Here is a 252,973-nt window from a genome sequence, read left to right as displayed (position 1 = left end):
AAGACTTCTTTAAACAACAAGACTAAGGGGGAAAGATGGGTATTTGGGGAAGCAAAAAGTAAGGGAAGACAAGGGAGGGATCAGGAGCAGAATTTAAGCAGAGAATCAGCATGGATAGGAAAGGTGTGGGAGGTTATGTGGAGGTGGAGGGGGTATGTGTGTATATGTGTACCTACATATGTATACATAAATATATCCTTTCTTCACTATAACCAGCTTGGGGGTGATGGGGAGGATGAAAAGGTGAAAGAAATAAAGTCAAAAAGATGAGCAACAGAGAAGAAAAGAATAACTTACAAAGAAGTAAAGAAAGATGGACATTCATAAATATAATTTCTTCTACCTATATATATATATATTTTTTTTTTTTCTTGATCTAGTAATTTGTCATATATTTTGAATCTTCCCTGATGTTCTGCTGGGCACATGACAATGTTCTATTTTGTTTTGTTTTGTATTCCTTTTCTGTTTTTGTTTTTTGTTTTTTTTGCTTATTCTGGGTTTTTTTTTAATAAAATAAATTTAAAAAAAAAAGAAGAAAAAAACAAGAGGACTATATCAATGGATACAGTTCTAATCCAACTCCTGATACCTAATTGCTGTCATCTAGGATAAGTCACTTAATCTCTGCCTCACTTTCCTAAACTATAAAATGGGGACATTAATAGCACATACCTTCTAAGGATGCTTTGAGCCTTTAGATGAGATAATATTTGTAAAGTGCTTAGTATAGTGCCTAGCACATAGTAGGTACTATATACAAATATTAGCTGTTACCTTTGTTGTTGTTATTAAAAAAAACTTTTGAGAAAGTACCATATTCATTAAAATAAACAAAGCATAAATCTTCAAAGACCATTTTAAATAGTATTGAGATAGTCAACATCCTGTGTTATAAATCACAATAAACTCAAAATTACACATAGCTATAACTAAGGGAGGAAATTTTTAACCACCCCAAGGAATAGAATTGATCACAAATAGAATTGATCACAAAAAGCAAGATAGGTGATCTCTATTTAAAAATTAAAAAAAAAAAATGGAGTTAGAATAAAAAGAAAAAGTATTCTGTGGGTGAAAATTATTTCTATCTGAAATCTCTACTAAGAATCTAATACCCAAGATATGAGGTGTTATCATATATGAATTACCATATATTAGACAAAAAACTAATGAAGAAGTGGTCAAAAGAATGGGAAACTATTAAACATGGGAAAGATTGCTCCAAATCACTCATAATAAGAAAAGTAAATATAAAAATAATACTGATGAATCACCTATCCAGCAAATTGACAAAAAATGGGAATAATCTATGCTGGAGAGAAGGTGGAAAACCAGGCACACTAATGTAATGTAGGTCCAGTCATTCTGGAAAACAATTAGGAATAACACACACACACACAAATATCAATAAATAACCATAGCATTGATCCAGAAATCATTGTTGTCTAATTTCCCAAATGAAGCTTAAATGAAAAAGAAACACTATGTATACTCTAAAAAAATTTTTTGCAGCACTGTGGTAGCAAATAATTGAAAATAAAGTTTGGGGAGGTCATTAAATAAATTGTAGATGGATGCAGTTTAGTCGATAAGAAATAAGGCAGGGAAAATTTTTAGGAGGTGGTTGAAATAATCTTGGTGAGAGGAGATGAAAGCCTGAGCTAAGATAGTACTTGGGCAAATAGAGAAATGGGCTTTGATGGGAGAGATTTTGTGGAAGTAGAAGCAGCAAGACTTAGAAACTGCTGCATGTAAAAGATGTAGGAGAATGAAGAGTTGAGAAAAATTCCAAGGTCATAAACTATGGAACTGGAGAAATGTTTGTGACATTGATAGAACTAGGGAAATTTGTTTTTTCCTTTGTATTTTAAATTTTTTCAATAGTATTTTACTTTCCAAATACACGTAAAGATAATTTTCAACATTCATTTTTGTAAGACTTTGTGTTCATTTCCTCCCTCTCCACCTTATCTCCTCCCTCCCCAAGACATCAAACAATTTGATATAGGTAAAATATGTGGAATTCTTTCAAACGTTTTCATATTTGTCATGTTGTGCAAGAAAAATCAGACCAAAATAAAAAAAACAAAACAAAACAAAACAGGAGAAACAAAGAAAAAAGGTGAAAATATCATGCTTTGAGAGAGACACTCAGTCTCTATACTTCTCTCTGGACGCAGATGACATTTTCCTTCCCAGAGCTGTTGGAATTTCCTTGAATCACTCATTGTTGAGAAGATCCAAGTTCAACACTGTTGATCATCACATAATCTTGTTACTGTATACCATGTTCTGTTGGTTCTGCTTATTTCAATCAGCACCAGTTCATGAAAGTCTCTCCAGGTCTCTCTGAAATCATCCTGCTGATTTTTCCTTATAGAACAATAATGTTTCATAACTTTCATATACCATTTCTTATTCAGCCTTTCTCCAACTGATGGGCAGCCACTCAGTTTCCAGTTCATTTTCACTACAAATATTTTTGCACCCATGGGTCCTTTTCCCTCTTTTATGCTCTCTTTGGAATACAGACCCAGTAGTGAGATTGCTGGATCAAAAATTATCCACAGTTTTATAGCCCTTTGGGCATAAGACTTAGAGAAATTTGGAAAAGTATTTGGGGGGAAAAGGTAATTAGTTCTGGTTTTGGATATGTTGAATTGAGACGACTTTGAAACATTCAATTTGAAATGTCCATTAGACATTTGGTGATAAAGGACTCATGGGGTGGGATGGAGAAGATGTTTGTGTCTGGAATACATAAATCTATCGTCTCATAGAGATTATAATTAGAACCACAGGAGCTTATGAGGTAACCAAGAGAAAGTATGTTTAGATAGATGAGGGTCCAGGATAAAACCATGACAAACATTACAGACTAGAGCTTAATATAGATCAGTGGTATCTTTATACTATTTAAAACTATTGAGACTCTCCAAAAATTTTTTGTTTATGTGAGTTATATTTGTAGATATTTACTGTAATAGAAATAAAAACTAATTTTGAATTTGTAGATCCTCTGAATTTCAGAGACTTCCCCATCTCCCAGGATTCTCTGAATCACATTTTGAGAGAAAGAGAAACCAGCAAAGGAGATTAAGAAACAATTACATAGGAGGAGAGCAAGTATCATCAATTTAAAAACAAACAAATCTACCGACAGGGAGAAAAGAGTTTCAATAGACTCAAATGGATTATGTGAGAAGGATGAGGTATGAGAAAATACCTGATTTTTCAATAAAGAGATTGCTGATAATTTGTAGAAAGCAGTTGCAGTTAAGTGATGAAATCAATAGCTAGATTGCAAAGAATTAAGGATTAAATGGAAGAGAGGACATGAATGCAAAAATGTAGAATTTCTGGCTGAGAAGAATAGTATGAGAACATGAGGGGATGATAGGGTCTAATAAAAGTTTAAGGATGGGGAGTTGGATATGTTTAAAGTCTATAGGAAAGGAACCAGTAAATGGGAGGAAGTTGAATAATGGGGAGCGACATGATTAAGGTTGCAATTTACTAGACTAGTGAAATATTACTGTAGTCCTAAGAAATGACAAATGAATTCAGAGAAGTTTGAAAATACTTGCATTAGTAGAGTGCAGTGAGAAGAACCAGCAGAACACAAACACCATAATATAAATGGGAGGAAGAAAAAAAGTAACTAAATGGTGTATAATTATGATCAAGCTTAGCCCTGTAGAAGAATTAATCAAATGTACCTCCCTTCTCACTTTGTAGAAGTGAAGTATTATAGATGTAGAGTATTACATATACCCTATCAGATATAATTAATATGTTGATTGTTTTTGATGATCATTTTTCTTGTTTTCTTTCATTTTAAAAATCTTTGTTAGTAGAGGGAAGGATATATTTAGATATTAAGGTGATATAAAAATAAGATTTATTTTTTTTTAATTTTTTATTTAATAGCCTTTTATTTACAGGTTATATGCATGGGTAACTTTACAGCATTAACAATTGCCAAACCTCTTGTTCCAATTTTTCACCTCTTACCCCCCCCACCCCCTCCCCTAGATGGCAGGATGACCAGTAGATGTTAAATACATTAAAATATAAATTAGATACACAATAAGTATACATGACCAAACCGTTATTTTGCTGTACAAAAAGAATCAGACTCTGAAATATTGTACAATTAGCTTGTGAAGGAAATCAAAAATGCAGGTGGGCATAAATATAGGGATTGGGAATTCAATGTAATGGTAAAAATAAGATTTAAAGAAAAGTTATTAATTAATTTTCCTCAAGTGATTTTTTTCTCTTTATTAAGATAAATGTAAGATTGGATCATAAAGGATAGGAGGGGGGAAAGGAATAGTCATAAATTAAGATGATGAAAGAACAAAAAATATCAATAAAAATAAATTTTAAAAATAAAATATTCTCTTGCCTCATTGTGTTAAAAATTAGCTTAAGACCCAAGTACAATGATTGCTAGGTATGATAGTGGATAGAGCCCTGGGCCTGAATTCATATCCAGCCTCGGACACTAATTGGGCAAGTTGTTTAACCTCTGCTTCAGTTTCTACTTTAAAATGAGGATAATAAAAGCACCTACCTCCCAGAGTAGTGAGGATCACATGAGATAATAATTGTAAAGCACTTAGCATAGTGCCTGGCATGTCATAAGCTCTTTATAAATGTTAGTTTTTGTTTTAATATTTATCCTAATACTAATCCTAGTATAGCATTACATTGAGGCTCTTAACCCTCCTAGTCAACTGAATTAAATCAAACAATTATTAACTAAAATGGGTTGGAAAGTGTCAGCCATAGAAAGAAAAAATGGTAAGTTAAAGGTCCATCAAATATTTGTGGAGTGTGTAGGGCATTTCTGCCCTAATTAGAGTGCTTAGAAGAGAAGTCCAGATTGGATTTCCTGGTATCATTGAACTTTGAGGGGGTCTTCATATTTCTGGATTCAGTTCTTTAGTTTTGGGGGCTCACAAACAATTCATCCATCTGTGATCAGTCAGAAAGGGATGGAATCACACAAATCAAACATTTAGGAGACTGAGTGATAAACCATTCTGTTGTTCAATCGTGTCCACTCTGCATGATTCCACTTGGGATTTTCTTGGCAAAAATATTGGAGCAGTTTGCCATTCTCTTCTCCACCTCATTTTACAGATGAGGAAACTGAGACACAAAATGGTTAAACCATTGCCCTCCCCAAAAATAGAGGTATAAGGAACTTCTGAGACCATCAAGTGCAATCCTATCACTTTACAGATGAAGAAACTGAGGCACAAAATGGTTAAGCCAATGTATAAGCCATGCAGCTTATAAATTACTGACACACTATTTTTTTGCACTTAATAGTATTTTTTTTCCAGTTACATGTAAAGATCATTTTCAACATTCATTTTTGTAAGATTTTGAGTTCCATTTTTTTTCCCTCCCTCCTCCCCAAGATCCGATAAAATCTGATACAGTTTATACATGTGCAATCATTTTAAACATATTTCCATATTAGTCACATTGTGAAAGAAGAATCAGAACAAAAGGGAAAAACCACAAAAAAAAAAAAATTGAAAATGTGAAAATAGTGTTTCCATCTGCATACAAACCTTTTAGTTTTTTCTCTGGATGTGGATGGTTTCTTCCATCACAAGTGTTTTGGAATTATTCTGGATCATTCATTACTGAGAAAAGGTAAGTCTATCACAGTTGATCATTATACAATGCAGTATGTATAATGTTGTCCTGGGTTCTGCTAACTTCATATGAATCAATTCATATAAGTCTGTCCAAATTTTTCTGAAATCTTCCTGCTCATCTTTTTGTATAGAACAATAGCATTCCATTACATTCAAATACCACAACTTGTTCAGTAATTCTACAGTTGATGGGCATTCCCTCAATTTTTCTTCCTTCCTTCCTTCCTTCCTTCCTTCCTTCCTTCCTTCCTTCCTTCCTTCCTTCCTTCCTTCTTTCCTTCCTTCCTTCCTTTCTTCCTCCCTCCCTCCCTCTTTCCTTCCTTCCTTCTTCCTTCTTCCTTCCTTCCTCCTTCCCTCCCTCCCTTCTTTCCTTCCTTCCTTCTTTCCTTCCTCCCTCCCTCCCTCTTTCCTTCCTTCCTTCTTCCTTCTTCCTTCCTTCCTCCTTCCCTCCCTCCCTTCTTTCCTTCCTTCCTTTTCCTTCCTCCCTCTCTCCTTTTCTTTCTCTTTCTTTCTTTCTTTCTCTTTCCTTTCTTTCTTTCTTTCTTTTTCTTTCTCTCTCTCCCAATTGGGATTAATTGACTTGCCCAGGGTCACACCGTTAGGAAGTATTAAGTGTCTGAGACTGGATTTGAAATCAGGTCTTCCTGCCTTCAGAGCTGTCATACTATCCACTGCACCATCTAGTTTCCTCTATCCCCTCAATTTTCAATTCTTTGCCATCACAAATATAGTATTATGTGTGGTTGATACTCTATTTAAATCTGAGTTCTCTTGACTTCAAATCTAAGGTTCTATCCATTATAACACCCTGTCTTTCCCAAAATCCAGATCTGTCTAATATGAACTGGTTGACTTATTACCCTTTTCTATAAGGATATTTCTATTGAAATAGTCATTTGGAAACATCCTCTCCATTAGTAATTTTAGATAAACACTAAATCTTTTGCTCTGATTTTTCATTTTCAACATTCTTTATCATTCACTAAAAACATATGCCACTAATACCATTACTTTGTGACAGACATTTTACCATTAATTAAATTACTTCCATCTCACAATAGTTAAAGATATTTCCCATAGACTCTCTTGATAATGAGGAAATATTAAATCATGGGATTTCAGATAGGCAAGGGATCCCGGAAGCTATGTAATCTCATCTGTACCTGAACAAAATCCTCCTTACAACATAATGGACAAATAGTTTTCCAGCTATTTTCTGAATAACCCTGGTGAAAGGAAATCTAACACTGACTAAAGTAATCCCTACTAGTACTGGATGGCTTTAATAATTAGTAATTTTCCTGTTTTGTGGACCCTAAATCTACCTCTAAAAATTTCCACAAATCTAACTCTTACAGATGACAACCTTTCAAATAGTTGCAATCGTAGTCCTTGTCTTTTCTTTTGCAGACTAAACACCCTCAGTTTCCTTAACTAATCCTAGTACAGCATTATATTGAGACTTTTAACCTTCCTAGTCAACTAAATTAAATCAAAGAATTATTAAGCACCTAAGTACAAATACAGTCAATCCTCAACTTTCATGGGGAGAACATTCTTCAAAAATGGTGCAAAAGTGAAAAATAAAAATGTTGATACATTAAACCTAAGGGAAATAATAGGGGATTTGGTTCCCAAAATTGTAATCTCTCACTGGAGATTGTTGAAAATACTCCTTTTTTGTGTGTGTGATTCTTTATAATAAAACATTCATTCTGATAGTGTATATATATATATATATATATATATATATATATATATATATATATATTTCCTAACATAGAATCACCCATAAGATGCAGTATACAAAATAAAATCAATAACATGAAGAACATTTTTTCTCACTAGTAATTCCCTAGAATTGTGTAACCTTTTGTGATAACATCTCTTTTTAAAAAAAAATTATTTCAGATAAAATTTACTTTTCATAACACATAAAATCCATAATAAATACTATTCAGCAAATAAAATTCTTTAAAAAAAAAACTAATATTTTTTACCTGAATTTTGCCTTCCATAATGTCAGACAACAGTGTGAAGGTGTTTGTCTATACATTATACTGCTGTAAACTTTTCAACCTTGGCCACCCTCTGAAAACCAAGGGAGAAATTGCTGGTACTTTAGTTGCTACTTTGGAAAGATGCCAATTCTGGCAACGTCTTGACTCCACCTTTAATATTCTGTTCTTCATTGCTGGTGGATGGCATTGGAGATTGTGAAGCATGCATTTGCTTGAAATAACCTATGAACCATTTGAGATTCTTAAGGGTTTCGGATTATAGGAGCATAGATTATAGGAGCCAAAGGTGAGCTGGCATTTAATCTTGATGCTGTGATTGATAATGGGATTGGCAGACTCAAAGTCTCTAGCTAGCTGATTACGCCAACCTTCCTTCAAGCTTGAAAACTGTGAATGGCACAATTTTTATTTTTATATTTATATATATATATATTAATAAATTATGAACCACTATTATTAAATATTTATTTGTTATTTATAAATATTATTTAATTATTAATAATTAATATATTTATGTTTTTAATAAGACTTTCCTAAGCCACTGAATGTAGCTCCTGATTCATCAGCTCCTACCAAATATCAGAGACCTCTTTCTCTCCCATATCTTCAAACCCTTCACCTCCAATGGTGAGTGCTAGATGCATGATTTATTTAACATTCTTCTTCACTTCTTTATCAACCTCTTTAAAGCCTTCAAAATCCTGGATACAAACAGACCACACTTTTTTCCAGTAGTTGTTCAAGGCAGCCTCTGAAACATTATGTAGCCAGTGATTTGAAGCACAGGGACAGATTTCCAGAACTCCATCATGGTAGTTTCTGGGTTTGCTTTTAAGTAGTCCCCGACAGTGTATAGATTTCCCTGGTATAATGGAACTTGTAGGCTTTTATTATTCCCCTAATCCAGGCTGGATCAAGGATGTGGTGTTCTGCGGCATTTTTCAGCTGCTCATGAATATGGAACTGGTACATTGTCAAGTATGAAAAGAACCCTCAATGGAAAGTTCTTTCCTTGCAAATATTATTCAACGTTCAGAATTAAGCAGTTGTTGAACTAGTCCCAGAAGATCTCTGCAGTCATCCATGGTTTTCTGTTCCAATACAATGCCCTGGCATTCTGACTTTGAATGACATTTGGGACTTGGTAGATCATCAGTGACATACCTTTGAAGTTGCCACCGGCACTGGTACCCAACAATAGGGTTTAATATTCCAAACTTTGAACCTAGTTGTTTTGGTGATGACTTTTGTTATGCGTATGCTTTCCTACTGGATTCATAAACAGACCAGTCTCATTGACATTAAGCACTTATTCTGAAAGGGAACCTTTCTTTCAATCAGCTTGTTTAACATGTTCTGAAATTTGGCAGCAGTCACAGTATCAGAAGAAACAGCTTTTTAAAAATTGTATCATAACTTAAAATGATAAACTCACCCTTAACTAGCTACATAATGTTTTCTATTTTCTTGATCTTTCCTTACATGCGTATAAATTTGTTGTGATTTTTCTATCAACCCCACTTTTTCATTCTTCCACCTTCTCATTTATCCATGGACTAAGCTGCATTTGCATTTTTTTCCATTTCCCTATCTTGATTTGAGCATTTTCTGGAGAAGCTTCAGGAAAACTTTTATGAACATTTTCCTCCTTTTTGCGGAAATAATGAATTGAATAGATTCATTAACCCCAAACTCATGGCTAATGGGAGTTGCATGAAGTTTATCTTACCTTTATTTTCACAATAAGCTGCATTACTGTCTTTGCACACTTGGGTTTAAAGTACTACATTTTGGAGGCATAATTGTGACACAAAACTTGAATTTTTAAGACAAACAATGGAAATAAAAAGGAAATGCACAGGGATTTTTTACAACAGTAGGGTGAACAAGACCAGTGAAGCATCTAGTAGGCTATTAGACGTTGCACAAATTTGGGTGCATTGTACCTTTCATTTTTTCTCCTCTACTGCAGAGATATATGAGACTTTTTAATGCAAAAGTGAAAATGATATAACTAATAAAATCACACCTGTGCTTGAAGTTCTGAAAATTAAATGTATGAATGTTGAAGATGAGCAAAAGAAAAAAATAGATTCTGCCCAAAAGAAACTCATTCTAATGGGCAATACAACACAGAATAGGATGCTGAAAAGGGGAGAGGTGAAGAAGAAAGGATGGAAAGGTGTCCTACACACAGCAAGGAAAAAGTAGAGAGAAGCAGAAAAAGACAAGATGAATGACCTAGGTGTCTTCATTAAATTGAAGTTCTGAAAGGAGTCCTCCAATCATGGGGAGATACTAACAGAGTATGAATTACAGTGATGAAGTGATCTTCCAGGAAGAAGAGGCATAATGGAGAAGTCCTGAGGAGTGTATCCCGGTGGGAAAGTTTCCTCATTTGTAAAATAAAGAGGATAGATTAGAAAATTTAAAGTCTCTTTGATCCTAGAGCTTTAAAATCAATTTTCTATTAACCATTCTAAAAGTCATTTTAAAAAACGCATATATCAAACTTCATCCCAAGAATCTTTTGTTCTCTCCTTGGATAGTTATTTTGAAAAATAAAATTTTTAAAAGGCATAAGTGATAATATTTAATGTTCTCCATCATCCTGATTGCTTATCCATTGTCTTACGTTCTTCCTAACTTTTCTGCTTTCAGATGCTTTCTGACTCTTGGCCATCAGCCTGGACCGCTCTCCTTCTATCTTTTATTCCAGGTCTCTGACTTGCCTATCCTGCTTCTACCTGCTAGGCTTTCACTCTGTGACCCTACTACTTATCACTCACAGTCTTAGAGGATTTGTACAATGTTTTAGAGAAAATGGACGCTGGAAATGAGAGAACCAGGAAGAAAGATATTAGTAGAGTGTATATATGTGTTGGTGGAATAGAAAAAGAGAGAAATTAGTCAGATTTAAATGATATTGAGGAAAGTGAAGAAATCATGTTTTGCTACTGGTTATATGAGATGAGAAGGATACTGAAAGGGAGAGAGTTAGAAAGAAATGTGTAGCTATATCCCAAAGTTATCCTTTGAACTACCGATTCCACTACTATCCAATTAGATCAAAGAAAAAGAAAAAGGTTCTAAATATGCAAAAATATTTATAGCAGTTCTTTTTGTGTGGAAAAGTTATAAATTTTTAAAAGTGCCCATAAATTGAGGAGAAGCTTAATAAAATATGATATGAGAATATAATGGAATACTATTATGCCATAAGAAATCATGGAAGGAACAATTTCAGAGCAACCTATGAAAACTTCTATCAACTGATAGAGATTTAAATGAGCAAAGCACAATAACATTGTAAAAATGAAAAACTTTGAAAGGCTGAAGAACTGTGATCAATACCATGACCAACTGAGATTTTACAAAATCAGTTGTACCCACTTTCTGAAAGAAAGGTGATAGACTCAAAATACAGAAATGAGACATATATATTTGTGTGTGTGTGTGTGTGTGTGTGTGTGTGTGTGTGCGTATATATTTAGGCATTGTTATTATGGGCATTTGTTTTGCTTGACTAGGTATATTTGTTTCAAATATTTTGTTTTTCTCTCAAAGAAGATGAAGAGAAGGTGGAAAAAAGAGAAAAATCCTTAATTTATGTCTTAGTAACTCAAAAGTTTGAGAGGGCAGCAAAGTATGGAAGTAAACATGAACAGCAAATGGAAGACTGAGTATAGAGAGAAGATATATGTGAAGAAACATTATTTTCAAATTTTTTTATTGATATCCTTTGTTTTTATAACACAAAATTTTCTTATATTCCTTTCCTCCTTCCCTTCAAGAGAGCCAACATATATGAATATTACAACATATAGTTATATTCAATTATATATATAACAACAATTTTCTTTAAAGTAAAAAACCAATCAGTACATTAAAAAAAAAATCTGGCTACAAACATGATCATGTCTCCTCCATTCTCAAAAAACCCTCATCCACCCCTAGTAGTTATAGTCATCCAAAAGGAGGTGATCACATCCTCTTTGACTTCTCAGGATGGGAGGTAAAAGTACTAAAAAGGAGATGATCACTCCTTCCCTGACATCTCAGGAAGGGAGATGAAAAGCACCAAAGGGAAGTGGGAATTGCTAGCAGGTTTCTGGGCTGAAGGCTCTTATTAGAAACAGGTATCAATCAGCATGGGAGGTATTACACAAGCACATAGTAACAACACATGGGTTATTAGTGATGACTCTCCCCACAGTCAGTGCAGGCTCAATGTGGTACAACAAACATGAATTGTACACGCAAGTAGTGATATAACAAATAATATAAATCACATGGTGTTGTAAAAGATTTCCAGAAGTCCTAGAAGGTGGGTATGTAAACAACAGTCACACATACGCCTTCTTCAGCAGCCAAGAGATAGTTGAAAACCAATCTATTGTCCATTGCTTCACATGTCAGGGAATCCAATGATCCCCCCAAGTTTTTGAAGTCCTGCAAACAGTCTTTTTATGTGTTAGGGAATCCAATGATTCCAGCAGATTTTGAAGTCCTGCAACTATCATTTCTCAGAAAATACAATGATTCCTGAGGGCTTTCAAGTCCTACAACAGTCTTATCATGTCTCAGAGAATCCAATGATTCCTGAGGGGTTTGAAGTCCAACAATCTTTGATGTCCATGAGTCACAATCAGCAACAGAACCACCCGATGTTAGCCCTTAACAAAGTGAGTTCCCTGTTTGTCTATTAAAATACTCACCCTATTTCCTGGTCACCAGGGACTTCTTCAGTGAAATTAGGGTCCTTGGTCCACATGTTGGGCACCAAATGTAAAGACTGAGTTAGTACCCTACATACCTTAGAATCAGTGGAGTTAGGATAAGCAAAAGACCTTGGTCTTTATTCTTGGTCTTTAAAGGTAGAAGTGAATTGGATGGAAGCAGAATATCCACAACCTCCTTCTTCCTGGTCTACCATCAAAGTGACCCTGGCTAGTCTTACTAGTCCCTCCTACAATTCTCTGTATACACCAATTATCGAGCCAGCACAGAATAGTGGGAAGGGCCATTTTCCTTCTTCTATTTTCTTTTTTTTATTTTTATTATTATAACTTTTTATTGACAGAACCCATGCCTGGGTAATTTTTTACATTATCCCTTGCACTCACTTCTGTCCCAACTTTTCCCCTCCCTCCCTTCACCCCCTCTCTCAGATGGCAAGCAGTCCTATACATGTTAAATAGGTTACAGTAGATCTTGGATACAATATATGTGTGCAGAACCGAACAGTTCTCTTGTTGCACAGGAAGAATTGGATTCAGAAGGTATAAATAACCTGGGAAGAAGAACAAAAATGCAAGCAGTTTACATTCATTTCCTAGTGTTCTTTCTTTGGGTGTAGCTGCTTCTGTCCATCCTTGATCAACTGAAACTGAGTTAGGTCTCTTTGTCAAAGAAATCCACTTCCATCAGAATACATCCTCATACAGTATTGTTGTTGAGGTATATAATGATCTCCTCCTGGTTCTGCTCATTTCACTCAGCATCAGTTCATGTAAGTCTCTCCAAGCCTCTCTGTATTCATCCTGCTGGTCATTTCTTACAGAACAATAATTTTCCATAACAGTCATATACCACAATTTACCCAACCATTCTCCAATTGATGGGCATCCATTCATTTTCCAATTTCTAGCCACGACAAAGAGGGCTGCTACAAACATTTTGGCACATACGGGTCCCTTTCCCTTTTTTAGTATCTCTTTGGGGTATAAGCCCAGTAGAGACACTGCTGGATCAAAGGGTATGCACAGTTTGATAACTTTTTGAGCATAGTTCCAAATTGCTCTCCAGAATGGCCAGATGTGTTCACAATTCCATCAACAATATATCAGTGTCCCTGTTTTCCCACATCCCCTCCAACATTCTGCATTATCTTTCCCTGTCATTCTAGCCAATCTGACAGGTGTGTAGTGGTATCTTAGAGTTGTCTTAATTTGCATTTCTCTGATTAATAATAACTTGGAGGCTCTTTTCATATGGCTAGAAATAGTTTCAATTTCTTCATCTGAGAATTGTCTGTTCATATCCTTTGACCATTTATCAATTGGAGAATGGCTTTATTTCTTAAAAATTAGAGTCATTTCTCTACATATTTTGGAAATGAGTCCTTTATCAAAACCTTTGACCATAAAAATGTTTTCCCAGTTTATTGTCTCCCTTCTAATCTTGTCTGTATTTGTTTTGTTTGTACAAAAACTTTTCAATTGGATATAATCAAAATTTTCTATTTTGTAATCAATAATGATCTCTAGTTCTTCTTTGGTCATAAATTCCTTCCTCTTCCACAGGTCTGAGAGGTAAACTATTCTATGCTCTTCCAATTTATTTATAATCTCATTCTTTATGCCTAGGTCATGAATCCATTTTGACTTTATCTTGGTGTATGGTGTTAAGTGTGGGTCAATGCCTAGTTTCTGCCATACTAATTTCCAATTTTCCCAGCAATTTTTGTTAAATAATGAGTTCTTATCTCAAAAACTGGAGTTTTTGGGTTTGTCAAACACTAGATTATTAAAGTTATTGGCTGTTTTGTCCTTTGAACCTAACCTATTCCATTGATCAACTAGTCTATTTCTTAGCAATACTAGATGGTTTTGGTGACTGCTGCTTTATAATATAATTTTAGATCTGTTACAGCTAGGCCACCTTCATTTGATTTTTTTTTTTTTCATTAATTCCCTTGAAATTCTTGACCTTTTGTTTTTCCACATGAACTTTGTTGTTATTTTTTCTAGGTCATTAAAAGAGTTTTTTGGGAGTCTGATTGGTATAGCGCTAAATAAATAGATTAGTTTAGGTAGTATTGTCATCTTTATTATATTTGCTCGCCCAATCCAAGAGCATTTAATATTTTTCCAGTTGGTTAGATCAGACTTAATTTGTGAGGAAAGTGTTTTGTAGTTTTGTTCATAAAGTTTCTTATTTTCAGGAAGGGCCATTTTCCAAGTATATGCTTATAGAGTATTGTCCAATCAGTAATTAGGCGTAAGTGCTCAGTTGTCCCACCTCAATGCATAGACTCAAGAGTTTCAGCCTTTTACACAGACTTTTAATCCTTTTGATCCTCCCCTACTCATCAAGAAAACAAACCACATAATACCAATTATACATGTGAAATCATGAAAAACATATTTCCACATTGGCCACATCACAAAAAAGTTAAAAAAAAAAAAAAAAGAAAGCAAGAAAATTATGCTTGAATTTGCAATTTGTACTCAGAATTCATCAGTTCTCTCTCTGGGAAGTGGATGGCATTTTTTTTTGGTCACAAAATCTTTGAAATTGCCTAGTATAATTGTATTAATCTGAGCAGTAAAGTCTTTCACAGTTGACCATCATTACAACATTGGATAGTACTGTGCACAATACTTTCTTCTTACTTTATTTGCATTAAATTCATAGGTCTTGCCAGGTTTTCTTCTGAAACCATCCCTCTTGTCATTTCTTATAATGCAATGGTGCTATATCACAATCATTAAAATCATATGGTACTGGTTAAAAAAATAGAGTAGTCCATCAATAAAATAGGTTATATTCACAGGATATAGTAGTCAATGACTATAATAATGTAGTGTTTGATAAACCCAAAGACCACAGCTTCTGGGATAAGGACTGACTATCTGACAAAAATTGCTAGGAAATTAGAAATTAGTATGGTGGAAACTAGGTATTGGCCCACACCTAACATGGTATACCAAGATAAGGTCAAAATGCGTTCATGATTTAGACATAAAGAATTCTATTTTAAGCAAATTAGAAGAACAAAGAGTAGTCTACCTCTCAAATCTATGGAGAAGGAAGGAATTTGTGGCCAAAGAAGAACTGGAGTACATTATATAATGCAAAGTGGATAATTTTGATTACTTTAAGTAATGAATTAGTGTACTTATCTTTCTATAACCTCTTCAGTATTGACTAGTTCCATGTTTTTTTATCATCTTTCCCATTTGCTGGGAGTGAGAAGAAACCTCAGAGTTGTTTTGATCTGCATTTTTCTTATTATTAATGATTTGAAGTATTCTTTTCTCTTATTAATAGTTTTTTATTCTTGTTTTTAAAATAACTGAGTAGTATTCATTGAGCATTTATTTATCTACTAGGGAGTGGCTTTTATTCTTATAGATTTCTTTTAGTTTCCTATATATCTTGGTTGTTACTTTTAATGGAAAGGTTTGATACAAATAATTTCTTCTAGTTAACTGCTTCTCTTCTTATCTTAGATTTGTTCTGTTTGCACAAAAAATTTTCAATTTCATATTACGTATTAAAATGATCTATTTTGTCTTTTGTCTTTGCCTCTATCTTCTGATTAAGAACTATTTATTTATTTATTTAATAGCCTTTTATTTACAGGATATATGCATGGGTAACTTTACAGCATTAACAATTGCCAAACCTCTTGTTCCAATTTTTCACCTCTTACCCCCCACTCTCTCCCCCAGATGGCAGGATGACCAGTAGATGTTAAATATATTAAAATATAAATTAGATACACAATAAGTATACATGACCAAACCGTTATTTTGCTGTACAAAAAGAATCAGACTCTGAAATATTGTACAATTAGCTTGTGAAGGAAATCAAAAATGCAGGTGGGCATAAATATAGGGATTGGGAATTCAATGTAATGGTTTTTAAGGAACTCCTCTTTTTACTACTATGAAATGCATATGATTTACTTCTCTTTTAACTTTTTTAGGGTATAATCTTTAATATTGAAGTGATATACTCATTTTTGAGTTTATTGTGTAATATTATATAATATGTTAACTCAAGTCTGATTTCTGCCAGAGTGTTTTCTCACTACTTTTTGATCAAGTTCAAAGGAGAATTCTGAATAGCTAAAGAGAGATTGAATGATTTCTAGGGAAATGATTATCCAGTGTGGATGACTTTCCTTTTGAATGAATCAAAACTGGTACCTAAATTTCATACTGTTCTTTGATCTTGATTATGAAATTTTGTCATTCATCTAGAACACTATAAAATTGTAGACTGAAATGGTGGGAGAGAAAAGTTTTAATGTTAAGATCTATTTAGATAACAGGAGCTGATTCTGGAAAGGAGCTTAGGGAATAACTATCACGACACCTTCATTTTATAGGTGACAAAATTGAAGCTCAGAGAGAGACGAAATTAATAGAATAATGTCAAACAGCAAATAAGCAACAGGGACATAAGTTAAACTTAAAGTCCTTTGTTTTCTTTTTTTTTTTTTTTAAGTCCTTTGTTTTCAAAAGCAGTCCAAAATACTTAGAATTTCAGAGTCTGATTCTTTTTGTACAGCAAAATAATGTTTTGGTCATGTATACTTATTGTGTATCTAAGTTATATTTTAATATATTTAACATCTACTGGTCATCCTGCCATCTAGGGGAGGGGGTGGGGGGGTAAGAGGTGAAAAATTGGAACAAGAGGTTTGGCAATTGTTAATGCTGTAAAGTTACCCATGTATATATCCTGTAAATAAAAGGCTATTAAATAAAAAAATAAAATAAAATAAAATAAAATAAAACTTAAGAAATCTTCCATAGGAAAAAAAAAAACAAAAAAACAAAATATTTAGAATTTAATTAACCAATTTGTTTCTGACAAGCTTGTGTCATGAATGTGGAGAATTGAGATTTTATTCTCTAGATTTGGGGAGCCTAAATGAAATTAGGGTTTAGTTAAGGTCTAGTGGCAGGTTTGGGGTACAGGGAGTCAAACAGAGCTCCCCTGCAACCCCCTTGGATTCGGCGCAAGGATACGGCGGTAAATGAGGTCTAGTAGTGGAGCCCCCAATAAAAGCATTTATTAGCCCGAGAGGTAGATTGATAAAAGAGGTTTATTACTGAGTTTAGAAGTAGGAGACAGGTGAAGGATGAGACAAGGAGGGCACCGGACAGAGGGTCCTCTCATGGGCACCATGTTTGAAATCTGTGCAAAGAGGGGTTCCCAGCGTGGCCCTTTTATAGCAGGAGACTTAGCTCATCTCAAGGGGCTTTGGGTGTAGCCGGGAGTCGGCTCAGATCCGGGTGGGGGTTGGGACAGGTCCGGACCTTCTACTGGAATTCAAAGGGACCAGGGTTTGTGAGTCAAAGGGCAAATTACATTAGCTGGGGGGGTTGGGAATCAAAGATTGCAATCTTTCTCATCAATTCCGCGTCTCTCTTTGTTTAGGTGCAGTTCTCCTATCAGAAGGGAAGCTCCACAAAGTCAGGAGCTTTTCCTTTTTGTCTCCGTATCCCCAGTCTTGGCTAGAGCTTCATGAAAGCTTGCTAACTGAGCGCTTCCTTCCTCATGACTGCCGGACTAAGGCAGCGCCCGCGGCCCCGGGATTGTCATCCCTCCAGCAAGCCCTCGCCGCGGGACACGGCAGCAAATGTTTCAGGCGCCTACTGTGCGCCTGCGGAGAACGGCTAAATCTGAACGAAAGCAAAGGGATTCCCGCGCCTCCGGGACCCCTACCTGCAGGGCTCACAACCCAACGAGGCGGGGATTTTTCCACGCATGTGTGTATGCACAGCAAGTGCGCTCTGCCCCGCCTGGGAGCCGGCCTTCTGCGGGAAAGGGCGCGCAGGGTGGGCCCTGGGGGGAGGCGCGGCTAACGGCGCTCCGCGTCTGCATGCTCGCGGCTGCCGGGAAAGGTCGGGGCTGCGGGGACGGGGGCGGGGAAGTGCCCTGCGCTTGCAGTTTCGATTTATCCGGAAACGAAAGAAGGAAAGGACGAGGACCCGGCCCGGCCCGCGGGCGGGCTCTGGGAGCTCCGCGATTGGCTCCCGACCCTCCTCTCCCACAGAGATCCCAGCCCGCGCCCTCCCCTCCCCCTTCTGGTCTCGGTCCGCCCGGGGCGAGGCTTTCGCCTTTCCGTTCCACGGCGGAGGGGAGCCGGCGCCTGCCGACAGCCGCTCGCGCGCCGCGGACCATGGCGGAGCCCGAGGTCAGCTGCTTCCTCACCAAGCTCCTGTGCGAGAACAAGGCGGGCTCCTCGGACGTGCGGCATTTGAGCCAGAAGATCGGCTGGTCCCCGGCGCAGCTGGACAAGACGCTGCGGGAGACCGGGCCCGAGCGCTTCCTGCTGGTGCAGGACGAGGCCCCCGGCGGGGCCGTGGCCGTGGCCGTGGCCGTGACCCCCTTGCGCCTCTGCGGCCGCTACCTGCGGGACGAGTGCGACGGCTGCGAGCGGCTCCACCTCTGCAAGCTATTCGTGCAGGACAGGTGCAGGTACAGAAAGCAGGGGTGAGTCCGGGGGTGCCGGCGGGGACGGGACCGGGGGGCTCGCGGAGTCGTAGGGGAAAGGCTCGCCTAGGGACCGCAGCCACTACTTGCTCCCTTCGCGGTCTCGGGGTTTTTAATTTATTGTGTATCTTGCCTTCATTTCTCCATACGAGCTATTTTAGAGTCTATTATATGTATATATTATAAATTTATTCATAAATTTATATTATTATAATGTATAATATCACGTCATTATAATATATAATATGATTATTATAATATATTATATTATAAATTTATTCATAAATTTGTATTATATTATAATATATATTATGTCATTATAATATGTAATTATCATAATGTATTATTATATTATTATAAATTATAAATCATAATTTTATATTATGTTATTATAATATATAATATCATGTCATTGTAATATATAATATAATTATTATGATTTATTTTATATTGTATTATAATATATTATTATATTATATTATTCAATATAAACCATAATTTTATATTATGTTATTATAATATATAATATCATGTCATTATAATATATAATTATTATAATATTATATTATAAATTATAAACCATAAATTTATATTATGTTATTATAATATATAATATATTATTATTTATAAACCATAAATTTATATTATGTTATTATAATATATAATATCATGTCATTATAATATATATTATAATATATTATTATATTATACTATAAATTTATTTAGATGATAAGTTTCAGAGAATGTGTCAGACTGTTTCGGTAAAGGGAATTTCTTGGCGGGGAGAGAGATTCCGCCCATCGCTAGAGCTGTCTGTATCGGATCCTCTCGTAAAATAGAAACTGAGGTCAAGGACCGTCCCTTCCTCTTTTGTCTCTTTCGCCAGCGCCTGGCGTAGTATGTAGCATCTAGCACAGATTAGGACTTTAAGGAATAGAGTTCCTTAGAAAATGAACCCATTCGGCTTCTAGGATGTAAAGTCCCGTGGGGTAGGAACGATTTATCGGGTTTTTTTGTTTTTTTAATCTTTGGCTTCCTTGGCTTCAGGCTTGAGCCCTGGTACTGTACATAGTTGGGAGTAGGTGCTTAATCAATGCTTATTGAATTGAATTGAACTGGGGAAATAAGTTCCCTAAGGTGAATAACTATTATTTCCTTATTTCCCCAGTTCAGTTCAATTCAATAAGCATTGATTAAGCACCTACTACCAACAATACTGTACCAGGGCTCAAGCCTGAAGCCAAGGAAGCCAAAGATTTAAACAAAAACAAAAAAAGAAGAGGGAATGATTAGAATAGGGTTTCTACTTGAGACCTATCCCTGTGGTTTTTTATATCAGACCATACAAGATTTTTAAGTTCTCAGGTGTAAGTGGGAGGGGAAAAAATTTGTGAATCAGCCAGAGCCCTGGGAAACCCTTAAACAGTTTTCATAAAGGGTTGCCCCCTTCCCTACCTTCTCCTTAAACAGTTTTCATAAAAGGTGAACCCCAAAGTCTTTGCCCCCTTCTCTACCTTCTAGTTCCCTCTTAACTGTTCGAAGGAAAGAAAAAGAAACACAAAGGAGATAGAGAAATTAAAGATTGTTGGGTTTAAGGAAAGAACTGGAGAAGGAAATGGCAAACCACTTCAGTATCTTTATCGAGCAAATCTCAAGAAAGGAGAGCAGGAAGAGTCGGACAAGACTACTGCTGATTAAACAACAACAAAAAGATGATCTAATCTCCTAGCGTCCTCAATCCTTTTCCCTTCAATCCCAGAATGGAATATCATGGGGAGGAGAGAGGGTTGATAAACATGAGGTCACTCACTTGCCAATGGAGGAACAATAAGGTCATAGCTTTTTTACAGTCAACAAGAGGTGTGGTTTTTTGTTTGCTTGTTAAATATGTTGGGAAAAAATGGTGCAGCCAGATTCCTCCTCCACTTCCACCTTTCCAACCCATATTGATGCATAACCCATGTTATGAGAAACTAGCCTAATCAGAATCATGGGATTGTAGGGGAAATAATGTGTTTCTAGTTACTTCCTCCTCTGCTCCTTCCTTTTCACTTTCTGTTCCTTATTCTTTATTTTTTTCCTCTAGAACAATGAGTTCTTGTACCCACATATCATCCAATAGAATAACTATATTAAATATTTAGCAAAATCTCCAATTTTGAACTAAGAGTAATATTTCCCCATTTTCCTGGGGAAAGGGGGAACTGAAGTACAGAGAAAATGGGACTTGACCAATACTGTGAAATGCCAAAGGTGGCTTTCAAAAGGCTTTTCACAAAAATGAATTACTATCAGATAATACAGTTACTTGTTCTAATAAACTCACCCTTAAAATGCTGAATTTGTCCAAAAGGAAAAAAAAAAGGAGGGTGGTGGTGGGTGATTAGCAATAGAATCATTTTGATGGAATCTTTATTCCAAAGTCATTGATAGTATTAGGGAACAGTTTGAGTGAAACACAAATTTTTGTATCCTAGTGATAGGGAGTGCAAGAGGAGGGTGATCTGGACAGATGGGTTGAGAAGCTGGTGCTTTCATCATGCAGTGGGGCTTGTAAGAAGAGATAACTAGCTTCCAGTAGGAAAAAGCCTGTGGTGTGCCACTCACAACCACCTGCTGAGAGAAAAAGCTGACTGGAGATGGTCCCTGTGCCTTGGAAATGGACACTTTGAAAATGGATCTAGCTCTGTGTGTGTGTCTTGTCTGTGGGTCTGTAGAGATGATAGTTCCCCAGGGCACCTCACATGAGTCTGCACTAAAGCTGCGATCCTGGTTGATGTTGTCAATGTCCTGGTTCCTACAGTGAGAGCTCCTCCTATGAGAACTTTCCTTGGTTCAATATTTAAGAATCCTGGGGATCTCTGAAACCCTTTTAGAGGGTCTACAAATTCAAAAATAGTTTTTATTTCCAGTATGGTAAATGTCTATAAATATAATCCAGATAAACAAAAACTCTTTGGAGAGATCCTCAATAATTTTTAATAGGATAAAGATACTGAAAACAAAAGTTTGAGAACCACTGATTTAAGTGTTACCTTTCCCAACCCCATTTCCCCATAAACCCTGTGGTTTTTATTGTTCAATTTTTCAGTGTGCTGATTTTTAGTAACTCGTGTTGTCTATATGTCAGAAGAAATGCTTATACTCAGTGACATTGAGAATAAGGAAGTTTATTTCCTTAGATCCCTGAAATAGGGATAGTTGACACAATGTTCCTTTTGTAGGAGTTTCTCCTTCGCAGGTGAGAAACCTGTGATACCTTAATCCAACTGTTTCATCATTCCAGTATTTATACTTTTCTCCATTTCCCTCTGACAAATGCTCCCACCCCTCTAAAGTAAATGGCTTTTCCTGCCTGTCATTGTACCTTAAATTTATTGTGTTTTTTCCTCAAAATAAATACCTAACTCAAGTCCTTCCTAAAGAAGGGGAAAGTAGAGAGTATTACTAGATACCCTCAAAAATCTTGAGAACAGAGAATGGAAGTCCCCAAAAGGGACTTAGGGGAAGAGGAAAAGGATTTTACTGCATTTCACCCATGCCCTTTGGCTACTTCTCAAAATTGAAAATTTATAGGGTAGAAGTGTAGATAAAATTGCCTTCTTGACTCAAGTCCAGAATTTTATACTTAGCATAGATTGAGAGGGGATGGTGCCAGTCAGTAAATGGACAGCTAAGTAGTGCCGGTAGATTGAGCTCTGGGTCCTAAGTCAGACAAACCTGAGTTCAAATGCAGCCATAGATAATTATGTGACACTGGGAAAATCACTTAATTTCTGTTTCTCAGTTTACTCATCTGTAAATAGCATTTGTATAAATTGTTGTGAGGATTAAATGAAATAATGATTGTAAAGTTCTTAGGACAGGGTTAATATATGTTAGTAATATAAATATTAGTAATTGTTAAATGTTAGCTTTTATCTGCTAACAAAAATAAGTTATCAACCAACCTTGTTCTGTTTTGCTACCTTCTTTGTACTTGGAACCCTTGGGCTTCACAACTCTGTTCCTATTTCTCTTTGTTCCTAAAATAAACTGGAATTTTCCATCTATGTGAAATTTCCAATATATTTCTTCTCTAACTCTTCCTTCTAATTTTGATGCACAGATTTGATTCGACTACAGTAGGGGATACCGACAGTGGGGACAGAGTTCCCATTTATATGCCAATTCATGAAATTTGTGGTACTTAATGGGATTTTTCTTCTCTAAAGCATTAGTTAAGAATAAAAGGAAGATCAGTGTGAAAAGTTAATTGTGGACAACAAGATTAAATTGATTAGGTGAGCATGTAAGGATGATCATATATATGTATATATTTATTTATGTATGTTTTGTTGTCATTTCAGTCATGTCTATTCTTTGTGATTCTATTTACAGTTTTCTTGGCAAAGATATTGGAATGGTTTGCCATTTCTTTAGCTGGACAATCATTTTATATGGACAGACATCATTTTATAGTTTAGGTTAAGTGACTAGCCTCCAGTCATACAGCCAGTAAGTGTTTGAGACCAGATTTCATACAGGAAGAGTCTTCCTAATTCCAGGCCTGGTACTCTTATCTACTGTATCACCCACTTTCTCTTTCTCTTTCTCTTACACAAAATATATGATCCTTATTTATGTATGCATATATACATACATATATATCAATGTGAATTTTAAAAAGTGACTTAAGATAGAAAAAATGATGAAGCAGAAATTCCTAGAAATTGGAATAGAGTTGAACATATAGAAGTGGAATCCACTAAAATCAAGCCCATTTCCTAGTGTTGTAGGTTGTGTATTACAACTACTATCACTTGACAGTACAATTCAATTTCAGATTCACCCATAGATCACTCCTGTACAAAATTTGTACTACTCTATACTACTTCTGTTCTGAGATTGCTCTTTCCTTGAAGTTTTAGTCATGAATCGCCAATCTGGGAGGTTGGATACCCTTAGGGTTTCTGGCTGAAACAAACAATCATCTAATTACAATCATTTTGAGTCAATCTGGGCCCAAACCACTACCAATTGGGCTTTTATTTGAGACCTGTTATTGGCAATCAATTATGAGTGATTCAGGTTTAAGACATAGTCCTTAAGAATTAAATCTAGCCAATAAACCCCAAAATAAGATATCTTGGTTTTTGTGGAGGTTTTTGCAATGAAGAATCAAAGCAAAACAAAAAACCAAATGAAGATGTGTGTGATACCCTATGTGGATAGAGAAAAGGGAAAGGAAGAAAGGAAGGGAGGGAGAAAGGAAAAGGGAAGAAAGGAAGGGGAGAGAGAGAAAGGGAGAGGAGAAAAGGAAGAAAGGGAAGGAAAGGGGAAGAGTTGACCAACTTTCAAGAGGTCATTTAATCTCCCAGCTTCTTATCCCATCAGAGTTTCAAGTCTAATCTAATCTGAGTATTGGGGGTGTGGCAAGAACTCTTAGAAAAGAAAGAGAAAATAGTACCACTACACAATAATCCTTTGGGATCACTGATTGTAGTCATAGCATTTTAGGTCCATCCATTTACTCTTTCTAACCCCAAATTGGGAATTGACTACAGTCATAACCAATTCGGAATTAATAGCTAGGATTAACACTGAATTTCCAAAATATGGGGGGTGATTTAGGGTTTTGAGGTCCTGCTGTTTGATCAGCCAATAAACATTTATTAAGCATCTACTGTGTTCCAAGCTTTGTGCCAAGTGCTTAGAGATAGAAAAAGAAGCAAAAGATACTTGTTATAAAGGAGCTCACAATCCTAGGGTAAGATAACAATGCACAAAGTAGTTATTTACAGGATAAATGAGAAGGAAGGCTTCCTAGGGAAGATAAGATTTTACTAAGGACCGGAGGAAAGTCATGGAAAACAGTAGATGGGCATGAGAAGGAATAGCATTCCAGGTGTGAGGGAGAGCTAGAGAAAATGCCCAGAGCTGAGAATTGGAAGTGTCTCATTTGTATAATAGGAAAAAGACAAGCTTGCAAAGGCAGTGTGCAATTATTAAGTGACTGGCAGGCATGGTGCAAAACACTGGAGATACAAATGCAAGCAGAAGAAAACAATTCTTTCCCTTAAAGAGTTTACTTTCTTAATGGGGAAAGACAATACAGAAAGGAAATGAAAAGGGGATTTTGGCATCCTTTTGGGTATATAAATGAGGAAATCCTGAGAGTCAGAAGCAGAGCTGGAAGGGTAATGATGCATGGCCACATTGGGTTGGTACCCAAAGTATTTTTTTTTTTTAAATAGCCTTTTATTTACAGGATATATGTATGGGTAACTTTACAGCATTGACAATTGCCAAACCTCTTGTTCCAATTTTTCCCCCTCCTTCCCCTCCCCCCCTCCCCCAGATGGCAGGATGACCAGTAGATGTTAAATATAAATTAAAATATAAATTATATATAAAATATAAATATATTAAAATATAAAATGTAATATAAAATTAAAATATATTAAAATATAAATACACAATAAGTATACATGAACAAACCGTTATTTCGCTGTACAAAAAGAATCGGACTCTGAAATATTGTACAATTAGCCTGTGAAGGAAATCCAAAATGCAGGTAGGCAAAAATACAGGGATTGGGAATTCAATATAATGGTTTTTAGTCATCTCCCAGCTTCTTTTGCTGGATGTAGCTGGTTCAGTTCATTACTGCTCCATTGGAAATGATTTGGTACCCAAAGTATCTTAGCAAGAATTTAACCAAAGGTAGGAGAGTGTCAGAGAAAATCTGGCTCATTATTAAAGTACAAACAGAAGCTAGAGTTCTCTATAATTATTACCTTCTAAGAGGTGATAATAGAGAACATGAAGATAAAAGTTCTTTCTTTTGTTTTATTATTGGTGGTTGGTGAGTGAAAGGAAGACTTGTATAAAGAGGCAAAAAAAATTGTGAATGAAGAACTCTCCAGGGTTGTGACAAGGAAAACCTTCCCCTTAAAATTTTTTTTTCTAAATGAGTTGTTAGTAAAGGGTAACCTGCAGCCCAAGATTATTTCCTGACACTTTAGGTCCAGAATGTTAAAAAAAGATTCCTAGTTCTTCTCTACTGTGGGTCTTCCTTCCAAATCTTATCTACATTTTTTTTAATTTTTGGAAATAATCAACTTTTTCCATTGTTCAGAAGCCTCCAGTAGCATCACATTTAGAAGGGACTGGCAATTCAAAACATAAGGGTTTATCATTTTCAGAAGACTTGCACACATTTGATTCTCAAGTCCAGATAATTCACATTTTAAAACTATGGAAACAACCTCAAAACCTAGAACTAGAACTTATAACTACAAGTTTAATATTCTTTTTGCTATATTGCAATGTTTTCCATAATTTTCCCCTAAGAAGTGCTTCTACTCCTAGGCACTGACACACACTTAACACCATACACCAAGATAAGGTCAAAATGGGTTCATGACCTGGGCATAAAGAATGAGATTATAAATAAATTATAAATAAATTGGAAGAGCATAGGACAGTTTGCCTCTCAGACCTGTGGAAGAGGAAGGAATTTTTGACTAAAGAAGAACTAGCATTATTGATCACAAAATAGAAAATTTTGGTTATATCAAATTGAAAAGTTTTTGTACAAACAAAACTAATGTAGATAAGATTAGAAGGGAAACAATAAAGGCCTCATTTCCAAAATATATAAAGAATTGACTCTAAGAAATCAAGTCATTCTCCAATTGATAAATGGTCAAAGGATATGAACAGACAATTATCAGACGAAGAAATTGACACTATTTTTAGCCATATGAAAAGATGCTCCAAGTCATTATTAATCAGAGAATTGCAAACAAAGATATGGTTTTTAAGAGTTACATAGATCATCTTCCCATGTGGAGATGTAAACATTTTAACCTTTAAAAAACAAATTTTTTTTCCCTTCCCTTTTTCCCTTTTTATGCTTGAGTTCTGTATTTGAAGATCAAATTTTCTGTCCAGTGCTGGTCTTTTCATCAAAAATATTTCAAAACCTCCCATTTCATTGAATGCCCATCTTTTTTCCTGAAGGATAATACTTAGTTTTGCTGGGTAATTGATTCTTGGTTGCAGTCCAAGCCCCTCTGCCCTGTGGAATATCATATTCCAGGGACTTCAATCCTTTAAAATGGAAGCTGCTAAGTCCTGGGTAATCAATATTCAATATTTGAATTCTTTCTTTCTGGTTGCTTACATTATTTTCTTGATCTGACAATTCTGGAATTTAGCTACAGTATCCTTTGGAGTTCATTTTGGGATCTCTTTCAGGAAGTGAGTGGTGGATTTTTTTCAATGTCTATTTTACCTGCTGGTTCTAGGATATCAGGGCACTTTGATGATTTCTTCAAAGATGTTGCACCCTTTTCATTGTGGTTTTCAGGTAGTCCAATTATTCTTAAATTGCCTTTCCTGGAACTTTTTTCCAGGTCAGTTGTTTTTCCAATGTTGATACTTTACATTTTCTTCTATGTTTTCATTTTATTTATTTGTTTTTTGACTGATTTTTTAAAAAATTTTATTTTCAAAATATATTCAGACAGTTTTCAACATATATCCTTTCAAAAACTTGTATTCCAGATTTTTCTCCCTCCCTTCCTCCTACCTTGCTCAGGCAGCAAGTAATTCAATATATGTTAAACATGTGCAATTCTATATTTCTACATTTATCATGCTGCACAAGAAAAATCAGTTTGACTGATTCTTGATGTCTCATTGAGCCATTCACTTCCATTTGTCCACTTCTAATTTTTAGTGAATTATTTTTTTTAGTTAGCTTTTTTTACCTCCTTTTGCATTTAGCCAATTGAACTTTTAAGTTGTTTTGTTCATTGTATTTTTTTCCCATTTCATCAATTCTATTTTCTTAAGAAGTGATTTTCTTCAGTATATATATTTTTCCATTTCACCAAATGTATTTTCAAAGAGTTAATTTCTTCAATTTCTGCATTTCCCTTTTCAAACTCCTGCAAAGCTCTCATTTCTTTTCTTCATTTTTCTTCTAACTCTCTTTTAAGATTCTTTTTGAATTCTTCCAAGAGAGTCGTTTGAGTTTCAGACCAGTTCATAGCCTGCTTTGAGGCTTCATCTGGAGGCATTTTGCCTTTAGTGTCTTCAAAGTTTGAAGTCTGTTCTTCCCCGTCTCCATAATAGCTATTTATGATCAGAGTCTTTTTTGCATTTTTGCTCATTTTTGAACATTGAAATCTGCTATTATGGCACAGGGGCAATTATCCCCAACTTACTCTATAGGGTGAGAGAGGTTTTACATTGCCTTGGGGCTGGTGGTGCTGCATGCTTCCACCCTCTGCTGGTTGGGCAAGTCCTGCCTGTTGTGGTAGGGTTTAGGGAGTCACTATTTGCCTTCTGTAAATTGCAGTAAGAGATCTCACAGTTAGTCTGCTGAACCAATGGCTTAGGAACCAAGACAGAGTTGCCAATACTGCTGTAAGTCGGCTAAGAGTCTCCCATCATATTCCCCATGTGGGGTTGCACTTGCAATGGGCTGTGTTCCCCTTGCCCCTGAGATAGACCTTTCCTGAAGTCCTCCCAAGATATCTTCTGCTAGAAATTTGTTACCCTCCAAATATTTGTGGGTTTTGTCATTCCAAAATCCATTTAGGGGCTTGATCTAATATTGATTCTGAGGGAAGCCAGGAAAAGCTCGGGCAAAGTCCTGTGTACTATCCACCACCCCCATGATTTTTTTTTTACAACTTTGGAGGAGAAGCAGAAAGGCACTTTCTGGGAGGCTTAGTGGAGTTGGCTTGCAGGGAAAGGAAGATATAAATAGCAGCTGTTACTTCTTAAAAAGGATTGTCAACTGGACTGAATCAGCCTCTAACCCATGGAGGGCAAGACTGGGGAGTCAGGAATCAAACAGAAGTTTAATTTCAAAGTGAGGGAAAGCAAATGAGGCAAGCAAGGAAGCAGATAAAACACATGGGCCCTAGCCCTTTCCCCTAGTCAGGGGACTTAAGGCAATGTAAAAAGATCTCAATAATTATATCAATATCTATGCAGTGAGTTTCAGTCCTGATAGTGAGGGGTAACAGCAGCAGTGTGACAAGTTTGATCCTTAGCAGAGCTTTATATGACCAGAACATGGATACAGCAGGTACTTGTTTGAGCTCAACAAATACCTCTTGCTGGTCAAAACAATATAACAATGTGATTTTGCTAGAGGGTGAGTGCAAAGGATTATTGCTATGCCAAGTTCAGGGCATAGCTTGCTTGCTACACTTTTGACTCTAGAAGACAGAATGTTTCCTAATATCGTGATGTGTTCCCATTTGGGCCAAATGGAAGGGGACTGAAAGAACCTCTACCCTTTTGGCCAATAAGTGAGAAGCAAGTGTAAGTCTGCTACAGGAGACCGTTGGGCCAGTGCAAGCATTTTTATCCCAGGAGTGCTTTGAAGAGAACTATTGGGAAAGTATATTCCAGGTATTACTAGCCATTGTTTGCTTGCAAACAGAAAAGAGCAGGGGGATCCAAGAATGTAGGGTCTTTGTAGTTGAGCACATAACAAAAGGGAAGAGGCAAAAAACAAAAACAACAACAAAAATCCCTAAGACATATATATTCATCCCTTATCTGGAATCTTAGGACATTTGTCCCACCTGGATGTCAGTTGCTTGTGTGTCTACATAGATGAACCTTGAGGTCCCTGGAGAGTTCTGCTATCCACTCAGGAGCAGAGGGTATCTTCAAGTGATCCAGCAATCCACATCCACAAATTTAGTAGTTGTAGGAATAGTCAGAAAGACCTGGTAGGAGCCCTTAGAAGATATATGGGTTGACAAATATGAGAAAACTCCTTGTATCAATTTTTGAATCTGAGTTTCTGATTAGCATAACATAGGTCCTTGGTTAAGGATCTCTAAAGAGCACATAAAAGTGGTCCCATTTCCCAACCAGGGAGGACTGGATTCAAACAATGCAATAAAGTTTTCTCACAATTGCCATACTTTCATGATAATATAAATCAGGACAAATCAAACTATTTAGAGGGCTCCCAATGGACTAGTTTTGAGGAAAGAGATTTACATGTCACCAGGGTAACCAAGAAAACTTAAACATAGCTAACATCAAGGCTCCTTTTATCGTAGTAGCCCATTCTTATTTTCCATTTAATCAGCACATGGTCCTTAGGTATCTTTTCTTGGACAATTATTTATTCTCAGTAGTTTGTAGTGATAAGACATTTCCCCCTTAGGATATTATCCAATGTTATAATTTAACCACAAATACAGATTTGTATTTGTGGTTAAATTATAAGATATTCCTATTTGCCTCCTATTATAGTAAGAGGTATCTATTTGGAGAACAATTTAATAGTTTATTTAAATGGAGAGATTTACTGGGACCAAATGGATCCATGGTTGATCCCAGGGCTGAAGGAGACTATCATCTCAAAGAATCCAGCACTGACTTTTTATAGATTTTTATAAGATAACAAGAATAGTGACATAATGGGGGAGGTACCTGGATGAGGATAACCTAAGGGGGAGGCGCCTAGGATGACACAATGGAGGTAGGTACTGGAGAGGTTACTGATATTCTAATGATGTCTAAAATGGATAGACTTTTATCCTGTCAAACATTAAGAAGGAATGATTATAGCCTAAAGATATAAAACCATTATCTCATCAACCATTTAAGAGGGAATGATTATATCTTTTCAAACATTAAGAGGGAAAGGTTATAACCTGAGGCAAAGTAACTAAATTGGACAATTAGGAACTGGGTCAGGACATTAAAAGGGAACTGTGGCATAATATTCTGCACTCTAAAAGGTATCTATTTAATAGATTTAGTATTGTACTTAGAAAAGTTGATTACATAAATTTGGTATAAGAGGAAAAAGAGGGACATAGTTGTAACAATGTTTTGTTTCATAACAGTGGGAAAAACTTTCCTAGCTCAGTTTGATTCCAGGTATGATTTCTATCTGATAACCAATCATGTAGTTATAGTGTATCAAAAACAAGGCTCAGTATTAACTAGGTGGGAAAATTTTTCAGAAAGGAAATAGCAAAATGGAGGAATAGTCAGAAGGTTCTTATTTGGGGCATGTCAAAGTCATCCCCAAAACTTTGCAGGTATCAACACCAACCTTTAGCAGTTCACAGAAAGCAGCATATGCCATTTTCTACTATTGACTTCATGGAAATTCAGACAACTATCCCAATAATCGAATCTCAAAACAATACTAAATTATAATCCCAAGAATTTTAACATTAAGTAGCAAAATTTCACTTACCACAATTTAGGGCTTGAATAATCTTTCCTCATATTTTCTTAATAGTTAATATTTCATTTATCCTTTACTTATAAATTAAAACTACTCATATTCTGAGACTTTAGAATACAGCACATACCTGTTGACTCATCATTAACATATTGAAGCTAAATCTTTGAACCATCATATACACTTTCATAATAGTTAAAATGAAAATTTGTTTTTATATTATAAGAAAATACAGTTAATTAAATATCTTGTCATTTAAATAATTGAATTATATAACAATATACTTCACTAAATATTTAAATGCAATTTCTATTTTTTCATTATATCCCTTTAAAAGCCAAATTCATGTGTGACTGCATCCAGATTAAAAAGATATTGTCTAGTAGCATTTCTGTGATAATGGTCCCAGATCTCACAATATAAGAAAATCTAGAAGCACAAGAATAACATCAAAAAGTCATGTATTTAAAACATGAAACAAAATTTCAGATGCATTTCTAAATTATTGCATATGAAAATCATGATTCTTTTAACCTTGGCACTTGTAGGTATGAAACAATTACATTCAATTAAATCGTGATTTTGATCCCCTCAACCACCTTGGGAGGTGGGTAGTGTTATTATTTTAATCTTTACAGATAATTTATTTATCATTCCCTTAAAATTTTGCTCATGTATCTCATTTTTTCCTTAGGTACAAATGCAGATTTTCCCATGATATTCATTTGCCTGGAAATAGCAAAATTCTGAAAAATAATGCACTTTTTAGCATCAATGAATCAGAACTCAAAGTCCTGCTTTTTCAGAATGATCCTTTCCTTTGGCCTGAGGTGAGTCACAGAAACTTTATATTAATAATAATGTGCTAGAGGAATCCAGTATATTAATAATAATGTGCTAGAGGAATCCAGTATCAAGGTGCCTACTAAATACAGGGCCCCTTACTGATTGCATACCCAAGGCACTTAAGAATGGGGTTAAGAATGTGGTTACCATTGGTGGCACAGGTCTCTTGAGAGCAAATGGTCTTAGAATCAATCTGTTACTGAATTGTTGAAGATTTTCACTCTGGAAACAGTGTAGCATTGAACTAAGAGGTATGCTAAAATGAATACTAGACTGAGAGTTTGAAGATCTAGAATTTTTGTCCCAGCTTTATGATTCATCAGCTAAATGATCTTAGCAAATGATTAAACCACTCTGGGGTACTTTACTTATCCTCTACAATGAGAATATTGACCTAGATTAGCCTGGTGAAGCTTTTGAAATCCTTTTAAAGAATAATGCTTTTAACCATTACATTGAATTCCCAATCCCTATATTTATGCCCACCTGCATTTTTGATTTCCTTCACATGCTAATTGTACAATATTTCAGAGTCTGATTCTTTTTATACAGCAAAATAACAGTTTAGTCATGTATACTTATTGTGTATCTAATTTATATTTTAATGTATTTAACATCTACTGGTCATCCTGCCATCTAGGGGAGGGAGTGGGGGAGAAGAGGGGAAAAATTGGAACAAGAGGTTTGGCAATTGTTAATGCTGTAGGGTTACCCATGCATATAACCTGTAAATAAAAGGCTATTAAATAAAAAAAAAAATTAAAAAATAAAAAAAAGAATAATGCTTTTAAATGCATATAGATACAGAGAAATTTCATGGGAACAAATTATATTGAAACACAATTATCAGAATTTTTTTTTAAAGAAAACACATACATACACATGCAGATTTACGTACCCCACTAAGAACTCGAGCTGGATGATCTCCAGCATTTGTTCAATTCTACAATTATGTAATGCTAAATAAGATACAATTCTATATATGTATATGTGCATGGCCTTTGGAAGAAATTGTTCTCATCCACCCATTCCACTGGGGAAAATCTTAACATCTTCAGAGACATCCTTATAATTCCTTATAATGAGGTTACCCTCAACCTGGTTTATTCTGTCTGCTGAGTTGGTTTGACCAAGTTATGGCCACTATGCATGTTTCTTGGAGCCACAGGTTGATAGTTTGGTGTCAAGTAGCCATCAAAAGTAGATGAGGAACCCTGAAAAGGGGTCCTATCTGGTCCCTTCTATTGACCACTTTTGGGATTTCTCATCACCTGGTAATTACATTGGAGCTGTTTGCACTGGACACTGCCCTGTTGGGTTGAAAAATCTTATTCTCTCCAACTGTAATCCTGATTGCTTTTCTGTTGATTAATGACATCAGAGTCCTGAATTTCTAAAGACTATCTGGGTGTAACCTCAGCTGCTATCATGCCCCACCTGTCCCTTGATTGATACTTAGGAGCTGGGCCCTGCTTCTCACTTCTCTGGGTCAATCTACATTCAGAGGCCCAATGAAAGCCTCGGTTACATTTTGGACCTGGGGTTTTGGGTTTTCTCTCACCCTGTCTTCTCATTCTATCTCCCTATCTACAATGAGCTCTGAAATGTACAACTTTTCCACACTGAAGACCTCAACGAATTTCTCTAGAAGTCTCTTGCCAAGAGGGACCCTGTCTTTCCATGTTCATCATTCATTATAGTTTGGGTATAATAAGCATTTGTGACCACTGTGGCACAGCGTCTTATGATCTCCTCTAAAGGAGCATCTTTGTCTAGTCCCCATATAATTCTTTTGCAAACCTCATTCGCATTTTCCTTAGCCAGATGTCTGGTCATTATTTCTGGCAGCATTATCTCCAATGGTTCTTATTACAGCTGTTTGCAAACGTACCACAAAATCTGCAAAAGGTTTATTGGGACCTTGCTCTATTTTTGTGAAAGCTTTACTTCCATCTTTCTGTCCAGCAAGCCTTCACAACAGAATTGCTAGTCCTCCCCAAACTCTGAGGGTTAGTAGAATGTTGAGAAGACAAGAGAAGTAACATAAACATTGAATGGACTGCCTTATGAAACAAATCATAAAATATCCATCACTGTAAATATTTAAGAAAAGGGCAAAATTAACAGGGATATTGTAGAAAGGATTCTTTCATTGACTGGAAAGTTAGAATCAGTGACTTATAATAATTTTTAATATTGAGATTCTAAAATGCAAAATAAGAAAGCAAACTGTAAGCAAACTTGATTAGTGTAGTAGCTCCATCAAAGGAGATGTTTGCATAACCAAGAAAGGAAGTAACTAGGGAACAAATAATTAAAATTAGTAGTGCAAAATTGATTTTAATTCTAATGTTTAGACTTAAGTCAGGTTAGAATTAATATTCCCCACTGCAGTAAATTTTACTCGGATAACCTCAATTCACTTGGTTCACGATTCTATTCTTGTGATTTATCTCAATCTTATATTGGGTGGGGTAGCCAAAAAAGAAATAAGTGTGTCATTGAACATTTTGTAATGATGAGCATTTGGAAACTAGTTTACAATTTCATTCTTGCAACTTCACCTAACAGACTTCCCCAAAGCTTAGGTTTTTATCTTGTAATTATCACTCCTGGATTCCCTTTTACTGTGAATTGAATCTCTATCACTATATTGTTTTCCGTTTCTCATCCTCTGTCCACTTCACTAAATTCAAGTTGAATCAGTCATAGCCCTTCTAGTTTTCTAGCAAAACCCCTTGCCCGCCAATTGATCCTATCACTAGAGGATTACTCTCATTTTCCCAAAGAAGAAATAATATGGAGGGAATTCTGGGTAGATGGGAGAGTAGGTTGGTAAATTTCAAGCTCTCCTGATTTCCCCCACAAATAGAACAAACTTGTGCTTCAGGCCAAACATAGACTGGTGAAAAACCAAGAACACTTGGGCAAAACAGGGGTTCTTCTGATACAACCCTAAAAGATCTGGAGAAAAGGAGCCGAGGTGACTTTAAAACCCACCTGTCAGAAGTGCAAATACATCTGGGCTAGCTGCACAGTAATTTTTAGTGGCGATCTACTATGTTCCCTTGTTATGGGAACAAAGAAGATCAGTGTTCATCTTCAGAGGAGGACACTGAAGTAAAAAAAGCTTCTTTTTACCCCAAAGAGTAACATGAAATATAAGATAATTGGACTGCCAGAAAGTTGTCACCAAAAAGAGAACCTTGACCCAATAGTGCAGGAAATAACCCTAGAAAATTGTCTTGGAGTAATAGAACATGAAGAGAAAGTAGAAATAGAAAAAATCCACTGATCTTAGTGGAGATCCTTTGTGAAAAACACATAGGAGCATTATTGCCAAATTTCAACTCCCAGATCAAAGAATATTTTTCAAGAAACAAGAAAATAACAATTCAAATATTCTGGAACTTTTAATTTAATTTTAAAAATTCAATTTCTTTAAATAAAATAAATTTTGGAAAAAAAAAGAAATAATGGGGAGGATCTGAGATGACTTGCAACCCACTCCTCAATAAAATGTCTACACTGGGATTGTCCTGTTGTAATTCATCTTGTTAATTGTTATAAAAAACCCTATCGGCCTTCATGTGGGTAATAAGAGAAAATACAATTCTACTGGCTCCATCTCTGTGTTGAAACTTAAGTTGTACCTATCCACTGTGAGACAAGATGTCTCTTTATATAATATCAAGAGGTATGGAATGTCTCAAAAGTCTTTAAGTGTAGTTTTAAGGTATGAAAAATTAAATTATTAAATGCCTACTATGTGTCAGACTACTGTGCAATGTTACTTTCCCTTAGTCCTGTCAGCCATGAATATACCAAAAAGCCCTAACTATCTCAAATGTGTGTAAATACTTAACCCTTTCCCACTCCCCTTTGAATAAATGAGAACATTGTCTCAATCTCCAGCTTGAGCTTTTCTTCTTAGGCAATAAATTGAGTTTTAATCTTTGTAAATTGTGGTTTCCACAGTTCTACATTCTCCTTTGGACCTGGAGTTCCTTCGATTTTTGCAGTTCACAGGGGTTTATTTTAACAGGACAATTTTATAAAGAATTTACACAAGAAAAGCACTCAAATCAAGGTCCTAAAGAGATGATACAAAGGCACTCTTAATCTCTCTGAAGAACTTTGGAATCTTGTGAGACCTGGGAGACACTGGCATAGGACCACCCAGTATGGGTACCCAAATTATAAGAAGACACTGTGCTTTGTGAGCAAAGCAGAATTGGAATAGGTCAAAAGAAACATGAGATGTACAAATTTAGATGTGTAAATCTCCAGTCCAAATGTTCATGTAGACTTTTTATATTTGACTTGTGATAGAGCCTTCTGACTAGCTGTGGTTGGATGTACTGTACCTTGACCGCAACATGCTGATGTCATTTTGAACAACCAACCTGGACCTGGAGTCAAGAAAACCTGAATTGAAATTTGGTCTCAGATATTTATTACCTCTGAGAGTATGGGGGGAGATCATTTAATTTCTTGGTACTTCAGTTTCCTCATCTGTAAAATGAGGATAATAATAGTGTCTATCTCAGGGCTGTTGGGAGATCAATGGAGATAATATTTGTAAGGATCATTTAGCTCAATGCCTACTACCGAGTAGGTGCTATGTCCATGCTTAATCCCTTCCAATACCCCCTAAAGAACATTAGACTAGAGATAGAGGTTATACCCTTCTATAAGCCTGATTTTGTTATCCTCAAATTATCAAAAGACAATAGAAGGTCATTGCTTATTATTTATCCTCTAGCATATTACAACGGTTCTTTTCCCTTTCTCTATTCCTTTATCACAAAATCCTAGGATATAGGTAAAACGGATATTTTTTCCCCTTATTCATTGAAAAAAAAGTTTAGTTTGACCAAGTCATTATTAAAACTACCTTTCGAAGTAGAGTAATTCTTTTCAGCATATCCAAGAAAATTAAAATGTTTGCTTTGTTTTGCTCTTAATTTGTCTGCTGTTACTCTTTTTAAAAATTATTTATTAAAATTAAAAGAACAAAGAAAAACGGAAAAGGAACATAAAACACAAAAGAGAACATGGTCATATGCATAGCAGAACATCAGGGAGAATTAAAAAAATAACAAATTATCAGATCAAGAAAATATATATTAGTAGAAGTTATATTCATGGGTGTCCATCTTTATTTCCTTATAGGTTCTTTTGTTCTCTGTTGTGCACCTTTTTTACTTTCTTTTCCCCCTCCTTTCATCTCCTCTACCCCCAAGCAGGCTATAGTTATGTATACATATGTAGATAAATACATACATTCACATACCTATTTTTCCTATCCCTTCTGACTCTGCTTTAATTTTACTCCTAACTTGCCTTGCTATTACTTAATGAAAGATCCCTCCTTTGTCTTCTTTCCTTAACCTTTGCTTCCCTATCTCCTCATCTCTCCCCTTATTTTAGAGCATGCTATACCCTTCTGCTATACATACATATATATTATACACACATAAGACTAAAGTTTTCCATACTACAAGTCTAATACTCTGCCACCTATCTGCCTCAAGAGAAGAATAAATTATCAAAGCACAGCTATTTACAAAGACTTATTCCCTGGATGTACCACATACTTAATTTTAATCTACCAAAGGTCTAAGCAACAAAACAAGTCAGATACATCAAAGATGCCCAGGTAGCTGACATTCCATCTGGTATCTATGTAATTCTGTCTTTTCAGCTTGATGTTTACTAGCATGTTTGTTCTTGACCATAAAACTACTTTGTTAAACCCCAACTCATGTACTGTTTTGGTGCCACCTGGTATCCTTTTTAACAAAGAGTTAAATTGTGGAAGTTGAGGAGCTTGATGAACTGGGAACCAAGAGCATATCGGGACATACCAATGTGTAAACTGAAGTCGCCAATGACAACAGCAAGAGCTGTTAGAAAATGATGTGAAAAAGAAAACCCTGAAAGAAAATATTTATTAACTTATTAATTAGGCTGGTCAGAAATGATTGGTTGTTGGTTTGATGGTTAGTGGCTTTTCTCAATAACCGAAGTCATCAAGAGAGACCCCAAAATGCCTTTAAATCCCTTCTGAAAGGGAACTCCCCAGACAAGTGGAATTCAATCCTGATTAGTGGACACTTGATAAAGAAATGAGCTAAAAGTCTTCAACTTCTGCTGAGAAGACTTGATCTTGAGATTCAACAGCCTTGAGGTATCTGGGCAGGGGAACCCATCTCCATCTGGCTCTCTAGCTAGTTTTCTCCATCATGAGCTGAGTTGCCCTAAATTCAAGTGGAGGGGACCATGGACAGGGATTCCTCTTGGCAAAGGTTTGCCCAGACTGGATTCTGTTTTATACTCTAAACAGAAATTAGGTCACCCAGTTGGGGTTGTTACTTTGAAGGCTAAAAATAAATTTCATTACTTAGCCAAGCCCTTAAAAGGATGACTAATGTTTTTTTTTAGGAGTTGGATCTTAACAGAAGAAATATTAGTTATTAATATAATATTCATATCTCAATGCTTAATGACCTTTTCTTTCATTTTTGGCTATCTTATCCCTCCCTTCACCCTTTTTCCCTTCCCCCTTATCTGAAAAAAAAAAACACTCAAACTTTTGTAACCAATATGCATATTCAAACAAAACAAATTCCCACACTTGCAGACTCTGAGAATATTTGTCTTATTCTGCATCTTGAGTACAGGGTATAGTCTTGAAACAGTGTCTATCTACTGTCTGGCCCGCCAGGGTGTCTAATGCTGTTCTTGATTTAAGAAAAAATCCCTAACGAGTTTTTCAAGGCAGACAGTTGTTTCAAGAGATAATGACTCCTTCCCTCATGAAATGAGATTTTTATAGATGTCCATTTTTGTATTTTATTTCTAGCACCTACACATGCTTGGCACATATAGCAGGTACTTATTATATGCTTCTTAAATTTAATTTTTTCCTACTTTTTAAAAAGTAGAAAAGCTTTATTTTCAAAACATATGCATAATTTTCAATATTTACCCTTGTGTTTCAAATTCCCCCCAACCCCTTCCCCTAAATAGCAAGTAATCCAATATATGTTAAACATGTCAATTATTATTTCCAAAGAATTATTTTCATTTATGAGGTCCAGTACCTTCTTTTCTAGTTGGTTAACTCATCAAATTTAATCATTTATTCATGCCTTGAGATATTGAAATAATTTCCTACTGACCCTTTCCCTCCTAAAACCCAATCTCATAACAGAAAAGTATAGCTTTAAAAAATTATTCTAACTTTAATAAATATCCCTCAAAAAAGAGCATTTCCATTTATGAAACAGAAAAAGCACATAATGTATAATATTACACATTTCTATTATGTATAGCTTACTTTTTAAAAAGTATATAATAAATTATTTTAGTCAGTGTGAAAATTGGTTATTTCACTATTCTTCACAAATCTTCCCAAATATATCACGGATCTTCAAAACACAGGCCAAAATAGCCAATTATCCATTACTTTATAGGAATTACTTTCCATAAGTGGATTGGACTAGATAGGCATTGAATACTAAATATATATGTTTATTCTACTTTGTATTTGACTGTATAACAAAATCTTTTAACTTATAATTGGTTATATTTCCTATGGCTGTACCCTCTTCTAACAGTTTTCTCATCCTCACTTGAAAAAGTCCTTATCTTTCTGACTTTACTCATATAATTCTGAGATTCAGTCACCTTGACTGGTCCTCTTAGTATCCTGTAATTTACTGTTCTATCCCTGAAGCCAAAAAAAGTAGTAATATAATTATTTATTCACAGTCCAACTCTCTGTACACTTGAAGACTATTGGTGGGCCCCTGAGCCTTGTATTTTTAAAACTAGAACCTCTCAGTTCCTTAAGTTAATCCTCATGTGGCATAAATTTGAGACTCCACATTTTCTTTACTTTCCTCAAATGGCTGACCAGATTCCTTTCTAAAAGGAACTGAAAACATCAGACCTATTTGATGAAACAAAAATACAGCTGAGACCTGACTAGTACTGATAATGAGTCCTGTATAGTGGTCACATTATTCAAAATCACATTTCATATTTCCATAGGGCTACAGCCAGGTACCATAATTACAAAATTACATCTTTGAATATCAGTGCAAATTCAAATGGATGTAACCACTTTGTGGGATTCATTATTCTTACTAATCAGACACTAGTTTTATTTTTTTTTTGTTGTTGTTACAATATCATACTTCTCTCATTGAATTTATGTGGTCCAGAAACTCTCCTCCTCCTTTCTCACTTCTACAACAACCCTTTTCAGTTTCTTAGTATTGAGTTAAAGGAATTTTTGTGATCTGTGTGGAACAGCTGCTATTTAAAGTTGGTTGGGTGTTTTTTTTTTTTTTTCATTTGTTTTTTATTTTTTAGTATCATCTTCATTTCTTAGTATGGGGTTCAAATTGAGTTGACGTAAAAAGAGAATACCAAATCTTGAGCCTACATGTTACCGTTTTTGAATATAAAGACCATATAATAATTTGAAATGTTTCCTGATCCTTCTATGCCAGGTCTGCCCTTACTACAACAGAGGTGAAGGGCCCCATGGATCCTGCAATCTCCAGGATAATTGTACCAAGCTCCATATTTGTAAACACTTCATCTGGGGGGAGTGCAGGTTTCAAAAATGCAAGAGATCTCATAATCTACATGCTGAAAATGTGATGAAGTTGCTGAGAGAGCAAGGGCTGAATAGCTCTGCCATCTTAAACATCCAGAGAATCTGCAAATATAAGCATTCAGAGATCTGCAAGTCTTTTGACAAGAAGAAAGGTAAGAATGGAAGGGATCTCATAAATGACAGTATGGAGATGGGTTGGTTTGTTTTTTCTTTGAAATCGTGATTGAGAAATCTTCTAAGCTCCACACTGCTTGGCCACCCTCAATTTTGCCCTTTGGAAAACTTGCCATGGCCATCATTTAAGAAAATTCATAGGATCATCTTTAGAGCTAGAAGGTACCACGGGGGTTCACTCACTTTTTAAGTCAGAAATCTTTAGATCAGAAAGATTTCAATAAAATTTTGATTAATATCATTTGTTTTGAATTCACTTTTATTTCAGAATCTTTCTGTTGCCCTATCCAGGAAGCAATCCCTTATAGCAAGAAGCAAAAAGAAAGAATGGGGGGAAAACAGTTTGACAAAATTAATGAAATGTCAGTGGAGACCAACATTATGCAAAATGTTTTATAGACATCATGTCCCATGCAAAAAAGTGAGAAAAACACATTTCACTCATCTCTTCTTTAAAGGCAAACTTAGTCATTCTACTTAGTTTCATTTTTTTCTCTGTTGTTATTATTGTCTATATTTTCTTGTGTTTTTTTTTCTTATTACTTATACTTGGCTTCAGTTCATTTAAGTCTTCCCATGTTCTCTGAGGAATGATCTTTTCTTCCTATGAACTTCTCTCTTCATCCATTTCTTATAATGCAGTGATATTCTGTAGTGTTCTCTTTTCTAAAATATGATCATTCTCTGGGATCAGATTTCTTGTGGGGCTTCTAGAGACAGCCTTAGTTTCAGTTCCAATCAATAATCGCCTCAAATGCAGCCAGGTGTTAGAAGTTCAAATCCTTTATTGTCTCTTCCAAAATATCCTGGTTAGTTTTCCTTGGTTCTGAGAGCTCTTGTTGCTAGTCCTTTGCCTCTGCCAGCTTCAACCTCTCCTCTTCTGAATCCCCAGTTGTGCCCGAATGCAGTCTCTAGCTTCTCAGTCTCCTCAACTGACTCCTGACTGAAGCTCTAAGAACTTCTTATATATGATCTCTTAAAGGTGTGAACCCAAAGGTTGACTCCTCCTCTGAGAGAGTGGGATTGTGGGCGATGTAAATTTGTGAATCTCATACTGAATCCTGAAATCTCCCAAACTTGTAAACTATGTGTGAACTCTCAAAGGTGTAAACATAAGCATTGTTTCTATCAATTCCTTTGTAAGGATTCTAACAATATTCCATTTTATTCCATAATTTATTTAGGTATTTGTTAATTGATGAATATGTAATTTGTTTCTAATTCTTGGCAACCACAAAAAGTTCATGTTTATTCTTTTATTTTATTCTTATTTATTTATTGATATCTTGGAATGTACCTTGGTAGATTGACTCCCAGGCATTTTATGAATTTTGTAGGTATTTTAAAGAATACTTTCTTCTGATTATTTTCTCCTCACTTGTTATTTGCTAGATAGAAATGTTGATGATCTTTGTGAATTTATCCTTTATCTCATTTCTTTACTGAAATTATTAGTTCTCTCATTTTCTTGGGTGGATTCTCTGAGTTTCCAAGTAAATAATTTCATTAGCAAATAAAGATAATTTTTTCAATTTTTATGCTTTTAATATCTTTCTCTTGTCTTATTGGTAGTGCTTTTAGAACAATGAGAACATATTAGCCATGTTGACCAAAAAAACCCCACAAACCAAACCTACAATAAAAAATGAAAAGTATGTTTGCATCTTCATTCAGAGTTCATTGTTCTGTTTCTGGAGGTGGATAACATTTTTCATCATAGCCCTTTAGAATTACCTACTTTATAAACTTTTTAAAAAATTCAGTTATTTTATTTTTATGTCTATACATCAGGTCTTCTGTCCTTGACCATTCTCCCATAATCTTGAATTTAAGTTGTATTTCTGATTCATTTAATATCGTAGATTTTTACTCAGTTACTATTAAAAGCTTATATAGTTTCACTAAACAGAGATTGCAAGTTGAAAAACTTGTAGAAACACATTTTATATCATTTCATATATTGTTATGGTTTTTTTTAAAGCAGATAAACGATCTGAGGCTGCTTTTATAAACAAGAAGACAAAAAGCGATGAAATTTGCCTTTACTACATCTGGAAATTCTGCAAACGAAAAAGTGAGTTGAATTTGTAACGGGAAAGTGTGAAGTAGCTCTTAACCTTCCCTTCAGGTATAAACTTACTCTATAGAATAGCAGTTTAAACTGGCAGTTAAAGTTAACACAAATCCTATTTTCTAAGTTTGAATTTTGAAAAATTCTGCTTTCTTTGTTGTTATTATCATCCTTTAAAAACATGAATTCTTATCTTTTTTCCTTCTCCCTTTCTTCATTTATCACTTTCTCTTTTTCTTCCTTCCTTCCTTCCCTTTTTCCTCCTTCCTTCCTTTTGTCTTTAATTTGTGAGACAGAGTTAAATGACTTCCCCAGAGTTACACAGCTAGTAAGTGTCAAGTATCTGATGCTGAATTTGAACTCGGGTCCTCCTGACTCCAGGGATAGAGCTTTATCCATTACACTATCTACTGCCCCTGATCGTGGAGGTTTCTAGACAAGGATAGTTTCATTGATCCAGGGGATTCCAGGCATATAAGCACTTAATAAATGTTTATTAATTGACTGATGGAATCCCCTTCCCTCATTCATTTGTGTATGTTTTCCAGGGCTTTATATATATATATGTGTACATATTGTTCCCCACTCCTCCAAAGGATTGTAAGCTCTTGGGGGCAAAGGCTATTTAGTTTTTGTCTTTAATTTACCAAGAAGAAAAGCATTTTTATATAATTTTTCAGAACATGCTGTTTGCATAAGACATTGTACCATGCTACTTCTTGAAGTGAGAGAATTTGGAAATAGCACTTCATTTTGAGAGTCAAATGTTCAAGTGCAAATTGCCATGTTGCATTTGCTGTGATCTGGGGGCCTAAACTTTGTAAACTTCCCTTTCCACTTCTCTAAAGTGGATATTGGGAAGCTGGGTGGTTCAGTGGAGGTGACAGTGTACAGAAGGCTGGTTCTGCAGTTGGAAGGACCCGAGTTCAAACTTGGCCTCAGAAGCTTATTAACTCAATGATAGGCAAGTCACTTAACCTCAGTCTGCCTCTGTTTCCTCATCTGTAAGGAGACCCAGAAGACAACTATGACAAACTACTTCATAGATTACCTACCAAATGGAATTTCTATTAGAATCAAATAAGATAATAATGGATATAAATTTACTTTAGACATAAGTAATAATTGAAAAAATATATTACTATTTATTTGTTTTTCATATTCAAAGGACTGTCTTAAAGTCATATTTTGTTTATTCTTTACCAGTACTCATTTATTTTCACTTCTTATGGTCTAATAGTGCTTTATTTTAATTGAAATTTTCATTTTCTTTACAGATAACTGTAAGAATATTCATTACCATTTGCCTTACCGATGGCAAAAGTTGGATGGCACTGTTTGGAATGATCTTCCCATGATGGAAGGGATTGAAAAACTCTACTGTAACCCAAAGAACTCCAGGTAAAGTGATCCTTTTTTCCTCAGCTCTGGAGTAGGACCAAATGTGGAAGCCCAGAATATATTCCCCATTATATTCCTTTAGATTCTAGTGATGTTGAATCATAGAAAAGACCTGGTGAACACTGATCAGCTTCTTATGGATGAAAAAAAAGACAGAATATGGCTACATTTGACAAAGATGGTTTCAATTTGTTGAGGTGATTTTTCCAATTTGGAGACGCTATATATTAGCTTATAATTCACACTGCTTTAATGAATCTGCTTTAATAACTGAAAAAAAAATATTTTTTTTTCCATGAATTTCTTTCTTTTGGTCTGTGTCTTTCAAAAAATGACTAATACAGAAATGTTTTGCATGATTACACATGTATAACCTATATGAAATTGCTTGTAATCTCAGGCAGAGGAGAAGTGAGGGAGGAAGGAAGAGAATTTGGAATTAAAAATTTAAAAAGAATGTTAAAAATTGTCTTTACACATAATTGGGAAAATATTATTAAAAAAGCCAAAAAAAATACAGTTCTATTTTTAATTTAAAATTTAGAATTATTCATTGTAATAAGTAACAGATTCACTTGGGTGACTTTAGGGCTAGTGCTCTATCCCCTGTACCACCTAGCTGCCCTTAACCTTAGTTTCTTCATATTTAAAAATAGGGATAATAATGTTTATAGTATTTCCCTCAATGATCAAAGTGCTTTGTGTACCTTAAATATTTGTTACACCTGAAATGTTTTGTCCATGGGAACTATTATCATTTTTTGTTTTTAAGTTAATTTCAAATGTGAATAATCTAGTTACTATATACTGTATATGCTAATTACTAATAGTTACTATAGTTACTACTATTTGACTAGAAATACTGGCTGCTTAAAGAGTCTCTGAAGGAATAACACAGATTTAGTTTATAGAAATACTTTACATATAGTTTAAGTTTCTTTTTATTTTAAAATATTTAATTTTAAATTTAAAAATTTATTTTTATATCACCTTCATTTCTCAAACACATCCTTACCCTGTGCCCAAATAGTTATTCCTTAAAACAAAATCAACTAACTTGTTTATTGTGAATGACAACAAAGGTGATATTCTTTCTTCCCCATGTCTCCCTGCTTCTAAAAAGAAGGGAAAGAGGTACTAAGAATCAGCTTTTTAGTTCCCTTGTTTGTCTGCTTTAGCTGGAGAATTCCCAATTTTGACTTGTTTTGAGGTGAGAGAGGAACTGAACTTCTTGCAAGAGGGAATCCACACAAGTCTCTTTATTCCATCCTTTGGTTCTAGGTCTCTCTTTCTACACTTTTTCATCTAGAACACTCAAAGCCTAGGGCCTGGTGATTGGGACTATGCTTTCTCCTTTTTCTGTGTACTGAGTCATTTTTCCTTTAAATTTAGGAATAGGAACCATTCTTCTGCTTTTATTGATACGTTATTCCCAGGTGAGGAACTCTGTACCAATGCAGGTTGGAAGTTTCTTGTCAATTTATAATCTTAGAGATTTGTCTGGACACAGAGATTAGGTGATTTTTCTAGTATGTGTCAGAGAAAGGATTTGAACCCAGGTTTCCCCGATTCTAAGGCTAGCTCTCTGTTCTCTCATTCTTCAAGCTGCTTCTCTCTATTAAATCACCATTATTCCATGTCCCACTGTCTCTTCTACCAGGCAGGAAATGGCATGATTAGACATTAATTTGGGGGGGGGTTAAGCATTGTCTCACTGCCTGTAGCAGGAATAAAGCTAGTTATTCCTTTTTGGGAAAAGGCACATTAAATTGGTTGTAACCTACTTTTTATTCCTTATTTTATAGGTGAGGTTTCCTCTTCTCAGAGCAAAACACTTAAGACTGAGAGATAATTTACTATGACGCTCTTTTTTTCTCCTGTTTAGATGTGTTTCCTCAGCCCCATCTCCCTCTTATTTCTCGTACATCAGTCTCCTGTTCAACTCAGGCCTTGGTGTTCCGCCTCCTTCTCCAAATGTCGGAGTCCAGTGAGTAATGCTTATTCTGTTTTCCATCCTCAATCTTTCTCAGAGTTACTGAGTGATGAAGAGAATCTTCTGGAGGTATCATTCCTCCCTCTTTGCTCCCCTCTTCGAGTATCTACAGCCAAGATTGACATAACATTCTAGGCACAAAACCGCAAATAATGGTGAAAGAAAAGCCCAAAGTCCTTCCTATTATGTAAATATATTCTTTAGTTTTGTTTGTCTTATAATTGTCTTATAATTTCTCAAAGTTCACAGTTCTCATCTAATGATTATTGAGTTTAAATACCATGTTGATAATGACTTTTTACTATAAATGAAATCAAAAAACGAGGAAATTGCAGCTAAATGGAAGAGTCACTCATACTTTTTTCCTTAGGTAAGCAAATAAAAAGTCAAAAGAATGAAAAAAATAGGCAAAAATGGGAAATATTTTATTGGCAAAACAACTGATCCAGAAAATAAATTGAGGACAGATAATTTAAGAATTATTGGGCTCACTGAAACCCATGATCAGAAAGTACAGACATCATACATATTTCAAGAATTTATCAAGGAAAAATGTCCTGATATTTTAATTCCAGAGGGAAAAATAGAAGCTGAAATAATTCATGGATCACTTTCTGAAAAAGATCCCAAAAGAAAACCCCCATGAAATGTTATAACCAAATTCTAGAGCTCCAAGATCAAGGAGAAGTTATTGTAAGAAACCAGAAAGGAACCATTCAAATATCATGGAGCCCCATTCAGTATCACACAAGATTTAGCTGCTACCAAGTTAAAGGAGAAGAGGGCTTGAAATATTATATTCTAGAAGGCAAAGGAGCTAGTATTACAACTAGGAATCGCCTACCCAGAAAAATTTGAGTATAATCCTTTAGGGTAAAAAATGGAAATTCAATGACATAGAAAGCTTTTAAGCAATCCATATGAAAAGATCAGAGCTGAAAAGAAAATTTGACATTCAAACACACGACTCAAGAGAAACATAAAAAGGTAAACATGAAAGAGAAATCATAAAGGACTTAATAATTCCTATGTGGGATGATGACACATGTAATACCTTGGAACTTTATTATTAGTGCAGTTAGGAGTTTTCTACATAGTCAGAGGGCATAGTTGTGAGTTGATTATATTAGTATGATCTAAGAAAATCAGGCAGAAGTAGGGCAATACTGGGAATGGGGAAAAGAATAAAGAAAATTTTTTCTTTTCTTCTTTTCTTTATTAAAGCTTTTTATTTTTCTTAAACCTATTTATGGACAATTATTCAACATTAGCTGTAATATTCTTCTCTAAAATGTAATATTCTTTTGTTGGGGTTTTCTTGGGGTCTCTGGAGGCAGCCTTCCTTTCAATTTAGTAATCACCACACAAATAGCCAGAGGTTAAAGTCCAAATCCTTTATTGTCTCTTTCAAAGTCTTATCTCCTTCACTTGGGGCTTGGTTAGTTTTCTGCAGGCCTTCTGGATCTTGGTTTCAATGGAGAAGCGAAGGAGGAGAGCCTGCCACCATTTCTCTGGTTTTCCCTAGTTTTCCTTCTGGCTGAGTTTGTCCCAGCTTATATCCTCTCTCATCATAGGTGTGAATCTTGTGGAACTATAGTAAGTACTAGAGAACTGTTAAGCACCATGCTAAACTAGATAACTTTTGTCTATCAGTTATAGGGACAGTATGTGTGAGGGGAAGGGTTTAGGAGGAAAGATAATGAATTCTGTTTTGGATATGGTGTCTATTGGATGTCCAGTTTGAGATGTCTGAAAAGCATAGTTCAATGGAAAGTTTGGGCAGGAAAGACAAGTTTTAGAATTATTAGCATAAATTTGGTAATTATATCCATAGGAGCTGATGAGGTAATAAGAGGGAGAAGAGGGTCCAGGACAGCCACAATTAGGTGGCATAATATGTAGAGTATTGGATTCAGTTCAATCCTGCCTTAGATACTTCATAGTTACATAACCTTGAACAAGTCACTTAATCTCTTACCTGCACATTCATTATCTATAAAATGGAGCAACAATAGCACCTATTTCAAAGCCATTTTTCTTTACAATATTGACAAGGAATCAATTATTTATCTGAATTTTCTCATTCATTCTGCATTAGTATATATCTTTTCCTAATTTCTTTGAAACTGTCCCTTTCATCATTTCCTATGGTACAATAACATTCCAGTCATATCTTTTATATGATATTTCTATGATATCTTTTATAAATAACTATTCTCCACTCTTTGAGTATCCTTCTAGTTTCTAGTTCTTTGTCACTGCAAAAAAAAAGTTACTATAAATATTTTTGTATATCTTGTTGCTTTCATCTTTTTATGATCTTTGTTTGTTGCTTTCATCTTTTTATGATTTTTGTGGTATAGACTTAGTAGTGATATTATTTATCTGGTTAAGTGACTTTTAGGGCATGGTTCCAAATAGTTTTCTAAAGTGCTTAGAATAATTCATAATTTTTTCAACAGTGAGGATGCTATTATGTCTTTTTCCCCCTGTGATTGTCATTTTCCTTTTTTGTTATTTTTGTTAATCTAATATGTGTATGAAACTCAAAGGTGCTTTAAATTGAATTTTTCTAATGTCATTTGGAATTTTTTTATATGGTTGTTGAAAGCTTAGCTTTCTTCCTCTGAAAACCACCTATTTATATCCTTTTATTATTTAGTTATTTGGGAATGGTGCTTGCTCTTATATATTTTAATCAGTTAGATACCATATCTTTATCAAAGATGTTTGCTACTAAGATTCCCCCTCCCCCATTAACTATTTGTCTTCTAATTTTAATTCCATTAGTTTTGTACAAAGATATTTCCTTCCTCATTTCTCTAATTTGTTTATTATATGACCTTTTGAAGTCTTAACTTGTCCCCTTATTTGGAACTTATCTTGGCATATGGTGTGAAATATTTGTGTAAACCTAATTTATACCAAACTGCTTTTTAGTTTCCTCAGCATCTGTTATAAGTAGTAAATGTTTTTCTTCAATATTCTTCAGTATTTTCTTCAATTCAAAGGATTTCTTTAATTATTTCTTATTTAATTTTTCTTATTAATTTCTTATTAAATTTTAATTTTAATTATTTCTTATTTAATTATTTCTTCAACAATAATCTGTTTCCCTGGTTGACCTCTCTATTTTTAGCTAATATGTAATAGCTTTGCTTGTTCCTGTTTTGTAATATAGTTTGAGATTTCATACTTCCCAACCTTCTTCATCTCACTTTCCCCCTCCTTATATCCCTTTAAATACTTGATCTTTTATTCCTTTAGATAAAAATGGCTATCATTTTTTCTACCTCAGTAGAATTGGTAATTCAATTGGCATCATACTGTATGAGTAAATTTAGGTAGTATTATAATTTTTATTATATTTGAACAATAACCACTAGTAATTACATTTCTCTGTATTTCTATAAAGTATTGTTTTGTATAGTTCCTGTTTGTATCTTGGTAGCTCAACTTCAAAATATTTAATACAATCTGTAGCTGTTTTGAATAGAATTTCTCATCCTATTTCTTCTTGCTTGGTTTTGTTGGCAACACACAGAAATGCTGATGACTTTACTAAAGTGATTGTTTCCATTAATTTCAGTTGCCTTTTTAGTCCTAATAAACTTTTGTTGAATTCAATTGAATTTGAGTTTTTAACCTAGATCCTTACTGAGATATGCTTACACGTGAAGCCAATGATGATACCTTAAAAGTAGTCCTGTTGTTTCCCATGCACACAAAGCCATACTTTTAATATACTAGTGCATGTATTTTAAAGACCAGTTCTACTTCATTTCTGTAGGATGGGAGATCTGGCCATCAACTTTGAGACTATGACCAGTGGTTTGAGTCCAGTGCGTCGTTTATCTACCCCCTCCTCAGTCACCAAACCTGCCAGTATGGTTTTAACCACAACATGGATCTGGTATTGGGTAAATGACAATGGTCAGTGGACTGAATATGGAACCCAGGTGAGTGAATTCATTCCGGTTTATTTGTTTATTTTTGTTATTAGATTTCGTCTACATGTGAATATCACTTTAATAATCACCTAAGCCAGGTAGAAGGGGTGTGTGTCTGTCTGTCTGTCAGTTAATGATAGTTTTGTGGAGTGTCCTTCATAGAAAGTTTCAGCTTATTCAGTTTCTTACACCTTTATGATGTCTGACCTATGGTTGTGGTTTTTTTTTTCTTCTTTTTTAAACCACTCTCCAACTTGGGACAATGGTGAATGAGGACATGGTATCGTGCCCCGTGCACCTATTTCCACTTGAATTTTAGTGACATCTGCTGTTACAAGTCACATTTGGAAAGGAGAAAGCCATCAGCTGTATAGACAGATCAAACAAACTGTTTGCAGGCTATAAACAATTGTAGAACAATTGTTTATAGAAGAGGCTTAGTTAATCGCAATTGTCAGAGTTGGAAAAGGATTTAGGAAACTGAAGAGTCATTTGCTTTGTTTTCTCCATTTTGGGGGAGTCTAGTATGGAAACCCATGATTTCCAGAGCAGTCCGAGTTAAGCTTGATGTGAATAATTGAAGTCCTGCTCAGTCGATGCTATCTTAACCATTCTGATATAGTTATTCAAAAAAAGAAAAAGCAAGGGGCATTGGGTTGTCAGAAAATGGAGTTTTAATTGCATTTTCTATACCATGGATAAGTCACTTAACTTCTTAGTTGCCTTATCTTTGTATTTTTAAGTACGATAAGGATTTTGTATGTAATAGGAAGATAATTCTAGATTGCATTATTGGATAGGGCAGTTGATGAGCTACTGGAGGACACTATTTCTTTCATGCTTTTTGCTAATTTTTTTTTAATTAGTGGTTAGAAAACAAAATGTCAGTCAAAATTGGAGAATGAAAATTTGCCCATATTTGCCCAGCTCAATTAGCACATCTTCTCCAAAACAAACTAGAAAATGCCCCACACTGAATTCTAATTCAAAAGTATTGTTTATGAAAAGACCAGAGCTTAATAGTAAATTTGACATTCAAACACAGAACTCAAGAAAAATGTGAAAAGGTAAGCATGAGTAAGAAATCTTGAGCAACTAAACAAATCTATAAGAATCACACTGCAGACTTTTAAAAACAAAATGCATTATTCATTCCTGTTAAAACACATACTTACTCATACATGCACATATATATGCACATGCATACATGAAAGCATAGAGTAAATAGAGCTTTTCTGAAAATTAATAATATTATATTTAATGTAATAACTTAGAAGACTTTCCAGTGAGATCAAGGGGAAACAAGAATGTCAATTATCACCATTACTAGTCAATATTGCTAGCTATGGAGGCAAGAAAAAGAAATTGATGGAAGAAATATAAGCAAAGAGGAAACTAAATCATCACTTTGGTCAAATGATATAAAAATTTACATTGAGAACCCTAGAGAGTTAATTAAAAACTAAATGAAACAATCAATAGCTTTCAGAAAATTTCAATATATAAAATAAATTATCAATATTTCTTTAAATTAACCAATAAAACTCAGCAGGAAGGAGTAGAAAGATATTCCATTTAAAATACAATGAATCGCATAAAATACTAGCATAAGTACTATAGAACATTAATATAAAGAATATGAAAAATTAGTAAAATAGTATAAAATTGTGAGTTTGAGAGATTATCTGCCAGGATGCATATAAGAATTTTATGAACACAATTACAAAGAACTCTTGACACAAATAAAGTCAGATCTAGGTGGAGAAGTTAATTACTCATAGGTAGACAGAGCCAGTGATAAAAAAGCTTTTTAACCATATTTAATTTACTTATTCAGTGCCATATCAAACTACCTAAAAATTGTTTTAAGGAGCTAGAAAAAAATTACAGAATTTGTCTGGAAGAATAAAAAGTCAAGAATAACAAAGGAGTGGTAGTTAGGTGGTGCAGTGGATAGAGCACCAGCCCTGAACTCAGGAGGACCTGAGTTCAAATATGACCTCAGACACACACTTCCTAGCTGTGTGACACTTGGCAAGTCACTTAATCCCAATTGCCTCAGGGGGAAAAAAAAGAATAACAAGGGAATTGAAAAAAAGAAATGAGAAAAAAGGGCCCTAGCAGTATCATATTTCAGACTATATATACTACAAAGCTTTAATCATAAAAAAAAAAAAATTAAAAGTGAATAAGAAATACAAGTTGATCAGTAAAACAGATTAGCTATACTATATATAATAACAAATTAAGAGTAACCTCATATTTGATAATCCCAAAGTTGAGAGTGTAAATGTAAAGAAAAACAGGAAACTGGGGGGAAAAATCTTTGCAGCGCACATTTTGAAAAAGGTCTCCTTTCTAAGATAGAGAATTGAATCAAATTTACAGGAATAAGAGCCATATCTTAGTGGATAAAATTGTCAAAGGATATGAAGAGTTTTCAAAGGAAGAAAGCAGAGTTATCCATAGCAATGTGAAAAAAGTTCTATATTACTAATAATTAGAAAGCAGCAAATTAAAACAACTCAGATTGGCTATGATGACAAAAAAATGACATGCTAGAGGAGAAGTGAGATAACGGCTATTTATTTAAAGGACTACTGATGGAGCTATGGACTAGCCCAACCATTCTATGTCTCAACAGGTATTAAACTCTTCATACCCTTAGACCCCAGCAATACTTCTCCAAGAGCTATAACCCAAAGAAATAAAAGAAAATGGAAAAATATATATATATATGTATAAAAGTATTTATAGTAGCTTTCTGTGGGCAAAAAGAATTGGAAAGTAATAGATAAACTAGAAAATGACAGAACAGGTTATGGTATATGAATACAATGGTATACTATTGTGCAATAAGAAATGATAAAGGGAATGGCTTCAGAATACAAAAATTGTATGAATGGATGCAAAGTGAAGAGAGCAGACCTAAGAGAACAATTTATATAGGATCAGCAGTATTGTAAAAATGATCAACTTGGAATAACCTAGATCAACATAATAACCACAATTCCAAAGGACTTAAGAAAACATGCTAAGTATCTCCAAACAGAAGACTTAACAGACTGAAATTAAAGAGTGAGTTATATTTCCTTCCCTGCTTTCCTTTTATTCTTTTTTCCCCCCCTTTGGACATGGTACTACAGGAACTTGGACTATATATATATATATAGTTTATTTCTCTTCTCAATGGGTGAGGGGAGAAAAATAGGAGATAGAGAAATGAAATTTCATTTTAAAAATACCAGTTAACATGGCTTATAAAATAATGTACTTTCTTTAAAAAATGAGGTACGGTAATATTTGAGTATCATCTAGGCCCAATGAATTGGTTTCAAGGAGGTAGGTTTCATTTCCCCCTCTCTATTTAACATTCCCAAGCCTCCTTTTGAATACATTTTATTGTTTTTAACAACAGTTGGTAGTGTCTTTTGTCTAGTCATTTCCTTTAAATTGTATCAAGTGATTTTTTAATTTTATTTGTACAAAGTTGAATTTCCTGTGTTTTCCAATTAAGGTCATAAAAAGTGGTCCATATTTTATATAGAGCCAAAAATGAAGAGAAATTATAAATCTTATATCCTCGTATGCATTTTTTCAAAGTTCTCAATATTTCTGTTTTTTAGGGTGAAAGTTATCCAGTTTCTTCAATAACATCAGTAGATATAGAAACAGTATTTCTTGCTGATTCATATAGCACTATAGACTTTCGGGCAGGACATCAGTACTATGAAATCAACTTTAAAGGTATAATACTTATGCTTTCCAACTTAATCAAAGAATGGTAGATTTTTATGCCATAGGTGATGGTCAAAGATATACTCATACCCTGGTAGTAAGAAGGAAAGACATTTTATTGAATTGAATGTTATACCCATATTCAGATGGAAGACAATGTCATAAAAATAATTTAAAGTGTGAGTTTCTATCCTTATAGTTTTCTGAATGTGGGAATAAAGTGCAGGGGCAAAGGCAAAATACCCTAAAACATTCAGTATTAGATTCATTAGAGCTCTGGGTCATAGAATGAGTTGTGTCAGGAAAAATCTGGTTCAAAACCTGCCTCTTAGCATTTATCATTTGTATGGCCTTGGGATAAGGTATCTAACATCTCTGAATGTTGGAATAATAATACCATTAATATGTAATATGTTTTACACAGTTGAAAGATCATGTATTTAAATCCAGACACATATAAAGCTCTATCTAAATGTTAGCCAACATTACAAAGCTTATCATTGTCATTATCACCCCTTAAAAATTTCAAATTTCATCACACATTAGCTGTGGGAGATCCCCCTCCTTTTGGAGAGAGAAAACAGATTATTTATATATATGTATATGTATATATATATATATATATATAATTCAGAGCCTGGATTATAATTTAGACTTCACATGATATTGGGGGAGAGTGAGTAATTCTCGATGATACCACTTGTGTGCAAGGGATTTTTGGCTATATTTGAACAAGACTCAGCAGCCAATACTTGGTACTCTTATCACCATGTTAACCTCAAAAACACTACAAATGCTACTGTTATTTATTCTGGCTGTTTCTGAAGCAGCCTAAGGAGACAACTTAATGGGGCAGCTAGGTGGCTCAGTGGATAGAGCACCAGTCCTGAAGTCAGGAGAAACTGAGTTCAAATCTGGTCTCAGATATTTAACACTTGCTGGCTGTGTGACCCTGGGCAAGTCACTTAACCCAATTGCCTTACCAGAAAAACAAAAACTAACAAAAACCCCCACAATTAGCAAACAAACAAAAAAGGAGATGGCTTAGTTGACACAGCCAGAAGGTCCAAAAATGGAGGTAATGATGTCTCCATCAACTCTCCCTAACCTTATAGATAAAATGGCCCTCAATATAATTTAATCACTTGGGACTTCGTGTATATGTGTATGATATTTTTAAATATAGGTATTTTACTTTTGGTCATTAAAAAAATCCTCTTTGATTTCTTTTTCAAGAAATGTTTCAGAGAAATTTGACAAGCCAAACCAAAAGAAAAGTATGTAGGAGGCCAAAATTCGTATCCCCTGAAGATGTGGAAAAACTACGGAAAGGGTAAGTACTTAGGATTGCAGTTGTCTAAAGAGAGGAAAAGAAAAGACTTGACTCTGGGGAAGTCTCTTCCTTTTTCTGTCCAGTTTCCTCAACTGTAACATGAATAATGACATCACCTGCTTCTCAGGATTATTGTAAAGATCAAATGAGATAATATTTGTAAAATATATAACACAGTGCCTGGCAAATAATAGATGATAAATTAAAAAATCTTTCCTTTTCTGGAATGACATTAGTTAATAGATAGTTTTGCATTCTCATTCATAGGATAATGATACCAAAAGTTTGTCTTTTTTTTCCTAGGTGATATAGGGTCCCCCAGTTTCATTTCATTGTAAGAATAAAGAAGGCTTTTAGTGTAGTGTATTATATTAGAAAAAGTACTGAATTGTTAGGACCCAGGAACCCTCTATTCTATTTTTTAAAATTTTTATTATAATTTTTTCTTGACAGAACCCATGCCAGGGTAATTGTTTTTACAACATTTTCCCTTGCACTCACTTCTGTTGATTATTTTACACGTATCCTAAGACCCATAAACAATGATTTGATTAATTGATTGTTTTTACCTCATAAATAAATGTCTGAGATAGGATTTGAACTTGGATGCTCCTGACTCCACATTCCATTTTTTCATCTAGTTGTCTCAGTACCTAGTTGATTCTCTGCATTAACTCAGTGCACATTATATCCATGGAGACAATAATTTTCTTTATGTGTTGGTCATTCTTCAAAAGTCTATATTATGGAGAACTCCCATGGACTACTATAGTAAATTCCCAGAATCCACGGTAATATAATTTCAGAAAAAACAGACAAGATGATCTCTAAAATGACAAGGTTATCTCTTTCTAGGTCTAACATCCTTTCTATGATTCTAGTTTCAATTTGTTTGACATATAGGTAGACATCATCTTATGCCCTGACATGACGAGACAAGAACTTATTATCCCAAGTTTATTGATTTTTTCCTATTCATGTGAAGTGATGTAACTCTGTAAGAACTGAAAGCTAGAGGATTTTATTCACATAACTTAAGCAGAATACCCAAAATAAAGCAAAACCCTATTTATTCTTTATTTAGGTTTGTTACATGGGTGCATAAAAATGTACCCTACTCTCCCCTGGGACCCTTTTAGTAAATTTGTTGTGTAGTAGAGATAGATTGAAACATCCTTAAGTTCCTTCTCAATTATTGAATTTTTCTTGGGCAACCTGAGTGTAAATCAATTACTATTTTTTGAGCTTTTTAAAAAATGTAATGATTGTGGTTCTGACCCATAATATATTTTTAAAAAACAGGGTTTGCTGAACTGAAAAGTAACAAGACTTCCTTTCTGTAAACATGGTCTATAATGTTGTTTCTCTCCAAACCATTCAGACTAAGCTTTCTCTTGATTCTTGCAAAAGAATGGCCTAGCACATAGTAGGTCCCAAGTTATTATTTTATAGCACGTTGTTATCATTATTATTATTAAATTGATTGTTTTTTTTCCTAGATCAGTGTAAAAACTGCATTCTCATTTTGCCCATTTCCTTTTGGAGGCAATTGGGGTTAAATAATCTGCCCAAGACCACATAGCTAGTAAATGTCTGAGGCTGGATTTGAATTCAAAGATTCCAGGGCTGGCATTCTATCTGTCTGGCTGCATTTTACTTTAATTAACAACAACAAGAACAAAAGATAAACAGCCCATAGTACCTAGAAAGTACACAATACATCTATGTCAGGTGAGGGAAATAGAGAAATCTGCAGCCTTGCCTATACCCTGGAAAATAGAAAAAAAAAAAAAATAGTAGACAGACAGACCTAGATAAGACATGACCACTACCAGTACTTTGGGACATACAGGAAATTTGGGGTTAAGAATCTAATCCATCTGTTCCATGTCCTCAAGATACATAGAGTATTTCATTAGGAACAATACATTGGGCTCTTCTGCTGTTACCTCCTTCTCAATAATACCACAACCCAGCTCAATCATATAGCAAACTCAGTTTGATGGTGTCTGCCAATCCTCAAGGGAGAAACCAAAGAAATAGAATGTCTTTAAAAGCAGAATTGTCAAGTCATTTGCAGTCTTGTTATTTTTGCTAGCCTTAGTCTTTTGCAGGAGAATCTCCACTGTGGGAGAATCTTCACTGAACTTAAGGTCAATGAGTTGTCCTTCAATGTCCTTGCTTTTAGTGCGACAGGACAAAGATACAAACCAATCAGAGATTGTCACATTCTTAATTTTCTTATCCAGAAGATGGTTCTTAAATTTTGCTTTACTCACGTTCATATTTTTCTTTTTTTTCTCCTTGTCCTCTGGGAATTCTTTGATAGGAGAAAAAAGTTTCTTCTCATCAAATTCCTTTAGCTGGTACTTGATCAAAGTACTTATAAATATATTCAATTGTAAATATGAAGGGAACCCTAATTGAACAAAAAGACTATAATTTTCAGAAGTTTCTGTCTTCCTAGAGTGGTCCTTGGTATTCTTCACTGGTAGAATGGACAGCATGAACTGAAATAAAATTGATTTCTTTTTTTTTCAGTAACCAAGGAGAGGGAAGTCAGCAGAGTGCTTTTACTTTTGCCATCCCTCCCTCCTGGGACAAATTAGCTGTGCCAGATATTGGCTACAAGGTAATTACTGTCCTTTGGTGTATTTTCTTTTCCTGATTTCCTTCCTCATGAAAAATATAACTTTGCTGATATTTGAGAGTAATATATAAACACTTATGGATAAGTGTCTGACCTAAAACTAATCATTTGCATATATATAATTATGACTAAATTTATGACTAATTTTATGACTGATTAAGCCCTCCCATGTGACAAAAGAGCAATAGTAATTAAGCGAACATCCATTTATAGTAATTAATATAGTGTAAATTGTGTAATTTGTGTAAATTGTTGTGAGGATTAAATGAAATAATGATTGTAAAGTTCTTAGGACAGTGCCTAGCACATGGTAATTATAAGTATATATATATATATATATATATATATATATATATATATATGTAAATTAGTAATATAGATATTAGTAATTGTTAAATGTTAGCTTTTATCTGCTAACAAAGAGAAATAGGAACAGAGTTGTGAAGCCCAAGGGAAGAGTACAAAGAAGGTAGCAAAAAAAACAAGGTTGGTTGATAACTTATCTACTGGCACTACTTAGCTGTCCATTTACTGACTGGCACCATCCCCTCTCAATCTATGCCAAGTATAAAATTCTGGACTTGGAGTCAAGAAGGCAATTTTATCTACACTTCTACCCTATAAATTTTCAATTTAACGAAGTAGCCAAAGGGCATGGGTGAAATAACAGTAAAATCCTTTTCCTCTTCCCCTAAGTCCCTTTTGGGGACTTCCATTCCCATTCTCTGTTCTCAAGATTATAACCCACAATGTATATCTGTTGTAGTGTGCTTTGTTGTTGTTGATGTCATTCATCAGAATTCTTAGATCTTTAAAAGTTGTTTGTCTTTACAATGTTAATGTATAAATTGTTCTGATTCTGCTAATGTCACTCTGCATTTGTTCAAACAAGCTTTCCCTTCATCATTTTTATAGCACAATAATATTCCATTATATCCACATACCATAATTTATTCAGTCATTTCCCAGTTGATTGGGACTCCCCCCATTAGATCCTAGTTCTTTACAACACCAAAAGGACTGATATGCAGATTTTTAGGGAGGTTGAATTAAAATGGTAGAGTTAGCAGTTTTACCGTAGCCCCCGTTACTTTGTTCCCTACAGTGACAGAATTCTGATCTGGAAATTAAGGAAAAATTACAGTGAGTCATTTTTCTAGTGCAGGGAATCTTAGAGAGACAGAAAAAAAATTTCCTCAGCTTTCTGTTTTCCTTCTAATTTTTGTTGCATTGATTTTGTTTGTGCAAAAAAATTTTTAGCGTAATATAATTAAAATCATTCATTTTATATTTCATAATGCTCTCTATCTCTTATTAGGGATACTAGGGTTGGGATTGGCACCATCATAACAGCCAGGCAGAAGGGCAGTGGCACCTGCAGCAAGGTGCATCCAAGCACCTGGGGGTGCTAAGGAGACTGAACCCCTGAGCTAAAGGAGATTCAAAGGGATATTATACTATTAGGAACAGGCAGGGGTGTCATTGATCAGCTCTGTTAAATAGTATCTAGTTCTAGGTCAAAATTCCAGGGTGGAAAAGAATGGTTGCTCTCATAGGGGAGCAGAAGTTTTACCTGGGTAATGATCAAGGAACAAGTTCTACTACTATAACTATGTGGTTCTATACTCTGCAACAGAGGGGTTATTCAGTTCTAACCTTGAGCCCTACATATAAGCTTGCAGTAGAATAAACCAGTGCAGCAGAGACTAAGCAACTAAGGGAGAAACAGCAATTCATTCTCTATGAAACTGCAGAACCTCTCAGTGGAGTATCTGTGACTGAGTTGAACAATAGTGTATGGAAATGCATATTGTTAAAAATAAAAAAATACAGACCCCCCCCTCCAAAAAATCCCCCATGAAAAAAATTTTAAAAGTCAAAAATAGTTTGCTTCAATCTGCATTCAGATTTCATTGGTTCTTCATTGAATCCTTTAGTATTGTCTTGGATCCTGTTAAAGTCATTCACAATTAATCATTTTACAATATTGCTGTTACTGTATATAATGTTCTAGTCCTTTTCGGCTTCAGTTTGCCTCAGTTCATGTAAGTCTTTCCAGGGTTTTCTGAAAGCATGCTGCTTATCATTTCTTGTAGCACAGTTGTATTCCATTATAGTCACATAACATAACTTGATCAGCCATTCTCCAATTGTTAGGAATCTTTTAAATTTCCAATTCTTTGCCACAACAAAGAGTTGCTATAAATATTTATCTATGTAGATACTTTTCCTTTCTTGTTTTTCAAAGTCTCTTTGAGGTATAGACCTAGTAGTAGTATTGCTGGATCAAAAAGTATGCTGATTGCCCTTTAAGTGTAGTTCCAAATTGCGATTCAGAATGGCTAGATAACAGTCCCATCAACAGTGTTCAATTTTCACACATCCCTCCAAGATTTATTTTCTTTTTCTGTCATATTAGTCAATCTGATAAGTATGAGGTAGTACTTCACAGCTGTTTTAATTTGCATTTCTCTAAATTATTTAGAGCATTTTCCCTATGACTAGCTTTTATTTCTTGATCTGAAAACTGCCTGATTATATTCTTTGACCATTTATCAATTGGTGAATGACTTCTACTTTTATAAATTTGACTCATTTCTGTTTATATTTGAGAAATGAAACCTTTATCAGAGACATTATATAAAAAATTTCCCTAGCTTTCTGCTTTCTTCCAATCTTTGTTGCATTGATTTTGTTTATGCAAAAACTTTTTAACAATGTAATCAAAATCATTCATTTTGTATTTCATAATGCTCTCTATTCTTATTAGGTCATAAATTCTTCGGTTACCCATAGATTAGATAAAGTATTCCATATTCCCTAATTTCCATATGGGTATCGCCTTTTATGTATCCATTTTCACTTTATCTTAATATATAGTGTAAGATGTTGGTGTATACCTAGTTTCTATCATACTGTTTTCCAGTAATTTTTTTTTTTTTTTCAAATAATGAATTCTTCTGTCTTGGGGTTTATGAAACACTAGATTATTATGGTCATTTACTATTGTGTATTTGTATCTAATATGTTCCATTGATCTACCACTCTTATTTATTATTATCCTCTACTAGATGGCTTTGATGATGATTGCTTTATAATATAGTTATAGATAAGATTTGGTATGATATAAGATTTGGTATGGTTAGGCTACCATCCTTCACTTTTTTTTCTAGTTTTTTTTTTTAATTTTCAAAACATACACATAATTTTTAACATTCACCTTTGCAAAACCTTGTGTTGCAAATTTTTTTTTCTTCCCTTTCCCCCATCCCCTCCTCTAGACTGCAAGTAATTAAACATGTTTCACTTTTTTTTCCTTAATTCTCTTGATATTTTTTATCTTTTGTTTTCCCAGATGAATTTTGTTATTTTGTTTTCTAGCTTTACAAAATAATTTTTGGGAGTTTTATGACACTGAATAAGTAAATTAATTTAAATAGAATTGTCATTTTTATTATATAAGCTTGGCCTGTCCATGAAAAATTAATATTTCTCCAGTTGTTTAAATCTGACTTATTTGAGTGAAAAATGTTTTGTAATTTTGTTCATATAGTTCTGGGTTTGTCTTGAAGGGTAGACTCCTAAGTGTTTTATACTATATACTATATACAGTTATTTCAAATAGAATTTCTGTTTGCATTTCTTCCTGCTGGATTTTGTTGGAAATATGTAAAAAGGCTGATGATTTATGTGGGTTTATTTATATCCTGATATTTTGTTAAAATTATTATTTCAATTGATTTTTTAGTTGATTCTCTATCTTCTCTTAAGTATATCATCATTTCATCTTCAAAAAGTAATAGTCTTGCTCCTTACAATTTTAATGAGACCTTGTAAACTTGTATCTTTTTCCTACATAGCTAGTGGCAGTCGATGAAAACTCTAAAGAATTCAGTGATGTCAAGAATCAGTTTGAAAAGACAATGACAGGTTTCATCATTCAGCGGATCCTAAGGATTCAAAATTTGGCTCTTTGGCAAGTCTTTCAATGGTTTGTTTCCATTTCTTTATTATTCTGTGATTTTTCTTTGGGTCACTTCAACTCAGACAAACCTAGTAGAATTTGGTAGTCAAGAATACAAGTAATAAAAAATATTCTTGGAGTATTTATTATCTTTTTAGAGATATTATACAAGTTATTCAGTACAATGAAAAGAACTTGAACATATAAATTGAAAGACTATTGTTTTCATCCTAATTCTGACAGATTCCCTCTGCATCAAATTTTTAAACTGCTATGGACCTCAGTTTTCTCATTTTCAAAATGGTAGTATCACATGACTCAATAAAGCCATAGTTTCGTATGGCTATTAAAGAGATTCTCTGGGGCTATTTGTACTAAGATGTGGATTGGTTTTATAAAAAATTCTTCAACCACAAGGCTCTTTAGCTCTGACTGAAACCGACATACTTGCTTGTGTTCATTTGGGTTATTTACAACACATAAACATAATCTCAAATTATAGATCTACCAGATGTAAGGATTGCCAATTAATTAAATGCTTTAATTAAAAATTAATTTAAATGCTTTAGTTAAAAATTAAACTATATGCAAGGTATCGTGCTATATATGGAGGGGGAATAAAAATATAAAAAGAAAGCAACTTCTGGCTTCAAGAGGTTTATGTGTCTTGTAATTTGGACCTTTGTTCTCTCTGTCAGAAGAAACAATTGTGCCACATTTCATATAGTCTCCACTCCCTATTTTCATTCTTCACTCAGTGCACTTTGCTCAAAACTCTTATTACCACAGGAAATGGAAATGGCTTGCTGCCAGGGCCAGTATGGCCCAAGGCCAAAAAAGTGGCAGTGAATAATGAATCGGAGCTAAGGCAGTTAAACCTGATACTGGAAAGATTTTATTAAAATACTGATAACCCCTCTACTCTGAAACAACTACCTTACCTTATCGTGTGAAGAATTAAAGGAGAATTTCCTAAATAGTTTGTTCAATAAACTATGAATTCTCTGTTAATGCTCCTTTTTGTATTCTGTTTGCACTTTGCTATACTATTTTAGATCTTACTAATAAAAAGATATCTTAAATATGAAACTTCTTGGTTAACTGTTCTTTTTTTTATTATTATTTAATATTTAATAAACTAAATAAATTAATATTTAATAAATTAATAAATTATTATTTAATATTTTGTTTTCTCCAGTTACATGTAAAACAAACTTTAAAACTTGTTTTTAAAACTTTGAGTTTCAGATTTTCTCCATTCCTCCCTTCCCTCGCACATGTGAAGTTATGCAAAACATTTCCATAAAAGTCATGTTTCAAAGGAAAACATAGATCTCCCATCGACCTCAAAAATAATCCCTCAAGAAAGCTTTAAAAAATGCTTCAATCTGTATTCAGACAAAATCAATTCTTTTACTGGGTATGGATAGCATTCTTGTTTAACTCTGAATGCTATACAACCATGATAGACCATTATTGGGGTCATAATGATGTCTCCTATTATAATAATAATGATAACAATGATAGCTGGTATTTACATAGCACTTGATGTGTGCCATGCACTGTGCTTAGCAAATTCACACAACTTCACAACCCTGGGAGAGAGGGGCTATTATTGTCTCCTTTTTACAGTTGAGGAAAATTTCAGTGTGATGATGATGATGACAATTATGTTGATAGCTTGCTACTTCTTTAGTGAATTAAAAAAAAAATTTGCCCAAGAATATACCATGCAGTAGATTTGTATTTTGAAATCTGGCCAATCCATTAAGTGAATGTATTTTTTTAAATCTTGCCAAAGTCTCAGTTTTTTGTATAAGAGGAAATAAAATTTTCAATGACTAAAATCTCTCATATTTTTCCTTAGGCAGAAGGAGCAGATGAAAAAGATGAATGGAGGGAAGGATGTAGATGAACGACGTCTATTTCATGGAACAAAATATATTCATTTGAATGACATCTGCAGTCATAACTTTGATTGGAGGATCTGTGGGACCCATGCAACAGTCTATGGCAAAGGTTTGTATATAATGTCTCTACCTTCACTGTATACAGAGGAAGTGATGTGGGAGTTACGCAGCAAGTATATGTTTATTCACATTTTTTGCATTCTTGACAGCTCAGTACTGGTGACATATCTTTTTTTTTTTTTCAGCATTTTCTTTAATGCCAAGATAATTTCCTGAGTCATTTCTCTTTTTTTCTGCTTTATCCTGATTTTACTTTAATTAGGTCCCAAGAGAAGTAGAACTAGTATTATTAATAATTATGTAAAGGCATAGAATCATTATCAATGTCCAAAATTTATATTTGATGGCCTGAAGAATGCTTTATCTCTGTTTCTTTTTCCTTCTTATCTTTGTTGCATTCTTTTTCTCATGCTAGTTTTTATTTCCCTGCATCAAAGATCTTTATATTACTTAGGCTCAAGCTTCAAGTGAAAGAAAGAAGGGGTTGGAGTATATTTCACACCAATTTTGAAACTAAGACTTATTGACAAAATACACACACTGAATACTCATCACTGTCTCTCAGAGACACATGGCCCATAGAAATACAAAGACAGACCCAGCATTGGGTCCTACTGGGAAAGAAGGAGTTTATTGAGTGAGAGAGAGCAGGTGCTGGCTTCCATGCTTTTGTCTGCTCCCTCTGCCTGCCTGCCTCATTTCTATGGAGTTTGAATTTCACTGCCCAGCTTCTTAAACTGTAGTTTGTGACCCCCACGTAAGGTCTTGTTACTGAATGTGGAAATTGCAAAGTTATTGTTTTTTTATCAGTAAATGTTTGATTTATGTACCTATTTCATATACCTGTATACCCAGGATCATGTAAAAATGTCTTGGGCAAAAAGGGGTCATGAGTGGAAAGGGAAAAACAGAAGAAATGTATAGAAGAAAGGATTCAGAGCAGGAGGAGTGGAGGAAAACAAAGTCTTTATATATATATATATATATATATTATTTTTACCATGGTTTATATCTTTGATTTCTTCCTTGTCTCAGTACAGTAAGGAGATGTGATTTTGTTAGTGTGTAGTTCAGTCGTTTTTCATGCCCAAATATTCATGATAAAGTTTTCTTGGTATAGGCACTGAAGTGGTCTGCCATTTCCTTCTCCAGCTCATTTTATAGTTGAGAAAATTGAGGCAAATGGGGTTAAATAATTTGCCTAGAGTCACAGAGCTAGTAAGTGTCAGAGATGTTAAGTGAGTTTATGAATCAATAAATATTAGCAAATAATCTGGTGCCCATAGGGCACATCTTCCTTCAAATCCAGTATATATCAAAATATAACAATGGTTTTCAAAGCCATTCTAATATAATCTAATAAATTCTTTCCTAACTAAGTACAAGGGCTCCCCTTTAAAGCCAATATATGTTTTCTTTTAGGTCCGTGCATCAGTGATTTCATTTCCATACCAACATGTTGAAATGTTGAATTGTCATAGAAATGTACATTTACATCTGAATATAACTGTGCTTAAGTTGTAGCAAATTTAATGTAGGAAAGACAGAGGGTTTTTTGTTTGTTTGTTTGTTTGACTATAGGAATCAAGACTTTTCTAATCTCCATTTTTTGCTTTCTTTCTGCTTGCTTCCAGGAAGTTACTTTGCAAGAGATGCAAGTTATTCCCACAATTACTCAGAGTCTGAGACTAATGTCAAAATAATGTTCCTGGCTCGAGTTTTGGTTGGAGTTTTCACTCAAGGAGATTCAAAATATGTCCGACCGCCAATGAGACAGGGTACAAAGAACACCTTTTATGACAGCTGTGTCAATAACAGATTGGATCCCACCATATTTGTGATCTTTGAAAAGCATCAGATTTACCCAGAATATGTCATAGAGTATACTGAGAAGAGTAAACAGTGCATCATTAGTTAAGGCAAAAGAATTCGTTGTTTCCTCCATTGAATAAGTGTGTGTGTGTGTGTGTGTGTGTGTATGTGTGCGTGTGTGCATGTGTGTGTGTGTGTAAGAGTTTCAAAGCAGTTTTTTTACCTTCCTGTTTTTAGGGAAAGCAGTGAGTGATCATTTGAGAGAGCAGCTGTTCAGAATTGAGTCGTGAAAGTTTTTTGTAGCTGATACATTTATGAAAAATCATATCTAACATAGTTTTCAAAGATAGAGTCCTATTTTAAATGCACCCAAGGAGTTCACTCTTTAAAAGTATTAGGCACTCAAATCATAATGAATAATAATAAAAAAAAAAAAAAGACCGACAACAGACCTTTAAAGTACAAAGAGTCACTATCTTATTTATTTTCGAAGTTTGGGTTTTCATTTGAAAAGATTTTCTTAAAATGGAACACAATAGTGTGCTTTGTTTTGTTTTTGTGTATTTGTTTTTATTTTGAATTTTAGCCTGCTGGGGCTGGGAACCTTTTTTAATTACTCTCAGTGTTTTGCAGAACTGCAAAGTCAGGGATGGGAATGATAAACCACCTGATGAATTGGTCAACAAACATTTATTAAGCATCCATCCATTATGTACCAGGCAATATGCTAGGGATACAAAGAAAAATAGAACACAGTCCCTAGTCCCTTCTCTCAAGCTCACAATCTAACGGGGAAACATGCAAATAATTGTACAGATCAGCTATGTAAGAGAGAAATTGAAAATAACTGAGAAAAGACATTAGAAATAAAGGGAATTAGAAAAAAAGCTTCTTGTAGAAGGTATGACTTTAGTTGGGACTTAAAGGAAGCAGGAGACAGCAATGAAGAAAAATATTCTAGGTATAGGAGAAAGCTAGAGAAAATGCCTGGAATACCAAGGAGGCATGTGTCTCTGAGCTGAAAAATCCGGTGGGGTATAAGGTATAAGAAGTCTGAAATAAGAGGGGGGTTTAGACTATGAAGACTTTGGTATTCAAAGGGAGGATGTTGTATTTCATCCTAAAGGTGATAGGGAGGATGGGGATGACAAGACTGGCTTTGGTGTTTTAGGAAAATCATTTGGTAGCTGAATGGAGACTGGAATGAAGACTTGTGGTAGGCAGATTGACTAGCAGACTATTGCAATAGTCCAGATTTAAGGTGATGAAAACCAGGGTGGTGGAAATGTCAAAGGAGAGAAAGGGGTCATATTCAAGAGATGTTACAAAGGTAAAATTAAAGAGGCCTTGACAACAGATTAGAATTGAGGAATTGGTACTGAAAGAGTGAGAAGTCAACTCTGAAACCTAAGTTTTGAGCCTATAATACTAGGAGGATAGTGATTACGCGATAATAATAATAAGGAAATTTGTGGGGGGAGACGAGTTCATTTTGGACATATTGAATTTAAGAAGCCTTCAGAACATCCAGTTCTAGATGTCTAATAGTCAATTGGAGATTTTAGACTGGAGGTCAGCGTAGAGGTCAGAGTTGATAAGTAGATTTGAGAATCATCAGCATAGAAATGATTATTGAATTCATGAAAGCTGATTCCCAAGTGAAATTATATAGAGGGAGAAAAGAAAATCCAAGATAGCCCCATGGAACATCCAGAATTAGCTGGATAAAAATTCCACAAAAGGGGACAGCTAGGTGACACAGTGGATAGAGTGCTGGTCCTGAAGTCCAGAGGACTCGAGTTCAAATCTGGTTTCAGACAGCTGTGTGCCTCAGGGGGAAAAATTCAGCAAAAGATGCTAAGAGTGGAAATCGGGTAGGAAGAGAACCAGGATGTAAAAGGGTTAAAAAAAACTAGAGAGAAGAAAATATCAAGAAGGGGAGTAAATATCAAAGGCTGTAGAGAGGTGAGGAAGGATGAGGTTTGAGAAAAAGCCCTAAATCCTGGCAAGTAAGAGATTAGGAAATTTGTAGAAATTTGGTTTGGTTGAAGGATGAAATCAGAAACCAGATCACAGAGTTAAAACGAGAAAAGGAATTGGAGGAATATCTACCTATTGTAGACAACCTTCGCAAAATGTTTAGCAGCAAAAGATGTAGGATGAGAGTTAATGAGATAGATGTGGGTTTTTTGAATATGGATGAGATATAAACCCTACTTCTTTACCTGGCTAACTTGCATTGCAGCCTCCTTATGTATTTTCTTCATGTCTAAACCTGGGATTAAAAGGGAAACTTTGGAAAAGAGGCAGAGTTAAGATGCTGGGAACTGCTGTGATGGAAATCAGTGCCTGTTTAACACAATGATTTGTATATTACTTATAATAAGGATATAATTTATTCCTTCAACTATCCTCTGTTAGAAAGTTCAGTTTAATGCATCGTGACTAAGGAAAATGTATAGGAGGCTATGCTTTTTGAAAATCCCTTTATAAGTCGGGCTCTAAGAAATCAGTTGCTCCCTTGTTGAGATATATAATATCTGGCAGTATCCCATCTATTTGTCCAGTCTATGTTACATGTCTGAGAAGGGAAAACAAGGGAAAAACTTCTTTAACTCCATTCCTTCACACAAACCTGGCTCCCATCACACCTTTCAAAAAGGGCATTTCCACAGTCTGGTCTTTAGCCAATAAAAGCTTTATTTAACAACATTCAAAATTTCAAAAATAAGCCTTTTGATATTATCAACTGGATTGAACTTGCCTCTAATCTGTGGGTGGCTGAGCCAACAGAGCAGACTAGATACGGGAAAGCCAGGAATCAAGTTTAATTTCAAAGTGAGTGAAATGTCTTGTAAGCAAGGAGGGGATCTAGGCAAGCATGCTGGGGCCCACTTGACTGTGGACAAATCTTGATTCATAAACTTGTGGCTAGACAAAGAGTCAAACAATATAATGGAGCAAAGTAGTGAAGCATTAACAGCAACAGTTAAACAACATTGCCTAGTGAGGAAAAAAATCTGTCTATAGCATGGCTTCATGTCTGGGCTGGTTGGTAGTTGCCCAAGCTCAGTATGACCAGTTCCGTAATTTTGCTGCAACAGTATTAACTAACCATATGTAGTCCTTGTACTATATAAACATAGTAACTTCATGGACTATTCCCATTTGAATGTTATAGTCTGGAAAATGGACATTTTTTTGCCCACTTATTTTTTTCCTTAATAGTTGTAGGCCCCTCTCTTTTGAGCAACCATAGACCTTTTTGTGTCAGAGGTCATGTAAAATTTGGGGCTTGATGCATTTCCCACAATTGCAGGAACATCTAGAGGACCTCAATGAACATAATTCTCCTAGGACTTTATAGGGTATCTTCTGTGAGTGTAATGGATATTTTATTTAAGTCTGTTTCTATGTTTGATGCCTTATTTGATATTAATAATCTGAATGTTAGCACCGTGTGTACATTAATCAAGGAATCTTTTATGATTCTTACACTTGTATAAAAGGTTCTTAGGTTCCCAGGATCTTAGACTAAAGTCTGGAAGGGACTTTGGAAACCATATAATCCAAACTCCTCATTTTACAAATGAGGAAAACTGAAGCCTAGTAACTCTCCCATGGTTTCACAGATGATAAAGATTAGAACTAGCATTTCAATTCCTCTCTTCTGTCTCTAAGTCCAACTCTGTTTACTATGCTGCCTACCTCTTTTCCTTGTTGGAAGAAATCTAGTAAGAAAGTTTTCATGTTAGAGATCTGAAACTTGTGAATAATCTTGTAGCTTTTTGGTCACTTTTATTTCTTTAATGAAACATTAAAAACTTTTGAAATGTTTTATTTATGTTATTTTTTACAACAATATCACGTCCCTTTGGCACCTCTAATACTCCCTTCTGGAACAAATAAATATAGTCAAATGGAATGAATCAGCAAACTGATCATTTGAAAATGTATGCCTTGTTCTAACCTATAATTTTACCATTTTTTTTTTTTTAACAAGAAATAGCAAGTAAAGCTCTCTAATCACTATTGTCATCAGAGTTACTGTCCTATCTTTGCTTTCTTCAATTTATATCCTTTAATATCAGAGTATATAGATATAGATAGGTAGATATTGACTTTGTTGGGGGGATGTTTTCAAAGTCTATCCTCTCAAAAAGAGAATAGTATATAAATTTATACATATAAATTGTATAAGTTATAATTATCTGTATGAGGTAATCTTTTGGCTGTTGCTAAATGTGAGCACAGAAAGGCAAGATTTTCATAAAATTATGTCTCCTGTTTTTTTGTCCATGTTGAAACCAATTTGATCAACTCCTTTGTTTGCCTTTAAGACATCCTTCCACTCATTTGCAACTTTCATGTCTTCTGGATTTACATACACACATATTTTTACATATATATACACACATATTAAAAAAGAGAATCAATATTTATGTAGTTTGGTTCCTGCAGTAATATGATAACTATCACTGGGCGAAAATTTTACAGATTAGAACATCAATAGTCAAATTAATCTTTAAAAATTAAAAGAAAAAAAAAGTGATTATCAGCCCTGAAGTCAGGAGGATCTGAGTTCAAATTTGGCCTCAGACATTTAACTCCTAGCTGTGTGACCCTGGGCAAGTCACTTAATCCCAATTGCCTCAGCAAAAAAAAAAAAAAAAAAGATTCTTAGTCCCTTTCTGCCAGGGTATTGGGGCAGCAGAAGGAGAGGGGCTATGTAGAACCAAGTGCCTTTTAAATTTTTCCTTTGTTTTATGGGAACATAATTTCATAGCCAAAGAATGTCATTATCTAGTTGTCAACCTATTGGTGATGATACTTCCTGAGATTAGCAGAATTGTTGTTCCTTGAACAGCAAACTGAGTTCATAACCATATTTGAAGCTGCTTTGATTTTTCAACTCAAGTATAATCTTTGCAAAACTACGCTTACTTTCACACTAGGACACGATACTCCACTGGGACTTTGTAGTAGGTTGTTGATGCTTGTCAATATTATTCATGTACATGTCTGTAATATTGAATTAATAGTTAATATGTTGTACTGTTATTTTGCCTTATGCATCATCTAGCTAATTGTTTGAAGTATTTGATTCTGCCTTGATTGTATACTTACCACATGAATATGTTTTCTGAGCCTGGTATTTTGATGGGAAATACATAAATTACAGTTCTCTCATGTTTAAGAAATAGTCCCAATCAAAGTTGAAGACTTAATTAAACTATTAGTCATGAGAAAGGAAGACTAAACAGAATTATAATACTGTTTATTCTTCAGGGATATAATTCTGATCCTCTTAACAAATTTTTAATCTTTATTTGTATTTAAACTGTGTCTTAAAGTCATTTTGAAAAAATCGATTATGCAACATGAAATATCAATAGTTGATATCGATGAATGATGGAAATGGATGAATTAAAATGCGTTTATTAAGTGCTTACTTTGTGCAAAGTACTGTTTAAGCTTTTGCTATTTAAGTGGAAAAGCAAAACAATTCGTGCTCTCATGAAGTTTACATGGAAGAGGCAACACATACAGAATGTTTCAGGTGCAAATCAAATGGAAGGGCCAATGGCCTTTGGGTTTCAGCTGCAAAACTGATGATAATCCATCATCTTTCATTGATAAAAAGCATATCTGTTTCTAATGTGGAACCATTTAATAGATCTGCTATAATCTATTTTTTTTTTTCCCAAAGTCATCCTTTTTTGGCATTAATTTAGGTTTCTCAGATGAAAGGTTTCCTCTTTGTTCTATCAAACTTAACAATGTTTCCTTTTACCTTTGTTGTTAGGAAGTAGGGAACGGCACCTCCTACAAGTTATTTATCTGTCTCTATGACAGATAAATAGCATCTTGTATGTTGTAGAAAGTAAATACCAAATATATCTAGAATATAGGGTTAGAAGGATGGAAGGAAAAGAATACATTTACCTAGTTTTGTATTTAAATTGCTGCCTTGACATAACTAAACACATGGAGTACCTACTTTAAATTCCTCTAAGTCACATTTTCACAGCTTTAAGTTTTGTAGTGTTTTTTCTTTGATCCCTGTAGTTAATCAATTGGTAGGGAGTAGCTCTTATGAAATGTATACTCCTAATTAGTTGTTATGTATTTGGAATCATCAGAATAGCCCAGTTACCTGGAAATGAGGCTTTGTATAGTGATGACATGGCAGTGAAGCATAGCTGCAATCTCATTTCTAAACTTTACGTCAGTTACTAGAAGTACTAGCTTGGAAGCTGCAATCAATAATTGACCTTTATTTAGTGTAAAAATTTCCAGCCACAGGGAAAGAAAAAGAAAACTTACTACATAGTAATACAAATCAAGGGATAAGCACACAATTTAGATCCACTATTTTTACTTTAAATTTGATCAATGAGAGGAGGTAGCATTGTAGCATGGGAAAAAGCAAGGATGGGGGTTCTGTCACTCACATCTATGATTATAGGCAAATCATTTAACTTTTTTGGCCTCATTCCTAAAATGAGAGGGTTTCATTAGCTAGATGACTGTTGAGGTCTCTTCCAGTTATCCTATGGATAGAGCACTGGATAAATCAGGAAGACCTTAAGTGGAATCCTACCTCAGACACTTATTAGCTGTGGGATCCTAGACAAGTCACTTCAACTCTCTCAGCCTCAGTTTCTCTATCTGTAAAATGGGGTTAATAATGAGGCACCTACCTCATAGGGTTGTTGTGTGGATCAAATGCGATAACAAGCATAAAGTGCTTTGCAAACCTTAAAGTGCTATATTAATTTTACTTATTAACTATGAAATAAACCATAAAATTTTGTATTGAGTTGTGTATATACTGAGAGAAATGTGACCTAACTTATCACAACACTCAAGTCAACCTGTGCTGATTTTTTTCCTTGTCTTTTTTTCTTTAAAAAAAATACAATTTGTTATGTGGGATGGCTTTCTAGGAGAGATAATAAAGACAGGAAGGGGAGAGTGAGTGGGAATAAATATGATGTAAAAAAAAAAAGCAAGATATCAATAAAAACAAATTTAAACAATCTGAGACTGTAAACTCAAAACTTTTATCTTTATTTTCTGTAAAGTGCCTTGGTTCAATAAACTTAATACATTTATTTCCTGTTCAATGGTAGTACTAATCTCATGATTATGCTGTTGTCCTCAAGCATGTCTTTTGTCATATTCTTAGATGTGTTCTTGAGGTAGAGCATTGTTGTGGAACATCTATGGACATATCTTGAAGACCTGCTACTTCTCTTGTCACTTGTACTGGATAAGTTCTTAAGTTGCTTCATACAATCTTGACCCTTCTGCTCAATCAAGGCATATCAAATGTCTTGCCTGTAGGGGAATGTTGTGAAAGTATCCTTGGTTGGGGGTCATCTTCCATAAAATGGCAGAAGAGACCTTTGCATATTTGTATCCAAAGTATATTTACTTCTTGAAAAACTTTCCAGGTCTCGGCATCTTATGCCGGGATACTGAAGGAGAAAGGCCACAGGCTAAAGAAATGAGAATTGGGGGACATACTTCCCATGAACTACGTGTATTTATAATGCTGAAAAAGGAGTAGAAAAGAAAATTGAGGAAAGTTTAAGTGATTTGCCAAGATCACACAACTAGTAAGAGTTTGAGCCTTGATTTTAACTCCAACCTTTCTGACTCTGGGCCAGCATTGTCATTATACCACTTAGCTGTCAAAGAGAGACTCGGGTTTTTTTGTTTTTTTTTTTTTGTTTTTTTTTTTTAACTTGATCCTATGCAATTTGGGGTTTTAATGTCGGGCACTATTCTGCTAGGAATAACTACTGACTCTGAATTATTCTAATGAGAATTCTTTCCATGTCTCAAAAGTGCTTCTCAACTAGTTTTGGACTTGGGCCTTGTTCTTGTTTTTTGGGTAACATCTTTTATATATACAATGTAACTCAATCCTTTTGTTGCCCTTTTCTAACAGTTTTCTCTGAACTAACTACACCCTATAAAGTTGTTTGCCCTCCCTCAGCTCCCATGTTTCTAGATCTAATGAATAGCATTGAGTATACAGCAAGGATATTACTTATGTGACACAGGGACAAAGTCTTAGGATTAGTTTTAGAACTGGAAGGAAAATTGGAGGTCATCAAGGCTCATTCCTCCTTTTACAGATGAAGGAACTGAGTACCAAAAAGACTGAATATCTTAAAATCGCACAAGTAGCAAGTTGCCAAGTTGGGAATTGAACCTGGGCTTTCTGACTCCATATTCAGCCTTTTTTTTTTTAAAACTTCATTAAACATTCAATAATTGAGGCTGCTGGCCCAGCATCTACTATAAGAAATGGTATGTACTCATCGCTTTTCTACTCATAGCTCCCTCCCTCCCACACTCACCCCAATCAGTGTAATTCCCAATAGAAAAGAGGCAATAAACTTGGACTCACACTGATGGATTTGATCAGAGGATACTTGATTTAAGGTCTACCATAACATAGTGTTTGACTTATACATCTCATTCTAGTTTCCCTCCAAGCTTATTAAATGAGATTAAAAGTTCCTTATAGTCCCAATAGCCTGTTTATTTGGCATAACCCCAGCATAAGATCTCGCTGAAAAGAAAAAAAAAGCTATGATACACTGAAAATTAGGAATACTTTGTCCTATTCACTGTACTACCTAGCTGCCCAAGAGTCAATGAAGATGTGTCTCTGTTAATAGATTTTTGTCTAGGTCTCCATCACTGATTTCTGTGGACACTTGGAGTTGCATTTATTTCCTAGTGGGCTTTGGAACTCTGCCCTGATATGACATTCGCTCCTTGTTTCTATGCAGGTATGGAATTTCTTCAAGTTAAATAATTCTTAAATCGCCTTCTAGGTCAGCAAGTTTATGACTTTTGCTCCTTACAAAGTAGTTTCTTCAGGTTGACCACAGGATTCTAGCCTGAGAAACTACTAGTTCTCCAAAATATTTGCAGAATTGTCAAAGCTTTAATCTTAATTTCAGAGGCAGCATAGTTTAGTATGATTGGAGCACGATCTCAACCAAGTCAGGAGAATCAGGGCACGAATTTCATTCATTCTCTTGTACCCGTGGGAGTATACCACCCTCCTGAAGGTACTCACTGGCCTCCCCTACCCCCATAAAACCTGCAAGGCAGGGGCAAAGTGCTCTAAGTACTGAGTCAAAATATTTTTTGTTGTAATAGACAGAAATGCTGATCGTTTATGTAGATTTCTATCCCCACAACTTTGCTGAAATTGTTAGAATTAATTTTAATTTCTTTAAAATTTATTCATTTATTTATTTAATGGTTTTCCTCTAGTTAATCCAAAACAATTTTCCTTTGCATTTGTTTTTAAAATTTTTGAGTTCTAGATTCTCTCCCTTATCCCCATGAACTTGAATTAATTTTAAGCTGGCTCTCTAGAGCTCTTTAAGTAATCTAATTATTGCAAGAAGTAATAATTTTGTTTCCTCTTAGTAAGGATACCAGCTGGGCTTTCCACAGAAGTTTTTACCTAGCCCTAGGGTGTTAATCAACCTTATATCTCTGGAGCAAAGGGCTGAGATCTGAGAACTTCTTTTTGTTTTTTTTTTTTTTTTTAATATTCTAGTAATTATTCCTATGTAATTGGTTTTTTATCTATTATGCAGTTTTATGTATTTAAAAAAGATTGTTTTGAGATGACTTCACCAGGCTGACAAAGAGATTCATGGCACTAGAAAGGTCAAAAACATTGGCACAGTTTATGGAATCCAGGGAAACAGAACTGTGTTATTGAAGACTTGTAGATTTGGAAGCTGTGATTTTGGATTGTGCCTGAGCCTCTCTCTTCTTTGATGAGAAAATAAATATTTCATGAGAAAAAGAAGGCCATTTGGGCCTCTATCTTTTCTCCCGTTCACCCAAATCTGCACTGTTTTGGGCCAAATGAAGGCTATTTGTTCCCTTAAGTCTGAGTGAATTCTATAGTTTCCACAGCAGATCAGACCTAATTTTTTTTCTTTGCAGAGAGATCTCATTTATACCACATATCTGAGGTATGCCATATATTGGGATCAGAGATTTGTTGTAAACTAAGTAACACTTTGCTATACAAAGATATAGGATATGATCTTTAACATTGAAATTTTAAAATCTAATTAGGAAAATAAGTCATAAATATGAAAAGCGAAATAACAATCCATGACCTCAAAGCAAGAAAACAGCAGGAGGCAGTACCTTATTAACTGTCCAGTGAATGAATGACATGGACAATAAATCCTGAGCTCATAGGAGGGAGGGAACATTAGAGATTATATTGGTGAGAAGTAGGAAAAATAAATTGATGCATAAGGAGTAAGCAGAATCAGAATAAAAAAAATATACACAATAAAGATATAAAGAACTTAACAGTTCTTACCTATTCAATAATTAATCCCAATTCCATAGGACTAATGATAAAGTGTGCTATTCAATTCCCTTGACAAAGAGATGGGGGACTCAACTATGGTGATGAGCCATTTATTTTTTGGCATGAAGAATATGAAAATTTATTTTTCTTGACTATGCATATTTGTCACAAGGTTTTTTTCCCCCCCTTTTTTTTTTCCAGTGGGGAAAGTGGGCAACAAAATAAGTGTTAAATGAAACAAAATAAAAGAAGAAAAAGAAGTGGTGTACTGTAGCAAGCAATGTAGGCTTGCTATGGGTATAAGAATCCCAGGGTACTGAATATGGAAGGAATCCTAGATATCATTATATCCAATGTAATGGTTTTACCCAGGAGGAAACATTTCAAAGAGGTAAAGAGATTTGCCAAAGTTCACACAGTTACTGAGTGACTGATCTGGGACTCAAAAACTCAAGTCAGCTGAATTCATGTTTATTGGACAAAACTTCAAAAGAAAATTATGTTAATCTGATAGAAAAAAAAGGTATTATTCTGATAAAAGTATATGGGATTATGATTATAGGATTTACTCAGGTTTTATGCAAAAAGGGCTAAAATGCAAAAATACTGGAGCATTAAGGAGATCCATTTAACCTTCAGTCATCTCAATTACCACTGTTTGTTTACAACTACGAGTGGGTTCCCTATTCCTTCAATTCCCCCAAATCTTATGATTGCCCAAGTGGAGAGGTACATTATGCAAGTTGCTGGAGGAGCTGTGACAGAAAAGAGTGACTACAGTATGGAAAGGGATCAGATAACGCTTCAAAAGCCTTATCCTTGGGAATACTGGTTCCCTGTTGAATACCAGCTATCTGGAAACGGTGGGTACCACGATCACTTTCCTTTTGGATCCTGCCCTAGTTCATCAACTCACTTCCAGGCTACCTCTAAAATATCAGGTGGTTAGGCAAGGCTGGAAGCAGGTTTTAAAACTGCATTTTGAGATTCCAAATAGCATTTTAGCAGTTCCATCACACCCAATTCATTGAGACCCAAACGCTACTTGGTTACCCTTAAAAAAAAAAAAAATCTCATTCCCCTGGGCACCAATTAATCTTGAAGCTCGGTATTCATGCCTCCCCTTTCTCCCCAACATGGCTTTCCCTTCCATAAAGAGCTTCGCTTCTCCCTGTCTCCGCTCTTCCCGTTCTCTTCTGACTTCCCTTTCCTGGGTTCCAGAGGCCCAACTGCTTCCCAGGGACCTGCAATGATGCGATCCCCAGAGCGAGTAACATCAACCTTCTCTGAAAAAAGAGAACCTAGAGAGATCGCTTCCACTGGGTCTGAGACTCCGGCTCCAGCCAAGGAGTGCTCGCTCGCCGGGTTTTCCGCAGCGCAAATCCCCCTTGGACAGATTTCCCCTCCCTCCCCCAACTCCTCAGCCACCCCCACCCCCAGCTCCTTTTTCTCTCCCACGCCAAGCCGGCTCCCAGCGCGCCCCTCCCTTCAGCAGCGGGTCCGCTAGCTCGGGGGCCTCCCGGGAGCTGATGGAGGAGGAGACTTCGGGGGCGGGGCCCAGGAGCGCCGAGTGAAAGATCGGGGGTCCCCTCAGCAGCAGCCGCTTCCTTTCCTCCCCTTCTTTTCCGAGCACGCGCTCGCGCGCGCTCCGGGATACCCACTCCAACCCCCCTTTGGGAAAGGCGGGCAGTCCCCGCGGGGGCCGGTCTCCTGGGGAGCCGGGCCAGACAGGGGCGGGGAAGCGAGCCCCCGCCGCTCCCTGGCCGGGGCGCCTGGAGAAGCGGGAGGCGCGGGCTGATGGGGAGCTGAGAAGGGGCAGCCAGGACGGCCGGAGCCACCGCCGCGGCCGCAGTCGCAGCCGAGTCCTCCTCCTCCCGCCCTCCCTCCCAGGCTCGGGCATCTCTTCCCCGCCGGCGGGCGGCTGTCCGGAGGCAGGAGCGCAGGCCGGCCTGGAGGTGGTGCTCGCCGGCCCGCCTCAGCCTCTGCCAGCCTCCTCCGGTCGTTGCCCGGACAGCTGCGTCGCGCCTCGCGGAGGGGGAGGAGCGGCCGGCGGCCGGGCGGGCGGGCGCTGGGCTCCCAGTCCCCTTGCCTCGCGCCCAGTGACCCGCCAGCATCCCTCTCCGCGCGCCCGGCGCGCCTCGGAGTGCCGCGAGCGAGGCCGGCCCGCGAGTCCTCGGTGGGCTATGCCGGGGGCGCGGCGCTAACTTCCGAGGGCTTTGCCATGGCCGGGAAGACCCGAGGCTGCATCGCCTGGGTGCCGGTGCTGGGGGGCCGCGGGCCTTCCCTGCGCCTCGCCCGCCGCCCCGTGCTGTGGTTAGCGGGGCTCGTGGTGCTGCTGCTGACCCTGCCGGCCTCCTGCACTGCAGGTAAGGACCCCGAAGCAGGGCGGGAGACCCTCCTGGCTAAGCTGCCACCAGGCCTTGGTTTTTCACGGTGGGCTTTAGCATTCGGGTTCCCTCCGCCCCTCCTTTATTCGGCACGCCACCCGTTGCTTTTCCTGGGATGCACTCCCCTGCCAAACCCTTCTCCTTGGGCCCAACGAAAAAAGACAGCGAAAAAATAAATAAACCGGCCAAGAAACCGGATACTGAGCGGTCTTGCCAAAGGTCTGCAAAGCCACCCACCCTTGTTACCCATAGAGTAAGGGGCAGGTCCTCCGGTCTCGTGGCTTCACTGCAGAATATACCCAGCCTATCCTGCAAAATGTACAGACACAACGACCCAGGGAATTTATTGCCTGACCACATGAATGGTGGCATAGAAAATATTTCATGCTATTTTGCCGGGAAAGGGCTTGTTCAATTTGTATCTTTCAAACGGTCTTATAATTACGTTGGATTTCTTGCAGCCCCGATACAGAGTAGCTGTATCCTCGGTGCCACAGTACACAAAGAACAGCCTGCCCAAGAAGCCTTCTTAGAAAGCTCTCTGTTATGGCTCTTTTCTTTTCTGAGAAAGAAATCGCGATTTCTTTTATTTTGAAGAGGCGTTATTAGCACAATAGAGTGTGGAAATATTGTGATTCTTAAGTGTCAGGGCATGAAAGGAGTAAGCATTGTTTTTATAATAGAAGCAATTTAGTAACTTCATCGGCGTGGAATTGAAAGGCGTACTTTATAAAGAAGCGTGTGGGTGGGTTTTTGTTAGAGAGGGAAACGAATTTATTTCTCTCATGTGTTTATTTGACCCTTCTGGACTCAGGGTTTCTGAACTGACAGTTTAGAAATGTTTCTAGGATAAATGATCGCCACTCCCCTCTCTTTTTGATGTCAGCCCTTGGGGGTATTGGGGGATTGGAAAGATGGAAGTGACGGACTATAGATGGGAAGCTACAGTTTCCTAGAAGAGGACAAAAAAAAAGCCAATAAAAAGTACCTCCATCTACACCCTTCATGGAACCAATGCCAAGGAACTTCCAGGTAGCTTTGGAGGGAAAATTTAAGAGAAAAGGATTAAAGTAATTATCACACTTCGATTTGAGACACAGGGACAGAATGTAATAATGCACCAGTGTTACATCTGAAAGGGGCATTAAAGGTTATATAGTCCTAGTTCAGTATTGTGATTTTATGGATGAAGTAACTGAAGTCCAGATAAGTGAAGTGACTGTTTATGTTCTACAGGTGGTCTCATTGCCCCTTTCATACATCTATAAATATAATACACTTAAAAAAATTAATTAAAAAAAATCACCCATTTTAGAATATGCCCTTCCCTCCCCCAGCCATTTACGCAAAGAAAGTTTTAAAAGATCCAAGAAACATTAAAACAAAACTAACCAAAAGATGACAGTTTCTGGCAATGTGTATCTATCTCCATATTCCCCACCTGAACGTTTAAGGCAGAGAGGAGGTTCAATGCTTCAGTTTTTCTTTGAGGACAAAACTGGGCCATTATGATTACAGTGTCAGATTTTTTTTTTTCTTTCCATTTCCATTGTTGTCATTGTGTATATTATTTTTCTGTTTCTGTTACTTCACTTTGTATCAGTTCAAGCAAGATTTTCCTTGTTTCTCTGAATTCTTCACATCCTTTCTTAGAGCAAAATAATAGTCCTTTTCATATATATATATTAACCAACATGTTTAGTCCCACACAGATAATTTAACTCAATGGGACTATAACCTGTAACAATGGAATTATTTTATTTTAAAGAGTTTGAATGCTTCACAAGAGCAAACTTTCTTATAAAATGAGAAACCTGAAGTTGTTAGGGAATGGCAGACCAGCCTGAAGGTAGCCATTGTTCAGGTCTAGAAATCTGGTATGATAATCTATTTTCAATGATTTTTTTTAAAATTTAGAATCTGACTGCTCCAAAAAAGGGGTCCCTACAAAAGTTTACTTTTAAAAATGTTTAGAAGAGACACATAAAGGCATAAGAGAGAATTCCTCTCATCTCTTGCCAACAAAGGAGTACAGCCTGGTACTGATGTAGTCTGATATTTTGGAGTATTTTAAGTTAACTCTTAATGCCAATGTGATAATACCCTGTTATTGAGGGGGATGTAATAATTATTCATATCAAGAGTTTTATAAGAAAGGACACATATCTAATATTTAATACTTTTTATTTCCACCACTAAATATGTGTATATATGTATGTATGCATTCAAGAAAGTTCTTCCTTATAAGAATCTACAAATAGAATTGCACTGAATTTATAGTCAATAGCATAATATTTAGTATTTATATACTGTTTCCTGTTTGTTCTTTTCCTATGGCTGCCCAAATTGGTTCTAAGTTTCCTTTGACCACGAATCGTTTCATATCCTTCCTTTTTTTACTCATTGGGTAACACAATATTGGGTACTTAAGTGCTCAATAAATGCTAGCTAATTTAATAAAAGAGTGGACTGATATGACTATATACTCATATCCCCAACTTACACTTTCCACCTTCCCTTCATAACTTATCCACAAAAATAACTACACATATGTGGATAGTAAAAATTTAGGGAGGGGGACAGCATGGTATAGAACAGAGGCTTTTATGTTGTTATTTTCTTTTTGTATCATAAACCCTTTTGACGGTCTAGTGAAGGCTATGGAACCCTTAGGATAAAGTTTGTTAAATGCATAAAATAAAATAGTATTACAAAATAAATCAATTCCATTAGCTATCATGTACATATATTTATATATTTTAAAACAAGTTCACAGCCCCCAGGTTAAGAACCCCTGGGATAGAATGTTTGACTTGAAATCAGGATTCAGATGCTATTTCTGACTCATCCTAACTATGACCATGGTCCAGTCACTAAATCTGGTTGGACTTCGGTTTTCTAATCTGTAAAATATGATTGATACCTGTAGTACCCTCCAGGGTTGCTGTGAGATTCACATGAGATAATATATGATAATATGTGATTTGATAATACTTTGTAGATTTTAAAAACATTATACAGGCTATTTGTGTTTCTCCTTGCTCCTTTACTGGTAGAAATGCTCACCAGATACATTACAACTCACTAGGATCATGTTTCTTGTTTTACCATAAACACAGAAGTTGCTAATGTCCTTGTTGTCAGTGCCTGTTATTGGCCAATTTGTTGACCAACAGATCAGTATTATATTGGTCTTGTCACTTTTACACCAGTAGTTTGTCCTTTAAGTGACTTTTTTAAAAGTTAAATAAATCAAAAACATGTTTAAAAAATATCAGCCATTGTGTAATGTGTAAAAACAAGTATAATGGATCATTTTGAAGGCTCAATAAAGCTGTTTTAGATAAGTAAGGCCTTTAATGCAGATACTAGCAATTTAATGCAACTAGCAATTGACTAAACAAAACAGTAGTTTAAGAACAGAAGGATAGCCACTGGCATAATCAGTTAATTTAGTGACCTTTAGTGGCCGTTAGTTAGTTGATAACCATTAGAATCAACACACACAAAACCCAAAGAGCAGTGGATAGATGGGTAAGAGAGTTTGTGGTTTAGTAAGGTGCCCCAATTTGTAAAATGACGAGATAGGAGTAGGTGATCTCTATGTCCCTCTGGGGATCTTTGAATGAGATTTTGGAGGTGACTATAGGTAGGAAAGATTGAGAAACAGTACATAAAGAGGAAGAGTGGAGAAGGGGAGTACTTAATGAATCAGCCACAGAATGCTAATTTACTTCTTTGCTTTAAATTAGTGTTTTGTAGTGGTGTTTTGATATGTAAAACTATTAGTATTTTTGAGTTCTAGATGAAAAATAGAATTCTAATACTTTCTAAGAGGCACTGGGAATCCCCTTTTTTTAAAATGAAAGTTTTTTTCATAATCTGTATGAGTGTCATTTGAAAAATATATTAATACCAGCATAATAATTATTTTAGGATCAAGATTAGGAAATTTAGTGGAAATTTTGCTATGATACTCACAAAGCAGTGAACTTTTAGTCTGAGAACATGTATTCAAATTTCAGCTTACTGTTATTCTTTGACCTTGGGCATATAGCTATACATGAGTGTTTAATAATTTTTGAGTTCATTGATATGAGCACTCCATTTATTTATACTTATCACTGTCCCTCTAGTTGTTATGAATTGTAGGCCCAAGGGGAAAAAAAACCACCTGCAGTCATGTGGGGATGATTCTCTTCATCTTGGGTAATTATTCATCACTGGGCTTTGTACTCAAACCCTTTCCAGCTCAGTAGGAACTGCCAGGGTTTATGTTCCATTGGACATAGCCCAGAGTCACTTATATACTTTGGAAAGGTATCAGAGCAAAATACAGATATTAATTACAATATTGGTCTTATATTAGGATTGCATTTGGCTTCAAGAAGTACTTTGAGGAAATATAAAATCAGCAATTTAAAGAACATCATTTAAATAAATTTTCCCAACACATGTATAGATGGCACATTTTTATTTCTGTATAATTTGGCATTTCTTTGTGATGAACAATTTTAGGTGGATTTGTTATATTTATGTTATGTTATGTTAAATTTTTGTTAATGTTTTAATAGCATATGAAACTGCATAAGGAAACCCTTAGACAGTATAAGCTCAGTTACTTAAAACTAATTCTTGAGAAATTAACTTGTAGCTGCCACCTAGCAACTCGTCCTCCGTGATAGACTGGTTTTCTGAGCCCTTGCTAGTCTTTTGTGTTAGATTTTTGCTTGTTTGGTTTCTTTTGGGGGGTGGGGGAGAGTTGTGTAACTGGTGTGATGTGGAGGATTTTATTTTGAATTGCCACTCCACTTCTCTTGGGAGCAGCTGTTGTGGTGAGTGTCAGGAAATGCCTCACTTAATCCTAAAAAGAGAACCTGAGTAGGGAATTGTTAAATGTCTCCTGAGACTAGAGAGCCACAGGTTTTGTATCACTGCCCTGGGTGATAGAGACAGATAATTACTCTAATTATCATTACTCCAGGTTGATTTTCTCAGATAGGGAGAGCTGTTGTTCAGGTTGATCTAATTTGTATCTAAGTCATGACTATCCACGTTAGGATTCTCATTTATATTGTCTTTTAAAAATTTTTTTGAAAGAATGATTTTGTAATAAGGTCTCCCGGGTTTGCTCTTGGACAGATGTGAAATTTGGTTACCTGACATTCTGATGCCTTTCAGGGAGCGCATATAATGCAGGAATTATGGCATTCTAGCTCATTCTGGGCTAAGGTTAGGCATCCTATGGCATCTGCTATTGTTAGTACTAATATCTTAATATTCACGCTCTCCTGACTTGCACTGCACTGACCATATTTCCTTCCTTTTTTTGAAGAAAGTAATAGGGACCTGAAATAAAGTTCTGGGAAGGATTTTTAGGGAATATTTGATCTAATCCCCTCCTTTGACAAATGAAGAAGCCAAGGTTCACATAGGTTAAATAACTTACTTATCAAATGAAATATTTGTAAAGAACTTAGCATAGTGCCTGGCACATATTAAGTACTTATTAGTACTTGTTCTTTTCCATTCCCAAGATCAAACAGGTAGTCAGTAAAAGAGTTGAAATTCAAGCCCAGTACTCTGCTTCCAAGTCCAGTTCTATTGCCATTATGCAGCTTTGCTGAACAAAAGCAACAAAATGAATAAAATCATAGAGGTGGAAACAACCACATCATATTCATAGAAGGGTGTAATTTGCTGTTCTTTTATAGGGGTTCTTAACTTAGCTTCTACAAGCCCTGTAAGGAAATTAGAAATTTGGGTAAGAAAAATTTCATTTTTATTATTATATTTTAAGGATCATTTCCACTAGCTTCTAACTGAAATGTGTTTCTTTCAAGTCCACCAGTTTCATCAGACTGCCAAGGGAGTCCATGGCACACTAAAAATTAAGAATTCCTGATCTAAGGAGTAGTTAGGTAGCAAAGTGAATGGAATGCCAGCTATAGAGTTAGGAGGACTTGAGTTCAAATCCAAACTAGCTGTGTAATCTTGGGCAAATCACTTCACCCCATTGCCTCAAAAAAAAAAAAAAAAAAAATCCCAATCTATTAAGACATTTGAATATCAAGTACTAGTAGAAATAGAATTGATAAGGCACAGTTGTTGTTAGCATGGGTTGGAAAGCCTGAGGAATTTGGATTTGATATAATAAGCAAGGAGTTAAAGGTGGAAGTGATAAGATAATAAGAATGGTAGTTAAAGCAGATCTCTGGACAGTTTGGTACAGAATAAATTAAAGAGAAAGGAACTAGAAGTTAGCAAGACCAGTTAGAAGACTATTATATTAATCTAAGAGGTGACAGTGAGCTAAGGTAGAAAAAGAGAAACTTTGAAGGCTGACAAGATGTTGGGATTAAAGGAAAGAGTCAGAGATGACTCCTAAATTTTCTTCTGGGTGTTGGCAGAATGGTGGGGCGATCAACAGAAACCGTGAATTTAGATAGGAAAAATGATTTGGATTTTGGACAAGTTGAGTTTGATTTAATAGCAAGACATCCAAGTGGAAATAACCATTAGTATTTTTTAAATGAACTGGAAAAAAGCAGGAGTGGTGATAGTGATTAAGAAATCATTAGCATAGAAATATTAATGAAGACTAGAAGGCTTTTTTCAGGGAAGAAAATGGGAAGAGAGATGAGAGGATCATCAAAGACCTCTCCATTACTCGATTTCTCTGCACACTGATATATTCTTTCCTTCTTTCCTGTGATCATAGAGATGTCTTTTCCTTTTCTTAGCAGACTACCTGTGGTCTTGATCCCTTTCTCCAGTGTTATGCTGCAACATTTTTCTCTCTCATCTCTTCAGTATCACTTTCCCATCCACCCACAAACATATTCATGTGTCCTAATTCTTCCATAACCTTCTCTTGATTCTTCCACTTCATATAGCTAGTAACTATTATCTCTCCCCCACTGCTAAATCTAGTGAAAAAAGTTGCCAGTACTCAGGCATCCACCTTACTACCCACTTGATTCTTCAGATTTAGCTTCTGCCTTCACCACCATACTGACACTGTTTTCTCAAATGTCATCAATAACTGCTAATTGTAAAACCCACGGGCCTTTTTTCAGTTCTCATCCCCCTCATTCTTATCATATTTTGATATTGTTGACTATTCCCTGGACACTATGTTATCTTTGCTTCAGAGACCTCAGAATCAGTTTCTTCTCCTACTCTCTAAATGATTCTTTTGGCTCAGTTGGCTCTTTGTCCTTTTCCCTTCTTCTTTTACCTTGTGATTTTTAAATTAATATCTTTTGTTTTTATATCACCTTTGTTTCCCCCTTCTTCTGCATATGCTGCCACCAGATCCATCATAACAAAGAATTAGAAAAGGAAAAAGAGGAAGAGAAAAAAATCAGCAAAAAATAATCAAGATAAAAAAAATCTGACATTAATTTTGTGGATCCCCCCACCAATGCAAGGAAATGGGAGGTGATTTCTTATATCTCTTCTTTAGGGCCAATCTTGTTCTTGTGGTGGTAGTACTTTCCTAAAACTTTGTTGTAGTCATTGTGTATACCTTTCTTACTCTTGATGTTCCCCAAGGGACTGTCTTTATCCCTTTTCTTTTCACTCTGTTTCTTTTTGCAATCTCTACTCCTATGGCTTTCGCTACCAAATGTATACAGAAGTCTCCATTTACTTCTGACTTCTGAGCTTTAGATCCTTTATCAAGTATTAGAAGACATTTCAAATTCACTCGTTTCAAAACTGAGCTTTATCCTTTAAATCTGCTCCTCCATTCTTTCTATCAATGGCATTGCTTATTCACTTTGTTTCTAATGTTCAATGTTTTGGGGTGACTTTTGATTATTTTTTTTCCTCCTATAGGTTTGTCCCCTGTATACGACCCACATCTTTTTGCTCTTGCTCATTCTGTTTAAGCCTAGAAAACCCACTTTCCCTCTCATCTTTCTTTAAAATCCAATTCAAATGTCATCTCCTTCAAGCAATTTCTGATTTCTTCCTTCTCACAGGCTTTCTTTTGTCACTCCTCTAATGTTATCAAATATTTTGTGCTCTCCCATCCCCCCTCCCCCCCACTAGAATGTAAAGTCTGTGAGGACAGGTATTATGTCTTCCTAAACTTTGTATCCACCTCAGAAAATAGTAGCACATAGAAGGAATTTAATAAATGTTGTTTGAATGGATAAGTGAATGACTAAACCTTGAGGAATGACCAAAGGAGCAAGAGGAAGAGGAATCAGTAAAGGAAGCTAAGAAAGATGAAAAGTAAATGGAAGACAGGGTTACTGTCAGAAAGAACCAGCATACATCTATAGTTTTCTACCCCAGCTACATCTACTTCTCTGTTGCATTTTTTGATTCAAGTTTCCCTGTCCACTTAACCCAATTCTTGCCCATAGGGATTGGTACATATAATTTCTTTTAAAAAATTTTATTAAAGCTTTTTATTTTTCAAAACATATTCATGGATAATTCTTCAACATTAACCCTTGCAAAATCTTGTGTTCCAATTTTCCACCCCCTTCCTCTGCCCCCTTTCCTAGATGGCAAGTACTTCAATATATGTTAAACATGGTAGAAATATGTGTTAAATTCAATATATGTGTATATATATTTGTTCAATTATCTTACTGCACAAGAAAAATCAAATCAAACCAGAAAAAAATGGCATTTTTACCTGGGTGCTGGGGCCTTATCATCCATAATTTATGAGTGGATGCTTGGTATCAGAATTTATTTATTAGAAGGTGTTGTGCTTTGCCATAACTCAGTTCAACTAGGTGCTACCAATGACCTGTTCCCTTTTGAAGATTCCAGGTAAATTGTTTTGGGATGCGTTCCAATCATAGAAAGCTCAGAACATTGTAGAAGCAAATGTAAGAAACAGTTTTAGTTATAAGAATGGATAAAGTGACAGTCTCACTGGTCAAAATATATCTGGAGGAGTAGAGCATCACAGTTAAGGCAAGACACCAACAAGCTGGAGTATGTCCACCAGAGAATTGTCAACCAGTAAGGGGAGGGGCCTGGAAAAGCAAAGTCCATAGGGCTCATTTGAAGAACTAGACATGAGTAACTTTGCAAAGAAAAAGCTTATGGGAACAATATGAATGTTCTCTTCAAAAATTGGAGTGGTTGTCTTTTGGGGGAGAGAAAGAAAGGAGATTTATACTCTTTGGCTCCAGAGGAAGTACTAGGAATAGTAGGTAAAATTTTTTCCTAAATATAAGGAAATAACTTCAACTTAATGTAAGAAAAAAAAGTTAGACATATCTAAAAGTAGAATGGATTGCCTTATAAAGTTCCCCATTTCTAGAGGTTTTCAAATGGAGACTGGATGACCTTTTGTTAGGGCAGTTAGGATGATACAGTGGATAAGAATACTAGACTTGGTCAGGAAGAGCTAAATTCACATCTGCTTCAGACACTCGCTTTGTGATCTTGGTCAAGTCATTTGATTTTTGTGTGCCTCAGTTACCTCAACTAAAAGGTGGATAATAATAGCACCTACCTCAGAATTGGTTTGGGAGAAACAAAAGAGATAACATCTGTACAGTGCTTTGCAAAGCTTGAAGTGCACTATAAATGTTAGCAAATAAATGTTGGAAAGGGGATTCTTATTCAGCTATAGGCTGGACTGATGACTCCTAGAGTCCTTTCCAATTCAACGTGTTTGATCTTGATGATCTTGATATAAGCACACAATTCTGTGTTTTTTTTTTTTTTCATTGTCCCTGTATATTCAATTTCTGTAGATTTTATAGCTTTTGTCTAATTACTTGGAACACCTTCCAAAAACACATGGAAACCTCAGGAAAGTGCAGAAGCAGATACAAAAAACAGTTTTAGTGCAGAATGGGTGAAGTCATAGTCTTACTGATCAAAGTATATCCATGTGTTTCCTTTTTTGAGATATTAAAAAAAGTTACTGACACATTGTTGCCCATTATGCCACTGACCCTGAACCTATTCTTCATAGCTATTGTTAGTTTTTCCACTCTGTTGCAGTATTAATTATCATTTGAATTTTTCTGGTGCCACTTGCTTATTTTGACCAAACACCCTTTAAAAGCAACCAGTGAGGATACTTGGCCTATTGCTTAATTGGATATCTGGCAGCTGGGACTCGCAGCTCATTTCTTGACTTAACCTCTTTCTCTAAAACTTGACTGATCAGTCAGACCTTGCTTAACTCTCCAGACCCTTGATCTTTCACTTATTTCTGATTTTTAAAAATTATTTTGTATTCCCTAATCCTTAGTTTATATACTTTACTTTTTCTTTTCTTCTCTGGAAAAATCTTTGCTCTGTTGCTATACATATCCTAGTGTAATATTTTGTCATAGAAGTCAAGAGATGAAGAACATTTTGGGAAATGATGGCCATCACTATGAAATGAAATTGAGAAGTCAAGGACAATGGAGATAGAGAAGTAGCTTTTAAATTTGGCAGTGATCATTTAGGGGAGAAGTCTGATTCCAGTAAGTCGAGGAATATCATGTAATGAGAAATGAAGTCAATCACAAAATAATAAAGCTAATGCTCTAAAGAATTTTAGACGTTGTCTAGTCAAGTCTTCTTTTTGCAAATAGAGAAACTGAGACCCAGAGAAGAAACTGGCTTGTCCAAAATAGTTAGTTAGAATGGTTTTTATTTGATTATTTCTGTTTCTTACTCCTGTCCCTAAAGGATTTATTGTGTCACTTAATCAAGAAGACTAAATATAAATATTAGAAGCCTTTTCCTTGTCGCAACTTATGGAAAACTGTTTTTGTTTGTTTTACTAATTTGTGTGTGTGTGTGTGTGTGTGTGTGTGTGTGTGTTAGGCAGTTGAGGTTGTGTCTTGCCTAGGGTCACACAGCTGGGAAATGTTAAGTGTCTAAGTTCAAATTTGAACTCGGATCCTCCTGACTCTAGTGCCCGTGCTCTATCCATTGCGCCATCTAGCTGCCCCTGGAATGCTGTTCTTTGAGAAACTATAGTAAGAGAAAGGAGAGAAATGGATGGTGACTTGGGGAGAGAAGGAGGAAGGCTAAAGGGTCAAGTAAACTATTGGGTCAAGTGAAATTTTTTTCTAGAATAGAATATTTACTTAATATATTTCAATATATATAGAATATTTATTAATATTAGTCATTAAATCTATTATTCACTTATTTTTAGTAAAATAAGTGTATTTTATTAATTATTAAATTATTGAAATTAATGTTAATATACTTAAATATATAGAATATTTATTTAATATATTTAAAATAGAATATTTGAAAGCAGAAAGAGGACTGTTAAGAGGAAGGGATCAAAAATATTGGAAAGGGGTCACATTGGTTTCTCAAAAGTCTAGAAGAGATGAAAGCAAGAACACAGATACAGGAATTAATTTGAGAGGCTGAGAAGAATACTTTTTTTCATTTTAGATTGGAAGAAAGCTGGCAAGATAGGTTGCAAAAAGGGATGAGTAAATCTGGGAATTAAGCAAATAGGACTTTGATCTCAGAGGTGGTCATATCATGAGATAAGAGAAAGTCTGGAACAGCTGATGCGGTACTGCTTTGAAAAGAAAGCATTGCCAGTCATTGGCCAGGGTCCAGTTGAAATTGAGTATGTAGGGAGTCAGATTTTATGGTTTTCTTACTTTTCTAGGAATTTGAGGGTAAGAAGGATAAGCAGAGAACACAAATATTGGTAATGATGGTAATATGTTGGTCCAAAGGCAGGTCATTGGGGCTTGGGATTAATGAGGGCAGTCTTTGAAAGTGACTGTGTTCATGGTGTCCAATTTGAGGAGGCAGTCAGATTGAGATCCCTCAAGCATCAGTAGAAAAAGGGGAGTGATTGGGGATTACATTGTGAGCCAAAGATTCATACCATGGGTGGTTGTGAGGAAGAAAGAGACAAAAGGACTGAGCAATTCTAGCAAATTAGTATTCTTGAAGCTGACCAAATTTAGATGGTAAGATGTGTGATGATCAGCTATGAAAGACTTGGTTCTTCTCAGTGGTTCAGTGATCCAAAGCAATTCCAACACAGAAAATGCCATCTGTATCCAGAAAAAGAACTAAGGAGATTGACTGTAAATCAACACATGTTATGTTCACTTTCTTTTTCTGTGTTTTTTTAATCTCTCCCATGGTTTTTCCCATTTGCTCTCATTTTTCTCTCCCAACATGATTCATAAAGCAATGTGTATTTAAAATAAATAAATTTATAAGGAAAAAAAAAAAGACTTGATGATAGGCTTAGAGAATTTATAGGTAGGAATGACCTGCATGCCTGATGACTTACTTGATTTTGTTCTGACATTTTTTAAAATAAAATTTTTGATTCTCTTTCTAACTCTGACAACACAGTTTTTGGCAATAAAGCATTTCATTGCAGCCTATCTTCTTTCTTGCTTAATAAGAGCTGTTGTATGATTTTAGAGTTGTATTGTACCTCAGCAGAAAACTTTGCCTGAGCAGGTTTTTTTTTAGTAAAATCTTGATAGTCATTAAAATACTACTTGAAGACCCAAAGACTTAGTAATGAGTAAATTTATATTTGTTAAGAAGAAAAAAAAAGATTCACTTTTGTATAGTGTAGACATTGGTGAAAAACTAGCCTGTCACAGAGTATGTACTTAATAAATACTTTCTGACTGATTGAATAATTGTTTTACTAATTAATTGACTGAAGCTTAGTATTGAGGCGCAATACAAACCTTGGAGCTGAAGAGAAGATTTTTTTATCAAAGTGTTGAAATAGCACAGTGTATCAGACAAGTCACTTTCAAATTTTAAGTCATGAAATGAAATAGGTTGTTTAGAATCTGGTAATGTAGTAGTAGTAATATGTGATGCAAAGTCAAGCTAGTGATGTGACTGAAGAAGGCAGTGTAGTCTTTATTTCATTGGTCTCAAATATTTTTGGCTTGAAAATTTGTTTTGTGGGGGAAAAGATCTTTCAGAATATCTGCCTCACCTTTTCCTGTTTTACATAGTTTGAATATTCACCTGATTTAATGAAAATGCTTTGGATAAGGTGTTAATGAAGACTATTATAAGCACATTATTGATACACAAAGGTATACTTTTATATCACAAATAATAAGATGAGACTAGTCTGTGAACTATCTGGAGAAACTTTCATGTACAACTTTTGATAGGTGAGAAAGAAGTTCCTGTGCTGACTAGGTATATTTCTGGTAAGCCACTTTATTCTCTTTTTCTGAGTCTTCATATATAGATTGGTAATAATTATACCTCCCCATGCATGGGAAAGGGACATATTTGTATGTCAGGAATCTTAGGTTCTAGAATTGTAAATATCAGTAACTAGTTAGGGGATTGGAAAAATGATTTTATCTTTCTGGGTCTCAGCTTTCTAATTTGTAAAATTTGGGGGTTGAATTAGGTTATCTCTTAACACTTCTCTAAATCTCAAGATTCTAAGTATAAATTGCCTTAAAAGGATGTGAACACTAGTAAGCCAATATCTATACCTATAAATAATTGGAGAATTTGTGTAGGAAGGTGTTAGAGTTGATGCCAATATATAATATTATTAACAATGCATGATTGACATGTAAAATAACTGTGATTTTTCCCCTCTTAATTTTCTTTCCTTGGCTTAGAAGCTTTATCTATAGCAGTGGTTTTCAAATATTTTGTCTCAGATCTCTTTATACTACTAAAAAATTATTGAGCCCCTTCCCATTAAGAGTTTTTGTTTGCATGATTATATCTTTAGGTATTTATTGTACTAGAAATTAAAATGTCTTAGTATTAAGAAAATAGTTTTGACCTCATGGACCAACTCCTTTAAAAAGGTTTCTGAAAACCCTTGCTCAGGATCCCTGGGTCTTCCTGAGGGTCACATTCTGAGATCAACGGGTTTAAAGGATGCCAACTGATAGAAGGGGTCCTGAAGGACCTGGAGGTTGTATTAGTAAGCATGGCTTAATTTGACACCCCACCAAGTTAACCTTTCCCAAGTCATGTTAGTCAACTAAATGGAGATAATATTTTCACGTTGACTCTTTGATTCTGGCTTCTTAAAAACTCCTTATTCTTTGTCTTGGCTCTATTCAGAAATACACATTAATCTGAAGGGCTCCTGGCCTCTAATAAATAACAGAGAGTTGATAGTCTATATAGAGTTGTTTCTTCATTGCTTCTTTCTGAATTACTGTCTGTTTTGTTTGGGTCTGCTCTGGGAGCATACTATGAAATCTTTAATCTTTTCTCTTTTTTGGACACTTGGACTGACTGAAACCAGGTGCTGATTTGAAAGAATATGTCAGTGCTCTTGGGGAGCTTTCCGAGGGAAAAAACTTCAAATCTTCTAAAGAAAAACGGGTGAGCTAGCTTCAAGAGGAATCAGGAAAAGCAACCAGAGAGATGTCAGCAGAGGAGGCAGCAGCTTTGGTGCTTTCCCAACAATCTAGGAGTGTCCTGATAGCCCCTAACTATATACAAGTTCAATGGGCGATCCAAGTTGGTCATTGGTTTCCCACCATATTGATGAACATAAAATGAGTTGTTACTGCAACATGAATTTTATGGTACAGACTGTTAAAAGATATATAAACTAGAGGAAGAGGGACTTTTTTTTTTTTTTTTTTTTTGAGGCTCTGTGTTAGGAGGTAGAGTGGGGAATCAGTTGAAGGCCACCAAAAAGAAAAAGCAACTTACTATAGTTTTAGTTTTGTGTTTGGGAAAGTGTCTGACTTAAAAATGTTGACAGATTTCATTTTTACATAGCTGACAAATTAAACAAACATTTATGCCACCAATAAAAAAATTATGTAAAAATAATTTAGGTTTGTTGAACTAATTCTGCAGTCTCAATTCCTCTTGTGCCATCAACCAGAATCTTCCACTTTGCCAGGCCCTATTTTCAATAATTTTTTTTATTACAACCCCATGCCCTTGAAACAGATAAATCTGACTAACTTCTTTGGTTCTATTCCATGAATTCGGAGAATTTTGAGTGACCTAATTGAACCTACATTGGAACATGACCCAATACCTCTAAATCTCTTCCAATCAGATCTTTTCATTTCATTTTATTCAGTCTACACTTAAGGGCCTCCTATGTCATGCACTGTGATTAACACTTCTCTACTAGTTTCCAATGTTCCCAGTATTCAAGTAGTAGTCTCCAAACTTTTTTGATCCCTATTAGTAAAAGATATTTGAGCATGCCTCCACATGTGTATATTTTATTAAAATAAATTCTATGCATATTATATATATAAACTTACACGAAGTGGAAATTAAAAAAGAGGAGATAAAGTTGAAATAATATTTGATCCTAACCATTGGAATTCATTGAGTCAGGGAATAGGTTAGACCTGAGCATTAGGAAAACTGCTTTGGTTCCTGGAATGGAAGGATCAGGGAAGGGTGAGAGTTAAGGTCGGGAGACCAGTTAGGAGACCCAGACGAGAACTGATAAGGACGTGCATTAGGTTAGCATCTGTGTGTAGAGAGAGAAGGAGATAGATGTGAGAGAGCTGGAGGCAGAATTAGTAAATTTTATCAACTGATACGATAGGTAGATGTAGGATAAGGGAAAATGAGGAACTGAAGGAACTCTCTCAAGCCAGCTCCGGTTATTTAGATTCCATTTTAGAAGACAGTGAAGTGCTTGTAAGTCATTCAACAGTTAACAAAAGGAAATTTACTTAGACTGATTGGAGAAAGGATGGGCATTGAGGATTCCTTGAGTTAATTCAGCTGGGGGAAACTGCTTCACTTGAGTTGCCCCTCAAGTTCCACTAGCCAAGTATTGGCATGCTCTTGGATTTGCTGCTGATGGCTTTGCAACCAGAAGACCAGGTGGTGATATCACTAGGTTGTACCTTTAGTCCTCTGTACCATCTACCATGCTTACCTTTCGATGGTTTTTATGGAAAAATAAACCTAATTTGCATGGAACTAGAGGTTAGGCTATTGCCCTTACCACATCAAGTTAGTGAGAACCTAGTTGACTGAAAGAATGGTGATTTGGCAGTTACTTGGCAATTAGTGGGAAGTTGGGAAGAGGAGTGGGTTGGGTTTGGAAAAGGGTAAATGTATCTTAAATTCAGATGATAATCCAACCATACTTTCTCATCTTTTGTGATTTACTCTGTCCCACCCAAGATAAAAAAGGGGTGGGGTTTTTCTGGGTCTTTATTCCTTAAGTTCAGAGTTCTTCAGGTATACCTGTATAATTTAGGCGTGACTTAGGGAGTAGAAGGTGAGGTGGGATTGGGGGTAATAGTTGAATTAGGTTATCACTGCCCAAAGAAGCTGATAATGAGCCCAAAAGGTTGGGCAGGGAGTGATTGAGTTTGTTCAACCAATGGAGGGAAAAGAATGGGGGAATGTTGAAGGATTAGGATAGTTGTGATAGTGCCAGAGAGAGCCCTTTGTGGTTATAACAAAGTAATTGGATGGGAATACTTTGATTGATCACATACCCCTTCTGGGCAATACCAAGGTCCAGATTTCCCTACTTTGGAGACCAATACTCTAGAGAACTTATTATTTCTACTAACCTTTTAAAAAAGCTATTTTGATCTCATTTGCTTTGGACTTTACTATTTCTCTTCCCTATCCCCCTTGCCAGAACTTAAGCCTGGGCAATGTTTATTAATGCCTCCTTCTCCTGAGAAGATGTTTTCCTATATCTCAGTGTTGCCTCATCATCAAGTGCTGGAAATCTTTAGACAAGAACATGCTTCTATTTCCTTGGGGCTTGTTATGCACTAAGAAGTAGAGGTTATGAACTGGCAGACATTTAATTTTGGAAAATATGTTCTAGGTGTGGATGAAATTAAGCCAAAGGACAAATGTGGTTCTTAGAGTAGAGGCTTCTTGTTCCTGATGGTGGTCCTTGCCATCATGAAACCTGAACAGAAGAAAATAAGCACGGGGCAGATAGCAAATTACTAGAGACAAAAGTTAGATCTGGAAGAGACCTTTATAAGATCATTTGGTAAAATCTTCATATTTTATAAATAAAGAAACTGAAGCCCAAAGAAGCTGAATCATATTAAGTTAGTGGCTAGAATTCAGACTAAATCTGTATCTCTAGACTTTTAATCTGATATTTTGTCTCTTTCTCACATACATACATACACTCATACATAGACATATACACACACTCTGGTGCAATGGATCTGGAGCTCTTCTTGAGTTCAAATCTGGCTGCAGACACTAGCTTTATGACCTTGAACAAATCATTTACCTCAGTTACCTCATCTGTAAAGTGATCTGGAGAAGGAAATGGCAAACCTTTCCACTGTCTACTAAGAAAACCTCAAATGGGGCCATGAAGAGTCAAATATGACTGAAAAGACTAAACAATAACACATAATATAAAAACGATGAATGGTAAAATACTACATGTAAAACTTCTGATTTGGCTTGAATGTGTTTTCTTTATGAACATATCACTAACACTTAGTCTCCTCTTCTGCAAGTTGGGGATACTAATAACCTCTGTTTCTTAGGATTATTGTGAACATTTCAAAAAAAAAATCCAACTTGGAAAGCACTTTGCAAACGTAATACACTACTAAAGTAATGGCTATTAATATAGCATCCTCAAACTGGAGTACTGACTATTGATTTCTATGTCATAATGGCAATTTAAAAATTCTTTCCTTTGTTTTGATTTGGAGAGTATTTAAAAGAAATAACAGTAGAATCTTGTTTAAAAATGTAATCTTTTAAGAAATTTGCATGTGAGGTTTTATAATATAGATGTATATTTATGTCTGAAATGTGAGTACCACTTATTGGCTGTGTGATTTTAACCAAATCATTTTATTTTTTTTCAGCCTCAGTTTTCTTGTCTTTAAAATGGGGGTTTGGGGATGGGACTGGATAACATTCTGTAAACTTTATTTTCCTTTCTTTATTGGTAAAATTTCTGAGTATGTGTTAGATCATATTCTCTATAATCTAGTAGACTTTGTACGCTTGGAGAAAGCAAAACTACATGAAAAATTTCTGTATCAAATTCCCAAGGATATGTTATAATTAATTACTTTTTAATTCTCAGCTTTAAAACTATTTACAGGCTTAAAAATATTCCTAAATTCTTTATAATCCCATTAGATAATGCAGTGATTAGCCATATGATTCCAGAAGATGATACCTACTTTTTGTCAGAGAAGTAATGGTCTCAGGATATAGAGTAAAACAGAGTACATTCTCAGGAACAGACAATGTGGGAAAATGTTTTGTTTGACTGTGTATGTTTTGTTTTAAGGGCTTTGTTTTTCTTTTTTCAGGGAGGGTAGATGAGAGGGTAAGGATAAAGTAGCAAAATAAAAACAAAACAGAGGAAGGAAAAAAGAAGGAAGGAAGGAAAAGGAAGAAAGAAGAAAAGAATGAAGGAAAAAAGGAAAGAAGGAAAATCATTGAGGTATATTTTTTTAAATGGAAAGAAAAGACCAGAAGGTTAAGAAGACCAAGCAAGCAGGACAACTTTGAAAACTGTTATTTGATTTTATTATATACTTTAAAAGAGCACTAGATTTTATATAATAGAGACCTGAAGTTCAAATATAACATTTTATTTGTTGTTCATTGTATTTTATGTTAGTTGAAGCTATGAATAAAAATAAAATGAAAATTTAAAAACCCAATAGATTCCCTCCCTCTCTGAAAGTAGAGTATTGATTTCTTATTAATTAGGGGAAAAGTTGATATGAATTAGTGAAAAGTCTGAATATAGAATTTTTATAAAAGAAATATAGCCTAACTACTCTGTTACTTGCTATCTTTAGATAAAATGTATAAATCTCTGCTGACATCCTAGTCTTACACCTCATTGGGTTCTGGGAAGCTCTGTGAGCAGAGGGCAAGCTCTGGCAGGTTCTGTCAAACTGGAAAGGCTTCAGGTAGGAGTCTGGGAATGGACTGCATACTTCTTATCTCTGGGCTAGTTTTGCTAAGTTTACAGAAGCTCATCACTTTATTGGCTGTAAAATGATGAATGTTTTTGCCACATAGTTGCTTTTTAATCAATGGTTGAATCAGATGATCTCTTCCAATTTTAAGATTCCACAATTCCATGAAACATAATGAATCCCTTTTGTGGGCTAACAGACTTTATCTCATTCATTGGCCAGAGTCTTCATTCCTGAAGCTGCCTATGTATCTTAAGGTTTTTTCCTATAAGAGAGAATGGGCAAGAATGGGTTGTTGTAAATCCTTCACGACTGCAGGAAAATCGATTCAGTGTGCTGCTGTTAGGTCTGTGATTTTTTCTCTCTCTCTGAAACTTTCACTAATTGGCTAGAATCCCTTTAGTCTCTCTTACATGACTGCTCTTCAGAAATGGAAACAGCTGTTGTGTTCCCCTTTAGTTTTCTTCAGGCTAACCATCTTTCATCGTATCCTTCTATAGCTAAATTGTCAAATCACTATATCATCTTGTTAACCCCCTTCTACACAATATGCTGTGGCTTTTAAAAGATCTTTCTTAGTATGTTTTCATTAGAACTATAGCAGATGGAGTACTGAACCTAGAATTGAATTCTGCCTCAGGCAGTAGCTGTGTGACCCTGGATAAGTCGGTTAACTTTAGTTTACCTCAGTTTCCTCATCTGTAAAAATGGGCATAATCGAATCTTCTTCAGGATTGTTGTGAGGATCAAATGAGAAATTATTTATAAAGCATTTTACAACCCTAATATGCTACATAAATGCTAGCTAATCATCATCATTATTATTAGAGTCAAACATCCACAATTGGATGGGCTGGAGGTGTTGTTTGAATGCCATGTATATTTGCCTAAAAGACTGCTATGGAGAACTAATACAAGGCAAGTATTCACACTTGCTTCACACACTTCAAAAGAAGCGATACAAAGACAACCTGAAGATCTCTCTGAAGTCTCCTATTGTGAGACAGGAGAGACAATAGTATAGCACCTCCCAGCATGGTGTGCCTACATTAAAGAAGGTGCTGTGTTCTTTGAGCAAAGAATTGTGGTAACTCAAAAGAAACATGAGCAAATTTAGAAATATTTTCACTCCAAATGTTCTTATGGACTATTTGTGCCTGACCGCTAGTGGAGCCTTCCAAGCTCCTATAGATTTTATCAGACATGATTGGACACATTGTATCTTGACCCTGACATAGTGATGTCTTTTTTCAGCACAAAGGACAACAGCCAACCAGGGGCTAGTCTGAGCCAGTGATAAAGAGATTATATTTTGTTGCAGATGAAACCTGGGCCCAGTCTAGGCCAATTTATCCTTTTTTTTTTTTTTTTTTTTTTTAAAGAGAAGAATTCTTAGCTGCCAAACCCTTTCTCACTCTTGAATATAGGAAGGAGAAAGATTTTTCACTGTAATAATTACCTTCATGATAGAGAATACTAAAAGAGATTTGTGTGCATCTTGTTCCTTTGGGGATTCTTTCCCCTTTTTATGCTAGGTGACATGCTCTAGGAAGACAGAAACACATACACACATATATAATATATAATATGTATATGTGTGTATATATATATATGCACACATGCACACACACACATATACAACCACATATATTTCTTTGAAAAAAAAAAAGATTCATTTTCTTAAAAACCAAAACCAAAACAATTGCTGTACCTGAAGTCAAGAAGACTCAACTTCCTGAGTTAAGGTCTGGTCTTAGATACTTACTGATTGTGTGAGCCCTGTTTGCCTCAGTTTCCTCATCTGTAAAATGAGTGGAGAAGGAAATGGCAAAACATTCCACTATCTTTGCCAAGAAAACTCAAAATGGGGTCAGGAGGAGTTGCATAAGACTGAAATGACTAAACAATAAGATTGTTTCCTCCTTTGAAAAAAAGAAAAAACAAATGAGCAAAACCACTTGATAAAGCAGCTATGTCTGATAGTGTACACATTTGTCATGGATAGTTTCTCACTTCTACCAGAGGAAGTGTATGAATTTTATTTTTTGCCTTTAAGTACTGTCTTAATTTACATTGTTGAAGTCATCATGTGTATTATTCTCTTGCTTCTTTTTTCTTTGTTTGGGATCAGTTTATATAAGTCTTCCCATGTCTTTCTGAGTTCCTCTTTTTAAAAATTTCTTATGACATATTACATTTACATATTGTTGTACAATTTTATGTGCACCTCTTCTCCATTGAGTCCTTCCCCAAAGATTATACATATGCTAGGAATCTCTCAGTAAAAAGTAAGAAAAGAAATAAGAAGTTAGTCTTGAATGAGAGTTATAGCAAAGGAAGGTTTGTTTTTTTTCTCAATATGTTTTGTAGCCTCTAAAATAGTATCTTGTATGTAGGTCTTCCAAAACTGTTGAATACATAATTCTTTTTTAACTCTTCCTGATTGTTATTTATGTTCATGATGCATAATGGTCTTATTGATTAGTTTAAATAGCCTAGTTTAAATGGAAACATGAGTAGATGAATTTATATTGATGATATCTTAATAAAACTATTTGATAAAATGCACTGTAATATTTATAAAAGTAATTCATTAAAAATAATTTCTGGAAGTAAATTTGAACCCTTGGTTATTCTGTAGAAATCTATATTTCTCTAAAAAGATAATTTGCCCATCTGTGACACTGAGTTCAGTTTTGTATTTCCAGGAAAAGAAACACAGCTGTGACTGACTTACATTTAATCTCACTGTAGGGTTTATTAATAGGATGCCATTCCCTAGAGAGACATAAACCATGGAAAAAAGGTTTTGAGGAGACATATGTCACTTAACTTCTGTCCTTGGGTCCCACTCTTCTTTTACTAGAATCTGGGAAATGAACCCACAGTCATATTTTTAATCTAAGAAATCTGCTGTCCAGAAATTTTACAGTGAGCCAAGGCAGTCTCTGGGGTATTATACTGATGTGTATGAGAGGAGGAGCCTTTTACAAAAGTACCAATCTAGAATAAGCCGACTCAAGCATCTTGAATGTTCCAATCACCAAGTAGCCTGATGAAGGTGAATGGGTTCCTAGAATTGCTTAGTGTCAAGGGCTGCACTTGTGGACTAATCAGTCATTCTCTTTATCTGTCTACCTGTCACCCCTCCTTCTTCGGGATAGCGGGGTAGGTGGGGAAGAAGCTCAGTTTAATCAGCTGCTTGATTTGCATTGGTCCAAGATAATAATAGCTGACACTTATGTAGTGTTTTTTGGTTGTAAAGTATTTTACATCTGTTATCTCATTTGATCCTCCCAACAGCCTTGCAAAAGAGGCAATGTAATTTTAGAGGGGAGGAGACAGACTCAGAAGTGAAGCTATTTAGTATCATAGCTTAGTGAGTGGCCAAGTTGAGATTTGAACTTATGTCTTCTAACTTAAAATCTAGTTCTCTTTTTATGGTGCATCACTGCCTGTCAGAGTGTTTAACTGGTTGTGATTTCGCCTGAGTTTAGTCCATGTTTGAAAACTGTTAGAAAGATTCAATAGTTCCTGGTTATAGAGTAGAATGTGAGGAATGACTTTGGGCAGGGGAATTATGAAACTGAATTTGGAAAAAAAAAAAAAGGAGCAGAGTATTCAATATTGCAGGCAGAATAACCTTATGGGAAATGTGCTAGAGGTATGAAGATACCTTATAGGGAGACAGGAAGCAAGGGTAAATTGAGGTAGCCCTGATTTCTTGGTTTTTAGAATCATGGACCTAGAGTGGACACTGTGAAAAATTTGTTATACACATATAAATGATCACAGAATATTGACATAGTTCGTAGAATCTTTGGGTTGAGAGGGACTCAGAAATTCTAGTCCAACTCAAACCTGTTCAAGAATTTTTTCTATTAACATTCCCCAAAATGGTCATTTGATTTCTTCTTGAAGGAGCTAGGATAAACAGAGAAACACACATATAGAGTAACTCATTTAAATGCTGAATTCTCATCCTAACAGAAAATTAGACATATACAGATTAAAAATTACAGAGATGCATACGTTCACACAGATTTTATACGCCCCCACACACGTAAAGTCATAAATAAGCATGCATATATATGAGCACAAGGGCTTGGAAAGGTACTTGTCTGTGTGTGTGTGTGTGATATAAATTCAATATGCATTTATCAATGGCTACTGTATGGAAGAAAGAATGAAATGGTTGGTAGAAGCTCTGTGGCAGAAAATACATGAGATTGAAGTATAGAAGAAAGGAATCAGTACAATATAAGCTTCTTGAGGAAGGTGCTATTTTTTTCTTTTTGCTTTTTTATGTCCAGCATCTAGCATAGTATATCACATATAATGGGTGCTTAATAAATGTTTATTGAATTGGATTATATCAGTAAAATGAGCAGAGACTACTACTAATATTCATAGTTGATTGTTTTTTTTGTTTTTTTTTTTTTTAACTAAAAGAATTGAGACAAAGACTTCTAATTTAGCTTTTACTCCTAGGCAGCTAGATGATACAGTCAATAGAGTCCTGCCTCAGACACTTGCAGTATGACCCTGTTCAAATCATTTAACTTATATCTAATTCTGTTTCCTCATGTGTAAGGGGTAATAATAGTAATTATCTCCTGTGGTTAATGAGATATTTGTAAAGTGTTTTTGCACTAGATAATGATAACTATTGTTATTGTTATTATTACTCTTCCTCCTCCTCCCCACTTTAGGTTCTTGTGTTTGTTTTGTAATTATAACATATTTTTATTTCTAGCCCACTCTTCACTTCAACCTTACAGAGTTTTTGTTAGAATAAAATTAGATAATATTGTAACACAGTACCTGACGTGTATTAAGTGCTTAATAAATAATTGTTTCCTTTCCCCTCTCTTTTTAGTTTGATCACTAGCCAATTTGACCAGAGTGCAGTACTCTAGTACATAGTCAATACTCAAGAAATGTTTAAATGATTGAATATTGCAATCTACTATAATCTCATTAATATGCCACAATACAACAAACAAATATTTTAAGCACCTGTTGTGTGTAGAACATTATTCTGGGGAGAAAAGAGGAGGTGAAAGAAGACCCAAAGGTTGATAAAATATTATAGTCTTTGATTTCATGCTTTTGATACAGTAGGGAATTAATGACATAGTCAAACATTAGAATTCTCTCAGTTCTCTTTTTCTGAAACCTCTGTAACCTTTCAAAATATTTGACATATCCTTTAAAAAATAATTTTATTAATTTCTATGATCATATCCATCTTGATATTTCTTTCTCCTCTACTTTGTTGATGCTGCTTTTTCTTCTTACCCTCCAAATATTAGATGTGCCCCCAAGGATAAATTTCTTTTTTTATTTTTCATTTTTTCTTGTGGTTTTGATGTAAGGAAATGGAGCTAGGGCTTAATAACCTTAAGTTTTAGTTGCATCTCTGCCATTTCCATGCTCTGTAATCCCATTCAAATTTTTCTGGATTCCCAATTTCCTCATCTGTGAAATGAAGGAATTAGAAAAGTTCCTTCCAGTTGTATCAGTCTATGAATCTGTGAAATCCCATCTACTGTCATAGTTCAAACCATCTTTGTGTGACTGAATCCCCATCTACATGCTCAGCCCTGCCTCTTTCCTGCTGCCCCAGTCCTACATATTTAGGTATTCCTTGTAGTTTTTCACTTATTTATCCTTTTGATCACTTGCTGCCCCAGTCCTACATATTTAGGTGTTCCTTGTAATTTTTCACTTATTTAGCCTTTTGATCACTTGCTGCCCCAGTCCTACATATTTAGATGTTCCTTGTAATTTTTCACTTATTTAGCCTTTTGATCACTTGAAGCTCAGTATTGCTTCAAACAAACAAACAAACAAAACCTCATTTTTTCAACAAATCCTAGTCTTCAGACTTTATTTCTTTAATATAGTAGCAATATCATTCTCCAAATTTTTTACATTAAAGTTATCATTAATTCATCCTTCTGTCCTTACCTCCAATTTCCAGTCTATCATCAAGCCTTATTTATGCTTTCTTTTATATTAGTTCTCATATCCATCTCTTCCTTTCTATTCTCAGTGCCCTAGCCCTTATCATGTTATGTCTGGGCTAGAGATAACTTAACTGGTGTCCTGTCTGCTAGATGTCAGCACATCCTGCACAACACAGCTAGATTAATTTTTCCAAAAATCTTTTACTATGTTATTGCCTGCTCAAAAACCCTTGTTTGACTTGCCAGATTTCTTAACCTGAAAGACTTAAGTAGAATGGGTAGAATTCTGCACTTGAAACTGGAGACTTTGTTTTGAATCCTACACAATCTACTCTGTGACTATTGGCAACCTCTCAGAGCCTCATTTTCCTTGTTTGTAAAATAGATATTTATACTATCTATTTTTTTGTGTGTGTGTGTGTTGTTGAGAGAAAACTCCTTGGAATTTCTATACACACACACACACATATGAATTGTTATTATTACTAGTACTATCTAACATCTACTTATCTAATACATATCTATGTAATATTATCCATACTATCTAACCCTTTAAGCACCCGTGTGCAAGACAATATGGTCTAAATGACCCCCTTAGCCCAATTTCCCATTATTTCAATTCTTTGATTCAAGTATATTTTGAAGATATGACATTTACCATTATACACTATCTGCTTTGACTAGACAAGTCATTCTCTTCCCCACAATTTTGTTCTGACTGCCTCCCTTGCCCAGACTTGTTTGTCTTCAACTCTCCACTATAGGAAGCTTAATTACTGTCAAAAATAGGGTCAAATCCTACCTTTTCTGTGAAGCTTTTGCTGGCAGTCGAATGGCAGTGACCTTTCCCTCTTTAACCCCCATTGTCTTTACCATTCATCTATTTATAGCATGATGGATTTAGAGTAGAAAGAGATCTCAGGGATCAACCACTTCCTTTTACTGATGAGGCAAGTGAGACCCAGAGGGGTTAAATGACTTACTGAGTATGACACAGATAAAGCTAACAAGCCACAGCTCCAGTTTAAGTACTTTGACTACAAATTCATTGCTCTTTGCACCCTACCACACTCATGTCCTATCTCCTTTCAAAGGCAGAAGTGTCTTCTCTTTTTCCTTGAACAGATTAGGCGCATAATAAATTATTGATGGGAGGGATTTTTTTTTTCTGCTTTGCCTTCTGTTCAGCAACTAGAAGAATGTCTTAAAAATTCATCTCACCTCTTCTTGAAATTCCTATTCAAATGAATGTTGACACTTCATATGGAAGTGTGAATAACTTAACTAAAGAACTTTCCCTTTTTAATTTATCAAACTCAGTCACAGGCACTGCTTTTTGAAGTCTTTTTCTCGTATTTTGATTTTCTCCTCATTAGTACTATCATTTTATTTTAAAAGAATAAGAAATTTATTGGAACTTTTTTTTTTCACTACAGCTGCTTTCCAATATATTGTATATCCTCTCCACTTCCATTTCTCCCCAGCCTCCTTTGTAACATAGAAAAATAATTAAGCAAAACTCAACAGAAAAGGCCAGGCCTGGTTCTGACAGCCTATGCAGAATTTTTTAAATTCTGCAGCTTTGTATTAAGAGTGATGTTGGTTATTGCATATAATCTGAACTTGGCTGTATTTCAATGTTCTTTTTGTTTATATTTTTATAATCATTATATATATATATATATATATATATATATGTACTTTTTTGAGTGTACTTTCATTTTTTTTTCCTTTATGTACTTTGCCAGATCATTCTATTGCTTCACAATAAGGTTTCAAAGTAGAATGATATGGAGGTATCAACCTCAGTTCTTCAGTTATGTGAAGAACCTCTCTCATTTTATTCCCTCATCCCACTGACTCTCTCCCATTTTTATACACATTTACCAAAAACTACTCATCTACATTTTTGTTCTGAATCTGAACAACTCCTTATGGTGCTTACAGTACAATGTTATCATTAGAACTGAGTGCCTGGAGTGTCATGTGCACATTTCTACATGTGTGAAGAAACATTTATACGACCTGCTGTTTAAGCTTTTACTCAAAGTGCTCATTAACTCATTATCATATTAGCTGTTGGCGAGGGCTTTAGACACTGGAAATTCTCACCAACAATTCAGAATTCCAGAAGAATGAACAGTGAAATGATTTTCATGAATCTCATTTGACAGAAAAGTTCCCAACTTATTTTGGGGAACCGTATTTTTGTTGACTTGCTGACCATGCAGGAAAGTGCAAATGAATCTATTGTTGTTTAAGTCACAGATCAGTTAGAAAGGAAAGGATCCCTAGAGACCATTGACTACAATTCTTTCATTTTATAGATTAGGAAACTTTGGCACAGAGGTTAAATAATTTCCCAAGGTGCCTTCCTGGTCATATCAAATTCTTTCTTTTGCTGTAAACATTCTTACCTGGTATAGTCCAGTTAATGACAAAAATTAATTATTTTCAATAGAGGTAACTAGATGGAGCTGAGGGGAAGCTAGATGACACAGCAGGTAGAGTTCTGGGCCTTAGAATCAGGAACACCTGAATTTAAATGTGGGCTCAGATATGACTAGCTGTGTGACCCTGGACAAGTCACTTAACCCTGATTACCTCAATTTCCTTACCTGTAAAACAAAGGGAAAAAAAGGCAACCATACCAATCTCTCTGCCAAAAAAAAAAACAAAAAAAAAAAACTCAAATGGGGTCACTATGGGTCAGGTTCAACTGAACAACAAAAATCATTTTCAAACTTTGGGTCCTGATTATGTCTATATATATGATGAGCCAGCCTACCAACATTTAAATGTTATGACTTAACAAAAAATAAGTGTTTAAAAACAATTCAGTCAGTAAATTTTTAGTAAGCACCCAGTATGTGTCAAGTACTATGCTAAGTTCATCATATGAATTTTTCATATAGATTCCTGGACAATCCTGAACACATTGAGAACAGCTGTAGAGAATGAGTGAAGAAAAAAAGGTGTCATCTCTAGGAATTTTTCTTTTACAGACAGTTTCTTGATTTTAGACAGCTTGTTGGATTTTAGATCTGGATGGGATATTTGAAAGTTATTTAATTCCATTTAGCTACTTGGAGAATTTGAAGTTAGGGATTCAAATGTCACTTTCTCTTGACCTCTCAAGCAGATGTGATTGATCTCAATTCCAATTTCCTTTCTGTTTTTCACCCCCTTGCCCAAACACTATTTATACTGCTCCAATGGTATTTATCAAACAGTGTCTTATTTTATCTGTTGGGAATATATGGTATTTCTTCTATTTAGATTATAAACAAGCATAGCAGGGAGTGAGTTTTATAGTCTCCCCTATTGGCTAGTATATAAGAGATTTACAAACCTTTTGATATCTGCTTAACAGACATGGATCCAGCCAAATAATAGTTTAATTATATTGAACTCTCCCTTGTGGCAAAGGAAAACAATTAACCAAAAATATCCATTACAGAAACCATGCCTGGCAAAATATATAATATTTAGTTGCAGTAGTTTTGGCTTCTCTCTTGTTAGGAGAAAAGTATATTTCCTAACCTGTTTTCTTGGGTCTTTATTAATTTTCTTTTATTTAGAGTTCAATTTCTATTTAGTGATCTTTTTGTTTACATAGTTATGTATATTATTTTTCATGTTTTATTTACCCTGCTTTGCGTCATTTCATAAAAATCTTTAATGTCTCTTTGAATTCCTCAAACTTATTCTTTTCAATTGTATAATAAAAGTTCATTATTTTCATGTGCTATAGTTTTGTTTTGTTTTGTTTTGTTTTAGCCATTCACAACTGATGGGTATTCACTTTGTTTCCATAAAGGGCATAGCTATTAATGCTCGATCTATATTAGACTTTTGTTCCTGTCCTTGACTTCCCTAGGATATATGTCTAGTAGTGGAATTACTGGGTCAAAGGATATAGATAATTTAATCACATTTCTTGCATAATTCTAAGTTGCTATCCAGAATAGCTGGATCATTTCACAACTTTACGAATATTATCTTAAAATGCTTCTTTTCATACTGCCCTTCCACTCTTGATTATGCCTTTTTTGGTGTTTAGTGAAATCTCAGAGTTTTATTTTCATTTCTTTTACTCCAAATGATTTGGAGCATGTTTTGCTGTGGTCATTTATAATTTGCTGTTCTTTATTTGAAAACCATCCAAAACCCTCTGACCACATATCTATTGGGAAATGGTTCCAAGTATTGATTGTGCCATTTTCCTGTATATCTCTGCTATCAAAATTTTTCCTAATATGTAATTTTTTTATTTTGTCATCATTGATTGTACTTGTGCAAAAGCTTTTTAATTTTATGTGGTCAAAATTTCAATTTTAACTATTGTAATGCTTTTTGTTGCATGTTTCATTGAGACTTCTCTCTTGTTTTAGTTATTAAAGGAACTAGATGTACTGATGGTTTTAGAACATGACTTTATATTTTCAGTCCTGTATCCATTTTGAGCTTATTATGTTGTATGGTATAGGGTATTGGCCTAAATCTTATTTCTGCCAAATTGTTTTTCAGTTTTCCCAGAAGTTCTTCTCTTCTCAACAATTTATGGGTCAGGGTTTGTTAAACACTGCACTATCATTTTTTTTATTGGTGCTGTTTCTTGCTTATGTAGCCACTTCTACCAATCTACTTTTTTCCATTTAAAAAAATCTAAATACCAAATAGTTTTGTATGTCAGTGTTCTCCATTGATAGAGATGAGTAACTATTCTGTAATTATGATCCTAAAGTTGCTTGGGATGTCAAGCAACTTGTCCATTATCCCTCATCCAGCATGTGTCAAAGGAAAGACAACACAGTATTCTTAAGTATTGCTGCAGTGTGACCTATATATCATGTCTTCTTTATATATTAAGTACATTATTTAGAGGTCAAAGATTTGCGTGATTCTAATAAAAATAATGCTTTAATTAGTGAATCCTTTGAGGGCACACTTATAACAAAATGAACTGTTGTAAAAGGTAAAAAAAAAATCATAAAATAGTATTGTCAATTGTCAATGATAAAATTCCAGTAACCCCTACATGCAACAGCTAAGTGGTACAGGTACTTCCAGGACACAAATATTTCTGTAAAGAGCCTCTGTTTGTCCTAGAATTACTAAAAGTGATCTCTGCATCCTTTTTATGTGACATCTGCAAGATCTATTTTCTGTATCCCAGGGCTCTCCTTTTAATGCTCTTTTTGATCTCTCATCTCTAGGATGCTCCTATTCTATGAATCCTTTGGCCTTTCAAAATAGAAACTTTATGACGGCACAAAATAGATACCAAAATGCCACAGAGAATAGAATTTTCTGGTGATAAAATATATGCATTCATAAAAACTATCAATAACCTCCACTGTAGTCTTATTCTGAAGCTTCTTTAGGATGTGGAGGTAACCTCACTTTTTCAGAATGATACAAACTTTGACAGGTTCTACTAAGCTAGAAAGGCTTTATACATAGCCCACTGATGTGCTGCTACATGTTTGCAGCTACATGATGTGCTGAGGACCCATGTAAGGTAAAGTTATAGAGTTTGGTGTGGCAGCTTTTTCTTTTTGTCTTTATACCAGTTTGGTATAAATAAATAAATTACCCACTGGAGATTTACTAAGTCATAGAGGAATGGTATCCTTTTTTTAGAATTTCCAATATAAAAAAAAATCAGAAAATTTGGAACATTGTTATACTTTTAAAAAGATGTGTGTGTGTTCATTTATAGGTTGCAGAATGATTATTCTAGGAATTCTAGACTAGTCTTTATTGTTTAGGGATTGATTATTTATTTTGTTGACCATTTAGGAATGTTGCCCCTGTTAGCCCATGTTTTAGCTAGCATGTTGCTAATCGGCATTTTTGTTGGGACTAAATTTTATTTCATTCAAAAAATTGAGCTTAACAATGCAGGCAGGAAAAACAAAGTAGATGAGAAATGCTTTTTATACACTGGTATACAGGAGAATGAATATTATATTGATTTGATTTATTATTACATGTATTTGGATAAACTGTAGATGGGCACTGAGCTGATCCCAAAAGGGAATAGAAGGAAGAAATTAGACTGCATTGCATTTCAGTAACAATAACAACATTTCTCTAATTGGCCATGAATCATAAATTGGCACCATCTCCGAAGAATCAAAATTGTGGTAACCAAAGGGTGCAATGGAGAAATGGATTGTGGACCAGGTGGCAGCTAGATGACATAGTGGAGAGAGTTCTGAAGTCAGAAAGACCTACATTCACATCTAAATTACAGATAAGGAACTGAAATCACAAAACCTTGCTGTCTGAAGCTGTATTTAAACTCAAGTTTTTGTAATTTCAGGTTCATCACTCTACCCATTATGTTACTTAGATGTCTTTCAGAAAAAAAGATGTTTCCTAATAGAAAAAAAACAATTAATGAAAAAAGAATTTAAAGGTATGTTTACTAAGAAGATATGGAATAAATAAAATTATAAACATTCCCTTATAATTCCTGAGTAGCTTTGGTCCCAAGGGAGAGTGGGTTCAAACTTAAATCAGATTCTACAAAAGATTTATCCTACAAGTTGACTTCAAAATTTGACATAACTGGTAAAATGAATCAGCATCTCAGCAATTATTTTGCTGTACTCCTGTTTCTATGAGTCTGCCTAAACTATTATTCCCTTGACCTTTCTAATATCACATAGTAGTCACCCTCTCTATTATTCCACCTAAAATCAGGGAACAACAAATTCTAAGAAGCAGAAGGTGGTTCCCCCTGGATTCATAGGCCATATATCGGCCTCAGGAAGGGAGAGCCCAAGGTCTTCCCAGTTCTTAGGCTTGAAGCTTCTCTGGAGAACAAAGCCAAGCAGGAAAGAGAAAAAGCTTTGGACAGTTAATACTTCCTGAATATGTTTCCTCTTAGCACATGCTCATTAAGCCTGGGTTCATTTGCCAATTGTCTGCTTCTCACTCTATTATATAAAGAAAAAGAGAATTGTCTGCAGCATGGTGGTACTGAGCTTTTAAATATATCTATATATGTGTGTGTATGTATGTATCTCTATATTAAATTTAATATGCCTTGCTTTTCTTTTTTGCTGTATTCACTTCTGAACTTCCTTCTCCACTTGTGTGTGTATGTGCTTAAATGCTTCATTAATTTGCTTTTCTTTCTTTTTTAGTATCACTATCGCTGCCTCTTCTCCCAGCTTTCCCTATAAATATCTCACAAAAAAACCCCAAAACAAAACCCATAGATTCTTTTTATTTTTAAGTCCAGCTGAACAAAACAAATACACACATTGGCCATTTTTGCAAATGTTTGTCTCATTCTGTACCTCTAATTCAGTGGTTCTCAAACTTTTGTTTTCAATATCTTTATGCTATTAAAAATTATTGAGGATCTCTCCAAAGCGTTTTTGTTTATCTGGATTATATTTATAGACATTTACCATATTGGAAATAAAAACTATTTTTGAATTTGTAGACCCTCTAAAAGGGTTTCAGAGATCCCCAGGATTCTCTAGACCATACTTTGAGAACTACTGCTCTAATTCATTCTCGCTCTGCCTCGAGGTGGTCAGCATGTGTCATGCATCATTACTCTTCTGGAGGGATGATTAATCATTGCAAGTCTTTCAGACTTGTTTTCTTTTACAGTATTATAGTCATAGAATTTTGACTCCTGGTTCTACTGGTTTCACTCTGCACGACATAATCATAATGGTGGTGATATAATTATTATATGTATATAAAATAATGATAATAATAGTATTTATATAGCACTTTAAAAGTGTTTTACAAATATTTTCTCATTTTAGTCTCACTGCAAAGTATGGGGTACGTGCTATTATTAATTCCATTTTGTAGAAGTTGAAACTGAGCCAACAATGAAGAAACTTGCTTAGGATCACACAGCTAAGAAATGTTTAAAGCTGGATTTGAATTGAGGTCTTTTTCCAGGTCCAATGTTCCATCTAGGTACATCGCCTAACTCATATAAATCTTCAACTAAGTCATGTACAATTCAGTATAGGAATATATATATATTTTTTTCCTGAGGCAATTGGGTGTTAAATGACTTGTCCAGGGTCACACAGCTAGGAAGTGTTAAGTGTCTGAGGCCAGATTTGAACTCAGATCCTCCTGATTTCTGGCCTGGTGCTCTATCCACTGAGCCACCTAACTGCCCCTAATACAGGAATATTTTAACGATTATGCAGGTTCCATTCTAATTCACCACGGTAAGGTGAACATCACAATAAAGTAAGTCATACAAACTTTTTGGTTTCTCAGTGTTCATATAAAAGTTATGTTCATACTGTAGTCTGTTAATTGTGCAATGGAATTATATCTAAAAAATGTGCACATATTAGTTATGTGCAATACTTTATTGCAAAAAAAATTGCCAACCATCATCTGAGTATCAGCAAGTAGAAATCTTTTTGCTGATCGAGGGTCTTGTCAGATGTTGATGACTGCTGACTGATCAAGGTAATGGTTTCTAAAGATTAAGGTAACTTCTTAAAATAAGACAACAATGAATCTTGCTGCATTGATTGAATTTTCTTTCACTTGAACAGCTAGAGGTCATTGTAGTGTTATTAATTGGCCTGATTTTAAAATTGTTGTGTCTCAGTATTTGGGATAGGGAAGCCCAAAGAAAGAGAGAGATGGGGAACTGCTGATTGGTAGAACAGTCAAAACACACATAGCATTTACTGATTAAGTTTGCCATCCTATATGGGTATGATTCATGGCGCCCCAAAACAATTACAATACTAACATCAAAGATCACTGATCACCAATCGCCATAACAGACAAAGTAATCATGAAAAAGTTTGAAATGTTACAAGAATTACCAAAATGTAACACAGAGACACAATATGAGCACAATATGAGAGAAAACTGCTCTGGTAAACTTGATTGATATAAAATTGCCACAAACATTTAATTTATAAAAAATGCAATATTTGTAAAAACACAGTAAAGAGATGAAGCATGTTGGTATAAGTTATTTGAAGTTTTTCTTAATCTGTTCTTTTCATCATTTCTTGTGACACAACAATATTTCATGACATTCATATGCGATAATTTGGGTAGCCATTCCCCAGTTGGTAGATACCTACTTTGTTTCTTTTTTTTCTCCTGTAACAAAAGGGACTTTTAGAAATCTTTTTTGTGTATAAGTTGTTTCCTTCTTTCTTTAATCTCTTAATAATGATACTACTAGATTAACAAGTATGCATAATTTAATAATTTAGGGAATTTAGTACCAAATTGCTATCCAAAAAAAAAAAATGGTTGGGCCAATTTATAGGTTCATCAACACTGTATTAATATGCCTGTCCTCCCACATCCTCTCTATCATCATTTTCCTTTTTTAAAAATCATCTTTGACAGTCAGATGAGTGTGAGATGGAACCTCAGAGTTATTTTAATTTGGACTCATTAGCAATTTGGTAATTTTTTATATGACTGTTGATAGCTTGCTTTTTTCTTTTGAAAACTGGTTGTTTACATCCTCTGAATGATGTGAATTTTTCTTATACAGTTGAATCATTTCCATTTATAGCTATAAAATCTTTATTAAAGAAATTTTTATAATTACTTTTTGCAGTGAGCTAATTCTCTTATAATTCTAACAATATAGATTTTTTTATAAAATATTTTCAATATTACATGTTTGAAATTGTCCATTTTTCCTTTCAAGTACTCTTCCTTATTCATAGTTGCAAAATGTTTTTCTCTTCCAGTTCTTATTATTTGCTTATGATATTACCTTTTATGTCTAGATCATATATTCATTTCGGGTTTATTATGGCATTTGGTGTGAAGTATGGATCTAAGCCTCATTTCTGCTAGACTTTTTCCTAGTTTTCTCAGCAATTTGTGTTTAAACAGTGGAGCAGATAATTTATAATAATTAAGCAAATAATCCAACTTATTTTATTTATTAGCAAAGCAGGCATATTAAATAGGTCAATGGACTCCTTATTCAGTCCAAAGACCTTGATTACAAGATAAAACAGATTTTTATGTATTAAAAACTTAATCAAATGAGACTAATTAAAAGAAAACAGTCAACAGGATATGAATTAATATATGAAATATTGTAATCTATTTTCTAACTGCTGGGCTTCTTCTTTCTCATTTTTTTCCCCATTCTTTTTACATATTGCCTCTCCCTCTTTCACCTCCATTCCCCTAGCATACACTCCATTATACAATCATATGGACCTACTTGCTGTTCCTAGCACTTGATACTCCAATCCATTCTATGACTTTGCATTGGATGACCCAATTGATTTTTTAGAACTTTCTTAAGACTGAACTCAGGGACAGCTAGGTGGCGCAGTGGATAGAGCTCCAGCCCTGAAGTCAGTAGAACTTGAGTTCAAATGTGACCTCAGAAACCTAAAACTTCCTAACTGTGTGATCCTGAGCAAGTCACTTTATCTCAATCGCCTCAGCAAAAAGAAAAAAAGAAAAGACAGAAAGAAAAAAAAAAGAAAAGAAAGAAGGAAGAAAGAAAAAAGACCGAGCTCAAATCAAGTATTGTAATAAGTTCTAGAGATACAAATATAGGAAAGAAAATCCCTGCTTTCAAGGACTTTATAATCTAGGAAGCAGAAAAGTAAGGGGTGGGACAGATTGCCAGGGAAAGTTCTCAATGGAGGGACATGCTAGAGAAGTCAGAGAAGCCTCAGAATAGAACAGCCAGATAAGACATGAGAAATGTTCTGAGCTGCTCTTTCCCTTTAAATAGAGGTATTTGCATTCATGGTTCCACTCTTCAGCCAGAGGGATGGAGGACAACAATGGAGTACCAAAGTTAATGGGATGTTGTGGGGTGATGATGTTTTCCCTATAATAAAATTTTGGGTCTTGTGGAGAAGTCAGAGAAATCACAGTGTGTAGAAAGGCAAGAAATGAGGCACTATCACTATGCAGTTCTTCACTGAAAATGGAACTTATTTGTGTATATTTAAATGGAAGGGAGGAAATATATACATACTAATTTTAAATTAAATTTTCTAACATGAAGAAATTTTAGACGGATTTTTCTTGGTATGATTTTGTGCAATAAACTATTTGATGTTTCAACATTGAATGGATTAATTGTATCCACTGAGGCCATACAAAAGATTTTCCAGGTGTTAAGTAAAAAATTAGGGTATGGGGCAAAAGTTTCCAGGAAAATAGTTCTATTGAATTGGGTATTGAGATTACCATGATTTTGTCAGAGTGGTAAAATATAGCAAGAGATGATTAATCTCCTGAATTTTCTCTTTCATTGACTTGATCTTGCCACTACAATAGAAATCTTGGAAGATCTTTGTTTTAAAATTTCTATTCATTGGGTTTTGTCCTTAAATGCTGTAGTGGTATTACCCATGATACAAAATTGCTGCTCTCTCCCACCCCACAAATATAATGTAATTTGCTAAATAAATTGTGAAAACTTGGTCCTTATTTCCTTAATCTCAGTTTCCTGAGCTGAAAAGCTGATGTAAAGATATTTTTATTATTTATTTCATGAAGGTATTATGAGAAAGAACATTGTAAAATTATTGAAATATATTATATGTGACTGGTATGAAAACACATGATGTAATGAGTAGTTACTTGCAATTGAAAATAAAAAGATGTTCAAACCTAAAAAAAAAAAAAAAAAGAAATGAGGCATTATACAATTAATGAATGATAATTTCCATTGAGATGCTTGACCTTTGGTGTTTTTCAGAAGAATTTTAAAACTATTTTTTCCCTAATTCTATGAAGAAAACTCTTAGTTTAATTTCAATGACAATAAATCTATAAAATAATTTAGGTAGTGTCATTTTTTTATTATATTGGCATGGCTCAGCTATGAACAATCAATCTTCAATTATTTGGGTTTGTCTTAATTTTTTAAAGACAGCATATAATTCATATAATTTCTGTGTTTGTCTTGGTAGTTGGCTGATGTTTTATACATTCTGTGGTTATTTTGAAAAGAATCTGTTTTCTTCTATAATTTACTGTGATCATTTTTTTTAAAAAAGAACTCATATTTGCTTGATGCTACATAACTTTTAGTCTTCCTCAGATAGTTTGCAATTGTAATATATTTAGTCTGAGTCTGTTCTCCTGAACTATTTAGGATTTTTAGGATTGAAGGATTTATTTCTTTAAGGGAATTGTGTGCTCTTGGTCCTACTCATTTATTTTAACACTGGGGAAATTGAAGTCCAGAAATTTAGGGTAATAAATGCAGAGTCATACCATCATACATTGCATCTCTGCCATCACTTAATTTTAAAAAAATCCACCTTGCATTTTGATGACTTTAAAAATTAGCCTTTTGGAGCTCCTACCAAATTCCTTTTGTGACACAGACATGGTACTGATATCTAAACCAAGTAGGAAGAAAACAGAAAAAGAAAATTATAGACTAATCTCCCTAATGAATATTAATGCAAAAATCTTAAATAAAATATTAGCAAAGAGATTACAGAAAATCATTCCCTGGGTAATATACCATGGCCAAGTAGGATTTATACCAGTAATGCAGGGCTGGTTCAATATTAAGAAAACTATTAGCATAATTGACTATGTCAATAACCAAATTAACAAAAACCAGATGATTATCCCAATAGATGCAGAAAAAGCATTTGATAAAATCCAACACCCATTCTCATTAAAAATACTAGAGAGTATAGGAATAAATGGACTTTTCCTTAAAACAGTAGCATCTATTTAAAACCATTGGTAAGCATCATATGTAATGGGGGTAAACTAGAACCATTTCCAATAAGATCAGGGGTGAAACAAGTTTGTCCACTAATCACCATTACTATTCAATATTGTATTAGAAATGCTAGCTTTAGCAATAAGAGATGAAAAAGAGATGAAAAGAATTAGAGTAGGTAATGAGGAAATCAAATTATCATTCTTTGCAGATAATATGGTGGTATACTTAGAGAACCCCAGAGAATCAACAAAAAAGCTATTAGAAATAATCCACAACGTTAGCAAAGTTGCAGGATACAAAATAAATCCACATAAATCATCATCAATTTTAAACATCACTAACAAAATACAACAGCAAGAGATACAAAGAGAAATTCCATTTAAAATAACCGTCGATAGTATAAAATGTTTGGTAATATATCTGCAAGGGAAAGTCAGGAACTATATGAACAAAACTATAAAACACTTTCCACATAAATAAAGTCAGATCTAACCAACTGGAAAAACATCAAGTACTCTTGGATAGGTTGAGCAAATATAATAAAGATGACAATACTACCTAATCTATTTATTTAGTGCTATACCAATCAGACTCCCAAGAAACTCTCTTACTGATATAGAAAATAACAACAAAATTCATCTGGAAGAACAAAAGGTGAAGAATTTAAAGGGAACTAATGAAAAAAAAAATCAAATGAAGGTGGCCTAGCTGTACCTGATCTAAAACTATATTGTAAAGCAGCAGTCCCCACCATTTGGTACTGGCTAGAAGTAGACTAGTCGATCAATGGAATAGATTAGGTTCAAAGGACAAAATAGCCAATAACTATAGCAATCTAGTGTTTGACAAACCCAAAGATCCCAGATTTTGGAATAAGAATTCACTATTTGACAAAAATTGCTGGGAAAATTGGAAATTATAAGTTAGAAAAATTAGCCTTTTGGAGCAGCTACATTGTGCAATAGATAGAGCAAGTCAAGAGGACCTGAGTTCAAATCTAGCCTCAGACCCATAACACTTCCTAGCTGTGTGACCCTGGGTAAGTCACTTAACCCCAATTTCCTCAGCCAAAAAAAAAAAAAATGAAAAAATTAGTCTTTTAAGTCTATTGTTCTACATGTGTTTCTAGAGACAAAACGAGAAATATAATATTGACTTCAATTAAGGAACTCCTAAAAGTATGTGCTACTAGTCTAACTCTCTTTAAATTGGCTATTCACTTTGGAGGGAAGAGCCTACATACCAAAAATTTCTATTTGGTCATAAAATTAATTGACACTAAATAATACTTGGGAATGAAAAGTTCCTCTTTGTGCCTAGTCATGAGATACACTCTCTATGTGTGTGTGTATGTGTTTGTGTGTGTGTGCGTGTGCATGATACCAGCTAAGTGTAATTAGATATAGCAGATTATCTCGAAGCTAATGGTATCCTTTTCCCTGTTGTTATAGGACCTTGTTTTGAATTAAATTCTTTTAGAAACAGATGGCCAACTGAATATTTTTTTCTCCTTTGTTCATGGTGAATGAAATTTTAGGCACAGTTTATTTTTTACTAACATGCTGATAGACTAACTTTCTCACTTGGTTGGTAAAGTCAGATTGTGTTTTATTTGGAACCAGCAAAATAGACTACACCCAATAAATCCCTCATTATTCACCTTGATCAGGTTAAACCAACAGAGCCAGTGAAGCCTCATTACCCCAACTATCAAAATAACATCCTATGATGTTATTCCCAAAGCCAAGGAAATCTTTTAAGCTAAAGTTTATTATATTACAGCATCACTTTTTTTTACTTTTAATTTGGAAATATATGACCCATTATTTTTGCATTATATTTTAAATGTACTGAATTAATTCTCCTCATAGTAAAAAAAAAACTTATCTTTTTATAATGAAGTATTAATAATTCAAAATGTTTTCACGTTCATTTTCCTATTTAGTTCTTAAGGCTAATGCTGCATTCAATATATTGTAAATAGTAGTACTTCTACTTTGCAGATGAAGAAACTGAGGCTCTGAGAGGTGATATGACTTTACAAAGGTTGCCCCACTGATTAATGGGAATGTCAGAACAAGAATCAATGAATCAGCAAGCATTTATGAAGCACTTACTATGTACTATGCACATCCTGAGCATGGTATTAAGGGTAACAAACATAATGAAATAAACAATTTCTACTCACAAATGAATTCACTATTCTATCAGAGGAGACAGTATATAAAAGTCACAATTATATGGAGAATAATATAAAGAGATAAAATGCAAATAAATAGAAAAAATAGTAAATTCCAGCAAAATCTGAGGGGGAAGGTATTAGTGGTAGAAAATTAAAGAGATCTACTACCAAAGTGATCTTTTATGATTATCAAATGCTACAAGCAGGGAAAATATTTGGAAATTCACTTTTTTTAGGGAGAGCATTATGGAAATCATGCAAGAAAGAGATGTAGTGTTCTATAGTGTCTAGGTGGCCAATTTTAGAATCAGTAAAATCTACCTCTGATACATACTAGCAGGGAACAGTAGGCAAGTCACCAAGCCAGTCAGTGATAATTTTCTAAGACTAAATTAACAGAGGAGCTGATTTTCAGCAATGGAATGAGTTTCCACATGTAGAACCCCATACATGGAATTAAATCACAGGTCTGGACCCTTGCTACCCCTCTAAACAAAAACAAAGCTAAAAAACAAGGGAATGAAGATCAGGAACTAATGATCATAAAAGGAAATTTTAAGTAATTATGTTGTCACTGTGATAACTGATATTTGTATGATGCTTTTAATACTTATGAACATTTTAATAAGACAACTCTGTGAGACAGGGAATGACATAAGTATTACTCTTCCCTCTTTATAGGGAAAGAAAATGAGACTTACCTAAGGTGACTAAGGCTAATATGTGATAGAACAGATCTGGGATTTGAACCCAAATCTTTTGTCTCCAAATGTACTTACTGCCTTTCCCATTATTATAAAGGTGATCTTTAATGAGTAGTCATTTTTGAGTTGTGTCCAATTCTTGATAATTCCAGTTGGGGTTTTCTTAGCAAAGTGGTTTTGTCATTTCCTCCTCCAGATCATTTTGCAGATGGGGAAACTGAGGCAAACTTGGTTAAATCACTTACCTAAGATCACTTAGCTAGGAAGTGTCTGAGTCAGATTGAATTCATGAAGATGAATCTTCCTGACTCCAGCCTGGCATTCTATCCACTGTGCCACTTAGCTACCCCTTCAGTAATAATATGTGCTTAATTCTTTCCTCACCTGTTTTGTTCTTCTAATTGAAAAGATAGCAATTTATTTTGTGTGCATGTATGTGTGTGTATATATATTTATATTTTTACTTATTGTGGTCCTTTGTGTTTAGTCCTTGTGTTCAAGATTAGCTGAAAAGATTTATGCATTATATTGGCATTATGTGTACACCTAAAACACCATTTGTGAGGCTGCTTTGCAGCTGGTCTAGTGTCATTGTATGAAGGGCCATCTTGGTTTGAGCTTATCTGGATGCTCTGTCTGCTTCTGCAGTTTATGATCATTTCCCATTCATGCTGCACTGTCTGAAATGGTTCTTTAAGGTGACCTTAAATGGTTTTTTCCACTTATCTTGTTTGGAACCATTCCACTTGCACAACAACTGCTGAATAATAAGATTATCTTTTTTTGCTTCTGCATGTCTGGTCCAGTAGAACTGATGAGCTTCTTCAGGGACATTGTCTTATTAATCTTTGCACCCCTTCTACTGTCCAGGACAATGCTTTCGTTGCACATTGCATGAAAACACAATAAATGCTTGTTGAATAAATAAATTTCAGAACCTTGTTTGTCATCTCATCTTGGCATTCACTATTAAATGTGGCTTGTGGGTGACAGTCATACTGCTCAATAAATTGGATATGACATCTGTGTAAGAAGCAGCTTGCTGTGGTAGAGTTTTGTGGGATTGTGGACTCAGAAATCAGAAAGCAGAGATATCCCAGCTTTGTGTCTGGGAAAGTCACTTATCTCCTTTGGGTCTATTTCTTTAATGATTAGATAAGAATGTAAAATGATTAGATTAATTGAATTCTAAAGATCCTTTCATCTCTGACACTAAGTGAGATTCAACAAATTGAATATGCAAAACACTGTCCTTTACTGAGGATATAGAAACAAAATCAGTTGATTTATAAGCATTTATTAAATATCCACTAAGTCTAAATATCCACTTAGACCTGTGGCACTGGTCTAAGTGCTGGGGACATAGAAATAAAAATGATCAGCCTTGCCTTCAAGGAGTTTATATTTCATCAGGGAAAACAACATAAAGAAATCTAAGAAATGGAAAATAGAAACAGGGCAAATATAATGTAATTTCAGGATTAGGGGAATGGGAGGTAGAGAAAAAGTATCAGGAAAAACTTCATTTAAAAATGGTCCTTGCACAAGAATTTTGAGAGAAGCTGAGGAGGGAATACATTTTGGGTATAAAGGAAATAGCACTTTTAAGGTCACAGAAGCAAGAAGTGGAATATCTTTTGTAAGGATCTGCAAAGAGACAAATCTAGAAGCAGGAAGGTAGTGTAGTAAGTAGTTAGAGTTCTGGAATTGGAGTCAAGAAATCTTGAGTTATTACTACTACTACTACAATTACTAACTGTAATCTTGGGCATTGCACTAAGCCTTTACCACGTTACCTTTACCTCCAATTGTAAAATGAGCGTAATCTTAGCATTTACCTCCTAGTGATGTTGTGTGGATCAAATGAGATATCACTTGCAAAATGCTTAACACAGTGCTAGACCTAGAACAGAGGCTTGATAAATGCTCTTCCTCTTTCTCCCAGTTTGTCTGAAGAGTAAAAGATAAATGTTACAGAATTGCATTCATCACACGTTATTTTATTTTTTCTTTTTTAAAATTATGTTTTATTTTGTTTTCACAAAAATACATCTTCTCTTCTTCCTGATCAATCATTCTACCCTACTATTCCACTGAGAAAACAAAAACAAACAAAAAACCTCAATCTGAACAAACTGTGATAAGTTTTACTTACAGTAAAACAAAACAGATTCTCCCATTGGCCACATCCTCCCAACATCCCTATCATTCTGTATTCTGAGTCTCTCACTTCTCTATCAGGAGATGGGTAGCATATTTCATCTTAATCCTCTGCAATTAGTCATTATGTTCTTAATCTTTCAAAGTTGTTTGTCTTTTTAATGTTGTTGCACAAATTATTCTGCAAATTCTGCTCACTTCCTTCTGTATCATATAAAACTTCCTAGGTTTCTCTCTAACTGTTTTCTTCATTTCTTATTGCACATTACATTGATATATTATGATTTGTTTAGCCATTCACCAATTAAAGCACTCGCCTAGTTTCCAATTCTTTGCTGCCATAAAAAGAACTTCTGTAAATATTTTTATTCACATATGAATTTCTTTCCTTGATTTCCTTGGGGGGGGGGGGATATATGTGGTGGTATTGTTGGGTTGAAGGGCAAACACTTTGTCATATACTATTTAGAGAAGTCATCATCTCTTAGGATATTTAAGGGAAAAAACCAAAAACACAGACAAATTGGGGAAGAAATCGGTACTGTTAGAATTTTTTCCCCCAAAGCCGAACTGGCTATCCTGCTATTATTTATATAGGATGTTGCCACCCCCATCTTTCTGTCCTTGAACAAACCATCTGTTCCCCAGCCCTGGAATATATTTCCTCCTCATTTATGTCTCTTTGAATTCCTAATATCCTTACCTCGGGTACCTCCCCCTGAGTGAAGCTTTTCCTGATTTCCCCTCTTCCAATGGCTCCTTCTACTCCCGCAAAGTACCTTGTTATTATTTAATATGCATTTTGAATACTTGTATGCAGGTGTGCTGGTGTTTACCCACAAGCTAAGGTTGGTGGTAGAATGTGCATATAACACATTAAAAAATTTCATCTGCGTTATTTATTTTTATTCTATCACTTTAAGTCTAAACAATAACAAAACAATAAATCAAGCCCTGATTTGTAGCATTTGCCAATTTCTGAGCTATAAATACTCTTCATTGAAAATATAACAGTTTACTCTCTGGAATAAGCACATCTCTGTAAAAAAGAAGTAAATTCTGTGATTTTGTGAGACCTACATATGGATGTGATTATGTGACATGTGGCAAGTGGCTTTAATCTTTCTGAGTCTCAGTTTTCTCATTTGTAAAAGGGCACAGTAATATTTATACAAGTTAACTTATATGGCTGTAGTGAGGAAAGCAATTTATAAGCCTTACAATGCTATATAAGTATTAGCTCATTTAATTTTGAAGGTTCATTTCTCATATTCTTTGTAGGACTATACACAATTATATAACCCCTGCCTTATAGACCTTTAGTGTGGCCCCATACTACATTTCTAATTATTCGTCTCTTGAACAATCTATCCTGGAAAAAAATTTATATATATATATATAAATTTTTGTAAATATATATATAGACATGTACATTTAACTATAAAAATGATTAGATTAGGTTAATTGGACTTTATAGATATTTTCAGCTCTAGCATTAAATGGGATTCAACAAACTGAATATGAAAAACACTGTCCTTTCCTGAGAATATAGAGATAAAAGAAATCAGTTGATCTATAAGCATTTATTAAGGACGCACTACTGTTCCTGTTGCACTGATCTAGGGGCTGGGGATATAGAGATAAAAATGATATAGTGTCTGGTCTCAAAGGCATAGATAAAAATGAAACAGTCTCTGCCCTCAAGGGCATATATACACATACTTACAAATACAAATACACATATATAAATACACATACATTTCTTACATTTTTGTCATTTATGACATTGTAGAACAGTGTGTTCAGTAGGCAGGAGAATTCAATGGCCATTTCTAGTTCTGTATTACTGTTAGAAACCTTAGCTTACATTTATTTGTATCTCTAGTATATGTAGAAAATGACCTTAAATTTTTAGTGTTATTTCTTTTCATAGCTGTGCTAAAAATGCAGAATAATTCATAATGCATTTTCTGTCTTGTGCCTATGTTTTTTCAGAGTACACACAATAAATATTTGTTGGAAGAAATGACTGAGAGAAGGAAAGGACAGATCATCCTCTCTTACAAGAATAATTAAGACATCGTTCTTTTATAATTAAAGTGTGGCTTTCAGGAGAAATTAAAGTCAAATAATTCTGGAAGCTCAAATTAATATGTAAATATACATTTTTTGTTGCTGATAAGTTATTTTAGTTGTGTCTGACTCTTCATGACCACATTTGGGGTTTTCTTTTTTTTTCTTTTAAAAAAAATATTAGCTTTTTATTTTCAAAATATATGCAAAGATAGTTTTCAACATTCATCCTTGCAAAACCTTGTGTTCCAAATTTTTCTCCCTTCCTTCTCCCCATATCACTTGCTCTAGGCAGCAAGTAATCCAATATAGGTTAAAGTGCACTTCTTTTAAACACATTTCGACATTTATCATGCTGTGTAAGAAAAATCAGATCAAAGAGGGGAAAAAGTGAGAAGGAAAAAAAAAAAGCAAGCAAACAGTAACAAAAACAATGAGAATACTATTTTGTGCTCCACATTCAGTCCCCACAATCCTCTGGATGCAGATGTCTCTCTCCATCACAAGTCTATTGGAATTAACCTGAATCATCACCTCATTGCTAAAAAGAGCCACGTCCATCAGAATTGATCATCATATAATCTTGTTGTTGCTGTGTATAATGTTCTCCTGGTTCTGCTCATTTTACTCAGCATCAGTTCACATAAGTCTCTCCACACCTCTATGAAATCATCCTGCTGGTCGTTTCTTACAGAACAATAATATTCTATAACATTCATATACCACAACTTATTCAGCCATTCTGCAATTGATGGGCATCCACTCAAGCCAGTTCCTTGCCTGTACTACAAAAATGGCTGTTACAAATATTTTTGCACATAATGGGTCCTTTTCTCTTTTTTATGATCTCTTTCGGATACAGACCCAGTAATGAGACTGCTGGATCAAAGAGTACGCATTGTTTCATAGATTTTTGGTCATAGTTCCAAATTGCTCTCCAGAATGGCTGGACCAGTTCACAACTCCACTAGTAATGTAGTAGTATTTGGGGTTCAGCTCATTTAATAGATGAGGAAACTGACTCAGACAGTTAAGTTACTTGTCCCTCCTCACACATTTAGGAAGTATTTGAGTCCAGATTAAGGAGACAAATCTTCCTGACTCCAGGCCCAATATTCTCTCTACTGAGCCACCTACTTGCCTATAAATACACATAGATATATTTACACACACACACACACACACACACACACACACACACACACATTGAATCTAGTCCATGTAAATCGAGGGCTCAAGTTTTAGGACCACATATAGTATCATAGCCCTGGAACTCATAGGACTTCAGATAGCAAATGACTTCTCCAGCATTTTACACCCATAATTCAACCAGTATTTCTTGAAGATACTGTCCTATATACATAATGGGAGTGGAGGACACAAGTGTAAACTTTTGCCCAAGACTTTTGACAAGAAGGACTTTGGTACATTATGGATAGTCTTCAATTTGTTTCTCTGATTTGTCTAACCCTTTCAGGAGAAATTTAGGAAATGTCAGTGTGAGGACAGGGACTTGTTTTTACCCTTTTAAAAATCTCCAACATGTAGCAGAGGGCCTGGAATATAGTAAGTGTTTACTAAGTGTTTATTGAATGAATGAAAGAACAAATGGATAGATAGATAAAAAAAAGTCATCAGCTGTTTTTTCAAGCTTTTAGTCTTGTAAGGAATCAAAATAGGACATATTTTATAGAAAAGACTTTCATCTAAGCCCATAGGCCATCAAGAAATCCTCTTCCTTTTTTGGTGGCTATTTCCCCAGAATCTATGCAATTTTGGGAACTTAGAGTACTACCCTGGTTGATACCCTAGGAAAGGAAAGGAATATTGGGTTCATTGGAGAGTCAAACAAGTCACTTTTTTCCTAGAAGCCAACCTTCTCTTGGGATCTGGACCAATTCTTTCCTATGAATGAGGTTTTTTGATATTGGGGATCACATTGTTGTTCTTTGGCAGGTCCTTCCAGTTTTGCTCCGTTACTTCACTGCCTGTATCCTCAATGTGGCTTCATTGCTTCCTGCCTTCCATCAGTGTTCTCTCCTACTCAGCTGATACTTTCCATTCTCCCTCCTACCTCTCATCCTCACTCCATCTTCAAAAGGTGGTACCATATCTTGAATGACTTCTCTGTGAAATGATCACATTGGGAGTTTAATCCCTATTGTATCTTGTTCAGAAATAAGGCAGACTCTGAGCTATTTAAATCTTTCCAGGTCATTCAGGCACAGGAATTCAATGTCCCTGTGCTATTTCAAACTTTCTTTTCTTTGACTTGGATGCCTCCATTCAAAGACTCTGTTCAAATGGCTATAGGAACTTTCTTTGCCATCTCTGTTCCTTCTAGTTTCCAATTTTCATTCCTCTTTAGTTAGGACAATTCCAATTTATCCCCTTTGTGTCATTTTTCTTTGAAAAAAAGTTTTTTTAGCTTTTTATTTTCAAACTTTATGCATACATAGTTTTCAAGATTCACCCTTGCAAAACCTTGTGTTCCAAATTTTTCCTTTCCCTTTCCCCCCCACCCTCTTCCTTAGACAGCAAGTAATCCAAAATGTGTTAAACATGGGCAAATCATCTATACATATTTTCACAATTATTATGCTACACAAGAAAAATCTGATCAAAAAGCAAAAAGCAAGCAAACACCACCAAAAAAGATGATAGTATGGGATCCATTTTCAGTCCCCAGTCTGCCTTCTAGATGCAGATGGCTCTTTTCATAACAAGTCTATTGGAAGTGGCCTGAATCACCTCACTGTTGAAGAGTCCTGTCAATCAGTTCTGATAATCTTGTTGCCATGTTCAATAATTTCCTGGCTCTGCTCATTTCACTCAGCATCAGTTCATGTAACTCTCCCCAGGTCTTTCTGAAGTCCTCCTGCTGATTGTTTCTTACAGAACAATAATATTCCATAACATTCATATACCATAACTTATTTAGCCATTCTCCAACTGATGAGCATCCCTACAGTTTCCAGTTTCTTGTTATTACAAACATTTTTATTACAAACATTATTACATGTTATTACAAACATTTTTGCTATGTGCCATTTTTTAGTGCGGTACTCTGTACTTTCTTGGGGTGTCTTATTGAGTCTTGGGGTTCCCAGGGATTCCTTTGGCTTCCATTTTTCCACTTGTCTTTTTATTACATATCTTTATCCTTGGCAGCTGCTCCCTGAATACGCAAATTAGCCTATGGCTGCAAAGTGAAGAAGGGGCAGTACTCCCAGGAGAGGCACCTGGACAGAAGCTGAGCTTGTGGCTTTTTTGTATAGCACACAATTTTGTGTGTCACAGTGCTTAGCTCATTGCATAGCATATAATAGATGCTTAATGAATGTTTGATTAATTGATTATGTGCATGTGTGTGTATGTGTTGTGTGTAGAGGAAAGTAAACCTACTGCAATGGAGGAGTTTCCCATTTCCATGACACAAATATGAATGAGAACAAGAATAACTGATACTTATGTGGCTCTTTGAGTTTAAAAAGCAATTTCTTCACTAGATAGCCCTATGAAATAGATAATGAAAAAGTATCTGTGTTTTTGTTTTGTATTTTTTTTTTAATCTAGACCTGTGATTTTATGGGTTTGGGGAACTTCCTGTAAACCTCTACCAATACAGATCTGTAAGTCTATTTAATCCTGGTTGCTTGGGGCCACTAAGAAGTTATTTTTTCCCATTGACCTTTGAACTGGAAAAGAACAGCTGTTAAAGGAAGGCTGTTGATTTACAGAAGCAGTAAAAAGTATCATGTTCATCTTTACTTATGCTTGTTACATGACAGACAAATAATTAAAGTTCTAGTGCAAGAAATCCTAAACCCAAGGCCATATTGCCAAAAGTATATGTAGCTCAGCAAAATTACAAAAAATGTTTAAAAACATTCTCTATTTAAATTTTATCTATTTTAAATAGAGATTGATAGTATATTGAAAGGGTCATGGTCCTTGTAATCAAATTTTCTATCTCTTTGATATCTTTTAGTATACAAAATTTTGAATATTTGAGTAACTTCTAAGGGAACTGAGGAGGGTTTAATCTGTTAACCTTCATGTTGTACGTAAATTTCAATTTCTAGAACATGTTACAAAACCTTGGAGTTATCCTTAACTAATTCCTCTTTATCCTTCTCCTCCTTCTCCTTCTCCTCCTCCCTCTTGTACCTCATCTCTGTGTCTTTATCCTATGGATTTTTCCTTAGCATTTTCTCTTCAACTCTATTTTTTTCCTTCCCATGCCTTCTGACACCATTCTAATTCATTCCCTTATGCCTCATACCTTGACTATTACAATTGTCCTCTCTTAGATTTACCTGAACTTTTTTTCCTTCCAATCTATCCTGTGTTTCTATTAAATAAATTTCCCCCAAATACCATTTTTGTATATATCTCTTCCTGTTAAAAATTTTCACTTACTCTACTGTAGGTATAAGGCAAAACAAAACAAAACAAAACAACAAAAAGAAAAAGATACCTTATTCTGAATGATCTGGCTCCTTTCTAGCTTTACCCTCATGATTTCCTTATGCATACTGAATATTTTAGCAAGATTGAACTACTTGCTATTCCTCAAACATATCCCATCTCTGTGCTTCTGTTTCTGCTATTCATCATCATTCTCACCACCACCCATTCCCTCTCTCCTACACTTTGTTTACCTGTCTTTTTTCAAGGTCTAGTTCAAGTTCTATTTCCTCCCTAAAGTTTTCCAAAATCTCAAGCCCATAATGCTTTCTCTGTCCTATGAAGGCCATTGGGAAATTAACTATGTACTTCCCTGTGACATTGTTTTTATTATCTTGCTATTTATATTTTGACATATTTATATCTTATCCCCCAACTAGATTCCTGCTTCTCCTCCTCCACCCAGACTGGAAGTGCAGGGACCACTCATGAAATGACTCCACTATGATCTGCAGAAAGACTCTGTTCTGCTCCTCTGATTTCTGTTACTCTTTAGGCAGGAGCCCATTGTATTAATTCTAGACTTAGGGTAGACATCCATTGACTTAACCCACAGCACCTTCTAACTGTAATCTTGTTGTCTTAGCTTTTACTCTTCTTGGATAAAGAAACAAGAGAAGAACAGTTAGAATAATTAGGAAGGATATTCTCATTAGAGAGGTCTATTGGAACTGTTAGTTTGTACTTTCAGTTTTTACTTCCTCAGCATTCTTTTAGTCCTTCCTTCACTCCAGTCTGGTGTTAATCCCTGTTGAAAATATCCTCTCCAGACTGCTCTCTCCTAATTGCCAAACTCAATAACCACTTTTCTTTTTTTTTTAATTTTTAGAGTTAGAAAGTACCTTAGAAATTATGTAGTCATTTTTGTCTGCTTGCATTTTTGTTTTCCTTCTCGGGTTATTTCTTGTGTAGCAAGACAACTGTATAAATATGTATACATATATTGTATTTAACATGTACTTTAACATATTTAACATATATTAGTCTATCTGCCATCTGGGGGAGGGGGTAGGAGGAGAAAAGTTGGAACAGAAGATTTTGCAAGGGTCAGTGCTGAAAAATTACCCATGCATATGTCTTGTAAATAAAAAGCTATAATAAAAAAATAAATTAATTAAAAAAAAGAAATCATGTAGGCCCCTGTCCTCATTTTAATGAGGAGGGAACCAAGGTCCAAAGTTACAGCATTATAGTGACATAATAAGGTCTGTTGTCATTGTTTAGTTTGGGATTTTCTTGGCAGATAACTAGAATAGTTTACCATTTCCTTCTTCAGCTCATTTCACAAATGAGGAAACTGAGGCATACAGGATTAGGTGACTTGCCCAGGATCATTTGGCGAGTAAGTACCTGAGGCCAAATTTGAACTCAGGCCTTCCTGAATCCAGACCTAGTTCTCTATGCACTGTACCACTGAGCTGCTTTTTATAGTAGGGTGCTTTACCATGGGAGAAAGTATAGAATAAGAAGAAAAGAGGCTGGCTATTAAAATACATCTACATATAGAAGAGAATAATGACATTGTTGACCAGAAGGACCAGGTATATATACTAGTTGATGTAAAATATATGTATATAATTTGGCCTTGAAGTAAAAAATTCCATCCTACAAATCTCTATTTTCTTTGCTTTATTAAATATATATACATAGACATAACACATATGTATGTATATATGTCTATATACATAAACCTATGTCTCTGTGTGTGTGTGCAGAATATACACATACATTGTATCAACTGACACAACTTAGTCCTTTGAGATACTTTAAAATTCCAGGTGTTCTAATGTTAATGTGTCAGGCAACTCTCCAAGATTATGTCGTAGAATATTTGGTCATGATATATGATATCAATTTGAATTGATACAGAGGGAGTTTCCTCATCCAGAATGACTTTCTTGAATAGAGGATGAAATAACAGTTCTGTACCCTTTCCAAAAAAAGGAAAAAAAAGAAACATCAAAATCCCCAGGGTTATTGTGAGGATCAAACACTTAGCAGAGTGCCTATCACATAGGATGTGAACTGTATAAATGTAAGTTATCATTTTATTATGATTTTTTTGCAACATTGACTATTATTCCTTCAATCATTCTGTCAACAAGTACTTATTAAAGACTATGTGCCAAGTACTGTGCTAGAGTTTAGAGGATAAAAAGACAAAAATGAAACAATATTTTACTAAGAGAGAAATTATGAGTGAAATAAAGATGTGTACATACAAACATATACATATATTTACATATATGTTACATCTATATGTTTGTGTTCAAAGTAAAGACTAAGTCATTTGTGGATACCAGCAGCTTGGAGGTGGTCAGAAGGTCACACTTGATCTGAGCTTTAAAGGGAGCTAATGATTCAAAGAAGAAGAGGGGAGAAGGGAGTAAGTGAATTCTAGAAATGAGGGACAATTTGTCAAGACACAGTTAGGGTAAGGTAGAATATGGTGTGAAACCCTTCAAAAAGGGAGTAGGTCAGTTTGTTTGCAAAGTAATAGGTAAGAAAGGGAGTGATATAGATTATCATGGTGTTACATGCTTCTCTGAAAAATCTGTATTTATTTTGTTGTAAAGACATTAAGGGGCATCTTGAGGCATAGAATGATATGCCCAGAACCTTTAGAGCTTTAGAAGTACCCCTTTGATCTCCATAAGAAGTACAGATAGGAGAAGGGAAAGACGAGTTAAGGAGACCAATTAAGAGGATATTAAAGTAATTGAGGCAATAGGTTATGAAGGCCTGAAGTAGAATGATGGCTATGTGATTGAAGAGGAGGTGGATATCAGAGATTTTGTAGAAATGAACCGATAAACTTTGGCAAGTGAGTAAATAGAATGGGTATAGAAGTGAAAAGTTGAGGATGACTCTAAAGATGCAAACCTGGGAGAGATGGATTTTTTTGGGAAAATCATGAGTTCTGTTTTTGGACACATTAAGATATCTACTGGAATCAAGTAGTAAATTTCTCTTATAGGACAACAAAGGGATGTGGTGGATAGAGAGCACTAGGCCTGGAGTCAGGAAAATCTGGCCTCAGATACTTACTAGCTAGATGATCCTGAGCAAGTCACTTAATGCTGTTTCCCCCAATTTCCTCATATGTAAAAAGAGCTGTCAAGAAAACTCCAAATGGGGTCATGAAAAGTCAAACACAAGTGAAACACTTGAATGAACAAAAAGTAAATCTCTAATAGGCAATTGGTGGTATGAGAATAGAGATCAGGGGAGAGACTAGATTGTATACACCCATATGCACATCCACACATATGTACACATGGATGTATACCCACACATGTATACACATAGTCCTGCATGTACATATATACACGTCTTGCAGACACATACAAATATGTGATCATCGTCATCATATAGAGATGATAATTGAACCCAAAGAAGATTACCCAGAGACAGAGAGAATAGAGAGAAAAGAAAAGATGGCCCCTAAAGCAGAATCTAGGGAGTGTGTATTTATTTACAGTGAAGGATATGGATGATATTCCAGCAAAGATGATTGAGAGGGGGGAGGCACACTAAAAATGAGATTATGTAGAACCAGTAGAGAGTAATATCACGAAAATGCAGAGAAGAGAGAAAAGAGGATGATCACCATTATTAAAAGTTAACAGAAAGATCAAGGATGAAAGCAGGAAAAAAAATCCTGGATTTGGCAATTAATAGCTTATTAATAAGTTTGGAGAGAGCAATTTGTTGAATGGTTATGTTTAGAAGCCATTTTGCAAGGAATTGAGAAATGAAAGAAGTAAAAACAATTAATGTAGATAGTGTTGGGAGAAGAGAGATGGGATGATAGCTTTTTAAAAAAAACTTTTTTAGCTTCTGAAGCAGTCTTCTTCACTTCTCTTTTGTTCCCCATCCTACCTTAAGAATTGTTTTCTTTTTTCCCCCCTGTCTCCAGCTCTTCCCTCTGTTCCCTTTTCTGGTTCTTCATGCCTAATTTCCTTTTGAACATGTCCAATCGGATGGCCTACTGATTTCTTCTTCTCTACTCTTACCCAGCTGTTTCTTATAAAGGAAACACTACTAGAGTTTAGAAGCTGTCCATTGCTGAAGTTCATTCGGAAGACTAGGGGGGAAGAAGCTGGTCCCAAACAGTAGGACTAATACTGAGCAGAGAGGTGACTAGTGGATAGAGTGCTGGGCCTGGAGTCAGAAGATTTCAGTTCAAATCTGTTCTCAATTACTAGCTTTCTGGCTGTGGGTAAATCACTTAATCCTGTTTACTTCAGTTTCCTTACTTATAAAATGAAGTGGAGAAGGAAATGGCCAACTACTCCAATATCTTTGCCAAGAAGACCTCCCAGGGAGACACAAAGAATCAGATAAGATTATACAACAACTAGAACTAAAAAGAACACTAGCACAATCTCTGTATTGGGGTAGAAATAGGGACTGGATTTGTGATATCATTAGTATAGGGAATTCTTGGATGAGAAAACTCCTTTAACAAATGCAGGTTGGCATCCCCTGTGAAATTTATATAGTCTTAGAGAATTTTCTATAATGCTGAGAAGTTAAATTATTTGTTTAGGATTAAAATCGCTGCATATTGTCAAAATAAGCCTTGAACCCAGGTTTCCCAGATTGAGACTAGGTCTATATCTATTGTACCATGTTGCTTCTCTTTGTTTTTTCTTGTCACTTTTTTTTGTTTTGTTTTGAGGCAAGGTGTTAAGTGATTTGCCTAGGGTCACACAGCTGGAGAGTATTAAATGTTTAAGGCACTCTTTGAACTCAGGTCCTCCTATATTCAGGGTTGACGCTTTGTACACTGTACCATATAGCTGTCTCTCTCACTCACTATGTTGAATGAGTTAAAATGCTTTTGAGCCCAGTCAACAAAGCCAGGATTTATTTGGCTTAACTATGCATATTGGTTATATTGTTCAGGTATGCATTCATAATAGATTGCTTTAAAACCAAACAAAAAAGGTCTCTATAAGAAAACAAAAAATGTCTTGTTTATTGAAAATCCCTTTCCCTTAGTGCTTTCTCTAGCTATTAGTAGTCTTTAGTGAGATGCACAGCACACTTATTGTCCATACTGGTAGATAAATATATTTAATCTAGTCATATGATTGGTAGTAGCATATTGTAGAAGATTTAGAGTTGGAAAAGCTGAGTTTGGATATTAAGCCAAAGACTAATTATGTGTTTCTGGACAGATCACTTAACTTTTCTGAGTCTGAATTCACTTATCTATAAGTAGATACTAGTGTTTGTGTTACCTAGACCATAGGATCATGGTGAAAAATTATTTTGTAAACCTTAAAAGACTGTATAAGTACATCTATCACCTAGGGCTGCTTCCTGGCTCTCTATTTCCTAGCTGGACTGTTCTTACTGTAAACACCTTATTGGATTTCAGCCGAAGGTCTGCAGCAAAGGTACTACTTTCTCCTGGTCATCTTCCAGTCAGCTCTGGTCAGCTGGGATACAGTAACTAGAGATCATCTTTCTAGAAGGGCAGACTGATAGCTTTTTTGTCACAGATGAGACAATCAGTTATGGTACCCACCTAGTGAACAAAAGTCAGGCAGAAGACCCTAGGCTAAGATTAATCCAGTTTTTGGACTGGGTCTTTGTCTTTGTTCTGTATCTCTATCTTACATAATTTAGCTTACCCCTTATAGGGATCCATTAAAACTTGTTTTGGCATGGTATTCTATCAAAAATGCCAAAGAAAATCCATCAAAACTGTGTTGATCTGAAACAATGAATTTCAGCCTTACTAGGATTTTTTTGATCTTAACATTCAGAGGAAAAGTAGAAACAAGAAAAATAATCATGGTCCAAGATAATAGCTGACATACATATATAGCTTCTGTGTTTAAATATATTTTCTCATTTGGCAACTGATTGTCGCAGTAGATACAGTACTAGACCTAGAATTAGAAGTAAGACCTGAGTTCAGATCCTGCCTCAGATACTCTCTTGCTATCACATATGCTTTGTCTACCTCAGTTTCTTCACCTGTAGAATAGGAATAATAATGATAATAGCATCTATTTCCCAGGGTTTTTGTGAGGATAAATAGAGATATTTGTATAGTGCTTTGCAAATCTTAAAGCACTATATAAATACTGAGCATTATTTGAGTCTCACTGTAATCCCAATAATGCAACTATTATTTTCCCCATTTTGAGAATGTGGTTAAATGACTTGCTTGTGGTTACACAGCTAGGTATTTCAGAGGTAGAATTCTAACTCATCTGATTGACTCCAAATCTAGGACTCTTATCTCTCATTCCATGCTGCCTTACTTGGGGTTATTTTAGATTGGATACATGCTTCCTTATTTTATAATGAGGGTTTAGATTAAATAACCTTTGAGATACCTTCCAACTTTGAAATCCTCTGATTTCATGGAGACTGTTATTTGTATCTTTTCAGTGAAATATCAGTATGTACAGGCTTTATTGCCTTAGCTTGATTCTTATCGCTGACCTTACTTTTTTTTTTTCTTTTATTAGATGACCTGTCTCTGGAGCAGCGAAATCTTTCTTTATACTCTGTGGAGCTCATGTTGAAGAAGAATATGGTGCAGACTACTACGCATGCGGCCTTAGCAGAAATTGCACCAGAATCCCAGGAAAACAGTTTTCTTCATGTGGTAGTATCTTCATCTGCCACTTCTTTTGGCACAACCTTTTTTAACCAAGAAAAAATGAATCCGAATGCAGCAGAACTAAATATCTCAGTTGTAGATTATTTCTCAGTGACAACTAATGAGGCATTCCTAAATAGTGATGGATTGCTTAATTCATTTCCAGAAACACACTGGATTGCTACATCTTCTCCAGTGGCGCATGCCACAGTGAGTCTATTAGAGCCATCAAAAGAAACATTAGAAACTGTGCTAACACCTTCATTCCCAATTACCTCTTTGCACCCTAAAGATATTATAACAACTTGGCAAAGCACAACACAGCCACAGATGACGTCACTCTCTGATGTGTCCAGCCCCATTAATGTTGCCACTGAGACAGATCATTTCTCTTCGGATGGCATAGTTCTGACCCCAAGCAGCAATCTTTTGCTTTCTTCCACTGACTTTTCTGTTTATTTACCAAGTGTTGCAGTGATAGAGACTGTGGCTTCAGTAAGAGACGTTGAAAGCCTGCTGCTCACCCCTGAGTCTTCTTTACTGCAGCCACTGAGTGGTACTGTAATGGAGCAGCTAACCTTTTTCAGTTTTCCCATGAGTGAAACAACACCACTTGTTATGGTAACAAGTACAGAAAAATACCCTGAAACCTACCCTGATATGAATCAGAGCAGAGAAGAGACCTTGACTCCAAGGACCTCCCTGGCTACAAGTGTTTCACAGCCAGAACTAGCTTTTATGAGCAACATAAACTCTGCTTTGTTTTCAACTAGTCTTCCATTTGTATCTTTTCCCACACAACCAGATGATATTACAACTAATCCTTTTCTTCCTAGCAACTTCAGTGAAACATCAGAATTCCCTGGGAGTTCAATGGTACCAGGCCATAGCGGCTATACTGAATTCATAAGCCCTCTGCCCTCTTTCATACCCTTGACACAATGTCCTTATTGCAGTTTGGTTCCATCCCAGGAAGTTATCTCAACAGGTCTCATAGAGAAAGATATGGGTTCAGGAAATGATGCTGAGACATTGACCTTTTCCATCTTGCAAGCAAGTAGCAGCATGTCATTGAATAGTAAAATTGATGATTTCTCTGATTTTGAGGAAACATTTCAAGAGTTTGATACCTCTTTCCCTTCAAGACCGATAGTGTCACTGTCTTCCAGGTTCATGGAAGTCTCTGATGTGAACTTTAGTATTTCAGCTTTAATGGATGTGGTCCCAAGTAGTGCTTTATCTACATTAGTATATCAGTCCCATGAAAAACCCTTTGTAAGTTCGATACTTGACTCTGCATCTTACAGCCTCCTCTCTGTTCCTGAAACTGAAGTGTTACCTTCTGGTGCAACAGCAGCATTGGACATTACCAGTGTTCTCCTTGACTCATCTTCCTCCATCATTTCCAGTGTGACTATGTCTTCAGTTGCTATTAGAAATGAAAGTCTTTTTGAGTCTCATGATTTAGTCCCTTCAATAGAGCCATTATTTTTCTCTGATCAGACATCTGGCAGTTTTTCAGAAGATGAATCCAGAAGTACTTTGGATTTTGTATCCAATATTTTCTCAACTCCTCTTTTGAATTTCACTAGCCTGGTACCTTTATCTTCTGATATTATAACCTTGAATTCTATGATGCCAAATGATTTGTCAACATCTTTTTCTCAGGCCTTGTCAACCATGGTGGAGGCTTTTGTATCATCTGACTCTCTTAGTTTGCATTCACCTCAATTTTTGGCCAGCATCACAACAGACCTTGAGTTTTCGCAACTATGGCAAAATTCAGATCATCATTTAAATACACACCCTGTTCCATCCATAAATTATTCTGAAATAGCACCATCATCAAGTTTCTCATCTCATACCTTTGGATTTTCTGAAGCATCATCAATTTTACAGCCAGATTTTGAAATTTACAATACCTCAGTTTTCACAGAAACTACCTCCTACCTTGAGTTTTCATCCATTTCCCACGAATCTGTAGTTTCTACACTATTTGCCCCCAGTTTTGAGTTTACTCCCAGTATTTCAGTCTTTGGAACTCAGTTGCCATCACATTTGACTGTTCTTCAGATGACATCTTTTTTAGCTGAATCTTCAATGATATTCTCAACACCTACTCCTTTAGATGAGCATACCAGTGCTACAGATGATTACAAATTTGTTTCCTTGTTTTCTCAGACCATTTCTAGTACTGTATTATTACCTATAACTGATATATCCTTATCACCATCATCTCTATCTCCAACATCCTCATCTATATCTGAGTTTATCCTCTCACCTTTATCTACAGAGCCATTGTTTGTGGGCTCATCATTTGTACCCACAGAGTCACCCAAGCCTTTAAACACTATATTTAGCCGACCTAATGTGAGTGCTGCTACTGTTGATACTCCCCTCAGCCACAAAACAACAAATCAGAGTCCAAATGAAAGTAGCACTCCTCCTGCCCTATCATCCACTCATTCTGTGGACCCTTTCACTCATCCTGTGGACCCCGTCATTCATCCTGTGGACCCTGTCACTCATCCTGTGACTACCACTGAAACTCTGGTTGAAACTCCAGCCTTGATAACTACCAAACAGCCATATGTGTGTGATATCACAGTTCCTGATCCTTACTTGATCACAGCTGGTAAGTGTCTTTGTGGAGTCATGTTTTTGGTTAAACTGATCTTTTCTAGTTCACATTAGAAGAAAAAGTCATGATGCCAAAACATGGTGGCTACACTGTAAATTAGCCTACAGATATTTTAGCAGTCTTTGAATCTCTTCCTTGGTTTTGTTCTTCCTCTCCTGTAAACTCACAGTGATGGAAATATGGAGATCTCTGATTTCCTGGGTAGTGAATTATCAATGGAGGAAAGTTCTAGGGAACTCCCTGAAACACATGAAGGTTAAGCTCTTTGACAATTTGAATTCAAATCTTCCTGATTCCAAATTCCATCAACAATTCCTTGCCAAATTTAGACTCACATTATAGATAGAGATAATAATTAAATCTGTTATTTCACTGGGAAGAAGTTAAATAACTTGTCTAGAGAAGCAGAATTTAAACTCATGTCTTTCTAGCTTTGAAGCTGGCCTTCTAGTCATTCTGCCACAGTGATTCTCATATTCATGGATACGATGATAAAATAAATAAATTGTTACATATCTAGCATAAACTATTAGTTACCATGAGTGAGAGGATAAGGGCAACAATATATTTGTATTGTCATAAATATATACATGCTTCCTTGAAAGAAGGGTATCTTTGATCTAACATTCTCTGGGTATTCCCTTTGGTTGCCACTGGAAATCTAAGGAAAGAAAAATGGAGAAATTAGTCATCCCCTTATTCTGTTACTACCTCTAATCTGATTCTTATGTTGGTATGAATTAATTGATTAAATGTTCAGATTAGTAAAATTTTCTCTTTGTTAGTTGTTAATACTCTCTATCATAATTCAAAATGCATTTGATGGAGCAAAAGATCATAAGGATTATGGTAAAGTAATATAGGTCACTTAATATAAATCAGTAACTCCTCACTTTTTCCTGATAAATAACTTTTGATGTTCCTGAAAATAGGTCCAATGAAAAATGCTTAAATAAATAACAGTTAATGGAAGACTTTTGTCTATACTTGTTTTGTCTTTTATTCAGTAAGTTTCATTCAGGAGGAATAGGGGAAATAGAGATTGTGGAGAATAAGGAAGCAGGTAAAATTATTGGAGGAGAAGAGAAGAGAGGAATGTAGAGACAGAGGACAATGTGAAGATGGAGGAGGACAAAAGCAATTGAAGAATAGAGTTATAGAGGAAAATAGAAATACAAGTAGAGGCAAAAGAAATGAGAATAAAATTATTGGCCATTTCCTTTGCTCTCTAGTTATCCTTACCCTCACCCCCAAGGCAGTATAAACTCCTTACTCTCCTCACCCTGTTCCTGCCTCTCTTAGAAATGAGCCTTCACCAGTCCATGTGATGATCATTTTAAAAAGCAGAGCAAAATCTTTTTTGCTCACTACAATTATGACATTTCTCATTGAAATCAATTTGAATATTCATCTTATTTTTTAAAAATCATTACTTAACATTTTGTGGTGTATCAAATGGAAACTCTGGTTTCAAGTTCACTTTATTTCAGTTCTTGATTTAAATGGCTTGCCCTAGCTGAAACAGATAACCCACAGAGATACATAGATCCAAATCAAAGAAGTACAGTTTTTATTGTCCTTGCTAAAGTATGGTTTTTCTCTTGTTAGTTCTGTCCTCCAGTTATGCAAAAAATGAATGCAATTTCATCCTTCTGTTATTATCCTTGATGTTTAAGGAGGGGCGGGGGCGGCAGGATATTAGGGAGGGGTTTGGGCAGGTGCAGGAGAAGCTTGAATGTGGAGCTGGGGCCAGGAAACATAGGGTACTGCTTTTGTCTCTCTAGGAAGAAGCATGTGCAGTTGTTTGTCCCACATTCCCCACAGTGGGCTGTTCAGGAAAGGAAGGGGGAGAAGTTGGAAAGAATTAGGCTTGGTCTATCTGCATGCTCAACACTTGTATTGCTTTCTAATATTTTCTATGCAACCCCCTAGAGTTTCTTTTTTCTTTTTCCCTCTCCTTTTCTCTGTCCCTCTCCTTCTTTCTGTCCCTATTTTCTTTATTCCCTTCCCTCTCTGTCTTTTTGTTTTTCTCTCTCCCTCTTTCCCTATCAGCCTTCCTTTCTCACTATCTACTAAGTTTCCTACAAACAAATAGAAGCCCTTCCTTATATCAAATAAAAATAATAAAAGAATATGTTGGCTTTCTCAGACCTCTTATGAGGAAAGGATCTTGTACATATTAAAGCTGTAGAAATGAGTTATTATTTTTATCATTTTAATTACCACCTTTACTTACGTGTAATATATCCCTAGGCTTTCTTTTTTAACTTTTCATTCTCTCCATTCTTCAAATTAAAAAATCAAACATACAACTATTCTTAGATCTTTAATTCACATTCAAATTTAAATACCAACTTTTATCTCAGTGTGGATGGGAAGCGATTATTTTTTTAAAGGAGGTAAAGCCTTAAACTAAATTTATAAAACTCTGAGAAACAGATACTATAATTATCTCCATTTTATCACAGTTAAGTGACTTGCCCTGGGTCACACAGCTAAGTTTATGATCTTAAGTTTTCCTGACTCCAGGACCAGTACTCTGTCCACTGCATTACTTAGAAAGCTATTGGCTTTATTTTTTTTTTTTAAGGTTTTATAAGATCTTTAAATAATCTCATTTGTGCCTCAAAAAAAACCTAAGCCTATGATGTGATTTGACAACAGTGACATGATCATATCCAGCTATTGGCTCTGCAGCACTTTGATCTCAAGCAAGTAATCATTCATTCATTTAAGGGAAATCCATTAAGTACCAGTGATCAATGCCTGAGCTGTAGACCTGTCAATCAGAGCCATAGATATATCTTCAGGGGAATATAGAACTACAGGGGAAGGAGTCTGAAGATCTAAGAGGCCATTTCCAGTAAGTTGGGAGAGACCGTGATCATTCCAAGAGAGACCTATTCTTTTCTGGAGGATATCTTTCTGTTTAGTGACTCTTAGCAGTGAAGTGGTCCTATGCAAAAGATGATTTTGTTTCTGGGATGGGGGAATTCCCTTTACAAGTAACAGTTTTGGACTATTAAGAACTTTACCAGGGCAACTAGTTGGTGCAATGGATAGAACACCAGCTCTGAAGTCAGGAGGACCTGAGTTCAAATATGATCTCAGACACTTAACACTTCCTAGCTGTGTGACCCTGGACAAGTCACTTAACTCCAATTGTCTTAACAAAAAACAAAACAAAAAAAACCCCCAAACAACTCCCACACACACTTTATCTTAGGGATCTTGTTTAGCTATTTAATTTCGGCAGCTTCTAGTTCATTTGCTAGACAGTGAAGCAATTTGAGTCACTCTTGAATTCATCTATGGTAATGTTTTTTAACGGCTTTCTGTCTGCTTTCTTTCAATTCAACAAACTTTTATTTTTACTAGTGAAAGCCTTAATATTACTTTGCATGTAGTTAGTCTTACAACAAGGGCTTATGTTCCTGGCCCATCTTGTACAAACTCCTCCTTGAACCGATAGTACTCATCATCTACCCTAAACTAAATTTAAAAAATCAGGTCCGCACTTTATTATTGGTTTTCAGTTACAACTTACTAAAGCCTCAATCCTGCCTAAATACATCACTTGCTGATCCATGGGATCGACTTGTGAACAGAGTACCTAATATCTAATAAAAATATGTGTAAGGCACGATGATAGATTCTGGAGAAGGAAAATAAAAATCAGATTTTACCCTCAAAGGACTTAATGAATACTAGACAAGCCTTGAATTCCAGGCAGGGCTTTTTGACTTAGGTTGGGACATATTTGAATAAGAGAGTGAAATCAAAATTATATTTTAAAAATATTATTTCTAAATATATGATATTGTATAGAAGGGGTTGGAAGAGAGAAGAGATTAGAGGCTGCATGTCTACTTATGTCTTTGTTAATATTTCACTTGTTGCTTTATTTATAGCTAGATATTAAGCACATAATATGTGCCAGGCACCGGGAATACAAATAAAACAAGATGGTCTCTACTCTCAAGAAACTTCTAATAGAGAAAGGCAAAACATAATGAAGATCTTGAAAACTGGGGGAAGGGAAGAGGGGGGTAGTTATGCAGGAGCAAGTTAATTGATGAAGAAGCAGAGTAACCCATAGAGTTAGTTAAGCTAGGAGGAAAGTAAAAAACATTGCTGGAGCCCCTCAAGAAATGGAGATCCCAGCCAGAATCTCACCATTCAAAAGAGCAGGTCTTAGTGTAGCATGACTACCATCCCTAGGTAGTCAAGGCAGCTGGTAAGGAGATAGTGCAGTCCAGAGAATGAATAGAACTGTGAGTGAATAAGAATTTATAAACAATGGATCCTGACATTAGGAATAAAAAAAGAAGGAATAAAGAATTTGTGCCAACTACTATGCTCTTAGCCCAAACTAAGCAATTTGCAAATATGATCTCATTTGAATGGGAGGGAGAGGTGCTGGTAGGGAAAAATCAATACATACTAATGAGCCTGGATATTGGTCAGTTTGACGGAAAAGTCAAAGATGATTTTGAGTTTGAGGGTTTCAAATATATTGGGATATCAGTGGTTTGGCTGAGGGAAAATATTAGGAGACAGATGTAGGAAAAATTCCATATATTTGTGGTTAGAGGCCTCAGGTCAAGAAATCAAGGCTAGAGATAGAGATTAAAATCATCCCTACTAGAGAATATTCTGTCAAGCTGTGCAAGAGTATGATATTACCAAAGGATGATGTTGATTCATTAGAATAATTAGCTTTTATATAGCAATTTATAAATATCATCTTATTTTGTCCTTATAACAGTTATTGTTCCCATTTTATGGATGAGGAAATTGAGGCAGAGAGAGGTTAAGTAATCTCCTCAGAGTTATACAGATAATAAATATCTGAGCCATATTTGAATTCTAGTCTTGACTCTAGGAGCAGTGCCCACATTGTTGCAAAAGCATGGTTCATTGGAAGGCACATTGGTAAGGGCAGATAAAAAGAGGTAGTGATAACAGAGACAGAAGTGAACAAATACTCTCATAGCTTGCATCTCCATAGAACCTTAAGGTTTGCAGAACATTTGGTATATACTATGAATGAATGACTTTAACTTGGGGACAAAAATACCTGAGCAACAACTTAATAACCATTTTCAAGCATATGAAATATTGCCTAGTTGTTAATGTTCTGCAAAGAACAAAACTAAGGAAAATTGAACAACTTAGAGAAATAAACTGCTTTACTTTGTGGTGATTATGATCACAAGTGGGGTTTGAGGTTTTGGTCAAAAACCAAGAGGATTCTTCTTTTTTTAATGGTCTTCTGTAGGACTTTACCACAAATCTTTTTTTTAAAAGGAAATCTGTGTAAGAGCATTTAGAGAAACCATGCCATTTTGTATTACAGTGTCATCTATATGCTAATTATACTTTTTCTATATACCCAAGTAACTTAATCCCAAGTTATATAATTTTTTTGGTAGTGCTAATTTAGAGACTTAAAGGAAATCTAATTGGTTAGAAAAGATATGTTACGTTGATATAAAAGTGAAAACATCTAATACTTCTAAAACTTGATGGTGTAACTTAATATCTTTATAAATAAATTAATAATAACAATAAGTAATAAAATAATCATGAATAATAAATTAAGGCAATGTAATTTTTCATAAGGCAAAAGGAATAATAAGCAGATTTTGTTATTCTGTCATAGTTCACTATCTTCATATCTTTTTGACTCTCTTTTCTCCTTTCTTTGCTGCTTCTCTCCTTCATTTTTCCTTTTTTTATTATTCTTTTTTTTATTTTTCACTTGTGTTCAATACACACACACACACACATACACATTTCAATAATCTACAGGTTATAACCCATAAACCATTTCTATTCTATTTCCATTTAAGTGGAAGGTAGGAAATTTATTCCTGAATAATGGAATTATAATAATAATTCATTTATATACTTTATAATAATATAAATATGCCATAAGTAATCTATTATCTTGTTATATACTACATATAATATGAATTTAATAGTATAAATAATTATAACAACTCATTTATATGCTATAATATAACAGAAAAAGAATTGTACACATAACTATAACTTTCTATTGTGTTCAGATTGCATTTTTAAAAAATGAACATAATAAATTCAACATGTTATTTTCCAAGCTATCTTGCTTTTCTGTCTCTTTCTATCTCTCTCTGCTCTCTTTGTGCTTTTAACAATGACCTCATTTCTTTTTCTTTTCTTGGTATCTCCCCTGTTAGTTCCCCCTACCTCTCAAATTCATCAACTCTCAGCAAACAGGTTTTTTTTAATACCTTCTTCTGTATCAATAAGTATAGACAAACAGAACAAATTAACACATTGACTATGCCTAAAAATGTACATCTCATTTTATCCCTTGTCTTCCCTTTGTCCTTGTCTTTTATGATGAGAAACATGCTCATCTTTGGTCATCTGAAATAATGATTGGCTATTGCATGGATTGTTGTTTTTCTTTTTTAATATTATAATTGTTATAAATTGTTATTCTTAATTAGATATTGGTTCCACATCCCCACCCTGACTCTTGAAATTCAGTACTCTAAGATGCCTGAGATCTATTCCTGGGTTCATCATATGTGTTACATAGGGATGTTGTTATTTGGGTTAGGTCTCTCTATAGATAACTTCCATAAGCAATTAGCCAGAATAGAAAAATCACATTAAAAAAATTACTTATTTTAGTGAGGGGAGGAAAGAGAGAGAAACAGAGAATTTTTCATTTCTTTCTTAGTTTAAGAACTATGAATAGAATCTTTTATTCCATAAATGATTTTAGAAGTACTTTTGTTCTGTATTGTGGCAGATTAAAGGGAAGAGATAAAAAGGAAGAAAAAGTTAGGAAAAGAAAAAAGAGAAAGTTAAAAAAAAAAGTTTATCCAAGTCCTAAGAGATGAGTGGTAACTCATTTAACAACCCTATTATTTTGAGGGGGAAAAATCCCATAATCTTTTTAAAGGCTAGAATATGTTGCCAGAATAAGTCTTTCCCTGACTATGTGATTTTGAGTAAGTTATATAAACTCTTAAGACTTTAGTTTTTTTGCATTGTAAAATGAAGGTATTAGATTATATGAAAATTTAAGATTCTAATACCTCCAAGAATCTATGATTCTAAGTGTTTTAATTACTTAGATTTAAAAGCTCTATTCCTAAATTCACCTTTTTCCATCCTCCCCCCCCTTTTTTTTTTTGCTGAGGTGATTGGGGTTAAGTGACTTGGCTAGCGTCACACAGCTAGGAAGCGTTGAGTGTCTGAGGTCAGATTTGAGCTCAGTTCCTCCTGACTTCAGGGCTGGTGCTCTATACTTCCACTCCATTTTTAATGACAAAACACTTTAAGTCTCTAGTTTGGAAGGAGGAAAATAAAATTTTATCATGTAGTGAAACAATATTGTTTTATGTTATAATGTAATTTTTTTAGGGCCTTTAAACTATTGCTGCTGAAGGGTTTAAATGCCATACTTGATTTTTGCAGTTCCTGGCATAAAATTTATACCTTGGAATTTGCCATTAAGGTCAGATGCTTCATAAACCAGAGATTCTCCACTCTGAGTGATAGTTTATCAGTGACTCCTATTTGATAGACTGTCTGAATAAGTCCTTATGTAACTATATGACATTTGAAATATTTCCTATCTGGTAAAAAATCTTATTAGGTTGTTTTAAATATGGTGAGCTAATCATTTGAACAGTGTAATTGTAATTGAAAATTGAATTTATTTTGGGAAAACAGACATTAACTTCTGCTTTCCTAGTTGATTTTTTAATTTAAATATCTTAAAACTTTTGGAGATATTGGTGGATGGAGGTCAAAAATCATAGTAATACTTAAGATATTCCTATAGGATATTCCTGTGAAACTAAGGTATTCTTAAATGGCTTCATTTATAGTGCTGGCCCGAAGAGCTGTGCAAGAATATATCATCACAGCGATCAAAGAGGTGCTGAGGGTTCACTTCAGTCGGGCAGTGGAACTAGAGGTAAGCAGCTCACACATAGACATCTTGTATTGGAACATTAGAATAGACTGACATCTGGATGAAAAGAAATTAACATATTGCAAATGAAAATGACTATATTTGCTCTTATTGAATTTTTCTTTTTCTTCAGTGAATGCCTATACGTTTTTGGTACATTTTTTTGTCCCTTATTAAAAATGTCTTTATATATGGTAATATTTGGAGTAATCATTTCAAGATTCAGAGTTATTTTTACTCAAACTTAATAGGGCTACTGGGTGGGGAGGGTTATGTGGAGTTGGAGCTTTCCTGAGACAACTCTGATTCTCCCTTGTAGGGGACCAGAGATATGCCAAGAAGAAAGGCGCCTGGTGGCCCTCACCCTAGCTGGGCATTTGAGCACCTTAATTCTGGTCAGTAGAAAAAGCATGACAAGAATGGGTATAAATCACTGGGGCACTAATCCCATTTTCTTGCTCTCCCTCTCCACTTGTTGCTCTGGCAGACAGAATCGTGAAACTTGCTTTTTTTGAGGGTTCGGGTCAGACAATGACCTGTCAGCTTTACTAAATTAGGGTAATTGCTGTTTAAGTTGCTCTTCTTCCCTTATCTTGGTGGTTTGAACAAGATGCTGTATTACCAGGAACATAAGAAAATTAGAGTGGGAAAAAGGACAACAGATTCAAAACAGGACAGAGAGAGAGAGAGAGAGAGAGAGAGAGAGAGAATCTAAATATTAAAATCAAGAAAGTTGCTATCTAAAGGTGAGGGACAAAGCAGAGAATTCATAATTGAAGGGAACCTTAAATATAAATTAGCTTCCCAGACTATGAAGAAATCCTTTCCATGTTATCATTAATGCGTGATAATTCAATCTCTCTTCTAATACTTCAGTGATAGCTCCTAGCTAAGGCAATCTATTCCATTGTTGGTCTTTTCTGTTATGTTGAGAAGAAATATACCCCCTCTTGTTAGACCTGGTATTGCCTTCTGGACCAACAGAACTAACCAACTTTTCATTTTTAAAGGCATTGGTCATGTCCTATCTTTCTTATTTACTTTTTCAGTGTAGATACATTTGTTTCCTTAAGTCATTCTGTGCTGCTATGGTTTCTGATTCTCTCATCTTTGTCACAGCTTTCTTTTAGACACATTGTAGTTTCAATGTTTCTTTTAAAATGCAGCACCTAGAGGCAATTAGGTCATATAGTGGATAGAATATTAGCCCTGAAGTCCAGGAGACCCGAGTTTCAGTTTGGTCTCAGATACTAGCTGGGCCAATCACTTAACCTCCAAATACCTCCTCCCCCCAAAATATGGCACCTAAAAGTGAGCATGATTCTACATCCCTCTGGATTGATCAGCAAAGTACAGTAAGACTATTGCTACACATGATCTATGCACTATTTTTCTGTCAATGCAGCCATGGTCATGTTCCCATTTTTTTTAACATTGATTTTTAAAATTTTATTTTTAATTTATGATTTATTGCTATTCCCTTCAAATATATAACAGTTATTGTGTATATTTCTTTCTTCTCCCCCTTATCATTAGACACAAATAGACACATTGTAAAATTAGATGCTTCTGTTCATCACTTTCTTTGTATGCAAACAGCCTCCTCTTCATACATCCTTTATTTTTTTAATTGAAGCTTTTTTAATTTTCAAAACATATGCAAGGATAAATTTTCACCATTGACCCTTGCAAAACCTTGTGTTCCAATTTCCGTCCCCCTTCCCCTCACCACTTCCTCTAGATGGCAATTAATCCAATATTTGTCAACATGTTCCCATTTTTTACTCTCAGCTTGTTGTCTATGAAGTTTATGGTCAATTAAACTCTCAGACCTTTCTCATACATACTGCCAAGTCAGAGCATCCTATTCCTATTTATTTTTTTAAAATGCTAAATGCCAGACTTTTCATTTTTATCCCCTTGAACTCAATCTTCATAGTTTCATTCATCTCTGTAACCTATCTGTGCCTTCTTCAATAGAAATGTTAAAGAGAACAAGGCCATGTATGTTGTAACCCAGTAGAAACTTGCAGCAAGTGAAACTGGTGTATTGAGTAATGTGTGAATAAATTGACACACTGGGGATAAAATTGTTCAAACATTTTAAAGCTCGTGTAGTAGTGTTATTATCCAGTCCATATTTTTTCCTATTAAAAAATACAAAGATATTTTTTAAGCCTTTGATGCTTTGCTAAAATTAAGATCTGCTGTGTCTATAAAATTCCTTTGATCTTACTCTAAGGGACATATTTATTACACACACACAAGCAGACATAGCACTTATGTGAAGGGCTAAATAAGTACAAGTCTGGGGAACAAATGTAGAACTTGAGAAAGGGAATAAAGGAGAGAAGTTACGGGGTACAGATGAATGCACTGTTTAAATCCAAGATTTATCTTATGATGGTTTAAGTCCATGGAAGGGTTTCTTGCAGAATCTATGCAAATCTAACTGAAGGATTCTAATCCTGAAAGGATGTGATTTGGCACTAAAGGGAATAGGACCTCAGCAACTCTGAATTTACCTTAGGTACCTGAATGTACCTACTTGCTACATTGCTTTTTTTTTTTTAACCTAGTTTATTGTCAAGGCTTAGAATCCTGAGAAATCAAGCATTTAATAAAGTGTTCAATATTTTATATAGATCCATACATTCCTCGTTCTATTTGGTTGTTCTCTTGTCATGCCTTTTCTACTGGCCAACATCCCAGTACATCACCTGCATTTATTAACTCAGGTGAGCAATTTCCTGCAGAATTAATGCTCGCTTCTGGAGTGGTTTCAATGAGTTGCTGGAAGAAAATTATTTCCCCAGCCAGCATTTTGCCATAGCATTCAGCCCACCACGATTCTAGCCTGAGCATTATAAGAAGTAGATATGTGAAATCTCCTGCTTTCCTGTTTCCTTCTGGATGCCCATGCTTAGGTCACTTTGTACAATTTGGAGGAGGAAAGATGCTTTTTAGTGACTTTTGCAAATGATAGGTCAGCAGTTGTGTGAAACCAGTGATTGAAGTGAAATTGGAATTATTTAGAGTTCATTTTGCCTCCAATAAGAAGCAATTAAACCCAATACCAACAACTTATCTCCTTTTAGGTTTGCCTCCTGATGTTAGCTAATAGCTAGCTGTCTCATGTTTGTTGGAATTGCTTTCTTTTATTTTTTTCCCATTCTTATAGGTTTATGAAATTTTCCCAGACTTCTCTTTCCTGGTCACTTCTGGTCCTTTCATTTACACAGCAATTGCAGTCATAAATGTTCTTATAAATAGCAACCTTGTCCGGGATCAGGCTCCTTTGATTCTCTCAGTGCAGCCTTCCTTCACTGTACCAGATTCCAAATTCCAAGTTCAAACAGGTGAGTTTTCCAAAAAAAAAGTTATCTTCCTTTCTAAAGGGACTTTTGGATTTTTCTTGTGCTATAAAATGATATTGGTCAATCTCCCATGATCAGTTAATCAATAAGCATTTATTAAGGTTTCCTATGTGTCAGACATTGTGCCAAGTACTGGGAATTCAAAAAGACGCAAAAGATAGTTCTTACCCTAGAAGAGTTTACAGTCATAATGGGGGAGTTCACAATTATTTGAAGCACTTTTGATTTTATATATGGAGAAATGTTTTAGATTGGTTATCTCTGAGAAGCCTAATTTCCATGTATTCTGATGAGCAAAAGTTGTAGCTGAGAGATCAGATTTCTTTGAGTTCCATTTAGCAAATTTATGTACATGCAAATAACAGTCTGTTCCCCTAGTCATTCATTCAGGATATGATTAAGTGCCTATGATGTACTATGCATAATGCTAGGTACTGGAGAATTAGCCCACTTTGTATAAGAACTGGTCCTTACCGTTATGGAGCTTCCGGGCTAGTGGGAGGATAAGATACATTTATAGATATCTAAAAGTACATTATTATGTAGGATAGGTACAAAACAAAAATTTGATGTAACTACTACTACTATTTCTTACCATCAAAATAAAATTATATAGAAGAAATAGCTTAATAATAATAGGTATAGAGTCTCAATTAATATATCAGTAGATAGAAAATTCTGCATTTCAGAACCTTTCTCAAAGGCTCAATTTTCATCACCAGTGTGATGCACTGCCATAGATCTGCAGGTGGAGGATGTGAGGCAATTGAGAAAACTATCTAAATAGAAACACTTGTACATAGCTTCCGCCAAAACAAAAGAGACACTTAAAAACCTGATTCTCCACCTAGTTAATTCTGGGGTGAGTGCTTACTTTAGCTAAAAAAATGTCAATGAATCATAATCCTTTTTTGACTAGTTAAAATAAAACAGATTAGAGGTAAGCTAATGTAATTTTTTTCCAAGTTGTGTTGCTAAATAGTAGCATAAGTTTAAATTTCAGGCAATCAACTAAGTGGCACAGTGGATAGAATGACTGACCTTTTTTTTAAAGTCAGGAAGATTCATCTTCCTCAGTTCAAATCTGGGTTCAGGTACAACAACGATACTGTATGAGGATATTCTGATGGAAGTAGATATCTTCGACATAGAGAAGATCTAACTCAGTTCCAATTGATCAATGATGGACAGAAGCAGCTATACCCAGAGAAGGAACATTGGGAAATGAATGTAAACTGCTTGTATTTTTGTTTTTCTTCCTGGGTTATTTCTACCTTCTGAATCCATTCCTCCCTGTGCAACAAGAGAACTGTTCGGTTCTCCACACATATATTGTATCTAGGATATATTATAACATATTTAACATGTATAAGACTGCCTGCCATCTGGGGGGAGGGGGATAGGAGGAGGGAAGGGAAAAATCGGAATAGAAGTGAGTGCAAGGGATAATGTAAAAAATTATCCAGGCATATGTTCTGTCAATAAAAAGTTATAATTAAAAAAAAAAAAAAAAAAAGGAAAAAAGAAAAAGAAAAGCACGACTTCAGCCCCTTGTCTGTAATTCTGAAGGTTTCAGTCAGGAGGCGCTCAATGAACTCTTATGGAATTATCTCCCAACTGGGTCATGATTTGACCCTTTCCCTTGGGCAAGGAATTCTAACCCTTCAAGTTAGCTGACCCCGACTCAGGCCAACTGCTCAATCCGTATCCACCCAACTAAGGCTAGTCCATAGCCTTCACTTCCAGTGTTACTGTCTTAACTCCAGTGGCCTTTGAAGGTCAAGGTGCCAGATCAAGGAAATTGGAATCTGAGGTTCTGGCTCAGGTGGGTAATAGAATTGGGTTCCTCCTGGTCATATATATGTCTACAAAGATCGTGGGAAGTAAGAGTAATTTTTTTTTCCTTTTTTTATTCTGAGTGCTTAGAATCCTCAGGAATCCTGGATCTATTAAAAGAAATGTTAGGAAACAATCGATATAAATTTGTATATCTGGGCAATCAAATGTTAGTTTGTCAATTTTCTTATACTTCTGAGTCATAAAAGGGGACCTGTGGATTGAGGATCAGATTAGCTCAAACCTATATGGATTTACATCCAAGGGGTGAAGAGAGTTCCATTTTGTCTTTGACTATATTACTATATACTATTTATACCACTTAAAGGTTTTGCAAGGTGTTTCACATAGATCATTTAATTTAATTCTCACAACAACCTTGTGAAATAAGGTACTGTTATTATCCCCATTTTTCCAGATGGACAAATTGAAACTGAAGCTGTAGGTGAAATAGGTTAATAAGTTAAACAACTTGCTCACTTAGCTTGTAAGTGATTGAAACAGAATTTAGACTCGTCTCCCTGACTCTGAGGGCAATGTCCTGTGCACTCTACTATCTTTATAAGTAAATCCAAACTGGAAATGTGAAGTGTGTAGCTCCATCCCTTTGGTGCTGTTTGGTATATAAATGTCCCTTAGCAAAAGAAAATGGGAGATATAAAGGACTCTCCTTCATACTGCCTTTGTGGGCTGCTCTGATATTATCTCCTTGTGGCTTTTATAGATGCTTAGGAAACCGCATTAGCTGGTAGTCACACAGGCTTCTAATAGCTGAGCAGTTATTTACTAGAAACATTCATAAGTCTAATGGGTGAATAAAATCACATAGAGAAAATGAGCATGTGTTGTTCTAATCATTTCTGATGTTACACTGCAAGTGAACATAATGTAATCGAGCTTCCAAGAGATTCATTCATCCAGGAGCTGCTCTTTGCTGATGACAGAACCTCTTGAAATGCACACAAAAGAAGGCATGTATTTGATGGTGGGCCACTTTGTAGAATCAATGGGGTGCTGAGACCTAGCAATCAACTCAAACAAGACAAAGCCACGCATCAGTTCATTGTCAGGGAAGCCCTGCCCACAACCATCGTTTTTCATCTGCAGGATGGAGCTGCCAAGCAGTCAACAGACACTATTTCTGCAGTCATCGACCAAGTAGATGATGAATCAAGAAGAGCTTTTCTTCCTCTTCAAGAGGGAGGGTTCAGGTCAGAGGAAGTGATAAATTAGTGGCAATACCCAGCCTCCTCTGGCTGATAAGAAGTGAACTTTATGCAGATACTACATCTAGGTTTTGGACTTGTCTTTATGGAGCTCTCTAGTAAATACTCTGGAGAGGATCATTAACAACTAGGCTGTAACTTGGATTCCTTTCTATCAGCATTGAAACAATTATTACACTTTAATATATTTAACATCTACTGGTCATCCTACCATCTAGGGAAGGGAGTTGGGGGAAGGAGGGGAAAAATTGAAACAAAAGGTTTGGCAATTGTCAATACCGTAAAATTACCCATACATATAACTTGTAAATAAAAAGCTGTGGAAAAAAAAAAGAAACAATTATTACATTAGAAATCCAGTGACCAGATGTGAAAGATAAATGATAAAGTACTAGATCCTACTTTTTGTTGATTAAAAACAAAAACCCCACAAAGATTTGATTCAGGTACTTCCTAACTGTGTAACTCTGGGCAAGTCACTTAACTCTGTTTGCCTCAGTTTCCTTATCTGTAAAATGAGCTGGAGAAGGAAATGGCAAGCCACTCCAGTATCTTTGCCAAGAAAACCCTAAATGGGTCAACATATAGTTGGATATGACTGAACAACACCGGCGGGGGTGGCGGGGGAGAGGGGAGAGGAAGTATTCAGTGAAGGCAGAAGGAGAAGGTCATCCTCAATTGGGAATGTCTGAAGCAGCATCATTAAGGGGGTGGCATTTGAAGTGAGCTTTTAAAGAATGGGTAGGACTCAGAGAAGGGGGAGGGAGGACATTGAAGATGTATGAGCAGAGGTTTTGGGAAAAAAATCCACTGTTTTGGTAATGGAGCATAATTTAAGTTTGACTGAAGCATTTTGTAAAGGGGAGTAACATGAGGTTAAGCAGAAAAAATAGTGTGTGGGGGGGTGATGTGTTCAGGTCACATATTTGATGCAAGGAGGACATAGAAAAGCATACATCAAAGTGCTGTCTTCAAGAGTCTTTATCCCTGTTGGCTTGTAAACCATGATTCTTATGAAGAATGATTTTTTTTTTCTTTCCAGTCCTTCAGTTTGTGCCTCAGAGTGTGGACACTGGCTTCTGCAATTTCACCCAGCGCCTTGAGAAAGGCCTCATGACAGCATTCACTGAAGTCAGAAAACACCAGGGGACATACAACTTCACAGTGCAGGTGAGTCCCTAGCCTCAGGAAAAGCAGGACTTCAACAGACAATTTTCAGATGACGAAATTGAAACTATTTCCACTCATATGAAAGAATGTTCCAAATCACTATTGATCAGAGAAATGCAAATTAAGACAACTCTTGAGATACCACTACACACCTGTCAGATTGACTAAGATGACAGGAAAAAATCATGATGAATGTTGGAGGGGATGCGGGGAAAACTGGGACACTGATGCATTGTTGGTGAAATTGTGGATGAATCCAACCATTCTGGAGAGCAATCTAAAATTAAGCCCCCAAAGTTATCAAACTGTGCATACCCTTTGATCCAGCAGTGTTACTACTGGGCTTATATCCCAAAGAGATCTTTAAAAAAGGGAAAGGAGCCTGTATGTGCCAAAATGTTTGTGGCAGCCCTTTTTGTAGTGGCCAGAAATTGGAAACTGAATGGATGCCCATCAATTGGAGAATGGTTGGGTAAATTGTGGTATATGAATGTTATGGAATATTGTTGTTCTGTAAGAAATGACCAGCAAGATGAATATAGAGAAGCTCTTCTCCGAAAAGATACCTCCCATGCATTCATATGCTAAAAAGTGAATTCAAATTCTAATTCAGATATTTATTAGTTATATTATTTTGAGTAAGTCACTTAACTGCTCTCAGTCTCAGTTTCCTTATCTGTAAAATGAAGGTATTGGATTAGATCAGAGCTTCTTAAACTTTTTCCATTCATGACCCCTTTTTGCCCAAGAAATTTTATGTGACCCTGGATATAAAGATATACAAATTGATAACAGATCATAATTTTGTGACCTTCATATTCATGAAATCCCATGTAGGGTTGTGAACTACAGTTTAAGAAGCTGAGGACTAGATGACCTTTGGGCTCTCTTCTACTTTAAAAGTCTGTATGCTTAACAAATAAATATTTGTTTATTAAATTCTTTTTCATTCATTTTATAGAGAATACAAGGTGGCACAGTAGGAGAAAAGCATTGGGTCTAGATCCAGGAAGACCTGAGTTCAAATTTGGTTTTAGATGTTTATTAGCTATGTGATGCTGGACAAGTCATTTAACTGCTACCTTCCTCAGTTTTCTTGTCTGTGAAATGGGGATAATTATAATAGTGTCTGTCTCCCAAGATTGTTCTGAGACTCAAAAAGAGATTACATATATAGTCCTTTGAAAACCTTAAGGTGCTATGTAAGTGCTATCAATTATTATTATTATTCTTCATTCTTAGTTATTGGGTAGTACTAATGACATTTTTTAAAAAAAAATAAGAAGGATTACAGAAAGGGAATATAAACTCCTTGACCACAATGATTGATTTCATTTTTGTCTTTGTATCTCCAATAACCACCATAACCAGCCTCGAATAGAGTAGTTGCTTGTTGAATTTAATTAAATTGAATGGATAGATGCTCAGAAACTCTTTTATGGATGGATGAAATAGGACACCAAGGCATTTCAGACTTGTTCTGAAAAGCATCTTCTAACAGTGTGATAGACCTGTTGACTGCTACAAAAGACCAGCCTAATGTGTAAAAATCAGGATTGGGGCAGCTGTTATGGAGTAAAAGCTAAGATTGATTGCCTTTACTTAAGTCTGAGGCAGTGGCAGAATTTTTAAAAAGGCAGTTTTAGCCACAAAGCAAGGAAATGACGGATGCTTTTGGGTTCTCCACTATTTTGGGGTGAGTGGGGGGCACGAGAGGGAGAGAGATTTCCATTAGTTGAACATAATTGATGGTACCTTCTCAATATGATACTGATAAATCATATTGAAAGCTCAAAGCTACATTGACAACTAGGTGGCTCATAGGATAGAATGCTAGACTTGGAGTCTGGAAAATCTGAGTTCAAATCCTGCCTTGTATACTTAATATCTGTGTAACTCTGGACAAGTTCTCTCAGCCTCGGCTTCCTCATCTGTAAAATGGAGATAATAATAACACCTACTTTACTGGAATGTGGGCAACTAGGTGGCACAAAGAATAGAGCACTGCATTTACAGTCAGGAAGACTTGATTTAAATCTGACCTCAGACGCTAACTAGCTATGTGACTCTAGGCAAGTCACTTTACATTGTCTCAGTTTCCTCATGTATAAAATGAGTTGGAGAAGGAAATGGCTAACACCTTCAGTGTCCTTTTCAAGAATACCCCAAATAAGGTTATAAAGAGCAGGACTCAACTGAAAAAACTGAACAACAGAGTACCTATGGGGGTATAGTGAGGGCCTGTTAGGGTATACTCTCCACAATGAGGAATGGGATATTTTGGGCTAGTCATGCCTGTCAGGAGGGCTGTGATCACTGTGGGGCAAAGATTTGTTGTTGAGTCATTTTTTAGTCATATCAGTCTCTTTGTGACCCCATTCGAGGTTTTCTTGGCAGAGATACTGGAGTTGTCTGTCATTTCTTTCTCCAGCTCATTGTATAGATGGGAAAACTGAGGCAAACAGTGACTTGTCCAGAGTCACACATCTAGGAAGTGCCTGAACCTAGGTTTGAACTCATGAATATGTCTCCTGACTTCAAGCCTGTTCTTTGTTCACTGTGGCTAGATTTCTTTACTGAGGACCAAACCTTAAACCCAAATCATTCTGATTCTCTTTGATTGATCAACTATGGGTCCCAGACCAAAATCCAATTGGTCATTGTTTGGGTCCTGATCCACTCAGAATAAAAGTAAATAGCAATCATTTGTTTTGGATAGAAACCTTGGGATCTTCCCCTCCCAGATTCATTCATTCATTCATCTTTGACTAGGTGAAAGAGGCTAGTGTTTGCCTTATTGTTACCTAGTCTTAAAAACGGAATGGCTGTGACCTCAGTCAAACTGAGCTTATAAAAGCCAAGGTCATCCATTGCATCAGGATCATCTCCAGTCATCCTGATTTATTTCTGGCTATGGGAACTAAATGACTGTGGAGGGGAAAGTGAGTTAGGTGATCTGGCACAGCCCTCCCTCACTTAAATCCTGCTCACTTGCATGTCATAGCATCCCCCCTTTCTGCCCCCCGCCAATGTCATGGTCCTGTTTGAGAAAAAGGACAAACAACCATCACCATCTAGATGCCCTGGGTCAAAAATAGTGGATCAGAACAAAAGCAAAGAAATATATCAGCATACTCTGCTGATAGCAGCTTCACTTTCCTAGGGTACAGATTTAGTTTTTATAACTTTTCAGAGAATAAAGTCTGCCTAGAGTATATAGTCAGTTACTAGCATTCTGAGGCAACTTTGGATAGATGGTAGGGGGAAGGGTAAAGAAAGGTGAAATCATTCAAGGTAGAAAAGCAATGGGGATCATGGGGGGACATTTGCTGTTCAGATGGCGAGGTTTGTTTTCTGAATGAGAAGATATTCCCTCTTCAAGGGCAGGAAACAAGGGGAGGTGACTAAAGAAATTTACAATTGTGAAAGAAGTCCTTTTAGACAAAACTAAAGAGTTGAGATAACCATTTAGAGAAGACTGCAGGTGTCTCTTATCCAAGGACAACAAATAGTTGTTCCATCAGTGAATGAGTCTATTCACTTAACATAGTTTGTTTTATTTTATTTCTCCTGACTTTCTACTATCAGGCCAGGACGTGGTTAGGGAATTTCTGCATTGTTACTCCATCAAGATGTAGTGAAATGATTGTGGTTCCTATCTCATCGTCTGTCCCTCCAGTCTTTTCTGACCAAAAAGACAACTTATTTAAAGTGCTTTGCAAACCTAAAGCAATATATAAATGCTAGCTATTGTTATTTTAAAAGTAAACAGCTATTTAATAAAATCATTTGCTGTCTGATTAAACTTCAATTTCCCCTTAAGACCCAATAATAAGAAAAAATTCCATTTTTGCTTTCCTCTTTCAGATATTGAATATAACTCTGGGGACATCATGGACAGCTCCTCGTCAGGGACCAGTGAATATTATCTTTGCTGTTAAAAGCAAGAAAGGGTTTTTGAATGGATCAGAAGTCAGTGAGGTTCTGAGAAACTTGAGTATGGTGGAATTCAGTTTCTATTTAGGATATCCTGTGCTGCAGATTGCTGAACGTGAGTATGATATGCCCTTAGAGGTTCAGAACACTGGCTTTTAACTTTTCCCAGAACTTCCATTCTTATTTTCTTATGCTTCCTAGAACATTGGGTTTTTCTATCCATTAAGAATTCTTACTCAAAAATTTTAAAAACAAATCTAATTGTTTTTTGTTTTGAATGTAACTGGGGGAAAATATTAAGTAAATGAATCAAATACCAAAAAAAAAAAAAATTCTTCCATTGAGATTAATGATAAACATAGAAGGGGGCAATATATCAGTAGAAGAAAGCCTGGATTGTGGGAATCAGAATCCTTTTCTAGATTTCTACTAAATAGCTATAAAGCCCTTTAGAATCTTGAAAGGTTAAACTAGGTTAAGGATTCTTAATCTTTTTTTGTGTCATGCATTCCTTTTTCCAGATTAGTTTTTAAATGTATAAAATGAAATACATATGTTTAAAAATAAAACCAGTTATCAAAAACCCCCTCACAACCCACCCCAAACTAAACTCCAAACAAACTGGGTTAAATACCTTTAGTCTAGATAATCAATATTTAATGTCCATTTTCAGTATTATATAATTTCTAGAAGAACATCAAATAAAATAGTTCATATTTAGATAATACTTTATTGTTTATAAAGCATGTTTCTCATAACCCTGTGAAGGATATTTTAGCATTATAACTCCTATTTTGCAGATAAGGAAGTTGAAACTAATTGAGGTCATTTGATTTGCCCAAGGTTTCTCACTTATCTAGTGTCAGAGCAAGGACAGAGAACTCGAGTTTTTTGACTATAAGACCTGTACTAGTTTTCTGACACCTTAGTTAATAGTAACTGCCTTTAGTTGATTACTTTAGGTTTATTTCATCATTTTTTGTTGTTTAATTGTTTTTCAGGTGTATCTGACTTTTTGTGACTCCATTTGGAGTTTTCTTAGCAAAGATACTGAAGCAGTTTGCCATTTACTCCTCCAGCTCATTTTAAAGATGAGAAAATTGAGTTTAACAAGATTAACTGACTTAGGCCCAGAGTTACATGGCTAATAAATGTCTTGAGTCCAGTTTTGAACTCAGATCTTCCAGATTCCGAGTCCTGAGTTTTATCCACTGTATCCTGTTTGTATCCACTAAGCTGTCCATCACCCCCATGTTCCGTCACCTCCATGTCTTTTTCATTCTGGAATATGGGCTGGAATTCCAGATCATGAAAAACTAGAAAGAAAGGTTAAATAGCTATAAAAAGGTTTGAAAAACCACTCCTCAGAAGGATGGTAGACTTTCAAGGGGTAATGTAAGTCAATCTATGCAAGTTATCCTGAAAGTGAATAGGCTAAGTGGTTGAAAATTTATACTTCTCATTTTCCTCAAGTTAAACTTCATATATTCTTAATCATGCTGGGAGTAAAAAATAAAAACTAAATTTTGATATATAAAAAAGTCTAATCTTTAAGAATAATGTGAGCTGAGAAAATTTTATCCTGATTTGTATTTGGAGATATGCAAAAGGGATTTTATAGAATTAGAACTGCAAAATTCCTAAGACCTCAGAGATTCTCTAGTTCAAATTACCTCTGAGGGATGAAATCTATTTAAAGTATCTTTGCAAAGTACTCTTCCTGCCTCTGCTTGGGGACCCCTAGTGGCAGGGATTTATGTTCTATTATATGCTCTGGTGTAAAGTGCCTTGAGCTGAACTAGGGAGAAGTTTGAATTCTAGCTTTGATACTCATTAGCATTGTTACTTTGAATAAATCCTTTGGAGCTTCAGTGAACTCAATTCTGAAATGTATCTAATATTTGTCCTGCTTACTTTACAGGATTGCTATGAATTTCAGCTAAGGTATATGTCCATATAGCACATTATCAAACTATTGATCGTCCTTATATTTTTGATCTGTTGTTCCTAGTTTTGCCTTCCAGAACCAAGCTAAAGAACCCTTTAAAACAGGTGAAGAGAGCAGTTATGTTTTTCCTAAGTTTTCTTTTTCTCCCATCTAAATACCCCGTTATTTCAAACATTCTTTGTACACCACTGTTTATAGTCCATTCCTTGTCTTGCTTGCTTTACTTCCTTAGAAGAAAAATTGTTATCAGGGACATTTTTTTGAATTAAGAGGCAATGTGGTTTGATGGAAGGAGCTCTGCCTTTGGAGCTGTAGGAAGTGGATTCCAATCTTGCCTCTGGCAGTTACTACCCCTATGATGAGAGGTCACTTAGCTTCTAATGAGCCTTAGTTTCCTTATCTGCCAAATGAGAGAGGATCAGATGATGACTTCCAGAGTACTTTTTGCTTCTAAATCTCAAATCCTTTGAATCTACTTTATCTACCTCCCTGTTTCCCTTTCCCCTCAATTATAAAAGGCATACTTTCTCCTTCAAGCTGTTGCGCTTTGAATTTGTTTACAATTTATGATTATACTGAGCCATCTTTTTGTCCCAACATTTTAAAGATAAGAAAAACATGTAGTTGAGATAGCTTATGCCTTTTAAGCAGTATTCTATTCTTCCTGTCTTCCTCACTGCTGCAAACACACTCACACTCTCTCATATTCTTCCTTTCTAACTCATTCTTTCTCTTTCTCTTTTTAACAGCTTTCCAATATCCACAACTGAATTTATCTCAGCTGATGAAGTCGTCTTGGGTAAGAACAGGTGTGTATAGCCCTCATGATAGTTTGAGGACTCTTAAAATTATTCATTTACTAAAATCAGGGTCAGGATTGATGGAAAGATGTAGAGGGCCAGAACTCTGGAAAAATATACTTGAAACAAGGGTACTTACAACAGGGTATTTACTCAGTGTAATTGATAATATAATAGTTCTCTAGTTCACATATACTTAGTATGGAGATGTAATGGTTCTCTTGTTCATACATACTTAGTGTGCTGTAATGATGTAATCATACTGAGGTATTTAAAGGTTGAGAGGACTAGAAATAGAAACATTCCATCTTTGACCATGCTTCTGGTGGCTCGCCTGCCTACTGCACTCCTCCACTAAGATCAAGGCTAGTCCCAAGAGAGCTAGTCCAGATATTATAGGAAGATGATAATTTTGTGGTCCAAATCAGTTGAAGTTAAAGATGCCTGTGAACTGGTTTTTTTTTTCCTTAAGAAGAATTATTTAGAAACGGTGTGCCATAATAAACAAAGAGATATCTTCTGAGACAGGAAAAACTACCTGAGATAAAAAGCAAATTGAGTATTGCTGCATAAATTTCTTCACTCATTTGAGTAATTCAGTGGGTGCTGAACAATGCTTGACCCACATTGGTTTGAGAGAGTTTCCTTGATGGTAATTTCTTATACCACATTAGTGAATTAGCAGATCTGGTCCAGAAAAAAAAAAGAGGAGAGGGGTTGGTTATGATTAAGTGTATCTATAAAACATGATTAGAGTGGTTCTTGGGAGCATACATTTAGATTTATTGCTCTACAGGTATATATTTCTCCCCAGCCCTGAGGACTCCAGCAGTTAGAATAAACAGCAGATAAGAGGCTTCCTAGCCTGAGTCAGACAGTAAACAAAGAGATAATACACTTTAATAAAAGTTAACTTGCAATTGTATGCCAACTGGCAGTGGATCAGGCAGACATCCCTGTAAATAGTTGTGGAGAAAAGATTGTCTGTCTCTTTTGTCTTGTTAAGTAGAATCTTTTCTAAAAGCTATACATTGAAGATGACTCTTGCTTCTCAGATTGGTTTGTAAGAATCTGAATAAATTTAGAATCATTGAATCCTGAGAAGATATTTGCTCTAAATTGTACCTAAATAGAAATCTCCTTTCTAGCAACTTGAAAGACACCAGAGATGGGGAGCTCTATTCAACCTCAAATAATCCATTGAACCTATGGATAGTTCTTATTATAACCCCCCCCCATTTTTTTTTTTTTTACCTTACATTGATCTAAAATTTGTATCCCTGAAAGATCCAAGTATTGCTTTGAATTTCATTTTCTGGAACCAAACAAAAGTAGTCCAATCCCTCTTCTACATGACATTTTTGTCAGCTGTCATGTATCCTTTGATCTTTTCTTGTTCAGGCTAAGCATCCTAAGGTCTTTCTGCCAATATTTATCTGGCATGGTCTTGATACCTCACCAGATCACCCTCTGGTTTGTCCCTCTTAAAATATCAGAATCAAACATAGTACTCTAGCTGTGGTATGAGTCAAGTGAAGTAGGAATATTTTCTCTCTCATTGTGGACACTGCTTCTTGTACCATAGCCTAAAATTCAAATAGTGTTTTTATTTGATACACTATCTTATTAACTAATTTGAGCTTTTAATCTACTAAAAGTTCCATACCTTTCCCCCCTCCCCCAAAGATTTTTTTCTTGTCATGGCTCCCCTTTCTTCTGCTTTTTAAAAAATTGCAAATTTGGGATATTTATTCCAAGTAAATTTTATCTTTTTAAATTCAATTAATTAACCTAATTTTTGAATCCTGACTTTGTCTTCCAACATATTAGCTCTCTATTTTGCCCACTTTTGTGTAATCAGTAGATTTGATAAATATGCCGCCTATAATTTTATTCATGTGATATTTTAAAAGGTTGAAAATATAGAACCAAAGACAGATTTGGGGGCTATTCCATTAAGAACCTCATATTCATCTATTAATGTTTATTCTTTGTATTTGATCTCTTAACCTTTTTTGAAGCCATATAGATGTACTCTAGCTAGTTCATATCTCTATCTTGTCCTCAAGGACAGCATGAGAAACCTTTGTTAAATGCTTTACTAAAATCAAGGTATACTATACCCTCCTTAAAGTTTTCCCAGTCATTACTATTCTATGTTGTTTTGCTTAATTCTCTTTTGGGAGAGAATGTACTTAGTGGAGGGTTTAATTGTTTGTTGTAATTTATATGCTGTGTAAAAGCAAAGTTTAGCACTAAAAAATTATAAATGTTCACAAATGACCTCTTTAATAATAGATTTGAAGATTTTGCTAAGAAGTGAAGTCAAGCTTACTGATTTTGATTAAAGATTCTATTCTCTTCTTTAAAAAGAAAAAAGGCATAGCCTTTGTGTGGCATGTGACACTGTTTCTTTCTGTTTTTCAGAAATAACAGGCAACAGTTCAGAAATCACATTTTTTTTTCTGTAACCTGAATATTAAATAGTAACTCTTCTGAACCTGGTGCCTTGAGAACAGCAGCTAGGTTTTCTCTTACCATTTTCTCACATTTTTTTGAGTGAAGAGGTTAATATAGATGTTAGCACTCTTTGGTAACCATCTTCTTTCTGTGTATTATTATTATTGTCTGAAAATGATTTTCCTTGCTAGAGAAAAAAAAGAAAAAAAGTATTAAGTAGTTCTGCATTTTCTGATATCTATTACTATTATCCCATCCACCATGAGCAATTTTAAATAGTCATGAAATTGAAATGATGTCCAGTCCATAGGAAAAGACTGGAAACTTTTGTTTGTTTTTGTCTATCATAAGAATACTCATAGAGTTTCATTTAATTTACTTTTCGTCATCACTGTGCCCTTGCTTTTGTCATTCTGAAAGGCCAAAAGTCTAAGTTAAACTGATTTTTGCTATCTTTTGCCCACCATACTTTTCGTTTGGATTAGTAGGAATATGGTCTAATTCCTTTCTGTTACTCTTTTCTTCTTAGGCATGGACAGTTAATTAGTAGTTTTAAGTTCTCTTGCTGTTTTTCCTTTCTTTTCTAATCTATGTTGGTATCACATTTGTAACCCTATCAGACATGGATTTAATTTAAAAAAAGGGGGGAAGAATCGGACACTCATTCTTGCCATGTGGCTGTGTCTCATTGATAGTTCAGCAGAGAGACAAATGCAGAAAATGAGCGTCCAAAGGAAAGGCAGATACATACAATAGAGGCTCCCCTGGCTGCCTTCCCTGAGGGTTCTAACCCTTCAGCAGAAGAGAGGATAACATTGCAAGACCAGTCCCTTTTGTGTGAAGCATCCTACTTTGGTCCTTCCATTTTTCTCTCTTGTGTAGTTCAGTGTCTACTGTATCACATAAAACCATATTCATGTGTATCAGCAGAAGATAGTTTGTAGCTCCAGTTTAAAGCTCCTGGCAGCTAGCTGGCACAAGCTGGCCTACCCACCTCCTTCCCTTCGGTGGTTCAACTACTTTATGGCCTTCTGGGTTAACAGACAGAATTCCTTTGCATTCTGTTTTAACCTTAGTTCTCCTGGGTGTCTTCGAGAGGCAGCTACAGAATGAGGTGTTTCAAGCTGAAATGGAACGGAAGCTTGCTCGGTTGCTCAGTGAATCTTTAACCAGAAGGCGGGTGTGGAGAAGAGCCACCTTTGCAGGAAACAATGTGGTGCAGGTACTTAAAGGGGTGGTAGTGGACAGAAATGAAATGACAGAGCCTAGAAAACAAATTTTATTTTGAGGTATGGTATTGTGTTGCAAATAGGGAATGGCATGAGAAAGTTTTTTTTTTTTTAATTTTTTTTATTTAAGCTGGTTGCTGTTTGGGATAAAATTACAGCAATTAAGAATGTTTCAGTTTAAATTGACAGCTATTTATTGAGATTGATTTTTGTACCATGTATGATATCAGCCCTTCTAGGGAAATGCAAAACTTTTAAAAATTGACTTTAATATGAGATGACTTTGGATTTAAGGGGAACTTTCTTTTCAAAGAACCTTTATAAAAAAATTATAAAAATGTAACACATATTAACATATGAAACATAAAATATTATGGATTGGTGTTACTTATGTGATAGTTATAGATCTGGAAAGAACATCTGGAAATTAGAAAAAACTAAAAACACCTGCCCATCTCTCTCCAAAAGTGTTTCTCCTTAGGGGCAACTGGGTGGCACAATGGATAGAGCACTATCCTTGGACTCAGGAGGACCTGAATTCAAATTGGGCTTCAGACATTTGATACTCACTGTGTGACCCTGGGCAAATCATTTAACCGTGATTGTCTTGGCTAAAAAGAAAAAAAATTACAATTTTATGGTTTGATTTGGTATTAAGTTCAGAATTTATAAAAATATTTTAAAAGAAATTAATTTGGACATGTGACTTCTTTTAAAATGCTATATCCTAAAATGCTATATATAACAGTTGGTACTATTAATAAATCATTCATATAGTATAGATTACTTTTTAATTTGTAATTTACATAAAAGGTTACTAAGGTGGCCCTAATGGTAGACTGCTGGGCCTGGAGTCAGAAAGACCTCTGTTCTGAGTTCAAATATGTGATAATTATAGATCTGGACATTAAAAAAAAACTAAAAACACCTGCCCGGTCCTCTTCAAAAGTGTCTCTCCTTGGGGGCAGCTAGGTGGTGCAGTGGAATCAAGAAGACCTGAGTTCAAATGCAGCATCAGACACTTGACACTTAACCCCCACTGCCTTGCAGAGTCATAGTTGTTTTGGTTTTTGGGAAGAGGAGTAGCTCAGTGTTGAGGTTGAGAGATCTTAGTAATACTCTAACCACTTAGATTTTGCAGCTAATGAAACCAAGGCCCCAAAAGTATTACTTAAAGTCACAAATCAAGGAAGTTATAGAACTTGGGGCATATTGAGTTTAAGGCTGACTACAGTTCATCCCAGGAAACTTTTGTCAGAGGTCAATGCTAAAGTTATCTTGGGTTGAAACTCTGAGGCTGTCAGTTCATCAAAAGGTAAAACTCAGAAAGATAAAACTAATGTAGCAAAAAGCTATCCATTGAATAATGTCCATAGAGAGGAAGAATGAATTTCTCAGATAATTGAGGCTTCTCTCTTTGTGCCAAACTTTTTTTTAATCACCTTGAGCATTTTAAACAAAAGTTTTTCTAAAATGTATTAAACAACTTCCCCCTTTTGCAAACTGATTACTTAACCCTTTATTGATGGTTCAGGATCATCACTCTAAATTTTAGCTACTGTACATTGATTGAATAGGATGATGTTTTCCAGGAACACACTGAGGTATGTGTAGGTTGTTGGCCCATATATAGAATAGAATGTGGAGTTGTATGGACATGACAAGAATTAGATCCCATTTCCTAAATTATATTACCTCAACTATTGCTATAGTATTATCCTATCTACTTGTAATTCACTTGTGTCCAATATATAGCAAATGGACTGTATATATGATCTTTTGTGAAGTTGTATTCTTCCAAACCAAATTGCAATATAGTTTGAACTGAATGACCATACTGTAGTTCTGAATCTTTGAAAAGGAAAAGAAAAAGAAAAAAGAGGTCATTTCCCACCCCCTCACCCCCTTCATTTTTCCTTTCAGGATAACATTTCCCTGACTTTGAAAATACAGCCATGGAATGACTTTTTGATTCCCTCTGTTTACCTATCTATAGTACTCCCAGACAACCCATTTCCAAGCCAATGCATTCATTTGAATGCTCTTCATGAACATGAATGAATGCTCTTGGGAGCTCAGAAACCCAGTAGTTTTACATGGAGACTGTTGAATAGACTTGGGTCCTAAAATTTAGACAATTAGGAAAAAATTAGGAGTTTGTAAAAGTTAATGATAAAAATATTGGAAATTATCTCAAAATACATCATTAGAAATCCAGGAAAAATATATGCTAAGAATAAAAATATTAGGCACTCCTTATTATCTTCTGCATGACTGTCAGAGTCAAAAAGATTATGTCAGGGGGAAAAAAGAGTATCTTTTTCCCCAAATATTGAAAGATTATACCAGTAGGGGAAAATAAATCAGATTAAGTATAAATTTAAATTTAAAAGCTTCCATGACGATCTTGTAAGAGACTACAAAAATCCCATAAATAGGGACTTTTTAAATAATGAGAAAAGGATCCTTAGAAAATTTTGAAATTGTGTTGGATGGATCAGAAAAAGTATTCGAGAGTGAAAAAAAAAAATAACTGAATTCTCTGTTTGGCTCTTCATTGAGAAATCTATTAGGGAGTATAAATTATCACTTGAAATGGACAAACCAAAAGCATTAGATCAAATAACAATCAATTCTTATAATGTGGTAAGCCAGATCAACAAAGTAAAAATAGATAAATTACAAAGACTAGATGGCATCCACTCAAACATTCAAAGCAATTTGGAAATGAAATTGGGATGGGGCAAAGAAAAGACCTTTAGCATTTCAAAAAATCACCATATTGGAGAACTGTTAGATTGCAAATATTATTTATGTATGGAAGATTGGTTTTAGAAGGGATACAGGAAATTACCAATTAATGAATCTACATTGGCATAGTCTGTAATAAAAGACAGAATTGCTGAATTTTTATACCAAAATATCTTATTAGAAAAAAGTCAACATAGTTTCTGTAATTGAAAATCATCCCTGGCTAATTGATTATTCAGTTCTTTGGGAAGAGGGTAGAAGGAGAAAAATAGCTGCAAGCTGGTGATCAAGAGGAGGAAGGTATGTCTTTGACTATCACTTTTAGAAAACCTCTGACAAATTTTTAGGAAAAAAAAAGATATCAAAATTGGGTCATCATTGGATTAAACATAAATTGCAAAAAATTGTAAATGTTTATTTCTGAAAATTGAAAAATTATTAAAGGAGCTTTTCCATTGCAAAGAAAAAGAAGATTGTACACACAATTACAGACCTCTATTAAATACAACTTGCTTTTATTTCTAAGAATATAATAAATTTAGCTTATAACTTTCAAAGCTGTTCTACTTCCTGATCTTCCCTTTGTTTTCTTTTCTGCATAAAAAAATTAGGGGTAGCTATTGGTGTAGTGGATAGAGTATCAGCCCTGAAATCAAGAGGACCTGAATTCAAATTTGACCTCAAACACTTAAAACCCCCTGACTCTTTGACCCTGGCCAAGTCATTTAATCCCCAATTGCCTCAAAAAAAATCAAAAGTAAAAAAAAGGGGATGCAGTTAGGTAGCACAATGGATAGAGCACCAGCCCTGAAGTCAGGAGGACCTGAGTTCAAATTTGAACTCATACATTTAATACTTCCTAGCTATTGACCCTGGGCAAGTCACTTAACCCCAATTGCCTCAGCCAAAAAAAAAAAAAAAAAGAAAGAAAGAAAGAAATCCTCCAAGGATTTTGTTTTAATATTCTCCTTCCTCCCCCCCCCTCCCCCCCATGGTAGAAATGAGGTAAAGAGGAAGGGAAAATAGATTTTTTTTTTTTGTTCAGTAAACATATATTTTGAAAATTAAAATGATTAAAAAACACCCTCCCCAAACAAAACAAAACTTTGCCTTAATGGCTCTCTTGTTTGTTTGTTTGCTTGTTTGGTTTTTTTCCGGCTACCCTGTTTTATCTTCATTCCTTCTCTGAAAAAAAAAAAGAGGGGGGGGACTTTTAAAAATGTAAGTGGAAAATTGATTTAAAGACAGGAAACATGGAACACAAGTAAATGGACATTCACTAGGTAGCAATACATAAAGAACAGAATACGCCAGATATTGGTAATAGGATTATTGTAGTTCAATCATTTTTCAGTTATGTCCAACTCTTCATGACCTCATTTGGAATTTTCTTGGCAAAGATACTGAAGTGATTTGCCATTTCCTTTTCCAGCTCATTTTACATATGAGGAAACCGAGGCAAATAGGGTTAAGTGCTTTGCCCAGGGTCACATAGCTAACAAGCATCTGAAGCAGAACTGAATTTAAGATGAGTCTAACTCCAGGCCTGACATATCTACTACGCCACCTAGCTGCAATAGAATTAAACAGCTTTTTAAATGATCTGAAAAAGTGAGTCCACAATGAAAATTTCAAATTTAATGACACTACATAAACTCTTTAAGGCAATGAAGGAAGAGCTAAAATATTGTAGAGAGGTAGTCATTTTATGAACCCACCCTGTGAGCAAAAAACAAAAACAATTGAGTTTAAATGAGAGCATTATACCTAAAGTATACACAAACTATGAATGAAGGTCTTAGAACAATTATAGATTATTCTCAATGGAGGGCTATAGCCTGAAAGGTCAATATTGGTCATTATGAAGAAGGATGGGAGAAATAAAATGGAAAATAGCACATCGACTTTTACATGGGGTTAAGATATAAAGATAGTTGTATGTATGTATATGTACATATCTGTGCACAAACATATATACACATATGTATATAAACATATTTCTTTATATATACATATATGTATGTATGTATATATACATAGAGAGAGCCCACATTATACATCTTCTTTTGGACATTTCTGGTCATTGAACATCTAAAAAATATGAAAGCTATTAATGGAGAAAAAAAGCAACTAGTATGATCAGAAAAATCAGGACATTATATATGAAGGTAGCCTAAGAGAATTAGAAGCCTTCTTTTCTAGAATGACAAATTCTAAATATTCTATGCTATGTTATGCATCTCTTAAAGGTGATAGAGTCAGATAAATTCAGATAGATTCAGCAGAATGAGACATACATTTTTGGACAATAGCCAGTGAGAGAATTTGTTTGTGCATATTTATTGCAAAAGTTTTCTTCTTTTAAAAAAAAAAGTTTTCTTCATTAAAGTTGGGGAGTAGGATGGGAGCAAAAGAAATAAATCCTTGTTAATTGAAAAATAAAAGAAAGATTAAGAAATAAGAGATAAAAGCTGAGAGGGGGATATTGTTAGAATCCATGAAAAGTTTGAATAGCAGCTTGGAAAGGGTAAACATGAACTTGTTTAATAAAACATGAAAAATAGGAATGAAGGAAGGCATCATGGTGTAGTTGGAAGGGCACTAGACTTGAAATCAGAGTCTAGAATTTACTTGCTTGCTGTGTGATCTCAGACAAGTAACTTTCTGAGACGGTTACCTCAATCAGAGGAATAGAGGATTTTGAAGGTTTCTCTAAGTTCTTACACTCTATGAGCCTCATAGCCATATGCTCCCAAGGAACATGCCTTTGGGGCATCTATTGATAGCAGCTGGACTTTGGATACAATTCCTGTATTCTTCTGCCCTACACTTGTAGGTCACTTCCCCTTTGTTTTATTTTGCCCCTGTCATAAAGAGTGCCAGTGTAAGTTTGACACTCAGGTGGCAAAAATAAATCTAAAGTGTACAAAAGTAAATCCTGGAAGGCACAGACTATTCACTAGAGTATTAAATGATATAGAGAAAGTGCACTTTGAACTTATAGTTTTAAAAATGTCAATAATTTTCTGATGTCTTTCAGGTTGTTAATGTCTCACGGTTAGAAGGTGATGACTATCCAGTCCAACTAATCTATTTTGTGGAAGATCAAGATGGAGAAAGACTCAGTGCAGTGAAGTCTTCAGATATGATCAACAGGATAGATATTCAGAGAGCCGCCATTATCATGGGCTACCGCATCAAAGGCGTAATTGCCCAGCGTAAGTCTCTTTGTTAGCTCAATATTAAAAGGCAGGCAGAGGTCTATATTTAGGTGAATACAAAACCCAGTAGCTGTGTGTGATTGCTTTCATATTTTTGTTTTTGAAAAGTTATTATACATTTTAAGCAATATTATAAGCATATTGTATTGTCCCAAATTTTTATTGTATGTGCCTACATCTGTGTGTAGTTCAGGTTATCATTATTCATTTTGAAAATTTCTGGCCAAGAATCCAGGTTGTTTTTTTTTTTTTAAGTAGTATTTACAAGGTACATATTTAAAATTAAGATTTATATTTTTTTAAGAGTACATCTCTCTGTATCCTATTATTTTGTCTTTTTGTTTAACTGAATGTATTTTTGTTACTTATTTTTGCCAGAATCTTTTATTTCAAATTTTGAGAGAGTGAAATGTATGGATAACAAAATATACTTGCTTTTGTTCTGTAAGTTCAAAAAAAAAATCACAGAACTTCTTTTATCAGAGGACATTTGATGTTTATTTTTTTCCTCTTTTAAAAACTATCCTCTAACTCTTCTTCATTCAAAGTTTAAGTATTTGGGGATAAAGAATAAGGATCTGGGAAATGAATATGATAGAAATACATTTATATCCAAATCTATATATTTTAATAAGACTTTTTAAAAATAGTTGGGAAGAAGAATGAAGTACAGAATAGAGACATGGCAAGAGAAGAGTAAAGCTTTAACAGCAAAAGAAATTAGATGGGGTTATATACATAGCAGAGATTTAAGAAAATATGGTAAATGCACATTTTAAAATGCTAACAAATAATACTAGAGTGGCAAAACAATTTTTGAAATTGATATATTTGTGAACTGTGAATTGGCTTTAAATGTCTGAAACAAAAGTGTATTCTGTTTCCAGATTTTGGGTATGGTGTGGAAATGAACAAATGAGATACAGTATATAAAGTACTTTATGAATCTTAAAGTATGATAAAACTATCAGATATCATTATTATTATGGTGATTTTAAAAGTCTGTTCTTTAATATATAGTGCAATGAGGTACTTTGAGTTGAATATTTCCTAGTGACTCATGAAATAGATTTCTAAAAATTAGAAATTTATCTTAATTGCAAAAATCCTGAGAATGGGGATTGCTTAAACTTTTATTGGATATCCAAGCTCCACAATTATCAGAAGTTTGATTATAAGAAAAAACAATTCAAGATTACAAGAAAAGCATCTTTTAATCATATAGTCCAACTTCTTTTACATCATCTCCTGTACTCCTTTTTAAACTTCTAAAGACAAGTATTACTGCCAAGACAAGAGTCTAGTTCTAAAACTGGTGGAAAGAGAGGCAGAAATGGAGATCAGCCCTTAGGGCTAGACTAGGAGATCAGGGAAAGTAGGATACAAGGTTGGGCTAAGAGATTTTTGTGCCTCTGGTTTTTCTTCTTAAAGTCATTAGAAAGACTAAAATCCATTTCCTTTGACCTAAGTTTAAAGTTGTCCCACAATTTTTGTACACCTGGTTGGTGTTTGTTTGTGCTTTTTTTTAATGCAGAAGAAAACATAGATGCAGACACTGTGAGGTCTAAGTTGAAAAGGAAAAATTGCAGTATTTCATACTTCTAGTTTTTTCTGTCCCTGATTCTCTACTCCGTTTTACAATGACCACTGTGAAGTAATATAGAAATACACGATTTCCCTCCCCACAAAGGATTTGCAATATGTATGGGAAGACAAAATGGACACACATGAAATGGTTAACAAATAAATGACAACACATATCATGTTATGCTGATATAATAGTATGCTAAATTGTCTGAAACAGTTACAAAAGAGATTTGAACATTCCATAATAATATAGTCATTGTCAATTAGAAACTTGTTAACACATAAAAGTTAGGAGATACACAGGCTGGTATCATCAAAGTACAAAAAAAGACTTGAATTGGATCTTGTATGATGGGTAGGGAATAGATAATCAGGGAGGAGAGCATTTTAGGTGGAGAAAGCTGAAGTGAAAAATATAAATTTGAGCGTCATTATGAAAGAGTTGATAGTTGAGCCATGAGAGAGAATGATTTCTGTGAGGAGGCATAGACAGGGAAGAATAGAGAACTAAAGGCTCAACTTTTGGAGTTGGGGTAGAAAGGAAGAAAAGTTGTAAAAAAAAAAAATTAAATATGTATAATTAAATATAAGCTGTCTGAGATATAGGAGGAAAACTAGGGTAATTAAAGATTAGATAAAGAGAGAATTTCGAGAAAAGACAGGGTTAGATTTGGTTTGGAAGAATAGGTTAACATTCATATTTTGAGAAAGCAATATTAGGTAGAAATAAGCTTAATTTTAAGAGCTTAAAAAAAAGAGTCTGAAGACAATGAATATAAAAAACATGTTCAAGAAGACTTTCCATTTAAAAAATGAATATACTGAATATATTCAATATATATTCAGGGAAACTGTAGGTATTTTTTGGTTTATCCTTATTCCTTAGAGTTTGATATAATGGAGTTAGCTATGTTCCATCTCAAACCTGTTTTGTACCTCTTCTGGGATGCCTATTGTGGTTGTTACTGTGGGTTCCCCTAATCTCAAAGGACAAAACGCAGTTGGGAACAAATAACCAACTTTCAGTTTGTTTTTTAGTTATGTTATACTCATTTTTTTTGGTGAATTTTGTGAAAATTTAGTAAGTAATGTGGTATGCTAGCATAGTACAGGAATGTGAACAAAAACTAATCTCTTGTCTGGATTCTGCTATTTACTAACCATATAAATTGTGATTGAGTCATTTGAACTCTATTTTCTTTTGTTTTCCTTATGTTTTAAAATGAGAGGTATGGGACTAGATGCTTTCTTAAGATCCTTCCTAAATGTGATAATCTATAATTACATATCTATTTTCTAAAGTCTGTTATCATAATGTGTAGTAAGAGATCATTTTTTTCAGATAATAATTGGTCACATTTACATAGCACTTTATATACTTGGATATATTTTGTACTTTAAGGTACAGAGCACTTTCCCTCAAAATGGCCCCAGAAGGGTATGGTAGCATGGTGAAATGGATCAAAGCAAGCCATAAATATTTATTACACATAATGGTTTATGGCTTGACATAAGTTTATTGGCTACATGCCAGACACTGTGCTAAGAGTTGGGGATACAAAAAGAAGTAAAAGTCAATCTCTACTTTCAAGGCACTTACAATCTAATTTAGCTTTGGAATTAGGCAGATTTGGGCCTCTGAAGCTTATTTAGCTCTGTGATCTTGAATATATCATGTAGTCTCTCTGTGCCTCCATTTCTTTATTGGCAAAATGGGGCTAACAATACTTGTAATACATACCTCACAAAATAAATATGAAGATCCAGAGAGATAATGCAAGTGAAGCACTTTGTAACTTTTAAAGTGATTTATAAATTTCAGTTATTGTTGTTATTGGAAGTATTATTATTCTCATTTTGCAGATGAGGAGATAGATGCTTAGGAAACTCAAGTGGCTTGTCCAAAATCAGAGAGCTGTTTAGTGTTTTGGCATTTATTTATTGCAGTGGATAGAAGGCTGGGTTTGGAGTCAGGAAAACCCAAGTTCAAATTTGGCCTTAAATGCTTACCAGGAATGTGATCCAGACAACTCACTTAACTTGTTTGGCTTGGTTTCCTAAAATGGGAATCATAATAGAAACTTCTTCCCAGGATTTTTGTGGTAAGTGAGATAATATTTGTAAAGCACTTAGTGTAGTGTCTGGCATATAGAGCAAATAAAAGTATTGCTTATATTAACTACTAATATGCTATAATAATTATTACTGCTACTGTTGCTACACATATCTACTACTGTGATTATTATTATTAGTGTTAAAGCTGAAATTAGAAGCGAGGTATCTACTGGTTCCAAGCTCAATGTTTGTTCTACTATACCAGGAAACTTCTTGATGGGTCTTTTGACAAATGCAATGTTCTCCCTCTCCACTTTATTCTTCCTATCCATAGCGGTAGATCGGGTGAAAAGATCATCTTCTGACTCTCAAAGCAATAACTTGTGGATCATTGTTGGTGTGGTGATTCCAGTGATTGTGGTGATGACCATCATTATCATTCTCTATTGGAAACTCTGTCGAACAGACAAACTAGACTTCCAGCCTGATGCTGTGAGCAACATTCAGCAGCGTCAAAAGGTAAAAATGGTCCCTCTTTATACACGCCATATACTTGTGTGTGTATGTATGTAGATAGGGCATGTTGCAAAGTTGGGGTGCTTTGGATGCAAAGATAAGAATTTCCATGTCCCAGTAGAAATAATTTGTAATCAGAAGCAAAAAAAGAAAATGTTTCCTGAAAAATTATCAATCATCTCCTATAGAAATTCCTTTCTTGCTATAATGGAAAAAGTTTTATTCATTTTGCCATTATTGTATGTACCTAGTGTGTGTGAAAGCAGACACAGTGTATATGGCATAGGGAAGAGAACATAGGATGGGCAGTTACATTTTTCCATTTGCTTGCTGTGCTGTGTGACCCTGAAAAGGTACTTTGCCTTTCTATGCCTCGCTAAAAAGGGGATGGAGAAGGAGGAGGAACTGAAATCCTTCTAGTTCTAATTTTTTTTTATCCTGAAAGACCCTAGCTTGGGTTTATGTGAAATATTCTCTAGTTGTATCAAATAATAATGAAATTTAGCAGTGAGTGGAGTCTCAGGCTTATCAGAGATAGAGGTTGAGAAGGACCTTAGTGATCATCTGGTTCAGAGATGTCAAAATTGATGCCTGCTTATGGCCTGCAAAACTCTGGAGTGCAGCCCTAGACAGATTATTATTGGGGGAAAATTTAGCAAAATAAAAAAATACAATACAATATAGATGATGATAAGTTGTGGTTTTCTCAGTCAATATTTTGCCTATATGAATCAATTTCTTTTTGAGTTTGATATTCTAGTCCAGCTCTCGTTTTTTGGAGATGAAGAAATATATGGAGGTAGGGGTGGAGTTAGGAAAGTCAGATGAACTCATAGGAAACAAAGTGAGTATAGAGAGATGATCAACTCCAGGGACAGAATGTTTCTGTTGCTCTCAGGCACAGACACTGTGGGTTTGGCTTAACCAGGAAAAGCTCTGTAGGAGTGGTGATTTATCAGAAAATGAGCATATTATAAAAACCAGAAAGTATCAACAAAACTTTTTTTTTAAAATGAGCATGTTTTATAAAACAGAAATTATCAATAAAACTTAAAAAATAAATCAACTAAAGCGTTTCACTTCCAAATGTGATCTCTCTAGCTAATCCTCAATGGTCCATTAAAAAAAATGGAAACCAAGAGAGAGTTTCCTGACTTACTGGGGGTTTTTGTTTTTGTTTTTGTTTTTTTGCTTTTTTATGAATAACTCTTTTTTATTATAGCTTTTTATTTACAAAACATATGCATGGGTAATTTTTCAGCATTGGCCTTTGCAAAACCTTCTATTTCAACTTTTCCTCTCCTTTCCCCCACTCCCTCCCCTAGATGGCAGGTAGTCCCATACATGTTAAACATGTTAAAGTATATATTAAATACAATATATGTATATATATTTATAGTTAGCTTGCTGCACAAGAAAAATCGGATCTCTTAGAAAGTAAAAAAAAAAAACAAAAAACCTGAGAGGGAAAACAAAAATGCAAGCAAATAACAATAGAAAGAGTGGAAATGCTATGTTGTGGTCCATACTCATTTCCCATAGTTCTCTCTCAGTTCATTACTGAACAGTTGGAACTGATTTGAATCATCTCATTGTTGAAGAGAACTACGTCCATCAGAATTGATCAGCATATATTATTATTGTTGAACTGTATTTTGATCTCCTGGTTCTGCTCATTTCACTTAACATTAGTTCATGTGAGTCTCTCCAAACCTCTCTGAAATCATCCTGCTGGTCATTTCTTACAGAACAATAATATTCTTCAATATTATAGATAAGTATTCTTCAATGTTATAGGTAACATTCATGTACCATAAATCATTCAGCCATTCTCCAATTGATGAGCATCCATTCAGTTTCCAGTTTCTAGCCATTACAAAAAGAGCTGCCATAAACATTTTACCCTTTCCCTCTTTAAGATTTCTTTGGGATACAGCCCCAGTAGTAACACTACTTGGTCAAAGGGTATGTACAGTTTGATAACTTTTTGAGCATAGTTCCAAATTATGCACAACTCTTTCAACAACTCTTCTTTTTCCCTTTTCTTTCTCCTATTTAATATGAAGACAATTTTTGTAGAATTTAGAAATCTGAATGGAATTTTAAGATTTGATAAGAGAAATAAGGCAGATAAAAAAGATGAAGGAAAAGAGTTAAAAGTATTGCTGTTTTAAATAATTTTTATTTTTTTGGACATGTTTCTAAATTAGCTTAGTAAAAAGTAGATCTGAGGATTTCAATGTAGCACAGAGAGAGGCTCTTTACTATAATGACCAAAATTAGCCTGAGTAAGTTGGGCCCTCAAAACTCAACCATCACTTCCCTTCTCCTTGAGACTTTAACAGGAACTCTGAGGAGTTATAAGATATTTTTATTCACTGTTATTTCCTCCATTCTATGTATCCCCCTTATTCCATATCAGTTGAACAATTTCATCTCCTTAATATCAATCCCAGTTAGTGCCTTCCCAGTATCAGTGAGCCAATTGATATCTTCCTTATTATCAGTTAAAGTTAATTTCAGTTGGTTTTTACAAAGAAATATTTATTGATAAAATATAACAAGAATTGAAATCTACAATCTACTTTCCTCTACCATGTTGATCTCTAGGGAGAATGGACTCAAGCAAGTTATACTTCAGGTCTGGTTTGGCGGCTGTAAATAGCAGCAGTCTCTACTGTGGGTTTTGATTTGCTGGAGCTCTGACCTTTTGAGGCTTATGAAATCATACTTGGATCCATTTGTCTCTGTTCCTCACTTATCTGAGATCAGAAAAGAAGGAACATAATAGAGACAGAAGAAATGGAGGTAGCCATGCTTGGTTAGGGAGATAAGACAGTTGGTAACAGCACCTGCTAACTCATTACTCCCTGGTTGCCTCAACAGCAGTTCTTGTCCCATTCTTCACCAGAGGAGAAAAAGAACTTTATTGTATTCAAACTCTTTGAATGAATGCTCAGTTCTGTCTCACCAGCCACTCAAAAAGCTTTTTGTTACCACTATAATAAACCAACAGGAAACAGAGGATACCTGGGCATGTCATGAATTGGAAGCACTTTGCACTGTTACCCATTTCCAGTATATCTCAATAAGCTTTCTCTGGTATTGCCAGCAGGCAGAACATACCCTTCATGTTCCTAAAGACTTGACTCTCTTTGCTCATTCCCTCATTATCCTTATCACAAGCATATTGTATGTCACCTATCAGCTAAATAACATAGTTTTTATAGCTGGAAAGAGATGTTAGAGATCATTTCTTCTAAATCCCGCCTCCTTTTTTTTTTCTTTACCAGATGGTGATTCTGAAATTCAGATAAATTAAGAGACTTTTCCATTGTCACAGTCATAGAATCAGGGCTCACATCCATGTCTTTCAATTTCTGAAATCCAGTCATTTTTTCATTACATCACACATGTGATGGATTAAACATCCATGGTGGATTAAAAAATGGTTGTTTGAAGTGGAATCCATGTTATTTTGATTTATCTAACCAAGGAGATTAATTTGTAGTTGTTTTGTTATTTGTTAATGTTGTCACCACAAATAGAAATGATATCTTAAATCATAGTGCATTGTTATGCTGATCAAGGATACTAGATACATTACAAATTAATACTGCATCTATTCTTCATCTTCATTTATTATTTATACCATCTGGGATTAGAGTTTTTGGTTATAGTCAGCTTAGCACCTGGAGAAAAGATTTGCAATAGTATTTGCAATACTGAATGAATTATAATCATGCATATCATTATAAAAAATAACAATGAATTGTGTTTGTATTCTAGTGAAATGGCATTGTTACAATGACATTTAATCGACGGGAATAATGCCTCACATTTACCCATTTCATTCTGAGTGCCATATTTCTTTCTTTAAACACTCCTGATGAAAACTCACCCATGTCCATTGTTTTAAGAGATCCTTATAGGGGAGAACCACATAATTCTCTCTTATTTGTAAAGCTGGATATTCCCCTGTTTTTTTTTCCTTCCTTTTCACTTCCAAAATCCTTTTATGGCTGCAGATGGCATAATAATTGACATGCAAAGGATTTTAAGTAGAACTGCTGGCCCTTGGAGTCCTCCTTATTCTTTGAGTGCTACAGGGATTGGGAGGGATGGATTTATATGTATGATTAAGGGAGATAGCATTCAGGATAGTGGATTAGTATGCAGCCAGGAAGGAGAGCTGGTTAAATATCAAAATAGTACTCAGCTAACAAGCAGAATTTGTTTCAAATATTAATCTTGTCTTTTATTTTTAGAAGAGAGACTATTCTTTCCTCCCACCTTTTAATGGAAAAGGGAAATACCTTTGACTCGGAGGATATTGCTTTGAAAATAGCAGTGTTCCTCCACTTTCTTTGTTAGGATTAAATAAAAAATGCTAAACCACACTATAAGAGCTCTCTTTTCTTACTGTTTTTTTCTCTGTTGTCCCTATTGCTCCCCAAAAGCTACCCTGCCACCACATGAAATGCTCCAGTAAATCCTATATCAAAACACATCTAGAAACAATAAATATGAACTACATAGTTCATGTCCCTTTCCTTCTTAGGCTTAGTAGAAAGCCTTGATTGTCTGGAAAGGGGAATGGAACTTTAGAGGAAGGCAGTCCCACTATTCAGGTATGTTTTCAAGTAGACTTACTTATGTTTCCCATTGGTAAACAAAAATTTTGCTAATATTCTTTTTATCTGTGGTTTGAAGTGATCATTTAATGTGGAGGGGAAGAGTCCAATTTACAGCTTCAACTAATCAAGAAAATTGTTTTAAAGATATGAATGGGATTGTTGAGCCATAGAAACTTGCCTCTCTTGATCAGATATTTTTCTGAGTAGAAAACTCTAGTGTTTATAAGGCCAAAATCATAGACAATCAGGTCTGGCTGTTCCATTCTCCTTGGCCATACAGATTGGGGTGGGATGAGCAAAACTCTTACTAAATCCTGAATATATTGGATTCAGCCTTTGATGTGGCTAAGAATTACCTGAGATATATACATCATATAGATCTGCTATATTCCATTTCATAGTCTCCCAAATACTGCCCATTTTCTCTTATTGAGGATATGAAGCATGTAATATACTCAACATCTTAAATAAAAAAAATTCACACTTCATTATGAGAATGACCATACACTGGCTGATTACAATGCCAGCATAAGACCATAGTGAATTTAATTCACTTTCAATTTTTAATTCAATGTAATTTAGGAATCATACTTCCTTATTAGAAATTATTTCATTTTTATTGTAAACGTTAACAGTAATCTTCTAATGGCTATAGAACATCTTAAAAAAGCAATTTAGGAGTTTTTTTTAACGTCACTCCTGTTTCCAAAGGATTGGTACCCTAGTATCTGGTGGGTTATTTTGGGTTTTTTGACAAGTATCAAACTTAAGAGCTGTTATATTTTCTTTCTCTTTAAATTAGATTTTTGTCCCCCAAACAAACACCTGTGCTCACTCCCCACCTCTCTATATACATACATTTGTATACATACATACATACATCATTCTTGTTTGTTTATCCTTTATTCTTTTTTTAAATTTTTTTTATTTTGAAAAAAATTTCTTTACAACATTATCCTTTGCACTCACTTCTGTTCCGACTTTTCCCTTCCCTCACTCAACCCCTTCCCCCAGATGGCAAGCAGTCCTATACATGTTAAATGTGTCACAGTATATCCTAGATACAATATATGTGGGCAGAACCGAACAATTTTCTTGTTGCACAGGAAGAATTGGATTCAGAAGGTAAAAATAACCCAGGAAGAAAAACAAAAATGCAAACAGTTCACACTCATTTCCCAGTGTTCTTTCTTTGGGTGTAGCAACTTCAGTCCATCATTGCTTATCCTTTATTCTTGAAGAGGACCAAGACATTGATGAGGTTTGGGCTCCCCTCATCAATATCAGGGAGGTGATGTCATGAAATGAAGTGAATTGGGTTTGAGTGAGGGAGAGCTGGGCAAAGTCACCTGCCTCACTTTCTTCTACAGAGCCATCTGGGACCAGTAGCAGGACGTAACTCCATGTCCATGGGAAATCCAGTTTGAAATGACCAATAGGCAGTATGAAACGAGTTTGGGAAAGAGATTATTACTAAACAAACAGATATAAAATCATCTGCATAGAAATGATACTTGAATCCATGGAAGTTGATGTGATTAACCAAGTGAAATAGTATAGGGGAGAGAAGAAGGCTTTAGAAATAACCTTGAAGAATACTTATGGGAAGCAATCTGTGTGGAGATGTAGCCTGGCAATTGCTCTTATAGGAGCACAGTTACTAAAAACTCAGAAAAGAAAATTCTTACTACCAAAGTTTTTGGCATTTTAAAATGATTCAATTTCATAATTTAACATCATTTTGTCAGTGGAAATGATATCATAGGAGTATTTACTTTTACTTTCCTGCTGCCCCCAAAAATCTTTCCATCTAACTTGTAATTTAAACCTTCTGTGTGTGTTATGAGCTCTTTGGGACCAAAAAATGCCTGACTTTTCTGTTCATACACACAGCTCTTAACACTATTTTGCATATAAGTAGCATTTAATGAATGTTTCATTCATTCATTGTCAAGAAAACCAAGAAAAAAGAGAATATCTAAAAGAAGGTGATCGATAATATTAAAGACTATAGAGAATTTCAGGAAGGATGAGAACTGGGGGGGGAAACCTAGTAGATTTGGGACAATATCTAGTAGGAATTGATGAATTGAGGACAGTTTTTTAAAGACTGGGGAGGCATAAGAGTACTTATAGGTAATAAGAAAGCAACTAGTAGATAGATTGAAAATTAGTGAAGAGTTGGAATGGTTCCCTGAAGACAGGATCGATCGAGACCATTTGTGCATGTAGGAGTTTACCTTGACTTGGAGAAGAGCCACCTCTTCCTGTGAGATGGATAAAAGAGGAGGTTGGGACAAAAACATCTGGGTGACATAAAATGAGGATTGGAGGAGGTTTGAGGGTAGATTATTGGGGCAGCTAGATGGTGCCATGGATAGAGCACCAGCCCTATATTCAGGACCTGAGTTCAAATATGGCCTCAGACACTTCACATTTCCTACTGTGGGACCCTGGGCAAGTCACTTAGCTCCAATTGCCTCAGGGTGGGGGGGGGGGGGAGAAAAAAGAGAGTAGAGGTTATCTTACATAATACAGTATTTGCCATGTAGTAGACACTTAATAAATACTTAATTGATTGATGTTGGGTATTCCCTTCACTGATATATATATCCTCAAACTTTCCATACTTTCCTACTAAGTGCTTTTCTCATCCATGTCCTTCTATAAATTTTCCAAAGGGGATCTACTCAAAATTCTGGAGACTTTCTTTTTTTTAACACACAAGTTTTCCATCAATTCTATCTCATTCTCAGTTCATGATTCTTCTACTTTCTTTTTCAAGTCATGCATAATTTATGCAATATCTCCTTATATCTGATTACATCTACTGTGTATCTTTCCAATTCTTTGGGCCATCTCTAATTTTAATCTTTAATCTAGTATTACATGATTCACATTCTTTTAGCATCACCTACCTTTAACACATTACCAACATTTAAAATGAGAGCTGCTTTTCCTGTAACTTGGCTTCAAAAATAATAATACCACTTTAAAGTTTTACAAATACTATCCATATATAATCACATTTAATCTTCACCACAGTTTTGTAAGATAGGTACTAGAGGTATTATTATTCCCATTTTACAGAAGAGAAAACTGAGGCTCAGAGAATACAAGCCTAGATCACACAGCTAAAATTTGTCAAGGGCAGGATTTAAGTCTTTCCAAATTCACTTCAGGCACTGTATCTAATAAAGTATTCTATCTCTGTGATTCTAATGATTATTAGACATTCCTAGTTAATTTGAGGCTGCCTTCTATAACTTTCAGAATAAGACATATTCTGTGTATGGAATCTATAACATATAATCTTTTTTATTAAAGCTTTTTATTTACAAAACATATGCATGGATAATTTTTCAACACTGACCCTTGTAAAACCTTCTGTTCCTAATTTTCTCCTCCTCCTCACCCCCTCCCCTGGATGGCAGGTAATCCAATACATTTTAAATATGTTAAAATATATGTTAAGTTTAATATATAGCATAAAGTCTATACTCTGGCTCAGAATACTTTTCAGCATCCTTTTTTTTTTCTTTCCTGTCTCTAGAAAAATGATTTTTCTTTTCATATATATATAAAGATAGTTTTTTTGGCATTCATATATATATATAAAGATAGTTTTTTGGCATTCATTTGTATAAGACATTGTATTCCAAATTTAAAAAAAAATTCAGTAGTATTTTATTTTCGAAATACATGTAAAAATGGTTTTCAGCATTGGTCTTTGTAAGACCTTGTGTTCCAAATTTTTCTCCTTTATTCCTTATCTCCCCTCTCTTTAAGGCAACAAGCAATCTGATATAGGGTAAATATGTGCAATTCTTTTAAATATATCTATATTTCTCATGTGCAAGGAAAATCAGACCAAAAATTTTAAAAAGCAAGAAACAAACAAAAAGTGAAAAGCACTACACTTTGAATCATATTCAGTCTTCATAGTTTCCTCTCTGGATGTGTATGACATTTTTCCATCCCAAATCTGTTGGAATTGCCTTGAATCATCACAAGGAGAGCCACGTCCATCACAGTTGATCATCATATAATCTTGTTCTCTTGGTTCTACTTACTTCATTTAGCAATAATTCATGTAAACCTCTCCACGCCTCTGAAATCATCCTGCTGATCATTTCTTATAGAACAATAGTATTCCATAACATTCATAAACCACAACTTATTCAGTCATTCCCCAACTGATGAGCATCCCAATTTCAAGTTCCTTGCCACCACAAAAAAGGGCTGCTACAAACATTTTTGCATGTCTGGGTCCTTTTCTCTCTTTTATAATCTCTTTGGGATACAGACCCAGTAGAGGCACTGCTGGATCAAAGGGTATACAGTTTTATAGCCCTTTGAACATAGCTCCAAATTGCTCTCCAAAATGGTTGGATCATTTCACAACTCCATCAACAATGTATTAATATCCTAGTTTTCCCGCAGTCCCTCCAAGATGTATCATTCATTATCTTTTCTTGTCATCTTAGCCAATCTGGTAAGTGTGAGATGGTACCTCAGTTTTTTCTTAATTTGCATTTCTCTAAACAATAATAATTTAGAGAATTTTTTTCACATAACTAGAAATGAATTTAATCTCTTCACCTGGAAATTTTCTGTTCATATTCTTTTACCATTTATCAATTGGAGAATGGTTTGGTTTCTTTAAAAGTTGAGTCAGTTCTCTATATATTTTAGAAATGAGGCCTTTATCAGAAATACTGGCTATAAAATTTTTTCCCAGCTTTCTTCTTTATTCTAACCTTGACTGCATTGATTTTGTTTGTGTAAAACTTTATAATTTAATATAATCAAAATGATCCATTTTGCTGTTTTCTAGTTCTTTGGTTATAAATTCCTCCCTTCTCCACAGATCTGACAAGTAGACTATTCCTTGTTCTCCTAATTTGGTTATAGTATCATATCCTTTATGTTTAAATCATGAACCCATTTTGACCTTAAAAGATGATTTTTCTTGAATGTGGTTTCTTGTGTTGACAGCTCTTTTGTTACCATTAAGAACAAGCTGAGTATAATGTAAGAATCAGAATAACTTGATTTTAAGTTACTAGACAGAACCAGGAAGTGGATTATCAGTATTTGTCAGGTATCATAGCCATACATGAGATGAATGACATACGTATACTTCCTTGTTCCTCTTCAAAAATAGAACAATTATGCATACTGATGTACCTTTTCTAGATGGTGAGACATTACTGAAAATGAAGTTTATCCTGTATGTATGTTTTCATTGTTCTATCAAGAGGCTATACAAGCACACAGTTAAAGAGATTGTGGGTGGGGCCACAGAAGTGTGGGATATTATATATTTTTAGATTTTTTTTTAATGTTTTGATCAGTTTTGCTATTTTTTTCTCTTCATCTTTATTTTTTCTTTACAAAATATGTTATATGACATGACTTGCTGAAAGAGGAGAAGGATGCTGGGAAATTTTTTATCAATTAAAAACTTATTTTTATTAAAAAAGGAGAAAACATGAAAAAGGACTTAGGCCCTTGAGTCAGAGAGAGACCTATGGAACGCCTATAGGGCCACTCCTTAAAATGGAAAGGCAGTCTGGTGTCATGAAAAGAGAAACAGAGGACTTGGATTTAAATTGTGACGCCCTTTTTTACTGACTTTAGCTCTGAGTTTGATTCCTCTAAGGCCTCTTCCAACTCTTAAATCCTATCATTATTTTCTTAAATAAAAAAAACATGTGTTTTTTTTTTCTTTCTCTCTGTGTCAGAAAGTCACATAAAGACTCTATGAAAGCTAAACAGTCTCTGATTTTTTTTTTTTTTTTTTACATTTGGTTGTTCTGAGATGGGGAACTAGAGTAAGGCAGACCTAAAGGCCAAATTGAATTATTGAGGTGAGCTCTTTAACACAGATATCTCAGGGGCAGCTAGGTGGTGCAGTGGATAGAGCACCAGCCCTGAAGTTGGGAGGACCTGAGTTCACCTTAGACACTTAACACTTCCTGGCCCTGTGACCCTCATCAAGTCACTTAACCCCCATTGCTTCAGCAAAAAAAAAAAAAAAAAAAAAAAAAGAAAAAGAAAGACGGATCTGAGTCTCATTTTGTGTATGAGATAATAAGATATAAATCAATTTTTTTTATTCTATAGGTACTGAGACACTTTGACAGCCAGGTAAAAGTAATATATAGAAAGGATGAACGATCTCTGAATCAGAAAGTCACTAAATATTTTTTAAAGGTGGTAGGGCCATTTTAAATATTTTAAAGTGCAATGTAAATTATAATAACAATTTTTTATTGTTGGCATTAAATTAAAAATATGGAAAAACTAATATGTGAAAAACACATCTTAAGTTAGCTCTACTCTGTTTGACGTAATTAATCAGCTGGAAATTTGATTTGGTGCTAAAATAAAAGTACCTGATTCTCTATATCAGATAATAGATATGTGTGAGAAGTAGGGGGAAAAACAAATCAGAGTATGAAAATTAAATGGATATGTTGGAAGGCTTACAAACAAGTGAGGATCTTGAATGTAAACTCTATGAGGACAGAGACTCTTTTGCTTTTGTCTTTTTATCCTCAGCACTTAACACTGAGCCTGACACTTGGTAAGTACTTAGGAAATAATTATTGATTGACTGATTAAAGTAATTATCTTCCACTTGGTGGAAGGAATTTTCTAGTCCATTAAATGATGCCTGACAACAAATTGTATAAGAAGAGACTGGCTAGCCAGATGGTGAGGAATAAGCAGTGTAGAACTTATAATGAGAGGCAACAATCAGTCATCAAGCAATTATGTGCCTTCTCCTGTGCTAGACACCATACTCAGTCTTATAGGTACAAAGCCAAAAACAAGACATTTCCTGTCTTCAAGTAGTTTATATTCTATTATAAATGTTATTGTAAATCATATAATTAATAGTGATATAAATATTTAAAAGTTAATATTGATAAACATTAATATTTAAAATCAAAATGAATAATGTAAATAGTTTTGCTGATAGTGGAAATAAAGAAATTATTTTAAATAAAATTAATAATTTCAATAATTGAATAATATAGATTATATTGTAGATCAAATAAACAGAAAACTGAGCTGAAAATGTTAAATAAAATGGGATAAGGGCCAAAAATCCCCTAAGAAACTAGGAAAACAAGTAATAGGATGTGGAGGTAAGGAAGAGTGATTTCCCATAGAATATTTAGGTTTTGACAGATTTTAGTAGACAAAGGATTGACATTTATAGTTTGTAATAGTCGTCATTAAAAGCAATCCTTCTGAGTTAACGAATAAAGAAAAAGCATTTATTAAGCATTTATTTTGTGCCAGGCATTGTGCTAAGATCTGCAAACGTAATTCCTACCTTCAAGGAGTTTATGTTCTAAGGGAGAAGAAAAATGAGCAGTGGTAGCTAGGGAATGGTTGTGTGGACAGAAAATTATAGTGGGGGCAGCTAGATGGCACAATATTGACTCCATTTTTCAATTCTACTTTTTCCTTCATTTGTTGATTCTTCATTTAGTATATGTTTCTCTGCTACCCATTGTTTTCTCTTTCCATTGTCATTATTGCAGGTCCTCATAGGCAGGTAATAAAGTTATGTAGCCTCCTAAGTTGCCTCCTAACTTTCTCTCCTCCAGTCTGTTCTCCATATTGCTTTCAGATTCGTGTACTAAATATTGCTCTCTGTATGTTGTTTTTTTTGCCTATAGAATAAAGTCCAGACTCCTTACTTAGCCTGCCCAATCTACTTCTCCAGCTTGGTGCTTTCCAACAGGATGACTTACATTTTCTTGATTCTACTTTTTCTCCTATATTTCTCTTGCCTCTTCCTTCCTTTTCTCTTTGGCAAATACCTTGCTGCCCTTGGGGATGTTCCCTAGTCCCTATGTCTCCAGTTAGCCTTCTTAAGCTAATCTAGCTTATAGCCAACTTTTCTGCGTGAATACCACTTATTCATATCATTTGGATTAGCAATCAATCACATATTTCATGATATCTTTTGTATTCTGAAATTATAATATTACTGGGTACCTAAATGGTCTAATAATAGAACACCAACACTGGAGTCAGGAGGAACTGAGTTCAGATTTGGTCTCAGAAACACACTAGCTATGTGACCTTGGACAAGTCACTTAACTCTGCCTCAAAATGAAAAAAAAAACAGCACTCAAACTTATAATATTACTTAATTCTGATATTGAGACTTAGCTTTCCATGTTGATTTCTCCGCAGATGGACAGAGCTGGATTAAAAATCTTATCTTGGAATCTCAGTAACTGATTCTAAGGAAGTCATTTAACTTCTAACCCTGTTTACTCATCTGTAAAATGAAGGAGTTGGAGACCCCCAAGGTCTCTCTTCCTTCTTTAAATCTATTATCCCCTTAATGATCTTTTACAAGATTGTAAATTCCTAGAAAGTTTGGATTTGTGTATCCACACAATGTCATGTGTCTCTCAAAAAGAGAGACAATACACTCCTTTTAATTTGGAAAAAATTAAAGATTTGAAAAAGGGTTGCACTCTTTATGGGGCTATATCATCTTATGTGAAGATGTTACTAGATAATTTGTCTTATGAAATCTTAACCCCAAATAATTGGAAATCCATAGTGAGGACATGCTTAGAACCAGGACAAAATTTGTTGTGGCTTTCAGAGTTTCATGAATTATGTAGGATTCAAGCCCAACGCAATAGGCAAACAGGAGCTATTGTACAAGTTGCTTTTGACCAATTAGCTGGTGAAGGTCAGTATGCAGAAAATTCAGAACAGATTTATTATCCCATAACAGTGTATGAACAGATTTCTAAGGGTGCAATAAAAGCTTGGAATTTTCTCCCTGGACAGAAAGATGGAAGTAAAGCTTTCACAAAAATAGAACAAGGTCCCAATGAACCTTTTGCAGATTTTGTGGGACGTTTACAAACAGCTGTAATAAGAACCATTGGAGATAATGCTGCCACAGAAATAATGACTAGACATCTGACTAAGGAAAATGCCAGTGAGGTTTGCAAAAGAATTAATTCTTTTATTAGGAATGGAACTAAAATTTGGTGGTGTTTTTTTTTTCTTTTCCAGTAGACATCCTTCTTTTTTGTGTTTAACTTTTTATATTACAAACTGACTATTTTCTTTTACCTGTTTTTTTTCCTTTGTTAATAGCTTCAGATCCCCAGTGTGAAGGGTTTCGATTTTGCTAAGCAGCATCTGGGTCAACACAATAAAGATGACATATTGATTATTCACGAGCCAGCACCACTGCCAGGACCAGTAAAGGATAATACCACTCCCTCTGAAAATGGAGATGTGCCAAGCCCTAAGTCAAAGATTTCTTCAAAGAACATTCGTCACAGAGGAAGGTTATTATTGGACATTTATGTATACTACTTTGTTTGTTGCAGAAAAATTTACTCTTAAATTTGTTAAAGTTGGTGAGCCAGTGATACTTACCTCCCTGAATATGTGTATGAAGGAAGGCAAAATGATGCTATCAATTGATTGTTATAGTTGCTCAAGGTCTCACTATGATGTAAGGTATTTTTAAAAATTTATTATTATAACAGACCTCCAAAAGAATGTTGTAGCCTTGAAATTTAAAATTCCATCAGCTTATTAAATAATTCTTAATTTATTCTTTAACTCTTAAATATGTAAGCAACTAATGTTATTTAATCCTTTTGTTCTTCTTTAGTGAAAGAGTTTAATAATATGTCAGATATCTGGTACTGGTCAAGTTAGTATCTAGCTCAGGGGTTGATCAGTCCTGAGAAGCATGCCAGAAAAAAAAAATGCTATACCAGTTGCTCATTTGGGCTTTACCATCTTTCCTGTAGGTTAGTTACAGTTACCTTATTTCCTCTTTACTCTTCTTTTTTCCAAAATACTTTTGCTTCTCTTTTGCAAATGCCATTTCATGGAGATTTCCTACATTCCTTAAAAACTACCTTTCCTTCTCTCCATCAATGGATAAAACCATCAGAATGTTGCTGGCAGATTAACTCATCCCTAAAAGTCACTTCCTTCCATTTGACTTCCTTGATAAGGAGCAATAGTTGGCTTGCTAGCGACAACATTTTAAATTGGAAGGTGAAACATTCTGTTTATAATTAGATCTGGATTGATAATAATAATGAAGATAATAAAAATAACTGATAGTTACATACTGCTCTTAATGTATACTTTATACCTCTTTTCTTCCTGCATGTGAATCACAGCACTTTGGGCTTTGGAAATCTTGGCTCAAACACAGGGTCTGTGTTGATTGATCTGTTTTTAATGGCAGAGGTGGAGAATTTGGAATTAACCTAGGGTGACAAAATGATACATTTTTACTTTTAGGTTGTCAAAAAACTTTTTCAGTGGATTCAGATCTAATTTTGAGATTTTAATCAAAGTCAGAATATGATTTTAAAAAGGATTAAATGACATTAGTTGCTTACATATTTAAGAGTTAAAGAATAAATTAAGAATTATTTAATAAGCTGATGGAATTTTAAATTTCAAATGCAAAGTTTATTTCTTCTCTGATAGTTGTTGTCATCCTTTGTACCTAGCCACATACGCTCAATAGTTTATATAACAAGTTATGATATATGAATGTGTTCAAATATCATTGTGCTTAAGAAATTATGAAAGGGATAGTTTAATAGAAACTTGGGAAGACATATAAAATGATGCAAAGTGAAGTGAGAAGAACCAGAACAACTTATATAATGACTACAACACTGAAAAGATAATCAACTCTGAAAGATTTAGCACTTCTGACCAATACGATGATCAAGCACAAATTCAAAAAAATTAATGAAAAAGCATTCTTTCTACATATATTCCGATACATGCTGAAATCAAAAATGTGAACTAAAGTATATTTTCTTCTCTTACTTTTCTTGGGTTTTTTTTTTTTTGGGGGGGGGGAAGAACATGGCTAATGTGGAATTTTATTTTGAATACATATTTGTAATGAGTCTTGTTTTTCTTGCCTTTCCAATGCTTGGGGAAAGGGAAAGGGTTGGGAAAGGATTTGTAACTGAAAATAAAATTGAATTTAGAAGAATAAATAAAATTAGCATTCCAAATAATTAGTTCATGTAGCATTCCAGAATCCCTTGGAGATATCACGATGTCCTGGCACTTTTTATTGCAGCAAACACCAGGGAACTCATGGTTCTAGAGGCAATGACTAACTCAGATTTTTGCCTGGTTTGGTATATATTAAGAATTCAGTCATTTCGGCTTTGCTCACAAAGATCTAAATTTTCCCTTGGCAACTAGCATTACTTTAGTCATGCAGATACTGAATAAGGAGACAGTCCAGGGTAAACTCAGGCTAACCCTAATGGTCTGAAAGAGCCAGGGGAGGCTGAGTTGATTTTCAGTGGTCTGGAAGTGAGTTATTTTTTTTCCCCAATAGAACTAGATCTTTAGAATGACTCCAAGATTTACCTGGCCTTCCAGATCAGGTAATTCAGCAGCAGATAAGAATTTCTAGGGCTACTTTGGCCTGATCCATATCCAGAGCTTGGCTCAATAACTGGTAGTATGCCAGGTGGTACAATATTGTAGCTTCTACTCCGGCAGTTTGCATTCCAGGACTTGCCAGGGTGCAATTAGCTGAATAGTGTGGTGTGCTATATCAGTCAAAAATGTCAGTTTAACCAAGCAAGTGTATGGTACCAAGTAATCTTACAATGAGTAATGTCTATATAGTTATTAAAGTGGTCATTAATGCACTCCAACAGAAAAGTCTTTTCTTAGAATAATTATGACTCTGCCTGAACATGCTGTTTTTTTATTCTGTTTTGCACATATCAACCAATGTGTTACCTTTTTTTAATGATTTGCCTTGTTTTTGCAGAATCTCACCGTCAGATGCTGACTCTACAGTGAGCGAAGAGTCCAGTGAAAGAGAAGCTGTGGAAAAGCCATCAGTCGTTGTCAATGAGGGCAAAGCAAGAAGAACGCCTTCAAGTGGTGTGTTCCTATTTTGGCCTTAGAAACAATAATAACAATCACAACAATAATATTAGCTATTTATTTATATACAACTTAGTGGTTTGCAGAGTGCTTTACAAATATTATTTTATTTGATCCTTGATAGTAGTATTAGAGAATTGTTAGTAATAATATTAGGATTCCAAAAAGGCAGCATTTCAAAGTATTTCAAGTTCTAGAACTTAAAATTATTTGATCTGTGAAATAAAACTTCCATTATTTGCTTAATTTCTTCACAGTGAATTACCATCATCACAATAAATACTTATTGGCTATTTTCTCTGTAAGGGACTATCCTGGGAATATTTTAAAAGTCAGTTGTTTTTCGAGATTAACCCACTAACTTTCATTTTATCATGAAGTACATTTTATCTAATGTAGTAGAGTCATAGGGATGGCATGGCCATATTCCAGAACTAAGGTAGGATTTATGTGAAACTACATTCAAAGATAAGCAGTATCCTTATTCTTAAAAATCTCCAGGATTCACAAGTCAGTCTCAGATTCTTGTGAAGCGCAGATTTAAAAAAAACAACACTGTTTTCTTTGATTTAGTAATTTTAAAAGTCAAATTACCATTTTTTCCTCTGATAGCTAAAATATTTGTGAAAGAACATTTTTAGTTTGATTTTTATATGATCAGTATCAGGTAATTATTTATTACACATAAAAATCTGACTTTTAAAAACAAACAAAACAATTTTCACTTATTTTTCAATCATTAAGCCTTGGACCTTGTGCTTGTATTCATTTTTTACTGGCTGCTCGAACTTCTGGCTGTTTTGCTGTTCTTCGTCAACTTCTTCATGGGAACACAATGTCAAAAACCTTTGGCTATCTATAGAAAGATATTAAATTTCTTTTTGGTGTTCCTGATTAACCCTGGAATATTTTTTTTACAACCTGTGAAGTTCTTTTTGTAGGAAGAAAGTGGTCCTCTGTTGCTTTTTCCTTCTGCATAATCAAAACAGAAAAGTAAGAAAGATTAAAACTAAACCATATATATATATATGTTCATCTCCAGTCTCTCAATAAGTGGTCAAGTCTGTCATTTCATCTCAAAGCTAATAGCTACTATAGAAGTTATTTTTTTCAAATTATTTCAGATTACCCAGTAAATAACCCAGAAACTTAGAATTTGTTTTAGGACTCTTACATAGGATAAACTTTCTCTTCTGTATGTTTGTATTTTAAGAAAACAAATACACAGAAAATCCAACTAAAAAAAGGAAACTTGAAAATGAAAACAAAACTGTATCCATAGGTTCTTCTATATCTTTCTTACAGATATTTTCTTTTTAAAGCTTTTTCCTTGAGAAGGCAATATTTAACCTAGAAGAATTAGTGTGTAATTGTGAACTTTTCTCTGATAGAAAAGGTAGTATATATGAAATATAGTGGTGGTTTAATAAAGAAAAGTAATGTGGGGTAGTGAACAGACAGTTTTAGAGTCAGGAAGACATAGATTTGAGTCCCACCTCTGATACATGCTGACTTAGGCAAATCACTTATTTTCTTAGTGCTCCAGGCAGCATTCTCTAAGATGCTAGCATCTTGGACATCTAGACATCAATGTCTAGCATCGAAGGGGAAAATCCCAGCCTCTGTTGGTAGGGAAAGTTCCTCACCAAAAACTCCCCACACCAAAGAAAAACTAAGTTCAGTCTTTTAAAAAGTGTAGAATCAATATCAATTACCTTCTTAAGAAGGGAGGAAAAGAGGGAGGGAAAGAGAATATATGAAACTCAAATTTTTAAAAATAAAAACACAGTGTGGCTTTATTTGATCAATGTAGCCCCTAGTGTTCTCTCTCTTTTCAAATTGTTTTGCGTTGTATTTATCTTTATATAGACAGTCTCTTTCTGCTACAGGTATTCTTTTTTTTTTTATTAAAGCTTTTTATTTTCAAAACATATATATAGATAAATTTTCAACATTCACCCTTGCAAAACCTTGTGTTCCAAATTTTTTCCCTTCCTTCCCCCTACTTCCTCCCCTAGATGGAAAGTAATTCAAAAAGGAAAAAAATGAAAAAGAAAAACAAAATGTTAGCAACAACAAAAAGAGTGAAAATGCTATGTTATGATCCACACTTAATTCTCACAGTCTTCTCTCTGGGTGTCAATGGCTCCCTTTATCACAAGACCCTTAGAATTACCCTGAATCATCTCATTGTTGAAAAGAGCCATGTCTGTCAGAATTGATCATTGTATAATCTTGCTGTTGTCATGTACAATAATTTTCTGGTTCTGCTCACTTCACTTAGCATCATGAAATTCAAATTTTAAAAAATGATTGTTAAAACTTTTTACAAGTAATTAGGAAAAAGTAATTGGGAAATACTTAATGAAATACATTTATAAAACACTTTTTTAATGTATAAGCAACATGTGGTAGAGTTGTGAACTGATTCAACCATTCTAGAGAGCAATTTAGAACTATGCCCAAAGGGCTATCAAACTGTGCACACCCTTTGATCCAGCAGTGTTTCTACTGGGTTTGTATTCCAAAGAGATCATAAAGGAGGGAATGGGACCCATATGTGCACAAATGTCTGTGACAGCCCTTTTTGTAGTGGCAAGGAACTGGAAACTGAATGTTCTCATCAGTTAGAGAATGGCTGAATAAATTGTAATAGATGAATGTTATGGAATATTATTGTTCTGTAAAAAATGACCAGCAGGATGATTTCAGAAAGGCCAGGAGAGACTTACATGAACTGATGCTGAGTGAAATGAGCAGGACCAGGAGATCATTATACACGGCAACAACAAGACTATATGATGATCAATTCTGATGGACTTGGCTCTTAGTGAGGCTGGTTCCAAAGGTCTTATGATGGAGAGAGCCATCTTCACCCAGAGAGAGGACTGTGGGGACTGAATGTGGATCACAATGTGGTATTTTCATTCTTTTTGTTCTTGTTTGCTTGCTTTTTGTTTTTCTCATTTTTTTCCTTTTAGATCTGATTTTTCTTGTGCAACACAATAATTGTGGAAATATGTATAGAAGAATTGCACATGTTTAAACTGTAGTGGATTACTTGACATCTTGGGGAAGGAGTGGGAAAAGAGAAGGAGAAAAAAATTTTGAAACACAAAGTTTTGCAAGAGTGAATGTTGAAAATTATCTATATATATGTTTTGAAAATAAAAAGCTTTAATAATTAAGCAAAAGAAAAATGTATTAGCAGCATGAATGGTGTCATGACAAGAGCATAGGACTTGGGATTCAGAAGATCTTAGTTTGAATCTCAACCTGACTACTTGCTCACTAGTTTTGTGATTTTGTACATTATATATCAAGCACGTGTCATCTGTAAGAAAGAGGGAATAGAGACATCCTTCCTGAAGGCCTTCAAACCAGTTGCCAAGTGATCTGATCTAGCAAATTAATCTCATTGGCTCCATCATAGACATTGAGTCACTTACATTTCTGTTCCCTCTTTTGTTAAGGTAACCGTCTTTTGCTTGTAGGTTTTTGTTGATGTTGTTTTTCTTGGTTTTTAGGACCACCACTCACCAGTACTGGAAATGAGCAGCCTTCATCAGCATCAATCTTTGAACATGTGGATAGGATATCTCGCACTTCAGAAGCAAGCAGACGGGTCCCGAATAAGATCCAGTTAATTGCTATGCAGCCAATCACAACACCTCCAGTTCAGCACTCAGTACTAGCTGACCGAGTCGCAGAAACCAACAAAATCAACAAAGAGGTATTTATTTTCCTTAAATATATATATGCATGTATATATGTATATATGTTATAAAAATATCTCTTTTATATTCTGGTCATAAAAGCTGGCTAGCATTTATAGAACACTTTAAAGTTTGTAAAGCTTTTTACAAATATTATCTCATTTCATCCTCACAACAACCATGGGAAGTAGCTGCTGTTGTTATCATCATCATTTTACAAAATAAGGAAATTGAGGCAGACTGCAGTTAAATGACTTGCTTGGGATCACATACCTAGTAAATGTCTGATGGTAGATTTAAACTCAGGATTTTCTGGTGCAAAGGGCAGCTAAATGTTGGAATAGATAGAATGCCAATATTCCTGAAGTCAGGAATATTCATCTCCCTGAGTTCAATCTGACATCAGATATTTGGTATCTATGTGACGCTGGGTAAGTCACTTACCCCTGTTTGCCTCAGTTTCCTCTTCTGTAAAATAAATTGGAGAAAGAAATGGCAAATCATTCCAGTATCTCTGTCAAGAAAATTCCAAGTGAAGTTTTAAAGAGTGAGACACAATTGAAAAATGACTGAACAACAAACAGCAACAACTTGCTGACTCCAGGTTGAACACTCTTTCTTTATAATGCTAGCTGCCTTTATTGTTTATTAAGTGTTTTACATGTTATTTCATTTATCCATGCTATTGTTATTTGCATATTCATATATTACATGTACTTATATCATTGCTCAAAAACGAAGGAATATTAGGAAACTAACACTGCAAAATATACTCTACTGACTAACTATTCTGAGCTTTAATTATAATATTATTTTATAGAAGTTCCTCCTCCCCTTCTCCTGCCCTAGGAATTATTGAACATAGCAGTTGGACTTATCAAATTTAGTAGCTTCCAGGAGGGATTTGCTATGTCTAAATATGGTACTAGAGAGTACAAACTAGTTCTAGAAAACTGTTTATCATGTATCCTTTGTAGAGTTAGAACCTAGGAGCTAATTTATTTTATGAGCTTCTGTGTATTTTGTATTCTCCTGGTTCCTGGCTAATAAATTTTTCTAGCTTTACCCCTAGTCCCCAACACCACTAACCCATATCATTTAGAAAGCTATACAGAGTATCTAATTTATATTTTAATGTATTTAACATCTACTGGTCATCCTGCCCTCTAGGGGAGGGAGTGGGGGGGGTAAGAGGTGAAAAATTGGAACAAGAGGTTTGGCAATTGTTAATGCTGTAAAGTTACTCATGCATATAACCTGTAAATAAAAGGCTATTAAATAAAAAAAAAAAAAAAAAAGAAAAAGAAAGAAAGCTATACAGAAATCCCTTTCCTCTTTGCAAATTCTCATTTCTATCACTGTTGGCCTTCTTTCTTCCCATTTCTAGTTGAAATGCTCCATTTATAACAAATTTCCCCTCATCTATGAATTGTTTGAATGAAAATCAAGTCCAGAAGTCAGGAGCAGGTCCAGGAGAGAATCAAAGACTGATATTCAGAGGGATGCTCCAGGTTAAAAAGGTCATAGTAATGGTAGATGTAAACACTGGGCTATGGTAGTCAACAAAAGCTAAGGCCATCTTGGGCCACATTGAGAAGCATGAGATCTCAGGACAGAGAGAAATTCCACCTATCCTATCCCTGTGAAGCTTGGCACTTTCTTTCCAGCTTATGTTTCTTAAGAGTTGTTTTGGGGCACTGAAAGTCTACCTAGAATCATGTACATATATGTCAAAGGTAGGACTTGATTCAAATTCTTTCTGCCCTAAGACCAACTCCTCATCTACCAGATTGTGCTGCTTCTTTGATGTTCAGAAGTAACAAACAAAAACACTTTTTGCCCTTTAAAGCTATCCAGCAATGGAATAAGAAGCAGTGGGGGGATAATGATTGGGGTTGGGGAGATGGCAGCCTTCTGAAACATAGTTTGATAGAAATTATTAGCAAGCAGCCAAACTTGCCTGAAAAAAATCTATGCTTTCATTTTTATTCATGCAATTACATAAAATGCATTGGATAGAAAAATGTTTTTGCTCACTTAAAATATTTTTTCTAGTTGCTATATTTTCCTTTTGTGTTGTTTCATTTCTTGGAGAGCAGATAAATTCATACTTCAAAAAAAATTCTTAGTCAATTTTTTATGGTTTGGGTATTTTCCTTTGATTTGATTATTAGTAAAATATTTTATTCTTTTATGTGATAATACAGCTTTTGTAAAGAGGATACTTAATATTGGACTTCAAACTAGTTGTCTGTTAGATCTTTATTTTACCAGTGAGTAGATATCAGAAAATCAAATAGTAAACAATGTATGAACAGCACATTTTAGATACAAGGGGGAAATAGGAATCATATTTCAGAGTTTAGAGTTTTAAAAGTTCAGTCTCTTCATTTTAGGCACAGTAAATCCCTCCTGGAAGCTACCAAATTTGATCTTTAAGTCCAACTGCTATGTTAAACAGTTTCCACAGGCAGGAGCAGGGGAAGAGGAATTTCTATAAAATAAAATAATGGTATAAGTAAAGCTCACTAGAATATGTTTTGCATTTCTAGTTAGGAAACTGAGGCCCATGGAGGTCAGATGATATAAATTGGGAAAGTTATTGGCAGAACTGGAATTAGTTCTCATGACTCTTGGTTCTTAATTCATCACTCATTCCTTTCTACTAAAGGATTTTCCAAAGATAGAAAGATATATCAATTGTTGGCAATTGTGTACATCCTGAGGACAACTTACAGAAGGCTTATTAGGGACATTAATTATCTTGTATTTCCTTTCCTTCCCTCCCCCCACCAACCTTACTTTAAAAAAAAAAAGATTCAGACTGCCCTTCGGCATAAATCAGAGATCGAACACCACCGAAACAAGATTCGTCTCCGAGCCAAGCGCAGAGGACATTATGATTTCCCTGTGGTTGATGACCTGTCAGTGGGAGACACCAAAGAACGTCATCGAGTGTATCGCAGGGCTCAGATGCAGATTGACAAGATCTTGGACCCTGCTGCCAGTGTGCCTACTGTGTTCATAGAGCCAAGAAAAAGGTATGATTGGGGAGTGTTCAAGAGGTAATCCAGAAAAAATAGTGAATGCTGAGATAAGATCTTTTCTGGTTCTTACCAATGTTTCCACAAACCAGAAACAGAGCTAGAATTATTTTCTTGAATTGTCTAGCCTTGTGATTGCTAGTACTCTGCCCATCTTAAATCTTTCTGTAAAGATACTTCTCTTCAACTCGTAATTTGCTTTTAAAAAGTCTAGAGTTGGATCACAATACTATTATTCTAGATGATGCCTTATTTAGAAATTCTCTTTTTAGACATTTTTATACCAACAAACTCTTTTTGTAATTCTAATAGAAAATGGAATATCTTGAATTTAAATAAAATCATATAGAAATTGAGCTCTTCACAGAGAAGTGCTTTCAAACAGAATTCTAATCTGCAAACAATATTTTTATTTTTCACACTGGAAATGTTGAATATAAAGTGTTATGAAAATAACAATAAAAGGATATTATTTTTAAAAGGGGTACATTAAGTGGCACAGTGGATAGGGTACCCAGCCTAGATTTAGGAAGATTTCTTAGTCTTCCTTTTTAGCTTCTTAGCTAAGAAGCTTCTTAACATCTGTGACCGTATGACTGAGCAAATCATTTCACCCTATTTGCTTCAATTTCCTCATCTGTAAAATGAGTTGGAGAAGGAAATGACAAACTACTCCAGTTTCTTTGCCAAGAAAACTCCAAATGGGATCATAAAGAGTTGTACATGATTGAAATATGACTGAACAATAAGAATTTAAAAAAAAAAAAAACAACCATCCAAAACAATAGATCTCATCTTCCTCATCTTGCCAAAATCACTTCTCTCTCTTCTCTACTTCTTTGCCTCTAGGTGTTGGTATATTATTATTTGCTAAGTTACTAACAATGAACAACTTTGAAGTCTTCTTTGAATCATCTCTTTCCTCATAACCATATGCTAGTCTTCCTTTGAAATATTTCTCAGATTAATTTCTTTCATCACTGAGTTATGTGATCTCTTTCTCTCTCTTCCCATTTTTAACATCCTTGTTCAAGCTCTCCCTATCACACCATTCATCAAAATCTAATTTCTTTTTTTCCTCTCACAGTTCCCGTGCAAAGCGTTCTCCGAAGCAGCGCCGGAAGCATCAAATCAATGGGAGCCCAACTGATGCTGAGAAAGATAGACTGATCACGACAGACAGTGATGGCACCTATAAAAGGCCACCAGGAGTCAATAATTCTGCCTATATTGTATGCACAATGTGTAATTTTGTCTTTTAAAGATATATTGTTTGGGGATATCTTCTTGGGTGCTAGGGGAAATGCATTGAAGTCCAGCCGAGGGAAAAACAAAGTAATGATAATGTAGTATCTGCTGTAAGCAGAGAAAGACACCTCTTTCAGTGGGATAGTCTGTTTATGCACAGTTACATTCCAGTGGGTTTTATCTTAAAAAAAAAATACTATGCTTTATTTTTGTCTTTCATGTCCTCCCCCCACCCATGTACTTTCTTAACATTCCCATAATTAGGAATTTTTAGTTCTTATCACAAAAATTCCAATTATTTTAACATTATATTGTTGTTATACTTGTATTATAAAATTATTATCTGTGGAGAGGTAAGAATTCTTGGACATCATCAAATAAAAAATGGTAGAATTTAAATTCCTTTTTTTTTAAAACCTGAGTTCAAATCTAGCTTTAGAACTTAGTAGCTATGTGATCCTGAACAAGCCACTTAACCCTTATAATCTCAAAAAAAAAAAAAAAAAAAAGGTCACTTAGACCCTTAGGAGCCATTAGATATAAAAGTTGAAGCATTTAGATTATACTCGTTACTTAAAAGTTTTAAGAACCTTATTGATACTGGCCTTAAATTTAATTAAATCATGGCCACTTAAGAATGCCAGCTTCCTTCCCACCTTCCTCCCTCAAGGCTTGCTAAATTTAATCCATTATTCAGTTTTTTGTATCTCAACATATGTTTGACACAGCTACTGATGATGTTACTTTCCTTTGTGGCCTGAGTCCAACTCTTAAGAGTTGGAGGGCTTACAAATTAGATGGCTTTTTCTCTCTATTTTAAATTACCTACAACAGATTCTAAACTATGGATGGAAGAACTTGTCCCGACCTTCTATTACTTCTCATGATATCTTTTAATATTTGAAAGTTTTTTTGACTCTTGATTTCCATTGAAGAACTCTGATGTAGAGATGGAATACAAGTCCTCCTTTGATATGCCTTCTAGCAGAGAGAATATAAGATCCATTTTTTGAATGCATCCATTTCTGTTCTAGAAAAACTATAATCCAAATAGAACTTTCCCATATAATTTAAATTATTCTATAGCTGAACCAATTTGCTTTCAAGATTTAAATTATCAAATCATCCATGACTAGCATTCCTCTTCTTATTTCCCTGGGAAATGAAGACACATTGATTAGTCATCACAAATTTCCCTCTGCTCAGAAGAGGCCCTCAAATTAAAATACTCCATCTGAAGAGGCAAGTAGGTAGCATAGTGGATAGAGCACTGGCCCTGGAGACAGGACGATCTGAGCAAATTCTGCCTCAGGATGCTGGACACAATAGCTATGGACCAATTGCCACTTCCCCCCCCCCCCCCCCCCCCCCCCCCCCCCCCCCCCCACACACACACAGACACAAACACAATTTAGAACTCATCCAACTTATCCTAGATTCCTCTCTTGGGTGATTTCTGAATTTCATATAAACTGGACTATAACTTTTCTTTCCCATTCCCCCTTCTTTTTCTCTCCAGAAATATCATCTGTACCCTAGAGGGGAGGTTGTTTTCTATTTTCAATGAGGAGAAATAGACATTTGTCTTTAGGAGCAGAGTTTCTTTGCTGCTATTATGATTCATTCTTCAAGATCCAAAGGAAGAACTTTGATCCAAAAGCTTCTTCTGTTCTGCAATGAGGAAGCTGAACTTTGTTCTCTTAAGTAACAATCCAGTTATCATCAGGTCATCTGTGGTGACAGCATTTAGGAGTTTTTCCTTGTGTGAATCTCTAAGGAAACTTCATTTCATACACTTTTAACACAGCTTCATTACTAGGACCTGACTTTCCACCAAGAACTCAACTTTATCTTGTAGTTGAATAATCCTTATTTTGATCTTAACTTTATTCCTTGCTTCTCATGGTCTGCCTACCAAATCATCTACTTTCTTTGGAATCATCCTAATTCCTTGTTTCAGCTTGTTTCTAAAAGTTATATTGCTACTTGCAGGTATTATACATTTCTTCCTCCTTCAGTATATATTTCTACTTGTCTGAAGGTTTACTATATCATCTCTCTGTCCAACAACCCAAAGCCTTTGTGATCCTCTCAAGGATTTATTAAGGATCATATATAATTTATTTTTAATTGATCAATTGATATATCTTGGCCTTCTTTGATTAATTGGGCTGATAATGTGTAAACCTACCCTTATGGGGTTTTTTTGTTTGTTTGTTTGTTTGATTTTCAAATGGGATTTAGAACTAGATGAGGTTGTAGTGGATATATGATTAGTTGCTTCATTAGCTAGATAAGCTTGCCATAGCAGGTTTTATACTAAGGAAACCTCAGCAGGACCTCCCTTCTCCCCCTTTCCAGCAGTTTACTAAAAATTCTAAGAGCACTGTTTTACATCTAACAGCTACCAAGGATGGTCCATATCTTTGAGAAATAATCCTCCTGATAATAAATAAAGGTCATTTTCCTTCTGAGTGGAATTAACCACTATAATTTCCATGCCTTCCTAAACTATAATTAAAATAAATGCACTGTCCTTAACCATATGAGGATAATGCTACTGTATCACAAATAGGGCTCTTGGTTTAAATTGTTAAACTAATAACAGGGATGGTGTGTCCTGGGCCATCCATGTTGTAACATGTATCCTTAAGACTGATAGGGAAGGTGAAGATTACAATCTGTGTAGAGAGTAGTTTACTTTGTACAAACCTAGTATATCTATAGAGAGAGTGATTTAAATTTTTTTGCCTTATAATATTATATCATGAAGTGCATCTCAGAACCCTCTGAGCCTACTGGAATGCCCTCTTCCTCTATTTCCTGTCCTATCTCTCTTACTTAGAGAGAACGGTATTAACTAGCTCCTATGAAGAACATGTTACCATTTTATACATGCTTCAGTTACATGGACATTGAATTTTGATTCATTAGAATAAATCTAGATATTGCCCCTGAAATGAAATCTAAGAAACCAGGGTGGAGGAAGGAAGTTCCTTTACTTTTTCCTGTGATCAGTCCAGTGAATAGTCAACTAAGAACATTATGTGGTAATACCTCATTTCTTTAACATCAACAGAAAATGAAATATTCCATATGACTGAATTTTCTAAGAATTAAAACTTATTTCATTAAGCACCAAAACTTAAAATATTGCAGATCTTTGGGGTTTTTTTAGACAAAAATGCTGAACACAATTTAACCCCTAGAAACTAAAAACCATTATGCTGGATATCGGTTTTGTACTGTGCTCTACACACTGATTCTTCCAGGATTTTTATTGTTATATAGGGAAGTTTGTTTCTATTTTAAAAGGGCTTCTATTTTTTAATCTATTTTTTATACATACTCTTGTTTTGTCCCTCACTATTAGTTGTCATGTGCTATTAGTGTGCTTGCCTTTAATAGCACCTTGATCCTTTCTAATTAGCAACTTCTAATCTGCACCCAGATAATAAAGCTTATAAAAATTATACCTAAAAAAAAGTAAATATATTCTGAGAGATGAGCTAAGGTACTTTATTTCCTTAACTGCAAAACTAGTACAATAATAGCCCATACTTCCAAAGGATGTTGTGAGGATCAAATATTTGCAAATCACCTAGCACAGTGCAGGACATATTATAGGTGCTATGTAAATGCTTTTTATTGTTATTATTACAATCATTTTTATTAGTACTCTGAGTAAAGTTTTAATGTACTTTGTGAAATACATTTTACTAATCAGAGAATGATCTTCCTTTTTATATATAACCTGGTTCTTGGCTATACTTCAGATAGAGAAATTTCCCAGACAAGTGAACTCCCACATTATTGAAGTGATAATATTTTTTCTAATCTTCTAATGAATTGTTATTTCTCCCAGAATAGTCGCTATAAAAGCTCTTTCCATTGTTTGTTTAAAAAAAAAAAGTCTCATGCTACAATTAAACTTGGTAGCATGTTGAGAGTCAATGTGGCAAAAACTCATATTTGATTGTATCTTTCCTTTTTTCTTTCTGTGTAGTCAGATCCTGACTTGCCTGCAGAGCCTCAGTCACCTTCCTCTGCTGATCAAGGGAAATACCCAGGCTTACCCTTCCCTGCTTCCCAATACATCCCACCCAAGCCATCTATTGAAGAAGCAAGACAGACAATGCACTCCCTCTTGGATGACGCCTTTGCCTTGGTAGCTCCAAGTAGCCAAGCAATTCAACCTTCTTCCGTTACTGCACCTGGGGTCACATCAAGCCTGCAAGCCAACTCTGCTGTCCAAGATGAACGGCGAACCTCCCAGTGGGGTTCCTTCTATGGTCCAACTCAGACAGCCAGCAACCCATGTAGTGTAAGTGGCAATATTTTGAAACTCTCTTTTGGGTAAGATGGTTGGTTTGAGATGACTGGCACTGCTTTTCCTTTTATTTTTAGGCTTTCTGGTGGCATTTGACAATAACCAAAGAATAGAAACTGTCTCTTTATTCACTGTCCTCTTTGTTCATGTAAAAGAGTCCCTGAGTATTAGAGGTAGTTCCTCCTTCGTCCTTAGGGTTTTTTTAGGTTGTTTTTTATTATTGTTTTAATAATGAAATCATCTTGGATTCTCTCAACAATGCTGAAATGAAAATAGGATGGGTCTCAAGTGATATTCTTCTTTGTATATAGGGGGAAAAAATGCAGTCTGAAGGATTTTGCCAAAATTACCTTCTTCTTTAGGCCATTTGCCAACTAGACAGGGGCCCTTTGTGTCCCCAGAAGCCTAGACAGTGTAGAGCCAGCAAAATTCCACTGTCTCTAATTCACTTGTGCTGAGTAGTCCAGTGAGTAGACTAAATGATCATTTTTGATCTCATTCCTTAACACCAATCCTGTACATTGAACAGAACAATCTCTATTTTGCTTCAGATGATTTCTGGGGTTTTCTGTTTGTTTGGATTTTTGACCTGTTTTTCCTTCTCTCAAATGGTTAAAATCTGTAAGAATGGATAATGACTAGCAAATTTAAAATCTGCCCAGTCAGGAGTGTGGTGTAAAGTAGTTCTGTGTTTTTCCCAATTGTACCATTTAAATGCAATAATTGACAGCTTGCTCTAGAAGAAGGAACATTGAACAGCTGGGATCCAGCCCTGGCACTGTGTCTTAGCTTTTTAGTGTGTAATGTGTTGGTATTTTATCACTAATCTCTATAATAAAAAAAATATATATATGTATGTATATATATCTATTTTTTCATATATATAATTGAGCCAGTTTATGGGGTCATACATTTAGAGTGGGAAAAGACCTTGCCATCTAGTCAAAACTATGATTTTTTACATGAAGAAACTGAAAACCAGAGTAGATAAATCAGAGTAAATAGTAACACAGACAGTACATAATTGAGCCCTGATTCAAAACAAGGTCACCACACTCCAAATTCAGCGCCTTCTTTGCGTTCTTTACTTTCAGCTCAGGAAGAGACACAGTGAGGAAGTGATGCTTGCATTATTTTCTACTAATTTGAGATCAAATGATTTACTTAAGAGCTATGACTCAGGGGATCAGTTATGTGATAGTAATTCTAACTGGTACCCCAGCTTAGTCATTGCATTAGTTTCTTCTAAAATTTTAATATTTATTATTGGAAAGCTGCATGAAACTAAGATATCTAGCTGTAATGTTTAGGCACAAAAAATAGACTTAAGTTTGTGGGGCATACTTTCTAAAGAATTACAATTTTCTCCTGTACTCTGTACCTTCAAATGAATAGATGCTGTGTAGTAGACAAAATACTTGATAGAGTCAATATTACTTTTTGCATAAAACAACAAAAGAGTTATAAATATTGAATTATTACCTAATGATACTCCATGTTGCCTAATTTGAAAGAGTGGATGCTGTCGTACAAGATTAAAAGATATAGAATATTTAATTATAACTGGTAGTACTCTATACTAAGATTCACAGTGATTAGTTGATATTCAGCTTGATCGTAACTTGACTTTGCTTTACACACAGAAAAACCTTCCATTTACATTCAATTCTAACACTTGAGGCTTATTGGCTGCTCACTGGTACATGTTCACTTCTATTCATGTAGAGCACAAGTATCAAATTTGCTGCCGGTGTGGTTTTCTAAGTCAATATGCCACTTGCAGGGATTAATTTCTGTTTGCATTTAACAAACGGTGATATAAAGGCAAGGATTCTGGACTTGGAGTCTGAAGGATTTCCAATTCTCCCTCTGATATTTACGAACCATGTACATTTACCATTGGACATTTACCATTTTTAACTTGAAATTTCCTTATCTGTAAAATGAGAATCATAATATCTGTAGCATTTACCTTCCCAGAGTTGTCATGAGGATGAGATAATTAATGTATCTAAAATATTCTGCCACCTTAAAGCACTTGATAAATTTTAGTTGTTATGTTCAGCTTCTCTTCCAAGAAAGACAAGATAGAAGGAAAACTTGTGATTAAGAAAAGAATGATTATAGGGACTTTTGTACTTTCAGTCTAGTGTTACCCAAATTGCTGTAATTTCTTTCTCTTTTGTTTTTCTTTCATTTACCGTATGCATAAAAGTTAGGAACAAATGACTAGCTGAGAAAGCAACATTTTTTGGTGGTCCTGGTATATTCTTCTTCAAAATGACTGAATCTTAGAAAGAGAGGGAAGATAGTGAATAATTCCTGATCATGGCAGTTTCACAATTCTTATTAAGGGAATCATAACCAGAAGTTTTGTGATGTTAATGCAAGGTCGATCCTATTCTGGCCTGAAATAGCAAAATTATCTTAGAAGATCTGAGTTCAAACTCATAATAAAAGGGAGTTACAAAGAAATATTTGAGCTTGGGGCCATCCCATGTGAGGTCCCTCATCTGTTTTCTGTACCTCATAATATTCCTCTGATAAGGCATTAGCTCTGCTTATGACTGATGGAGATCTTCACTAAAAAGAAAGAGATAAGTGGTGTTTGATAAAACTGATTCATTCTACCACAAAACTGTTTGTGGAAATTGATATTAATTGATTTTAATTAATTGATATTAACATTAGTAAAGGGTTCTGAATGTGGTTATTTATAGCTGAAGTGGGAGGAAACCAAGAAGGGTGACTTGTTTTCTAAAGACCAAAGCATAAAGAACAGACCCCTAATGTTTTATGATTGCCACCTTGATTAGTCATTTCAACCTTGTCTTGAATATATATGTATACTTTCCGCCCATAAATCTGGCTACAGTGTTTCCTAAGTATGTTTGTCTTTACATGTGATAATTCTGATCCTTTTCACTACTCATGTATCTGTGGGATAGATTTATGGAGCAGATGTTTTATTGTTATTTTCTTACTATGCCATTTCAATCAGTACCTTTCCTTTTAGCTAATTGTATACTCTGACTTACTGTTGAAAACTATACCCATTGTTTAAGATTTGTGAGCTGTTTTAGGAGTTAGAATCCACAAGTATCTTGAATTGAGTGGTGGCGGACATACCATGTCCAAGTGTGAGTTGGAGGTTGCTCCTGAGGCACCACACTGTGGATCCTTTCCAGCTCTAATCAAGAGCCCCATAACCCTATGAACCTAGACTTTATCACAAGCAGTGCTAGAGAATTATGCCCAAGTACCTCATATTAGTCATAAGCATAATACTCCCTCATCGGGTAAAATATTCTCCAGTACTCCATTGAGTCTGTGTTTTCATTGGTGAGATTATTCCTTATTGTGACACAAATCATGTCACATCCATGATGATTTTTTTTTTCACTTGTTCCTTATCCTCCCACAATTTCACAAAGAGTCCAACCAACATGCTGCAGTTCTCTTGACAATGAGAGGGTACCAACAAAGCTTACAGACTAAAATATCCTTCACTCTTGCCATGAAATGGATCCTTTTTTTTTTTATTATTCTTTTTTTTTTTTTATGACATCCTCTTTACCACTTTTTCTTTTAAAGTCCTTATTTCTTATATGTCACAACTGTCTTATTCCTATCATGCACCTCCCCATTGTATATTGGGTTATCTTTAGCTAAACTCCCACATATAGCCAGAACTCGATTAAAATATTATTGGGAAATGTTTAACAAAATAAATAAAAATGTAATACAACATAATATTAATGTGTTTTCTGAGTCAATATATGATTGCAGTGATCCATTTCTATCTGAGTTTGATATCACGGGTCTAGACAATAGATATTCTTCATCTACTTTTTTTATGTTATACATATGTGAGACCCAATTTTTTTGAGTGATTATAGATATAATTGAAGAAACTTTACAAGGTTATAAGGTTTGATGCAAACTGCACAGTGCCCTTTTCTTTTATGGGCCAGAATTCTTGTACTTGAAACAAGGATTCTTATAAGGTATTAAGTCAGTGGAATTGATAAAACTGGTTATCTAGTCTAGCATGGTGATTAATAGTTCTCTAGCAATACATTCATATATTCCCTGATTCTCCCAGTTGGAGAATGGTTGGGTAAATTGTGGTATATGAATGTTATGGAATATTATTGTTCTGTAAGAAATGACCAGCAGGATGAATACAGAGAGGCTTGGAAAGCATCACTCACTGATGCTGAGTGAAATGAGCAGAACCAGGAGATCATTATACACTTCAACAACAATACTGTATGAGGATGTATTCCGATGGAAGTGGATTCCTTCGACAAAAAGAAGATCTAATTCAGTTCCAATTGATCAATGATGGACAGGATCAGCTACACTCAGAGAAGGAACACTGGGAAATGAGTGTGAACTGTTTGCATTTTTGTTTTTCTTCCCAGGTTATTTTTATCTTCTGAATCCAATTCTCCCTTTGCAACAAGAAAACTGTTCAGTTCTGCACACATATATTGTATCTAGGATATACTATAACATGTTTAACATGTATAAGACTGTCTGCCATCTAGGGGAGGGCATGGAGGGAGGGAAGGGAAAAGTTGGAACAGAAGTGAGTTCAAGGGATAATGTTGTAAAAAATTACCCATGCATATGTACTGTCAATAAAAAATTATAATAATAAAAAAAATTTTTTTTAAAGTTAGACCCTTCAGAAACCCACTAATCTGTTTGATTCCCCATTTTCCTTTGGTTTTCTTCTCTCTTCCTGAGACATCAGAGAGGGCATGATCACCTCCTTTTATGGTGTTTTCACCCCTTTTTTGAAGAGTCAGGAAAGGTGTGATCACTTCCTTTTTTGGTGTTTTCAACCCCTTTTCGAGGAGTCAGGGAAGGTATTATCACCTCCTTTTTGAGATTCTCACCTCCCCAGGGAGGGCGTGACCACCTATGTTATAAAACAAAAGAAAGCAGGAGATGTTATGGGCCAGAACTCTTGTATGTAAAAAAAGAATTCTTACAAGGTGTTAAGTGGAATTAATAATACAATGGTTATCTAGTTTAGCATGGATTAATAGTTCTCTAGTTCAGTACATGTACTTAGTACTTAATATAGTTCTACAAGATTCACACCTATAATGATGTAATTATAATAGAGTATATAAAAGCCAGCAGGGACTCAGAGACAGATTCATCCCATTGTCCACCTTTGTAGTGGCTGAAGGCTGAAGCACAAGCCCTCAGACTCAGACAGATTCACTTCATCTCACACCACTGTGGGGGCTGGCCTCCTACACTTCCGCCATTGAGACCAAGGCCACTCTGAAAGGCTCTCCAGAAAGCTGCCCAGCTCCAGGCAAGGAGACAGTAAAGAATTTGGACTTTAACACCTGGCTATAATTGTGGTGATTACTGAACTGAAACAAAGGCTGGTCCAGAGACCTCCAGAAAACCAAACAGAACATTACACTTTTCAAAAAGATGCATCTGGAAGACCTCACCATCTATATGAAATCTCTTTTCAAATTAGTCTTTGCATTTTATGACTATACATCTTTTTATAACTAATTAACATGTTAATCATCAGAGAGTTGTGCTCCTCATAACTTTTATGTAGTTTTGATAAGAAACACTTTGAAAATTTGTTTCCTCCTGATAATCCTTGTGTTTATTCTTTATATATGTAAATATATATTTGTTGTTTTCCCTGTTAGAATGTATATTCCTTGAAAGAAGTTATTGTTTTATTCTTCATATTCATATTCACAGCACCTAGCCCATTGTCTAGCATATAGTAGGTATTTAATACATGCTTATTGATTAGGTAAGTAAATATGCCTTCAATGTATATGTAGACTGTTTTCATAAAGATTTCATATAGATGGGAAAGTATTTATATGCATCAGAAGTTATATTCTTTTGGCTACATTTTGTAAATAGTAAGGTAATATTACTTTTTCCACACTTTTGGTGTTTTTCTTCAAATCACTAGAGAATCAATCCCATAGTGACTTCCATTTTTATCTTCAGTATAGACCTTCTTTGTATATACTTGGTCTATTCCAGTTTTTTCCCATTTTTGCTTTCTTTGTTGCCTTTTCTTTTATGTCTATAAGTACATCTGGGACTATCATAATAGAGCCAAAATGCAGTAAATTGTTATAATTTTCTGTCCTTTCTCTATTTGTTCTTCCATTTGCATCCATATATGCTAACATGATGGCTTTGCATATATGGGTCTATTGTCAAACTTTCTTTAAACTGTTTCTTCCTGCTGTATAATCTATTATGTTTCTCCTTAAGATTTTAAAAGTGATATTTTTTTTCATCAGATAACACTTTATTCCAGCTTCTCAAAAAACAAAATACATCTTTTCTCTAATTTTGTTCTCTTTGAAATGATTACATAGAACTTTTTTCTTCCCAGAGTATGCTGTATTTGCCAGCTTCTCACAAACTCTTTACAGAATTTTTTTAATAGCTTTTTATTTACAAGTTATATGCACAGGTAATTTTTCAGCATTGACAATTGCAAAACTTTTGTTCCAATTTTTCCCCTCCTTTCCCCCACCCCTTCCCCCAGATGGCAGGTTGACCAATATATGTTAAATATGTTAAAGTATAAATTAAATACAAGTATACATGTCTTAACAGTTATTTTGCAGTACAGAAAGAATCAGACTTTGAAATAGTGTACTATTAGCCTGTGAAGGAAATCAAAAATGCAGGCAGACAAAAATAGAGGGATTGGGAAATCTATGTAATGGTTCATAGTCATCTCCCAGAGTTCTTTCACTGGGTGTAGCTGGTTCAATTCATTACTGCTCTATTGGAACTGATTTGATTCATCTCATTGTTGAAGAGGGCCACGTCCATCAGAATTGATCATCAATTATTATTATTATTATATATTATATATCTATATTATTATTATATAGTATTGTTGTTGAAGTATATAATGGTCTCCTGGTCCTGCTCATTTCACTCGGCATCAGTTCATGTAAGTCTCTCCAGGCCTTTCTGAAATCATTCTGCTGATCATTTCTTACCAAACAATAATATTCCATAATATTCATATACTACAATTTGTTCAGCCATTCTCCAATTGATGGGCATCCACTCAGTTTCCAGTTTCTGGCCACAACAAAGAGGGCTGCCACAAATATTCGTGCACATACACGTCCCTTTCCCTTCTTTAAGATTTCTTTGGGATATAAACCCAGTAGAAACACTGCTGGATCAAAGGGTCCAGTTTGATAACTTTTTGAGCATAGTTCCAAATTGCTCTCCAAAATGGCTGGATCCATTCACAATTCCAACAATGTATCAGTGTCCCAATTTTCCCACATCCCCTCCAACATTCTGCATTATCTTTCCCTGTCATTCTAGCCAATCTGAAAAGTGTGTAGTGGTATCTCAGAGTTGTCTTAATTTGCATTTCTCTGATTAATAATGACTTGGAGCATCTTTTCATATGGCTAGAAATAGTTTCAATTTCTTCGTCTGAGAATTGTCTATTTATAAGTGATTTATATTTTAAACTGGTATCATCTTCAGCCCTCAGGATCAGTTTTGGAGCTGTAGGACCATAGCTCTAGAGTTAAAAAGGACTTCAGAGACCACCTAATTCAAATCATTTTACTTTTTACAATTGAAAAACCATGACTTTGCCCAAGATCACATAGGCAGTAAATAGCAAAGACAGAATTTGAACTAGTTTCCTCTGACTCCAGAACTAATATTCTTTCATACTAGGCCAATTCTTTAGTGATAATACAATCTAAATCCATTAATTTATCTGAAATCTAGAGAGGTTAAATGATTATTCCCATAATTATAAATAGTGGAATCAGTATTTAAAACCCGGGTTTTTTATTTCAAATTCCTATCCTCTTGCCACACTGAAAGAGACAAGAACACTTTTAATTTTTTTATCAAAATTTTTCAAATTATAGTAATAATTATTTGGAACCTACTTTGAAAAGAACATTTTAAAACAAGGTTTTGTGGAAGGGATATAATAGGTCCTTATAGAAATCAGTTCTGCATGACTAATAAGGAAATATGTTTTAAAATGATTGTATATATATATAAAATCAATGTCATATTGCTTGCTGTCTTAGGGAGGGGGGAAGTAAGGAAACTCAAAATCTTACAAAAAATGAATGTTGAACACTACTATCTAGAAGAAGAAAAACATCTACTTTTTTCCCCTTGTGTATTTTATCTTTAAGGGTATCAAAGGAAACTGCCCTCTTTGATTTTGTCAGTGTTATCAAAGGGGATTTACCCCTTTGATTTTTGTCATTTTGCCACTTTGTCATCAATTTTTCCCTTTTTTCCTTTCACACTGTTTCCCCTCATAAGTCCCCAAAAATCTTTGATAAACTTTTTATCTTTGGTCTAAAAGAGATGGCCAAGTGACCATTATTTTTAATAACCTATTGGCCTTGTTAATAAAATGAGTAAATTGCCCCCCCCCAAAAAAAGAAAAAGAAAACTATCTTTTACATGTAATTGGAAAAATAAAATATTATTAGAATTTTTTTAAAAATCAGTTCTGAGAAGCCCTAGCTAAAGGAATCTGTTTACAGTACCTACTGTATGCAATAAAATTTCTAGATTCTAGAGAGATATAAGCCACATCTTCATTTACAAATTTTAGGGTATAATCACACACACACACACCCATTTTAAAAAAAATAATAGAATGGAGTAACATTTTACTTCTGATCCAGAAAGATATATTTGCAGGGAAACCAGTGACAGGAAAAAAATATTAGTTATGAGTTAGGGTTTTCTTTTATGTTTTTGGTATAATGATGTCCTTTGTAATTTTAATTTATTTACTTTTGTGTTATGTAGTTTGGAAGGTCAGGAATGTTTAGAATAAAGGGCCTGAAGAAGAGGTTTTCTTTCCCTTTTTTGTTGCCATTTTCTTGCCTTTGCTAACTGAATGAAGAAGACGGGGCAGAGAGTAAGAGTGCTGATATATAACAATATAATTAGTCTTTTTAATCTTGTCCAATTCTTTCTGACCCCATTTGGAGTTTTCATGGTAAATATATTGGACTGGTTTGCCATTTCCTTCTCTGGTTTCTTTTAAAAAAAAAAAAAAACAGACGAGGAAACTGAGGCAAACAGGCTTAAGTGGCTTGTGCAGGTTCCCATAGCTAGTGTCAGATTTGAACTAGGGAAAATTTTCCTGGTTGCAAACCTAGATCCCTATCCACTGTATCTAGCTGCTTTAAGGGTGCTGATATACTCCTGTTTTTTTCTTTTGAATGGTCAGTAATCCCGAAGCTTTGGAAATAAAGTCTTGGACTTGTGCAGTTTTAATCTAGTGGGATGAGGTGAGGTAAGCAAGATTCAGCTTAGGATGTGCAGGTGTGATCTGGTCTCAGTTGTATCAGTGTTACATTTGGTTTGGTTATAGAACCCAGAAGGATTAGACACAGTTCTAAGCCCAGAAAGTTTCATTAGAGTAGGTCATAGCAAGAAGGAAGTTCTTTATTTTAATAAGGAAGCCTTGTAGATTGAGATCTTTGTACTGTGGGAAAAGTTCAGGATTTGTAGTGTGAGGACCTAGATTCAATACGGCAGGCTTGTGTGTTCTTTTGTTTTCTTCCTGCTACCCTTCCTCTCCTCCTTCCCCCTCCCAACTCCCCACCTTTCTGTCCCTCTTTCTCTCTCTCTATTTCACCTATGTAAAAAAAGTTGGGATATTGGACTCAATCCCTAAAGTCCTTTTCACTAAATATATGCTCTTATTTATGATCAGATTCAGCTCAAAGCTATTAATTTGGTTCTGCCTCCATAAGCCTTCTAGATCTCTAAAGGACCAGGGTAAATTAAAAGAGATCAGGTTCTCCTAATGAGGAAGAATCCTCCTTATTCAAGCAAGCAGCTGTAAGAAAATGCCAAAATCTCTGGCTAAACTTGGAGTTTTTCTGCTTTGTCTTAGAAACATAGTTGTATTAGCTTCAGTGTAGAGGGTCCAAGTTGGTGTTGCTCCTCTCATTGGCAATAATAGCCCCTTAGAGATGACTGAGTATTGGGATCTTAACCAATAAAGTAAAAAAGTTCATGAAAGTAAGAGCATGCTTAGCAGGGAACACAAAGCCAAGAGCTGTGAGAAACTACATGTACATTTGACAATAGTTTGGTTTGAAGGCTCTGAAATCCTTATACCAGACACTCATGCTTCTTGGAAGATATCTGACTCTAAACTACCTTCTGAGTTACCTTTATGATTCAGGGTAACTTACATAAAATGTCATCCTAATTAGAGTCTATCTATATGGGTTAGAGTAAGTTGATAAAATGATAGTGGGAAGCTTTAAATCATACCTGTGAGTTTACTGATTTAACCCTTGTTCCATTTATTGTCTTTAAATATGATCTTCTTTAATGTTTAACTGTTATTGTAAAGTTAGATTTGTTACAAAAAATAAGAAATTTAAAAATATTTGTTTCTAATTTTTGTCATAATTAATTCCATTCATGATTGGAACCTGTACTTTGATCTGTATGACTAAAGTACTTAGCATTCTCTGGCAGTGTCACATATCAATTGCAAGATAAAATTTTGAGGGCCAATAAGCTCCTGAAAGTAAAAATCTGCAAAACTAAACTAGTAATGTTTATTCTTGCTACTTTATATCAAGTATAAATATTTGTCTTATCTTCTTTTTCTCCTTTCCTTTCTTTGTCCCCTTCCCTCCCCCAGCGATATGAAGATTATGGAATGACTCCTCCATCAGCACCAGGTCCATTGTCAAGGTAATATTTTCAGAAGGAACAGTGTTTTGTATTTGTCTCATGAAATGCCTTTTGCTTCTAAAACAAGCATAAGAAATGTATACTATGCTGTGTATCAAACATTATATTTCCTATAATTTTTCCTTTTAAGTATTGAGGGCACATGAGAGAAAATTTTGTCTTAGCAATGTCTTTTTATCTGTCCAGAATAATAGAGATATATGCTAGAATTGTCTTCATACAATCCGTGGTAACTTTCAAAAAGTGAAAAGAAATCGATTTTCTCAGGCACTTCTTTCTGACTTTTTGTTCCACTTTTTCTTCCATGCGCAAACACTTTTTTTTCTTCCTTGTACACTACAGACTTGCCCAACTGTCTCATATACTCACACTCATACAGACAGATCAATATGACATTTATTAAGCACTTAGTCTTAGACATTGCATTAGGCATTGGGAATAGAAATACAAATAAAAGATCCAGCCCTTACCCTAAAGGATCTGACAGTCTGATAGAAGAAAATAACACAAAAAGGAGAGCTAGAAAATACTAAGATGGGAAGCAGACAAATGCCCACATAGAAACAAAGCTGTTGGCAGGGAGATGCTGAGGTCTATAGAGCTGGGAGTAAAGTGCACCTATAAGGTCTCCACCTACCACATACACACAGTATTTTCTAGTTCTTACAGCTCCCACTTAGCTTCTTTTCTTGTTTCCTCTTTCTCTTTATTTTCTTCCAGATTATGAGTCACATACTAAGTCAGAACTCAGGATTTTCACTGGCAAATAATGATATAGAATCTTAGAGTCTGAAGTAACCCTCGAATTTATCTAGTTCAAGTCATTCCTGAATCCCCAACACTTCCCCAACAAATAGTCATCTAACCATTGTTTAAAGATATGTGTTAAAGTAGCAAATCCATTAATAGGGGTTATCACAAAGAAAAAACAATTTAAAAAAAAAGAAAGAAAGAAAGAAAAGAAAAAGAAACAATAAGAAAATATTCAACATGGGGAATCTGCACTTAACTTCCAATTACCAAGTCTTTGGAAGTGCCAACATCTTAACTATTTTATTCCAATTTCCTTCCTCAGGAAGGGCTACATAGGTAAGGAGACCAATTTTGCTAGTGTTGCCGTCATGGCTGTGTCCTTCTGGGTCCCCTCTTCACCATAGTATTGGGACCCTCTTTATCCATTTTTGCCTTTGGAATGTGAGAATGGTGGTACGGATTCTAAGTGGTTTCCTAAAATAGATCTACATTCATTTAATTATACCTTTAGTGAGGAGAAACCCAGCTCTGCAGTCAAGATATTAATTTCAGGGCAGCACAGCACAGACAAGGGCGACTTTGACCTGTGGTTAATATCCATGGAGTTTGTAGTTCAAACACTAATTGGAAAAGCAGATTACTTCACTTACAAAGGTACAATCTATGTCCTTCATGAACTTAACAACCGTGGTCACGCAGACTAAACATAAAACAGGTTAGATCACCTAAGAGAATGGGCAGCCTTTTCCTTAAACTTTAACTACTTAGTTATAGGCTTGAATAAGTTCTTTTATGAAATGAAAAATTCACAAAGTAACCCTCAAGAGGTATCTTACAGAGGGAGGAAGGCAACAAATATATGGAGATGAGAAAAATAAGAATGGTAAATGGTAGTCATGATGAGGCTTAAGTAGATACTTAAGGTTAAATCCTAGCTGGGGTTTTTCCACAGAAGATAAACATGGGACACATGGGATGAAGTCTCCTGCCATTATCTCTATAGCCATCTGTTGAGCCCAGTGAAGACATTGGTATTGCCACATTTGAACTCTTTAATAGTTAAGAACTCAGTGTACTATAAGGAAGCAAAAATAGTACAATTATCATAATTCCTGTTCTACAGATAAAGAAACTTAAATTCAAACTTGCCAACCTCACATAGTATACCACATTTGGCTGAATAGATCAATGCTTATGGAAAGACTTCAGTAAATAAACATCGACAGGCATGACATCATTAGATTTCATTGCCTGAAATTAGTATCACATATTGTTGTTAAAATTCAGCCTTACTAGGTAATTGAATTGTCTTTTTTCCTTCTGAAAATGGAACATTTTCAGTCCATTTAGAATCTCTTCATCTTCAAATCCTACACAAGATGACTGAAGCAGTAAATGAATTAGATTAGGAATTAGCAGAGTTTGATTCTAGTTTGTGCTCTACCATTATTTCTTTGAACTCCATTCTGTTTCCTGTAAATAGATCCTCAGAGTAGATGATTTATATAAGCTCTTCCAACAGTTCAGAAGGTTGTATAATCTTATGGATCATATGATCTGGAAGTACCATAGGAGTTTTGAGTAGAGAAAGATAATTTCCAATGGAAGTTATCTGGGAGATTTTCATGAAAGAATTGGTATTAAATCTAAGTAGGCAAGGAAAGAGAATTTGGAAAAGAAGACGGCAAGAACATAGATATTCTGGGGGATGGGAATTATTTCTGTGACAGGGAAACAAATGATAGAGGGGGTATAGAAATGAGGAAACAGATATGATTTATTCAAGATATTTCACAGGTGAAAAAATAGGTAGAAATAAGAGCTACCTTCTGGTATCAAAAAGGTACCATGAAGTTGACAAAAGACTTTTTGAGGTAGAGGAGATCTTTGTGTTTGAAGAGAAAAGGAGAGAAACAGGAATGGGAGAAATGAAAGATATTAATAAAATTAGAATTGATTGAGTGGCCAAAGGGAAAGAATAAAAAATGAGTAGAGAAGTAGAGAGAAGATAAGTGAAGTTATGATCATAATCTCATGTATTGGAAAGGAGGTCATCTCCTGAAAGTGTGTATGGAATTGCAAGATTTTAAAACAGTGGGCACAAAATAAATATTTGGGGAAATAAGTGAAGGATCATAGTATATATATTGAGAGATGGAAAGGACCTTAGAAGTCCTTTTAACCTTTCATTTTACATTTGAATGAATGGAGGTATTGGAAAGTTAAACTACTTGCCCAGTGTCACACAGGTGGTGAAGTAACAAAATTTGAGAGAAGATCCAGCAGTGTTTCATACAGTTGAACCAGAGTCAGAGCCTACTTAATAGTATCATAAACATTGGGCTTAATCTTACAAAATGAAACTGAATAGGAATAAATAGAAAGGCTTATACTTGGTTTAAAAAAAAATCATTTAAAAAGATGAGTAGAGCATGGCTACATGGCAGTTCACCTGAAAAAAGAGTTTGCGGTTTTTCCAAACTCCATATAAGTCAGATGAGTAATATAGTATCCAAAAAGCAAATGTAACCTCAGGTTGCATTGAGAGAGATGGTATATAGAATTAGGGCAGTGAACATAGACTTGTCCTCTGTTAGTGATCCACCCTTACACTGGAAGTATGATTCAGTTCTAGACACCAGAGTTTAAAAAGTTCTTTGATTAATTGAAGGCATTCCAAGGCAATAACTGACAAGCTTTTGGAGCATACTCCCACAGCCTATGTATATTTACTTACTTAATATTACATCAAATATAATCATACCATAATTATATAATAATCTAATTTTATTAATTATATTAGTATATTTTGTAAGCTACATAAAAGTTATATAGCTTATAAAATAGAGGAGTAGAGATTTTAAAAGAAAGAGTTAAAGATGAGTTAACTAATGAGTTAAAGATGATTTTTGGTCATAGTTAATAGAGAGCCAGTGCAGTTATGGGAAGTTATGGTTTAAACCTGTTTTGTTTTTCTTTGTTTTTCATTTAACACCCAATTTATTTATTGAGAAATACTTTTTTTTTAATTATAGCTTTTTTTTATTGACAGAACATATGCCTGGGTAATTTTTTTCACAACATTATCCCTTGCACTCACTTCTGTTCCAACTTTTCCCTTCCCTCCCTCTACCCCCTCCCCTAGATGGCAGGCAGTCTCATAGATGTTAAACATGGTTAAACTTGTTTTTTTAGGGAAAGCACTTTGCCTACTGTATGGAGTATGAAATTAGAGTGGAGTAAAGCTTTAAAATTGTGAAATTAGTTAGAAGACTATTGTAATAGTCCAGCAAAACATAATGAGGCCTTAAATTAAAATAGTTGAGCAGAGCAAAGGAGATGTGTTGCCAGTGTGGAGGTAGAAATTATTATATCTATATAACTGATTAGATATATGGAAAGAGGGCCAAACTTGCAAATCTGGGTAACTCTAAGGATATAACTATACTCAAGAGAATTAGGGAAGTTTAGAATTGGAGTGAGTTTGAGGGGGAAAGGTTATGAGTTCTATTTTAGACATTGAGTTCATACAGTCTGAAATACCTAATAATCAATGTGTTACATAGAACTGGGACCCAAGAGAGAGTCCAGGCCTGAATTTGTAGATTTGGGAGATATCTTTAAAGAGATGGTAATGAAATATCTGCGGGAACTGATGAAGTAACTAGGAAAGAGAGTTTATAGAGAGAAGGGACAGAATTTTGAGCATGATATGCATGATGGTGATAATAAAAGAGACTGAGTCAGACATGTAGATATGTAGGAAGTAAACCTGTAAAATAGTGTCACAACAGCACATAGAGGAGAAAGTAAGTATCCAGAATGTCAACAGTTTCAAATGCTGCAGAGAACTCAGAAAGAATGAAAACTTCTTGAGAAAAGAACTATCAGATTTGGCAATTAAGAGAACATGGATAATTTTGAAGAGAGCAGCTTCAGTGGAATCAGAAGTCACAGATAAAGGAGGTTGAGAATTTGAGAGACTTGAAGGATCGTGGTGCTTCTGCTCTCCCTTTCTCACCAAAAAAAAAATGTGAAGTCTATGTGTGTGGGTAGTGAGGGGGATGGAGGAGTTGGAAAGGAGTGCCTAACTCACCAGCCATTGGTTGTCCAAAACAAAGAATTCTTTGCTCTGATGGAGCAAGAGTGTAGGAGTACTGAGGGTGGAGATGAATTTGCCTGCACGGTAGCTTAGGTGGGTCTGTTTCAGGTCAGATAAAGTTTTTCTCACCTAAAGCGCTCAAGACTAGAGAAGGACAGTGTGGGAAGGTATTGGTTGGAAGAATATTGAAGAGAGTGATTATAATTATGTAGGAAACTGGAAAAAAAAAAAAAGGAACTGAGAAAAAAGGGAATTCCTCCCATTAATCTCATTTTCTGAGTAGTCATTAAATTCTGTAAACTCTCTTCCTTCTAATGCTTTGTTTGTTTTTATGAAATTCCTGTATATCTGAAAACTGATTTAGAAGCATTTTCTTTATTCTTTTATCTCTTATCTAAGAAGAGTAATTTGGAATGTGATCTATCTTCTTACCCTTAAGTTGCCTGATCATTCATTCCTTGGGATCAAGCCAAGGCTCTGTTGGCTTTATGCCATTATCCCTCCCCTAATCAGTTAGCCTCCTAACTGCCTCAGAGCTTTACCCCACTCCAATTCCATCCTCAATACAGTTGCCAAAGTGTTTTTCCTAAAGAACAGGCCTACCCATTTCCCTATCCCTATTTCCCTTCTCCCTAAGCATTTTTCCCTATCCAATTTCCCTATCTAATAAACTCTACTGGCTCCTAATTAGTTCTAGAACCAACTATTTGGTTCTATCTTTATCATATTCTTTTAAAATTTCTATTCTTGTATAAGTTTTACAGTGTACATAATTATTAAAAAACTAACCATGGTTAACATGAAGAAAAGATGATTGAAGGAGTGCCAGTTTAAGTACTGGTTTAAAGTTTAAGTTTAAATAGTTAAAAAACAATCATATGAAGGAGGGCTTAGAGGCCTTAGTTTCTCTGAGAAACTAAGTTTCTGTGAGACATAAATTAGGGAAGCAGAAGCAGTCTTTACTTATATCAAAAAAACCTTAGTTGTAAAGACTTGTGGTGATTAATTTTGCTTTATTTTTTCAGTCTAGAAGAATGAGATTTTTTTTACTTAGGGATAAGGGAAGGGGGAGATGTAATAAAATTATCAGAGCCAGGATAAAGATGCACCATTTGACATCAGACTGATTTTTTCCTCAGACCAAGTTTTGGTCCTGGTTTGCTGCAGTCCTCAGAATTGATAACACCAGAGTCACAGCATACCCAGTCGTCAGCTGAGGTTGCATTTACCACCCGAGGAATCTATCCAGAAGAGATACCATCAGTGGCTCGGCCCCGGCCTGTTGGAGGTACTTCAGGTACATATGTTAATAGTTTTTGCTCAAAGCACCTGTCTTCAATTTTCTGGTTCATAAAATACACTTTTTCCTTATGGGAAAAAGTTCCTTATAATTGCCTGATGTTTTTCAGAAATGGCTATCCTAATTTCACATTGACCATATCCAAATAAGGCATGTCTCAATCTGCATTTAAGTTCAGCATGTCTCTGGTAGGAGAAGAATGCTATAATTCATTGTCAGTTCTCTGAAATTCAGTCTATTACGTCATTGCTTAGAGTTCTGAGTCTTTCAGACTTGTTTTTCTCTGTGTTGTTGTTTACATATTCTACTAATTTTGTTCACTTTATTCTGCATCATTTCAAAGAAATCTTCCCAGTTTCATCTGAAATTATGCATCCTATCATTTGTTATGGCACAGTATTCCATTGCATTCAAATTCTAGAATTTATTTATCTGTTCCCCAATTGATAAATACATCCTTAGTTTCTCATTTTGGTCTTCTATGAAAATAGCTGCTATAATTTTTTTCATTCACATGGGTCCTTTTCTTTATTTAATCTCTTTGAGATCTAGATTTAGCAGTGGTATAGCTAAGTCAAAGTACAAGTACAGTTTAATAACTTCTGGGTCATGGATATATATTTTAGAATGCCTATACATATTCACAACTCATTTTTTTGTTTAAGAAGGGAGTAGGAAGGGATTGGTTGTTTTAGATTTTGGATTTGGTTTTGTTATTAACTTTATGAAAGCAGTTTAAGGTATGGGTTGGTGAAGACGAGAAGAAAAGAAAGGAGGGGAATATTGATTGTTAATGTCTGATAAGACATATTCTGAGAAGGTGTTAATCTCACCAGGGCACCCTTCCTGATTTCTCTTTATGTAATCCTTTTTTTCTGTTACTCTTCATTTCTCCTTTTCTCTTCCTTTTCCCTCTTTACTTTTCTTCCTAATTTTCTCATTTATTTTTTGCCCACACTAGCTCTCTTGAAAAGCCAATGCAGCAGATGTAGTTTGGGACCTGTGTGGTAAGAATAGGGAATGATCATTGTTAAGGAGAGAAAATTATCTCTGGTTCCTTTTTTTCCTTATCCTTACCACAATATTTAATGTACTTATCAAACCATTTCTAAAAAGTCAGTGAAATTCTGTGGTCCAAAACTTGGGTCTGAAAAATTAACATGTATATTCTTTCTAATATTTTGTAGTTTATCAATCCACATAAATCTTTATAAATAATTTTTCTTTCATTTTCCCCTTCCATCCTTACTTTACTTTTATTTCTGAAAATTATTTCCTTGTAACTGGAAAAAATATTTGGAAAACAGAAAAATAAAAATTGCATACATATTTTAAAAGAATATGCTTCAAATATAGAAATATTAAATTTCAGGACATTTTGAAGCCATCAGAGGGAAAAGCTAGACATTTTGGGAAAAATAGAAATAGATTTAGTTTTAAATGAAATACTAACACTTTTCATGAATTCAAAACAATTCTCTTAAGAATCATAAAAATATGTTGTGTATAGCTTAGTTTGTTCACAGATGTTATATCTATTCCTTTATGAAAGTTTTATGTCCATGATTTTGTCAGGGTGGGTACTCACTCTATTTGGCACACAACACATATCCACTATTCCTTGTAAACTAGCCTTCATGAGTTGTGGTCAGTTTATGGTTCCATGATTTTTATTTTGAATAGTTTTCTGAAGTTAGCCAGATTGGTCATTAGACAATAAAGCCATAGTTCATCTCCTGATCTATATTCAAAAGCTGTTCATCAAGATGGGACCTGTCAGAGATTGTGCTATGTTGGCGTAGCCTTTGAAAACTCCAGATCACCTATAATTACAAACTTACCAATTAAACTCACTTCTAAATGTTTCTTATAAATATTTCACTCAACTTAAGAATTTAGTTTCTATAATCTAGTTTTATGTCAGTTTTTGAGAAATGACAAAGAAATAATTAATGTGATGTTCATTTCTTTTTTTGATTTGGTATTCTCCTCATGCCAATACAGAGAGCATTTGTTTTCAGAAAAGGATCTGAGAAAAAAAGTAGGGAACCCCTCCCACTAATGTGGGCTCATGTTCTGAGCTCTTACTGTCTGTACTTTCTGTGCCTTCTAATGCTTTGTTTTTATGACCTTTTGGATATCTAAAAACTGAAGCTTTGTCTTGATTTCAGCATTTTTCCTTTTCTTTTTATCTGTCAACTTGTTTCTTGATTTTTGTGTGTATGTGTGTGAGAACATTTCCAGGTGTTTTTAAAAAATTGATAATAGCTTTTCCACTCTTATGAATATTCCCCCACAGTCTGTAACCCCACCCCAAACATTCCTTTTCCCAAACAACATTCAAGTTTAGTGAGTAATTATGATTCCAAACTAAGTTAGTTTTGATCCAACCATTTTGGAGAGCAATTTGGAACTATGCCCAAAGGGCTATCAAAATGTGCATACCCTTTGATTTACCAGTGTTGCTACTGGGCTTATATCCCAAAGAGATCTTAAAGAAAGGAAAGGGACCTACCTACCTGTATGTGCAAAAATGTTTGTGGCAGCCCTTTTCGTAGTGGCTAGAAACTGGAAACTGAGTCGATGCTCATTAATTGGAGAATGGTTGAATAAGTTATGGTATATGAATGTTATGGAATATTATTGTTCTATAAAAAAGAATCAGCAAAATTATTTCAGAGAGGCCTGGAGAGACTTACATGAACTGATGCTGTGAAATGAGCAGAACCAGGAGATCATTGTACACGGCAACAAGATTATATGATGATCCATTCTGATTGACGTGGCTCTGTTCAACAATGAGATGATTCAGGCTAGTTCCAATGCTCTTGTGATGAAGAGAACCATGTACAATCAGAGAAAGGACTGTGACAAATGAGTGTAGATCACAGCATAGCATTTTCACTCTTTTGTTGTTTGCTTATATTTTATTTTCTTTTTTTTATTTATGATTTGATTTTTCTTATGCAGCAAGATAATTGTATAAATATGTATGTCTATATTGGATTTAACATGTATTTTTATCATGTTTAACATATATTGGATTACTTGCTATCAGGGGAGAGGGGGCAGTAGGGAGAAGAGGGGGAAATTTTGGAATACAAGGTTTTGCAAGGGTTAATGAAAAATTATCCATGCATATGTTTGGAAAATTAAAAGCTTTAATAAAAAAAACTTCATTTTCTCAAAAAAAAATTAACACACACATATACACAATGAGCTCATAGATTATTTCTGTCCCAGTATAAATGCTATCACAGATGGATGATTTCTCATTTTAGACAAACTATGCTTTATTACTTGAAATGTTCTAATTACTCTGAAAACATGCTAAATGTAAAACTTTGGAGAAGTCATGTTCCAGCATGCAATTAGTATAAACTATACCTATGCCTTTTGGACAAGTCTCTCCCTGATTTCTCTTTTTTGTTCTTGTGCAATACTTCAGGGATCTGTGACTTCCTCCAGATGGGTCCTCTGGCCCACTTAGAAGAGATCCAAACTTATTTATCCATTGTCATTAATATGTGGTTTCCTTGATGGGGTAACATCCTCTACCAAAGCAGATTACATCTCTTCTGTGGCTTAGTAGTAAGTCTTTTGGAATTGCTATGTCTAGCTCTCCGATGCTCAACATCTAAATTTAATTTGGGAGAGGAGTATCCTTTGACAATACACATGCATTTTGTCACCAGGGCTGTACTTGTTTGAAGTGTTCTCAGATTGATAGGACCTTCCAACCAGCTCGCTATTTGCAAGCATAGGCTTTATAGGTTCAGGGTCACCTCTGTGTCTCAGGAAAGAGATGCTGAAATCAGTTCCAATTGAACAGAACCAGCTAGACCCAGAATATGGACCACAAAATAACATTTCCACTCTTTCTGTTACTGTTTGCTTGCATTTTTGTTTTTTTCTTTTCAGGTTATTTTTACCTTCTTTCTAAATCCGATCTTTCCTGTACAACAAGATAACTATAAATATGTATACATAAATGTGTATACATATGTATATATAAATATGTATACATATATTATATTTAAGATATACTTTAACATTTAACATGTATGGAACTACCTGCCATCTAGGGGAGGAATGGGGAGAAGGAGGGGAAAAGTTGGAACAGAAGGTTTTGCAAGACTCAATGTTGAAAAATTATCCATGCATATGTTTTGTATATAAAAAGCTATAATAAAAAAAAAGAGATGCTGAAGCAAGAATTTACTTAACAAAGATTCTTTTTTTGTAGGACAGAAATATTAATCCTCATTGTCTGTCTTCTTAACTTGAATGTTTGTAAAATCCACATGACATGCTGAGTGACCATGATAATATTGACAAAAGTGTTTATTCTTAAGGTTCACAGATGCAGCATCTCACTCAAGTAGGCATTGCCAGCAGGATCGGGGCACAGCCAGTAGAGATTTCATCCAGCAGAACAGGCCAGTATAGCGGGCCAGGATGGCCCTCCTATCATGGGGAAGAAGAATCTGGGAGGAGAGATGCTGTGAGTAGTTTGTGTTTGAATCATATTAAAATCTCAGACATAATTTAGATATTGTTGGGATTCTCCTTTCCACTCCTCCTCAGCTACTTTGTTGTCTTGCTTTGTTCTCTCTTTCTCTTGGCTGTTTTCCTCCATATTCTTTAAAAAAAACTCCAAAACCAAAAATCATTTTCTATTATAAACAGTCTTCTCAACAAATAAACAAACTACAAATTGTAATCCCCTATTAAAACTACAAAATCTAAGCCATTTTGATGAAAATAATGATGCCATTAATACTATAAAAGAAATCAGCAAAAAGCATAAATAAAAAGGTAAGGAAAAAATTGTAAATGCTATTAAACTAAAATAAATTTTAATAAAAGAATAATAACAATAGCAGTCTATTTGTTTTGTGTCCTCTAATCTGATGTTCAGATTTTAGGTTTTAATTACAAAATCATAAAGTCAAAAGTAGGAGGTAAATTATTTTTAATTTCTGTTCTCTTTAATAGAATGTCCTATTTTCTTTGAAACAGATGCTACACCAAAATCAATTAATAAGTCAATAATTATTTATTAAGCACTTTTGAAGTCAGGTCCTATATTAAGTTAGGAATATAAAGACAAAAACAAAATAGTTCCATCTCTCAAGGAGCTTGGGTTCTAATATCACCATGCATAGGACTGGACTATTTTCAGTAAGAGCTGAGGTCAAATCTAGCCTCAGATACTATGTGACTGTGGTATTTACTTCACAGAGTTGTGATAGTCAAATGAGATATATGTAAAGTACTTTGAAAAATCTTGAAGTACTGTGTAAATGCTAGCTGTTATTATTAATAACCCTTATTAATGGGGAAGATAACAGATAAATATAGAGTTTTCTATACATGGCATATGCAAACAATCTGTATCATCATGTAACCTTGGATGGGGAGATGTGGCAGCTAGGAGTAAGGAATGGGAGCAGGGGATATCTCCTGCAGAAGATAACCCTTGAGCTGAGACTTGAAGGAAACCAAGTACTCTGAGAGGTGGAGTTGAAGAGAGTGAGCCTTCTAGGTAAAAAGAACAGCAAAGCCCCAGAGAAAGGAGATGGCGTGACCTGTTCAAGGAGCATCAAATAGGCCACTGTGACTAGATGATAGAGAGAAGAGGAGAGTTATGTGTGAGAACACTAGAAATTTAGGAAAAGGCATGTGAAGAGCTTTAAATGGAAGCATATATATTTGATCCTAAAAATAGTAAGTAATAGCTATCATCTATTGAGTAGAAACGTGACATGGTCAGATCTGTGCTTTGAGAGAAATGTTTTTTTCTCTTGTATTATTATTGAATTAGGACTAAGATTTTTTTCCCTTTTCTTGTTTCCTCATTCAGAAATCAGCCCCTGAAAGTTATTTAGACAGCCTTTGAAATACAGGGATGATAATAAGATAGAAAACTTAGCTCTGATCAAAAGGTAAAGAAATTCTAGTTTAGGTGAGTTGGTGGATTCTGGCCCATTATGTTTTAGTCAGACAGATCTGGGTGGAATCAGATGCCCTCTTTTGTCTAGCTTGCCCTAGTATAGGCGTAGATAAATCTCTTTGATCAAGACTGAGTGATCAGAGTTCCTTCATTAGAATAAGATCACCCCTCATTATAATATTCATTCTCATTAGTTGCCAGTCAATCAGATTTGATCAACACCTGTTTGGAGTACCCACTCCTCCATGGGAATGTAAGCATTCAGTGGGCTCTATGGTCTTTGGTCAAGGAGAGAAAGCCAGATGATCATCCTTTTATTAATTATTTGCAAACATAATTAATAAAATTATTAATTATTCAGAAACTATGTCTCTTGAACTTTTTATATCTCATAGTAAATTAATTTAGTGGCCGCATAGTAGATTAGAGAGAGAGGGGGACTTGATTGAGGAAGGGACATCAAAAAGGAGGCCATTACAGTAGACTAGGAAAGAGGGGAGGAAAGGCAGAACAAAGTGATGGTTGTGTGAGTGGAAAGGAGGGGATGGATCTCATAGATGTGAAGGTAGAAATGAAAACGTTTGGCAACTGACTTGGATATGTGGGATGAGGAAGTGTGAAGAGATGAGATTTGGTATCAAGATTTCAAACTTAAGAGACTAGAAAGTTAGTGGTGCCCTCAACAAAAATAGGGAATTTAGGAAAGCAGATGGCTTTTTGAAGAAAGATAACACATTGTGTTTGAGATAACTATAGGCTATCCACTTAGAAATGTGAGACAGTTGATATGGCCTTGAGCTTACAACAGAGGCTAGAAATGGAAATATGAGAGTCATCTATACCGAAATGATAATGGAACCCTTGGTTGCTGATGAAGCTTCCTAGTGAGAATGTCAAGAGAATGGAAGAGAAAGACCAGGACAGAGCTTTGGAGTATACTCATGGTCAGAAGATATGACAAGAATTAGCCAAAGTGGACTTTTAGGTGATATTTGTTGATACATATATGGAGTTCACCTTTGAAATCATAACTACTTAAATATACATTATTTTATTTGCCTGCATTAATCACTATATGTAATTTGTAGTAGGTTTTTTAAAAAAAAGATTCTCATTAGTGATGTCTTCCTAGGTGACATTTGAGGCATTTCAAATAGCCAACTAATTTTGAAATAGCTAGCTCACCTTAACACTGGTTCCATAAGAAGGTGATTCCTCATCCTTGAGAGAAAATTTAACAACTATGTGAATGCAAAACTTTTATCATGTTGGCACAAGTACTTTCTGCAAATGTCCTCATCTGTTTTTCTAAAGAATAGTTTCTTCTGTCTCTGAGGAGACTGCCTGATTCATCTTTGACATTATGCCAAAACTTCAGTTAAATGAATTTACAATGAATATACTTTGTATATAACCTTGATCATATCACATAAGTTTTCTAGACTTTAGTTTTCTTACTTTAACATGAAGGAATTAGATTTCATTCTATACTTAAGCAAACAAAATAATGTTTCAGATAATTGGGGAACAGAGAATTTGTTTTAAAAAAAAAAAAAGAAAAAAAACACAAAAAAACAAAAATAGTTTCATTGATGTCTTGTTTGTGCAATATAGTCATTTCTGGATAAGTCCCTTCCCCCAATAGTATAGTTTTCCTTGTTATAAAGAAGAAAAAATACCGAAGCAAAACTAACAAAAATATTCTATATGTCTTTCTCAATAATATTTCTTATTTATAGTTCCCCATCTCAATGAAAGGATTTAGAACTGAAAGGAATTTTATGATTAATATAATATATATCCCTTATTTTATGGATGAGGAAAAAAGAGCTATTAATCAACTTGTTGAAGTTTGCCTTAGTGGTAAATAGCTGAACTAGCATTTAAATTTAGGTTTTTTAATTTTTTTTTTTAATAATTCTTAAAAATTTTTTTTTCAAATAACAAGTATTTTTGTAAATGGCTCTATCCATTCCACTCTTTCCCCAAATTGAGCTAATTTTTTAAAAACGAAACTCCTCAATATATACCTCTTTAGTCTGGAAAACAAATTCTCACTTTTAACCATGTTTGAAAAATGCATGTCTCTGTGTTTTTAAGTTCTTTCTTCTAATCTCTTACTCAGAAGTTGAAAGGTATGATTATCTCCATTCTTTTGGACATTGTGTTGATCAGAGTGTTTTTAAAAAAAGTTGTTATTGAAGTCCTTAACTTGATATCTAGAATTCTTTTTATTATAGCCCAAATTTTATTCATGGATAGAAAGTTTTCTTTAGAATGTTTTTCTCCTGTAGAGTGTCTTTAAATAGATTTCAGCAATGTGGATTTTAGTACTTTGCCCAGTTTTTTTTTTTTTTTTTTTTTTAAGTATTTTGCATTTGTGAAATACCATTAAAGGAACTCATTATATAAATAACATGATTTGCCATATGGAAAACAACTAGGTGGTATAATGGATCTAGTGTCAGGAAAAGCTGAATTCAAAATTGACCTCAAAAACTTATTGTTTGTGTGACCCCAGATAAGTCACTTAACCCCATTTGCCTTGCCTCAGTTTCCTCATCTGTTAAAAAAAAAAAAAAGGCAGCTGGAGAAGGAAATGGCAAAGCACCCCAGTATCTGCCAAATGGTGTTTTAGAGAGTTGGATATGACTTAAAAGATTAAACAATGTGGAAATGAAGTCAGGAGGACCTGAGTTCAAATGTGGTCTCAGACACTTAACACTTCCTAGCTATGTGACCCTGGACAAGTCATTTAATCCCAATTGCCTCAGCAAAAAATAAATAAAATAAATAAACAACATGGAAGGGTGTGGGGAAATTTAGAGGTTGATTAATTTAGAACAGCTAGATGGTGCAACTGAATAGAGTTGGAGTCAGGAAAACTTATCTTCCTAAGTTCAAATCTGGTTTTAGATACTAGTTGTATGGTCTTGGACAAATTACTTAACTAACCCTGTTTCCTTTTCCTTATGTGTCAAATGAGTTAGAGAAGGAAATGGCTGACCACTCTAGTATCTTTGCCAAGAAAATTCCAAATGGGATCACAAAGAGAAATGACTGAGCAACAAAAAGCTGTAATAAGCAACCAACTTATTCTCTAATGCTGAAAAATCATCACTTTAATGTATCTCTTTATCATTTTTTGGTGGACTAGAGATTATAAAATTTCTAGTAATCACTGCTAGAGGTTAATTTAACCACAGCCATAGCTTTAGGCATATTTTTTGTCTTAATTCATTAACTCTTATTTAGACATATAATATCAAAAGTATTGAGGAAATCACTTTAAAATCCAAAAAGCATTTATTGGGGATGCAACAAGATATCTTTATCTATATGAATGAATGAAAGGGATCATGAAACAATGGAAAGAAAGATTTCTTTCAAGGATAAAGACCCAGATTCAAATTTGAATCTGGTCACTGCCCCCTTAGTAACTGTGTGACCTTAAAAAAAAAGTTACTTAGCTTCTTTACCTATAAAATGGAAGAGTTGGACCATATGACCTTGGAAATCCTTTCCACTTCATATCTAATATCTTATGAATGAATAAAAATGTATTTATTAAGGATCTACTTTGTGCCAATGCAAAAGCAAGGATTGTCGCTGTCCCTTAAAAGCTTATGTTCTGATTGGGGAAAACAACTCCTATTCAGAAGTGGTAGTTAAGGAGGGAATGCTTCTGACCTGAAAATTAATGAGATAGGAAGTGGTGTTATAGGAGAATAGATTGACATATGCCATCCTGGAATAATGGCAGAATTAATCTGATCATGGTTCTAGAAGAATGAGGTGGGGTGGAAAAAAGGAAAGGGTGAATGAGCATCAAGGATTTGAGCAACGATGGCTGCCCATGAAGAAGGAGGGAGTTAAATGAACCATGGTTGAAATATTGTTCAAGGAGAGGCACTCAACCATTTAACAGGGCTTTGGGGCAAAAGTTTCTCTAGGGCTTACCTGGAAGGCTGAAACACTTGAACTCCAGGGCCACATCTGACACATCCTGGCTGTCTTGTGACCCTAGGCATATTATTTAACCTCTCAGTGTTCTAAGCAACACTGAAACAACACGTTCTAAAGAAGGTATTAACTCATACTGAAAGAATTATATTGCCTGGAATTCCAACCCTTGACATACAAACAAAAAGTTTCCCAACTCTACATTCTAATTTCAATAGAAGGAAATCTGAATGTTTCCTCAAGTGGTTGTAAGTAGTTTTGACCTATGTATTATATTCTTTTAAAGGCACCCTTTTACTTAGCCCAGGGGCAAGACATCCTCTGAAATACCAAATCAATAATTTACTAAAGAACCATTGAAACCCTTGTCTGACCCTTTTGAATACATACACATCTAGAAAGAGATTTTAATTAAATGCTATAACAAATGTCTAAATACGCTTCCAGTTCTTGTTAAATCAACTTGTTGACTTACCTACAAAATATAAATGTTAACCAATGCATTATGATGTTTTGGTTTTGTTTTTGGCTCATATTGCTTTTTTCCATAAGTGACATACAAAGAGCAAGTAGATTTTTAAAAATCTCTCTACATATATTTGGGGTTTTTTGTGTGTTTTTCTCATACCCATGTCCTGCTTCTTTTCTAAACTTCAGGTGCAATCATTGCCATCCCTTCTTCCATTTTGTGTTCAACTTTACCCCCTATAACTTCCTAGAATGAGTGAGAAACCCCACTCAACTCTTGTGACACACTGCAGAAGTCTTAGGTTATTTACTTGACCTCTGTCAGCTTTAACTAGAAGCTATTTTATTTTATTTATTTATTTATTTTATTTTATTTATGTTTATATTTTTTACTTTATTTATTTATTTATTTGTTTTGTTTTAAGGAATCCTTGTTTTTTTTTTTTTTTAATTTTTTAAAATTAAAGTTTTTTGGGGCAGCTAGATGGCACAGTGGATAGAGTACCAACTCTGAAGTCAGGAGGACCTGAATTCAAATCTGGCCTTAGACACTTAACACTTCCTAGCTGTGTGACACTGGGCAAGTCACTTAACCCCAATTGCCTCAGCAAAAAATAAATAAATAAAAGCTTTTTATTTTTAAGACATAAACATGGATAATTTTAAAATATTGATCCTTGAAAACTTTGTGATCAAAATTTTCCCCCTTTTCCCCTACTCCCTTCCCTGGTTGGCAAATAATCCAATATATATTAAACATGTTTTTTAAAAAATATGTTGAATTCAATATATGTGCTGCACAAGAAAAATGAGAAAGAAAACAAAATGCAAGCAAATACATCAAAAAGAGTGAAAATGCTATGTTGTAATCCACATTCACTCTCTCTGAGGGGTGTAGATGGCTCTCTTCATCACAAGACCATTGAAACTGGCCTGAATCATCTTGTTGAAAAGAGCCATGTCCATCAGAATTGATCTTTGTATAATTTTGTAGAAATTATTTTATTAATAATACATTAGGGAGTTCAGGTCCCTTCTCTGATACATACTGACTGTGTGATTTACAATAAGTCATTTAATTTCTCAGTGACCCAGGCAACTAATTCTATGTTTACAGAAAGGAGTACAGATCTACATTGGTAAGAGAAGTTACTCACTAGAAGTTCCTTAAGGTCCAAGTTAAAATTTTTAAAATAGTATTAAAATTTTGTATACATACACACACACACACACACACACACACTCACTCACTATTCTAGAGAGAATATTAATATTTAATTTATTTTTAAAATTAATAAATATTTGTTTTCTTTTTCTACTACTCTACCCAATCCCCATTGGAAAAAAAACCCAAGAAAAACAGAATTTTTGTAACTATTAACACTCAAACAGAACATTCCTGCATTGTCTATGTCCAAACATGTAGATCTCATCTTCTATCTTGAATTTATCACTTCTGTCAGGGAGATAGGTACGTACTTTATCGTCAGTCTTCTAGACTCATGACTGGTCATCACATTGATTAGAAATCTTGAATCTTTCAAAGGTTTGTGAAAGTAACTTTTCCTGCTTCCTCAGTTCATCTCTAGCCAAGTCCATTCCTATCCCAAAGGATCCTGCCTTCCTATCACCCCACATTGACATATTCATGCTTTCTCTGGTGGGAAGGCTACCATTGCTGCCATGTCCTCTCCCTCCAGCTTCAGGTAAAGGGGTGGGGGAAAACTGGCCTGGATGAATCTGAGTTGGAGATTGGGAAATGGGGAGAAGGTGATGAAAGGACTTTTCTACCTTCAGCTGTTTCATTTTGTGTTCTAATACTCTTTCTTTAAGAAGTATAGTAATTCTCGCTGTGTTTTTTCAGACTCATGGGCTTGGACACCAAGAGTATTCTTCTTCACCATTGTTTCAGGTGCCAAGGACTTCAAGTAGAGAGCCCTCTGCACCCCCTACCCACCTCCCCCACAGGAGCCTCCAGGGGCCAGGGCTATGCTACAACAACACCAGTTCTACAGAAGATCTCCAACCAGGGCATTCCTCTGCTTCTCTTATCAAAGCCATTCGAGAGGAGCTCCTTCGACTCTCCCAGAAACAGGCGACAGTGCAGAACTTCCATAGTTGATCCATCCTTCCCTTGCAAATTTGCCAAGTATCTGCTTCCTATGGAAGTAAGACTGAAAGGAAGCCAACTGAGTTGTTGTTTTATAATAGGGGTGAACTTCTAGTGTACAAGATACCAATATGTGTGTCTATGTGGGGAGGGAGGGAAAATGGCAAGTTTTAAAGACAGAAGATGCCGCAAGTTCCACTTCACCATTTGTAAACCTGTTTAATATGTTGGCCATTTCATGACCACCTGGATTCAGCCAACTGCTACGTTTTAGGTCAAAAGCAACACTCCACCAAAAAACAACAGTAAAGCAAGATGATAAAACTCCCAAATCAGACTATTTAAGAAAAAGAGATAAAAATTTGTAGATGGGTTAAGGGATTAAAGGAATCAAGCATTTTTCATTATTAAGGCTTTGTAGTTCAGATAAGTATTGATCATGTTGCTGCTTTGTTTTCCGGGGGGGAAAAAGAATTCAAAGACATTTTATTAAAAGCTTGACTTTTTTTCCTGTCTTCATAGAAACTCATTGTAATAGTAGTACTAACAGCAAGAATAATAGGATTGTCCAGAGAAGAGTGGGGGAAAGCGAATGATTAATCAGAAACCAAAATGGGGAAGCTCTTAAGTGCCAGATGATTCCAAATGAAACTGTCCTTTGCATGCCTCTTCCTTGTATTTTGGTGCTGCTGCTCTAAGTGTTCCTTGATCTTTCTGTGAAATGAAATCATGGCCATTTATTGCAAGGATATATTGAAAGACTCATTCTCTATAGGAAAGGAAAACCTCCCTTAAAAAAAAAAAAAGGCATAATATTTATTTGGTTATTGAAAATCTGTCATGGACTAGATTTAAATTCATATTTATGTGTAATTCATTTTTTTCTGAATCAGGTGTTTTCATTTATCAATAGAATCCAATGTTAATTAATACCATTCTTTATAAAATCTATTTCTATAAAGTGAAGCAATTTGATTTGGTTAACACATAGCTGTTGACTTACAACCTATCCTGTTGATTTAGAATTCACAAATTCTTAAGCTAAGGAGTCAGAGGCCCTGAATTTGAATCCCAGCTTTGTCAGAGATCACTCATTTTATGAACCAGAGCAAGTCACTTCACACTCTCCAGTTCTGATTTTCTTCTTCTTTACAATGAGGACTTTGATCTTTTTGTGATCTCTGATGTTCTCTTTCTAGTTAATCCTACAATGCCACCTAAGCAAAGTTTTGTTTGAGAAACATTGAAACCTAGGACATCCCAAATTGTTATAGTTGGCTTTTGTTTTTTAGTTTAGTTTTTTTTTTTTTTTAAATAGCATTTTGTTGAAATGAGTGCTTTGCTAGAAATCATGTTTCCAGTAGGAAAGAACTAGGAAAATGATTCAATTAGCCTGGCTTCTCTGTAGTAGATTGGACAAGGAAAAGAATATCTCAGAAAGTTTGACCTATGTCTTGACTTCTGAGCATTGTTTGGGTTAAAAAAAAAAATTAAGAAATTTCTTGTTCAGCTTGAAGCTGATATGTGAACCTACAGACAAGGAAGTTATGGCCCAAATATCCCTGCTTTTTAAAGACACATAATGTTCTTAGGATCAGGGGACTGATTGCTTCAATAGCACGGACTCTTCTAGCAGAGTACAGCTAATTCGAAAAACAGAAAGTAGTTTACAGACCAAAAAACAAAATTACAGATTCAATTCAACAAGGTTTTACTAAACTACCTACTATATGTAAGGCAGATCTTGACGATGAAAAATTCAAGTCAGTTTTGTAAGAACACCAAAAGGAAGAAAAATTGGTTTTCATTAAAAGCTTACTTTTTTCTTTTGTGAATTAATCACATTTTGTTTTCCTCAACTGTAAAATAAAGGGGTTAAATTAGATCATGGGTTCTTAATGTAGGAATTGTGGTCTCCCACATAGGTGGCACAATGTCTGGTGTCAAGAGTATCTGAATTCAAATTCACCTAAAACATTTTCTAGGTATGTGACCCTGAACAATTTTAATCTCTGTTTTCCTCAGTTCCCTCATTTATAAAATGAGGATAATAATAGCATCTACCTCCTAGGGTTGTTGTGAGAAGTAAATGAGATAATATTTGCAAAGTATTTAGCACAGTGCCTAACACACAGTAGGTGCTTAATAAATGATTATTCCCTCCCTTTTTTCTTATTCCCAAGGGTCTGTGGCTAGATTTCAGAGAGACCATGAATTTGGATGGGAAAAGAAAATACATCTTTGTTTTCAAAAACTGAAATTTAGCATTTCCTTCTAATTTTTTTTTACAAATATCATTTTGAAAAAGTGTCCATAAGCTTTTCCAGAGGTCCAAGTAACAAAAAAGATTAAGAAACCTGAACTAGGTCATCTTAAAGACTCTCTATGATGCTTCCTGGCTTATTCCTATTTACTGTGAGAAAGAAGGAAATTTTAAATTGACGTAAACTGATTATTCCAATTCCTATTTAATATTTTAAAATATCAAATTGTATTATCAGTGTCCTAGTGATAACAGATTTTCTGTTTAAGTCTTGCTTAACCTTATCATTAGAAGGCTCGGTTTTTAGCTAGTGATAGGTATCCCTTAAAACAAAATTTACCTGTTACTCTGGGTATTTGGGAATTTCTAATTGAGTTTTAAATGGTCTATTTCAAAATGCTTTTAAAATTAAACTGGTTTGATTAAAGTATTTGAAGTTGGAAGGGTGAGGGGAGTTGAAGGGTCATAGGTACTTGATAGCAACCCAGAGATGTAAACAAGTTAGAATCCACTTCTTCCTGGTAAAGAACAATCATTAATTAGCAAGAGAATTTGGTTTTTTGAGGTTCTTTTTAAAGAATTTATTGTTAAATTTTCCTAAGAGCATTGAGACACAGTGACTTCAGAAGGGATGCATGTAGGCTTCCCTCTTCTCCCAGCTATTGTTTGTATTGTGCATTTACTCTTTTGAACAAATAGAAAAATAAATCATAGCATCTCAGACTTGGAAGGAACTTCAGTGACCATTGGTCCAGTCCACACATGTTCAAGAATCTCTGCTACATCCAGCTTTCACTTGAAGAGCTTCAGTGAAGGGAAACCCACCCTCCCTACTCCTCCACAGCCCCCCAAGCAGCCCATTTTCCTTGTGGATAGCTCTGATTATTAGGAAATTTTAATTATATGAAGCCAAAATTTATTTATTTGCAGCTTCATTTATTGCTTATAGTTTTACTCTTTGAGGCCAAATGACACAAGTCTAAACCTTTTTTTCTATGACAGCTCCTCACATATTTGAGAACAGACCCAATTCCTTCAACTGACATGAAACTGAATGTCCTGACCCTGAAATCCTTCGCCATTCTCCTTGCCTCCAGTAGACATGTCTCCTCTGTACACTGCAAAAATAGGCTTCCATTTTAAAGAAATGCAGCATAGCAATTTGAATGACCTTCATTTTTGTCAAAATGATATTCTATCTCTGCATCCATTCTTGAAACTTATTTTTTTTAATCCAAGACCAAAGAAAATACGCATCTATTTGCAATCTGATACAGTAAGTAGTCAGATGGCTGGCTACCTTTTGTGGTTTCCTGGTTATTATAATATGTAACCAGCTTGCATTCATTTCCATTAAAAACTCTCAAGCAACAGAGCCTCTTGTAGGTCACCAAAATTAAAGTAAAGACATTGGTAGATGCAGAGCTTTCATTAACTAAAACAAAGTGCCAGAAAGCATCAACAATTGTATTGCTCACTTGTGGCTTCAAAAAAAAAAGGCACTTCATATTGATAGTAGTTAACTTAGGGCTTTGAGAGAGAATTTTCCCAATGCTGGATCTACAATTGAAGTAAACAGTAAACAATTCCCATTTAATATTTTAAAATATCAAATTGTATTATCAGTGTCCTAGGGATACAAATTGTCAATTTGGAGGAAAACATGGGAGGAATTTTGGAAATGACTGCCTTTCTCTCTTCCCAAATACTCAGCATTAAGAGTTTCAACTCCTATTGCAGTAGAAGTCAAAACATTTGGTTCTGGTCTTGGCTGTGTCAGCTCACAGTGTGACCATGGGCTAGTCACTTCTAATTTGTGAACTTCAATATTCTTGTCATTCAAATAGGGCTTTTAAAGTATTTTAAAAATTTAAAGTATTATTCAAATATCAGAGAGTATTGTACAGGAATGGATAATCAAGTGAACATTGATCTATAAGTGAATGAATACACTTGATGTTAAATTCAAATATATTTGATCATTTTCTCTTCTTTTAATCTGCTTTAATATCACTTCATTTGCCTTCTTTCATATGAAGATGTGTATTTTAAGCATCTCTTTGCACATGATACAGATTGTATTGACATGGCAGATCAAAAGATGGGAAATTCAACTGAACAAGCCTTGTTAAAATATGAGCATTAAGTGGCATATCAAAAATCAGTGAAGTGCACATTGTTAGGCAGTGATTAATAAGAAATCTAAGATGTTGACATATCTGGTTGAGTTCATGGGGAGATGAACTAGATCCCTCTAATTAGAAACTGAAACCATCCTAGAAGAAAGATTTCATAAGCAGCTTAGAAGATGGCAGGATGGGTTAGCAAATTAATGAGATGAAGTAAAACTACGTTTTGATAACAGGTTGAGTAACTTAGTCCCAAAATAGAGTAAAAAAAACCTGAAAGACCTCTTAGGAGAAAAATAACTTTGTTAAGGGTAATAGATAAAGACAAGACAGAAGCAATATTAAGAATCAAGAGGAGAGGAGATCCCAGAGATGGGAATCTTTTTTTAGAAGAAGATTGTAGTGTTGCAGATACAAAATAATCCCATGCAACCAAGGTAGTGACTATAGATTCATAAAGAAAGGAGTCAGATTCTTGAAATGCTTTGAAGGCAAAAGCAACCAGTATTGACAACAGAGTATAAGTAAGTTATGAAGATAATAAGGTGATTATAACTGGGCTTTATTGTTTATACATCAAGGATGTGGTGAGTTGATCCAAGGTGATGGGAAAATAAGAAATGGGATAGTTAGTATAGAAGGAAAACTCTTGCTTTCTATAGTCAATAAATTACCTAAGAATTCAGCCATGAAGGGGTAAAAAACCTAGCATATAAATTGAGTGCATAAATGACTATGGGGGCTGCAAAGAGAAGGGAATGTGCTTTCTCAATGTTCATCTATGGTACAATGCTTAAAGCTTTCTTTGTTTTGTTCTGTTCAATTTATATTGAAACTCACTGTGTGTTTTGGTTTTAGTGCATGTGGTACTGAAAAGCAGAGGGGGAGGTTTCCCTGCCCACCCATATCTGTCCATCTGTGAGACAAATGGTGCACAGCACAGATGATGGAGCCTCCTCCTACCTGAGACCAGCTTGAGTAAAATTAATTCTGTTCCTTTTTTTAAAAAAATTCTCTAGTTTCCCATTTACAGATAAGTTGCAGAGCCACTTGAGTGATTGCTTCAGGCCAATTTGCATTTGCAAATTTACAAGTTACTCATTAAATGTCAAAGAGCAAAGAAGTTAACCTCACCTCATGTGAGCCCTTTCCTCCTAGCAGCCCTCCTAGCTCAGGTTAAGGTGTTCTAGCTTGTTAGAAGTTTCGTTGGGGTTTGTTTAAGGATGCACAGGCTAGACTATAGGACTGACAGTTTTCCTGAAGGTTTGCCCTTTTCATTGCTACCTCAAAGGGTCATTCTTTTGTTCACATTTGTCCAAAGACAGACAAATCAGGTGTCATATTGAATCACAGATTTGGACACTGTGAAGAGGAATATAAGAGAGATTCTTTTCCTATAGACTTTCAAAATGGACAGATTTTTCCAAATTTAAAAAAACTCCACAGAATTTCATATTTTGCACTCATAATAATGAATTTTAATGTTAAATGAGGAATAGTTGTAAAGATGAGATGGTTCCATATACAAAGTTGCCCAGTACCTATACTTGGAATTGATAAAGAGCTTTCCAGCTTTCCAATCAGTACTTAAAACATTATTAATTTAAGGAGAATATACTATTTATTTTTTTCTGTTATGGTTCTGAAAGTGGTGGTTCTTTTGGTGGAGGGTAGGGGAAGTAGGGAGGAGATCTGATGTTTAACAAAGACTCATGCACTCCTTGCTAAATCCTACAAGAAAATCCTGAATCTGTGTTTACATCTGCTAATATGTTCCATATCATAAGTTCATATGGTAGCATTACACTGCAGGAAATGGGAATTAAACCCTAAGTGCAGCAGCCTTGGGATGAGCAGGCCTCAGTGACAATGGAAAAACTGAATGTCTTATTAATCTGATGCACATTCAACCCACTCAAGGATTTTTCAGGAGGTGGATAATTCAGTTTGGGGATTACTTGGACTCTGCTTTTCCATCTCTCCTGGTTTGCCTAGTTTTGGAATCTTTTCATCTATCTCTGGCACATTCATGCAAGCATGAGCAAGTGGATGGAAAGGAAATGATGGTCGAATATCTTCATTTTGGAGTCTCATATTAGTCAACGTCACCATATGGAACTGTTTGTTTAATTTTTTGGACAGTTTAGGACGATGAGAACAGTTTTTTCTCATGCTCACCAAACAGCTCATATGTATTGCTGGTATGCCTTACATCTATCTCTTAAGAGGCAGGAAAACTGAAATGTCAAATTCAAGTCTGGCTTCTAGGGATAGCACTTTGGCCTCCCAGGTATGACTAGCTAAAGGCTTGTGAAACACAGGCGAAGCTAAAGGTCAACTAAAATGATTGCTTTAGACTACGGAGGACTTGCTTTAGGTGATAACAAAGGGTCTTTCTGATTTTTCTTTCTGACGTGGAAATAAGCACAGATTGTTGAAAGGATTATTCTATTTTAAATGCTTTTAGTTACACTGTTTTGGATTCTGTCATTTCTTTCCCTGGATAGTCAGTCAAGGACCTTTCTCCTGATTTTTCCCATCCCTTCACCCCTAGGTTATAATTGTTTATATATACATATGTACATGTGTGTATGTGTGTGTAAATGCACGGAAAGGCCAACATCTACACTGCAACTTGAACTAGACATCATATTTTTCCTGCCTTTTCTAGGGAAGGGGCTTTTAAGTCTCAGTTATGCATACATGGTTGAGAAATTGAACTTTTCCCTTCTGTTAGTCATTTATGTTTTTATCTTTTCGTAGCTGCAGTTTTCTCATTGCTGTAGTTTTTAAAATAATTTATGCAAGTGTTTGGTTTTCATGTTTACAATTTATACAGCTTTCCTAGCAGTTTAAATGGAAATGTCAATAAAAACTAAGAATTGGTGTCAAATTTACATTTTTTTCTTGATTTTCTTTGCACTGGGATAATTTCCCTTTTTTGTTAAGTACAGTGGTAATTAATCAGTTGTCAGTCACCTAGCATTTATTATGTTCCAACTCTGCCAGACATGGTGCTTAGCATGGAATTAAATTAAAAGGGGGGAGAGGCAAAAATAGAAAAGGAAAAAGTCCCTAATTTTCAAGGAGCTCACAGTCCAATGACTAGTTAATGTTTATATTGGAATTTAAGGTTTGCAACATACTTTACAAGTATTTCATTTTATCTTCAACAAAATGAGGTAGAAATAAAATCCCTTTCAGCTCTGTGAACATCCTTCTTCTCAAATTTAAATAACACCACACCTTAGATCCTGGTGTAAAAAATTTTTTAAATCATTGTGATTATTCTTTTCAGATATCTGATTTGGTAACGACTTCACTAACATTTGCCAGTGTCATTCAACTCAGCAACTTCCATATATCTTCCATAGGAATAAGTTAGGCAGATGGAATCTATCATAAATTTAGTTAGTTGAAAAGGCAAATGGTATATCAAAATCTTTAAATTTATAAAGGGTAATAGTTGGATAGGATAATGTTAGATTTGTTTGCTAAGTCAAAAAAATACTAGTACTGTGAGCAGAAGTGGGAGGGTTGGAGTGTATCTAAGTTGTGAAAGTTATAGAAAGATATTATAAATACTGGATATCAAATGTTTGGAGTTTGTTCTGCTCATTGTGTACTTTATTTCTTCAGTGGGTCTGGGAACTCATCATTTTAGGTTCTCCCTTCAATAGGGTAGAGGGTGGTCCTGTTTGTGATCTCCCATAAACCATGTCTTGTGGGTCAAGCTGAGTTGTATTCCCCTAGGCCAGAGGGTATTAATATTTATGTGTGATGGGCCCCTTTGGCAAGGTGAAGTCTTTGAACCCCTTCTCACCAGAACAATGTTTTGGGTTAGTTTTGGTTTTTGGGTTTTTTAAAAACTTGAAATTGAAAAAAAAAAAGATTAAGAATGTTTTTACGTGCAATTGGAAAAAAATAAGATATTGAAACAAAAAAATTGAAGGAAATCCCGAGTTTCACTTAGAGAATAGCGAAAAAAAAAGTTGTAATTTATTTTTTATATACCATCCAAATTCATGAATCCACCTGAAATCTATCCAGAGACACCTTAGGCGTTGAAATAAGTCCATTATATGGATACCAGTATATGATGTAGGATGACCACCTGTTTTTTCCCTACTCTTGGTAAGTAATTGGCCTCCCAACTTTTTTGATTTAAAAAAAATATTTCCCTTACAGTATCTTTTATGTCATTTTTTATGTACAAGTTATCTCTGGAAACATCTACAGCCTACTTTTTTCTACCACATGCCTTCTGAACTAATTATAGTTTTGATTCTCTGAAAAATAATTTTAAAAGATTTAGGTAACTCATTAATTTTTTACTGATACCACAAGCACAGTAAATCTAGAACTGAATTTATTTGCCCCTAAATTATGTTGTTCTTGATTTCCCTATTAAGGCCACCACCATTTGTTTCCTTTCATCCTTGCATATAATTTTGGAATGTTTGACATAGTTTGACTCTTATCTAATATATCCATCCAATCACTAAACCTGGTTCATTTTATCTCGGATTTATCCCCTTTTCCCCACTTCCACTATTAATATCTATGTTCAGATCTTCATGATCTTTTGCCTAAATCATTGTCAGATCTGTTTCCTCCAATGTATTATTTATATATCACTTTTAAATTGTTTTTCCTAGTTCACAGGTATGATCACATCATTTCACCATTTTACAAACTTAATGGTACCTTTTTACCTAATGAAGAAAGGCAAACAACCTAGTATTTAAAGCACTGTCCAATCCACCTCTAACCTGGCTTTCCATCTTTATTTCCTATATGGTATATTGCCCCTTATATCTCTTCTCCAAAATGATGAAATCATTCTTCTAAATATATCTTACTCTCTTCCCTCTCAAATTTCATTTGTCGTTTTATGACTGTAATGCTTCAGTTCCTATCTCCACCTATTTGTATCTGACCCAAATGCCATCACGAAAACCCATGATCATATTTCCTAGAAGTGATCTCTTGCTTATCTAATCTCATAGAACTTCATACTTTTCTCACGTACTTAGCATATTTTACTTTGTTTTATATTTATCTTAAAACATGTATTATGTTTTCTTTTAGACTATAAACACTTTGAGGGCAGAAATCATACCTTATCCATTATAATGACTTTACATAGTATTGTACATAATAAGTACTTAATAAAATGTCAGTTGTGATAAATCTGTAGCCTTTGGAAGCTCAACTGCACCTGTAATGGAATTTATCCTGTGATTGAATTCTTTCTTTACACCTATTAGGTACAGTTTTGACTATTAGACTTTTCTTTCCAGTGCATATTTTCACAATTAATATCTTTATTTATTCCCCTTTTCTCTTGTCAAGTGCTTCATGTTCATTCCATGCTAAGCATTTGTCCTGGTAAGCCAAATAAATGGGAGTTTATTTGCGATTGACAGAGCTCAATGGCACAGTGGATACAACAGCAGATGGGAAGTCAGGAAGACCTGAGTTCAAATGTGACCTCAGAAACTTACTGGTCACTTGTATAATCTTGCATAAGTCATAAGTTAAATAACTTCCCTTTGCCTCAGTTTCCACATCTGCAAAATGGGGATAATAACATTTTCCTCCTAGCATTTTTGTGAGGATCAAATGATACAATAATTATAAAACATTTAGTACAGTGCCTGGCACATAGTATATGCAATGTACATTTGTTAGCTATTTTTATCATTCATTTTTTTTTTTTTACTATGGGACATATACCCCAAGGAGGTAAAAAGTAGAATCTGCCAAAATATTCATTGAAGCATTTGTGTGTGTGTGTTAGTCAAGAACTAGAAAGAGAAATGTAGCATTGGACTCACCAAATTTATGTTCAAAGGTGGTATTACTGATCCAGTCATATACATGGCTTTGGAGCTGAGTGAGGTGCTTAGTGAAGAGGGAGGTTCAGAAGCCATCATTATTATTATATAAGTAACTCCCAATTATTTTGAGAGGAGACTGATTATCTAATTTATTTCTTCTCTAGGAAAAGAAAGCTTTTCATAGACCTAGGAAAGGGAACATTTCACATTCCTGTATTTGTCAACATTTTAATAAATTATCTTAAGGAGGATGGGTAAAGTCATCTCTAAATTTGCTAGTGACATGAAACTCTGGGGGCTTTGCAAGAGACAAGTCATGGGGGGAAAGTGCAAAAAGATCTTATGAGGCTGAGTGAGTAAGCAGAAAAGTTGGCAAATTTAATGATGACAAACATAAAGGAAGAGTAATATAAACTACACTTATGGAATGAAAACCAGTTAACATCTTAGGAAAGTATCATAAGCATAATAAGCAAAGGCTGTTTTCTGAAAATATCAGCCCTATACAGGCAAAACCAAAACAGATCACCAAAATTATAAACATCATCAGAAAAATGTTTGAGACAAATCACAAGATATTTTCCTTCACCTCAAAAAATACAGGATAAATTTTGTACATTCAAAAGCAGTAACCAAAATAATCAAGGATGTGGGACATATTTTTTAAATTAATATTTTGTTCTGGAAAGAAGGGTGAAAGAAGTTATAAACAAAGCTGTCAAATAATGGAGGACTTGGATAGGGTATAAGATGAATCCTTCATATAACTATGCTTTGTAGTGTGAAAAAGTTCATGAAGGAAATGTCATCAAGACATTTTTTTTTTTAATGTTGAGAAGAAAAATAAAGCAAAATATTGAGAACAGAACAGAGCAAAGGTCAGAAAGTATAGACAAGCAGAATAGCTTTAAAAGCTACAGTTTGAATTTACTTAATATTTAAAAAGAAAAGCAAGCTGCTCATAATAGAGGCCTGAAATTACATGGATAATTTTCTTTTACTAGTTATATGTAAATGCCCATTTTATTTGGTGTCTATTGGGTTCAAAATAAAACTTTTAAAAAATAAAAGCCTGATTCTTGCTATCCCTATGCAGATGATTCCCAGATTTATATATCTAGCCCTAGTTTTTTCCTGAATTTCAGGACTTCTTGAACTGTTTAGCATCTTAAACTCAAAATGTCAAAAAGAGAATTCATTCTCTTCATAAACTGTCCCTCCTTCCCAATATTCTTATTACTACCAAGGATACCACTAACTTCCCAGAAAATATACTTTCAATGTTATCTTGGATTCTCCCCCCTCATTCACCCTATCTAATATATCTAATCTGTGATCACATCTCATCATTTCAACCATCCAAATCTCTATTGCGTATGTCCTCATTTCCCCAACCTCATGGCCAGTACCTTTTTAGTATTAATTGACCTTTATCTTTCCCTGATTGGCTACCATTGTAGTAGACTTTTAACTGATCTCCCTCCTTTAAGTTCTTTCTTACTCCAATCTATCTTTCATTCATCTGCCAAAGTTATTTTTCTAATGCCTGTATCTGACCATATCTCTCCTCTGTTTAACGAGCCCAAGGAGTGTTTTATTACCTCCAAATCAAATATAAAAAAATTCAACATAAAAAATCTTAATGATCTGGTCCCTTTCTGCCTTTCCCATCTTCCTGACTTACAACTCTATACCTATGTTCTTTTGTTCCTTTGTCTATATACCTGGAATGCTTTATTCTCCTTTCTCTTCTTACCTTAGTTTCCTTCAAGACTATGCTTTAAACTCTGGCTCTCTGTGAATGCAAAAAGTACTTTTTTGTTTTTGTTTTAGCCAAAAACCCTGAGGGTCTTCTCCTCCCAGACTGAAGAGGCCGTTCTCTGCCTCATTTCTTACCCAACCTTAATCACTGATTAAGTGTTCTCAGTCAAACTAAGACCTATTAAAGATCCTAGATTAAAAAAGACCAAGGTCTCCCACTGCATCCAGGGCCATCTTCAGCATCCTGATCTGTGTCTTGCCACTGGGCCCAGATGGCTCTAGAGGAGAAAGTAAGATTGGTGACTTTACACCCTCTCTCACTTCAATCAAATTCACCTACAAGTTATAGCATCACCTCCCTGATATTGTGGTCCTCTGTGAGAATGAAGGACAAACAATACCAATCAAAAGTCAATTAACTTTTTACCTTTTTCAGGATGCCTTTCCCAATCCCCCCACATACTAATGCTTATTTTTCTTAGATTATATTCTATCCACTCTGGATATTTACTATATGTGCCCATTTACTGCACTGTTACTTCTACCATTAGAATATTAGCTCACTGAGAGAAATAACTGGTTTTGCTTCATTTTTGTATCCCTAGCACTTAGCCCAGTTTCTGGCACCTACCAAATGCTTAATAAATGCTTGTTGATTGAATGACTAGAATTTTCATTCTCCATTCTCTTACCATTTTTAAAAACAAGGCTAACATTTGTCTTTTTTTAATCCTGAAATACCTCTTTCATTCTCCATAATTATTAATAGTAGTTTTGCAGCTATGGTGTAGCCTCTCTGAGCCTAAGTTTCTTCCTCTATAAAATGAGGGGGTTGGATGAGAGTGCCTCTGAGGTCTCTTCCAGTTCTAGATCTATGGTCCTATGTATGGTCTTTGGACCTCACTAAAGACCTGTATTCAGATTCTGGTTCTGCTACTTGTTGATTGCTAAGTGATCTTAGCAAGGTCACTTCATTTCCCTGAAATTCAGTTTCCCAATCCATTAAATGAGGAGAATGACCTTTGTGGTCCCTTCTTATGATGGTATGGTCCATTATCCACTTCTTTGAATATCCTGTCAAGTAAGTCATCTGAATTCAGCAATGACAGCTGAGTGCTCTCATTCTTTGTTATTGTTCTGTCTTATTTGAACCTGTGACTCTGTGAACTATAGCAACTATATATATATATATATATATATATATATATATATAGCAACTATACCATTACTGTCCTTGGGGTTTTCTTGGCAAAAATCCTCGAGTGGTTTGCTATTTTCTTTTCCAGTGGATTCAAGCAAACAGAGATTAAGGCACTTGTCCAGGTTCATACTAGTACTGAGGTCACATTTGAACTCTGAGCACTCTACCTTGCTCCCTTTCTATTTCTTTGTTTTGTCTTGGCTGCTAATCCCCATAAGTGATTTTTGATCCATTTTCCCCACAAAAGTTCATTCTCCCTGACAGAGGAAACAAAATAAAAAAAACAAAAATACATTTAAATTTGTATCCTAGTTTGCCAGATTGTTTTTTATAATCAAAATAATTTTATAATTAAAATTCAAACTAAAGTTTACTAAGTTTATGATAAGAGTTTATGTTTGTTAGATTTTAAATGTTAAAATTATGCAAAGCAAATATTTGGTAGAAACAGCTGAATATTTGGGCTCAAGTGATGGTTTTTGCATTTTTTGGGGGGGAGGGAGATATGTATTGTACATTTACAGATTCATTTATCTGTGATATTCCTACTCTCCTAGATAAACTTGTACCTCATTTTCCCTGAACTCACAGGGATTGTGCTGAGGAAGATTTAGAGAACAAAGGTGATTGAGGCAAGAGAGTACTGGATTTCTCATCCTATTTGAACTTCTTCCTAACTTCCCTAATTCTATCTGGGACAACCTACCAACTTTCTAGTCACTGAGGTTCACCACTTCAGAGACATTTGTTTCTTCACTGTCTCTAATCCCATATATACAATCAGTTGCCAAGACTTGTCAACACCTCCCACCACTCCTTGAATCATCTCCAAGTCTTTGCTACTCTAATCTGAATCCTCATCTTCCCTCTCTGGACCTTGATAATAGTTAAACTAATTGGTCTTCCTTCTTCAAGTCTCTCACTTTCCCAAGTCATCCTCCATGAAGTTGCCAAAGTGATCTTCCTAAAGTGCAAGTAAGACCGTGCTGCTTCACTCCTCCAGAAATTCTTTTGTTTGACGTATCAAGCCTTTGATGACCATTGTAATTATAAGGATGATAATAATCTAACATTATTTATCATTATTCAATATTTTCAAAGTTCCCTGCTTACGTGATATTTTCTCTTTTGATCTACTTTTTACCCAATCTACCCCTCTAACTAGTCTTTTGTATTGCTATCACCAAAGATATCCATTTCCTGGAGGATAGCCAGATTTCTGGTGATAACCTTTCCATATGTTACCTAAGTCTGTCTTCAGGTGGCAGATATATTGTCTATCTCCAAATCTATCCTCAAAGCTTTTCCAGCTTGCTAACACCTGTCAGAGCATGCATACCACCGATAATCACTTTCCAGAGTCCAGGGTCACCTCTGTACCACAGTAGGATTTGAATGGAGGAACATTAAGTACATCATACTTTTCCAGGGTAAATTAATCTTCAGAAAGAACTTTGTCCCATAGCAATAAGGTATTTAATGACTCTAATTGTGGACAGGATGAAAGAAGCTAGTACTTTACTTGGGAAGAGTCATTATTATTATTATTATTTGCCACAGGTGTAGAGACAAGAACTCCCTTTCTATCTTTCTAAATAGTCCCATTGTTGAAGTCTAAAAACCCTGAAGGATTTCTTTTGGAACTTAAAATGTCAGCCTTTTTCTCTTCTACCTGTTTGGATATCAGTTTTCAAAGGGACATTTGGTTTTAGCATATCCAAACTATAATTTCTGTGTTCTCCCTTTTGTCAGATACTCTTTTCTCTCAATAGGAAGTTAAAAAAAAAAAAAAGTCACTGAGGGCTTATGAGAACTCCTTTCCCATTCACTAAATGAATCTAAGCCAAAATATAGGTAACTCAGGAGTCTATCACTGCTCTGTGTACCCATACAAACTTGAGTTTTAATTGTGGGAACTTAAAAAAAAATGTTTAAAATATTTTTTTTGATGTTAGATAATCTGTTGTTGATAATAAGTTGATAAATTGATCATTTAAAATATTGATATAATTTGGAAGAAAATTCAGATAAATGAATAAAAGAACACACATGAAGTGTTTACTATATATACTTGTAACTCTGCTGAATTCTGGGGATAGAAATACAAACAAGAAAGACAGTCCCTAGCCTCATGGAACTCACTTTATAATGGGGGAATGTGAAATAGGAGCCAAAAGGACAGGGATGGAGTTATGATCAAAGCATCATTTGGGAGGGAACAGGAAGTGGTATGGTGACCTGGTTCAGGATTAGATAAGGTTAAAAACTCATCTTCCAAGTCCCAACAAACAACCCCACACATAAACACCAATTTCTTAGAAAGTTTGTTCTCTAATTGAATGGATGCCCATCAGTTGAAGATAGCTGAATAAATTGTGGTACATGTATGTTATGGAATATTATTGTTCTGTAAGAACCGACTAGCAGGATGATTTCAGAGAGGCCTGGAGAGACTTACATGAACTGATGCTGAATAAAGTGAGCAGAAGCCGGAGATCATTATATACTTCAACAACAAGATTATATGGTGATCAATTCTGATGGACGTGCCCCTCTTCAACAATGAGATGATTCAAATCATTTCCAATTGTTCAGTGATAAAGAAAATCAGCTACACTCAGAGAGAGAACTATGGGAACAGAGTGTGGACCACAACATAGCATTTCCACTCTTTCTATTATTGTTTGCTTGCATTTTTGTTTTCCTTCTTAGGTTTTTTTTCTTTCTTTCTAGATCCAATTTTTCTTGTGCAGCAAGTTAACTGTATAAATATGTATACCTATATTGTATTTAACATATTTAATATGTATTGGACTACCTGCCATCTAGGGGAGGGGTGGGGGGAAGGAGGGGAAAAGTTAGAACAGAAGCTTTTGCAAGGGTCAATGTTGAAAACTTACCCATGCATATATCTTGTAAATAAAAAACTATAATAAAAATTTTTAATTTAATTTTAAAAAGAAAGTATGTTCCTTGAAAAAGCTAATCTGTCAGTGAATGATGATTTTATCTTTATGTCTCCACTGTTTAGTTCAGAGTGTTTGATAAATACTTTTGGCATATCCAAAATGCATGCAAAGTAGATACAATGTCAGTTCAGAAGAAAGGCATCAGTACCTAGGAAAGGTATCTTTCAGGTGATGCTTTAGTGAAGTGATGAAAGAAACCAGGGTTTAGAAGAGGAGGCAGCATGAATAGGCGGAGGGGGCGGGGGAAGGGGGTTGTGGCGTGAGGGATAGCCAATACAAAGAAATCAAGAAAAGACCAGAGTACCCTGTGCAAGTGTGGCTGGGTCACAAAGTGAATGGAAGCAATTAGTGGAAAGGGAACAAGGGGCCAGGTTGTGAAGAGCTTTTAAGGCAAAACAGTTTATATTTGATAGGGAGCCAGCCCCTGGAGTTCAGAGTGTGATAGATTTAGAACTGGAAGGGACCTGATTAAACTTTTGCATTTTACACATGACCAAACTGAGGTGCATAAAGATTTGGTGACTGGAGACATTGTCAGTTGTAAACTTTAGGGAAATTGCTTTGATGTTTGTGGGAAGGATAGAGTGGGGAGAGATTTGAGACAGGTAGATCAATTATTAGAAAACTACTATAATAATCCTTGCTGTAGAAGGAAATGGCAAATCGTTCCAGTATTTTTGCCCAGAAAACCTCAAATGGGACCCCAAAGGATCAAACAAGACTGAAAAAGACTCAGTGACAAATAATAATCCAGGTGAGAGGGGCTTAAACCAGGGTGGCAGCTGTGTAAGTGAAGAGGTGACAGATAGGAGAGATGTCATGGTGATAAAAATGACAAGCATTGGCCACTGATTAGTTCTGTGGGGTGAGAGGGAGGAATTGAGAAGATATCAAGGTAGTGATCCTGGGTGACTGGAACAATGGTGGACCCTTCAACAAGAATAGTATGAAAGAAGAGTGAGTTCAGTAAAAAAGATGAGTTACTCTGGATATATTGAGGTGAAGATACATAAGCTCAATTCAAAATTCTTAATTATTAGATTAAATTAGATTAAATATTAGAAGATCAGGATGGGAGAAAACCTTGGTGGGGGGTGGTATTTGGACTGATCTTTAGCACTGAGATAGGCAGAAAGATAGGAGAAGACTCTGTAATAGGAGGGAACCACATGAAGAAAGGTGAATGTAAAAACTCAAAATATGTTTAAGGAATAAGACTACAGCAATAGTCCAACTGAATGTAGAGGAATAGAAGATAAGACCAGAAATTAGTTTGGAGCCAGATTAGGAAATGTCTTGAATGGAGAATGTTAATTCTTTCTGTAGGACAGCTAGGTTGCGCAATGGATAAGAGTTCCAGGAAGATTCATCTTCCCGAGTTCAAATCTGGCCTCAGACATTTATTATCTGGGCAATTGTAGGCAAATTGATTTCTCAGTTTTCTCATCAGTGAAATGAGCTGGAAAAGGAAATGGCAAACCACTCTATTAATCTTTTACAAAAAGACCTTAAATTGAGTCTCAAAAAGTTGGACATGAATGAAAATAACTGAACATTTCTTTAAATAGACAATGAGGATCAGGGCAGCTAGACAGCACAATAGATAGAGCGCTGGTCTTGAAGTCATGGAGCAATCTGAGTTCTAATCCAGCCTCAGATATTTGACACATACAGTGTGACTCTGGCCAAGTTACTTATCCCTGATTGCTTCCCCCCCCAAAAAAAAAAAAAACCTAGCAGAGAGGATAATAAGATCAAAGACTTACTAGAAGGGATCTTTATTTAGTATTACTCCCCTCTTTTTACAGATGAGGAAACTGAGGTTCATAGAAGTTATTTGATTTAGCCAAATTCACATAGCTATCGAGCACCACAGGTGAACTTCTCAGCTGGACCCTCAGACTTTTCCTACTGTACCACTCACTCCTGGGAGATGATCTTTTGATTAAGATTAATTTTTGTGGTAGGTGAGTAGGATGGATTTGGGATGGGAGAAATTGTAGACTGGGATCAAGGAGAAGCTATTGAATTCAATCACATGATAACAAGGGATTGACCTATAGGCTGTGTTAATGAGAATGGAATGTAGCAAGAGAAGAGTCAACTTTGAGGAAGATAAGGACTGGATTTGACAATTGGACATAGAAACTGGTGTATGTGTGTGTGGCGGGGTTGGGGGCGGGGGGAGTCTAAGATGTCTCTCAGATTTCAAGCTTGAATGACACAGAAGAACGATAATACAATTATTCCAGGAGAAAGAACTGCTTTGGGAAAGAAAATAATTTTGGATGCTTGCAATGTACCCAATCAAGTCTTCTACTTTTAAAAAATATTTTTTATTGATGCCTTTTGCTTTTACATCACATTTTCCCCTAGTTCTATACCATTGTCCTGCCCTGCCCCCTATCCAATCCTACTTTATAACAAAGAAAAAAAAATTAAATAAAATTGATAGTCACTATTATCTGAAAATATATACATTTTCCCTCAATATGCCTCCCCCTCACTTTTGTCAAAGGAGACAAATATGTTCCCTGAACTGTTCTCTAAAACTTTTTTTTTGCTTTCTCAGTCACTCAGAACTGAAAAATCTTGTGATTTTTTCCCTCTTTTCTATTGTAGCAGTAATATTTATATGCTAATTTAGTTTTATTCCATCTAATTTCCAGAGGTTTTTTTTTCTTTTTGTACATGTGGTTACACAGTACTTGATTTGTTTTTATCTTGGGATTTCTTTGAGTATATATCTAGTAGAAGGTTTTATTGGGTTGAAAGGTATGAACAGTGATGTCACACTTTTGCATAATTTCAGATAGGTAACCAAACTAGATGGATCAATTCACAACATTACCAAGAGTATATGAATATTCCTTGCTTCCCACAACTCCTCCAATGTTAACTATCCTTTTTGTTTTCTTGGTCAATTTTCAGGGCGAGAGATGAAAACTCAAGAGTTGTTTTAATTTGCATTTCTCATCCTGATTTTGAGGAAGTTTCCAAATGTCAATTAGTGTAATTTAGAATTTGCAATTCTTCCAAAAGCTGTTCATGACTTTGACTATTTATCTATATTTATATTATATTTATCTATAGAATGGCTCTTGGTTATTCTTTTTTTTTGTATCCCTGAGTGTCAAGATGATGCTGGGAACATAACTGGGTATTTCACAAATTCTTCCTGTTGATTCAATTCTGCAAATGTTTATGGAAATAATTCTAGATATTAAACTACATAAAGAGGAAAACTATAAGGGCCAAATCACAACCCTTTGAAACTAAGTATAAAAGTACTATTATTCTTGATGAAATTGGACATTTTCTTCTTCTGCTCCCTTTTAAAAAGCATGTTGAATCTTATTTCAAGGCTTTTCTCTTTTCTTCTTCATTTAAGAAGAAACTGGTGGAATTTGATAGTCTGGCCCATGGAGTCCCAAATTTCACGCTTGCGTGTACTTGGATTCTTCAGGTGTTATCTTTCTGAGTTTACCCACACAGAGCAAAATAAGGGTGAGAAACCAGAGACTCCAGCCAATAGCTGCTGCAATCCAACCATCTTCATCCATTCCATGCTTACAGCACTGGGCAGCCTTAGAGCAGAAATCTAAATCTATTGAAGAAGAAATACATTTCACCATCCTTCCTCCTTTTTTTCTTCCCCATATAAATATCATTTAATTTCAATAGTTATTATCCATAGAAAATGGAGAGTTTCCCTCTATAAACCAAAGTGATATTACTGAAGAGGGATTAGACCATGTGGACTCTGGGTCGTTATCCTGAGGAGGATGAATTTGCCTGACTTATGCACACATTCCCCCCACTTCACTCCTCCTCCCCTCTAGCCCTAACTCCCCAACCCATGTACTCCACCTCCCATTTTCCCGCTCCCTCCACCCTGCAAATGAGCCATATTTATGAGAGAACTTGCTAGTGTTAGAGCTGTACTCATGTGGAACAAGGCAAAACTAAGGAATCTATGAGAAAAATCAACTCATTAAAATAAATCCTTGGTCTCACATTGACCTTGTATTTTTCAACCTTTAATCTGGTATTGACCATAGCCAGTGAGACACACATGGATTTTTTTCTAACTTTAAAATATAAGGTCCTCCCTAGAATAAGGTATTTATTTTTATTGTAATTCATAGAAAATAAATGTCCATGTGCATCTAATCTGAACCCCAAACTCAGATTATGATTGAATTGTTGAAAATTACTTTTTTTCATCTTCTATCTGTTCATAAATAGGCAAAAAAATTGATGTTTGACCCCACAATAATATATCATATCTGAAGTAAGAGCCAGCAATTCACAGCACAGTAGAATGTATAAATAAGCACTTCCATTTTCTACCTAGTAATTTAATTATCTACTAAATTCTGAGTTCCCTGAGGGTTGTTCTCAAGTTTATTTGTTTGTTTTTAAATATATACAAATAATAAAATATGTTTGTTTCCTTTGTTAATTAGATTTTTAAGATATCATTTAAGGTAAAACTATCTCTTAAAAAAGTTAACAGAAAATTGTCAGAATGGACATAAATCTACTATTTTATAATCAACTACTAATAATGTTTCAATATATAAATTGTAGGAGCATGGAGATAAAGCTAGAGAACATCTTAGATGTCCAGTTTCCTTATCATATAGATGGGGAACTAGAGTCTCCAAGAAGTTATGTGCCCAACATTACAAAAGTTTTAAATTATAGAGCTAGAATTCGAAGCGGGTCCTCTTATTCCAACACTATGATTCTTTCTTGTACATCATGTTTAGTGCCTCTTCATCCTTCACTCCTGCTCAACACCACGACAGATCTTTTATTAGATATTATAAAACCTCTGGATTCCAGCAAATTACAAGCAATGTTTGTGAGAAAACTTACTTCCCAGATACACAGTCACCTATGTGAGTGTCGAGGGTAGCAATTTTTAGTATCCAATGGATGGAAGTCTAAGGGAGACAGATTTTGGCCCAACATGGAGGGAAGAGCAGCATGCTGTACTAGAAAGAATAATGGAGTTGCAGTCAGAGAATCTGAGTTCAAATCCTAGCATAGTCACTTATGTCTTTAGTGATCTCAGGCAAACTATTTAATTTTGCTTTGCCTCAGTTTCCCTGTCTGTAAAATGACTTGAGATGACTTTTAATGCCTTTTTGTAGGTTCCTAGAAGCCTCGTGAAGTAGTAATTCAAATTCTTTAAATAGGAGCAGCTAGATCGCACAATGGATAGAGCATCAGCCCTCAAGTCAGGAGGACCTGAGTTCAAATTTGACTGCAGATAGTTAACATTTCTTATCTGTGTGACCCTGGGCAAGTCACTTAACCCCAATTGCCTCAGCAAAAAAAAAAAAAAAAAAAAGAAATTCTTTAAATAGAGGTCAAGTGATCATATCAAAAATATTACAAATGAAACTTTTGGATTTGGTAGATTGTACTAAGTGCCTTTCAACCTTGAGACTTTATCATTTTGAAAT

General features: G+C 35.1%; 3 protein-coding genes across 7 annotated transcripts in view; 2 read left to right on the top strand and 1 right to left on the bottom strand.

Moving 5' to 3' along the window:
• Window positions 1-18,300: 18,300 nt before the first annotated feature.
• LOC100931944 (protein mono-ADP-ribosyltransferase PARP12) lies at window positions 18,301-66,237 on the top strand. 4 transcript variants are annotated; one of them, XM_023504905.2, is made up of 13 exons: window positions 18,301-18,928; window positions 31,864-31,999; window positions 40,541-40,802; window positions 42,806-42,898; window positions 44,173-44,296; window positions 46,182-46,283; window positions 50,080-50,248; window positions 53,866-53,986; window positions 55,214-55,310; window positions 57,852-57,942; window positions 61,821-61,951; window positions 63,792-63,943; window positions 65,529-66,237. In XM_023504905.2, the coding sequence occupies exons 1-13, from the start codon at window positions 18,330-18,332 to the stop codon at window positions 65,810-65,812; spliced, it is 2,361 nt and encodes a 786-aa protein (XP_023360673.2). In that variant the 5' UTR covers window positions 18,301-18,329; the 3' UTR covers window positions 65,813-66,237. The 4 variants fall into 4 exon arrangements, with proteins under 4 accessions (XP_023360673.2, XP_023360671.2, XP_023360672.2 ...); XM_023504903.2 differs by having other exon boundaries at window positions 18,301-18,943; XM_023504904.2 differs by having other exon boundaries at window positions 18,301-18,943; window positions 42,809-42,898; window positions 65,529-65,812.
• Window positions 66,238-77,641: 11,404 nt separating this feature from the next.
• Window positions 77,642-232,389, top strand: KIAA1549 (KIAA1549 ortholog). 2 transcript variants are annotated; one of them, XM_031939153.1, is made up of 20 exons: window positions 77,642-78,450; window positions 134,108-136,876; window positions 144,778-144,866; window positions 148,045-148,222; window positions 152,345-152,472; window positions 156,340-156,523; window positions 159,106-159,165; window positions 162,693-162,838; window positions 168,637-168,814; window positions 172,794-172,978; window positions 186,766-186,962; window positions 189,458-189,573; window positions 193,104-193,309; window positions 196,110-196,333; window positions 197,424-197,568; window positions 201,591-201,908; window positions 212,626-212,678; window positions 218,673-218,830; window positions 223,189-223,337; window positions 231,133-232,389. In XM_031939153.1, the coding sequence occupies exons 1-20, from the start codon at window positions 78,306-78,308 to the stop codon at window positions 231,340-231,342; spliced, it is 5,838 nt and encodes a 1,945-aa protein (XP_031795013.1). In that variant the 5' UTR covers window positions 77,642-78,305; the 3' UTR covers window positions 231,343-232,389. The 2 variants fall into 2 exon arrangements, with proteins under 2 accessions (XP_031795013.1, XP_031795012.1); XM_031939152.1 differs by having other exon boundaries at window positions 231,085-232,389.
• Window positions 232,390-249,291: 16,902 nt separating this feature from the next.
• Window positions 249,292-252,973, bottom strand: part of TMEM213 (transmembrane protein 213) — an 11,114-nt gene continuing 7,432 nt past the window's right edge. Inside the window, exon 3 of the mRNA XM_023505465.2 lies at window positions 249,292-251,103. Within this exon, the coding sequence (XP_023361233.1) occupies window positions 250,934-251,103 (170 nt within the window). The 3' untranslated portion in view covers window positions 249,292-250,933. The remainder of the gene's footprint in view (window positions 251,104-252,973) is intronic.

Source organism: Sarcophilus harrisii, chromosome 5 (assembly GCF_902635505.1).
Source record: "Sarcophilus harrisii chromosome 5, mSarHar1.11, whole genome shotgun sequence".
NCBI lineage: Eukaryota > Metazoa > Chordata > Mammalia > Dasyuromorphia > Dasyuridae > Sarcophilus > Sarcophilus harrisii.
Note: the sequence above shows the minus strand (reverse complement) of the source record. Positions and strands in the feature narration are given on the sequence as shown.

Bases quoted from the DNA above. Each gene is read 5' to 3' on its own strand.
- LOC100931944 (XM_023504903.2), top strand. From the start codon at position 18,330: ATGCTCGCGGCTGCCGGGAAAGGTCGGGGCTGCGGGGACGGGGGCGGG. The intron at 40,803-42,805 runs GTAAGAATGGAA...TTTTTTTTAAAG, and splicing joins GTCTTTTGACAAGAAGAAAG to CAGATAAACGATCTGAGGCT. The intron at 44,297-46,181 runs GTAAAGTGATCC...TCTCCTGTTTAG, and splicing joins TGTAACCCAAAGAACTCCAG to ATGTGTTTCCTCAGCCCCAT.
- KIAA1549 (XM_031939152.1), top strand. From the start codon at position 78,306: ATGGCCGGGAAGACCCGAGGCTGCATCGCCTGGGTGCCGGTGCTGGGG. The intron at 201,909-212,625 runs GTAAGTGGCAAT...TCCCTCCCCCAG, and splicing joins CAGCCAGCAACCCATGTAGT to CGATATGAAGATTATGGAAT. The intron at 218,831-223,188 runs GTACATATGTTA...TTTATTCTTAAG, and splicing joins GCCTGTTGGAGGTACTTCAG to GTTCACAGATGCAGCATCTC.